This window comes from Hyla sarda, chromosome 7, assembly GCF_029499605.1.
Source record: "Hyla sarda isolate aHylSar1 chromosome 7, aHylSar1.hap1, whole genome shotgun sequence".
In the NCBI taxonomy this organism is placed as follows: domain Eukaryota; kingdom Metazoa; phylum Chordata; class Amphibia; order Anura; family Hylidae; genus Hyla; species Hyla sarda.
Window position 1 is genome coordinate 71745875 of NC_079195.1, and position 288358 is coordinate 72034232.

Genomic DNA, 288358 nt, shown 5'->3' on the forward strand with positions numbered 1-288358 from the left:
GGAAAATGACATATAAACTAACAAAGGCTGAAGGGTAACAATAAAGCTGTCTGTCTTCTGGTTGTAAACAGCAAAAGCAATATCGTATTTTTCTTCTTCTTCACATTAGATGTTATAACTCTTTACTGCCAACACATGTGAGAATGAACAACGTGTATATATAGTGGCCTCAACAGGGTCAGACTGGGAATCCTCCAGGGGGCCCATGCTCTGACAAAAATCATGTCTTGCCCACCATACTGCAGCTCAGCTTTAGGGTCTTGATTCTTGGCAACCTTCTTATAGCCCAAGCCATCTTACATACAGCGACAATCCTTTTCAGATCCGCAGAGTTCTTTGCCATGAGGTACCATGTTACTTCAAGTGACCAGTATTAGGGAGTGTGAGAACGATAACATAGAAGACCTGCTCTCCATTGACACCTTGTAACATTAACAAGTAACATGACACGGGGGAGAGCTTAGGGGTGAACTCACTTTTGTTGCTGTGTGTTAAGTTATTTTGAGGGGACAAAACACTAAACACTGTTTTATACAAACTGTGTACTCACTACTTTACATTGTAGCAGATGGTAATTTCTTCAGTGTTGTCAAATGAAAAGATATAAAATATTAACAACAATGTGAGGGGTGGACTCACTTATGGGAGATACTGTATATATAATGTGAGGGGTGGACTCACTTATGGGAGATACTGTATATATAATGTGAGGGGTGGACTCACTTATGGGAGATACTGTATATAATGTGAGGGGTGGACTCACTTATGGTATATACTGTATATAATGTGAGGGGTGGAATCACTTATGGGAGATACTGTATATAATGTGAGGGGTGGACTCACTTATGGGAGATACTGTATATAATGTGAGGGGTGGACTCACTTATGGGAGATACTGTATATATAATGTGAGGGGTGGAATCACTTATGGGAGATACTGTATATAATGTGAGGGGTGGACTCACTTATGGAAGATACTGTATATATAATGTGAGGGGTGGACTCACTTATGGGATATACTGTATATATAATGTGAGGGGTGGACTTACTTATGGTAGATACTGTATATACAATGTGAGGGGTGGACTCACTTATGGGATATACTGTATATATAATGTGAGGGGTGGACTCACTTATGGAAGATACTGTATATATAATGTGAGGGGTGGACTCACTTATGGGATATACTGTATATATAATGTGAGGGGTGGACTTACTTATGGTAGATACTGTATATACAATGTGAGGGGTGGACTCACTTATGGGATATACTGTATATATAATGTGAGGGGTGGACTCACTTATGGGAGATACTGTATATAATGTGAGGGGTGGACTCACTTATGGGAGATACTGTATATATAATGTGAGGGGTGGAGTCACTTATGGGAGATACTGTATATATAATGTGAGGGGTGGACTCACTTATGGGATATACTGTATATATAATGTGAGGGGTGGACTCACTTATGGGAGAGACTGTATATAGTGTGAGGGGTGGACTCACTTATGGGAGATACTGTATATATAATGTGAGGGGTGGAGTCACTTATGGGAGATACTGTATATATAATGTGAGGGGTGGACTCACTTATGGGATATACTGTATATATAATGTGAGGGGTGGACTCACTTATGGGAGATACTGTATATAATGTGAGGGGTGGACTCACTTATGGAAGATACTGTATATATAATGTGAGGGGTGGACTCACTTATGGGATATACTGTATATATAATGTGAGGGGTGGACTTACTTATGGTAGATACTGTATATACAATGTGAGGGGTGGACTCACTTATGGGATATACTGTATATATAATTTGAGGGGTGGACTCACTTATGGAAGATACTGTATATATAATGTGAGGGGTGGACTCACTTATGGGATATACTGTATATATAATGTGAGGGGTGGACTTACTTATGGTAGATACTGTATATACAATGTGAGGGGTGGACTCACTTATGGGATATACTGTATATATAATGTGAGGGGTGGACTCACTTATGGGAGATACTGTATATAATGTGAGGGGTGGACTCACTTATGGGAGATACTGTATATATAATGTGAGGGGTGGAGTCACTTATGGGAGATACTGTATATATAATGTGAGGGGTGGACTCACTTATGGGATATACTGTATATATAATGTGAGGGGTGGACTCACTTATGGGAGAGACTGTATATAGTGTGAGGGGTGGACTCACTTATGGGAGATACTGTATATATAATGTGAGGGGTGGAGTCACTTATGGGAGATACTGTATATATAATGTGAGGGGTAGACTCACTTATGGGATATACTGTATATATAATGTGAGGGGTGGAGTCACTTATGGGAGATACTGTATATATAATGTGAGGGGTGGACTCACTTATGGGAGATACTGTATATATAATGTGAGGGGTGGACTCTCTTATGGGAGATACTGTATATATAATGTGAGGGGTGGACTCACTTATGGGATATACTGTATATATAATGTGAGGGGTGGAATCACTTATGGGAGATACTGTATATATAATGTGAGGGGTGGACTCACTTATGGGATATACTGTATATATAATGTGAGGGGTGGACTCACTTATGGGAGATACTGTATATATAATGTGAGGGGTGGAGTCACTTATGGGAGATACTGTATATATAATGTGAGGGGTGGACTCACTTATGGGAGATACTGTATATATAATGTGAGGGGTGGACTCACTTATGGGAGATACTGTATATATAATGTGAGGGGTGGACTCACTTATGGGAGATACTGTATATATAATGTGAGGGGTGGACTCACTTATGGGAGATACTGTATATAATGTGAGGGGTGGACTCACTTATGGGAGATACTGTATATATAATGTGAGGGGTGGACTCACTTATGGGAGATACTGTATATATAATGTGAGGGGTGGACTCACTTATGGGATATACTGTATATATAATGTGAGGGGTGGACTTACTTATGGTAGATACTGTATATACAATGTGAGGGGTGGACTCACTTATGGGATATACTGTATATATAATGTGAGGGGTGGACTCACTTATGGGAGATACTGTATATAATGTGAGGGGTGGACTCACTTATGGGAGATACTGTATATATAATGTGAGGGGTGGAGTCACTTATGGGAGATACTGTATATATAATGTGAGGGGTGGACTCACTTATGGGATATACTGTATATATAATGTGAGGGGTGGACTCACTTATGGGAGATACTGTATATAATGTGAGGGGTGGACTCACTTATGGGAGATACTGTATATATAATGTGAGGGGTGGAGTCACTTATGGGAGATACTGTATATATAATGTGAGGGGTGGACTCACTTATGGGATATACTGTATATATAATGTGAGGGGTGGACTCACTTATGGGATATACTGTATATAATGTGAGGGGTGGACTCACTTATGGGATATACTGTATATATAATGTGAGGGGTGGACTCACTTATGGGAGAGACTGTATATAGTGTGAGGGGTGGACTCACTTATGGGAGATACTGTATATATAATGTGAGGGGTGGACTCACTTATGGGAGATACTGTATATATAATGTGAGGGGTGCACTCACTTATGGGAGATACTGTATATATAATGTGAGGGGTGGACTCACTTATGGGAGATACTGTATATATAATGTGAGGGGTGCACTCACTTATGGGAGATACTGTATATATAATGTGAGGGGTGGACTCTCTTATGGGAGATACTGTATATATAATGTGAGGGGTGGACTCACTTATGGGATATACTGTATATATAATGTGAGGGGTGGAATCACTTATGGGAGATACTGTATATATAATGTGAGGGGTGGACTCACTTATGGGAGATACTGTATATATAATGTGAGGGGTGGACTCACTTATGGGAGATACTGTATATATAATGTGAGGGGTGGACTCACTTATGGGAGATACTGTATATATAATGTGAGGGGTGGACTCACTTATGGGATATACTGTATATATAATGTGAGGGGTGGACTCACTTATGGGATATACTGTATATAATGTGAGGGGTGGAGTCACTTATGGGATATACTGTATATAATGTGAGGGGTGGACTCACTTATGGGAGATACTGTATATAATGTGAGGGGTGGACTCACTTATGGGAGATACTGTATATAGTGTGAGGGGTGGACTCACTTATGGGAGATACTGTATATATAATGTGAGGGGTGGACTCACTTATGGGAGATACTGTATATAATGTGAGGGGTGGACTCACTTATGGGAGATACTGTATATATAATGTGAGGGGTGGACTCTCTTATGTGAGATACTGTATATATAATGTGAGGGGTGGGCTGACTTATGGGAGATACTGTATATAATGTGAGGGGTGGACTCACTTATGGGAGATACTGTATATAATGTGAGGGGTGGACTCACTTATGGTAGATACTGTATATATAATGTGAGGGGTGGACTCACTTATGGGATATACTGTATATAATGTGAGGGGTGGAGTCACTTATGGGATATACTGTATATATAATGTGAGGGGTGGACTCACTTATGGGAGATACTGTATATATAATGTAAGGGGTGGACTCACTTATGGGAGATACTGTATATAATGTGAGGGGTGGACTCACTTATGGGAGATACTGTATATAATGTGAGGGGTGGACTCACTTATGGGATATACTGTATATAATGTGAGGGGTGGACTCACTTATGGGAGATACTGTATATATAATGTGAGGGGTGGACTCACTTATGGGATATACTGTATATAATGTGAGGGGTGGAGTCACTTATGGGATATACTGTATATATAATGTGAGGGGTGGACTCACTTATGGGAGATACTGTATATATAATGTGAGGGGTGGACTCACTTATGGGAGATACTGTATATAATGTGAGGGGTGGACTCACTTATGGGAGATACTGTATATAATGTGAGGGGTGGACTCACTTATGGGATATACTGTATATAATGTGAGGGGTGGACTCACTTATGGGAGATACTGTATATATAATGTGAGGGGTGGACTCACTTATGGGAGATACTGTATATAATGTGAGGGGTGGACTCACTTATGGGAGATACTGTATATATAATGTGAGGGGTGGACTCACTTATGGGATATACTGTATATATCATGTGAGGGGTGGACTCACTTATGGGATATACTGTATATATAATGTGAGGGGTGGACTCACTTATGGGAGATACTGTATATATAATATGAAGGGTGGACTCAATTATGGGAGATACTGTATATATAATGTGAGGGGTGGACTCACTTATGGGAGATACTGTATATAATGTGAGGGGTGGACTCACTTATGGGATATACTGTGTATATATAATGTGAGGGGTGGACTCACTTATGGGAGATACTGTATATATAATGTGAGGGGTGGACTCACTTATGGGAAATACTGTATATAATGTGAGGGGTGGACTCACTTATGGGATATACTGTATATATCATGTGAGGGGTGGACTCACTTATGGGAGATACTGTATATATAATATGAAGGGTGGACTCAATTATGGGAGATACTGTATATATAATGTGAGGGGTGGACTCACTTATGGGAGATACTGTATATAATGTGAGGGGTGGACTCACTTATGGGATATACTGTATATATAATGTGAGGGGTGGAGTCACTTATGGGAGATACTGTATATAATGTGAGGGGTGGACTCACTTATGGGATATACTGTATATAGTGTGAGGGGTGGACTCACTTATTGGATATACTGTATATATAATGTAAGGGGTGGACTCACTTATGGGATATACTGTATATATAATGTGAGGGGTGGACTCACTTATGGGAGATATTGTATATATAATGTGAGGGGTGGACTCACTTATGGTAGATACTGTATATATAATGTGAGGGGTGGACTCACTTATGGGATATACTGTATATAGTGTGAGGGGTGGACTCACTTATAGGAGATACTGTATATATAATGTGAGGGGTGGACTCACTTATGGGAGATATTGTATATATAATGTGAGGGGTGGACTCACTTATGGGAGATACTGTATATATAATGTGAGGGGTGGACTCACTTATGGGAGATACTGTATATATAATGTGAGGGGTGGACTCACTTATGGGAGATACTGTATATATAATGTGAGGGGTGGAATCACTTATGGGAGATACTGTATATAATGTGAGGGGTGGACTCACTTATGGGATATACTGTATATAATGTGAGGGGTGGACTCACTTATGGGAGATACTGTATATATAATGTGAGGGGTGGACTCACTTATGGGAGATACTGTATATAATGTGAGGGGTGGACTCACTTATGGGAGATACTGTATATATATAATGTGAGGGGTGGAGTCACTTATGGGAGATACTGTATATAATGTGAGGGGTGGAATCACTTATGGGAAATACTGTATATAATGTGAGGGGTGGACTCACTTATGGGATATACTGTATATAGTGTGAGGGGTGGTCTCACTTATAGGAGATACTGTATATATAATGTGAGGGGTGGACTCACTTATGGGAGATACTGTATATATAATGTGAGGGGTGCACTCACTTATGGGAGATACTGTATATATAATGTGAGGGTGGACTCACTTATGGGAGATACTGTATATATAATGTGAGGGGTGGACTCACTTATGGGAGATACTGTATATATAATGTGAGGGGTGGACTCACTTATGGTATATACTGTATATAATGTGAGGGGTGGACTCACTTATGGGATATACTGTATATAATGTGAGGGGTGGACTCACTTATGGGAGATACTGTATATATAATGTGAGGGGTGGACTCACTTATGGGAGATACTGTATATAATGTGAGGGGTGGACTCACTTATGGGATATACTGTATATAATGTGAGGGCTGGACTCACTTATGGGAGATACTATATATAATGTGAGGGGTGGAGTCACTTATGGGAGATACTGTATATATAATGTGAGGGGTGGACTCACTTATAGGAGATACTGTATATAATGTGAGGGGTGGACTCACTTATGTGAGATACTGTATATAGTGTGAGGGGTGGACTCACTTATGGGAGATACTGTATATATAATGTGAGGGGTGGACTCACTTATGGAAGATACTGTATATAATGTGAGGGGTGGACTCACTTATGGGAGATACTGTATATATAATGTGAGGGGTGGACTCACTTATGGGATATACTGTATATATAATGTGAGGGGTGGACTCACTTATGGGATATACTGTATATATAATGTGAGGGGTGGACTTACTTATGGGAGATACTGTATATAATGTGAGGGGTGGACTCACTTATGGGAGATACTGTATATATAATGTGAGGGGTGGACTCACTTATGGGAGATACTGTATATAATGTGAGGGGTGGACTCACTTATGGGAGATGCTGTATATATAATGTGAGGGGTGGACTCACTTATGGGAGATACTGTATATAATGTGAGGGGTGGACTCACTTATGGGAGATACTGTATATAATGTGAGGGGTGGACTCACTTATGGGAGATACTGTATATAATGTGAGGGGTGGACTCACTTATGGGAGATACTGTATATAATGTGAGGGGTGGACTCACTTATGGGAGATACTGTATATAATGTGAGGGGTGGACTCACTTATGGGAGATACTGTATATAATGTGAGGGGTGGACTCACTTATGGGATATACTGTATATATAATGTGAGGAGTGGACTCACTTATGGGAGATACTGTATATATAATGTGAGGGGTGGACTCACTTATGGGATATACTGTATATAATGTGAAGGGTGGACTCACTTATGGGATATACTGTATATATAATGTGAGGGGTGAACTCACTTATGGGAGATACTGTATATATATAATGTGAGGGGTGGACTCACTTATGGGATATACTGTATATATAATGTGAGGGGTGGACTCACTTATGGGATATACTGTATATAATGTGAGGGGTGGACTCACTTATGGTATATACTGTATATATAATGTGAGGGGTGGACTCACTTATGGGAGATACTGTATATAATGTGAGGGATGTACTCACTTATGGGAGATACTGTATATAATGTGAGGGGTGGACTCACTTATGGGAGATACTGTATATATAATGTGAGGGGTGGACTCACTTATGGGAGATACTGTATATATAATGTGAGGGGTGGACTCACTTATGGGATATACTGTATATATAATGTGAGGGGTGAACTCACTTATGGGAGATACTGTATATAATGTGAGGGGTGGACTCACTTATGGGATATACTGTATATAGTGTGAGGGGTGGACTCACTTATGGGATATACTGTATATAGTGTGAGGGGTGGACTCACTTATGGGAGATACTGTATATATAATGTGAGGGGTGGACTCACTTATGTGAGATACTGTATATATAATGTGAGGGGAGGACTCACTTATGGGAGATACTGTATATATAATGTGAGGGGTGGACTCACTTATGGGAGATACTGTATATATAATGTGAGGGGTGGACTCACTTATGGGATATACTGTATATAATGTGAGGGGTGGGCTCACTTATGGGATATACTGTATATATAATGTGAGGGGTGGAGTCACTTATGGGAGATACTGTATATATAATGTGAGGGGTGGACTCACTTATGGGAGATACTGTATATATAATGTGAGGGGTGCACTCACTTATGGGATATACTGTATATATAATGTGAGGGGTGGAGTCACTTATGGGAGATACTGTATATATAATGTGAGGGGTGGACTCTCTTATGGGAGATACTGTATATATAATGTGAGGGGTGGACTCACTTATGGGAGATACTGTATATATAATGTGAGGGGTGGACTCACTTATGGTATATACTGTATATAATGTGAGGGGTGGACTCACTTATGGGATATACTGTATATATTGTGAGGGGTGGACTCACTTATGGGAGATACTGTATATATAATGTGAGGGGTGGACTCACTTATGGGAGATACTGTATATATAATGTGAGGGCTGGACTCACTTATGGGAGATACTATATATAATGTGAGGGGTGGAGTCACTTATGGGAGATACTGTATATATAATGTGAGGGGTGGACTCACTTATAGGAGATACTGTATATAATGTGAGGGGTGGACTCACTTATGTGAGATACTGTATATAGTGTGAGGGGTGGACTCACTTATGGGAGATACTGTATATATAATGTGAGGGGTGGACTCACTTATGGAAGATACTGTATATAATGTGAGGGGTGGACTCACTTATGGGAGATACTGTATATATAATGTGAGGGGTGGACTCACTTATGGGATATACTGTATATATAATGTGAGGGGTGGACTCACTTATGGGATATACTGTATATATAATGTGAGGGGTGGACTTACTTATGGGAGATACTGTATATAATGTGAGGGGTGGACTCACTTATGGGAGATACTGTATATATAATGTGAGGGGTGGACTCACTTATGGGAGATACTGTATATAATGTGAGGGGTGGACTCACTTATGGGAGATACTGTATATAATGTGAGGGGTGGACTCACTTATGGGAGATACTGTATATAATGTGAAAGGTGGACTCACTTATGGGAGATACTGTATATAATGTGAGGGGTGGACTCACTTATGGGAGATACTGTATATAATGTGAGGGGTGGACTCACTTATGGGAGATACTGTATATAATGTGAGGGGTGGACTCACTTATGGGAGATACTGTATATAATGTGAGGGGTGGACTCACTTATGGGATATACTGTATATATAATGTGAGGAGTGGACTCACTTATGGGAGATACTGTATATATAATGTGAGGGGTGGACTCACTTATGGGATATACTGTATATAATGTGAGGGGTGGACTCACTTATGGGATATACTGTATATATAATGTGAGGGGTGAACTCACTTATGGGAGATACTGTATATATATAATGTGAGGGGTGGACTCACTTATGGGATATACTGTATATATAATGTGAGGGGTGGACTCACTTATAGGAGATACTGTATATAATGTGAGGGGTGGACTCACTTATGTGAGATACTGTATATAGTGTGAGGGGTGGACTCACTTATGGGAGATACTGTATATATAATGTGAGGGGTGGACTCACTTATGGAAGATACTGTATATAATGTGAGGGGTGGACTCACTTATGGGAGATACTGTATATATAATGTGAGGGGTGGACTCACTTATGGGATATACTGTATATATAATGTGAGGGGTGGACTCACTTATGGGATATACTGTATATATAATGTGAGGGGTGGACTTACTTATGGGAGATACTGTATATAATGTGAGGGGTGGACTCACTTATGGGATATACTGTATATATAATGTGAGGGGTGGACTCACTTATGGAAGATACTGTATATAATGTGAGGGGTGGACTCACTTATGGGAGATACTGTATATATAATGTGAGGGGTGGACTCACTTATGGGATATACTGTATATATAATGTGAGGGGTGGACTCACTTATGGGATATACTGTATATATAATGTGAGGGGTGGACTTACTTATGGGAGATACTGTATATAATGTGAGGGGTGGACTCACTTATGGGAGATACTGTATATATAATGTGAGGGGTGGACTCACTTATGGGAGATACTGTATATAATGTGAGGGGTGGACTCACTTATGGGAGATACTGTATATAATGTGAGGGGTGGACTCACTTATGGGAGATACTGTATATAATGTGAAAGGTGGACTCACTTATGGGAGATACTGTATATAATGTGAGGGGTGGACTCACTTATGGGAGATACTGTATATAATGTGAGGGGTGGACTCACTTATGGGAGATACTGTATATAATGTGAGGGGTGGACTCACTTATGGGAGATACTGTATATAATGTGAGGGGTGGACTCACTTATGGGATATACTGTATATATAATGTGAGGAGTGGACTCACTTATGGGAGATACTGTATATATAATGTGAGGGGTGGACTCACTTATGGGATATACTGTATATAATGTGAGGGGTGGACTCACTTATGGGATATACTGTATATATAATGTGAGGGGTGAACTCACTTATGGGAGATACTGTATATATATAATGTGAGGGGTGGACTCACTTATGGGATATACTGTATATATAATGTGAGGGGTGGACTCACTTATAGGAGATACTGTATATAATGTGAGGGGTGGACTCACTTATGTGAGATACTGTATATAGTGTGAGGGGTGGACTCACTTATGGGAGATACTGTATATATAATGTGAGGGGTGGACTCACTTATGGAAGATACTGTATATAATGTGAGGGGTGGACTCACTTATGGGAGATACTGTATATATAATGTGAGGGGTGGACTCACTTATGGGATATACTGTATATATAATGTGAGGGGTGGACTCACTTATGGGATATACTGTATATATAATGTGAGGGGTGGACTTACTTATGGGAGATACTGTATATAATGTGAGGGGTGGACTCACTTATGGGATATACTGTATATATAATGTGAGGGGTGGACTCACTTATGGAAGATACTGTATATAATGTGAGGGGTGGACTCACTTATGGGAGATACTGTATATATAATGTGAGGGGTGGACTCACTTATGGGATATACTGTATATATAATGTGAGGGGTGGACTCACTTATGGGATATACTGTATATATAATGTGAGGGGTGGACTCACTTATGGGAGATACTGTATATATAATGTGAGGGGTGGACTCACTTATGGGAGATACTGTATATATAATGTGAGGGGTGGACTCACTTATGGGAGATACTGTATATATAATGTGAGGGGTGGACTCACTTATGGGAGATACTGTATATAATGTGAGGGGTGGACTCACTTATGGGAGATACTGTATATAATGTGAGGGGTGGACTCACTTATGGGAGATACTGTATATAATGTGAGGGGTGGACTCACTTATGGGATATACTGTATATAATGTGAGGAGGGGACTCACTTATGGGAGATACTGTATATATAATGTGAGGGGTGGACTCACTTATGGGATATACTGTATATAATGTGAAGGGTGGACTCACTTATGGGATATACTGTATATATAATGTGAGGGGTGAACTCACTTATGTGAGATACTGTATATATATAATGTGAGGGGTGGACTCACTTATGGGATATACTGTATATATAATGTGAGGGGTGGACTCACTTATGGGATATACTGTATATAATGTGAGGGGTGGACTCACTTATGGTATATACTGTATATATAATGTGAGGGGTGGACTCACTTATGGGAGATACTGTATATAATGTGAGGGATGTACTCACTTATGGGAGATACTGTATATAATGTGAGGGGTGGACTCACTTATGGGAGATACTGTGTATATAATGTGAGGGGTGGACTTACTTATGGGAGATACTGTATATATAATGTGAGGGGTGGACTCACTTATGGGAGATACTGTATATAATGTGAGGGGTGGACTCACTTATGGGATATACTGTATATATAATGTGAGGGGTGGAGTCACTTATGGGAGATACTGTATATAATGTGAGGGGTGGACTCACTTATGGGATATACTGTATATAGTGTGAGGGGTGGACTCACTTATTGGATATACTGTATATATAATGTAAGGGGTGGACTCACTTATGGGATATACTGTATATATAATGTGAGGGGTGGACTCACTTATGGGAGATATTGTATATATAATGTGAGGGGTGGACTCACTTATGGTAGATACTGTATATATAATGTGAGGGGTGGACTCACTTATGGGATATACTGTATATAGTGTGAGGGGTGGACTCACTTATAGGAGATACTGTATATATAATGTGAGGGGTGGACTCACTTATGGGAGATATTGTATATATAATGTGAGGGGTGGACTCACTTATGGGAGATACTGTATATATAATGTGAGGGGTGGACTCACTTATGGGAGATACTGTATATATAATGTGAGGGGTGGACTCACTTATGGGAGATACTGTATATATAATGTGAGGGGTGGAATCACTTATGGGAGATACTGTATATAATGTGAGGGGTGGACTCACTTATGGGATATACTGTATATAATGTGAGGGGTGGACTCACTTATGGGAGATACTGTATATATAATGTGAGGGGTGGACTCACTTATGGGAGATACTGTATATAATGTGAGGGGTGGACTCACTTATGGGAGATACTGTATATATATAATGTGAGGGGTGGAGTCACTTATGGGAGATACTGTATATAATGTGAGGGGTGGAATCACTTATGGGAAATACTGTATATAATGTGAGGGGTGGACTCACTTATGGGATATACTGTATATAGTGTGAGGGGTGGTCTCACTTATAGGAGATACTGTATATATAATGTGAGGGGTGGACTCACTTATGGGAGATACTGTATATATAATGTGAGGGGTGCACTCACTTATGGGAGATACTGTATATATAATGTGAGGGTGGACTCACTTATGGGAGATACTGTATATATAATGTGAGGGGTGGACTCACTTATGGGAGATACTGTATATATAATGTGAGGGGTGGACTCACTTATGGTATATACTGTATATAATGTGAGGGGTGGACTCACTTATGGGATATACTGTATATAATGTGAGGGGTGGACTCACTTATGGGAGATACTGTATATATAATGTGAGGGGTGGACTCACTTATGGGAGATACTGTATATAATGTGAGGGGTGGACTCACTTATGGGATATACTGTATATAATGTGAGGGCTGGACTCACTTATGGGAGATACTATATATAATGTGAGGGGTGGAGTCACTTATGGGAGATACTGTATATATAATGTGAGGGGTGGACTCACTTATAGGAGATACTGTATATAATGTGAGGGGTGGACTCACTTATGTGAGATACTGTATATAGTGTGAGGGGTGGACTCACTTATGGGAGATACTGTATATATAATGTGAGGGGTGGACTCACTTATGGAAGATACTGTATATAATGTGAGGGGTGGACTCACTTATGGGAGATACTGTATATATAATGTGAGGGGTGGACTCACTTATGGGATATACTGTATATATAATGTGAGGGGTGGACTCACTTATGGGATATACTGTATATATAATGTGAGGGGTGGACTTACTTATGGGAGATACTGTATATAATGTGAGGGGTGGACTCACTTATGGGAGATACTGTATATATAATGTGAGGGGTGGACTCACTTATGGGAGATACTGTATATAATGTGAGGGGTGGACTCACTTATGGGAGATGCTGTATATATAATGTGAGGGGTGGACTCACTTATGGGAGATACTGTATATAATGTGAGGGGTGGACTCACTTATGGGAGATACTGTATATAATGTGAGGGGTGGACTCACTTATGGGAGATACTGTATATAATGTGAGGGGTGGACTCACTTATGGGAGATACTGTATATAATGTGAGGGGTGGACTCACTTATGGGAGATACTGTATATAATGTGAGGGGTGGACTCACTTATGGGAGATACTGTATATAATGTGAGGGGTGGACTCACTTATGGGATATACTGTATATATAATGTGAGGAGTGGACTCACTTATGGGAGATACTGTATATATAATGTGAGGGGTGGACTCACTTATGGGATATACTGTATATAATGTGAAGGGTGGACTCACTTATGGGATATACTGTATATATAATGTGAGGGGTGAACTCACTTATGGGAGATACTGTATATATATAATGTGAGGGGTGGACTCACTTATGGGATATACTGTATATATAATGTGAGGGGTGGACTCACTTATGGGATATACTGTATATAATGTGAGGGGTGGACTCACTTATGGTATATACTGTATATATAATGTGAGGGGTGGACTCACTTATGGGAGATACTGTATATAATGTGAGGGATGTACTCACTTATGGGAGATACTGTATATAATGTGAGGGGTGGACTCACTTATGGGAGATACTGTATATATAATGTGAGGGGTGGACTCACTTATGGGAGATACTGTATATATAATGTGAGGGGTGGACTCACTTATGGGATATACTGTATATATAATGTGAGGGGTGAACTCACTTATGGGAGATACTGTATATAATGTGAGGGGTGGACTCACTTATGGGATATACTGTATATAGTGTGAGGGGTGGACTCACTTATGGGATATACTGTATATAGTGTGAGGGGTGGACTCACTTATGGGAGATACTGTATATATAATGTGAGGGGTGGACTCACTTATGTGAGATACTGTATATATAATGTGAGGGGAGGACTCACTTATGGGAGATACTGTATATATAATGTGAGGGGTGGACTCACTTATGGGAGATACTGTATATATAATGTGAGGGGTGGACTCACTTATGGGATATACTGTATATAATGTGAGGGGTGGGCTCACTTATGGGATATACTGTATATATAATGTGAGGGGTGGAGTCACTTATGGGAGATACTGTATATATAATGTGAGGGGTGGACTCACTTATGGGAGATACTGTATATATAATGTGAGGGGTGCACTCACTTATGGGATATACTGTATATATAATGTGAGGGGTGGAGTCACTTATGGGAGATACTGTATATATAATGTGAGGGGTGGAGTCACTTATGGGAGATACTGTATATATAATGTGAGGGGTGGACTCTCTTATGGGAGATACTGTATATATAATGTGAGGGGTGGACTCACTTATGGGAGATACTGTATATATAATGTGAGGGGTGGACTCACTTATGGTATATACTGTATATAATGTGAGGGGTGGACTCACTTATGGGATATACTGTATATATTGTGAGGGGTGGACTCACTTATGGGAGATACTGTATATATAATGTGAGGGGTGGACTCACTTATGGGAGATACTGTATATATAATGTGAGGGCTGGACTCACTTATGGGAGATACTATATATAATGTGAGGGGTGGAGTCACTTATGGGAGATACTGTATATATAATGTGAGGGGTGGACTCACTTATAGGAGATACTGTATATAATGTGAGGGGTGGACTCACTTATGTGAGATACTGTATATAGTGTGAGGGGTGGACTCACTTATGGGAGATACTGTATATATAATGTGAGGGGTGGACTCACTTATGGAAGATACTGTATATAATGTGAGGGGTGGACTCACTTATGGGAGATACTGTATATATAATGTGAGGGGTGGACTCACTTATGGGATATACTGTATATATAATGTGAGGGGTGGACTCACTTATGGGATATACTGTATATATAATGTGAGGGGTGGACTTACTTATGGGAGATACTGTATATAATGTGAGGGGTGGACTCACTTATGGGAGATACTGTATATATAATGTGAGGGGTGGACTCACTTATGGGAGATACTGTATATAATGTGAGGGGTGGACTCACTTATGGGAGATACTGTATATAATGTGAGGGGTGGACTCACTTATGGGAGATACTGTATATAATGTGAAAGGTGGACTCACTTATGGGAGATACTGTATATAATGTGAGGGGTGGACTCACTTATGGGAGATACTGTATATAATGTGAGGGGTGGACTCACTTATGGGAGATACTGTATATAATGTGAGGGGTGGACTCACTTATGGGAGATACTGTATATAATGTGAGGGGTGGACTCACTTATGGGATATACTGTATATATAATGTGAGGAGTGGACTCACTTATGGGAGATACTGTATATATAATGTGAGGGGTGGACTCACTTATGGGATATACTGTATATAATGTGAGGGGTGGACTCACTTATGGGATATACTGTATATATAATGTGAGGGGTGAACTCACTTATGGGAGATACTGTATATATATAATGTGAGGGGTGGACTCACTTATGGGATATACTGTATATATAATGTGAGGGGTGGACTCACTTATAGGAGATACTGTATATAATGTGAGGGGTGGACTCACTTATGTGAGATACTGTATATAGTGTGAGGGGTGGACTCACTTATGGGAGATACTGTATATATAATGTGAGGGGTGGACTCACTTATGGAAGATACTGTATATAATGTGAGGGGTGGACTCACTTATGGGAGATACTGTATATATAATGTGAGGGGTGGACTCACTTATGGGATATACTGTATATATAATGTGAGGGGTGGACTCACTTATGGGATATACTGTATATATAATGTGAGGGGTGGACTTACTTATGGGAGATACTGTATATAATGTGAGGGGTGGACTCACTTATGGGATATACTGTATATATAATGTGAGGGGTGGACTCACTTATGGAAGATACTGTATATAATGTGAGGGGTGGACTCACTTATGGGAGATACTGTATATATAATGTGAGGGGTGGACTCACTTATGGGATATACTGTATATATAATGTGAGGGGTGGACTCACTTATGGGATATACTGTATATATAATGTGAGGGGTGGACTCACTTATGGGAGATACTGTATATATAATGTGAGGGGTGGACTCACTTATGGGAGATACTGTATATATAATGTGAGGGGTGGACTCACTTATGGGAGATACTGTATATATAATGTGAGGGGTGGACTCACTTATGGGAGATACTGTATATAATGTGAGGGGTGGACTCACTTATGGGAGATACTGTATATAATGTGAGGGGTGGACTCACTTATGGGAGATACTGTATATAATGTGAGGGGTGGACTCACTTATGGGATATACTGTATATAATGTGAGGAGGGGACTCACTTATGGGAGATACTGTATATATAATGTGAGGGGTGGACTCACTTATGGGATATACTGTATATAATGTGAAGGGTGGACTCACTTATGGGATATACTGTATATATAATGTGAGGGGTGAACTCACTTATGTGAGATACTGTATATATATAATGTGAGGGGTGGACTCACTTATGGGATATACTGTATATATAATGTGAGGGGTGGACTCACTTATGGGATATACTGTATATAATGTGAGGGGTGGACTCACTTATGGTATATACTGTATATATAATGTGAGGGGTGGACTCACTTATGGGAGATACTGTATATAATGTGAGGGATGTACTCACTTATGGGAGATACTGTATATAATGTGAGGGGTGGACTCACTTATGGGAGATACTGTGTATATAATGTGAGGGGTGGACTCACTTATGGGAGATACTGTATATATAATGTGAGGGGTGGACTCACTTATGGGATATACTGTATATATAATGTGAGGGGTGAACTCACTTATGGGAGATACTGTATATAATGTGAGGGGTGGACTCACTTATGGGATATACTGTATATAGTGTGAGGGGTGGACTCACTTATGGGATATACTGTATATAGTGTGAGGGGAGGACTCACTTATGGGAGATACTGTATATATAATGTGAGGGGTGGACTCACTTATGTGAGATACTGTATATATAATGTGAGGGGAGGACTCACTTATGGGAGATACTGTATATATAATGTGAGGGGTGGAGTCACTTATGGGAGATACTGTATATATAATGTGAGGGGTGGACTCACTTATGGGAGATACTGTATATATAATGTGAGGGGTGCACTCACTTATGGGATATACTGTATATATAATGTGAGGGGTGGAGTCACTTATGGGAGATACTGTATATATAATGTGAGGGGTGGACTCTCTTATGGGAGATACTGTATATATAATGTGAGGGGTGGACTCACTTATGGGAGATACTGTATATATAATGTGAGGGGTGGACTCACTTATGGTATATACTGTATATAATGTGAGGGGTGGACTCACTTATGGGATATACTGTATATAATGTGAGGGGTGGACTCACTTATGGGAGATACTGTATATATAATGTGAGGGGTGGACTCACTTATGGGAGATACTGTATATATAATGTGAGGGCTGGACTCACTTATGGGAGATACTATATATAATGTGAGGGGTGGAGTCACTTATGGGAGATACTGTATATATAATGTGAGGGGTGGACTCACTTATAGGAGATACTGTATATAATGTGAGGGGTGGACTCACTTATGTGAGATACTGTATATAGTGTGAGGGGTGGACTCACTTATGGGAGATACTGTATATATAATGTGAGGGGTGGACTCACTTATGGAAGATACTGTATATAATGTGAGGGGTGGACTCACTTATGGGAGATACTGTATATATAATGTGAGGGGTGGACTCACTTATGGGATATACTGTATATATAATGTGAGGGGTGGACTCACTTATGGGATATACTGTATATATAATGTGAGGGGTGGACTTACTTATGGGAGATACTGTATATAATGTGAGGGGTGGACTCACTTATGGGAGATACTGTATATATAATGTGAGGGGTGGACTCACTTATGGGAGATACTGTATATAATGTGAGGGGTGGACTCACTTATGGGAGATACTGTATATAATGTGAGGGGTGGACTCACTTATGGGAGATACTGTATATAATGTGAGGGGTGGACTCACTTATGGGAGATACTGTATATAATGTGAGGGGTGGACTCACTTATGGGAGATACTGTATATAATGTGAGGGGTGGACTCACTTATGGGAGATACTGTATATAATGTGAGGGGTGGACTCACTTATGGGAGATACTGTATATAATGTGAGGGGTGGACTCACTTATGGGATATACTGTATATATAATGTGAGGAGTGGACTCACTTATGGGAGATACTGTATATATAATGTGAGGGGTGGACTCACTTATGGGATATACTGTATATAATGTGAGGGGTGGACTCACTTATGGGATATACTGTATATATAATGTGAGGGGTGAACTCACTTATGGGAGATACTGTATATATATAATGTGAGGGGTGGACTCACTTATGGGATATACTGTATATATAATGTGAGGGGTGGACTCACTTATGGGATATACTGTATATAATGTGAGGGGTGGACTCACTTATGGTATATACTGTATATATAATGTGAGGGGTGGACTCACTTATGGGAGATACTGTATATAATGTGAGGGATGTACTCACTTATGGGAGATACTGTATATAATGTGAGGGGTGGACTCACTTATGGGAGATACTGTATATATAATGTGAGGGGTGGACTCACTTATGGGAGATACTGTATATATAATGTGAGGGGTGGACTCACTTATGGGATATACTGTATATATAATGTGAGGGGTGAACTCACTTATGGGAGATACTGTATATAATGTGAGGGGTGGACTCACTTATGGGATATACTGTATATAGTGTGAGGGGTGGACTCACTTATGGGATATACTGTATATAGTGTGAGGGGTGGACTCACTTATGGGAGATACTGTATATATAATGTGAGGGGTGGACTCACTTATGTGAGATACTGTATATATAATGTGAGGGGTGGAGTCACTTATGGGAGATACTGTATATATAATGTGAGGGGTGGACTCACTTATGGGAGATACTGTATATATAATGTGAGGGGTGCACTCACTTATGGGATATACTGTATATATAATGTGAGGGGTGGAGTCACTTATGGGAGATACTGTATATATAATGTGAGGGGTGGACTCTCTTATGGGAGATACTGTATATATAATGTGAGGGGTGGACTCACTTATGGGATATACTGTATATATAATGTGAGGGGTGGAATCACTTATGGGAGATACTGTATATATAATGTGAGGGGTGGACTCACTTATGGGAGATACTGTATATATAATGTGAGGGGTGGACTCACTTATGGGAGATACTGTATATATAATGTGAGGGGTGGACTCACTTATGGGAGATACTGTATATATAATGTGAGGGGTGGACTCACTTATGGGAGATACTGTATATAATGTGAGGGGTGGACTCACTTATGGGAGATACTGTATATATAATGTGAGGGGTGGACTCACTTATGGGAGATGCTGTATATATAATGTGAGGGGTGGACTCACTTATGGGAGATACTGTATATAATGTGAGGGGTGGACTTACTTATGGTAGATACTGTATATATAATGTGAGGGGTGGACTCACTTATGGGAGATACTGTATATATAATGTGAGGGGTGGACTCACTTATGGGAGATACTGTATATATAATGTGAGGGGTGGAGTCACTTATGGGAGATACTGTATATATAATGTGAGGGGTGGACTCACTTATGGGAGATACTGTATATATAATGTGAGGGGTGCACTCACTTATGGGATATACTGTATATATAATGTGAGGGGTGGAGTCACTTATGGGACATACTGTATATATAATGTGAGGGGTGGACTCTCTTATGGGAGATACTGTATATATAATGTGAGGGGTGGACTCACTTATGGGATATACTGTATATATAATGTGAGGGGTGGACTCACTTATGGGAGATACTGTATATAATGTGAGGGGTGGACTCACTTATGGGAGATACTGTATATAGTGTGAGGGGTGGACTCACTTATGGAAGATACTGTATATATAATGTGAGGGGTGGACTCACTTATGGGAGATACTGTATATATAATGTGAGGGGTGGACTCACTTATGGGAGATACTGTATATAATGTGAGGGGTGGACTTACTTATGGTAGATACTGTATATATAATGTGAGGGGTGGACTCACTTATGGGAGATACTGTATATATCATGTGAGGGGTGGACTCACTTATGGGAGATACTGTATATATAATGTGAGGGGTGGACTCACTTATGGGAGATACTGTATATAATGTGAGGGGTGGACTTACTTATGGTAGATACTGTATATATAATGTGAGGGGTGGACTCACTTATGGGAGATACTGTATATATAATGTGAGGGGTGGACTCACTTATGGGAGATACTGTATATATAATGTGAGGGGTGGAGTCACTTATGGGAGATACTGTATATATAATGTGAGGGGTGGACTCACTTATGGGAGATACTGTATATATAATGTGAGGGGTGCACTCACTTATGGGATATACTGTATATATAATGTGAGGGGTGGAGTCACTTATGGGAGATACTGTATATATAATGTGAGGGGTGGACTCTCTTATGGTAGATACTGTATATATAATGTGAGGGGTGGACTCACTTATGGGATATACTGTACATATAATGTGAGGGGTGGAATCACTTATGGGAGATACTGTATATATAATGTGAGGGGTGGACTCACTTATGGGAGATACTGTATATATAATGTGAGGGGTGGACTCACTTATGGGAGATACTGTATATATAATGTGAGGGGTGGACTCACTTATGGGAGATACTGTATATATAATGTGAGGGGTGGACTCACTTATGGGAGATACTGTATATAATGTGAGGGGTGGACTCACTTATGGGAGATACTGTATATAGTGTGAGGGGTGGACTCACTTATGGAAGATACTGTATATATAATGTGAGGGGTGGACTCACTTATGGGAGATACTGTATATATAATGTGAGGGGTGGACTCACTTATGGGAGATACTGTATATAATGTGAGGGGTGGACTTACTTATGGTAGATACTGTATATATAATGTGAGGGGTGGACTCACTTATGGGAGATACTGTATATATCATGTGAGGGGTGGACTCACTTATGGGAGATACTGTATATATAATGTGAGGGGTGGACTCACTTATGGGAGATACTGTATATAATGTGAGGGGTGGACTCACTTATGGGAGATACTGTATATAATGTGAGGGGTGGACTCACTTATGGGATATACTGTATATAATGTGAGGGGTGGACTTACTTATGGGAGATACTGTATATATAATGTGAGGGGTGGACTCACTTATGGGAGATACTGTATATATAATGTGAGGGGTGGACTCACTTATGGGAGATACTGTATATATAATGTGAGGGGTGGAGTCACTTATGGGAGATACTGTATATATAATGTGAGGGGTGGACTCACTTATGGGAGATACTGTATATATTGTGAGGGGTGGACTCAATTATGGGAGATACTGTATATAATGTGAGGGGTGGACTCACTTATGGGATATACTGTATATATAATGTGAGGGGTGGACTCACTTATGGGATATACTGTATATATAATGTGAGGGGTGGACTCACTTATGGGAGATACTGTATATATAATATGAAGGGTGGACTCAATTATGGGAGATACTGTATATATAATGTGAGGGGTGGACTCACTTATGGGAGATACTGTATATAATGTGAGGGGTGGACTCACTTATGGGATATACTGTATATATAATGTGAGGGGTGGACTCACTTATGGGAGATATTGTATATATAATGTGAGGGGTGGACTCACTTATGGGAGATATTGTATATATAATGTGAGGGGTGGACTCACTTATGGGATATACTGTATATAGTGTGAGGGGTGGACTCACTTATTGGATATACTGTATATATAATGTGAGGGGTGGACTCACTTATAGGATATACTGTATATATAATGTGAGGGGTGGACTCACTTATGGGAGATATTGTATATATAATGTGAGGGGTGGACTCACTTATGGTAGATACTGTATATATAATGTGAGGGGTGGACTCACTTATGGGATATACTGTATATAGTGTGAGGGGTGGACTCACTTATAGGAGATACTGTATATATAATGTGAGGGGTGGACTCACTTATGGTAGATACTGTATATATAATGTGAGGGGTGGACTCACTTATGGGATATACTGTATATAGTGTGAGGGGTGGACTCACTTATAGGAGATACTGTATATATAATGTGAGGGGTGGACTCACTTATGGGAGATATTGTATATATAATGTGAGGGGTGGAATCACTTATGGGAGATACTGTATATAATGTGAGGGGTGGACTCACTTATGGGATATACTGTATATAATGTGAGGGGTGGACTCACTTATGGGAGATACTGTATATATAATGTGAGGGGTGGACTCACTTATGGGAGATACTGTATATATAATGTGAGGGGTGGACTCGCTTATGGGAGATACTGTATATAATGTGAGGGGTGGACTCACTTATGGGAGATACTGTATATAATGTGAGGGGTGGACTCACTTATGGGAGATACTGTATATATAATGTGAGAGGTGGACTCGCTTATGGGAGATACTGTATATAATGTGAGGGGTGGACTCACTTATAGGAGATACTGTATATATAATGTGAGGGGTGGACTCACATATGGGAGATACTGTATATATAATGTGAGGGGTGGACTCACTTATGGGAGATACTGTATATATAATGTGAGGGGTGGACTCACTTATGGGATATACTGTATATATAATGTGAGGGGTGGACTCACTTATGGGAGATACTGTATATATAATGTGAGGGGTGGAGTCACTTATGGTATATACTGTATATAATGTGACTGGTGGACTCACTTATGGGATATACTGTATATAATGTGAGGGGTGGACTCACTTATGGGAGATACTGTATATATAATGGGAGGGGTGGACTCACTTATGGGAGATACTGTATATATAATGTGAGGGGTGGGCTCACTTATTGGAGATACTGTATATATAATGTGAGGGGTGGACTCACTTATGGGAGATACTGTATATATAATGTGAGGGGTGGACTCGCTTATGGGAGATACTGTATATAATGTGAGGGGTGGATTCACTTATGGGAGATACTGTATATAATGTGAGGGGTGGACTCACTTATGGGAGATACTGTATATATAATGTGAGGGGTGGACTCGCTTATGGGAGATACTGTATATATAATGTGAGGGGTGGACTCACTTATGGGAGATACTGTATATATAATGTGAGGGGTGGACTCACTTATGGGAGATACTGTATATATAATGTGAGGGGTGGAGTCACTTATGGGAGATACTGTATATATAATGTGAGGGGTGGACTCACTTATGGGAGATACTGTATATATAATGTGAGGGCTGGACTCACTTATGGGAGATACTGTATATATAATGTGAGGGGTGGACTCACTTATGGGATATACTATATATAATGTGAGGGGTGGAGTCACTTATGGGAGATACTGTATATATAATGTGAGGGGTGGACTCACTTATAGGAGATACTGTATATATAATGTGAGGGGTGGAATCACTTATGGGAGATACTGTATATAATGTGAGGGGTGGACTCACTTATGGGATATACTGTATATAATGTGAGGGGTGGACTCACTTATGGGAGATACTGTATATATAATGTGAGGGGTGGACTCACTTATGGTAGATACTGTATATATAATGTGAGGGGTGGACTCACTTATGGGAGATACTGTATATATAATGTGAGGGGTGGGCTCACTTATGGGAGATACTGTATATATAATGTGAGGGGTGGACTCACTTATGGGAGATACTGTATATAATGTGAGGGGTGGACTCACTTATGGGAGATACTGTATATAATGTGAGGGGTGGACTCACTTATGGGAGATACTGTATATATAATGTGAGGGGTGGACTCGCTTATGGGAGATACTGTATATAATGTGAGGGGTGGACTCACTTATGGGAGATACTGTATATAATGTGAGGGGTGGACTCACTTATGGGAGATACTGTATATATAATGTGAGGGGTGGACTCGCTTATGGGAGATACTGTATATAATGTGAGGGGTGGACTCACTTATAGGAGATACTGTATATATAATGTGAGGGGTGGACTCACATATGGGAGATACTGTATATATAATGTGAGGGGTGGACTCACTTATGGGAGATACTGTATATATAATGTGAGGGGTGGACTCACTTATGGGATATACTGTATATATAATGTGAGGGGTGGACTCACTTATGGGAGATACTGTATATATAATGTGAGGGGTGGACTCACTTATGGTATATACTGTATATAATGTGACTGGTGGACTCACTTATGGGATATACTGTATATAATGTGAGGGGTGGACTCACTTATGGGAGATACTGTATATATAATGGGAGGGGTGGACTCACTTATGGGAGATACTGTATATATAATGTGAGGGGTGGGCTCACTTATGGGAGATACTGTATATATAATGTGAGGGGTGGACTCACTTATGGGAGATACTGTATATAATGTGAGGGGTGGATTCACTTATGGGAGATACTGTATATAATGTGAGGGGTGGACTCACTTATGGGAGATACTGTATATATAATGTGAGGGGTGGAGTCACTTATGGGAGATACTGTATATATAATGTGAGGGGTGGACTCACTTATGGGAGATACTGTATATATAATGTGAGGGGTGGACTCACTTATGGGAGATACTGTATATAATGTGAGGGGTGGACTCACTTATGGGAGATACTGTATATAATGTGAGGGGTGGACTCACTTATGGGATATACTGTATATATAATGTGAGGGGTGGACTCACTTATGGGATATACTGTATATATAATGTGAGGGGTGGACTCAATTATGGGAGATACTGTATATAATGTGAGGGGTGGACTCACTTATGGGAGATATTGTATATATAATGTGAGGGGTGGACTCACTTTTGGGATATACTGTATATAGTGTGAGGGGTGGACTCACTTATTGGATATACTGTATATATAATGTGAGGGGTGGACTCACTTATGGGATATACTGTATATATAATGTGAGGGGTGGACTCACTTATGGGAGATATTGTATATATAATGTGAGGGGTGGACTCACTTATGGGAGATACTGTATATAATGTGAGGGGTGGACTCACTTATGGGAGTTACTGTATATAATGTGAGGGATGGACTCACTTATGGTAGATACTGTATATATAATGTGAGGGGTGGACTCACTTATAGGAGATACTGTATATATAATGTGAGGGGTGGACTCACTTATGGGAGATATTGTATATATAATGTGAGGGGTGGACTCACTTATGGGAGATACCGTATATATAATGTGAGGGGTGGACTCACTTATGGGATATACTGTATATATAATGTGAGGGGTGAACTCACTTATGGGAGATACTGTATATATAATGTGAGGGGTGGACTCACTTATGGGATATACTGTATATATAATGTGAGGGGTGGACTCACTTATGGGAGATATTGTATATATAATGTGAGGGGTGGACTCACTTATGGGAGATACTGTATATATAATGTGAGGGGTGGACTCACTTATGGGATATACTGTATATATTATGTGAGGGGTGAACTCACTTATGGGAGATACTGTATATATAATGTGAGGGGTGGACTCACTTATGGGATATACTGTATATAATGTGAGGGGTGGACTCACTTATGGGAGATACTGTATATAATGTGAGGGGTGGACTCACTTATGGGAGATACTGTATATAATGTGAGGGGTGGACTCACTTATGGGATATACTGTATATAATGTGAGGGGTGGACTCACTTATGGGAGATACTGTATATAATGTGAGGGGTGGACTCACTTATGGGAGATACTGTATATAATGTGAGGGGTGAACTCACTTATGGGAGATACTGCATATAATGTGAGGGGTGGACTCACTTATGGGAGATACTGTATATATAATGTGAGGGGTGGACTCACTTATGGGATATACTGTATATATAATGTGAGGGGTGGACTCACTTATGGGATATACTGTATATAATGTGAGGGGTGGACTCACTTATGGGAGATACTGTATATATAATGTGAGGGATGGACTCACTTATGGGAGATACTGTATATAATGTGAGGGGTGGACTCACTTATGGGAGATACTGTATATATAATGTGAGGGGTGAACTCACTTATGGGAGATACTGTATATAATGTGAGGGGTGGACTCACTTATGGGAGATACTGTATATATAATGTGAGGGGTGGACTATTTTATGGGATATACTGTATATATAATGTGAGGGGTGGACTCACTTATGGGATATACTGTATATATAATGTGAGGGGTGGACTATTTTATGGGATATACTGTATATATAATGTGAGGGGTGGACTCACTTATGGGATATACTGTATATAATGTGAGGGGTGGACTCACTTATGGGATATACTATATATAGTGTGAGGGATGGACTCGCTTATGGGAGATACTGTATATATAATGTGAGGGGTGGACTCACTTATGGGAGATACTGTATATATAATGTGAGGGGTGGACTCACTTATGGGATATACTGTAGATAGTGTGAGGGGTGGACTCACTTATGGGAGATACTGTATATATAATGTGAGGGGTGGACTCACTTATGGGAGATACTGTATATATAATGTGAGGGGTGGACTCACTTATGGGATATACTGTATATATAATGTGAGGGGTGGACTCACTTATTGGATATACTGTATATAATGTGAGGGGTGGACTCACTTATGGTATATACTGTATATATAATGTGAGGGGTGGAATCACTTATGGGAGATACTGTATATAATGTGAGGGGTGGACTCACTTATGGGAGATACTGTATATATAATGTGAGGGGTGGACTCACTTATGGGAGATACTGTATATATAATGTGAGGGCTGGACTCACTTATGGGAGATACTGTATATATAATGTGAGGGGTGGACTCACTTATGGGAGATACTGTATATATATAATGTGAGGGGTGGACTCACTTATGGGATATACTGTATATATAATGTGAGGGGTGGACTCACTTATGGGATATACTGTATATAATGTGAGGGGTGGACTCACTTATGGTATATACTGTATATAATGTGAGGGATGGACTCACTTATGGGAGATACTGTATATATAATGTGAGGGGTGAACTCACTTATGGGAGATACTGCATATAATGTGAGGGGTGGACTCACTTATGGGAGATACTGTATATATAATGTGAGGGGTGGACTATTTTATGGGATATACTGTATATATAATGTGAGGGGTGGACTCACTTATGGGAGATACTGTATATATAATGTGAGGGGTGGACTCACTTATGGGATATACTGTATATATAATGTGAGGGGTGGAATCACTTATGGGAGATAATGTATATATAATGTGAGGGGTGGACTCACTTATGGGATATACTGTATATATAATGTGAGGGGTGAACTCACTTATGGGAGATACTGTATATATATAATGTGAGGGGTGGACTCACTTATGGGATATACTGTATATATAATGTGAGGGGTGGACTCACTTATGGGATATACTGTATATAATGTGAGGGGTGGACTCACTTATGGGATATACTGTATATAATGTGAGGGGTGGACTCACTTATGGGAGATACTGTATATAATGTGAGGGGTGGACTCACTTATGGGAGATACTGTATATATAATGTGAGGGGTGGACTCACTTATGGGAGATACTGTATATATAATGTGAGGGGTGGACTCACTTATGGGATATACTGTATATAGTGTGAGGGGTGGACTCACTTATGGGATATACTGTATATAGTGTGAGGGGTGGACTCACTTATGGGAGATACTGTATATATAATAGGGATGTAATAAAAAATCGATTCTCGCGATAATCGCGATTTTTCATTTGCCGATACAGAATCGATTCAAAATATTTTTGAATCGATTCTTTTAGGGATGTGGAATTTTTAATAAAACGCACTTTATCTTACCTGCCAACGAGCCCGCGGAGCTCCGGTACAGGTGTTCGGTCCCCGGGCTGTATTCTTCTTACTTCCTGTTAGTCCGGCACGTCACATGGAGCTTCAGCCTATCACTGGCCGCAGCGATGTCCCGCCTCCGCTGGTGATAGGCTGAAGCTCCATGTGACGTGCCGGACTAACAGGAAGTAAGAAGAATACAGCCCGGGGACCGAACACCTGTACCGGAGCTCCGCGGGCTCGTTGGCAGGTAAGATAAAGTGCGTTTTATTTTATTTTGCAGCCCGGACGGGATAACATGAGAAAAGTGTGCACCGGAGTACTAGATCGCCGCTGTCAAAGCTGACAGCGGCGTCTATTGGGATCTATGAATGCTCCCAGGTGGGCGATATATCGCGATGTATCGTCACCTAGACGGTATCGCGATATATCGCGATATATCGAATCGCCACACTGGTATCGCGATTCGAATCGAATCGCCAAATTCTTGGCGATTCACACCCCTAATATATAATGTGAGGGGTGGACTCACTTATGGGAGATACTGTATATAATGTGAGGGGTGGACTCACTTATGGTATATACTGTATATATAATGTGAGGGGTGGAATCACTTATGGGAGATACTGTATATAATGTGAGGGGTGGACTCACTTATGGGAGATACTGTATATATAATGTGAGGGGTGGAGTCACTTATGGGAGATACTGTATATATAATGTGAGGGGTGGAATCACTTATGGGAGATACTGTATATAGAATGTGAGGGGTGGACTCACTTATGGGAGATACTGTATATATAATGTGAGGGGTGGGCTCACTTATGGGAGATACTGTATATATAATGTGAGGGGTGGACTCACTTATGGGATATACTGTATATATAATGTGAGGGGTGGAGTCACTTATGGGAAATACTGTATATAATGTGAGGGGTGGACTCACTTATGGGAGATACTGTATATATAATGTGAGGGGTGGACTCACTTATGGGATATACTGTATATATAATGTGAGCGGTGAACTCACTTATGGGAGATACTGTATATATATAATGTGAGGGGTGGACTCACTTATGGGATATACTGTATATATAATGTGAGGGGTGGACTCACTTATGGGAGATACTGTATATAATGTGAGGGGTGGACTCACTTATGGGATATACTGTATATAGTGTGAGGGGTGGACTCACTTATGGGATATACTGTATATAGTGTGAGGGGTGGACTCACTTATGGGATATACTGTATATAGTGTGAGAGGTGGACTCGCTTATGGGATATACTGTATATAGTGTGAGGGGTGGACTCACTTATGGGATATACTGTATATAATGTGAGGGGTGGACTCGCTTATGGGAGATACTGTATATATAATGTGAGGGGTGGACTCACTTATGGGAGATACTGTATATATAATGTGAGGGGAGGACTCACTTATGGGAGATACTGTATATAATGTGAGGGGTGGACTCACTTATGGGAGATACTGTATATATAATGTGAGGGGTGGACTCACTTATGGGAGATAATGCATATAATGTGAGGGGTGGACTCACTTATGGGAGATAATGCATATAATGTGAGGGGTGGACTCACTTATGGGAGATACTGTATATATAATGTGAGGGGTGGAATCACTTATGGGAGATACTGTATATATAATGTGAGGGGTGGACTCTCTTATGGGAGATACTGTATATAATGTGAGGGGTGGACTCACTTATGGGAGATACTGTATATATAATGTGAGGGGTGGACTCTCTTATGGGAGATACTGTATATAATGTGAGGGGTGGACTCACTTATGGGAGATACTGTATATATAATGTGAGGGGTGGACTCACTTATGGGAGATACTGTATATAATGTGAGGGGTGGACTCACTTATGGGAGATACTGTATATATAATGTGAGGGGTGGACTCACTTATGGGAGATACTGTATATATAATGTGAGGGGTGGACTCACTTATGGGAGATACTGTATATATAATGTGAGGGGTGGACTCACTTATGGGAGATACTGTATATAATGTGAGGGGTGGACTCACTTATGGGAGATACTGTATATATAATGTGAGGGGTGGACTCACTTATGGGAGATACTGTATATATAATGTGAGGGGTGGACTCACTTATGGGAGATACTGTATATATAATGTGAGGGGTGGACTCACTTATGGGATATACTGTATATATAATGTGAGGGGTGGACTCACTTATGGGATATACTGTATATATAATGTGAGGGGTGGACTCACTTATGGGAGATACTGTATATAATGTGAGGGGTGGACTCACTTATGGGAGATACTGTATATATATAATGTGAGGGGTGGACTCACTTATAGGAGATACTGTATATAATGTGAGGGGGTGGACTCACTTATGGGATATACTGTATATATAATGTGAGGGGTGGACTCACTTATGGGAGATACTGTATATAATGAGAGGGGTGGACTCACTTATGGGAGATACTGTATATATAATGTGAGGGGTGGACTCACTTATGGGAGATACTGTATATAATGAGAGGGGTGGACTCACTTATGGGAGATACTGTATATAATGTGAGGGGTGGACTCACTTATGGGAGATACTGTATATATAATGTGAGGGGTGGACTCACTTATTGGAGATACTGTAAACAGGGTAGTAAAAATGGGCATTCTAAATCAAAACCCTCCTTTTAAACTGTACTAGAAGTACGAGACTGATTGACGACTAGTAGAAAACACGAGACATTTTAATACATTTCTGGATTTCTCCAAGCTTTATTATTAGGCTCACAAACAAAAAACCCATAAAGTATGGGAATAAGTCTTTGTATTGGCTTTAATACACTTACCTTTTGAGATTTAGCTCACTCCCTAATGTTTAACCCATCATGTAATTACAATGGCATTTAGGCCACAATAATAGAATATTTCAGCTGTGTGTAATCATTAAATTAAATTACTTTTAAATTATGAGTAAAAAAACTCCTTTGATAAGATACTGTCCTCTGAAAACAGTCCTTTAATTTAACAAAAATCCTAAGTCTGTGTTCACACTGGTGTTTACTTGACTGTACTGCCCCTAATTACCGCCACAATTTTACGGCAATTTTACAAAATGTTGGTACACATTGTACAAGTTGACAGCAATTTTGCAAATTCCTGCAAAATTGCACAATTTTTGCTGCAGGTTTGGAATAAACAGCAGCACGATAAACAAGTGCCAATCAGTGAGATCGGCCCTTACTATAGTGCAGTATACTGGATTTCATCGTGCCCGGAGCTTTAATTCTCTCGTGTTACCCAAGTTTTCTGGTAGTAACCTTTCTCACTCCTCATATGGCAGTAAATGCCCATCTGAGCATGCATGATAATGGGGGACTCAGGGCAGCCAGCTATCATATAGTATAGGCTCATCTCTGAGGTCAGTGGGGCAAACATTGTATATAAAACATATTTAAAGGGGTACTCCGCACCCCTAGACATCTTATCCCCTATCCAAAGGATAGGGGATAAGATGTCAGATTGCCGGGGTCCCGCTGCTGGGGACCCCCGGGATCTCGACTGCAGCACCCACCTGTACGGCTTCCACCTCACACCGGCAACGCTGGAGGCTTCAGATCCCGACCACAATGGCGGACAAGCGTGACATCACGACCCCGCCCAGTGTGACGTCACGCCCCGCCCCCTTAATGCAAGTCTATGGGAGGTCCGTCACACCCCTCCCATAGACTTGCATTGAGGGGGCGGGGCGTGATGTCACACGGGGCGGAGTCGTGATGTCATGCTTGTCCGCCATTGTGGTCGGGATCCGAAGCCTCCAGCGTTACCGCTGTGAGGTGGAAGCCGTACAGGTGGGTGCTGCAGCCGAGATCCCGGGGGATCGGAAACGCGTCACATCCTGCCCTGTACCTGTGATCCATGTAACTTTGTGTGAATAAAGACGGCTATTAGATCTATGAACGAGATGGAATCCTTCTCTCTTTTTGCATTCAAACTGGGAATAGTCCGTTCCCTTCCATGCTCGATTCTGCAGGCTTTGGGGTGAGCTGATCTACACATTTACTTCTATCTTACTCTAGTCGATTATGTTTAGACTTGCTTAAAGAAGAAATATCATAGCTAAAAACGTATCCCCCATCCAACGGCTGGTAACCCCGCAATCTCCTGTAGGGGGCCCTGGCTCTCCCCAGCGGTTGGACCTCCCACAATCTAAAGATCTTTTTAGGTATCATATATCTCCTATAAGAAATTCTGATCTAAAAAATTTCCTAAATTCTTTTCCCAAGGTTACTTCTCAATAGACAGGAAAAATGGCAAGCTATGGGCTACTATTACTTGTATTCTCCCTTTCCTTGTCTTTTCTCCAACCTGATGACATGCAACATCTTTTTGTGTTTCCTGCAACCAGTTTGGTGTATAGAAGAATGTCTTTCTGGTGACCACTTCTATACATATAGCCCCATGTACTCAAATGGAGGTCACCAAACAGGAGTGATTACTAGGCAACCTGAACCTGGACTGAGGGAGGCAATAAAAAGTACATACTACTATTAAAAGGTATAGGACTTCAGTTACTGTAAAAACGTAGTAAATAAATTTAAGTAAATGCCATTGTAATACAAGAGGTAAACTAAGGAAGGAGTAAAAAAAAAAAAAAAAAAGTAGTAGAAGACCCTCTAAATCTCTCAGCAGGCAGAGGGGCTGCCACTTATGGCTTGGTTGTGGTGTAGTGAGCTATAGACCCCTTGAAATCTATGAGAAGGAGAAGTCTTTCTATTGCAAATGGTATTAAAGAGGTACACCACCCCTAGACATCTTATCCCCTATCCAAAGGGGTCCCCCGTAATATAGCATGCAGCACCCACCTGTAGCGCTGGAGGTTCTGGCTCCCGACCACTGGAACGTAAGATCGTGACGTCACCCCCCCCGCCCCCGTGTGACATCATGCCACGTCCCCTCAATGCAAGTCTATGAGAGGGGGCATGACTCCGCCCCGTGTGACATCACGCCCCGCCCCCTCAATGCAAGTCTATGGGAGGGGGCAGCTGTCACGCCCCCTCTCATAGACTTGCATTGAGGGGGCGGGGTGTGACGTCACACGAGGGTGGAGTCGTCACGTCACGATCTTCCGTTCCCGTGGTTGGGAGCCAGAACCTTCAGCGCTGCCGGAAGCAGATACAGGTGGGTGCTACATGCTATATTGCGGGGGTCCCCAGCGATCAAACATCTTATCCCCTATCCTTTGGATAGGGGATAAGATGTCTAGGGGTGGAGTACCCCTTTAAGTGTTATGATTGTGCTCTAGCAATTTGCCTACCTGAGATCGAAAGCGACTACACTTGTCAAACAGGAAGAGATGGAGAAGAAGGTGCTAGTTGTAGTTTTACAAAACCAGTTATTTCGCTTTGGGAAACAAAATCTTTTATCTTACACTATTTACAAGAGGTGATCTAAGTCTGCCACACTATTATGGAGAATACAAACGTAAGCGAATGGCAGCTGTTACATCTGAGAAAAACATTCAAAAATATAGCTACAGTATTGACCGTGACAAACATTAGAGAGAGAAAGTAAGCAAATAGGATTGCAGGGTTATTCCATAAAACTATAGGTATCAATTGGAAGCACCTTGGTCTGATGTCCATTCCCAGAATCTGCTGACAATGAGGTGACTACAACAAAATGGCTCGCTTGAGAACAGAACGTAAAGAAAACACATTGTATCATTAATGCCCAATGATATAGCTTTGGTCCATTGGACAAGGTTAGCATTGCCTGTGAGGGTGGATATGGATATTAATATGCATCAGATGGAAATATAAACTCATATTGGACATTTTAGACATCTATTCACAGATATCCTGTCCTAGATGTCCTGTCAATCAGATGTTTGAGTTCATGTGTCAATATAAAAGCACGATATGCAAAAGCATTTGTGGGCAAGTTTCTTTTTTGGCAAGACCAACCGCTGGAATGTCCAAAAAAAGGCAGAAGTGGTACTCTATTGGCTTTAAATTTCGGTGGCTGTGATTTCCTCAAACTGAATTTCAGCACCGTGTAAGTCAAATTCATCAAGTTCCCTTGCCTCCAGTTCCAGAGAAAGCTGTTTAATGTCTCTCTCCAGCTCCCGGTTCTGTTGGTACATCTGGATGTAGTTGTGTTGTAACTGCTTTTGATATCGGATCACCTTCTCTTTTTCTTCCTGCCATATGCGTTGTTCTTCCTCAAATTGTTCTAGCTGTTCCTGGTTTCTTCTGCGTTCACTCAGCAGAGCCTCCCTTAACCTCTCCACGTACTTATTTAAACTCTGCAGGTTGTCAGAATTCTGACGCTGTGCTTTGGCCTCGTCGCTTTCGTAAAGCAAGAATGGGTCTTCCTTCTCGTAGCAGTGACACAGTCCATGTCGGAGGCTGGCTACAGCTGCTTCTCTGAGACTAGCCACCTCCTGGTCCAGCTTACTGGCCTTCTCCCGTAGCAGCTCGGCTTCGTTCTTCTTGCGCTGCAGTTCGTTCTCACATACCTCCAGCTCCAGCGTCTTTGTATGAGCCGTGTCCTGAAGTTCCTGAACTTGTTCCTCACTAATCTGAAGATCAGATCGAATGTCTCTCAGCTGCGAACGGAGAAGTAACATTTCACTGGATTTCTGAGCTTGTTCAGCCTGAGCATCTTTCAGCTGCTGTTTAAGTAGAGAAATTTCACCAGATTTCTGACAGACCTAGAAACAATCAATATAGGATGTGTAAGTAATGGAACATGTGCTTTGATTCTAGTCAGCGGTGTTCTACTTTGGGCAATATACATAATTTTAGGTAACACATTTCTTACAAGTTTAACATTATTCTACTATACTTAGAATTACTTATGTTATTTTCAAACTAGGGGAAACTGAAAGGGGCAAACTTCTCCATGATCATCAGAATTCTAAACCTGACAATATTTCCCAACAAAAAATGTGACTGTCTAATAAAAATGCATATATTGGTCGATAAAGTTATTTTACGATATTTATGTGGTCTTTAAGGTTTTCCCAATGCAAACTGTCTGCCCTGTTAACTTCATTGTCCCATTTCTTGTTCCTGCTGTACACTCTTGCCAGTAATTCAGCCAACTCGATCTCGTTTCTAATAGGTGCAAAGCTCCTGTGGGTATAGTGGGTGGGGTTTAAGCAGTAAAGGCAACACAGCAGACAGTTTGTATCTGAAGCAGAAGGAAAGCATGAGAGACCACAAAAAGGTAGTAAAATACCTTTATGTTAATTTTTTTTAACAAAATCCCTTTGAAGGGTTTATTCAGCGGGTAGAGGGGTTTGAAAACTATGCCCATTGTGTGGGAAATAACAAAATGGCTTTACCTACCACCAGCGCTTCTTGTTTCTCCAGTATCTTGCTCCGCTCCCTCGATGTGATGGTCTTCCTGAGCTGCAGCGTGACGTGTTGGCCGGGAAGCACCCAGTGTGTCATACTGCCGCTCAGAATGTCATACTGCCGCCCATAAGAAACATTGGGCCTGGGTGCTTCCCGTGCCCGACATTCAAGTGGAAGCTCAGGAAGGACCGGAGCAGAACACTGGTGGCCTTGCAGGATCGCTGGAGGCAGGTACAAGTTTATTTTGTTATATCCCACACAATGGACATAGCTTCAACCCCCCCCCCCCACCCCCTGGATAACCCCTTTAAGCCAATTCTTCCGTAGAAGCAAAGATATAATGTACATAGACCAACCACAAACAAACCAGAAACGTTAATAAAAAAAAACTATATTCCAAATTCTATATCTTCTTAAAGAATCATAAGTCATCAATGCATCATCTAAGCCTTATGTTTGGATCGTGCTCATCATACCTCCCATTTTGTCTCCTCTAACCGTGGCCCCAGCTCGGTTTGCTCTCTCTCGAAGGAGGCGCAGCGCTTCTCTAGTAGTTCCCTTTCTTGGAGAAGTTGAGAGAAATCCTCCTGATGTTTTTTCTTCTCCTGTTGCAGCTGAAATATCTGAAGTTGCAGAACCTGCTGCATCCGCTGAGCCTTCTGGGACGCCTGCTTCATTTTGAGGGAAAAGCTTTGGCGCATCTCCTCCATCTCCTGCTCACAGCGTTTCTGTTTCTCTTCATAAACCTGTAAAAGAAACAAATCTGTGTTGGAACCAGTGACTTACAATTATCCCTGTACATTATACAAGTTGTCTGAGGGATGAAGCAGTGCTAAGAGAATCAGAGTTCACACACAGTATTTTAGCCATAAAATGCAAGAAAGCAGCATTTTTACTGTCCTTTTTTCTGACTTCTTTGTGGTCAGTATTTCCAGCCAATAAACAAAAACTGGAGATTTTTTTCAGCCTTTTCTTTTTTTTCTGGATGAATATACTGGCCCCATACAATGTGTGAACATAGCCTTATTATATAACAGGTGTCAGTTTTTAAACCATACAAGCAATTTAAAATCAATTTAAAGGGGTACTTCGCTGCTCAGCATTTGGATCAAAATGTTCCGAATGCTTAGAGCCAGCAGCTCGTGACATCATAGCCCCACCCCTCATTATGTCCCGCCCACTCAATGCAAGTCTATGGGAGGGGGGGGGGGGTGACGGTTGTCACGCCCCCTCCCATAGACTTGAATTGAGGGGGCAGGGCGTGATGTAATGAGGGGCGGGGCTATGATGTCACGAGCTATGATGTCACGGGCGTTCGGAACATTTTGTTCCAAATGCTGAGAGGCGGAGTACCCCTTTAAAAAAGGGAATTTGTCTTTAGAAAATGATCTTTTGTCTAAATCAAGATTTTAGGTTAACCATATTATTAAAGAATTTTTTATTAATTTTTTTATTGTTTTTTTTTTTTCTATTTTTCATTTTACTATCTATCTTAAAAAAAAAAAAAATGCTTAAAGGGGTACTCCCGTGGAAAACTTTTTTTTTTAAATCAACTGATGCCAGAAAGTTAAACAGATTTGTAAATCACTTCTATTAAAACATCTTAATCCTTCCAGTACTTTTTAGGGGCTGTATACTAAGCAGTGCTCTCTGCTGACCTCTGCTGTCCATATTAGGAACTGTCCAATGCAGCAGGATTTTCTCCTGCTCTGGACAGTTCCTAAAATGGACAGCAGAGGTCAGCAGACAGCACTGTGGTCATGACATCAGAGGAAATGCATTTCTTTTTTGCATTTCTCTTTAGTATCCAGCCCCTAAAAAAGTACTGGAAGGATTAATATGTTTTAATAGAAGTGATTTACAAATCTGTTTAACTTTCTGGCACCAGTTGATTTAAAAAAAAAAAAAAAAAGTTTTCCACGGGAATACCCCTTTAAGTTTTCATACTGGCCACAAGGCCTGATATTAAGCAGAGACTTTCTGTTCTGTACAGATCACTTCCCAGCAGTGTCCTTCTAATCATCTAGGACAGTGTTACCCAACCAGTGTGCCTCTAGCTGTTGCTGGGAGTTGTAGTTTTTTAACAGCTGGAGGTTGGTAAACACTGATCTAGGCAATACATTAGAAGTATAAGTAAAACTGCCATTAAAGCACTTTTTACACAGAAAGTAGTAGAACATGGATATATTTTTTTCAAAGGATTTCGCTGCAGTACTGTTGGAAAGAAAGCTGGCTGACTATATCTTTGGCAGCTGAAATGGCAACTATATTAGTTGTAATGTTCCCAACAAATGGCAGTCAATGGACATCTTGAGGATTTTTAGACAAAACTCTGTACATTTGCTTTTTAAATGGGTGGCCATACTGGAAATTTTTTTAAAACTGCAAATTGGGTGTAGAAAAATCTAAATATATATATATATATATGTGTTACTTGGTTGAGCCGAAAGTGACCTGGTGAGCAGTAGAATCGCAGAGGATCAGGTAAGTGAGTAATGCCTATTTTAAGTTTTTTTTTCACACAGTCTGCCCTTTTTAAAAATAAAATGATCCCACCAGACAACTCAGTTGATATATGTTTAAAAAAAAAATATATATATACCATCTGATATCATAGATAAATGCTTGGCAAGTTCACATCAATGGCGTGCTTTTGCATAAAGGGGCTGTGACCATCTACATTAGTGGTCTCCAACCTGCGGACCTCCAGTTGTTACAAAACTACAACTCCCAGCATGCCTGGACAGCGCTGACCCCCACCGATTACTAGGTAAAGCCAGGTGAAGCATGCGACAGTGTGCTTCACTCCTCAGCTCTTATAGCAGGAAACTGGGATGTCACCTGTAAAGTGACAAAATATGTCCCGCACCAAGGAGTGAAGGGCTCTGCCGCTATATCTATTGATTAGTAAAGGTCTCAGCACTGGAATCCCAACAGATTAAAACTTTGTCTCAAACATTTTTTTTCGGGTAAATCAACAGCAGAAAATCCACACCAAGTCGTGCAGATTTTTATGCTTTTTCAGCATGGATTTTCCTATAAAAGGAAAAAAAAACAAAAAACAAGGTGTTCAAAGGAAAGCCGTCGACTGGCGGATTTACACAGTTTGCATAACTCTTATTGAATGCTAGTGAAGAAAGAAAAAACAAGTGGCACCGCTACCTTATCGGCGCAGCTAACCGAGATGGAATACTAGATAAATCAGTTGCGGTGGTGCTAGGACAAATTGTAGCAATAAGTATAGTAACAACAGAAGACAAAAACAGGTGTCCTGCACTCACCGCTTCAGTTCTGGTTATACAACTCCCATCTCGGGCTGCACCTCCGGCACGGTGGACGAGGGTGGCGTGGGGCGCTCCCTGAGCGCCCCACGCCACCCTTGTCCACCGTGCCGGAGGTGCAGCCCGAGATGGGAGCTGTATAGCGAGAACTGAAGTGGTGAGTGCAGGACACCTGTTTTTTGTCTTCTGTTATAACTCTTATTGACATTAATGGGAGTTCTGGGACCTGCGTGGCGTGCGGTGCTACTCTATTTACGCAACTCCCATTAAAGTCAATTGGACATACACACATGTATTTATGTTTGTGCTCCCTCTGTACCTTTGTGCCCTTTCTTACCTCTTCTCTTGGCATGAGATATCAAGGGATGACCAGCTGTGAAAATGATGTTGTATGTAATGCAAATTTTGTTTTTCAAAGCGAATTATATTGTGCCACTCATCTCAGTGTATCTTATGGCAAGAGAAAAGGTAAGGAAGGACATATCTGTATGATAGATGTTTAACCTTTTTACCATTTTTTTTTTTTTTTTTTGCTCAGACAGCAAGCTATCTCATCCACCCCCATATTGGAGAGGATTCAGACTTGGTGCCTAGGGAAGCACAAGATATAAATACAGGTTACAGGGTGCTCTACAGTTATTGGCGAAGGTCCACTGTCACATACTTCACCAATGCACTATGTCTCCATAGTTTATATTACTTTATTTCGAGTTTCTGTATATTTTGTGCCAAGAATAAGGACAGATCCTATTTTTGGCACTAAATACAGAGCTTTGGCATAAAGTGCCGCCTTAGTATAGGATATTTTGATTCCCAACCTGGCAAATGGCTGCTTCATTTTCATCCAGATTTTCTTTCAGGTGTTGTAGTTCCATCTCCCGGTCTTTTAGCTTCTCCTCCAGCTCTCTGATAAGAATCTCTTCATTGATGATGGGTGACCTATCACATGAGCCACTATCAGACGAATGGTTCCCTCTTCCACTTAAAGAGCCGGTGCTTTTACTAGAAGATGATCGTCCACTGTCAGAATTTGAAGGCCGTGTCCGTGCCCGCGACACTCGCTCGGAAAACCCATTTATGTTACTGTGATTATCCAGGTTAATGTGACTCATGGATATGCTGACTGGCTCCAGCTGGTGACTGCAACCTGTGCTATAGGTGGGAAGACTGGATAGAGAATTCCGGCCAGAGTCTGACATGGTTCCAGAGATGGAACTGTTCCTGCAGCTAGGCGAGTTGTGCTTGTCATTTGTCCCTATTGTGTTTCCATTGAAAAGAAGATTTAAGCTGCCCTGACTGTCAGATAAGCTAGGGACTCCATTCCTTTGGACAAGATATTGTAAAGAAGAGTTACGTTTTTTCGGCACCACTGGTTTAAAAGCTGTCGGTTTTATCAAAGTCTTCTCTATGTTCTGTAAGAAAAAGCACAATACAATATGTTTGATAAATAATCAGTAAAAAATAACAACACACTAAAGGTGCCTATACACCATAGACTAAAGTCAACTGTACCCACTACCTTAGTTGGGGTGGTGGCCTTCCAAACCTCCAATGACAGAGAATGTCAGTGGAGGTATGGTTTTGGCATGCTGGATATTCATCACAAAACTAATGTTCTGGGAGGGATAAGCCAGTGCCAGAGAAGTCTGGCTGTGGCTTACTCTCCCCTCCCCATTGGGAAGAAATGTCAGTTGTGCCGAACATTTATGTGTATGAGGAAAACAGGAGACATAATTTCAAACATTTGCCGACACATATTGAAAATGTTATGGCTACCTTAAAGAGGTATTCCGCCTCTAGACATCTTATCCCCTACCAAAGGATATGGGATAAGATGTATGATCACGGGGTCCCGCCAGTAGGACCCCTGTGATCTCTGTGCAGCACTCGGCGTTCGTTTAGAACACTGGGTGCGGCATCGGGGGCTCGTGACCTCACGGTCACGCCACTTGTGACGATGCGCCATGCCGTGTCCCCTCAATGCACGTCACATCTAATGGAGTGTCAGCTGTCATGAGGGGTGTGGCCATGACGTCACAAGGCACCGGTGCCGTACCCACAGTTATAAACAAACGCTGGGTGCTGCACAGAGATCGTGGGGGTCTCAGCAGGGGAACCCCCGCGATCAGACATCTTATCCCCTATGCCATGGATAGGGGATAAGATGTCTAGGGGCGGAGCACCCCTTTAAAACCTTGGGCATCCAATATTACATATTTTTTCCAAACAATACAATGAAGACGTTCAGTACTAGTGAACTACCATGATACTGTTAGGTTTGCATAGGCTAAATGACATCCTGATCTTAGGAACAATGGTGGGCATTCATCATTGTAGGTGTAAGTGAAGCATTTTTTTACACCTTTTTTGTGTGCTGGTAATGTGTAGGAGCACCAAATTTATTAAATGGTCCAGGGGCATTTGATAAATTTTGTGCAGGTCACATTTTCTGAAATTTCACTCTTCACATACACCAAAAAGCTAAGCTAAGTCTGGGCTGGTGTAGTTTAGAGACTTTTCGGTGGTTTAGCACCTTCTCACAAAAGGGCACAGTTCATGAAACCCTTCTATATCATGTGTATTGCCAAAATCAGTGGATTGCAACTCAAAATCAGCAGAAATATGTAAACCAAAAGGTGCAAAAAAGAAGACTTGTGCCAAAATAGCTCCAAATATAGATGGAAAATAAAGGGTAAACACAATGATAAATGCCGGCCAATGATTTCTGTTCAGCAAGGCATAAAAGGAGAAGGAGTGGATGTTGCCGGAAAACATCAGTTTCAGTTTTTAGCTTGACATGAACATTAAGATGTCTCCTTTAAGACCTCTTAGTCATTCTGATAGAAATGCTAAAATTATGAAAGCACATTATAATCCCTATACAAAAAAATACTGCAGTAGTAACGTAAAAAACACTCAAATGTTAATTGATTTAGCTGATCTCAAAAACAATGCATTCTAAAAGTCTTCAGACCCTTTTTCAGATTTTGTTTTGTTGCGGGTTTGTTCTTTAAAATTAAAAAATATATTTTATTAGAATTATGGTCCCCTCCCCCCATCATTCTGTACTCATCACCCCATAATGACTAAGTGAAACAGCATGTTAGAGATCTGCTAATTTATTAAAAAAGGAAAAATTTAAATGACATAAGTATTCAGACCCTTTAGTCCATACTTAGATGAAACACCTTTGGCAGCGATTACAGCCTCCAGTCTACTTGGAGATGATGCCATTTCTGCCATACTTCTCTGCAGATCCTCTCAAGCTCTGTTAGGTTGGATGGGGACTGTTGATGACACCAAATTTTAAATCTCTTCACAGATGTTTGATTGGGTTTGAATCAGGGCTCTTGCATGACTCTTAAGGATATTGACATAGTTGTGAAATTTCTAAAAGGAGTGACAAGTTCTCAAGGACGAAATAGTATGTAGAAGACAGGTGATTTTCTACAGAGTACCCGTATTTATTTTCTGTGGCCACCGTATTGTTAGTATTGAAATCTCAGTGCCAGTTCTCTGCAGTTCTCAGCCAGTGGGCACTTAACTGTGTACTCCAGCACTTTCAAGCTGGCTAGCACTGCTAAATCCGGATAACTTGTAGTACTATTCAGTTCTACAGTTGGTGCATTGAACTGCTGCCTATACCATCTATTCAACATAACAAGTATCAGTATTAAAGGGGTACTCCGCCCTTAGACATCTTATCCCCTATCCAAAGGATAGGGGATAAGATGTCAGATCGCCGGGGTCCCGCCGCTGGGGACCCCAGCAATATAGCAAACAGCACCCACCTGTAACTGCTTCCGGAAGCGCTGGAGGCTCTCAGGCTAATTCTTCCCGATCACGGGGATGGAAGATTGTGACGTCATTACTCCGTCCCCGTGTGACATCACGCCCCGCCCCCTCAAAGCAAGTCTATGGGAGGGGGCGTGACGGCTATATTGCGGTGGTCCCCAGTGGCGGGACCCCGGCGATCTGACATCTTATCCCCTATCCTTTGGATAGGGGATAAGATGTCTAGGGGCGGAGTACCCCTTTAACGGTCCAAAACACACTGTTATTGAGCGCTTGGGACTACATCGGCCTGCAGCATATCGGGCTGCACGCTGTACTATGTTGAGCTCTTTAAGGACAATACTTTTTTATTACTATACTTTTTAATACTTTAAAGAGGCACTGTCATTCTAAAAAAACTTTTAAATTGTATAGTACTACTGATAAGATGACTTTTTTTAAACATACATTTAATTTAAAAAAAATGTACATTTTACAAAAAAAATCTAAAATGAAAGTAGCCGCCACTAGGGGCCATCTATCTTTATGCAGACAGACTACTCTGTATTTTGCAGCGTACTGGATACCGGCCGTAAAGTGTGTTGGTATCCAGTATAGGAGATCACCATTGCACCACTACAGCCTTCGTCTGTTCATAAACTACAACAGCTGGGGGTACAATCCTTGTAAAACTCGGTTTTAGAGCTGTGTATTCTCCAGCTGTGTGCCTCCAGCAGTTGCAAAACTACAGACAAAGGATGTGTGGGCATGCTAGGAGTTGTAGTTTTGCAACAGCTAAAGGCAACACTGCTCTAACACAGTGCTTTACAAACACTGCAGCTCCAGCTGTTGCAATGCAAAACTACAACTCCCAGCATGCCTAACCCCTTAAGGACCAAGCCCATTTTAACCTTAAAGGGTACTCTGGTGGAAAACTTTTTTTTATTTTTTTTTATGAATTGGTGTCAGAAAGTTAAACAGATTCATAAATTACTTCTTCTATTAAACAATCTTAAAGGGGTATTCCAGGAAAAAAAACTTTTTTATTATATATCAACTGGCTTCAGAAAATTAAACAGATTTGTAAATTACTTCTGTTAAAAAATCTTACTCCTTCCAATAATTATCAGCTGCTGAAGTTGAGTTGTTCTTTCCTGTCTGGCAACAGTGCTCTCTGCTGACATCTCTGCTTGTCTCGGGAACTGCACAGAGTAGAAGAGGTTTGATATGGGGATTTACTTCTACTCTGGACAGTTTCCGAGACATGTGTAATCAGAGAGCACTTAGACAGAAAAGAACAACTCAACTTCAGGAGCTCATAAGTACTGAAAGGATTAAGATTTTTATAAGAAGTAATTTACAAATCTGTTTAACTCTCTGGAGCCAGTTGATATATAAATAAAAGGTTTTTTTTTCCTGGATAACCCCTTTAATCCTTTTAGTACTTTTTAGCAGCTGTATGCTACACAGGAAATTCTTAACTTTTTGAATTTCCTCTTTGTTGTCCACAGTGCTCTCTTCTGACACCTCTGTCCGTGTCAGGAACTGTCCAGAGAAGCATAGGTTTGCTATGGGGATTTTCTCCTGCTCTGGACAGTTCCTGAAACGGGCATCAGGTTTCAGCAGAGAGCACTGTGGACAAAACAAAACAGAAATTCAAAAAATAAAGATTTTCCTCTGTAGCAAACAGCTGCTAAAAATTACTGAAAGGATTAAGATTTTTTAATAGAAGTAATTTACAAATCTGAATTCGAGTAGAATACAGACATAGCGCACATCTACTCGAATTTACAAATCTGTTTAACTTTCTGGCACCAATGCATTTAAAAAAAAAAAAAAATTTCACCGGAGTACCCCTTTTTTTTTTCGCGTTTTCGTTTTTTCCTCCTCACCCTCTAAAATCCATAACTCTTTTATTTTTCCATCTACAGACCCATATAAGGGCTTGTTTTTTGCGTGACCTATTGTACTTTGTAATGAAACCTCTCATTTTACCATAAAGTGTACTGCAAACCATTTTGGAGGGTTTCGTTTTCACACTGTACACTTTATAGTAAAAATGACAAGTGTTCTTTATTCTGTGGGTCAATACGATTAAAATGATACCCATGGCTAAATATTTTTATATTTTTGTACCGCTTAAAAAAAAATCTAAAACTTTTTGTACAAAATCAGTAATCTAAAATCGCCCTATTTTGACCACCTATAACTTTTTCATTTTTCCGTATATAGGGAGGTATGAGGGCTCATTTTTTGTGTCATCATCTGTACTTTTTATCGATACTGCATTTGCATATATAAAACTTTTAGATAATTTTTAATAATCTTTTTGGGGAATAAAATGTGACTAAAAAGCAGCATTTTTTAATTTTTTTTTAATTTTTTATGTTTACGCCATTCACCGTACGGGATCATTATCATTATATTTTGATAGTTCAGACATTTACACACATGGCGATACCAAATATGTTTATTAAAAAAAAATTACGCTTTTTGGAGGTAATATGGGGACAATAAAAATTTTTTATTTTTTTTATGTATAGGACATAGCACTGATCAGTATTATCAGTGATCTTCCGCTCTTCTCTGCTCAATCTCAGATCAGAGCAGGAGATGCGGGGAGACAGATGGAGGCAGGTGAGGGGACCTCCGTCCGCCGTTACAGATGATCGGATCCTCGCGGCAACGCTGCGGGTGATCCGATCATCTATTTTAACATGCGCACTGCCGCAGATGGCGTGATCTGTAATGATCATGGCATCTGAGGGGTTAATGGTGGACATCTGCGCGATCGCGGATGTCGGCCATTACCGATGGGTCCCCGGCTGCTGCTAGCAGCCAGAACCTGTCTGCCGTGTATGACGCGAGCACCGCTCCGATGCTCACGGTCATACACAGGATGTAAATGTATGTCCTGGTGCGCCAAGTACCGCCGCACCAGGACGTCCATTTAGGTCCGTGGTTGTTAAGGGGTTAAACAGCCAAAGCTTTCTCTGACTCCTGAATTACAAAAAAGCGGATCAGACATTTAGGAGTCTGTGAAAGCTGAATGACACACATAGTGACAGCTATGTTGATTAGCATCCAGCTTTACTAGGAACAGATAGAAAATGTATGCATAAAAACTACTGTGCAGCGATTTGCAGACTGAAAGGCTGCTCCCAGACTCAGAGCAGATGAGTCATCACAGTGAGGGAGAGAGATGGACACGCCCCCTCCACAAGGCAAGAACAAAAAGCAAGTGAGCAAGATATAAATGCTATTTATTAGGGATATATAGGTCCTAGAGACATAAAAAATTATTATATGTACATTATCAGGATTAGGTACTGAGTAACATATCCCTTTTTTTTTTTTCACTATGACAGGTACGCTTTAGGATTGCTTTTATATAGTCAAAGAGGATTCCAAGGATCCTGTAACCTCTTTGCTAGTGTTAATTATCATTACCAGTGTTAATTATCATTACTATTGTATTTAATAAATGTATTATTGAAAATATGTTGGACATGATTATATCTTGGACATGAGCATATATTTATCATACATTTGCGGCGATATTTATACTATATAACACCAACCCGTGAGTAATCAGGCATTAGTTATTTTACATACCATATCCCAATTCTAGTCATAACCACTAACTATTTGCATTCATTAAATTTAAAACACAAACACATTACTTGTGAAAATCACCTGTCTTCTACATACTATTTTGTCCTTGAGAACTTTTCACTCCTCCTTTTAGAAATGTCTTGACTTCATTTTATTGGGTTTTTGAGGATATTACCCAAAGTGCTCGGACATAATACAGATTGGTACCCACACTTTCTATACTTTTATTGACATAGTTGTGCCTAAGCCATTCCTGTGTTGTCTTGGCTGGGTGCTTTGGGTCATCGTTTGACACTTAGAATTGAGGCCAAAAAGTCTTGGTTTCATCAGACCAGAGCATCTTGTTTCTCACAGTCAGTCCTTTAGGTGATTTTTTTTTTCTTTTTTGCAAACTCCAGGTGGGCTTTTATGTCTTTTACTGAGGCAATCCTGCCATAAACACCAGAATGATGGAGACTGCAGTTGATATTCTGGAAGTTTCTCCAATCTCCAATCTTTGGAGTTCAGCCAGGGTAATCATTTGGGTTCTTAGTCATTTCTCTTACCTAGGCCCTACTCCCTCTACTAAGTTTGGTGGGATGGCCAGCTCAAAGAAGGAGTCCTGGTTGTTCCAAACTTCTTCTATTTTAAAATTATGGACGCCACCATGCTCCTGTGAACTTTTAGTGCAGTAAAAGTGTTTAAGTACCCTTCTCCAGATCTGTGCCTCCGCACATTCCTGTCGGAGTCTTCCTGTCTTTCCAGTCCTGTCCAATCATCTGAATTTACCACAGGTGACTCCAACCATGGCGCAGAAACATCTCAGAGATGATCAAGTGTCATAGCAAAGGGTCTGAATACTTAGTCCTTGTGCAAGTTTGTTCTTTCCTTTTTAAGACATATGCAAAAAATTCTACATTTTTATTTTTATTTTGTCATTATGGGATATTGAGTGTAGAATGATGGGAGGAAACTTGAATGTATTTTTTTTTTATTCCAGCAAAAGGCCGCAACAGATCAAAACATGAAAAAAGTAATAGACTTTTCCAAATGTACAGTACATGTGTCAATGTCATAGTAAACTGTATATTGTTACAAAATGGATTCACTAAAATGGTGCCAGAGTAAAACAGAAATACCAAGCTTGTCTAGACCAGACCAAATCAATATACCAGCAATACTGTATTGAATAATTCAGCTGCTGGCAATGACATCCATATCAGTCGAAATTCACAGTAGTTTTTATGATTAAGCTCATTGGGTAAGTGTGCACTGATGGAGAAGGACTTCTGCATCCACAACTTGAGCAAGATCTTATAAAGTGGAGGTTTAAGATAAAGACTGTTGTTAAATCTTACAGAGAATAAAAATACAGTGTGACATTATGATAAGAAAACTTTTGTTTTCTCCACAGACACTAAAATTAACAATGTTTGCTAGATTTAAATTCATCTACAACTTATGCGTTATTATTATTCAATTTACAAACACAATACTTAAAACTATCGGCTCATGGTGGATTCATGGTTAGCAGTAATGTATACAGGGGTTGGACTAAATAACTAGAAAACCCCTATACTTAAATAGTAAAGTTAAACTCTTCCTGGACACATCTGACACAACATGAACGCCTTTTTTTTCCTAATCATGTAGCTTATATCTCAGTAAAGGCTATCAAAACATCTGCAGACAAAAACAACTGTGATCGAAAGTCAAAGCTTGACAAGAGGGACAGAACAGCACTTTGTCAAATCGCTGCTTAAAAAAAAAAAATAACTATGACCTCTTAAATTACTACAAAGTTGAATGCAAGTTTAAGGGCACTCTGTGGTAATTTGAGGGACTGTAGTTTTCTGGCTTTTTTCTAGTGTAAAGTGTAGGTTCAGTTTTAGTCTTGCTTTTGCCTGAAACTTTCAGCAGAATAGGACTGCACTTCATTTACACCAAAATAAGATTAGAGTTTTATTAGAGAATCCTTACGATGAGGTAAAACTAGGGAGTGTAATCCATACTGGATAATATGATATTACTGGGGACTATCTATGTCTTGGTTTCAATAAACATTACATCGCTAGGAAGATAATACCACTTAAGATTATACCTCCCATATTTTTCACTTCTAGGATGTCTTAAAGAAATACTGTACAAAACCTAAAAGAAAAACTACTGAATGTAAGTTGACATAATAAACTAAAAGTATATATATATATATATATATATATATATATATATATATATATTTTTTTTTTTATATATACATGTACCATGTTTTCTATAATAAAGGGAATTACTGACCAGGACAACTCCTGTCCATACGTACTAGTAGTGCATATAGAAGTCTTGGAGGGAGGTCCCCCACTTAGGACTGGCTTAGCAGTGGCTTTCTCACTTTGGTAGACAGTTGGTGAAATATTTCCTTGGCAAAATTAGCTGTTTGCCAGGTATCCCTGGGTATTACATTAAAGGGAATGTCTGTAATGAGACAACCCCATTAAAGTGCCAAAAGCATCGTTCTGCACCAGCTATTAATGACATTGTAAAGGGGTTGTCCAGTGAAAATGATCTTATCCCCTTATCTACAGGATAGGTGATAAGTATCTGATCATGGGGTCCGATTGCTGGGACCCTCACCAATCTACAGTGTCACGGCTCTCATTGAGAACATGTGTTGTAGACGGCACACACATCATAATTTTTATGTATGGGAGTGCTGACGATCCCCAAGTACAGCACTCGTGCATCTCTGGTGCTCCTATACAAATGAATAGAGCATCTGCTGAAAGCCGGGGGGCACTGTTCTGGAGATCGTGGGGGTCCCAGCATTTAGACCACCTGTGATTAGATAGTTATTCCCTATACTGTGGATAGGGGATAAGATCATTTTCACCAGGCACCCCTTTAAGTAACCTTTTAGCAGCTGATATTTCATGTAATATTGGATATAAAAATAAAGTTTGTTTGGTGTACGCTTCCTGTAATGTCTTCTGTATACGTTTGGAGAGGTTAGTAATTATGAATTAAAAATAGACTGGCCAGTAAACGAAGTATTCTGTTTAACCTTGGATCCACCTCTGAGGTACAATTTATAGACAAGACGTGTCTTTGGGAAGGCTTCCTCTATGAAGCATAATACACATGGACTACACCCTTTAAGACCACAGCAACTTCCTAAAGGTGGAAACATCTGTAAATTTAACTGGGCAGAGACCAACTGGGCAGGAACTAAAATAATGTGTATGGTCATAGGAATGACCCAGTGGTTTCCCTAGTTCTGTAGATTAAAAATTACTCCAATTTCACTGTTGCCCTGTATCTTTATTGTTCCAGAACGAATGTGTTGTGAATAATTAGTTAGAACCTTTAAAGGGTACATCCAATAACAGGATATCCAAGACTTGCATTAGACTATCGCAATCTGGATATGTATTTGACAAAAGTCCCATGCAAGTCTATGAGATCTCCGGCAAATCCGTACTCAGATCGCGATAGTCTAAGGCTTTGTAGTTGCTTGGGAATTTTGCAAAGATATCCTGCTACCGGAGCATCACTGAATGTACCCTATAAATGTTGGATATCTAAGACAAAAAGATAAACAATTTAATAGAAAAGTCAAATTATAGTAAACATTACATTATTGTGTAGAATGTGCACAGCCAAAGCGACTACTTGCATGGATTTACATGTTTTTAGGCAGTTGAATGAAACATTACCTTTTCTAACTTGCCAGAAACAGGAATAAGTTTGGGTGGAGGTCCTCTTATATTCCCATTGGGGGCCCTCTCTTCCCGCACATCATCCACATCACTGTAAGGGCTGTTGGGAGCTCTGGCTTCATGCCACTCCTCCTTAAAGTCATCATTGACATAAGTATAATTCCCATTACCCCCAGAGGTAGCAGCACAAGGTTTCTTGGTGGGAAGCCCATTAAAAAGTGGGTCCTGGGAGTTATAATTACTTTTTAGGAGTCCCTCCTGCTGTTTAAAAAAGTTTGGCATAATGGCAGGTTTACGGCACTTGTTGCTAAATTCGGAAGCCTTGCATTGCTTGTCATGATACGGTCTTCCAGAGATTAGACTGCTCACACTTCCCATAGTGTTCTCCGTGTCTGGTGATCTTGAGCCTGTCTGGTCTTGGGGAATGCTGACCTCAGGGTCCTGGTCAATGGTTAGGGGAAGAGTCTGCACTGCCGCCATTGTGTGCGTATTTGGAAGATGCAGGTCTACATACGCAACCTGAAACGAGACAAAAACAAAGAATATTTCATGTTTTTTTCCTACTTCTGTACTCACAGGAAAGTATTCACTGTCTCAAAGGAGTCTCCAACAGATAACCACTAAGCTCCGTTTCACATGGCTGGACACCATCTCTCCCCACATTCCTTTGGCTCAGTGTTATTTTTCCACTTTCCAGGACACAGATCAAAGCAATGAAATGATGCTGCTCTTATTACATTCAAAGTAGCAAAGAAAGTTTTATTCTAGAACAGACGCGTCTAAATTAGTTAAAACTTTTTGTTTTGGTGGGAACACAACTGCATTTTATCAAAAAACAAACAGAAATAGAAAGAATATCTTTATCATTATCTTGGAGACATATCTTCTGTGCTGTGTGACCAGAAGAAATGTAAAAATTCCAAAATTAGCAAGCGTCAAATATGTGCAACAAAAATGGAAGATGAAGGGATTTACTGGAATTTACTGGGTCCTAAAGTAAGAAGACAGTAAAATAGTGTATAATTGTATTTTCCAGCTTTGCCTGTAGGGTGTGTTTTAGCATTTCATTTTGGCCATTCACAGTGTTTTGATACCACCCATGATGTGGAAAAGCTAAGACTAAAGTGCACCATTCCATCGAGTGACTTGTTGCCTGCAGTAATAGTCCATTGACTATGTTTATTTTTTTATGATATAAGTGTGTGTAATATTAAGAAAGGCTGACTTGGATTTCATATTGAGATACTGTCCTTTGGGTTTCCATTCAACAATCACATCTGGGAAAGACTGGAAGAATGATAAGTTATCATGTAGCATCCCCTATTAGGATTCCCTGGTGTTGACTGTACTGCTACTTTTTCAGGTCCTTATCATTTCACTCATAGACTACACTTGACACGTACCCAACAAGTGCTAGGAATGTTCCTCTGATAGCCTTGTTTTTTAAGGGATATACTGCCTATTAATCACATTATTTCCAATGCAGTTATCAGGCAGCACATCCCTAGCACCTTGCATGTTTAAAATTACCTATGTCTACAACTCCAAGTATACTTCCTACTGAACGCAGGGGAAATGGGCTAGAAAGCCTTGTAGGACTAAAGCTGGGCATATACATCAAGTGAAGGTTGGCTAAACCCAATGACTTGTCAGAACTGGCATATTATCTGATGTGTGTTATGGTCTCCCTATTTCCCCTCGAAAGAGCAAGTAATGGGGAAAGGAGGACTGCACCATGCCCAGTCCCTTGTAGCCACAGAACACAAGCCTCTGCCAAAGGTGGCTGAGTCAGAAGAGATGTGGTCAGAGCCTACTTCTAATGTGTATGGCCTCCTATAACTATTATATTCAGTAAAACTTTTATAAGACTATCATATCCCTCTGATGACAAAACTATTCTAAGGGTGTATTCACACAGCAGAAATTCCACCCCAAATTAGTCCGCCCCCAAATGTGAATGGGAGTGCGGAATCCCATAGAAGTCTATGTGCTTTAATTTGAGGCAGAATTCCACAAGCGGAAATTCTGCCATATGAATAAACTATGGTCTACTACTACTTGGTTCATTCAACCATTTGTGCTTCTTAACTCTTACAGGATTTCTTCCATGCACCAATACACTTATTTTTGGCATTAGCAATGAGAAGTCAAGGCTCTAAAATGTTATCACTCTTCAAAAGGCTGCAATAAATACACAGGAATGTGAACTGCAGATCAACAGTCCGCCACCTCTATAAATCTCTTAACCAAACAGGAAAAATTGGATTTCCAGAAATAACCTATTTACCAGACTATACAGTCGCTACGTGAGCCAAAGTAAATGGAAATAACTGAACAGACAAATTATCTAAAGAAGCAAGATTTATTAGGAGACTAAAAATGTCCACATAAAAATAAACAATAATATATTACATAACTGGTAAATTTCCAGCTGTTGCGCAAGAAAGACGTGCTGAAAGATGATGCTGGGATTTGCAGTTCCACACCAGTATGGGAAGATCTTCCATAGCCTGGATTGCCAGCATATGGTACTTGGGTATGTTCAATACTTGGCATGAGATGAGAGGCAGTTTTGATTAATTTGCTGCCTAAATAATAATAATTCCTTATTTTAATAGCGCACACAGATTCTGCAGTGCTGTACACTCAAATTGGTCCCTGTACTAATAAAGGTTAAAGGGGTATTCCGGCTTTATACATCTTATCCCCTATAAGATGTATGATCACAAGGGTTCTGCGGCTAGGTCCCCTGCGATCTCAGTGCAGCCCCCGACATTCTGTGCTGGGCGCTGCCTCCGAGACGTGACGTCACGACCACGCCCTCTCATGACGTCACTCCCACCTCCATTCATGTCTATGGGAGGGGGCGTGATGGCCGTGACGAGGGGGCATGACCGTGACGTCACGTCTGGGAGGTAGCGCCCGGCACAGAATGCCGTGGGCTGCACCGAGATCGCAGGGGTCCCAGCGGCAGGACATCACATCCTTTTGATAGGGGATAAGATGTATAAAGCCGGAATACCCCTTTAACAATCTCTATTTATCAGTATGTTTTGGAGTGTGGAAAGAAACCGGAGTATCCAGAAGAAACACAAAAAATTTGCAGGACATCAGCGCTGCAAGGCAACAGTGCTAACCAGAGCCACCGTGCTGCCCTGCTTACTAATTTTGCTGCTGTGAAGCCATCCAACTAATTAACATAAGCTGGACCCCAATGCCTGTTACTAAAAGATTTGGCACTATAGTGTAGTGAAAACACAACTCTGATTTAAAAAAATAGAGGGTAACTACTACTAGTGCACTACTAACACATTCCACTACCATGAGTATGACCACACGTGGCGTAAGCACTGCGGATATACTGCGTGGAATTTCTGTGCAGAAAATCCACAGCATTTACAGTAGATTTGGTGCAGAAATGCCACTGCTGTTTTCATGCAGAAGAGCTAAAGATCTTCTACTGCATATACACCACATGTAACTTTACCCTGTTCTATAAGGACACATCTCTCCTATTAAAAATAAATAAGGTTATTATCATACCTAAAATGTTATCATTGTGGGATGTATAGGGTAACTTTTTGATGCACTTTATAACAACAGATAAAGAATCTTTTGTAAAATAAGTGTTCCCACTGCATTTTGCATTTCACCGCCGACAATTTGACAAAAGTGGTTAAAGGGGTACACCGCCCCTAGACATCTTATCCCCTATCCAAAGGATAAGGGATAAGATGTCTGATCGCGATGGTCTGTGCTGCACCCGACATTCATTTAGAGTGTCGGGTGCAGCGTCGGAGGCTCATAACGTCACAGCGACGGCCGCTCATGACATTACGGCCACGCACCCTCAATGCAAGTCTATGGGAGGGGGCGTCACGCCCCCTCCCATAGACTGGCATTGAGAGGGCGTGGCTGTGACATCACAAGCGGGGCGTGGCCGTGACGTCACCAGCCTCTGCCCAGCATCGCCAGTCATCTGTCACGGAGCGAAGTTCGCTCCCTGCATTGGATGTCTGAGGTGCCGGAGCTGAGATCGTGGGGGTCCCCAGCGGCGGGACCCCAGCAATCAGACATCTTATCCCCTATCCTTTGCATAGGGGATAAGATGTCTAGTGTCAGAGTACCCCTTTAAAAGCATAAACTGGTAAGCAGAAACATGGTGTATATCCCAGGTCACAGAAGTCAAAGAGGAACGAACACTCATTGTTGAGCACTACTACTAGCACAGTACATAAGCTTTGATAGGTGACATCCCTGAGGAACCACCCTGATATACATTTACTGACCTTTGGGCCTACATGACCTCTCCATCACTGTTTTTCGGGCTGTTCTCTAACAATTAACAGAGCAGAAATACAACCAGATACTGTATATGGGAACGTGGTAGATCTTGGTATAGTTTATGTCTACTTCCTGGAAACCTGGAACATATCAGGTCGTAAAGTTCTTTTCAAATCCAGTTCTATCTCCTCTTCTTCTTCTTGGCCGTTAACCTTCTCCATAAACATCCTGCCGCTGCCTAACTTTTCTATCCGATTCCCTCACTAATCCCCCTCCGTCTTGTCTGCTTTCATGTCTACAGATTCCACGGTTCTTCTGACCTCAGAGCCTCTTTGAATAGGGATTTCTTTACCTCCTTTTCATTTGTTACTCTCTTATTCGAGTGTTGCCAGGAGTTCAAGAAGCCTTGCGTGACAAGCTCACATTTGTGGAAACACTAGACACCAGGCCTTGCCTTGTGCTAATGAAAACCTTTGCTGCCAATGACAGTGAACTGAGAAATAACACGGCCTCCACCGCTCTTGATAGCAAACACCTGCCAAACGCTCCAAGGGCAACCCAGCCATTCTTCTCTTCTGTTCTCACCTCTATGGTAAGGTCAAATAACATAAGCTAGGCCCAGATCCTGGGGCAAAACAAACAAGTACATAGTACTCCTGGCTGAACTGTAGTCTAGGAAAGTTGACTACAGGTTACTGACAACAATGATCCTATTCTCCTCAACAAGTTGCGTAATTATAAGGTAGGCTAAAATAGATGTTTATTTACAAGGAGTATATCAAGAAACCCCATTTAACCACTTCATACAAGGTCCATCACTACAAATAAAAATGTACATACACAGAAGAACATTAGAGAGTTGATCAAAAACGGAAGTGTTCTGGGTTTCTATGGATTCTAGGTCACTGTTAAATAGTCAGATAGTTGGGGGCTGTGTTATTGGCACCATAGCACTCTCAAAGAAAAGAATAAATGATCTGCAGACTTAATGGGGTCAATTCTGTTATACACGCTCCATTGCTTCTATGTTGAAAAGATTGTTTGCATTCCGAAATTATAACAATAGATACTTAAAGTGGTACTCCACCCCTAGACATCTTATCCCCTATCCAAAGGATGGGGGATAAGACGTCTGATCGCGGGGGTCGTGCCACTAGGCCCACCCCCCTCGATCTCGGCTGCGGCACCACAGACATCTGGTGCACGGAGTGAACTTTGCTCTGTGCTGGATGACTGGCGATGTGGGGCGGAGGCTTGTGACGTGACTTCCATGCCCCGCTAGTGGCATTACAGCCATGCCCCCTCAATGCAAGTCTATGGGAGGGGGCGTGATGGCCCTCATGCCCCCTCCCATAGACTTGCATTGAGGAAGCATTGCTGTGACGTCACCAGCGGGGCGTGGACGTGATGTCACGAGCCTCCGGCACTGCACCCGACGCTCTAAACGAACGCTGGGTGCAGCAAGTAGATCGCGGGGGTCCCGACACTGGCAGACATCTTATCCCCTATACTTTGGATAGGGCATAAGATGTCTAGGGGCAGAGTACCCCTTTAATAAAAACTGACTCATTCTCCAGGGTCAATAATTCTAACATAAAGAACATTGAAATTTTTAAACCATATGACATTACTTCGATTTTACCAAACAAAAGTACCAATTCTATCATATCAGTGATTCAATTGCATAGTAGTTTGATTTGCTAATATGTTTTTTTGCTACTTTAGCTACATGCATAGATATACATTACACAAGACGTGCCTTCATTTCCTATTATATACTAGCTGTAAAAATGCAGTACCCTAGAGATCATGGTGACAACAACTACACAGATGAGGGGCAGAAAGAGAAGGTTGTTTCTTAAATTATCTCCCATTCATATTGATGGGGAAAAGTATAAAGCTCCTAACTTGTGGATATGTTAAAAAGGGATAGAAATTTTACTGATGCCTTGGTTCAGATTATACAGCATTATAAATGTAGATACAGTACAGGCCAAAATGTAAACCCCAGTGTCATCATAACAGAGGAAATGCCAGTGCCAACATACCAGTGTCAAGCACAATGTCCATTCGATCTAATAGTGTTGTTTCAACCTTGTTTCCATCTTGTTGTCTTACATGTGACTGACTGATGCTATATAACTTCCTGTAAACGCAACTTCCTCTTCTAGTATATGAAGCTATCACAGATGGGAGAGTGCTATCTAGCAGACATGACATAAGGCAACGATAAAGAGCGCCAATCTTAGCGATCACCGTTCATCTAGTGAGATTCTACAAGACACAAACAATCACGCAGTTAGGCCGCATGAATTATTGCTGGAACGTTCATGCAGCCCTTTAAATTCATCACTGTCGGCCATATATCACCTGTTTACACATCATGATTTTAATGGCCGCACAAAAGATCCAATCGGTCGATGAATGCATCTTTGCTCATTTGTGTGCACATTGTTGGCCCTTTTAAATGGGCTGATGATCAGAAACATGAATTCCTAGAATAATAGTCGCTAAAAGGGCTTATATAAATGATCTCTTGTTATAGGTCTGATCCCCCATAAAAAGTTGACCCGACAAATGGCAAGTTTACAGTTTTATTGTGATCTTAACAGGAAAAGGATATTGACGATTTTAGTCTACTTTGACCATATATGACCACTGACACCAGGCGAAGGATGAACGATCTTTGAGCGGAGGTTCTGGGAACCTTCTTTAATGGAAACATCGTTCCTAGATGAAACATCTAACCTGAATGAAAGCTCTTTACGCTGTTTATAGGAAATCCTTAAAGGGTTACTATATGTTGCCCAGACATATATATATTTTAGATTGCACTGGGTCTCACTCCTGAGACCAGCTGAATTTGCTAGTTAAAAGCCGGGGAAGTGGTCGGGAGTGCCCACCTCACTCCATGGCTGGCAATCAAACCCAACCTTTTCTCTGCATAAGTCTATGTAGAGAAAAAGTTGGATGTTATGGCCGCGAATCAAGCACAAGGCCGCACACTTCCCAGGGCCTTCCCAGTGGGTCTTAGGAGTGAGTCAAAAATTTTGACACATCTAGGCAAAATGTAATAAAATTTAATTTCAATTATATTAATTCTTGAACTAATGTCTTGATTTGTTTTTAGGGGAACACAATCTTTCTTTTGGATCTCTGGGGTGAAAATTCCTCATTGGCCATCTGCATGAGGGTCAGAAGGAATAAGAAATAATTATAAGTAACCCTTTTCTCTGGAGGAGAATCTAGCTTTGCAAATAATCCCCAGTCATATTTCAAGGCTCTTTTACAAAGAGCCTCATTGGCCACCTGCATGAGTGTCAGAAGCAATGAGAAATCCCTATAGGTAACTGTTGGTATATTTTGATATCTAGATTCTCTGTATTTATATATATATATATATATATATATATATATATATTCTAACTTTAGATGGTGTTGGCCGGTTTTATCTAGTTTCAATTAACCGTTGTCTTAGTTCTTGCCAGCGCCCAGTGATGCTCGAAAACTATCCAAATGACCTTGGTAAATAATGAGGCTTAAGTTGGATATCAAGCTTTTTCTATGATAAGAAAGAAAGTGTAAAAGGTACCCTGTGATTGGTGATAAAGTTATACACCATTGTCCACTGGGGTTCCTTAGCCAATAAGCTTACACTTAGAGTGTTGCCATATAAAAGGGCTGTAATCTATTTTGGGGTATGCTCTCTTCTGTATGGAGGAGGTCTAGTTTGCATAAGAAAAGCTCATGTCATGGCGGCGACTAACTCACTTGTAAACTAAAATACACTAACTCAGCATCGTCTGCTACAACCTAATGTAGACATCGTCGTCCTCTTATTTACTTCTGATCTTTATTGACCTTGTTTTAAGCCTTGTGCCGAATGCCTGTGTATATTGCTTGAAGTCCATCCTGCCTTTATGACACAATACAGATGGGTAAAGACTTTAAACAAGATTTTAAACCCAATTTTATTATACCAGAGCATTAGTAATGAGCCCCTAAGTGGGATAGTTTTTTTTATTTTTTTAATATATGTAAATACATGTGTTTCTATCCGCCTTTCACCTGTCATTTACAATTCACAACCATTCGGAGGGTTAATGCTAAGTGACGTTTATGAGGATGCCTGCATTGCCCATATGGTGTGGGACCCTGCTGGCTGTATTCCCACAATACCTTCTGGGACATATTACCTCTGGGAGATGGAGACATTTTCCTAGCCGAGCGCTGATTTTACAATGCACGGCTTCTGCTCTAATAACTGCAAATTATCCTAAGGACTAGGTATGCAGTGGTAAAATACAGAAAACATACACGTATGTGCATATACCGCCTCGTAACAGACCTAGCGCAGCGTATGATAGTGAGTGTCTATTCTACGTGAATGTTCTATATTGCAAAATTACAAATCCCAGCAAGACCAATTCAGCTCTGCTCTATCAGCCTGTGCACATGTAACGGTCTACAGCAGTGTTTCCCAACCAGGGTGCCTCCAGCTGTTGCAAAACTACAACTCCCAGCATGCCCGGACAGCCGTTGGCTGTCCGGGCATGCTGGGAGTTGTAGTTTTGCAACAGCTGGAGGCGCTCTGGTCGGGAAGCACCCTCTTATAGCTTTAGGACTTCAATAGAAAGCGATGAGACTATTATAAAATGAAAATGTAGAATACAAAAATCCCTAAAAATACACATATATGTAGAAGTAATCAGACGCGGGTCTAATTTCCACCTATTTTTCTCGCCATCTGTTGTCCAGAACAATGGCTATCATTCACGCGTGTTGTTACAGGTGCGCTAAGCTTCCCGGATAACATCTGCACTCCCATTAGCTGATTACCAGCTACAAAGCCTTGGACTTGGCAGGGGAAATCATTTAGAAATTAATAACAGGCTTTGCGATGCCCCCTGCAAAAAATAGTCAGCGGTTCCACGCGTCACAGGAGGTAGTACGGCAGGAAAATAACGGCAGGCTACGGTCATGCACACCTTGTGCTTCCTGCTTTATCATTTCCTACAGCCCTGCCATTCTCCCCACTTTGCTCAGTTTCCTTCCTAAACAAGAATTAGGCAACAGGAGAATCTCTAGCCCCTCTCTGACACGCTGCTGGGTCGAAACATTCTTGTTTGCTGTTATTTGCTGATTATATATATGTATTTATACATATATATATATATATGTGTGTATAAATAAAATATATCTATCTATCATTTATTTTAATATATATATATATATATATATATATATATATATATATATATATATATATACACACACATACATCATGTTGAAAGCAGCATCAACATACGATGCTTTTGTATGTTGGGGCCATCGCATAAACGGCTATCCGGCAGCGCTGACTGCTTCAGCTGCCGCCGGATAGCCGTTTACGGTGCCCCGTGTGCTCCGATGGTGGTCTCCTACCAGTCCTCGGCACTCCGGAGCATCCTCTTCGGGATCCCCTGCATCGCCGGCGCTCTCCATGGTCGTCATCACGTCGCCGCGCACGCCGTCCCGTCATCCAATAGGAGCGGCGTGCGTAGTGACGGCGACGTGAGAGCGACGTACCCGGGCAGCAGAGACGTTCCGGAGGGCGGGACACCACGGGGATGCGGCGACAGCGATGGAGGGTGACATCCAGGGCAGCAGTGACTGGTCCGGAGCGGCGGGGACAGGTGAGTACAACTTCCTATTCTTTACATTGCATGGATCCCTCAACATACGATGGTTTCAACAAACGATGGTTCATTTGGAATGGATTACCATCATATGATGAGGGACCACTATATATATTTATATATATATATATATATATATATATATATATATATATATATACACACACATAGCAAGTGAAATCTATACTGAACATGTCACCATTTTTCTCACTAAGGGTATGTTCACATGGACAGATCCGCAGCGTATTTTACGCTGCGGATCCGCCAATAATTGACCCCTGTATTGTGCCTCCAACTGTGCCTGGTCATAGCGACCTTCCGCCGCTACGAGCAGACAAGCTGCGATTTCACACATTGCGGCTGCTCTCGGCCTAGCTCAGGGAGCAGGGGGAGCGGCCGCGATGTAGGCAAGTACACTGCACATGAGACTCGCACATCCCAGCGTGTCTTCTCGTAGCGACGGATCGCTGCTACGAGCAGGCACAGCTTGAGGCACAACGTAGGGGTCCATTGTCGGCAGTATTATACGCTGCGGATCCGTCCGTATGAACGTACCCCAACACTGTTTTCTTCAAGACAAGAGTATCTGTTAATTCCAGGTCTTCTTGAAGTTCTCCACAAGTGTCCTTGGCTCTTGGATAACTCTTCTGATTATTCTTTTTACTTTTTTTCTGTCAGAAATCTAGCGTGGAGCACCTAGTCTGGGCAAATTTATGTTGAAATGATCGTCTTTTCACTTCCATACAGGCCCCAACAGTACTCACTGGAACAGTTAGAAGCTTAGAAATGCGCCTGTAACCAATGCGATGGTTATGTTTTGCAAAGGTCTCATGAGATGTGTCTTGTTCGACACCTTGGCAATGAGACCTTTTTGTGGGACTGAACCAACTGATATTGATTTGAACCAACAAGTGGCTGGATTGTTTTATATCATTGATATATTCATCTGTTGTCCTGGTTTTCCATGCCTTTTTTACACCCCCCCATTCTTCACGTGTTTAATACTTTTTCCCTGAGTCGTTTCACATTATTACACATAATTTCTGAGCTTATTTGTTTTGGTTTCTTTGTATGTATGGATTACTTAGGTTATGGGTTTTGGTGAAAATGTCAATAGCACCTTTGGAAATATATGGTGACATGTTTAATACTTATTTCACTCACTGTATATATATATGCGAAAAAAAAGTTTAATAAGAACATTGAAAGGTATTTTCTTTCTGACCTTCTGACATTTCTTTCTGATATTTATGACACATCCACAGTATAGGCATTAAATATCTAGGAAGTGCGAGTCCTATAGGTAGGACCTGCACCTATGTTAAGAACGGAAACATGCATACTTGGCTAATAAGGATAAGGAGGAGCCTGCTGTACATTGTGGAGGTCCCCTTAAAGAGTTTATCCAGGGATAGAAGGAATGAGGTCATTTCTTCCAAAAACAGCACCACCCCTGTTGTGTGTGGTATTAGCACTTGGCTCCATTTACTTCAATGGACCTGAACTGCAACACTACACAAAACCTGAGAACAGGTATGAAGCTGTTTTTGGAAGAAATTTGTTTGTAATGTTTAACTTTGTTCCCTCCCTTTTAGGAGATCATGTGTGTAGTCAAGGCCCTTAAAGGGGTTATCCAGGATTGGAAAAACACAGCCAATTTCTTTAAAAAACAGCACCAGACCTGTACTTAGGTTGTGTGTGTTATTGTAGTTCAGTTCCATTGAAGTGAATAGAACCAAGTTGTAATAACCCACCCAGCTTGTGGACAGGTGTGGTGCTGTTTTTGTAAGATATTAGCTCTGTATTGTTATTCCCGGATAACTTCCTTTAAGGCAGCCAATCTGGAACAGTGTGTTTTTTCTGGTCCAGTTGGGCTGACCATAGGTCTGGCAAATTTCGTAGTGTGAACCTAGCCTTAGAATAAGATGGCACCAAGGAATGGCTTCACCAAAGCTAACCTGTTAAAATATAGCTGTAAACTACAGCTCTTGAGTATCTCTTAAGTATCCCTTGAATAAACTACGAGGCCCAGCAGGCTTTGGTGTAAAACCTGGGTGAGCCCAGATCAGTCTTTCTAAGATTTTAGATTCTGTGAATATGTTATTTCTGCTGTAAATACCCTAAAAGACGAAAGCATCTGGTCTGTACTATGTTACAGTGGATTCTGCTAAACCAGTACCGCCGATGGTGTCCTTTCCATCAAAATCCTTGCTGACCCTTTCCATCCATGGATACAACTGTACATCTATGGATCCCTGGTGACCAATGCTGTATTACCTGTATGTTGTCAGCATGGATTTATTAGAAAATGGATAAACAGTAAGGCATCTCTTAAAGGCTACCTTATTTGCCTTGGCTGCAACTGGCTGGCACTGCTTTCTAGATTTCATAAGAATAATATTTCAGTACTTACATATGTTTTCCTATTTTTGATTTGTTGATTTTAGAACCCTGAAACATTTGCCAAAATCACATTTACATATACACTCTCTAAGCACAGCTCTTACAAAGGTCAAAGGTCTCCAAACATTCTTCATGACCCTTATCCGGTTTTCAGCACAGATGGCTACTCGACAGATAACAACACTGTATGCCATACCCTACAGACCTCTCAGATCTCTATATACAGTATGTGTCATGTCCATAAACAGGTTGCTATAGGGGAGCATACATAATTGAGGAGAGTTCCTCTACAGTATGAGGTCACACTCAGACAAAATGTTAGAAAATTTGTATATTACTAACTTAGTGCGCTATTGGTGCTCATGTACAGAACGACACCCTGTGGAGCCCCATTCACACCCTCACACTCCTTAGCGCGGAGATGTTTACGCACCTTCACAGAACCTGGCATTTGCAGGAGGTTAACAAGGAGCATTTGTGCTAAGAGAGCTATTTGGGTGTTACACACAATAGACCCAGATGTACTTTCATTGCTCTGACACTTTCTTAAGCAACTGTCTAACTATTCACACAAACTTCCTGATTGTTGTACGGGTATGTGAAGGAGCCTCATGGTGTTAGTAGATACATGTCAAAATTGTTAATAATGTTATTTTATATCTAGATTTGCAAAAAGCTGTGCCATGTGCTCAGGTGTATAGAAATTCCCTTATTCCACATACCTGAAATGCTGCCCCAACACACATAGCCCAGTTCGAGAAAGGGGAGAGTTATAAGTGCCTTAAAGGGGTTATCCAAGAAAAAACATATATATATCAACTGGCACCAAAAAGTTAAACAGATTTGTAAATGACTTCTATTAAAAAATCTTAATCCTTTCAGTACTCATGAGCTGCTGAAGTTGAGTTGTTCTTTTCTGTCTAAATGCTCTCTGATGACACGTGTCTCGGGAACTGTCCAGAGTAGAAGCAAATCCCCATAGCAAACCTCTTCTACTCTGTGCAGTTCCTGAGATGAGCAGAGATGTCAGCAGAGAGCACTGTTGCCAGACAGAAAAAAACAACTCAACTTCAGCAGCTGATAATTATTGGAAGGATTAAGATTTTTTAATACAAGTAATTTACAAATCTGTTTAACTTTCTGGAGCCAGTTGATATATATATCCCCCCCTCCCCCCCTGGAATACCCCTTCAAATGGTCACTGTCTTTTCAAACAGCTTCCCTCCATGTGATAGCCTATGTGATTTTTTACATATATTTGTAAATCATAACATTTACCAAAAGTAATTACTTAACCTAGAAAACAAACTTTAAAGGGGTACTCCGCCCCTAGACTCCGCCGTGACGTCACAAGCCTCCATCACTGCATCCGGCACTCTAAATGAACGCTGGATACAGCAGGGAGATTGCGGGGGTCCCCAGCGGCAGGACCCCTGTGATCAGACATTTTATCCCCTATCCCAAGGAAGATAAGATGTCTAGGGGAGGAGTACCCCTTTAATGTCTTGGTCACTTGTTTCACTTCTCTGACAACTGTTCCCTGACTTTTGTTAGGAGAATTCCCTCTCTAGAAGCCAATCGCAGAACCAGCAATTTGACAAGTTGAACAAGGAGAGAATGCCAGTTGACTAGATGGGAGACTAGACTTTGGCTTAGATTTCTTTTTTTTACCAAAATCAATTTCATTTCAGTTATAACAAGTCAAAGCTTCACACTTCCCGCAGACTCAGTAATGAGCAAAACCCGAAAGGTTACAAAAGGCCATCGGGAAACCTTGCCTTATTTGTGACTTACATGAAGCAGGACAACTCCGCTGGTTTACGTACCTGTTTTACATATGTACAGCATATCCTTATGAAAATCTGCACCTAAAATGGGCATGCAAATGGACTTGTGACCCTCTGTAAAACAAATAACACTTCTAACAACAAACCTTTTCCAGACATTTCTCATGAAAATGGTCCAAAATATGGTGCAAGTCTGATACAATAAAGGATTACAATGTTATGTGCCAACTTGTAGTTTAAAAATAACAGTAAGATTCTTATGACTGTGAAAATGAAAATCAAATGCACCCAAGATGCTTAAAGAGCTGGCGTTTGTGAAAGAATAAAACCTAAAGCCTTTAGGCTCTGGCCTTTATCTTATTTTGACATGTTTGTTTACCAGCCATGTATGTCCTCCAGCTACTCATTCCAGAATATACTGAGGACACATTAGTGACTCCATTTCTGTACCTGCTGTAACTGATCTTTTATATTTCTAGCTTTGCTTCATTGCATTTGTATATCCAATGACTGCCATCTGGATACATAGTGGGGCTCACGTCAGGGGCAGACAAAGACAGCGGAGGGCTCCCTTGTTGGGAACATTATATGGGCCATTTGCTCTCCAATTGATCATAAAGCACCCCAACAAGTAACTGTAGGCAATGGAAGTTGTTAGTTCAGTCCATTATTTATAAACTAAGACAGTAGGTAGCTGCTTTTTAGATGGCAATGGGTCCTTTAACCTACTCCACCCGTTGCACATATAGTATGTCAAAAAATCAGTAGATCTAGCCATTTATACATAAAAACCTCTGCTTCTTAGAGGCCTAAGAGTCCTATGGGTGGCTCTTCTGTCAACTATCTCTGCAAGCTCATGTAGGACTGCGACATCAAAGAATCTGAAGAAGAAAATGTCTGCCACTAGCCCCTTAACACACAGTCTTTGGCAGTCAGGAAAGCTTTCCCATGATACACTGTACTATCAGTTTACAGCGGTTCTCAACCAATAAAGCAAACAGCTTTAGCAGTATAAAGAGAAGCAGTAAGAAGGAAAGGTGGCACTCACTGATCTTCTGTAAAATATTTATAAAAAAATATATATATAAATATATATATATATATATATATATATATATATATATAGGATCAGTAGAAGTGTACAGCACATACTGCAGAGGCGCCCTGAGACGGCTGTTTTGTGCTACAGCACTTTTTCCGGCCTCTGCTGTAGGACCGCCTACTGGACTTCTATGCCCAGAATAAATCATGGTTAAAATGTATAAACTACCAGTTATATTTAATAATTTCCCACAAAGCTATATATCAATCTGCTCAGCTCCTCCTGCTCTAGAACATGATGTCTACAGACTGGACTGCATTTGCAGAGTGATAGGTTCCTTTTAAGTGTAATAACAGTGGAATATGTTGCATGTAAGATAACTAATGGCACTGGCATTGGCGTTGGGTATCTCACTTCAACACATGGGCCCAGATTTATCAAACTGTGTGAGAGAAAAAGTGGAGTGATTTTCCCACAACAGCCAATCACAACTCAGCTGACCAGCTCTGGTAAAGTGAAACCTGAGCTGTGATTGGTTGTTGTGGGAAAATCACTCCACTTTGTCTCTCACACAGTTTGATAAATCTCAGCCATGGTGTCTACTTTGGGTGAGTACTGCTAAATCATGGGGACCTTGTATGGACATTGGCGCCAATATGTGGACACTACTTCAAAGCAGATGCAGATCTTGAAGCGTCCCTGGGCTCCAATATAAAATCAATAACACCCCCCCTTACTATGTGCCACTTATGACACTGGTGCTTTATTATATATCGGTGAAGGCTGAAAGGTATGGAGTAGACCAATAAAACAGGTTATACCAATAGGATGTAACCTACTGTGGACAATACGATCTGTTTACTGGAGTAATTGGTTGTATCTCGTATAAGAAACAAGATGGACAACTATTCTTTCAGTTCTGTTCCAAAGGGACTGACCTCTAAGACCTGTACAGATATCAAGACGTGAGTGTAAAGAAAGCCCCCACTCTCATGGTAAGGGGTGTATAGAAATAATGGCTCTGCTTTTGTTCCTCGCTTGTTCATCACGCTGCCCGTATAGGACAACAGAAATAATAGCTGCACAACCTCACGGCTTCTGGATTTAACAAGCATTCCCTCTGTGTAGAAACACAGAATCAGAAGAGTCACAGCTTGCAAAATTTTTATTTCCCCATACTGTGACGTAGCGGGAGACATCTACTGTTATTTTAATGGTTGCGGTAAGACCAAGTACAAACTATTCTTTAATGTTATGAGCCACTTGGGCTAAGGCTTTGTGTACATGACCATAAGAACACAATGCACGTCCTCAGAATTGCAGGATGATGACATATAATACTGTACATTTGTACCATATGGCGGCACACACCATAGTATAAACCTGCAGGGACTCTATGCCATTATACATGCTCAGCTCTTACCACTTATTAGCCTTGCACATGAGGCTGAGGCTGCTGAAAGTTTCTTGAATATTTGGGAATGTCACTAGTAATGACCTTAAATAAACCAACTCTTTTTTCAACAAGTCAATTGTAGTAACACGTACATATGGGGGTTGTCAGGTGCTCTAGGAACAAATAGTAAAGTACATGGAAAAAATGCCCAAATTAAAGCACTGGCAAGCATGCAATCACCTTGAGTGGGCCCAAAACTATGGCAAAGTCTGGGAATAAAATTATCTCATGAAAATCAATTAAATCATGACTGGGGATGGTTGTAAGGCCTCATGCATATGGCAGAACTATGAATACAGAACCTGTACAGAAGTACATGGAGTTCCTGCAGCTAATCCAATGGAAAAACCTGCATATGCCTTTAATTGATAGTAATGGCAGCCATGGTCCGTGCTGCCAGATCTGAAATTGTCAGCCGGCGCCACAGCTACTTTAAGTCAATGAGCAGTGGTGGCTGCCAGGGCTTCTGACAAGTGACGACCCTGATGTCGCACCCGAGGCCTGGGGGCAGGGGGTTGGTGGGGGGCGGGGAGTCGAACATGGGGGTTGTGGGGGGAGGGGTTACCAGCCACATTTGTAATGATGATACTAATATTAAAGATTTTATATATGTAGTTAAACCTCCCTTTAATAAAATGAAACCATCCGGTTTAGAGTGTCTACTGTAAGATCGGTATTCATTTTGGTGTGTGGGGAAGGGGGGGTTGTAGTTTTACAACAGCTGGAGACACACTGGTTGTAGAAACACTGAAGTTGATTGTGTTACACAACAAATCCCACCTCACTGAACACAGATCACATTTCACTGCCTCTAGATAGAAATAACAGCATGAGAAACACCAAAGCAAGAAAAAGTGACCAAGTGGAACATCCTTCCCCATAATGGTATAATGAGTCCCGGCCTAGCCCTTCACCATTATGTACACGCTCCATTAATCACAATTGTTTGTAGGAGGCAGCTCTTCCATATACTCTACATCCCGCTTCACCTTATATAGCGGTCAGCTGGTCCTGTGTAAGCGCTGCTGTTCTTTCCATTGCATTATACAAAAGACTAGGTCAGGATGGTCCTGTCCATCACAAGGGGTTTTTATGTATATAAACTTATTGTATAATGTAAAGCCAAACAAATCTTAAAAATGGTTAATGCAGTAGCAACAAAGTGAGTGGAATTCTAAGAAATCTCACCCCAGGCTGTGGAAAAGAAATCTGCACAGAAACTGACTTGTAGATTTTGCTGGGAATTTGCCCCATAACTGCAGCTATATTTGCAAATCTGGGGGTGTACAATCCACACTACATATCCGTTTCCACATAGAGGATGTAAATTCTTAAAATTTTATCTACATTACGGCAAATGTTGCAGATTTTATGCACAAGAACAGTCCCCCACATTAAAATGTACCTGTCATTTCTGACTTTTCAGGATAAGCTGTGTGTTTATGAAAAGTAGCACTATTTCTGGCCATTAATTCACTGCTATATTTAATGCTACTCTCACACTGTGAAAGTTGCTCTGTTACAAATGGATGTTAAGGGCTCTTTTTTTCCCACTTTGACCATCCTTAAAGGGGTACTCCGGTGGAAATTAGTTTTTTTTAATTAACTGGTGCCAGAAAGTTAAACAGATTTGTAAATGGCTTCTATTAAAAAATCTTTACCCTTCCAGTACTTTTTAGCAGGTGTATGCTACAGAAGAAATGATTTTCTTTTTGAATTTCTTTTTTGTCTTGTCCACAGTGCTCTCTGCTGACACCTCTGTCCAGGTCAGGAACTGTCCAGAGCAGCATAGGTTTGCAATGGGGATTTTCTCCTGCTCTGGACAGTTCCTGATACGACCATCAGGTGTCAGCAGTGAGCAGTGTGGACAAGAAAAAAAGAAGTTCATAAAAGAAAAGAATTTCCTCTGTAGAATACAGCTGCTAAAAAGTATAGAAAGGGTTAAGATTTTTTTAATAGAAGTAATTTACAAATCTGTTTAACTTTCTGGCACCAGAAAAAAAAAACTTCCACCGGAGTACCCCTTTAACGTCTGTTATTGTAACGGAGCCTAACGGGAGTCAAAACGGGCAAAGAGGATCCTATTCACTTTAATGGGATTCCTCTAATGTCCGTTATAACTCCCGTTATTGCGGCCGAAGATAGCAGGTGAAAAAGACGTGTCGTGCACAAATTTTTCTCCAGCTATCTTCCTAACGGACGTCACCAACCGGGTGAGAACAGAAAATGTGAAAGGAGCCTAATTCTTCAGCAGATTTCTTCTCTGCAGGCTTCATCTCTAATTTTCAGTTCTCCAAGAGCTGGTGGGAAGAGCTCCTTCCTCTCCCTTCCATAGACTTGTATTGCTTGTCTTGCAGATACAGAACAGAGCTGAGCTGATTTTCAGAAAATAAGTTTTGAGCAGCAGAAGGTGAGGTAGGGGGGGGGGGTTTGATTAATAATAGGAGACAAAGGAATTTTATTTTAAGCTTCTTATACCAGCATAAGGTGATTTATGATGCTGTTAATTTAGGGAGTTAAACCCGCGGTTAAGCTAGGCTTGCGGCCATAATGCAGGAACAAAATACAGTACAATCATAATATGGTTGTGAGAATCAGGGCTTAGAGTCTTGAAGGGTAAATCTGACCAATAGGAGATATAGGAGCAAAGGATAAGTTTCTGCATCACTTCATGTCTAGGAAATCTTGGAAAAGAAGCATAAGCACAAGTATTGGTTGTCACCCAGTTTTCCCAGAAACATATATTACAATTTTTCTTTGAAATTACTGGTAAAATCCAGTGTAAAACTGGTTTGGTCTGGCATGAAATTTTAAATGAGAATAACACAGAGTCCCTAGCAGACCGTACATCTACCACTGCTATGTAACACTGTAATGCGTTGGCCTAAAATAGCAGCAAGTAAAAGCAGGCCATATGCAAAGAGCTATCGGAAGCAAAACAAGCTGTAAATAGATCCTTATGACTCTATGGTTACTGCCATAATACCAGCATGTACACAGTATTAACCATGTCATTGTGTTATGCAACTGATTAATGACCAGTTTACCTAAACCTAACACCACAATTTGGATATGCATGAAGAATGCTAGACAAGCTTTCCCTATGGCAACCAAGTTTACACTTTCTAAACAAGACAGGTATCTGGTTTTTAAACGGAACATGGAAGTGATGTCCAAAATGTCATATACACCCACAATTATGGGCTTAAAAAGTGGCCTAGGAGCCCATAACAATCATATTATGATTGAACACAACATAATATCTGTCTATCTCAGTAATTGGACAAGTGCATAATGTACAGAAGGAACTGCAGGAGAATCCGCCATTTAAAAAGAAAAAAAAAAAACAGCTAATATCTATTAAAATAATCCAGTAGATAGCAGACTGTATACCAAATGCCCCTATACACATTAGAAGCTTAAAGGAAGAGATAAAAACACAGGGAACGCTCCCTGATGAGGTGTATCCGCTAGTGTGTACCCTTCACCACACCCAGGTGATATACCGACCTTTTATGAAGCTGCATTGGAATTTGCAGCAAATGGCGTAAGTGAAGGTGATCACTGTTGTTGGCTGCTGCACTCTTGCCAGTATCGGACCCCAGAAATGGTGGCCGATAGAGAATAGTGAAAGGAGAATAAGGTAAAGAAACCGGTTAGCGGAGGCGCTGCACAACTGTAATCATGAAGAGAAGACTCAAGCAGCACAGGACAATAAACTTTTATTGGTATAATTGGGAACAACGTGTTTCGGCATACCCTAATGCCTTCCTCAGGTCCACTTATGGTTCTAAAACAAAAATAGACACATACACACACATATATATATATATGGAAATTATAGGGAAGTTAGTTTTGGAAACTTGAATACTTGACATGAATAATAAATACCTAATAGATATCATAAAATGTATGAATATTAAGGAGTGGTTGGTTCTAGAGACATAATTAAACATCTATTGGGTAATTGAGTATACTGTGTGAGGTTGATAAAAATATATATATAAATAGGTAAAAAAAAACATACGCCAAGATGGTAACACGTTTTCATGTATGGCATGGAGAAAATATGCAACAGAATATAAACTATGTAATAAAAACCAGCGACAATATACATAGGACATAGTGAAAATATGCAACAATGTACAAACAATGTAGTAAAAACATGCAACAATATGCATATATAATTAAAAATGTAAATATAGCTGTGTTCAGTTATATATGACTCCCCTTTTTATGGTGACGTAGTATAAATACTGTGTAGATAAACATACGCGCATTTAGAACACATGAACACCCGGCCAGGCCGAACATTCCCATGTTTGAATGGACCAGTTAAGACATAGCTACCTCACCCCTCCTGACTCTCAGATCTTGTTCAGCTCCACATACCTCAGCAATGGATCCTTATGGTGTCCCGAATTAGGACATCCTGTGTGGCAGAACACAACATTCTAACGCTTTATGTCACCAGAACCCACTGCAGCCGAGCTGAACAGAAGCCAAGAGGATGTGCATATAAATGAACGCTTCTCTTCCCCCGCTCTGTCTATGGGACCCAAACACGCGACCATCTTGGTCACGTGTACGGTGTCCATTTTATGACATCGTCCTCTGTCAGGTGAAACGGCGTCCCACCGCCTCCCTCACACCAATCGCCGTCCTCCTTCAGCCACAACTCTAACCCCCTCATCCGAAACTCCATCGTCCAAAACGCCGCCGTGCCTCAGACGATTCTTCCTCAGATGCAACTTCCTGCCGCATAGCAGAGCCGACGCTGCACAGCATGTATAGCAGAGTCGAAACTGTGAAACTTGCACGTGTACTACAGACACTACATGTGCTACAGAGTCTGTATAGCAGAGCCGACATTGAATAGCATGTACAGCCGAACCCGTATAGCAGAGAGACGACACTGACTCGGCTTTGTTTTCGCCTGAGGGATGACGGAGTTTCAGATGAGAGACTTTAGGAAGACAAACGAGGGAGTTGTGGCTGACACCTGACGGAGATTGGCCCAAGGTAGGAGGCAGGACGCCGTTTCACCTGACGGAGGACGGAGCTACGTCTGACGACTGATGATGTCCTAAAATGGACACCGTACTCGAGGTATAGAGCCAGGAGGGAAGGCGCTTAGCGAACACCTCTCCTGGGTCTATCAAGATACCAGTTGGGGTCTGTTTTAATGTGTCTCTATGACACATCAAAAGTTTTTCTTTTTAAATGACAGCTCCCATTTAAAGTTCTGTTTTAGGGCCTGAAATTTATTTAGGGGTCTAGAATACGGTGGAAACAATTTTGGGGTCCAGTAAATTGCTCCAGTAAAGGTCTCTCCAGGGTTGGCATCTCTTCCGTTTTATCCTTCTTGAATGTGCTCCCTTTGCCAAATTTTACCTTGAGACCTTTTTTGGCATTACTGCTTCTTGGTTCTGCTGATCATTGGGCATCCTTGGATTGTACCCCACCCCACCTTATCCTAGGAAAAGTCCATCAGTTGACAATCCTATAACCTTGTTTAAATGATAACATTCTGTCTAAGTGAAGTTAACACAGTTTCAAATTAATTCAGCAATATAGTAAATAAAACCTCCTCTAGTAGAGAATTGTATTTACTTGAACAGCTCAGACAACTGTTTTTATGGGACAAATACAGGGATAAATGATCTCATATAATCTATCAATAATTTATCTAATATTTAATATTCCAGGTATATAAACAGATAAGATATGTATCTAGAATGTATCTTTAAATACCCATCCAACAGTTTATCAGGTTTCTATCTAACGTCTATCTTTGCACCTATTGACAAGCTTAAAGGGGTTATCCAGGAAAAAAAAATGTTTTTATATATCAACTGGCTCCAGAAAGTTAAACAGATTTGTAAATTACTTCTATTAAAAAAAATCTTAATCCTTTCAGTACTTATGAGCTTCTGAAGTTAAGGTTGTTCTTTTCTGTCTAAGTGCTCTCTGATGACACGTGTCTCGGGAACCGCCCAGTTTAGAAGCAAATCCCCATAGCAAACCTCTTCTAAACTGGGCAGTTTTCGAGACACGTGTCATCAGAGAGCACTTAGACAGAAAAGAACAACCTTAACTTCAGAAGCTCATAAGTACTGAAAGGATTAAGATTTTTTTAATAGAAGTAATTTACCAATCTGTTTAACTTTCTGGAGCCAGTTGATATATATATAAAAAAGTTTTTTTTTCCTGGATAACCCCTTTAATTGTAAACACCTGCTGTAAATACTATAAATATTTGTTCCGAACATTTTGTTCCGAACACTTGGAACGGGCGGCGGGGGTTGTGATGTCACAACCACGCCCCTCGTGTTGTCACACATGCCACGCCCCCTCCCGCCATGCTCCCTCCCATAGACTTGCATTGAGGGGGCATGGGTGTGACGTCACGAAGGGCAAGGTTGTGACATCACGATCCCCACCACCAGCACCCAGTGTTCTAAACTAACGCTCGGTGCTGCACAGAGATAGCAGGGGTCCTAGCTGCGGCACCCCCACGATCAGACATATTATCCCCTATCCTTTGGATAGGGGATAAGATGTCTAGGGGTGGAGTACCCCTTTAAGTGACTGTCAAGTGAAGATTTTTAGCCTGAAAGTGAGAAATTTTTAGAACATAAAAGGAAGATTCCAGGGCACAATTTGGAACATTAGACAGTTTCATTTGTCGCTAGAGAAAAAAAACGTAACTGTGGATGTATACAGAATGGATGACGTTTTCTTTCCAGCAGTGCCTGCAGTGAGTCATCCTAACCCCTGGCTCTCATCCTTTCATCCATTATTCAGGCGTGGGTTTTTTTTAAGCGCCCTCATGTTGGGTCTCAGATAGAACAAAGTAGATGACTACCATTATGTCACATGGCTAATCAAGTATCTGCACATAACCGCACAACACTAAGCACAGCTGCAGAAAAGTCAGGTCCCCAAAGGTGTCAGGGCATCGCTTTCTCCATTACAATAATGCAGGGCCAAGAAAAGAAAGAGAATTGTTTCAGGAACTTCCCGATATACAAGGAATTCCAGCAATCCCTAAGGTTCAGCTGCAAAACAAATCTGCAGGAATATCATTTAGAAGCAGCAGGGCTGGGGCGAGAGGAGAAATCCAGTGCATAACAGGAAACATTCCTCAGGACGCGGCAAGAACCTTCAACGGACATTAGTTCAAATTTTAAACAAACACAATTTTCAGAACATGTGGAACACAGGCCTACACCTATCTGTTACTACGGATGTAGCAGTGCTGAGTATGTCAGCGGTCAAAATGAGTGCAACCAATCAGATTGCATCTCTTATTTTGTAGTGGGCCTGTTGTACATGAACGCAGCCATGTAATTGGTAGCTATAGCGGTACCATTTTCCTACTTTTTCTGGATATCTGTTGCACTGATGTTCCCAAGATCATTTTTTCACATGGCACGTGTTTTACACCAAAATCTGCGTAAAGTCTGCCAATAATCCCCATCCAGTGCATAAGGGTTAGTCTAGGTTCACGCTACGGAATTTCCGCCTGCAATTCCGCTTTGAAATTGCAGGCAGAAATTCCGCTTACTAAAATGTACAGTGTAGTGAATGGGTTTCCGTTCACAAGTTCACACTTTGGAATTTGTGAAGCGGAATTTGCGAACGGAAAAATCCACTTGAAAATTTCTGCCTGAAAAATGGCGTTGCTCATTCTTCAGGCGGAAATACTTGCGGAACACGTTGCATTCTTTTGGAGACTGCACTGTCCGCGCGGCCCTGCGCTAGCCGCACTCGGAATCTCCGTGCAGAAATTTTTGGCCTGGAGATTCCGCAGTGTGAACCTAGCCTAAGGGTTCCACAACCTTGTTCACATGCAATGGAAAATTTCCAAAGGAATTTTTGCAGCTGTAGAAAAAACCATATTGTCATAAGTGGCACTTATTTTTGGCAGAAGCGCCAATGATTCGCAACCCTAAGCGACAAAGGGGCTATTCCTCGTGCAAGTCAATGATCCGCTGCACGGCTGTCACAAATCCACGGCAGGAATTCCCACCTCGGCCTAAGCTGCAGGAATACATATCAGATTATTTCTGTTATGTGAACACAGCCTAAGGGTAAGTTCACACATTACGGATTCAATGTTGGAAGTTACAATCCGCAACCGAATGAAGTTGCTAGCAAGATTTTTCGGAAACAGACCTGTGTCATGTAATTTTTTGTTGCAGATTTTCCCTGTAGATCTATACAAATAAACATATACACTTCATCGGACCTGTGCACACTAGGATTTAAAAAAAACCTGAAGAAGAGGGGATTGTAGCCCTCAAAATGCGTTGTCTGTCCTTTATTTTATTATTAATTAGCATATTTAAAATATATCTCCTGAGTGGCACCTCCATAAGTATCTGATTTTACTTGTATGATCCCCCAAGTTTCTGATAGGACCCTCTGTTCACTTCAATGGACTATTGAGGCTACCGAAAATTTTTTGAATGACCAGCCAGCCTATGCACATGTAACAGTCTATAGCAGTGTTTCCCAACCAGGGTGTCTCCAGCTGTTGCAAAACTACAACTCCAGCATGCCCGGACAGCCAAAGGCTGTCCGAGCATGCTGGGAGTTGTAGTTTTGCAACAGCTGGAGGCACCCTGGTTGGGAAACACTGATCTACAGTCTGGCCTGCTGAAATATATAGTCCTTCTCTAGCATTAATAACATGCCTCTGTTATTCTGACTTTCATCCACTTTCATCAGTGACCTCAATACTGCGAAATAATGAACGCTGCAAATGCTGTATTCCCCGCGGCCATCTCAGACTACAGTAGCCTAATTAGAATCATACATGACCTGAAATATGGGATTTCTGTTACAGGGCAGTGCATGGAGAGAGCGGTGTAGAAGGGAAGGCAGGAAATCACTTTCCCACAAATCTGGACACTGGGTCAATGCAGAAAGGGCCTGGATAACATATAAATCTGATCTATTGCTCCTCTACAGCTTCAGGATGTGCTTTGAAGTGATCAGCCATTGGCTGCGGCCATTGAAAAGAAGAAATATGAAATGAGAGATGTGGGTTATTGATCCCATATGGCGTAAAACTAGTCTTGCTGAACAATTATCATCCCAGACTAATCCTATTATACCAATCGCTTCCATTTTCCCATACATTATTAGTATTTACAAATATTTATACTATTTACAGCAGGTGTTTACAATTAAAGGGGTTATCCAGGAAAAAAACTTTTTTATACATATCAACTGGCCCCAGATAGGTAAACAGATTGGTAAATTACTTCTATTAAAAAATCTTAATCCTTTCAGTACTTATGAGCTTCTGAAGTTAAGGTTGTTCTTTTCTGTCTAAGTGCTCTCTGATGACACGTGTCTCGAAAACTGCCCAGTTTAGAAGAGGTTTGCTATGGGGATTTGCTTCTAAACTGGGCGGTTCCCGAGACACGTGTCATCAGAGAGCACTTACACAGAAAAGAACAACCTTAACTTCAGAAGCTCATAAGTACTGAAAGGATTAAGATTTTTTAATAGAAGTAATTTACAAATCTGTTTAACTTTCTGGAGCCAGTTGATATATAAATAATTTTTTTTCCTGGATAACCCCTTTAAGATGTTATTTACAAATATTTATACTATTTACAGCAGGTGTTTACAATTAAGATGTTATTTACAAATATTTATACTAATACAGCAGGTGTTTACATTTAAGATGTTATTTACAAATATTTATACTATTTACAGCAGGTGTTTACATTTAAGATGTTATTTACAAATAACAATTACATGAATGTAATAATATGAAATAAAAACTACTACTTCAATTATATTAGCAAAATATACTATATAGACGCACATAACAGACATAAATATACATTAGTGCTGACAAACAATTGTTGTCCCCCTATGAAGGCTACGAGAAAGATTTTAAGGTGAGTACAAAAAAAAAATCTTCTTTTAGTCGGCAGGTGTCAGTTGACGACATAAATCATAGAATTTACTAACGTATGGTGGAAATAAAGTTACAATAATGATACATAAATCTTCATCATTAGATAGGATTTCCATATTGTAAATATAGAGAAGTAGCAGAGGCCAGATATATAGCTAGAGGGGGCATCGAGAAGTCACTCTTTTTGGGCCAGGGTTAAACTTTGCCCCAGGAAAAAAAAAAAACTAGCAAAGACTTTAGTCCAATTCATGATGAAATGTAAATGTTACCTGCCATTGGACTGCAAGTGAATCAATTGAGTGAATGAAAGATAAAGTTACAGATCAGCTCTGCTACATTTGTTCTATAATCCACAACTGTAGACCTAAGAATACTAAAGTCTACAATACATCTATTAGATGACCAGTTGGACCTAAGAGATGGCGCACAGTCCCCTTAAATGAATCTTTTGGCATAAGGACGAGTAAAATCTCATCTATGGAAAGAGCTGGGAGCTTAAGCCCTGGTTCAGACTGGAAACTTGAGACACTAAAGTACTTTCTAATAAGGACATATGTAAAGCAGTCACATTTTCCAAGCCCCGCTGTCTGAATGAGACTTTTCTTTGTCTCACACGTTTTTCTTAAAAGCTGTTAAGTTTGTGTAAAAAGTCTCAGTGTCAAAGATTCCAACATAAACATCCGGAGTATCTGTGTCTGGGGATGGACAGGGAAAATGTAGACATTTGTGCAGACTGCAGGACACTACCCCCATTCAGTGCCAATGTGCTGGCTCCCCTAAAATGTGCATGCAATGGGCTCTTACCTTTCTTTTCCTTCTCCATGGTCCCCGAGATTCTGTCAATTCTAATTTCCACCTAATAAAAGTGGATGGTACAGCTTGTGGATCCTTATTAGGGGACGCACTATCCAGATAGGAAAGACTTTGGCTCAGGTTCTTGTTAAACTGATCAAGTTTGAAAATGCTGCTCTCCTCCCTCGCTGCTGGCTCACTCCCACCCCCATCCTCTTGTCAAAGACTACCCCCCTCCTCCCAGGGACTGACTGTATATCCAGCCCACTGCCTGGATCTGTCCCTTCAGTGGCCTCAAAGGAAAGAAAGAACAGACAAGGCTACCAGGACTAGTCAGTGACCACCAACAGTCAGGGGACTGTTACTGTAACACACAAATGCAGCTTTTGTATCATGAGTACTGGACTGACCCAAATAAGTTTGGCAGGATGTGAACCAGTGAGGATTGTCCACTGACAATTAATGTACATTATGGGAATATATTCTTGTGGGGACACCGCGCTTTTATCCCAAAGTGTTTATTGAAGTTGCCTTGTTGTTGTTTAGTTTGGTTTTGAATACATTACAGTTTACTACAGAGACACATTAGACACTATTCCTATATAGCAGTGAGCTCCAAAATGTGGACCTCCAGATGTTGCAAAACTATTTTTTTTTACATTTAAGCTATTGACCGAGTGGTTTTATTAGGCTATATATCTTTTTTTGACATTTTTTTTTGTCTCCCTAGGGCAGTGTCTTCCAAACAGTGTATCTCCAGTTGTTGCAAACCTACAACTCCCAGCATGCCCGGACAGCCTGTCCCTAGAAACACACTATGTAATCTCCGTACGTCAGACGCATATGGGGCAGTTTGGATTGCCAGCGCCCGTAGAAAATATCCCATCAAACCATGAAATGTATGTACAGGAATAGACCTCCTGTGTTAATGGCGGACTGGCTGATCTTGTACACAAGGCCGGTGCAAGAATTTTTGTCTGTACAGGCGAAGGTGAATTTTGTTGATATGATGTTTGATTGCGGGGGTCCGGCCACTGGGACCCCCTGTGATCTCTGGCACAGCACCCCGGTCATCCGGTGCACCGAACGAACTCCACTCCGTGTCGGATGACGGGCAACCACATCCATCACGCCCCCTCCATTCATGTCTATGGGAGGAGGCGTGACGGCTATGTACTATCCATCACACCCCCTTCCATAGAAATTAATGGAGGGGGCGTGGCGTGAAATCACAAACACGGAAGCTCCAAGCTTCCGTGTTTTGAACACTGTGGTCCCCAGCCTGAAGATCAAGGGGTTCCAGCAGCCGGGTCCCCCCGATCAGACATCTTATTCCCTAATCTTTGAATAGGGGATAAGATGTTTAGAAGTGAAATATCCCTTTAAAAATCTGAATCTCAATGGCTGGAGATTCAGATTTCTAAGTCACTTTTATGCACCATTGATTTATACCTATAAATGAATAACCAGACTAGCCCCCCAAATGGCTTCAGCCAAGAAAGCCTCGCTGCTTTGGGGTCCTTGTCCAGTGATATAAGAAGGCAGGCTTGAATATCTGAATCCCCAGCTGTGTCAATGGGCAAGGAATCCCGCCCTCCCAACCCAGATATATATATGGCCACCTGAAGGTCGTTGTCTCTTCCCATGCAGTAGCGGTTGCGTCCCCTGGCCCCTCTCGCCCTCCTGGTGATTGGTAGGCACAGTTGGGGAGCTGTGCTTGGTGGTTGCAGCCAGGAGTCCAGGCATTGTTCCAGCAGGCAGCTACAGTCATGTTGTCCTGGAAGGGTCTGATCCCAGAGCCAAAGTAGTGGGCAGGGAAGTGGTAGACCAGATTTTTGGCCAAGAAAGTCTACCAGCAGGACCACTTACTCCTGATGTATTCACCACTGTAATTTACCTAAGCTTTCAGAGGCAAAGGAATCTTTTTCCGCCCCCTCCCCCCCACCTCAGTGCGCTAAGTCAGCTGCCTAAACTGCCTTACGGTACCGCTGGCCCTGCCTTTACACTGTATGCCTCGCCACTTCACATTCACTAGGGCATTCACTGAATTCATACACAGTACAGCAAAATGCCTACAAAAATAACCATCTTGAATTAACACAAAAGATATATAGATTACAGACATAGAAAATGTTTCTGCTATCATTTGCTTCATTGCCTACATTTAGGTTACTACAGTCTTTAGCATAAACTACACAAAAAAAAATCAAGTCATAATTTTTCATTAAAAAATAGAAATTTTTCTTAGCACTCACAAAAATCAGGAAGTTGCAGTATGAAAGGAAGAACCAGCCGATACCAAAGTCAAATGCAAAGTGCTTTTATTCAGACTATGCTTTGACCGTAACACACTCAAACCAGTGATGTCAATGCATTTCTGGTGTAAACACACCGTTAAAAGACATCTGCAGCGTGATTAACACTTATCCCCTATCCACAGGATAGGGGATAAGTGTTTGATCGCGGGGGGTCCGACCACTGGGACCCCCTGTGATCTCCTGTACGGGGCCGCGGCTGTCCCGTGCAGGGGGCGTGCCAGCCGCAGCATGACGGCACGCCTCCTCCATACATCTCTATGGGACAGGCGGGGAGGCAGCGTTCGTGCCTCCCCGTCTCCCCCATAGAACTGTATGGAGACGGGGAGGAGACGGGGCGTCACAGTCGACCTCTAGGTCGACGCTACGCGCCTTAGCGCTCACCATGAGCGCTAATGCCGGCGCCCTGTTAGGGAGATCGCAGGTGACCCCAACGGTCGGACCCCCCGCAATCAAACACTTATCCCCTATCCTGTGGATAGGGGATAAGTGTTATACTGCTGCAGTTGTCCTTTAATCATGATACCTTCTGGGGAGAAAGCCTGCTATTTGTATCCAAGTAGGTTGCAAGCACCTGATGGAAATTTCTCAGTTAGCAGGCAGTTTACACCACGTGTGGCTGATATGGTCGCCGATCTTCCTGCTGGACCCGGCACCGCATCTTATTCATTTAAAAGCACCGACCGGAGTGAGATAGTGACTCAGATTGGCTCATTTTTTGCACAGTATCAGGTTTTGTAGCCGGACTAAAAACGGCGGCATAGCACGGTTTTCAGTCAGGTTACAAAACCAGATATAGTGCAAAAATGAGCTGAAGCAGTTTTAAAATTTCTCCGCCAAATGTGCTGTAATAACACCCTTAAAAATGTATAAAAATACATAGAAAATACATAAGTATGTAACTAAAGTGTATGTAAAACGTGAACATATAGATGGACTGAAGCACGCTAGGTGGAAAACAGTGTCAAGCTTTTAATATTCCACTTTTTATGAAAAGTTGAAAAAAAGTTGAAAAAAAAAAGATTATTCACTTTTGTTTTTCTTTTGATAGGATGCTATTTGGTTACTAAATGTTTTTATACTAAGATATAGAACTCCCTTTTTATCATTGCCACTCGTTTTTCTACAAAAAAAACCTTAGGTTAAATAATAAAATCTTTTTATAAACCGCATATTGTGACATTGCTACATTATAAAATGATTCTTAAGGATTAATAAATAACAACATATATTGTGAGGACTGCAATTTAAAAACCTAAGAAACGGCTTTATCTAAACTAAAACACTTTTTATATCTGAACTATAACCTTGTTTTATGTATTCAATTTTTAATAACCTTTTCTCAGAAAAACGGTATGTTTACATTACGGAATCTCCGCTCATGGAATTCCAATCAGATTTTGTCTGGCAGCTGCAGCTGAAAACCTTTGGCAGTAGGACCGCGTGGACCTGCGCCAACAACACTGATGGGAATGCAGTCCGTGCGTAAGTCCACCAAAAGAATGAACAGGTTTATTCTTCTGGCGGATTGATTTCAGTGGGAAGTTCTCCGCCGCTGAAATTACATAGTGAGAATGGGTCCGTAGAAGGTCCATTCACAAAGGTTCACACAGCGAAATTCTAGAACACAATTCCACTGGCAAAAATTTCGTAGTGTGAACATATCCAAATAGGTTCTGGGAACATTTATTGGTTAAAGGGGTACTCCGGTGGAAAAACATTTTTTTTTTTCTTTTTTTAAATCAACTGGTGCCGGAAAGTTAAACATATTTGTAAATTACTTCTATTAAACAATCTTAATCCTTCCAGAACTTATTAGCTGCTGAATGCTACAGAGGAAATTCCTTTCTTTTTGGAACACTGATGACATCACGACCACAGTGCTTTCTGCTGACATCTCTGTCCATTTTAGCAACCGTGCATAGCAGATGTATGCTAAGGGCAGCATGGTGGCTTAGTGGTTAGCACTGCTGCTTTGCAGTGCTGGGGCCTTGGGTTCAAATCCCACTAAGGACAACAATAAATAAAGACTTATTATTATTATTATTATTATAACGTCAGCAGAGAGCAGTGTGTTTGTGATGTCAACAAAGAGCATTCCAAAAAGAAAACAATTTCCTCTGTAGTATTCAGCAGCTAATAAATACAGGAAGGATTAAGATTTTTTAATAGAAGTAATTTACAAATATGTTTAACTTTCTGGCACCAGTTGATTTAAAAAAGAAAAAAAATATATTTTTTTTCCACTGGAGTACCCCTTTAATGCTTGCTTTTGAATAAAATTTAAAGTAAAAAGTATCTTAGGCTATGTTCTCATGGCTGAATTTTCAAGACAAATTCCGTGGGATTCTGCTGCACTGCGCACATGGTGGAATTTTCACTGCAAATGTTTCTACCGTGGAAATCCTGATTCTAACGCTGAACCGGTTGAATGTTTCTGCGGATTATGCTTGGGAATGCGTTGCAGTCTATGGAGATGCCTCATTTCCGAGTGGTCCTAGCACCAACGCATCGAGTAAATATGCAGAATTTCCGCCTGTATTTTTCGGCAGACATTCCACACATTTTCGGACGTGTGAACATGGCCTAAGCATAATTACCAGACAAAAGGTTTGAGTAGTATTTACAATCACTGCAACAATATGGGGGAGATTTATCAAAACCTGTCCAGAGGAAAAGTTGCTGAGTTGCGCATAGCAACCAATCAGGTCGTTTCTTTCATTTATGAAAAGGCCTCTGAAAAAGGAAAGAAGCGATCTGATTGGTTGTGACGGGCAACTCAATCACTTTTCCTCTGGACAGGTTTTGATAAATCCCCCCTAGTGTCCATTATGATATATGTTCACAATATTCCGTTTCTCTTTACCCCAATATATATTACAAAAAGGCAAAAGAAAACAACTATTTACAATATATTAAAACAAGTACGTGTGATTGAATTAGTAATGCAAGAAGAGCGAACGTCCTCAGCATCTAATATGCCTCTGTATCATCTTGTTTTGTACATAATTTGCCACCTCTAGATGGACTACTTACTTTCTCAATAGCCCAGATCTTACAACAAAGGCCTTAAGGACATTTTTATCCCCTCCCCTTGTAATGTCGTTTATATGTTCCAGTGCTCTCCCCTTGAGGTACAACATACATACATTATACAACATTGTTCACACTGGATCACATACAGTAAATACACTGTCACTTTTGCATGTCAAATGTTGCTTGATAGAAAATGTTTTATTACCCTCACAAAACTCTTTACTGCGTGTAGCATAAGCAAGTTCTACACAGAAAGGATCCACACCGGTAGAATCCTATCGTTGACAGCCATGTTCTAAATTTATTTGGTTTGACAGCACTGGGGGATTAAAGGGGTATTCCAGATTTTTTTTCTTTATTTGACTATGCTACAGGGGCTGTAAAGTTAGTGTAGTTCATAATATAGTGTCTGTACCTGTGTGTGACGGTTTTCTCACAATTCTTCTGTGATTTTCACTCCAATATTTATTTTTACCAGCATACAAAATGACTGTTGTCCTGACTCACTAGTCAGCTGATGACAGGCAGCCTGTCTGCTTCAATGGGTGGAGGGATCAACCTGCAACTAATGCAACAGCTGTAGGCACCCTGATTGAAAACCACAGGTCTTTTGAATGAATGCAGTTCCTTTATGTTTCATTGGGTAGTGTGGCTGATGAATGGGAGGGAGGAAAATGGAATTATGGGATTTGTAGGCAAAAAAGGAAACTCAAGCAGGAAATACCAGTTCACAAACAGCTAGCCACAGGGTTATGGTAATCTCACAACATAGCCATTTCGCTCCAAGACAAGCGCAGATCCTTACTAAGCATGTCCATTACTGTCTGTCGAATACGTACTAAAATCACCTTATGGTGGATAACCCCTTTAAATACTACCTAAGCTGCTACCTCTTTTAGATACAATACGATGAGTAGCTGACAAAACTAAATCCAATTTAGGATAGGTACGTAACATTGGAAGGTATTTTTGAACAATGTTCTTACAGGGAAAATGACAGTAAACTGGCTCTATACCCAACCGACACTGGCAGGTAAACCGGCACTATATCCAATACTTAGGGTTATAGGCCCAGATTTATCAAAGAGTGTTTAAGGTTGAGTTATTATGATGAATTTTGTGCAGCTCTGCTGTGGTGTGAAAAGCTCTACCACATACACTTTTTCTAGACGCTTGTACCAGTAGACACTTTCCCGGGTCCTGAATTTGGCAGGTTAGGTGTTTTTACTTACTTTCACAGAGCTCCCAGGACATTTCTACTTGCATTTTAGAGGGGTTAAAGCCGGGCATCACCATGATTGGCATTAGAGATGGGTCCTGGTGGCAGATGGCCGCCAGGACCACCCAGCTACGACCTGTGCTCAGCTCCTGAGCTCGTGTCATAGAAGGGGAGTGGGACGCTGTCGTCCACAAGGGATTAAATGTTGAATTGTGGAAGGTAGAAATGGTTCTCACGCCTACTGGTAGGTGGTGTAGCTTTGCGCCTAAAAAGGTACCTTTGCGCACAAAATAGCGGATTTTGACAAAAGTCGCAAATGATAAATACTGCATGGCCAAAAAGAAAAAGTTCTATGGGTAGGCAAAAAGAGTGAAACTGTCTATATCAAAAGACGCATAAAAGTCGCTAAATATGCTGCTTGCCCCTGAACTGCGCCAAAACATAGACAAAAAAATGCTCTAAAAGCAATGATAAATCTTCCCCAGAGTGCGGGTGAACTTACCCAGACCCACAGTCCAGTTACGTAGATACCTGTTACATTAGCATTACCTGCCTTACACAACGTACAAACACCACCACATATGTTCTGCTCTCCTCACTTTGTCAGGGGATGCCCCCTAACAAAGCAAGGAGAGCAGGAAGTATGTTGGGGTGCGTATGTGGTGGTGTTTGTACATTGTGTAAGGCAGGTAATATTTTCCTAGGCTGAAAATTTAAGAAATCGAGTGCTGATTAAAGGGGTACTCCACTGGAAAACATTTTTTAAATCAACTGGTGTCAGAAACAGATTTGTAAATTACTTCTATTTAAAAAAATCTTAATCCTTCCAGTACTTATCAGCTGCTGTTATGATCCACAGGAAGTTCTTTTCTTTTCGAATTTCCATAGCAAATCCCCATAGCAAACCTCTCCTGCTCCGGACAGTTCCTAAAATGGACAGAGGAGTCAGCAGAGAGCACTGTGGTCAGGCAGAAAGTAAATTCAAAAAGAAAAGAACTGTCCAGAGCAGCATAGGTTTGCAGTGGGGATTTTCTCCTGCTCTGGACAGTTCCTGATACGGGCATCAGGTGTCAGCAGAGAGCACTGTGGACAAGACAAAAAAGGAATTCATAAAAGAAAAGAATTTCTTCTGTAGCATACAGCAGCTGATAAGTACTGGAAGGATTAAGATTTATTAATAGAAGTAATTTACAAATCTGTTTAACTTTCTGGCACAAGTTGATAAAAAAAAATGTTTTTTCCAGTGGAATACCCCTTTAAATCCCTATAATGATGATCAGCACCTGATCCGAAAAGATCCTTTAAAGTGTACTAGTCCGTATAAAAACTTTTGACATGTCCTAGAGACAGTGGTTGGAGAGTGTTCAGACCATGATCAATCACTAGAACAAGTGGGGAGAAAACCAAAGGTTTTTCTCCTCACTTTGTCTACATGAACAGGACAATCCTATAGACTTACATTTTGAGCCTTCCCTGGTCAGGTGACACAAAACTAGCAGTGAGCTAAACATTTATGTGTTGTGAATGAAGTGGGGAAGGGTAAGCTGAAGTCAGACTCCTTAGCTTACCTTTCCAAGAGAAAAATGGATTCGGCAGATGAAATCCAACATACCCGATCATTCTCTACCACGAAATCATCAGTTTTATTTTGGGGGGGGGGGGGGGGAAGAAAGTCAGAAATACTCGATATGCATTAGACAGTCAGATTGTCCTGTAAAAATTGGTGGGTTTGGACAAATTTTTATCTAGTTTTTAGACTGATGTAGGAAAAGCAAGTCTTAAAGGGGTACTCCGGTGCCACCTCCATTCATGTCTATGGGAGGGGGCGTGTCGGCCGACACGCCCCCTCCCATAGACATGAATGGAGGGGGCATGGCGTGACGGCACAAGGGCGATCAGACATCATATCCCCTATCCTTTGGATAGGGGACAGGATGTCTAGCAGTGGAGTACCCCTTTAAAAAATGAGTGCTCATGAGTGAAGTTTTAAAAAGTTAAAAATTGAAAAAAAGAAGGTACCAAATGTCTATTGTCTTCAGAGATGCTACTCCACTTAACAAAATTATCCTTAAAAAACCTAAATGCAGACTAAATGGCCATCATTACATATGGCTGTAATTACACATCATGCCAAGATCTGTTATTATCTAATCTTCGCAGTGCGGTGGAGCTGTCACTTAACCACATTGCAAAACATCCATTATTCATGTGGCCTAAAATACGGGAACGTATAATACATCCCTGAATGATCTCCATGCAAGCGAACAATATCTCCTGCAGCTAGTCTCATTTTATTACCATAAAATGTCCGTATAGTCCGATTTTTTCCCCCCTTTTTTCCCTCATTCAAAGACCTTGTAAACAAAAATACTATGGAAATCTCTGTGCTAGCCATAGTTCCAAAATAATGTAACTACTCTATATAGAGAAACAGACTTACCTAAGTTATATCCCACAGCATAAGGTTACCCCAGGTCATTATATACTGTACGTAACATGTCATCTCAGTTCCACATCTATCAGTCACAACGCAAGGTGTCTGAACGCTCAACAGCATTTCTCACAGTTTTTTAGGAATCAATGCTATCTATCTTTTTAGTGCCCGTTCACATCATGTTTTACCCCTATGTTGCTGGTTTACATAGGCAACCTGTCACAAAGGTAGGACTAGTACTGCAGGGTACTACCATCGTCCCATTTAGTTAAATGGACCGAATGCAGTCTTGGGGTACGTTCAGACGATCGGATTTTTGCTGTGTATTTCGTTGCAAATCCGCCGCTGAAGGACCTCTATATGCTGCCTTTACATGTGCCTGCTCGGAGTGGCAATACGCCGCTACGAGCAGACACACTGCGATGTGCGAGTCGCCTTGCGTATGCGCAGTATACTCGAAAATCGCGGCAGCTCTTGGAGCGGCCGTGATGCATGCGAGTACGCCCGCGCATGCGCGGCGACTCGCACATCGTTTCAGTGTGTCTTCTCGTAGCGGCGTATTGCCACTCCGAGCAGGCACATGTAAAGGCAGCATATAGAATTCCTTCTACGGCGCTCGTCTGAACGTACCCTAATAGTGACTAAGTTCAGTAGTCCATTAGTCCATATACTCAAAATTCCTTAAAGGGGTACTCCGCCCCTACATCTTATCCGCTATCCAAAGGATAGGGAATAAAATGTCTGATCGAGGGGGGGTCCTGCCGCTGGGGACCCCTGCAATCTTGGCTGCGGCACCCCAGACATCCGATGCACGGAGCAAACTCTGTTCCGTGCTGGATAACTGGCGATGCGGAGGCTCGTAACGTCATGGCCATGCCCCCTCAATGCATGTCTATGGGAGGGGGCGTGACGCCCCCTCCCATAGACTTGCATTGAGGGGGCATGGTCGTGACGTCACGAGCGGTGCGCGGCCGTGACGTCATGAGCCTCCGGCGCTGCACCAGACGCTCTAAACGAACACAGGGTGCAGCAGGGAGATCGCAGAGGTCCCCAGCGGCGGGACCCCCCACAATCAGACATCTTATGCTTTAGATTGGGTGTGTTAGTCCCAGTTCCTGCGATAGACAAGCTGCTGCTAGAAGTGACTTACTGTTGAGATATGTACAGTAAAAAAGCCTAAATTACTCCGATTTTTAATTGCTTTAAGTTTCACATGCACTAGAACTGGAGGGTGGAGAAGGAACGAGACAAAATGTTTTAAAATTCTGTTCTATAAGAACAATATCAACTTTTTAAAATAGATCTGTAAGATAAAACCTGATGGGCCCAACACTAAACTGAGCTCCAGCGTGTCATCTTTCTATTGTTTAGTGCGTATCATGCGAATTTCAACATGATATATCAGAAATTTTAGAAAATTCTAAATGTGGAACCCCAAAAACAGAATATATAGAGGTATATAAAGGGGTTACCCCAGGAACAGACTATATAGGGGTTAGCTGCAATTTCTAATAATTAAAGAAAGCTTAAAGGGGTACTCCCGTGGAATTTTTTTTTTTTTTTAATGAACTGGTGCCAGAAAGTTAAACAGATTTGTAAATTACTTCTATTAAAAAATCTTAATCCTTCCAGTACTTTTAAGGGGCTGTATACTACAGAGGAAATGCTTTTCTTTTTGGATTTCTCTCATGTTACGACCACAGTGCTCTCTGCTGACATCTCTGTCCATTTTAGGAACTGTCCAGAGCAGCATATGTTTGCTATGGGGATTTTCTCCTGCTCTGGACAGTTCCTAAAATGGACAGCAGAGGTCAGCAGAGAGCACTGTGGTCATGACAGAAGAGAAATCCAAAAAGAAAAGCATTTCCTCTGTAGTATATAGCCCCTTAAAAGTACTGGAAGGAGCAAGATATTTTTAATAGAAGTAATTTACAAATCTGTTTAACTTTCTGGAACCAGAAAGTTTTCCATGGGAGTACCCCTTTAAAATAGGTCCTTGATACCCTTTCACAAACAATCTTCTCCAATATCCGGACCCTCAGAACCATCCAATACTGAACTTGTCCTTTATCTGGAATTTGGATAAAAAAGCTTACTTGGCTTTCAGAGTTTTGTGTGGGCTGTAAGGCTGTAACATTGCAATGCAGGGAGTAGAACAAAACACAGGATTCCTCCGAGATGTACAAGTTAATTAATGGGACAGAAGTTCATGGACAAGAAGGAGGCGATAAGGAAAATAATTAACTCTTTTGCTATAGAAGCAGGAATAGTGTTAAAGGTCTTTAGTGACCGTCATGTCTATACAGCCCCGGAGAACCCCTTAAGCTGGGGATGTCCCGATACCAAAACTGGTATTGGGACTTATACCGGACAATGTCCACATTACCTAATCCGATACCTGCTGACGGGACCCTCGCCGGCAGGTATCAATAAGGTGCGTTAGGCCCGCTGCACTATCCATGCAGGTTAAAAAGTGTCCGGTTGTGACATCATTATATATTCCTTTTCTGCGACATCACTTCGTAGAATGTGACAAATTGTAGCAGGGTCCTGCCTTAATTGGCTGAGCTGTAAAGTGAAGTATTAACCCCCAGCAGTAGGAGGTGGAGCGCAGCGATTGCTACAGGGGAGCAAGGAAGGTAAGTACAGTTGTTTTTTTTTGTTTAGGCAGCTCGGCAGAGCCTGGGAAATCTTCATTGTCTCCAAGGAACTGACAATAAACCCAACAATAATCATTAACAAGAATAAGAATAATGAAGATAATAACATTATATGTATGTTTGTATATTTTTAGGGGGGAAAATGCTCTATACCTCTTACAACAAGGGTTCTCTCCACTGTCTTGTCCATGTAGCTATTTCCTGTGGGTCTCTGCACTTAAAGCAGGGATCTATGCAGGCTTCTGGCTTGTCACATGTGAGGCATGTCACAGAGCCTTAGTGCATGGAGCAGCCAGTTATCAGCTCTGAGGAGTAAGGGAGGAAGTTCCCACATGAAATGTGAGAGCAAGAAAGGGAACACCCCCTCCTCCTCAGTAAACTGCGTGGAAAACTTTTTTTTTTTTTTTTAATCAACTGGTGCCAGAAAGTGAAACTGATTTGTAAATCACTTCTATTAAAAAATCTTAATCCTTCCAGTACTTTTTAGGGGCTGTATACTAAAGAGAAATCCAAAAAAGAAATGCATTTCCTCTGATGTCACGACCACAGTGCTCTCTGCTGACCTCTGCTGTCCAATTTAGGAACTGTCCAGAGCAGGAAAAAAATCTCCATAGCAAACATATGCTGCTCTGGACAGTCCCTAAAATGGACAGCAGAGGTCAGCAGAGAGCACTGTGGTCATGACAATCTTTTTTGGATTTCTCTTTAGTATACAGCCCCTAAAAAGTACTGGAAGGATTAAAACATTTTTATAGAAGTAATTTACAAATCTGTCTGGCACCAGTTGACCAGTTAAGCCTGGAACATATATTTTTTTTCATCTCCATTAATGCTGGATTGGAAGCTACATTGGATGGCACCCAACTTCCCCCAGAAACAGGTATAACTAAAATGGTTAAATTGAACTTTTAATAACTTTACAATTTACTAGCTTCTTTTATTCAAGGTGGTTTATTCTGTAAATGACACAAAGTTTGATACCACATATGCCTGCAGTAGAGACTGGTCTTAATTATCCAACTGATCTGCCGCCATGCTCCCTATTAGAACCATGGAAATATAATGAGTATTTATATAAATCCAGTAAATTAGAAAAAAAACGACAGTGTAAGACTGTAGCGGATACAAGTGTGCCTGGAAATGCTTTCTCAGGGCTGCGAGCCATTGGTTTTTCTAGCAGGCACAGCAGCAGGAATGCGTCCCATTCATTGGGGAGGTGACTTCAAAGCATGGCGGGGCGGATCGTGTTGTGTTTATTGTCAGCTCCTTGGAGACAATGAAGATTTCCCAGGCTCTGCCGAGCTGAAAGGAAAGATTTCTTTTCCAACCAGCACCAAATAATCACTGCCATTCTTCTCTTCCCATTTTATTTAGAGACTGCTGAGAAATAGAAAGCAGATGAAGGAAGGCGGCCCGACAGCCTAAAACCCAGGTTTATGTGACCAATCTGGGCATTCATGCTCACAATTTTGGTTCACATGAAAGATTTCCACCCCCCCCCCCCCTGTACTGTATAATACACCATTTTATTTGAAGAAGTTAGCACTAATCTGTTCATGCCATCAAATTATCAAATTAACCTAAACCAACCGTGATCTCCAATCTGTGGACCTCCAGCTGTTGCAAAACTACAACTCCCAGTGGGCCCGGACAGCCGTTGGCTGTCCGGGCCTACTGGGAGTTGTAGTTTTGCAACAGCTGAAGGTCCATGGTGTGCTACATATCTCGTCTAGGTTTCATTTATAAACACAAATATTTCCCTGTCTTGCAAAAAAAAACTTCCATAAACAACATATAGATACAAACCAATGCTAACACAAAGCCCGGGGATGGCGGTCAGAAAGTAAGTGAACCCCTCTCAATCTGAATTTCCGTGTAAGCCGTTGTTGAAAGAAATATTATTTAAAGATCAAAAACATTTTTTGAATGGACCATGAACCGATAAAATGTCATAAAAACACTATGAAGGTAAAAGTTGACTCTAAGGCTGGGTTCACACCACGTTTTGTTAAATACGGTTCCCGTATACGGCTGGGAGGAGGGGGGGGCTTAATCGCGGCGCCCGCACTCAGCCGTATTCGGGAACCGTATTTAATGTATGTCTATGAGCCGACCGGAGTGAACCGCAGCCTCCGGTCGGCTTTGTTTTCGCCCGCATGCGGTTTCCCGAGCGCAGGCAAAAACGTGGTCGACCGCGTTTTTGCCTATGGTCAGGAAACCGCATACGGCCGAAAATGAAGCCGACCGGAGGCTGCTTTTTAATAAATCTACTGGTGCTAGAAAGTTAAACAGATTTGTAAATGACTTCTATTTAAAAACCTTAATCCTTCCAGTATTTATCAGCTGCTGTATGCTCCAGAGGAAGTTCTTTTCTTTTTGAAATTTCTTTTCTGTCTGACCACTAGTGTTGCTCGCGAATATTCGCAATTCGAATTTTATTCGCGAATATCGCATATTCGCGAATTCGCGAATATAGCGCTATATATTCGTAATTACGAATATTCTTTTTTTTTTTATTTTTTTTTTTTCACAGTACACATCACAGTGATCATCCCTCTCAGCTTCCAGCTTATGTGGTGTAAGAAGGCTCTAATACTACTGTGTGAGACTGGTGTGCGAATTTTCACTTATGCTAATTTTTGTATATGCAAATTTTCGTATATGTTAATTTTCGCGCACGCGAATATTCGCATATGCGAAAATAAAACGAGAATATTACGAATATGCGAATATTCGCGAATATGACGAATATTCGTCCATATATTCGCGAATATTCGCGAATTCGAATATGGCCTATGCCGCTCAACACTACTGACCACAGTGCTCTCTGCTGACACCTCTGTCCACGTCAGGAACTGTCCAGGGGAGGAGAAAATCCCCATAGAAAACCTCTCCTGCTCTGGACAGTTTCTGACATGGACAGAGGTGTCAGCATAGAGCACTGTGGTCAGACAGAAAAGAAATTTCAAAAAGAAAAGAACTTCCTCTGGAGCATACAGCAGCTGATAAGTAATGGAAGGATTAAGGTTTTTAAATAGAAGTAATTTACAAATCTGTTTAACTTTCTGGCACCAGTTGATTTAAAAAAAAAAATAGTTTTCCATCGGAGTACCCCTTTAACTATAAAAAAATTGACATAACTCTTCCCCCATTTAATAAATGGGTTCTCTACTGGAAAGCGAGACTAGAAAATAAAGATATTAAAAAGTTAGGAGCATCAATCATGTTAAAATTTAGGTAGATATCAATTTTTAAGGGGAGTCTTGGGGCCCTATTTCACTGGGCGATTCATACTACCCTTAGACCTGTGTTTTCCAAACAGTGTGTCTCCAGCAAAACTACACCCCCCTTAAAAAATTTATATCTGCCTAAACCCCCCGTTGAAAACCCAAGCTTTGGAGGAACTCTCCTGTCCTGCATGACACCCTTACTGGAGATGGGTAAGGTGTAGTGCTTGATTTGACCTGTGGTGGTGCTAGAGAGCAACAGAAAACTTTTTGAGAGGTTTTACCGATAGATTGGAACTGGGTCCTGGCACAGGGATAATTTGTGATTAGCTTACATTCAAGGGATTCTTCTGATAAGTAGGGATTGTCCAAAAGCAGAGAACACCTTTAATCTAGCAAGATAAGAATACCAATTAGAAACTCACATAAATACCGAAATGTATCAGGGCCTATAAAGCCTTGTTCCCACACTGTCTTTATACACATATTTTGACACATATCATGCAGTGTGCAGAGGGTGTACCATAGTTTCCACTGTGAACTGCAAGGCTTTTTGTGTATATTCCACATAGAAGATGAACAGCCAGGATGCATATTAGCTTTTAACATGGTAAAAAATAAAAAATAAATAAAAATAAATAAACATGCCACAGAAGTCCAAGGCTACATTACGATTTTTGACCCGTATCTTAAGGCGTATTTTTTCGAATAAAAAAATATGCAGTGTGAAAACATTCTAAGGGTCTTGTAAAGGGTCACTAGCAGAGCTTATGACCATATGTTATTGGGTTCAGAGTAGAGGATTGCAATGGATTTGCACTATATAAAACTGGCGGGAGCAAGTCTTTAGCGGGCAATCCTAGAACATGCAGCAGGTGAAATGGCACAAGGGGGTGATTACTTGGCACACGGTGGTAATAAAGTGGGGGGGGGCTAAAAAAGTTGCACAAGGGGGGGGGGGCTCTCTCTAAAAGCTGTGACAAAATGTTTGCAGGAGCGGGCGGGATTGAACACAAATGTTGCAAGAGAAGAGCGGACAGGAGTGGAATACACAGACTGTAATGGTCAGAAATCCAGCGGGAGTCCAGTGCAGGGCTCTAGTTTAGCATTTAGTGTGCAGTCAGCTTCTGAGCTCCCCCTAGTGGTGGCTGCAGACAAAGAAGACCCTTCACTTTGTTGTCTGCCTTAGATACCACCACATCCTTTTATGACATGATGATCTGTAACAGGTAGATCCCCAAATCGGGATCCCCCTATACAAATCTAGTGCTACTATAGAGGAGTACAGTGGGCACACTGAAGGCAATGGAGCGTCATTGACTTCAATGGGTGTCCGGTAATGAACACTTACACCAGTGTTTTCCAACCAGGTTTTCCTCCAGTTTCCTCCAGCTGGAACCCTGGTTGGGAAACCTTGACTTACACAGAAGTTTTAGTCAGGATCTCCATGTAGTAAGATCTTCTTCAATCTACTGTCTCAGAGGGACCCAAAATCAGACACTGGATAATCTCTTCACAAAAAAAAACCTTAAACTTTTGCAAAATCGAGACCCTTACCGAGCATGCTGAATGCGATATGATAAGCCGCCATAATGGCACAAAAAAATAGAAAACATACACAACGTCTTATGGCATGACTGGCACTATTACAGGATCTACACCATCCCCCAATAAATAAAGCACATTTTAGTGTATGGCGCTTTATATACAATGCAGACACAGAAAGAATGCCGCTCCCAGGACATCTCATCAAAGTATCATTTTTTGGCAGGCAGACAGTACACGAATGTGCAATATATGATCCTTTTCCATGGGTTTTGGGACTGCACTAGAACCGCAGAAGTCAGCTTTGTTTTCCTGCGATTAGCAAACACTTTCATCATTCTGTATTCTGCCAAGTCTGCTTTATGGAGGCACTTTCCCCTTACAGGCCGCCATTCATCAAACATAAGTGGTACTGAGTCACTCCAGGGCTGGCTCTATTTATACACTATCTGCCATAATGCACCAGTACATAAGCCAGGGGCCTACTCTCTCAGGTACTTTTCACCTCAGTGCATCTAACTGTTTCATACGGGAATCTACATCCATTTCTGTCTATTTATGTTATTGGAACCAGAAAATACTAATTTTCCTGATTTCTATTCAATATATGTTAACAAGCAGAAAATATACAAATATATTATAAAATACTGATACTGCACACACAGGTCATATACAGAAGGATACTAAAAACCAGGTATAACCCAGCAGAATGCCACTAAGGCTGGGCTCACATCAGCGGTTTTCATTTCCGTTCCTCAGATCCGTTGAGGTGTCTGAGAAACTGAAAGGAATGGATCCCATCCATTTCAATGGCTGACCTTTCATTTCCGCTAGCATCAGTTGCCCTCGTTCACATTGGGAGTCAGTTGTTCTCTGACCAGTTTTAGGAGTGCTCGGCGCAAAAATAAAGATCAGAGTGGACCTAGAACAGGAGCACAACAGCAATGTAAACCTAGCCTTATTTTGATGGGAAAAAAATGCTGGGCATGCACTAATCTTTTTTCCATCAGAAATAACGGATATCATGACATTCGCTATAAATGGTGACAGTAACCTCCTTCTGCGCCCGTTACTTTTAAACTTTACTGTAAAGGTGGCAATACACTTTTAGCTGTCTGAAAAGCCGGCAGCCATCTCTCCTCCCTTTCCATAGACCTGAACATTCGTCGGGGCAAACGTTCAGTGGCCTCTGTGAAGATAGGAGGGGTAAGCTGCAGCCAGACAGCTCCGGTGGTGACTTATTTCACTCTGAGAACAGTAGGATCGAGCAGTTAAAATCCAACATGTCTGACCCTTCTTTCCCCCAACATCATCTGTTAGGATAGAGTCGAGAGGCCTTTATATACTTTATAGTCAGCCAGACCCACCAAGATTAGTGGTTTCATCCAACTTTTATCTAATGTGTATGGGCACTCTTAGTCATTCCAATATGCATGACAAGAGAAAGTATATGTAGGAAGGGGAGTGCAGAAATGTCACAGACACTTTAAAGGGTACCTTTCATCAAAAAAAAAAAAACTTTTGATATATTATAGATTAATGTATGCAGAATAACTTTCCAATTGCATGTTATTAAAAAAATATGCTTTTTTCTATTTAATTTTCCACTTTGAAAAAATGACCACTAGAGGTCTCCCTACCAGTCCTGGCCGTAAGCCCTTTTTTTAGATTTCACACTCATGCTGGAGTCATAAATCTCAGACTGCAGCCGGGACACAGACAAGCTCAGCACTGCTCCCTGCCATTCAATTAGACAGGCAGGTGCCAGCACTGTCCTCATAGCACAGCAGGGCATACTCCTGACTCTGCCTTACTGCATGCCCTCATTCATTTTACTATCTGAGCTCCGATTCTTCTCTTTGTACATGCAGATGTCAACAGAGAGACGATTCAGAGCTTCCAGCTGAGTTTGTCTGTGTCCCGGCTGCAGTCTGAGATTTAGGACTCCAGCATGAGTCTGAAATCTATAAAAAGGGCTTGCGGCCAGGACTGGTAGGGAGACCTCTAGTGGTCATTTTTTCAAAGTGGAAAATTAAATAGAAAGAAGCATATTTTTTTAATAACATGCAATTGGAAAGTTATTCTGCATACATTAATCTATAATTATTTTTTATATGATTTTTTTGATGAAAGGTACCCTTTTAGCAGGAACAACAGAGAAGCTGTCCATAGCAACCAATCAGGTTGCTTCTTTCCTTTTTACAACAGGCCTCTGAAAAATGAAAGCTGGAATCTGATTGGTTGCTATGGGCAACTGCACCGCTCTTCCTTTGCCCAAGGTTTGATAAATATCCTTCAGGGTATTTTAGCTTTGCTCACATAGAGGCACAGCGGGTGGAACAGTTACTGTCAACTAGTACACAATACTTCCCGATTCTCTCACACTTGGTGGGCAATAAGTATCGAACCGGAGAACAGCGGACCAAATAAATATAGCTTTTCTTGAAGAAATGTGCGCCACAACGCAAATTCTTCAGGTGTCACGATGGCCAACAGCTTTTGCCAGAACCTGCTGTGCTGGAATCGGTCTACAGCAGGTTTTTTTTAAACAGCGTGTCTCCAGCTGTTGCAAAACTACAACTCCCAGCATGCCCGGACAGCCTTTGGCTATCCGGGCATGCTGGGAGTTGTAGTTTTGCAACAGCTGGAGACACACTGTTTGGAAAACACAGGTCTAAGGGTAGTATGAATCGCCCGGTGAAATAGGGCCCCAAGACTCCCTCCTACGACAGCCTGCCCTCACTAGGTGCTATTCACAGGGTAGCACAACCTCTTACGTTTCGGTGCTTTAGTGTCTCTCAGGGTCTTTGCAACCACTAGGATGTCACCCATTTCTAAGCGTAAGGAACATGCAGTTCACCCCTATAGTAAAGCCATATTAGAACTCTTTTAGGCCCCTTTCACACTACAGGTATCATCCTGTAGAAATCCTCCATTATTACTCCCGGCAAAAAGTCCTGAAAACGGGCGTCAAAAAATCCTATTCATGTCAATGGGATTTTATGAACATCCTTTTGCATCAGGCATGTCTGTTTTCACTAATCTCTGTTATTTTTCCCGGTACAAAAGACGGTGCATGCACAAATGTTTCGTCCGGCAAAAAAAAAAAAAAAAAAAATGGTGAAAAACCGGACGTTAAAATTTAATATTGAAGTCTATGGGAACCAGATGTTAAAAAAAACATCCGTTATCATCCGTTATTATCAGGTTTTTTAACATCCGTTTTTTGTACTGATCATGCTCAGTACAGCTTTACAAAAAAAAGGGTTAAAAAACTGATTTCAAAAAACGTATGTAACTGGTAATAACAGATGATGATGGATGAATAACATCAGCTTTTTAAGAAAAAAACATTAAAGGGGTACTCCAGTGGAAAACTTTTTTTTTTTTTATTTTTTTTAAATCAACTGTTGGCAGAAAGTTAAACAGATTTGTGAATTACTTCTATAAAAAAAAAAAATCTTAATCCTTCCAGTACTTATTAGCTGCTGAATACTACAGAGGAAATTATTTTCTTTTTGGAACACAGTGCTCTCTGCTGACATCACGAGCACAGTGCTCTCTGCTGACATCTCTGTTCATTTTAGGAACTGTCCAGAGCAGCTGCAGCATATGTTTGCTATGGGGATTTTCTCCTACTCTGGACAGTTCTTAAAATGGACAGAGAGCACTGTGCTCGTGATTCAGCAGAGAGCTCTGTGTTCCAAAAAGAAAAGAATTTCCTCTGTAGTATTCAGCAGCTAATAAGTACCGGAAGGATTAAGATTTTTTTTAATAGAAGTCATTTAAAAATCTGTTTGACTTTCTGCCACCAGTTGATTTAAAAATAAAAAAATAATAATTAAAAATTAATAAAAAGTTTTCCACCCCTTTAAAAATAACGCCATTATTTAAAAAAAACTGATGAAAAAACGGATGCAATAACTGATAATAACGGATGATAACTGATCCGTTCTTTTCAGTTATCATCCGTTTTTTTTCATCTGTTTTTGTAAAATAACGGCAGTAAAAAAGCAGGATGACACCTGTAGTGTGAAAGGGGCCTTATAGCATAAAAGCATGGTGGGCACATAGGCCACGTCAGCCCACCCAATGGAGATACCAGACGACTTCCTTTGCAGACATCCTGTGATATCAGAGTTCAGGATGTTATTTCTGTATTGGGACATGGCTATGTGCATTATCTTTGTATTGTGATGTTTAGCTTCTTATCTAGTTGCTGTGACATTACTATCTTCATGATTACTGTTCAGATGGATGACTGTTTATTGTGTCTGTATTATACCATTACCGTACGTATCACCTCTGAGTTCTGGGACATAACTAGAGATGAGCGAACTTACAGTAAATTCGATTCGTCACGAACTTCTCGGCTCGGCAGTTGATGACTTTTTCCTGCATAAATTAGTTAAGCTTTCAGGTGCTCCGGTGGGCTGGAAAAGGTGGATACAGTCCTAGGAGACTCTTTCCTATTACTGTATCCACCTTTTCCAGCCCACCGGAGCACCTGAAAGCTGAACTCATTTATGCAGGATAAAGTCATCAACTGCCGAGCCGAGAAGTTCGTGACGAATCGAATTTACTGTAAGTTCGCTCATCTCTAGACATAACTATAGGCATTATTCCAGTGCAGTGACATCACTGTGTGCTTTTTCGGGGATATAGGTATATGAGGCATAGGTGAAAGTAATATTAGCACTATATACTGTGTAGTTAGGTGAGGGTTCTTTTACAGACTTCGCATCTGGGCCCAGGAACTTCAAGGTGTGCCGCAAGCATTGATGTAAATCTGTGTACAGTGGTCCCTCAAGTTACAATATTAATTGGTTCTGGGACGACCATTGTATGTTGAAACCATTGTATGTTGAGACCAGAACTCTATGGAAACCTGGTTATTGGTTCTAAAGGCACCAAAATGTCATCCAAAAAATAATAAAAAGGGAGAATTAAAGAAAAATAAGTAGATAACTAATATAGATAAAGCAAATACTTACATATAAAAGTAAGAAAGATCTGCTGGGAGCTGTAAATCATGGTCTATGTCAGTGTTTCCCAAGCATGGAGCCTCCAGCTGTTGCAAAACTACAACTCTCAGCATGCCCGGACAGCAAAAGGCTGTCCGGGCATGCTGGGAGTTGTAGTTTTGCAACAGCTGGGGGCACCCTGCTTGGGAAACACTGGTCTATGTAGAGGACAGGGGGTCCTGTACAGTACACGCACTACTGTAACATGGAGTAAAGTAACATGGTGTCGCCCTTACCTGGTGTCCAAAGGAGCAGGTAACCCTGGTACAGGTAAAGTGTACAGAACATGTAATACCTTCCTGTACTGTAGGGGGCGCTACCAGACATCAGTCAGTGCATACGCTTCAGTAATACAGGGGTTTTACCAGTGAAATGCCCATTCTGATTGGTCAATTCTTCCGGCCATTGACACGTTTCACAGATCTGGACTGTATGTAGCATTGTATGGTGAGTCTGGTTTCAACTTACAATGGTCCAGAAAAGACCATTGTATGTGGAAACTATTGTATGTTGAGGCCATTGTAAGTTGAGGGATCACTGTACTTATCTGAGGCTTTAGTGGACATACACTAATACTGAGCTCCTGGTCTTGTTCTCCTCATGAAGATTACAGACTATTTTAGTTATATTAGCCAAGTAAAAGTCCCTTTGAGAAAATAATTCAGCACATGTCCTGTATGTTTAAACAAGCACTGTTAGAATTACAACTTGTTCTATGTCGTACATCTTGGCAAAACATTAACCTTTCTAATATACTTTACAAAACATTTGTATCTTCTTTTTTATAGAAATCATGGCTGATAAAAATGACCATTAGGGGTCCTCATACCATTCAGAACACGGTCCTGTCCGCTTACAGTATCATCCTTGTCCCAGTTGAAGGGGCACTCCGCCGCAAACATTTTATCCCCTATCTAAAGGATCTCTGGCGCGGTACCCCATCATTCGGCGCACGGAGCGAACTCCACTCCGGGCCCGATGACTGATGATGCGGCCGCCTCCATTCACTTCTATGGGAGGAGGTGTGACGGCTACGTCATAGCCATCACGCCTGCTCCCATTGACATAAATGGAGAGGGCATGGCGTGCAGTCACTGAAGCTGCCACTGCCAGCACAGAGATCGTGGGGGTCCCCAGCGGCAGGACCCCCGCGATCTAGCATCTTATTCCCTATCCTTTGGATAGAGGATAAGATGTTTGCGGCAAAGTACCACTTTAAGCACAGGCTGGGACAAAGTCCAAAAAGTGAGGGCTGGACTTGCACTCCTCTGTGCTCACTCCTGTCCTGTCTATCAAACTGCAGCATGAAAACAGAGAGGAGGGGGTTGCAGAGCAGCCTGAAGTGATTGGATAAAGAGCACAGCACAGCAGACTCAGGGAGGAAGTGAATGCATGGTAAGTGAGGGTGGGCTCAGCGCTTGAGTGAGCAGCAGAATGAGTGAGCAGCAGAACGCAGAGATGTGTGTGCTAAATACAGAGGATAGACAAATAAAAAATACATGTAAATAATCTGCATGACCTAGTGAGTAGCATATACAGTGATCCCTCAACTTACAATGGCCTCAATATACAATAGTTTCAACATACAATGGTGTTTTCTGGACCATTGTAACTTGAAACCAGACTCAACATACAATGCTACGGACAGTTCAGATCTGTCAAACGTGTCAATGGCTGGAAGAACCGACCAATGAGAATGGGCATTCACTGGTAAGACCCCTGTATTACTGAAGCATATGCACTGACTGGTGTCTGGTAGCGCCCCCTACAATACAGGGAGGTATTACATGTTCTGTACTACTCTTTACCTGTATTACTGAAGTGCATGCACTGACTGGTGTCTGGTAGCGCCCCCTACAATACAGGGAGGTATTACATGTTCTGTACTCTTTACCTGTATTACTGAAGTGCATGCACTGACTGGTGTCTGGTAGCGTCCCCTACAGTACAGGGAGGTATTACATGTTCTGTACTCTTTATCAGTGCAGGGTTAGCTGCTCCTTTATACACCAGGTGAGGGCGGCTTCATTTTACATTTTTAGGACATTGCGTGTACTGTACAGGACACTGAATAAGCTCCTGTCCTCTACATAGACCAGCGTTTCCCAACCAAGGTGCCTCCAGCTGTTGCAAAACTACAACTCCCAGCATGCCCGGACAGCCGAAGCTGGGAGTTGTAGTTTTGCAACAGCTGAAGGCACCCTGGTTGGGAAACGCTGACATAGACAGTGATTACAGCTCCCAGCAGATCTTTCTTACTTTTATATGTAAGGATTTGCTTTATCTATATTAGGTATCTACTTATTTTTCTTTAATCCTCACTTTTTCCTATTTTTGGATGACCTTTTGGTGGCTTCAGAACCAATTACCAGGTTTCCATAGTGTTATGGTCTCAACATACAATGGTTTCAACATACAATGGTCGTAACTTGAGTGACCACTGAATAAGCATGACTAAGGGGCCGTGCCCCTGAAACGTAGCGCGGCAGGTTTGTACCTGTGTCTCTCTCCATCAGACCAAGGTATGTCATTTTACATCTTGCATTGTATGATTACCGGGACAATCATGTCTGAAAACATTATGAAAATATATCAATAAATAAGATTAAAGAAAGAAAGAGGATGTGAGTGTCCATTATGGACTGATGAACTCAGATAGGGGTATGATGTGTCAGCATCTGAAAATAGCCACATTTTTTCACTTTGCTATCTTCTGAGCAACTTGTTCACTTATTAACTAATAATTATCAATTGTGTGTCATGCTTTTTTTCATACAGTATATTCTCCATCACTATCTTACGCCTCCCCATCACTATCTCACTATCCCCATCACTATTTCCTCCCCCCCATAGAATGCATTATACCCCTTTGAAGTAGTCGTCTATATCTAGTGATAAGTAGAAATCACAGCAAAAAAAAAAAAAGTAGGAAATTCTCCACATCACCGCAGAGTGGACATGGGGTCAACCTAGGATTCGTCTTTTGTGTCCTTGTAAACTGAGGGGGGGGGGGGGGGGGGGGCATAGCTAGAGGGGTTGGGACCTTGTTCATTATTGCATCATCAATAGTCCGAGTTTGATAGAAATTATTAATGCTGAATTCTATTCATGATTCTAACATCAATAGTCTTTTAAGTGCCACAAATAAGACACAATAGCGTTCTTCCACCACCTAAATTACCCATTGAATCTTTATGGTGACAGAATTATATAAAATGACGAAGTAAAACAAAGACCAGGATGCCAACCCTGAGGCTTCAGCTTAGGTGGTCCTTCCAAAAGATCAGATCAGCTGCATTAGTAGTGTATGGACTTCCTGCATTCCTAACCATGCACATTAAGGTCAACTGAGCGTATAAATGATCTGACCATAAATGTGACCGGCTGGAATATAAGGGCAATGGAGAGAAACAGAGAGAAAAAACAAACAAACACAAATGATGGCACCATGCATACCTGGTCCAGTCATTCACCACCATCCTTAATGAATGATTGTCTCCTTATTATTATTCTACAAGAATCAACAAAAGTGGCCAGTTTATTTTTGTATCGTAGGTACCGTATATACTCGAGTATAAGCCGACCCGAATATAAGCCAAGGCCCCTAATTTCACCCCAAAAACCGACGAAAAGTTATTGCCTCGACTATAAGCCTAGGGTGGGAAATACATCATCCCCCCCTGTCATCATCCAGTTCCCCGTCATTAACACCCCCATCATCATCACCCTGTCATCATCCCCCCCTTCATCATCCCCCCCCTTCATCATCCCCCCCCTTCATCATCCCCCCCTTCATCATCCCCCCCTTCATCATCTCCCCCTTCATCATCACCGCCTGTCATCATCCCCTCCTTCATCATCACCGCCTGTCATCATCCCCCCCTTCATCATCACCGCCTGTCATCATCAGCCCCTCATCATCACCGCCTGTCATCATCACCCCCCCACCTTCATCATCACCGCCTGTCATCATCACCCCCCCACCTTCATCATCACCGCCTGTCATCATCACCCCCCCCACCTTCATCATCACCGCCTGTCATCATCAGCCCCTCATCATCACCGCCTGTCATCATCACCCCCCCACCTTCATCATCACCGCCTGTCATCATCACCCCCCCCCCCACCTTCATCATCACCGCCTGTCAATCCCTTCATCAGTGGTCTTCAACCTGCGGACCTCCAGATGTTGCAGCTGATGGCTGTCCGGGCATGCTGGGAGTTGTAGTTTTGAAACACCTGGAGGTCCGCAGGTTGAAGAACACTGCGGCCTTCGTCATCATCCAGACCCCCCTTTAGTTTTCTACTCACCTCCCCTCGGTGAGAAGGAAGGGTGAGCTGGTCCGGGCCATCTATGCTGCAGGGACCGTCCGGTGGGGAGGGTTAGTCGTTCCGGGCTGTCCATCTTCCCCGGGAGGCCCTCTTCTCCGCTCCAGGCCGGCCCCAGACTAGTGACGTTGCCTTGACGAGTACGCACAGGACGTTCATGCGCAGGGACGGACGTCCTGTGCGTCGTCGTCAAGGCAACGTCACTAGTCTGGGGCCGGCCCGGAGCGGAAAAGAGGGCCTTCCGGTGAAGATGGACAGCCCGGAACGACTAACCCTCCCCACCGGATGGTCCCTGCAGCATAGATGGCCTGGACCAGCTCACCCTTCCTTCCCACAGAGGGGAGGTGAGTAGAAAACAAAAGGGGGGTCTGGATGATGACGAAGGCCGCAGTGGTCTTCAACCTCCAGACCTCCGATGTTTCAAAACTACAACTCCCAGCATGCCCGGACAGCTGATGGCTGTCCGGGCATGCTGGGAGTTGTAGTTTTGCAACAGCTGGAGGTCTGCAGGTTGAAGAGCACTGAGAAGGGATTGACAGGCGGAGAGTTCACTTGAGTATAAGCTGAGGGGGGCCTTTTCAGCACAAAAAATCATGCTGAAAAACTCGGCTTATACTCGAGTATATACGGTAGGTAAAGAAATCTCGGCACTCACGAATAGATGCTTAATCACTTCAAGTGTTTAATTCACACATAAAGCAGAGTATTGCGACTCACAGGACTCGTTTCGACCAACAGGTGGCCTTTGTTAACTGATCAGTTGACAAAGGCCACCTGTTGGTCGAAACGCGTCCTGCAAGTCGCAATACTCTGCTTTTTGTGTGAATTAAACACTTGAAGTGATTAAGCATCTATTCGTGAGTGCCGGGATTTCTTTACCTACCTATGCTGACTATTGGTCCGCTGGCACCACACTACTGGAACGAGTGCCGACTCCCCGCTACCTACATTGGACTGTTTTTGTATCGTGGCTGGGCAGCTTTAGCATGTACTACACTGCAGGTACCCAATAACAGCTAACACAAATAATGTAACACCATCAGACAACATTATAAATAGCTGCTTGTCTATTATGAGGTAGGATATATGCAGTGATATAGCGACACAGATGTTTCTACAAGCACCTCAGATGATAACAACCTCGGCTTTGTCTGTTGGAACCAAGTAAGCAATGTGTAAGTTTGCTGACAAATACTTGCACCACATACTAGTTACACTAGACAGTGTTCATAATTAGCTACAATGAAGCTTAAACAAACAGTCAGTAAATCTGGACATTACAGGTCAATATTCTGGTAGCCACATAGATGGAGCTTTATTTTCGGGAAGTACCGTATTTTTCGCCCTATAGGATGCACCAGCATATAAGACGCACCCAATTTTAAAGGTGCAAAATCTAGAAGAAAAAAAAAGATTCTGAACCCAACAGTGATCTTCAACCTGCGGACCTCCAGATGTTGCAAAACTACAACTCCCAGCATGCCCGGACAGCCAACGGCGGTCCTAGATGGTACTGGTATTAGGCCTAGCAAAGTCCTGATGGCAGGCGGTGGTGGTCGTCGTGGGCTGGAGAGCACTGGTAGGCGCTGATAGTATCAGATGACCGGGAGAACGTTGGCGCTGGCAGGTGCTTTAAGATGTTCTTTTCCTCACCGCTGGACTTATATGCTGGCAGAATGAAACCAGAGACCGCAAACGGGATGCATGGAGCTTGCCTCGTGTTGCCGGCGTGTGACGTCAGCAGAGCTGGAGCTGGGATTGTGTAAACAGGATCGGACACATGAAGGACTGGATCGGTTTCTGCACGAAAGTCCACAAGGTATGAACAGCTGCTTCCGTAAGTAGTAGGCACAGTTCATATATGGCGTTAGTACCAGTGATGATACAAGACTAGACGCGTTTCAGGGTTCTCTAATGTGACCCTTTCCTCAGTAGTCGTAATGGTTATCATAAGTGATTGCCTATTTATAGGAGCACGAATCCCACATGGTAACAAGCTTCAAAGTAATCATAAAAACAATGCATGGATTAAACGGATAGGTTACCTAGAGAGCAATGAATAACAAAGAAGGTATAAATGTATGTGTGAATACCGTCCAAACGGTGTAAGGTGAAAAAGTACATTTTCATTGAAAATTGATAATAATGGATAATAATAATGAATCTAATAAAAATAATATAGGTTTAAATTCTATTAGACATAGAAATTAGAATAAAATAGAATATTGTGTGACATTGCTAAATACTGGTGTTAAAGAAATTAAATATGATAGTATGAAGTGGACAATACTACATAAGTGAAAGTAGTGTTGGTAAAGATGTGATGCGTAATGGAAATATTGTGTAGTGAATATAGAATCATTTTAGGAACTGTCCAGAACAGCATATGTTTGCTATGGGGATTTCCTTTTACGCTGGACAGTTCCTAAAATGGACAGAGATGTCAGCAGAGAGCACTGTGCTCATGATGTCAGCAGAGAGCTCTGTGTTTCAAACGGAAAAGAATTTCCACTGTAGTATTCAGTAGCTAATAAGTACAGGAAGGATTAAGATTTTTTAATAAAAGTAATTTACAAATCTGTTTAACTTTCTGGCACCAGTTGATTTAAAAAAAAAAAAAAAGTTTTTCACCGGAGTACCCCTTTAATGTAATTTTTTAAGCATAAAAAAGAAACTGTAGATTTAGCAGAACGTTTCTTTCTGTAGAAGACAGTGTCGTAGAAACTTTCCATTAAAGCTTAATGTGGTGTTTTCCTTTTAAATGGAGAAAGTGTGTCCTTAGTGCGTCTCTCTGTGGATTACAAGGCCTGCAGCATAGAACAGGCTCCTTGCCGGGCACTATTCAGCCCAAACTAGGCTTTCAGACATAAAAGGCGCCCAGGATTGATGTTTGATGCTAATAAAAGTGATTAAATAGAGCAAGATAAAAAGAAGCCACTTAGGTCTATCCATTAACGTGCAATGTCTTTTGCCTCTAAAAACCAGGCATTACCAGATAATCCCAGCTGTCACTTACGTGCTGATATGATAATATCGCCCTCACATACCATATGTGGCGGGTTATATTAGCACATGAATAGTGGACAATGAATACCAGCAGAGATGACAGTGCGGACCCCCATTATGAGCTCATGGTAATCACGGCTTTTAACAAGTCCGCCTTTCAATTCTGTGTAGCCTTGAAAATGACATATATTGATCCAAGTCTTTTATTTTACCAGCACATGAAATAAGAATTTGTGGCTGAGCACAGCAAAAACACCTATCAATAATACAGTATCTTCAACAGAACTATAAGGATTTATAGAGCCTACAGTCCGCTTTAGAAAGCACTGAGGCGAATATATCAGATGCTGACCAATAACTAGATTGAAGTAGGTTATTATATCTCAGACTGTTTTTAGATGAATATCAGGCTGCAACTTGGTTGTAATCAGCTATACAGTATACTGTATATATATATATATATATATATATATATATATATATATATATATTCAGAAAATGTATTAAAAAAATTGCATAAATTAACAGTGCAAGCAAATGTTAAAAAAACACTTTGTAGTATATCTTATCTGAGAAAAATGCTTCTTTCTCCTCTAATCTAACGTCGTCCCTTCTCTCTCCTCTAACAACCTTTCATTTACTATGAAAAAAAAATAATCAATTCAAACCTTTATAAAACTGACTAGGAAACTACTAAGAGATCAGTCCATAAGGTTTAAGGGGAGGGGTGGGGAGAGAGATAGAAGGGGGAGGGCAGAGATCAGAGGTAGACAGAAAGACATTGTAAAGAGACTAAGAGACTAAATAAGAGATAACTAAGGGTTAGATTTCACCCAACTGCTTAGATTGGTCACTACTGCTCTATAATGTCCTCCATGCTACTGCCGCTTTTTAGCGTGCACTATAAAGAGAGAGAAGAGCAGGACCCCCTCTTCTGTGTGTGTGCACTGTGTATGGGAGCGCTCACTAGTTGCAGTGGTTAAAACTAGAACAAAATACCATATACGAGTTATATCCAGAAACAGTGCTGCTCCCTAAAGGGGTTGTGCAGACATAGAAAAACAGAGCTCATTTCAACAACCGCTCCCTGTCTGTCTCCAGGTTGGGTGTGGTTCTGCAGCTCAGTTCCACTGAACTTAATGGAGCCAAGTTGTAATACCACACCCAATCTGGGGACAGACATGGAGCTGTGTTTGGAAAAAAAATTAGCTCTGTTTTTTTTTTTTTTTCTTCCTGGACAATCCCTTTAAGTACTCACAAACCAGCTTAGCCTGAAAAGTTACCTAAAATGAAAGGTATGCTTTAAAACTAGCTTGGCTATTACGGTGTCAAAAAATGTACAGAACATGAACATGGGGTAAATTCATGCACACTATCGCTCAGTCACTCCCTAAATGATGTATACTGATCAAATCTGCTACCAGTTGTGACATAGTACAGTGATCCCTCAACTTACAATGGCCTCAACATACAATAGTTTCAACATACAATGGTCTTTTCTGGACCATCGTAACTTGAAACCAGACTCAACATACAATGTACAGACAGTCCAGATCTGTGATACCTGTCAGTGGCCAGAGGAACCGACCAATCAGAATGGGCATTTTACTGATTAATCACCTCTATTACTGAAGTGCATGCACTAACTGGCTGCCTGGTAGCGCCCCCTACAGTACAGGGAGGAATTGCAAGTTCTGTACTACTCCTTACCTGTGCCAGGGTTAGCTGCTCCATTTGGGACACTGTGTGTACTGTATAGGACCCTGAAGAAGCTCCTGTCCTCTACTTAATCCTTTGTTTCCCAACCAGGGTGCCTCCAGCTGTTGCAAAACTACAACTCCCAGCATGCCCGGACAGCCGTTGGCTGGGAGTTGTAGTTTTGCAACAGCTGGAGGCCCCCTGGTTGGGAAACACTGACATAGTTAGAATTTGCTTTATCTGTATTAGTTATCTACTTATTTTTCTTTAATCCTCACTTTTTCCTATTTTTGACATTTTGGTGGCTTCAGAACCAATTACCAGGTTTCCATAGAGTTCTGGTCTCAACATACAATGGTTTCAACATACAATGGTCGTCCTGGAACCAATTAATATTGTAACTTGAGGGACCACTGTATTTCACATGTGAGGTCAAAGTATTGCACATAAGGGTGGGTTCTAAAGCTCTCAGATTTTTTTCAACCTAAAGTCTGGGACAAATAGTAAATTGGGGAAAATTATAAAAAAAAAATAAAAAAAAAAATAAATAAATAAATAAAAAAAGGACAGGTCTCATTCCTGGCTTTGCATTCAAAAACTACATGGAAAAACCTGAATGTGAGGACATACCCTAAAATAATGAAATAATAGGGATTGTCAAGGTTTAGAAAAATATGTAAACTCTCTAATAGAAAGCGGTCAAAGCCTTATGTCTTTTATTTTATTTATTTTATGTCTGGTACAGGAACTCCCTGCTATCGACGTGAATGGATCTGTGAAGCAGTGGACGGGTGTAACAGCGTTTTATGAAAGAAGCAGACATCTTTGTAAACTTCTGTTCAAACCTTATAAAGGAAACCATGCTGCCAAAACCATAAGTTACTGGGAGCTTCTCCCCACCCCAACAGCCTTGCTGGATAGATTTCTCCTATACTCTCCTATACCTAAACAGGTAGAGATCTATCGAGCAAGGTCCACAGGATAGACCGAGGCTATCGGAGACTGCCTAGACGACATGTGGTTCAGGCAGCAGATAGGTTTCCTTTAAATAGATTATAAATCGGTATAAAACTATATAAAACTACACATCCCCATGAACAACAGGAAGATCTGTGTTCTCTCTGCAACAGCCATGTAAAAAAAAAACAAAAAAAAAAAAAACACTCTCGCTACCAGTAGAAACTCCCAGCAGTAGAATAAATGCTAAAGTTTTTAAAGGGGTACTCCAGCGCTTAGACATCTTATCCCTTATCCACGGATAGGGGATAAGATGTCTGATCGAGGGGGTCCCGCCGCTGGGGACCCCCGTGATCTTGCACGCCGCACCCCGTTAAAATCAGTCCCCGGAGCGTGTTCACTCCGGGCCTAATTACTGTCGATCATGTGGCCGGAGCATTGTGATGTCACGGCTCCGCCCCCGTGTGACGTCACGCTCTGCCCCCTTAATGCAAGCCTATGGGAGGGGGCGTGACAGCTGCCACGCCCCCTCCCATAGACTTGCATTGAGGGGGCGGGGTGTGACATCACACGGGGGCGGAGTCGTGATGTCACAATCTTCCATTCCCACGGTCGGGAGCCAGAACCTCCAGTGCTGCCGGAAGCAGATACAGGTGGGTGCTGCATGCTATATTGCGGGGGTCCCCAGCGGCGGGACCCCCGCAATCAGACATCTTATCCCCCTATCCTTTGGATAGGGGATAAGATGTCTAGAGGTGGAGTACCCCTTTAAAGCTAAACACTTTTTTTATGCTGGATATTTTGTTGTTTTTCTTTAAAGGGGTACTCCTGTGGAAAACACTTTTTTTTTAATCAACTGGTGCCAGAAAGTTAAACAGATTGGTAAATTACTTCTATTTAAAAATCTTAACCCTTCCAGTACTTATCAGCTGCTGTATACTACAGAGGAAGTTGAATTTCTTTCTGGAGTTCTGGTTGTCTGACCACAGTGCTCTCTGCTGACACCTCTGTCTGTATCAGGAACTGTCCAGAGCAGGATAGGTTTGCTATGGGGATTTGCTTATACCTTGACACATTTCTGACATGATCTGTAAAAAGAGGAAAAGAGCACTCCGTGGTGTAATAAAAGAGATTCTCAGATAAAATGCAATGGCTGAAAAACCACTCACCAGAGAAGGTGGTGTAGCAACATACACAACAATGGTAAGCGCATGAGATGATAGGGCATCCACAGCCCTCAGGCTAGACAATGGTGGATGAAAGGAATGGCTTCAACATGAAGGCCGGCTCCACATGGCGCAGGATACAGACAGGAAAAGACAAAGTAAAATCAAGGGTAGTTTATTTCCCAAAATGCAACACGTTTCGCTGCAGGAAAGCAGCTTCATCAGGCATGAAGCCTGATGAAGCTGCTTTCCTACAGCGAAATGCGTTGCATCTTGGGAAATAAACTACCCTTGATTTCACTTTGTCTTTTCCTGTCTGTATCCTGCGCCATGTGAAGCCAGCGTTCATGTTGAAGCCATTCCTTTCATCCACCATTTCTGACATGGACACTGGAGGTGTCAGCAGAGAACACTGTGGTCAGACTCAAAACAATTCCAGAAAGAAATACAGCTTCCGATGTAGCATACTGCAGCTCATAAGTACTGGAAGGATTAAGATTTTTTTAATAGAAGTAATTTACAAATCTATATAACTTTCTGGCACCAGTTGATTTAAAAAATATTGTTTTCCACCGGAGTTCCCTGTTAATGAAAGAACACTATGATTCTTTATCATGCACCACATGGCCAACAAATGTTTCTGGAAAATAACATTTCAAGATTTGTATGAGGTTATGTATGTTAAAGAACAAATCTTACCCGCAATGAAATACAATACACGTGAACTATATTTCTCCTTTCTTAACTAAAATAAAAATAAAATAGAGCTCTCCAGGTCATGCGGAAGACAAGACTGGCGGTAAGTTAAGACTATAAATCCTGAGTACAAAGTTAGAGGAAACAGAAGGGATAGGTAAATGGGGGTTTGTAAATGGAAAACCTGTCAACCGTATTTACTTTTTCTTCTTGCATGGCTGCCTTCCAATTAGCAATGGATTTAAAGTAGTGTTTAGAAGAAGACACAGTGAACAAGAAAAGCCGCCCTAATGCAGAGGAGCCAGCGGAAAACCAGCAAGCTGCCAGGGATAATAATAAAAGCCGCTCACAGACGGTGCTGTGAATAAAAGCCTGTCAAGGTCCCAGAAGGCCTTCGTTACAAAGTAAGACCCCAAAACCTATCAGACTTGGAAAAAAAAATAAAGTCTTTATTAGGATAATTTTATAATTCCACATTTACTGGAGCGGATGGTCAGTTTCTTGGTCGCAGCTGCGTGGAAGCCGAGATCCATCTTGACTTTGAGGAGAAGGTCCTTATTGTTCTTCAGACTTAGTGAAGTCCATCCGTTTCCTTGCAGTCACCGAGGCAACACTCTGCTCCCTTTTTTTTTGTAGAAAACACTGTTCACTGAGGTCTCCGATCTGGAAAGCTTTCTCCCAGAACCATGTGCTTTGTTAGGTTAAGTCAAGTAAGCAGGCCCTTGGTCTTCCAGTGCCCTGTCCCAGCTATTCACCCCATAATGCTACAACATGGGACAGAATGGGCACGCTGGCCCTATGACCTCTACGTCACTCTTCCTTTTCAGATCTAGCTTTCATATGAGATGCACTCGGCTTATATCCAGTTCTCTTCCTAACACACTTAAGCACAATGCAGAGGGACTTGGTAAATACCTAGTGCTTGAGTGGACGAAGAGACTAATTCAATAGGTCTCTTCAATTGAAAAGTTAACAGGATTAGAATGAGAAATTACTGAATTATCACTGATTATCATGGTAATGTGGTCACTTACCATGATAATCAGGTCCCTGCTTTATATAGCATTGCTGCTATTGTACAAAGATTATTTATCACCCTGTCATATACACACATATATTACAAAATTACCACACACACACACACACACACACATATATATATATATATATATATATATACATATATACATATATATATATATATATATATATGTATACTGTTAGGGTGATAACACACATTACACGACCATTGTATGTTGAGACCATAACTCTATGGAAACCTGTTAATTGGTTCCAAAGGCACAAAAATGTAATCAAAAAATAGGAAAAAGTGAGAATTAAAGAAAAATAAGTAGATAACTAATATAGATAAAGCAAATCCTTACATATAAAAGTAGGAAATATCTGATGGGAGCTGTAATCACTGTCTATGTCAGTGTTTCCCAACCAGGGTGCCTCCAGCTATTGCAAAACTACAACTCCCAGCATGCCCGGACAGCCAACGGCTGTCCGGGCATGCTGGGAGTTGTAGTTTTGCAACAGCTGGAGACACCCTGGTTGGGAAACAATGGTTTATGTAGAGGACAGAAGCTTCTTCAGGGTCCTATACAGTACACACAGTGTCCCAAATGGAGCCGCCCTTACTTAGTGTCCAAAGGAGCAGCTAACCCTGGCACAGGTAAGGAGTAGTATAGAACTTGTAGTTCCTCCCTGTACTGTAGGGGGCGCTACCAGACAGCCAGTCCGTGAATGAATTTCAGTAATACAGGGGTTTTACCAGTGAATGCCCATTCTGATTGGTCAGTTCTTCCAGCCATTGACACGTTTCACAGATCTGGACTGTTTGTACATTGTATGTTGAGTCTGGTTTCAACTTACGATGGTCCAGAAAAGACCATTGTATGTTGAAACTATTGTATGTTGAGGCCATTGTAAGTTGAGGGATCACTGTATATATATATATATATATATATATATATATATATATACTGTTAGGGTGATAACACACGGGTTGTTGACTGTGGCAAGCAATAAGCATATGAGTTTGCCTTTAAATTGGCCACATGTAGCTAATGACCCATAAGATAGTTGACTGTTCCCACCAAGTCTGCATGTACGGCGGACACTCCTGTTATTTATGCCTAGTTTACATAAATTCCTAAAAGCCCCTATACACAGAATAGAATAAAATGGTCAAACTAGCCAATTTCGGCTCAACTGACAGCCACATGTATGGGGGCTTCCAGAATCTCCCCCGACAGAGGCGGGTTGGATTTCAATGCCAAATCCTTTTGTCCTTCCCTAGAGATAAGTCCTTGACAGTGGCTTTCTCTCCTCTTCCTACTGAAAACACAAGCCAAACAAGCATTCATCCCACAGTTGCTGAAGGTGTATGGCCACCTGAAGAAAACAAATGTCCCAGATAGATAATCGCAAAAGCCTGAAACAAAAGATTATTGGGTTAGGTCTCCATTAGGTGAGCCAGAATGCAGATTTACACTGCACAAAAGGCTCTCATATTGGTGAACCCTATCCATCTTTTGGGACTATTCCTTTAAAGGGGTTGTCTATGGACAATATACATTCATTTTTTTTTCTTTTTGACAAAGAGCCCCTGGGTGCTGCCAAAATAAAATAATAAACCATACTTACCTGCCCTGATACCCCGCCGCTGTCGTTTTGATGGCTCCCGGTTTTTCTTCCTGTTTTAATGGCATGCAGAACCTGACAATTAATGGCCGCAGCGGTGACCCTACCTAGCCAGTATTTGTCAGGTCCTGTAGGGTCGGCATAACAGCATATGCAGGAGGATACAAAGGACCAGAGCTTATGGTTTATCTGTGATTTTTAGCAGCATCAGACCCTTTCATGCCTCTCGTCATAGAACAATCAAACTACAGCCAAACACAGGTCAGATCATTTGATGCACTGTCCATAGTGGAGATCCGCTTAGTAGATATAAACTTATTCGAGGCACCAAACAATATATAACTATTTCCTCTACAAATGATCCATCAAAATACATCACATTAGTTCTCAGCATGCAGTGAAAAATTGCAATTCTATGACTAGAAATATTATTTATTTATGGAGAAGTCCCCATTCTTCCTTTGCTGGTTGCCTTCCAACCAAAACAATACCAAATGTATCATGTAGTAAAGAGTTTAAGGCCAGACATGGGGCCCATCCGGCTCATCAGACTGCACTAGAACTGATTCCAACCGACGGCTTTATAAATAGAACTTTCAGACACGTTTTCAGCTTCGTAACATCTGTATCATTCTGCCTGTCTGGGTAAAACACAGCTTTACTCTCTATGTGCTGGGAAGTGACCCCATTGCGGTTCTACAATGACTATTGTTTCTCGAATGGCAATATGGGCATGTAGTGATTTATGAGTGCTGATCTTGTTTTGCTGACAGGGGTTACTTGATCTAATTTTATACGCTTAAAAAAAATGTTGCCTGTATCGCTAAGAGTGGAAAAGCTTTAAGCGCTGAGCCCATGTTTATGTTTCAAGCTGGAAGAAAATCTCTGTAGAGAACATAACCTGGGGCGCTGCTGGTCAAGACAGATTTACGGGGAAAAATACAGCTATTCCTGCAGATTTCATAAAGTCCAGAGGATAGTGCACATTAACTGGATGGAATTTAAATAGAACAGTCAGTAAATGATGTTTATCAAAGTGATGCTAATGTCTCAATGCTTGAGGGAATTGTATATGTTCTCTGTTACATAAGGCAGAAAATAGCTTGGTTTATGGGGGGGGGGGGGGCTCTCCAAGAGATCTCGGAGCCCCAAGGACATAACATTAGTTCCCACCATCAGAATGAGAGAATAAACATGTCTCCCAAGTCTACTCTACCATTCTTCCTCCTGAGCAAAGAAAAAAGTATTTAAATGTGTGCGGCCACTGACTGGCCCCTCACATGTTACCGACGGGGCATGGAGGAGGTGACTGGAGCTTGTTGGGATATGAAGCGATAACTACAGCTGGTTTTGCCTTGTTTTGTTTATTTTACGGAATGTAAATATACATGAATGTCCAGCACAACAAGTTCTTAGCATAAAACCTTGCCTTATATGTATTAAAAAGGATAATACATCTAAACGCGGAACAGCAAATGGGACCCGGACCCAGAACCCCCCTGACCCCGCGGATTATAACGTGGGCACTTTGGGGAGTCTTCCAAACTTTGGGGAGCCTTCCAAACGGCACAATTTATAATTTGCCTGCTAGCCAAGGAATCCAGGACACCTGTCCCAGATCCCGACATTGAGCGATCGGTGTAGGACGCAGAAAGCTTTAAGCTGCAGTCTACACTGACCTCTGGTGATATTATTTAGTCAATTTGTGATAGCACTGGTATCTACTGACACAAGGTCACTATATGGGGGAAGGGGGACCTATGTCCAAAGTAAGTTTGGCCTGGAGTCCTTGGGATTCTAGTTATACCCCTGCTGGTCAAAGCAATGGCTGGAAGATAGTCCACTCACGTAGGCTTAAAGGAAAACTGTCAGCCTGTTCACCCACAAACAAACCCATACACTGGGTTATAGTGTGGGTAAGCAGGATTTCATAGAGGGGTCACTTAGTTAATTCCGTCCTCTGGTTGCTGAGATATGTGCCTCTGAAGTTCTGTTGCTCCATCCAGGGAATCGCGTACTGGGGGCGGGGCCCCGCTGGCTGTCCGCCTCTGCCTCCCGTTTTCAGTTCCTAATCCCGCCCTTGCCATTTGAATATTCATTTCCTTCAACTCCACGTCCAAGTGAAGTGGAGTCACAGGTCACGTGAGTGCAGAGTTCTGTCTACAGGGCGCATGCGCCGATCACTTGCTACACCCGGAAGATGGGAGTAACGAGGCTTCACTGACAACACGAGATCTGGTTCTGCAGAGCTCTCACATCATCAGGACGTGAGAGCAGAGTAAAAATCTTCCGGCGCATGCCTCTGCAGACAAAGCGCTGTGCTCACGTGACTAGGACGTGGAGTTGAAGTAAATGAATATTCAAATAGCGGGGGCGGGATTAGGACCTGAAATAAGGAGGCAGAGGCGGAAAGCCGGCGGGGCCCCACCTCCAGCGCACAATTCCCTGGATGGAGCAACAGAACTTCAGAGGCACTTATCTTTGCAACCAGAGGACGGAATTTAGTAAGTGACCCCTCTATGGAATCCTAATCACCCACACTATAACTCAGTGTACAGTGTATAACCAGTGTGGGTGAACAGGCCGACAGTTTTCCTTAAAAAATATGTTAAAGGGGTTATCCAGGAAAAAAAACTTTTTTTATACATCAACTGGCTTCAGAAAGCTAAACAGATTTGTAAATTACTTCTATTAAAAAAATCTTAATCCTTTCAGTACTTATGAGCTTCTGAAGTTAAGGTTGTTCTTTTCTGTCTAAGTGCTCTCTGATGACACGTGTCTCGGGAACCGCCCAGTTTAGAAGCAAATCCCCATAGCAAACCTCTTCTAAACTGGGCGGTTCCTAAGACACGTGTCATCAGAGAGCACTTAGAAAAGAACAACTCAACTTCAGAAGCTCATAAATACTGAAAGGATTAAGATTTTTTTAATAGAAGTAATTTACAAATCGGTTTAACTTTCTGGAGCCAGTTGATATATAAAAAAAAAGTTTTTTCCTGCATAACCCCTTTAATATAAAAAAAAGAATTAGTATTTTGAGTAACATCCACACCCTACCAACACTTCAGTCTAGTATCTGCAATGTGATCCAAAACATGGCCAAATATATTATGTTTTATAAACCTCAAAATTATTTTCATCATTACTATATTAATATAATATTACATGAATAAATATAATAAATGTTGTGCAAGCAAACAACCAACTAGGCACAACTAAATGCAGGTTCCCGTTTTACCAGACCATTACAGGTTTTTCCAAACCAAGTGTCTCCAGTAGTTGCAAAACTACAACTCCCAGCATGTCTGGACAGCCAAAGGCTGTCCTGGCATGCAGGGAGTTGTAGTTTTGCAACAGCTGGAGGCACACTGTTCGGATAACACTGGCCTATAAGATAAAGCGGTCCGCCTTTCTCAAATGGTTACAGAATAATACGGAATACAGAATAATATATAAATATATATATATATATATATATATATATACACACACACATATATACTGTATGTATACATTATATGATGACATACTGAGCTTCAAAACGTCAGATTTACTCATTACAATCGGTCATTTTGTCTTTACATCAGTCATGTGATGAGCGTGTTATCTGCGCAAATTGTCACCTATATTTACCAGCGCCGCACACCATTGTGCTATTTTTAACACTGTAGATACACGTCGTGTTGTATAGTGAAAAATATATACACGGCAACTGTCCCCTTCAAAATACCAGCACAGAATACGGAGGAAAACTACTTACAGGCCCTGACAGAACCTCTTTGGCAGTGCGATGATGACTCCAGGTAGCGCTATCGCCTTCCATGCATTGGAAACCAGAACCTACAATAGAAGAGGGAACAATGTATGCCATCAACACAGAGAACAATTTATGACTTAAAAAAATCAAAAATTTAAACCAGTACTAATACATGCTTAGACTATAAATGATTATTATTATTTTTAACCAAAATGTTCCTTTAGGGTAGGGTCACACGTATCGTTTATGCAACGTTTTTCTAATCCGCTGCATGGGGGGAAAATACGTTCCGTATTCTCCTAGAAGCAGACACACAGAGCCAAAACCCCCTGTAGGTAGTTTGCCCCCTTGTAGATATAGCCTCCTGTAAGTAGTTTGCCCCCCTTGTAGGTATAGCCCCCGGTAGGTAGTTTGCCCCCTTGTAGATATAGCCCCCTGTAAGTAGTTTGCCCCCTTGTAGGTATAGCCTCCTGTAAGTAGTTTGCCCCCTTGTAGATATAGCCCCCTGTAAGTAGTTTGCCCCCTTGTAGGTATAGCCTCCTGTAAGTAGTTTGCCCCCTTGTAGATATAGCCTCCTGTAAGTAGTTTGTCCCCTTGTAGGTATAGCCCCCGGTAGGTAGTTTGCCCCCTTGTAGATATAGCCCCCTGTAAGTAGTTTGCCCCCTTGTAGATATAGCCTCCTGTAAGTAGTTTGCCCCCTTGTAGGTATAGCCCCCGGTAGGTAGTTTGCCCCCTTGTAGATATAGCCCCCTGTAAGTAGTTTGCCCCCTTGTAGGTTTAGCCTCCTGTAAGTAGTTTGCCCCCTTGTAGATATAGCCCCCTGTAAGTAGTTTGCCCCCTTGTAGGTATAGCCTCCTGTAAGTAGTTTGCCCCCTTGTAGATATAGCCTCCTGTAAGTAGTTTGTCCCCTTGTAGGTATAGCCCCCGGTAGGTAGTTTGCCCCCTTGTAGATATAGCCCCCTGTAAGTAGTTTGCCCCCTTGTAGATATAGCCTCCTGTAAGTAGTTTGCCCCCTTGTAGGTATAGCCCCCGGTAGGTAGTTTGCCCCCTTGTAGATATAGCCCCCTGTAAGTAGTTTGCCCCCTTGTAGGTTTAGCCTCCTGTAAGTAGTTTGCCCCCTTGTAGATATAGCCCCCTGTAAGTAGTTTGCCCCTTGTAGGTATAGCCTCCTGTAAGTAGTTTGCCCCCTTGTAGATATAGCCTCCTGTAAGTAGTTTGTCCCCTTGTAGGTATAGCCCCTGGTAGGTAGTTTGCCCCCTTGTAGATATAGCCCCCTGTAAGTAGTTTTCCCCCTTGTAGATATAGCCTCCTGTTAGTAGTTTGCCCCCTTGTAGGTATAGCCCCCGGTAGGTAGTTTGCCCCCTTGTAGATATAGCCCCCTGTAAGTAGTTTGCCCCCTTGTAGGTTTAGCCTCCTGTAAGTAGTTTGCCCCCTTGTAGATATAGCCCCTGTAAGTAGTTTTCCCCCTTGTAGGTATAGCCTCCTGTAAGTAGTTTGCCCCCTTGTAGCTTTAGCCTCCTGTAAGTAGTTTGCCCCCTTGTAGATATAGCCCCTGTAAGTAGTTTGCCCCCTTGTAGGTATAGCCTCCTGTAAGCAGTTTGCCCCCTTGTAGGTATAGCCCCCGGTAGGTAGTTTGCTCCCTTGTAGATATAGCCCCCTGTAAGTAGTTTGCCCCCTTGTAGATATGGCACACTGTAGGTAATTTGCCCCCACTCCCCGTATGTAATAGCCACCTGAAGGTAGGACCGATGGCACCTATATACTGTCTGCGGCCCGTTCTCTGTAACAATGTAGCTCCACTCCCCCTTTCTCCTGCGACCATGTGCTGGCTGGAACGCTTCTCCGTCTGTAACATGGCATCCTATGGAGAAGCATGTGATGATACATGGAACTCGGCTTTCTCCTAAGCTTTACACAATGCAGCCACAGTGAAGAAGGAAGAGTGATGTGTATTGTCACATGTCCCTCCAAAGGACGCCATCGTATGCACTTGGTATTTGTCCAGACAGCACACGGGCGTGGGAGAATAGGGTGGAGCTGGAGCTACATTTGTAGGGTACAATATATGAGTTTTAAGGTTGCATGTGTTTTAAGTTGGGGGGTGGTAAGCTGCTGCCAAACAGTTCTGGTGATGGCCTATCTTTCCAGGAACAAAAAAGATTTCAAAGAGTGCCACCAAGCAGGATGCCAGCAACTGTTGCAAAACTACAACTCCCAGCCAAAGGCTGTCCGGGCATGCTGGGAGTTGAAGTTTTGCAACAGCTGGAGGCACACCAGTTGGGAAACGTTGCTCTATAGGATGATACGCTTACTTAGCATGCAATACTACAGACCTGCCACCAAGTGACTCAATGCCCGCAGGGTACACTCTGCCTCCAAATACTTGGCAAGAAGTTCTACCCTTTCTCTGGGCATATTAAAATGCCTGATGTACAGCCAAACTATTACTTTTACTAAGTTTTACTAAGTTTTGGCCTTTACAAGGGTGACTGGTAGAGATGAGCGAACTAACAGTAAATTTGATTCGTCACAAATTTTTCAGCTCGGCGGTTGCTGACTTTTCCTGCATAAATTAGTTCAGCTTTCCGGTGCTCCGGTGGGCTGGAAAAGGTGGATACAGTCCTAGGAAAGAGATTCCAGCCCACCGGAGCACCTGAAAGCTGAACTAATTTATGCAGGAAAAGTCAGCAACCGCCGAGCCGAGAAGTTCGTGACGAATCGAATTTACTGTAAGTTCGCTCATCTCTAGTGACTGGTGCCGAAATCATCCCCAATCAGTCCCAATACATCATGGAACAAACCTCTGTATACAGCCAGGTAACTAGTATACATACACATTTGCACGTGTCCATTTGTTTTCTGGTGAGTTCAGTGACTGTGCTCAGTGACAGGACACACACACATATATACATAATTTATTAAAATAATATTTTTTTCTAGATTCACATTCATAAAAAATGATTATATATATATATACACATACACATACATATATTCTTTTTTTACAGTAATCAATATGCAAAAAAAAATCTGATGCAAAGTCCTTAGACAGCTCATTTGAAAAAAAACGTCATTAAGGGGTTAATAAATGTCATTCAGGGGTTAATAAATAAGGGCACAGATTGTCACCTCCTGAAAGTAAACATAAAATCACTTAAAGCAAATAGGTGCATTCATCAGGAAACAGGCGCCATCTAGTGGCTCTATGTGATGCGTCATACTTTTGTGTATTGTTTTGGGTTCAATCAAAAAGGTATCCATAATTGTTTGGCCTTTTTTGACACAGCATTTTTGACCACTGTAAGAGCACGCTGCATGGATTTGTGGGAGATATTTAGCCGCCGATTTAAAAAAAATTAAAAATAAAGGGTGCAAAGAATCAGTGACATGAAACCTGTTTTTGCGCATTACTGTGATCCACTATGGATTGTAAACTGAAAATCCACAGCAAATTTTTCCAGTGTGAGGCCTCTTTTTACTTGAACCCCTTAAAGGGTACCTCTCATCAAAAAAACTTTTGATATATTATAGATTAATGTATGCAGAATAACTTCACAATTGCATGTTATTAAAAAATATGCTTCTTTCTATTTAATTTTCCACTTTGAAGAAATGACCACTAGGGGTCTCCCTACCAGTCCTGGCAGCAAGCATTTCAGACTCATGCTGGAGTCCTAAACACTACGAGCTGCCAGTCTGCTTTGTTCACAAAGGAGAACACTCAGAGCTGCCAGCCTGCTTTGTTCACAGCCTGTTTGGCTGTGAACAAAGCAGGCTGGCAGCTCTGAATGTTTAGGACTCCAGCATGAGTCAGAAATGCTTGCTGCCAAGACTGATCGGGAAAAATACAATAGAAAGAAGCATATTTTTCATTAACATGTTATTGGAAAGTTATTCAACATTCATTAATCTAAAATATATCAAAAGTTTATTTGATGAGAGGTACCCTTTAAAGGGGTATTCCAGGAAAAATCTTTTTTTTATATATCAACTGGCTCCAGAAAGTAAAAGAGATTTGTAAATTACTTCTATTAAAAAATCTTAATCCTTTCAATAATTATCAGCTGCTGAAGTTGAGTTGTTGTTTTCTGTCTGGCAACAGTGCTCTCTGCTGACATCTCTACTTATCTGGGGAACTGCACAGAATAGAAGAGGTTTGCTATTTTTGGATTTGCTTCTAAACTGGGCGGTTCCCGAGACACGTGTCATCAGAGAGCACTTAGACAGAAAAGAACAACTCAAATTCATCAGCTCATAAGTACTGAAAGGATTAAGATTTTTTAATAGAAGTAATTTACAAATCTGTTTAACTTTCTGGAGCCAGTTGAGATATAAAGTTTTTTTCCTGGATAACCCCTTTAAGGACACAGCCAATTTTAATTTTTGCATTTTCGTTTTTTTCTCCTCGCCGTTTCAGAGGCATTACACTTTTACTTTACCATCCACAGACCCCAATAAGGGCTTCATTTCTGTGCGACCAATTCTACTTTGTTATGACAACTTTCATTTAACCATAAAATGTACGACACAACAAAAAAATTATTATTTGTATTATTTGTGGTGGGGAAATTGAAAAGAAAATCGCATTTTTTGGGGGGGGTTTATTTTTTACACAATGTAAAATGTAGATTACTTATCTATAATTGTAAAACTTTAAAAAAAATGTAAACTTTAAGAAAATATTGATGTTTAAAGGGGTACTCCACTGGCCAGCGATCTGGCTGCATTTGGGACATTTGGTTCTGAACGCAGTGCACATGCTGCTGGGGTCGACCACGCACCCTCGTGATGTCAGGCCACACCCCTCAATGCAAGTCAATGGGAAGGGGCATGGCGGCCGCCACGCCCCCTCCCATAGACTTTCATTGAGGGGGCGTGGCCTGACATCACGAGGGGGCGTGGGCGACCCCGGCAGAGCACACACAGCTTTTGGCACTAAATGTTCCGAACGCAGTTAGAGTACCCCTTTAAAGGAGGGCTGCAGCCAAAATTAACTCATCACCTATCCACAGCAATTTTTTACTTTTACCATGCAGGATCATTAACCCTTTTAGGACCGGGCCAATTTTATTTTTGCATTTTCGTTTTTTCCTCCTCGCCTTCAAAAAAGCATAACTCTGTTTATATTTCCATCCACAGACCCATGTGAGGGCTTGTTTTTGGCGTGACCAATTGTATTTTGTAATGACATCACTCAGATTACCATAAAATGTATGGTGCAACCAAACATTTTTTATGTGTAGGGAAATTGAAAACAGTAATTTAGCAAATTTTTGAAGGTTTCGTTTTTACACTGTACATTTTGCGGTAAAAATAATATGTTTTCTCAAACTTTTTTTTAGCAAAATTTGTATGTTTAAAATTGCCCTATTTTGACCACCTATAACTTTCTAATTTTTCCGTATACTCCGTATAGGGGTTGTATGAGGGCTCATTTTTGCGCCATGATCAGTAGTTTTTATCGGTACCACTTTTGCTTACATGTAACTTTTTAATCGCTTTTTATTAATATTTTATTAATTATTTTGATAGTTTGGACATATACCAAATAAGTTTATTATTTATTTCGTTTTTACGTTTTTTGGGATAAAATAGGAAAAAGGGGACATTTACATTTTTATTTGGGGGCAGCTTTTTCATAAAATTTTTTTTACTCTTTTTTTTTTTTTTTTTTTTTTTTTTACTTTTACATTCCCCATAGGGGACTATTTATAGCAATCATTAGATTGCATATACTGAACAGTGCTATGAATGGCCATAGCACTGATCAGTATTATCGCTCAATGTCAGACCAGAGGAGAAGACCCCGGGATGATGGCCAGAGCCAGTAAGGGGACCTCAGGCTGCCATGTTGGATGATAGGATCCCCGCAGCAGTGCAGTCTGGTGCTCGTGTCACCATGTCGCGTTAAGTACCAACGCATCAGGACATACATTTACGTCCATTGTCCTTAAAGGGTTAACATTATATTTTAAAGTGTACCTGTCGTTAAAAACTTTTGAGATAATGTAGATAATACAATTATATGTATATTTGTAATATACATTGATTAAAACATTTGTATATGTTTGGGTGAAAAAATGCTGTCCCTGCAGCTATTTCCTGTGTGTTTCTATGAGGAGTCCAAATACAGGTGAGGGCAAGACAAGCAGGGCTTTTGCTGTGTGAGCCGGGAGTGCGTCACAGAGCCTCACTTCGCAAAGCCTTGTCCTCACTGCACAGAACCCTGCTTGTCCTCAGTGCACAGAGCCCTACTTGTCCTCAGTGCACAGAGCCCTGCTTGTCCTCAATGCACAGAGCCCTGCTTGTCCTCACTGCACAAAGCCCAGCTTGTCCTCAGTGCACAGAACCCTTCCTCAGTGTACAGAGCCCTGCTTGTCCTCAGTGTACAGAGTCCTGCTTGTCCTCAGTGTACAGAGCCCTGCTTGTCCTCAGTGTACAGAGCCCTGCTTGCCCTCAGTGCATAGAGCCCTGCTTGTCCTCAGTGCACAGAGCACTGCTTGTCCTCGGTTCACAGAGCACTGCTTGTCCTCGGTGTACAGAGCCCTGCTTGTCCTCGGTGCACAAAGCACTGCTTGTCCTCAGTGTACAGAGCCCTGCTTGTTATTAGTTTACAGATCCCTGCTTGTCGTCAGTGTACAAAGCCCTGCTTGTCCATCCCCACATCCTTTATTTGATCTCACAGAGACACACAGGGACTTATTTATATATATTTTTTAAACTACTTTTTATTTTATTTCACACTTTTTAAGTCCCTAAATGGGACTATTACAACGAACTATTAGATAACTTACACTGATCAATGCTATTGGCACTAATAGAGTGTGCACAAAGGTACAGGGGGGACCCAGAAAACAATTTCAACTCAATGATACTACTTTCCCCCCCCCCCACCCCCACCCCGATGAATTTCACTGATCTACCAGTAACTGTCATTGAGTACTTAAGATGCCATGATCAGCATTGATCAAGGCATCAAAAAGGGTTACATTAATTAAAATAAAATAAAAAAGAATGCTGTATTTAAAAGGTTGGAATCATAATCTCTTTTTCTGTAGGAATCACTTTTCAGCAGTCTCCTCCTTGTCATCGCAAACGAGATTACATCAGTAAATTATTAGGACAGGATTAGATCACTCACAATAGGTGACAGTCAAAGTTCAACCACTCCCTTTTCCTCAACCATGATCTCTGCACAGGGCACAGAGCATGCCTCTAGCACCTTTATTTTATTTTTTATTGCCTCATTTTGCAGGTCTCCGCCCCCTCCCTCAGTATGCTGTCTGCTCACATCTTCCCTAGCATTAGCAAAACTACAACTCCCAGCTTGTCCTCACTGACAGTAGCAGGACACAAGCTGGGAGGATTGCGCTCACAGCTGTCAATCAAGGAAGCGTGTCCATGACATAGGTGATGACGCATGGACACAGCAGGATTAGTATGTGTCCATGGAGGCTGGGGGGGGGGGGGGGTGTCAGTTGTTTGACTGGCTTTTTCAGTATGAAATAATGAAAAATTTCTAATGAAAGCAATTGCAAAACCTATTGGTTATACATGCTTTACAACATATCAAAATTTTTTTTTTTTTATCTGACAGTGCCCATTTAAAAAAATAGCCCACTCCTCTCAAAAGTTCTTGCAGCCCCTCTTGCTTACCATTGTAGATATTTCTGTAACAAATCTCCCTCATGTGAATTCACCTCTAGATCATTCCATCATTGTGCAGTTTCTTGGACTTTGCCCCTGCTCTCACATAAAATGTAATACATAATCATAAATATTCACATAAATTACTGAATCCTATACAATTTGATATACATTTTCCATATAAGCATACACATGTTATGTTACTGTGTAAAAGGAGCCAGCACATAGCCATGAACCCAATGTGAACCACACAGTAACCTCACCACACCTGCTCTACATAAAAAAGGGATCCTCCAGCCTGCCTGCCCCCAAGGTCACCTTCTCAAGCATTTCTACATTTTATCTCAATCCCCTCAGTGCATCGCTATATATTAAAGGACAACAAGCTCTATATGACTCAACATGCCTTGGGAATAATTATTCCGCCTTGGGGCCACTGCTTGATATAATCTGGGCTACAAGGAAATTTAGCAACTTTTGTGCACATAATTCTTAGCTTAAAGGGGTACTTTTTCATATCAACTGTCTCCAGAAAGTTAAACAGATTTGTAAATGACTTCTATAAAAAAAAAAAAAATAATAATAATTAGTCCTTCCAGTACTTATCAGCTGCTGTATGTTCCAGGGAAAGTTGTATAGTTCTTTTCTGTCTGACCACAGTGCTCTCTGCTGACACCTCTGTCTATGTCAGGAACTGTTCAGAGTAGGAGCAAATCCATATAGCAAAGCTCTCCTGCTCTGGACTGTTCCTGGCACGGACAGAGGTGGCAGCAGAGAGCACTGTGGTTAGAGAGGAAAGAACTACACAACTTTCTCTTTAGTATACAGCAGCTGATAAATGCTGGTAGGATTAAGATTTTTTAGTAATTTACTAATCTGTTTAACTTTTTAGCACCAGTTGATTTGAATGAGAAAAAGTATTTTGGTCCATATTAATGATGTCTCGATACCGATACTGGTATCGGGACTGACTCTGGACATTTCCACGAGTACTTGTACTCATGCAAATGTCCCCGATACCTAATCCGATACTCGCCGGCAGGACCCCGCTGGCAGGTATCACGGAGGTGCCAAACTATGCAGCGCGCCCAGCAGCTGAGCATGCATCATAGCCGGGACCTGTGGCTAATGCCGAACATCACAGATCACCGATGTCTGATATTAACCCTATAGACGGTGTGATCAAAGTTTATTGCGACTTCTTAAAGTCCTGAAGTAAACTGCAGGTTTTCTCAGCGATGCTGATCGGGATCACCGCAGTGAAATCGTGGTGTCTCGATCAGTAGTGAGGACGACCAGAGGTCCCTTACCGTGCACCGTGCCGTACAATCGTCACTCCTTTACTGCTGCTAACTATGGCATATCATTGGTCAGTATATGCAAAGTATATCCAAAAAAAAGTGGGGGGAAAAAGTGGGGAAAAAATAAATAAATAATAAATGTGAATTAACCCCTTCCCTAATAAAAGTTTGAATCTCCCCTTTTAAATAAAATAAAATCTTTTTTTTTAAATATAAAAAAGCCCTTCCTCCTAAAAACTAAAACACACCCCTTTTTCCCATAAAAAAAAAAAAACCCTGTCAACAAGCACTTAAAAAAAGTATCAGTACTCGTACTCTTATACGTCTTAAATAAATGGTAGTGGAACATCCCTAGTCCATATTCTGCATCAGTATTTATAAGCCAAAAGTAGGAGTGGAACTTACACAGAGTAATACTAGAATGGAAAGATTTGCACCTATTCTGTGTATGGACTTAAACCTAGTCTTGGCTTACAAAATACTGACGAAAAAAATTAAAGTGTAAAAGGCTCTTAGTATTTTCAAGCCAAAACCAGGAATAGGTCCAAGATACAGACACATGATACTTTTTGTTCTTTTTTTCTTCCACTCCTACCATAGCTTTGGCTGATACAAAATACTGGTCCTCGGGACAGGTGATGGCCCTAATTCTGGCACCCCTGCCACTCAGCTGTACAAAGGGGCCAGTGCAACTACTGTCGTGTTGGGGGGGCATCAGAATAAATCCCTGGATCAATGTTCTGTCCCTATTAATCTAGTATACGTAACCAGCGATGTTATTACTCTCCAGAAACACGACAATGCCTCTTTTGATCTCTTTTACTGATTTCACCATAGTCTCACTGCTCTTACAGTAAAGAACCCCCGTCTGTGCTGGTTTAGAAACCTTCTTTCCTCTAGACGTAGAGGATGCCCCCGTGTTATAGATACAGTCCTGGGTATAAATAGATCATGGGAGAGATCTATGTATATATTTATACATAGTTATTAGGTCTCCCCTAAGCCTTCTTTTTTCTAAACTAAATAACCCTAATTCTGATAATCTTTCTGTGTACTGTAGTCCTCCCATTTGCCTTATTACTTTGGTTGCCCGTATGACACTTTGTGCAGCCACTCTTCTCTGGCTAATAGATAAAGGGTCGTAACAGAGTACTCTCCACCAATTACCGTATATAATTCTCTTTTAGGATTTTAGAAATAAGTTTTCTACGCCAGACAGCACCTTCACTGTAATATGGGGCCAACCATTTGGTTTCATATTTTGTTTTTAACCCCTTAAGGACACATGACGTACTGGAACGTCATGTGTCCACTCCCGATCTATAACGCGGGGCCACGGCGTGGCCCCGCGTCATGGCGGGTCGGGCCCGGCCTCTAACAACGGCCGGGACCCGTGGCTAATAGCGCGCGGCATTGATCGCTGTGCCGCGCGCTATTAACCCTTTAGACGCGGCGTTCAAAGTTGAACGCCGCATCTAAGGTGAAACCGAAAGCATCCCGGCTAGCTCAGTGGGCTGTTTGGGATAGCCGCGGTGAAATCGCGACATCCCGAACAGCTTACAGGACAGCGGGAGGGCCCCTACCTGCCTCCTCGCTTTCCGATCGCCGAATGACTGCTCAGTGCCTGAGATCCAGGCATGAGCAGTCATGCGGCAGAATCATCGATCACTGGTTTCTTATGAGAAACCAGTGATCAATGATAAAGATCAGTGTGTGCAGTGTTATAGGTCCCTATGGGAGCTATAACACTGCAAAAAAAAAAGTGAAAAAAAAAAGTGAATAAACATCATTTAACCCCTTCCCTATTAAAAGTTTGAATCACCCCCCTTTTCCCATAAAAAAAAACACAGTGTAAATAAAAATAAAAATAAACATATATGGTATCGCCGTGTGCGGAAATGTTCGAATTATAAAAATATATCGTTAATTAAACCGCACGGTCAATGGCGTGCGCGCAAAAAAATTCCAAAGTGCAAAATAGTGCATTTTTGGTCAGTGCATTTTTGGTTTTATATCAAGAAAAAATGAATCAATAAGTCCTATCAATGCAAAAATGGTACCGTTAAAAACTTCAGATCACGGCGCAAAAAATGAGCCCTCATACCGCCCCATACACGGAAAAAGAAAAAAGTTATATGGGTCAGAAGATGACAATTTTAAACATATAAATTTTTCTGCATGAAGTTATGATTTTTTCCAGAAGTGCGACAAATTCAAACCTGTATAAGTAGGGTATCATTTTAATCGTATGGACCTACAGAATAAAGATAAGGTGTCATTTTTACCGAAAAATTTACTACGTAGAAACGGAAGCCCCCAAAAGTTACAAAATGGCGTTTTTTTTTTCAATTTTGTCTCACAATGATTTTTTTTTCCGTTTCACCGTAGATTTTTGGGTAAAATGACTGACGTCATTACAAAGTAGAATTGGTGGCGCAAAAAAATAAGCAATCATATGGATTTTTAGGTGCAAAATTGAAAGAGTTATGATTTTTGAAAGGCAAGGAGCAAAAAACGAAAATGCAAATACGGAAAAAACCCTGGTCCTTAAGGGGTTAAAAAATGTGTAAAAAACTTGTTGATCAGGTTTGCCTTGACGGTACACAATCCAGTGGTCATGAACCATTATCATTCATGATCACCCACCATATCTGGTGACTTGGTAGAGAAGGTTATTAGCTAAGTGTGCAAACAAGTGCGCAACCATATTCAGACAAAGACAAATGTATTTTTAAATAGCAGACAAAGTATCATCCATTACGCTGATGCAGTCCAGATGGTTCCTGTTACCAGGCACAGGGTTACTGATTGTATAACTTCATTTTACCCTGAGATCTGAAGTCCTCTGGTCACCATAATGAAAAGGAATCAAACACTGCTCATTCAGCTTCCAGCCGCTCTGAGTAACGGCTCTGGAGGGAATGGGACCCACTTCTTCAAAAGGCTTTGAGACGTTCACTAGACTCGCTTGGGGATGGAGATGAACATTAAGCAAGACGAGCAAAGAACATCTGTTATTAATAAAACAGTCTAATAATCTGCAGAGCAGGGACCTTCATTTATTCCATGGAACCATCAGCAGGAGACTAAGAGAATTACATAGGAAAATAAGCAGAAGAGGCAATGTTCCAGTTTACCCCGGTGTCTGCACAGCAGGACTGGAAAAATGGTCCCCAGGACTTCTCCAGATATGATCATTTACAGGCCCATTAACATCCTGGTGTAAAATATATGACCATGCCAATAGAGGAAATGGTGAGAGAATACAATGGGATCATTTGCACAGCATACTATGTGGAATAGCCCTGTCAGGACAACTGTAAACAAAGTAGTTGGATGCCACATGGCTAATAATCACATGCGAATTACTGCATGCGGTTTTACTGTGGAGCGCACCAAGAACTACAGGGGATTTATCGTGTGCCTATATTTTGGTGTCATTTCTTTCATCACCATCTTCCCTTCTGTATACTTATTATTAACTAACATAGTACTCTGTGTTGCCCAGTCTTCCTATCTAAGCCTTGTGGGAGAGGAAAAGCAACAATGACACTCTTGTCTCATATCCCAAGCTCATATCCCGACCTTGTACACCATCCTTGTATCCAGACCTCATACCCTGTACTCAAGTGGGGCTGAGATGTGATAAAGAGATCATATGTCAAAAATAGAAGGGGCGTGGATTCGTGGCATGTAGCTTGTGGGAGTGGGCGTGGTTTACAAGCTGAAAAGACACATTCACATGAAGATGCAGAGCTTGTGAAACAAGGTGGGGCTGAGCTGTTATGAAGAGATTGTGGTTGAAGGACCTGTGATGTGGGTGTATTGGGTGTAGATGGTGTTTTTGGCCTTGAGCCAAAACAAAAAAGGACCGAAAATAAAAGGGGCATGGTTTGCAGGAGGGGCCTGGCTTGTGGGGGTGTGGCTTGCAAGCTGGACCGACACACACTCCCCAGGAGATGCACTGCGGAGTGTGTGCAGCAGGGCCGTCTTTAATTTTGATTGGACCCTGAGCAAGCAATTTTTTGGGGCCCTGTAGCACACCGCACCCTAGCCACACCTCTTTGATAAAGGAACAGACAACATCTATGAAGATATACAAAGTATCCATACACCAACATCTTTTTTAGCTATGCTAGCAATTTCATATGCACAAGGCTTCTTTCAAACTAGTGTGACGGCTGTCGGGGGAGCCCGGGGGAATAGCGGAAGAAAAATTACTGCTTGCGCCGTCATTTTCTACTGCTAGTCCCATTACAAAATAACGGCGCCTGATGGACCCCATTATAGTAAATGGAATCCATCGGGACCCTTTATTGCATGTTGTGCCCCGTCCCAAAAACGTCCGTTAAACGTCTGGAGCGTGAAAAAGCTAGAAATTGTTAGAAATTGCCACCAAGCTTTTCTGTGTTCCTGAATTGCATATCTGCTTATAGGCACATCTATCTTATAGCAGATCTACTATGAGCAGATATGCCATTCAGGAGCATAGAAAAGCCATGTGTAAAATTGGCACCAAGCTTTTTCATGCTCCTAAATGCCATTGCTGTTTAAAAGGCCCTTTCATTTTTAAGGGTTTTGTTTTTACCTCTTCGCCTTCTAATAGACATAACTCTTATTTTTCCACCTACAGACTCATATAAGGGCTTGTTTGTTACATCACCAATTATACTTTGTAATGACATCACTTATTTTACCATGAAATCTACAGTGAAACACACAAAAAATATTAGTGGGACAAAATTGAAAAAAAAAATGCAATTTTTAGGGGCTTTCTACACAGTGCACTTTTCGCAACCAGTGACACATTGGGGGAGATTTATCAAAACCTGTGTCAAAGAAGAGTGGTGCAGTTGCCTATAGCAACCAATCAGGTCGCTTCTTTAATTTTTCAGAGTCCTTTTAAAATAAATAAAGAAACAATCTGATTGGTTGCTATGAGCAACTGCACCACTCTTCCTCCACACAGGTTTTGATAAATCTCCCCCATTAGCTTTATTCTGTCCAGAGCAGGAGAGGTCTGCTCTGGGGATTTGCTCCTACTCTGGACAGTTCCTAAAATGGACAGAGGTGTCAGCAGAGAGCACTGTGGTCAGGCAGAAAAGGAAATTCAAAAAGAAAAGAACTTCCTCTGTAGTATACAGCAGCTCATAAGTACTGGAAGGATTAAGATTTTTTTAATAGAAGTGATTTACAAATATATTTAACTTTCTGGCACCAGTTAATTTAAAAGAAAATGTTTTCCAGTGGAGTACCCCTTTAAACCTGAGTAGCCAACTCGGAAGCCAGAAATAAAATCCTTCCAACCTACTCAAAATGTTGAAAAAATAAAAAAATTAAAACTGTGTTTTCAAATAGGAACCAGACTTAAGGGAGATGCGGAGGAGGAGGGGAGTGTAACTGAACCCTCGAGTGCCCACCCTTCCTGCAAGTATCCAGATGTTTTCATTACAATCTTCACAGAATTCTTTCCATTGAATTATTCTCTTGAACCCAGAGTCTTAATTAAATGTGGCTGAGTGTAGCAAACCTCCCTTCCATCCGAATCTGACAACTACAAAGTGTTAAGAACATTCCGACAAGACAGGAAAGATCAGGAGAAACCAAAACCACACATCTGGACAGGTCGATGGAAGGACTTTCCATAGTCTGGGCTACAAAAACCAGACAGTTTAGGGCACTGAGTAAGAATCTCCTGGTTGGTGTAACACTGCAATGTGTGTGATGAATATTCGGGGTCAGACTGCGTACACCAGGGGACAAGGCTTCAATATGATAACTGGGCCCAACCAAAATGCAGTCTTTTGATCCAGCAAAGATAAACCCCAACAGAAACTGAAAAGTGTTGTAAACTGCTTTCTGGTTTATCATCTTGCATATACAATGAACATTGCGCTTGCAGTTGAAATGGACACACACCATTTATGTTAAAAGTCTTAGTAAGCCCTTGAGGGCCTTAAAATAGAGAATGAAAAAGAAGAACAGATCGGGGTGGTCCCAGGGGCATTGTCTTTGAGGCATATGTCAGTATAAACCAGTGATGACGAACCTATGGCACCCATGCCGCAGGTGGCACGCCGAGCCCCCTCTGTGGGCACGCGACCATAGTTCGCCAGGGATGCCTTTTGATGCGCTCCGCCGGCGCCGGACTTCCGCTATGCTACCCAGAAGACTGGAGAAGGAATCGGAAAAGATCCGTCCTCCTGCGAGCAGGCTGTGTGGAGCATCGCTGTGCCACACAGCATTCTGCAAGGAAGAAACCATCCTTACCACTGGACCGTGTCCTCCCCCTCCTTCTCCAAAGGTAAGAAGAATAAAGGAGGGGTGGGGGGGGGGGGGGATAACTGTTAAAAATAAATAAATAAATGAGCATTTATTAATGTATTGAAAATAAATAATCTGCAGCACCGTTAACCCCCCCCCCCCCCACACACACACACACACACAGCACCCCTACCCCCACACAGCACCCCTTAAACACACACACAGTTCCCCACAGACAAACACACAGCACCCCTCAAACACACACATCACCCCCACACACAGCACCCCTCAAACACACACATCACCCCCACACACAGAACCCCTCAAACACACACATCACCCCCACACACACAGCACCTCACACACACACACAGCACCCCTCAAACACACACACACAGCACTCCCCCCCCCACATACAGCACCCCTCAAACACAGCACCTCACACACACAGCACTCCTCAAACACAATCACACAGCACCCCCTCACACACACAGCACCCCTCAGACACACACATCACCCCCACACACATCACCCCTCAAACACACACATCACCCACACACATAGAACCCCTCAAACACACACATCACCCCCACACACAGCACCCCTCAAACACACACATCACCCCCACACACAGCACCCCTCAAACACACACATCACCCCCACACACAGAACCCCTCAAACACACACATCACCCCTCAAACACACACATCACCCCCATACACATCACCCCTCAAACACACACATCACCCCCACACACAGAACCCCTCAAACACACACATCACCCCCACACACACAGCACCTCACACACACACAGCACCCCTCAAACACACACAGCACCCTTCAAATGCACACACACACAGCACCCCCCCCACACACACAGCACCCCTCAGACACACACAGCACCCCTCAAACACAGCACCTCACACAACAAAATATGTTAATTAGTTAAAACAAAAGATGCTAATAAGTAATGGCAACTGTATGAGTTGTTTTTTCTAAACTTAAACCTCAGTATTCTGATATAATTGCTGTGCTGACACTTTGAGGGAAAAAAAGTTGGCGTGCATTATGGTTTGGGCACTCGGGCTCTAAAAGGTTCGCCATCACTGGCATAAACAGTTGGTGAAGGTAAAGAGCTCACCTGGTGATGTTGTACAAAGAGTCCAATGTCTATAAAAGCATGTGTCAAGCCCTTCGGCTGTATGTCCAGCCGCTGCCTGTGCCCTGACCGATGATCCAGAGCAGATCAGATGTAGAACACTGGATATGCTCCAAATGGAGTCTTTGAAACACGGGCTGGTAAGTGGTGCTGAACCGGTAAGTGAATAACCAAACCACTTTTTTGTTTTAATTGTGATGTGTGGTTATTCACCATCACTCACCGATTCAGCGCCACTTGCCAAAGACTCTATTTGGACCATATCCCCATTGAGGGCCTTGAGGCCTCCAAGCACATTCGACAAAAGCAGTCTAGATGTGTGAGGCGTCCTCCAGACTCCCCCAAACTGGTAATATCAGAGAAGAGAAGGATTAGGCAATGTTACATTTCAACAAGTGATCCAAAAAAAGACTTGAAACTCACCCTTTCTCGCAATCTTGTGTTTTTTTTTGTCTAAATGTGTTTCACACCATACAAAAAAAAAATACTCACGGATAAAGACCTGTGGTGTGGATTTTTTATTTGCTTGCGGCATCTAAAACAGGAGAAATCCATACCGGCTAGCTCAGCAAAGCTGTTCAGGACTGCCGCGGTGAAGGTAAGGAGGTGCCTTACCTTCTTCCCGGCTGTCCGATCGGTGTTTGATTGCTCCAAGCCTGAAATCCAGGCTTGAGCAATCAAGTGCAGAAAACACTGATCAATGCATTCCTATGGCAATGCATTGAACAGTACCTGCAATCAGTGTATGCAATGTTACAGCCCCTAGAGGGCATAAAAAAAGTTTTTAAAAAAAGTTAATAAATGTGATTCAACCCTTACCCTAATAAAAATCAGAATCACCCCCCTTTTCCCATAAAAAAAAAGTCTGTAGATAAAAATAAAAACAAACGTGTGGTATCGTCGCGTGTGTAAATGTCCGAACCATAAAAATATATCGTTACTTAAACCCCATGGTCAATGGTGAAAAAAGTCTTGAAATAGCGTATTTTTGGTCACATTTTATTCCATAAAAAATTAATAAAAAGCTATCAAGAAGTCCGATCCAGAAAGAAAAAATGGTACCGATAAAGACTTCAGATCACGGCGCAAAAAATTAGACCTCATACCGCCCCATGCGTGGAAAAATAAAAAAGTTATAGGGGTCAGAAGATGACAATTTTAAATGTATTACTTTTCGTGAAGTACGACAAAATCAAACCGATATAAGTAGGGTATCATTTTAATCGTATGGACCTACAGAATAAAGAGAAGGTGTCATTTTTACTGAAAAATTTACTGTGTAGAAACGGAAGCCCCGAAAATTTACAAAATTGTGTTTTTTCTTTAATTTTGTCACACAATTATTTTTTTTTTCCGTTTCGCCGTAGATTTTTGGGTAAAATTACTGATGTCATTACAAAGTAGAATTGGTGGCGCCAACATATGAATTTTTAAGTGCAAAACTGAAAGGGTTATGATTTTTAAAATGTAAGGAGGAAAAAAAACAAAAGTGCAAAAACTGAAAAATGCTTGGTCCTTAAGGGATTAAATCTGTGATATGGCAAAAATGCTGCAGATGAGCAACAAAATCCACAACTACCAATTTGAAATACATAGATTTGTTGGTTTACATGACTGCAACAATTCTGTACCAAAATTCACACAATTTGAAGCAGATCTGTCACTGCAGATTTACACGCAGTTACACTGACAATCTGCAATGGGCCTTTTATGTGTGAAAGTATCTTAAAAATAGTCCTGTAATCTGAACCCCTATTTCTTAAAATGATCCCTTGACAATAAGTCGATCTCCCTGCTATAATTCCCTATAATCAGCTGGAAAAAAAAAAACTGGCAGTAAGTAATTAGTTTCCCTGCAGCACCACCAGAGGAGAAACTAGGTATTACACAGTGTCCATTCAAGTCAATGGGTTGTCTCCATAGCAGTAAAAAAAAAAACTATCTCTGTAACCATTCTCCACTCAGGCTAAGAGATTAGGGTCCTAAATATGGGATCCTGCTCAGAATTCCCTGATGTAAACTGGATCACCCCCTTTAAATGGAAATACACTTCTATATGAAGTGCCCCCCGCCTAAAGATCATGACCATTCCTCAATTAGAGCAGGTAACTGGTTCCCTATGTTCTTCATTCTCTCTGATGTGTTTTTTTGCTCTGTTCTATGTAGATTTTATTTTTTCCAACCATTTCAATGCACCTTTAGAAAGCTGGCTCTTAACACTCTGCATAACATTCACCCTCCCTCTTTACTTCTTATATAATATTGCTTATGCCTAAAGCCATAACATTGTGGTCAACCAATTTCAAATGTTCTGTAATATTCTGTGAGCCAAGTGAGTCTAACTGAGGATTAGAATACGTCGTATGAAAATACCTTCAAATACAAGCTCAAAATACAAGAACATGTTCATTAGCTGGCTTTGCACGGCTTCTACCTACCGTAATTGTTATGGTTTACTCACATCTTATCACTACGGTTCTCTCATGAATTTTATTGCTCATCTAAAACTGGTCATGAACATAAGAGGGCAGCCAAAACTTGTTTTACCCACAAATATCACCCTCAATAGTGGTCTTTGGGGAGGGAGAAGGGCTGCATGGCCACGTATATCGGCTAATATCACCATCATACCGTATATACTCAAGTATAAGCCGACCCGAATATAAGCCGAGGCCCCTAATTTCACCCCAAAAACCCAGGAAAAGTTATTGCCTCGACTATAAGCCTAGGGTGTAAAATACATCATCCCCCATGTCATCATCCCCCCATGTCATCATCACCCCTGTCATCATCACCCTGTCATTTTCAACCCTGTCATCATCACCCTCGTCATCATCCCCCATCGGCTGTCCGGGCATGCTGGGAGTTGTAGGTTGAAGACCACTGCGGCCTTCGTCATCATCCAGACCCCCCTTTAGTTTTCTACTCACCTCCCCTCGGGTGGGGAGGGTTAGTCGTTCCGGCCTGTCCATTTTCACCGGGAGGCCCTCTTTTCCGCTCCGGGCCGGCCCCGGCCTAGTGACGTTGCCTTGACGACGACACACAGGGACATTCATGCGCAGGGACGGTGAAAATGGACTGGCCGGAATGACTAACCCTCCCCACCCGAGGAGAGGTGAGTAGAAAACTAAAGGGGGGTCTGGATGATGACGAAGGCTGCAGTGGTCTTCAACCTGCGGACCTCCAGATATATCAAAACTACAACTCCCAGCATGCCCGGACAGCCGATGGCTGTCCGGGCATGCTTGGAGTTGTAGTTTTGCAACATCTGGAGGTCTGTAGGTTGAAGACCACTGAGAAGAGATTGACAGGCAGAGAGTTCACTCGAGTATAAGCTGAGGGGGGGGGGGCGTTTTCGTGCTGAAAAACTTCTCAATTATAAATGTATTATTGTGTCAAATGGCAATATTCTTCCTGCTGTTCTCTCTTCTCCTGTTTGAGACAATTGTTATGTACCCGTATTTTTTGCCCTATAGGACGCTCCGGCATATAAGACGCACCCAATTTTAAATTAGGAAAATCTAGAATACAATGTAAAGTATAGGTCACAGTGATCTTCAACCAGTGGACCTCCAGATGTTGCAAAACTACAACTCCCAGCATGCCCGGACAGCCGTTGGCTGTCCGGGCTTGCCAGGAGTTGAAGTTTTGCAACATCTGGAGGTCCGCAGGTTGAAGACCACTGGTATAGGAGGTAATACTCACGTGTCCCCCGCCGCTCCGGACCCGTCACCACTGCCCTGGATGTCGCCCTCCATCGCTGTCGCCGCGTCCCCGGGGTGTTCCCGCCCCTCCGGAACGTCTCTGCTGCCCGGTATCCTCGCTCGCACGCCGCTCCTATTGGATGACGGAGCGGCGTGCGTGACGACGCGATGTTGACGAAGGAGAGCGTCGACCATGCAGGGGATCCCGGCACGGAGCAGACACCGAGGAGGCAGGTAAGGTCCCTCCCGATGCAGCCGGGTTAGTGTCACTTTCGCTTCAGATGCGGCGGTCAGCTTTGATCGCCGCGTCTGAAGGGTTAATACAGGGCATCACCGTGATCGGTGATGTCCTGTATTAGCCGCGGGTCCCCACCGTTGATAGGTGTGTATTCGCCGTATAAGACGAACCAACTCCCCCCCCCCCCCCGTTTTGGGGAAGAAAAAGTGCGTCTTATACGGCGAAAAATACGGTAACTGTCTCATAGCCTGTGCCAGATAAGGCAATCTTGACTGCTCCGGCCTGAACAGTTTGGGTGGAGTTCCACTAGCTAGCCTCTTTAAAAATCCATGGTGGAATATGTTTAGTCTGTCCAAGTGCTTCTTGTATCTCTCACATTTCATGTTCTTGTCCTTGTTCCTATTTCCTTGGGTATTTCTTTATTCCTGTTTGTGTTATCATGATGATACTTATGTTTGGAAGTTGCTGGAGTCTTGTTCAGTTTGTTTCCTTTATGTGTTCCAGGTTTTGCTCAGCTTGTGTTTTTCTGGGTCCTAATGCCTTCTTGTTGCTTCTACCATAGGGGATCGTTCATAGTTTAGTGCTACTACTAGAATATTGCAGAGGCATTGAAGTTTACTATTTATAGGGTAAGTTTAGAGATTAGTAAAGATAAGGGACAGAGATGTCCCTGCATTTGTCTAAGTTTTGTCATCTTCGGTTCCATTCCCAGCTGCTGTCATTATTATTCTTTTACATTATCACTCAATCTATCATCTCTAGTTCAAGTAATGGGGATCTGCAAATCTCATTCTTCTTATCTTCCAATAGTGATTTTTTTCTTTTCTTGTTACTGCCTGCTGGTCATTATATTTAGCTCTAATATATATCAGCAGGTTGTTAAAGGAGTACTCCCGTGGAAAACTTTTTTTTTTTTTTAAATCAACTGGTGCAAGAAAGTTAAACAGATTTGTAAATCACTTCTATTAAAAAAAATCTTAATCCTTCCAGTACTTTTAAGGGGCTGTATACTAAAGAGAAATCAAAAAAAAGAAATGCATTTCCTGTGATGTCATGACCACAGTGCTCTCTGCTGACCTCTGCTGTCCATTTTAGGGACTGTCCAGAACAGCATATGTTTGCTATGGGGATTTTCTCCTGCTCTGGACAGTTCCTAAAATGGACAGCAGAGGTCAGTAGAGAGCACTGTGGTCATGACATCAGAGGAAATGCATTTCTTTTTTGGATTTCTCTTTAGTATACAGCCCCTAAAAAGTACTGGAAGGATTAAGATTTTTGAATAGAAGGGATTTACAAATCAGTTTAACTTTCTGGCACCAGTTGATTTAAAAAAAAAAAAGTTTTCCACGGGAGTACCCCTTTAAGGTATAAAGTAAGGGCATTGCTGTGTAAGGCTTTTGACCCGTACATACCTCTCAATGCCAAGACATCAGGGTTTGTAAGGATATGCAACTTGGCATTCCCTTTAGTTGCTAGAGCCCGGTGTAAGGGATTATTATGCACCGCGGACGACTTTGCGTCCGCTCCTCCCCTCTCTGAACCATTTCTTGGCTCCATCTCCACCCAAAATCATTCTCCTCGCTCTGTACTGCATCTTGGACTGTATAAGTGTTTACAAAACAGTGTGTAGCTAGATTTAGCAAAACTACAACTCCCAGCATGCCCAGAGAGCCAAAGCCTTTCCCAGCATGCTGCAAGTTGTAGTTTTGCAAAAGCTTACAACTCAATGGCCCTGATTTACTAAGAGGGGGGTTTTCTTTGTGTTTTTTTTTTCTCCCAACAGATATTTTTTCCACTGTATTTATTAAGGTTTCCCTACATTTTGCTTTCTATTACACCTGCTCTGATCTGTGGTTTTTTCTCAGCTCTAATCCACCTCATTTTCTGTGGAAAGTAAATACACTGCTCAAAAAAATAAAGGGAACACTTAAACAACACAATGTAACTCAAGTCAATGACACTTCTGTGAAATCACACTGACCACTCAGGAAGCAACACTGATTGACAATCAATTTCACATGCTGTTGTGCAAATGGAACAGACAACAGGAGAAATTATAGGCAATTAGCAAGAAAACCCCCAATAAAGGAGTGGTTCTGCAGGTGGTGACCACAGACTACTTCTCTGTTCCTATGCTTCCTGGCTGATGTTTTGGTCACTTTTGAATGCTGGCGGTGCTTTCACTCTAGTGGTAGCATGAGACGGAGTCTACAACCCACACAAGTGGCTCAGATAATGCAGCTCATCCAGGATGGAACATCAATGTGAGCTGTGGCAAGAAGGTTTGCTGTGTCTGTCAGCATAGTGTCCAGAGCATGGAGGCGCTACCAGAAGACAGGCCAGTACATCAGGAGACATGGAGGAGGCTGTAGGAGGGCAACAACCCAGCAGCATGACCCTTACCTCCGCCTTTTTGCAAGCAGGGTAACTGCCAGAGCCCTGCAAAATGACCTCCAGCAGGCCACAAATGTGCATGTGTCCACTCAAATGGTCAGAAAGAGACTCCATGAGGGTAGAATGAGGGCCCGACGTCCACATGTGGGGGTTGTGCTTACAGCAACACCGTGCAGGACGTTTGGCATTTACCAGTGAACAGCAAGATTGGCAAATTTGCCACTGGAGCCCTGTGCTCTTCACAGATGAAAGCAGGTTCACACTGAGCACATGTGACAGACGTGACAGAGTCTGGAGACGCCATGGAGAACGTTCTGCTGCCTGCAACATCCTCCGGCATGACTGGTTTGGCGGTGGGACAGTAATGGAGTGGGGTTGCATTTCTTTGGGGGGCCGCACAGTCCTCCATGCACTTGCCAGAGGTAGCCTGACTACCATTAGGTACCGAGATGAGATCCTCAGACCCCTTGTGAGACCATATGCTGGTGCAGTTGGCCCTGGTTTCCTCCTAATGCAAGACAGTGCTAGACCTCATGTGGCTGGAGTGTGTCAGCAGTTGCTGCAAGAGGAAGGCATTGATGCTATGGACTGGCCCGCCCATTCCCCAGACCTGAATCCGATTGAACACATCTGGGACATCATGTCTCGCTCCATCCACCAATGCCACGTTGCTCCATAGACTGTCCAGGAGTTGGCGGATGCTTTAGTTCAGGTCTGGGAGGACATCCCTCAGGAGACCATCCGCCACCTCATTAGGAGCATGCCCAGGTGTTGTAGGAAGATCATACGGGCACGTGGAGACCACAAACACTACTGAGTCTACTTTTGACTTGTTTTAAGGACATTACATCAAAGTTGGATCAGCCTATAGTGTGGTTTTCCACTTTGATTTTGAGTGTGACTCCATATCCAGACCTCCATGGGTTGATAAATTTGATTTCCATTGATAATTTTTGTGTGATTTTTCTGTCAGCACATTTAACTATGTAAAGTTAGTTCATTCAGATGTAGGATGTATTATCTTAGTGTTCCCTTTATTTTTTTGAGGAGTGTATGTTGGGTTTTTAGGAAAATTACAGGGACACACCCCTTTCTGGTATCCACGCCCCCTTTCCTGATGACACACCCCTTTTGTCGGATTTTCTCAGTAAAATGGAGAGTTGGGCGGGTGTTTTCAATTCTGGTGCAAATTCTGGTGCAGACAGAATTTCTGGCACAATGCGCCAGAATATGACGCACAACCCGACAAAACATGTCAGGTTTACAAGAGTAAATCAGGGCCAATGTTTGGCAAACACCGATATATTTATATATAACTCACAGCATGCTCGGACAGGTTTTGGCTGCCTGGGCATGCTGGGAGTTGTAGTTTTGTCAAATCTAGCTACACACTCTTTTGTAAACACATACAGTCTAATATGCAGTACAGAGACGGGGAGGTGTAGGCAATGCACCCCTGACACTTTTGTGTGGAGGCTGGAGCCAATAAATAGTTTGGAAGTCTCCAGGGAGGTGAGGGGAGGAGTGGACGCAAAATTGTCCGGGGCGCATCACTGGCACAGATCAGCCCCTACACCAGTTAATCCCACCCCTCTGTACACTGGTCACCTCCTCCCAGCATTTTTGGGCATCATACTTCTCCTTTAATCATTATATCTTGTAGTTGTGTGTTTATATATATATATATATATGTGAGTGTTTGTAGGCCAGTGTATGTATGTATGAGGCCAAGTTTCCACTTTGTTTTTTTTTCCGGCAGTTTTTGGAAAACTACCACTGCAGTTTTTGAGCCAAAGTCAGAAGTGGATCCATAAGGGAGGAGAAGTGTAAGTCCTTCCTTTATATGTCCTATTCCCTTTGAATATGTTTCTGGCTTTGGCTCAAAAACTACAGTGGCAGATCTCCAAAAACTGCCAGAAAAAATACAAGTGGAAACTTAGCCTATGGCTAGATTGATACCATGATTTGTGCCTTGGAAGCATGGATAAGTCAGGAATATGTCGAAATGATATGCTGATGTGTCCATCCTCAGACAGGCAAGGCCCCATTCATTTCAATGGCCCAAGCATAGTCAGCTAGTGCAGTGTTTCCCAATCAGAGTGCCTCCAGATGTTGCAAAACTACAACTCCCAGCATGCCTGGACAGCCGAAGGCTGTCCAGGCATGCTGGGAGTTGTAGTTTTGCAACATCTGGAGGCACCCTGGTTGGGAAACACTGAGCTAGTGACTAGGTTTGGGTAATTTTACCACCTTTTTGAAGTTTTGTCTCAGACTGAAAATTGCTGTAAGCCGTGCTTCCCAGTCCAAGCTAAAAATGTGTATGCGCTTGGGAAATGACCCCGACTATGCTCTGGCCATTGAAATGAATGGGGCCTTTGCCTATCCCACCACGGACACATCGCCATGTCATTTTGACATATTCCCGAGGTATCCATGCTTCGAAGGCACAAATCGTGATGTGAACGGGACTTTATATTGTGTGTATGTGAGTGTGTGAGGGGAAAAAGTGCACAACTAGTTTAAAGGGGTATTCCAGTAAAAAAAAAAAAAATTTATATCAACTGGCTCCAGAAAGTTAAACAGATTTGTAAATTACTTATATTAAAACATCAAAATCCTTCCAGTACTTATCAGCTGCTGAATTTGAGTCGTTCTTTTTTTTTGTCTGACCACAGTGCTCTCTGCGGACACCTCGGTCTGTCTCAGGAGCTGTCCAAAGAAGGAGAGGTTTGCTATGAGGATTTACTCCTACTCTGGACAGTTCCAGAGATGTCAGCAGAGAGCACAGTTGTCAGACAAAAAAATAACAACTCAACTTCAGCAGCTGATAAGTACTGGAAGGATTAATATTTTTAAATACAAGTAATTTACAGATCTGTTTAACTTTCTGGAGCCAGTTGATATGAGGGGAAAAAAATGTTTTTTCTAGATTATCCCTTTAAACTCTGCCCACTCATTGCAGTGCTAAACAGAAGGAGAGCTAAGCCTGACTCACCACTGAACAGTTAAAAGGGTCCCAATGTGTAAGGATATTTTTTCTCCAAAAGTGCTTAGAAAAATTTGAACTGAACTGAGGAATTAATGCTACTGAACTAAAATAGTAGGCAACGTAAATATTTGTTGCAACTCATGATAAAGTCATAAATATACATGTTCCCGATAATGCGTCTTCTGTAATGGTCCATTTGCTGATACGCGACTCAAGGAGAACGATCTGTTCTTGTTCTTGTGATACATAAATTAAAGTGGGAAATTAACAAGACAGTTTTCCTCGGGGGCTTCATCTATGTTTTTGTTCCGTTGCTGCCAGAATGACTTTTGCAGGAGGTTTATTTGCAGCCGTGAGAAATGTCACTTGGTACAAGGCTACATCTGATATACTCCATGCCATGGAAAGGACAATCAAACAAATAGCCAGAAAACATACAGATATCACATGGACTGGATTCCATCTATCTGCAGTGTAGCCCTTCACAAAATGTAGATGTAAAGTCATTTAAAACTCACTTTGATTTATTTTTGCTAAAGAGATACCCAAAGGGATTGCTAACTATATTTAGCTACACAAGAATATTTCACAGTTGTAGAAATAGGCCACTAGAGGATATTGTGTTGTCTAACAGTAAAAGACAAATATGCAGAATCTTATTTAAAGGGATACTCCTGCTGCCCCAGCATTCGGAAAATTTTGTTCCGAATGCTTGGAGTGGGTGGCAGGGGTCGTGACATCACGACCACGCCCCTTGTGACGTCACATCACACCCCTCAATGCAAGTCTATGGGAAGGGACGCGACGGCCATCACGCCCCCTCCCATAGACTTGCATTTAGGGGTTGAGGTGTGACGTCATGAGGAACAAAAAGGAAACACACTTCTCAAGTCGCAGGCATAGCAGACAGGAGGCCAATTCAAGGGCCATATACACCTATATGCATCTCTACAGCTTTCCTTTTATGTATGGATTCAAAATTTGCCCTAGAATAAAATGTCTACCATACACATACATGATAAAATGTTATTAACTGTAATAGCTTAAAGCATACTTAAATGGGCACTCTCATTAAAACAAATGTTTGCTATTGCACTCCTTATGGTAAATAAAAAAAATATTTCTAACGTACTTTGTGTGAAAAAAATGAAGTTTTTTTGTTTTTATGTTTAAAAAAGCTGCCACTAGGTGTCTCCCTATTTGTCCAGAGCACATTTCCCCCATCTCTTGCACAGACTTTGGACTCCTGCTGGCCTGGCAGAAGTCCAAAATCAGGAAATGCAGTCTGGAGTGCTGAGGGATGTGTGTGTAGCCTTAACCAATCATAGCTTATCTCACAATGAATTGCTGTGGGCTGTGTGTAGCAGAGTGAGGGAGGAAGTTCTCCCCAGTATCGCTTCAGATGATGTCAACTGAGACTGAGCAGAAAATACAGAGCAATATCAAGGTAGAAAACTAAAAATAATAAAAATAAAGGCAGGGGGTGTTATGTTATGCGGTCCGGCCGCACACGCTGGCTGTGAGCGCATGGTCCCGTTACCTACTGCTGCCGGAGGGGCTGGGATTCGCATTACGCATGCCCGCATGCGAATCTCAGTCTGTCCCTCTCCAGGTGCTTCTCCTACCCCTGCCTCTGCCTCTCTGCTCCGGCGCGCATGTCCCCGTCCCCTAGGGCGCACACGCGTGCCGGAGCTTTAAGATTTAAAGGACCATTGTGCCCATTAGTGTAGTACACCTGTGGCTCATTGAAAAATTCCTCCTCCTACCACACTTCCCTGCCGGATCTTTTGTTGCCTTGTGCCTGAGAGAAAGCATATCTGAGAGTTGCCTTGCCGTGTATCTGATCCTTTGCTCTGTGACCTAAACTTGCTCCGCAGCCGCCTGCCTACTGACCTCCTGCTACGTCCTGACTACGCTACTGTGCCGCTTGCCCTGACCTTCTTCTATCCTGACTATGAGCTGCCTTATCCCTCCTGTGCCTCGCATCTCCTCAGCCACCTGTGTGCCAGGGGTAGCGACCTGGGTGCCGCCTGCCGCAACAAGTCCATCCCGCTTTGCGGCAGGCTCTGGTGAAAACCAGCGGCACCTTAGATTCTGCGCCGTGGTACAGACCGAATCATCTGCCACACAGGTCCAGCGGATGCACATCCACTGGTATTCCTGTCTTCTGAAACGTGAGTGTTACAGGGGGTGGTTTATTATTATGGGGGCAGAGAACTGGGAGGATTATAAAATTGAACAAGATCATAAGAGGTACTCTTTAAGGGAACCTGTCACCAGGTTGAGTTGCCCTGAGGGCTGCCTAAAATGGTGACCGGGATCCTGATTCAGCTATGGTTTTTTTTCAGTGCCCTATTTTTGTATAGATGAGGTTTATTAGCTAGAACCACTATACAAAGTAAGCATATACTCCGTAGTGCGCAATATTCTTGAGCTGCCACGTTGCACCACCTACCCACCGCTGATTGAAATCTTTCGATACATCACAATGTTTTTTTTTTATATTCGCTTGTTCTATTAATCTATGCTAAGTTTGTTCATATGACCCTCTTTGACCATCCAAAAGGTTGGGAGGTATGTGCTTGTTAAGCTTTACAGATATAACCTACATTTAGGTTACGTTCACACGGGCGGATTACCTGATTACCGGACGCAGCTGATTTTGCTACCGTTGCCTTCAATAGGTCCAAAGGAAAATCTGAAAATCTACCTCTATTGCGGATTTTTTGCTGACCCATTGAAGTCAATGGTAGTAAATTCCGCAGGTAATCCGCCCATGTGAACGTACCCTCAGGGTGTATTTACATGTACAGTATCCTGCGCATATTTGATTCTCCAGATTTGAAGCTGCATATTTTATGCTGCAGATTTGAATGTAAACCAATTGACTGAACACAACTACAAATTCTACGCATTAAACATGTACATGCAAATACACCCTTAAACAACCTATAGGAAAAATTTGCGCCCAACTCATTTACGCTTCTTGATCTTGATCAGTAACAGGATATGGAAGCCATGGCTTTTGTGGTGTAAAGTCTTCGAGTGCAATTTCAGATTGACCTGCGACCATACCTGTGGTATTTTTGGTCTATGTATGATGCGAGCAGAGCCCACCGCTGAGGAGAGAGCTCCAGAAGATACCGCACCGCACCCTCCTTACCCCCATATCAGAAGAATCTAAATGTTACAGGGGGAGATTTATCAAAACCTGTCCAGAGGAAAAGTTGCTGAGTTGCCCATAGCAACCAATCAGATTGATTCTTTCATTTTTCAGAGGCCTTTTCTAAACTGAAAGAAGCGATCTGTTGCTATGGGCAACTCAGCAACTTTTCCTCTGAACAGGTTTTAGTAAATCTCCCCCTATGTATTTACTCGCACTATTTAGTGGTCTCTTAACCCCTTGCCGCAAATGGACGTTCATTAACGTCCATCTGTGGCTCCCAGGTATGACGCGAGCTCAGCAGGTGAGTGCGCATCATACCTGGTGGTTCCCAGTTGCTATAGGCAACCAGGACCCACGGCTAATGCCGGACAACGCCGATCGGGCTGACGTCCGGCATTAACACTTTAGACGCAGCGATCAAACTTGATCACCGCATCTAAAACGAAAGTAAACATTGCCGGTTAGCTCAGTGGTGCTGTTCGGGACCTCCGTAGGGAAATTTCACTGCGGCGTCCCAAACAGCTTGCAAGACGCAAGGAGGATCCCTACCTGCCTCCTCGCTGTTCGATCACCGAATGACTGCTCCGTGCCTGAGATCCAAGCAGGAGCAGTCGAGCGGCGATAAGGCTAAGCTTCCACTTGGTTTTTTTTCTGGCAGTTTTGGGAAATCTGTCACTGCAGAGATTACGCAACTAAAACACATGTCTGAAACAATGTGGAAATGTTTTGAATTTATTGGCTCAAAATTTGGGTCACCCAAATCCATTTCTAAACCTCAACTGTAGGAAGATGTCTAACAAGCACATACATTGTGCTTCAAGTTCAGGGTTTCCAAAACAGCGTGCCTCCAGCTGTTGCAAAACTACTACTCCCAGCATGCCCGGACAGCCTTTGGCTGTCCGGACATGCTGGGAGCTGTAGTTTTGCAACAGCTGGAGGCACACTGGTTGGGAAACACGGCTCTAGACAAAAATAAGAGCCTCACATTTTATCTATGTGATGCGTCTTTCTCCAAAGCTCTGATGTTTCTTCTTCAAATCAGTCTTGGTTACTTATTTAGCACAAGGAACCGTGTGTCAATCATCATCTACTTTGTGGATGCTGTGCAGATTTCCTTCCTTCCTCTACACATTTGTTTTTGTAAACTCCTATGGCCTTACCCCTCCCAAAAATTTCTGCAAGGTGTAATATATATCTTAAAGGGGTACTCCAGGGAGCTGGACTTATCAGACACTTATCCCCTATCCACACAAAATGTCAAATCATGGAGGGGGTCCGACTGGGGCCCGTCTCGATTTGCTGTATGGGGCACAAGCTACTTACCCATCCTCAGCGCACTCCAGCCCCCACCTTCCTGAACGAGAGCAAGGGATGGCTCTCTCAGCAAATCCCCTGCCGCAGCAATGTCCAGCCTCAGCCGGTGATTCCTTGAGGGGGCCATCACTTGCTCTCATTCAAGAAGGTGGCGGCCGGAGGGGGCTGAGGATGGGTAAGTAGCCAGGGCTCCATACAGGTGTTCGTGGGGATTCCAGGGGTTGGAACCTTCATGCTCAGACATTCATAAGCATCTGATAAGCCTTCAAGCCTTGAGGTAAGCACAAAGCTCCAGGGGGAAAAATAGTCTTCAGTCAGTCTGTCAGCATTCAATCTCTAAGTCAGCCTGGGCTGCCATCAATCATAAGTTTGCAGTTTCAACAACCACAAGTTCCAGCAAGGTGAAAGGCTTTCAGGGTTTACTCTGCACTTCCCACTTCCCAGGAGAGTTCTCTCATCCTCGGAACATGAAGGTTAACGTTGCCCTGGCATCACAAAGTGTGCATTACATCCACATCTCACCCGTAGACACCACATATATTTCAATCTGCTCAGCTCCTCCTGCTCTATAACATGGTGTCTATAGATTGGACTGCATTTTTACCTTTAATGTTCCATTAATTGCTTTTTAGGTCAAACAACATCTACACGTAATACTATTACCTGTTATTTCAACTTGACCTGCACTTGTAAAGGTATTGCCAGTTATGGTCATGTTGGTGAGATACTCTATCATTGTTATTCCCTTAACAGAAAATGAGGAGCAGGAGATAAAATATATGTGGCTTGAAGCCCAGCACAGCAGGTACAACATACACTGCGTTCCTCCAACACAAACATTTTGTACTAGAAAAAAATTCCTCATCAGGCTGGAGACAAAAGGATGGTTTAGAGGGACGATGACACAATTGGCCCTTGCCTACATCTCTTTTGTCTTGACATTTAGTTAAATCAACACAGGCCCCTCAAGATAACAGGGCCTAAGTTTTTGCTTGGTCTGATCAGCCAAAACAGCTACTTGAACCATGAACATGTCTAAGCTGGCAACAAAGAAGGAAGTAAACTTCCACACAAACAATGGGATGATCATTCATGAGATTGTTCATTTATAACCATCTGGAGCTGGGCCTTCTAAATGGTCCTATCAATAAGAGATGATCGGCTTAGCTTATAGATAGTCGATCGGTGCTTGTAATAGGCAATAATCTGCCTCAGTAAATACAAACTACAGATTTCAAAGACCTGGCAGATGCCATCCATATCAAGACTTGTAGAGCTAACAACCATGCCCCAAACCCATTGACTAGATCAAGTATAGACATAAGGGTTCTTTTGATGGCCGAAAAATTTCAACACAAGGAACATTTTGTACATGAATGTGCTTTACTGTAAAGCTTTATCAATAGATCACCATTATGAAGTGTCATGGCTTGAGAATGCACACACTGGAAGCCACACACCATTGTTTGCTTTAGCTGGTTTGTTTGACCTAGAACATAAGCCATGAAGTCTTCTAACCTAGCGAGTAAAGCAAGATCCTAGTAAACTGGGCCGTCACTCTACCTTTTCTCAGGCGGTCAGATTTACAGACTATGGTACTTACTTCACAAGGATTCCAAAGCACTGAGGCAATGTTTAATAAATGGGATACAAAAACACCCAGTAGGAATGTACAGGGAATGCGGTGTGTAAACGGAGGTGGCTTAGTGTACGGAATATACTGGACACACTATGGGTCCCGTGCAGTCCTCAGTAGATTTCCCTTACTTGGTCATGAATGGGGCCTTTTATCGCTCCATTAGATTCCACAATGTTAAACAGGTTTTCAAAGTTAATCTCTAGTAAACCAGAATTTAAATATAGACCTCCATGCTCCATCATAGCAAACATGTTGTTTTCTACGTAGAGCATAAATACCTTTTTTTCAGAAATTCTATCTGAGGCCTAGAATAAAATATCACTTACAGTGGTTTTATGTTCAGGTGTTTTACAGCTCAATAAGCAGACTGAGACTTTTAACCAATTTTTCACAAAAAAAAAAAAAATATATACCGTATATGGAGAACTAAAAAAAAGAAGTCATAGACTACCAATAAGGCCACTGCTACAGCTTTTATAGCTTTTACAATGATTGGCAAATCTGTCCAGTAATATACCAATTTTGGGAGCAAGGACTAATTAAGATAGATAGATAGATGGATAGATACTGTAGATATGAGATAGATAGATGATAGATAGATAAATAAATAAATAGATAGATAGATACAGTACATGTGAGATAGATATTGGATAGATAGATATGGGATAGATAGATATGACATAGATAGATAGATAGATAGATAGATAGATAGAAAGATGTGTTAAAAGCAGGAAAAAAAAAAGGTAAACGTATGGATCTCAAAATCTTTTACAAGATAAAAACAGATAAACTGTCAATTTCTGATAGGTGGGACCCAGACCTAACAGACTCCAACCATTTCTAAGAATGAAGAGACCATGGCACCGCTTACAATAACCCATTGTTTAAATCAGGTTTTAATTTTAAACATTAATTTTTTTTTTTATTCTGGATAATTTTTTTCTAACTTTTTATATTACTACCTATACTACCTAATCGTGAAATATTGCAGTTTTCATTCTGGCCACTAAGCCTAATAATAAGTTGACACTTCCTGTTCCGATGAGAAAAATTTTCAGCAGCCTTTATTTTTGCGCAGGATTACAGAGAATTACACCCGTGTATAGATAACACAGAGTCAGCCACCATTCATTATAATAGCTGATAATCAGAGCTCAGCCTCCCTCTCATTGTACAATGATATCTCTGCAGCGTTCATAGCACATGCCTAGAAACCTCTCCCATACCAGTACATAGGGTATGCTCCAGACTATGATGCCTATCTCTGAATGTTATTTAAAACAGCTCAGGCAAAATGGCCAACCCCATATTAATGACCAAAAATAAATACATAAATAAAAAAAATGACAACATGAAAAAATATAAACAGATTAGAAATTTTTTTTTTTGTAGTTGCTTCCAGTAAACATACTATAGTTGCTTCCAGTAATTACTTAAAAAAATGTCATGTAGGCAATATACCTTGAAGATCTGCATCAGTTTAATTATTTTTTCCTGAATAGCAGCAGAAAATCTGCAGCAGATTTCAAAACAATAACCTGATCCCATGATAAATGCGCACAAAATGCAGCCATTTCTTATTCCTTGCTGGGGAGTATCAGCTGGCAATGGAGCTCACTGACCCCAGAGATCCTGATTCTAGATGCATAAAGCAAACATAATATGTGAGTATATCTCATAATGCTCAGCAGGGCAGCATGAATAACATATGTCTCTTCTTCACATTCATCGTGTAGCATTAGAATAAAGCAAGTCAGCAATGTCTGTTGTGCTGCCAATAAAGCAGCTCATCCAAAACAATAAAGATAATTCACAGGGGAATCAATTACCGGGAAGGAATCAAATGGGATGTTTGAAAATGATTTTATAATAGGGAACACTGTAAATTTAAAGGGAATGTGTCATCAGAAAATGACCTATTGTTTAAATCAAGTTTTAGGTTAAAGGAAATCTGTCATCAGCATTACCTACACTAACTTGTTGGTACAGGCGCGTAGTGCAGGTGACAGTGATGAAAACCATACTTACAGATCTTTTTTTGTGGCTCCGTTCTTTTGTAATTTCCGATCCTCTGGATATGATAATGAGAAGCTTGGAGAACGGGAGGGCGTTCCCAAATCCCCCGTGCACAGTGACGTCCAGTGTTCTGAAGATCTGTGCACACTGGCTTCTTTGTATGGCGCTCCTGTCTGCAGCATAATAGCTCTCCTCTGCATGCGCAATAGCCGTGGCCCCAGCCGTTATGCTGCAGAGTGGAGCTCTCTTCTGCAGCATGGCAGGCTCAGCACAGAGGGAGGTGGCCTGACAATGAAAAAGCCAGTGTGCACAGATCTTTAGAACATTGGACTCACTGTAAACAGAGGGTTGGGATCACCCCCTGTGCTTCAAGTTCCTCATTATTATATCCAGAAGACCAGGGATTACAGAAGAATGGAGCCATGGAGAGAATATCAGGTTGGTTTTTATCGGTGTCACCCTCACTATAACCCAGCACCAACAAGTTAGTGCAGGTGATACTGATGACAGTTTAAAGAGGTAATTAAGTGGAATTTTTTTTTATTTTTTTCAAATAAACTGGTGCCAGAAAGTTATACAGGATTTGCAAATGACTTCTATTTAAAAATCTTAATCCTTCCAGTACTTATTAGCTGCTGTATGCTCCAGAGAAAGTTGAGTTGTTCTTTTCAGTCTGACCACAGTGCTCTCTGCCGACACCTCTATCCAAGTCAGGAACTGTCCAGAGTAGGAGCAAATCCCCATAGCAAACCTCTCCTGCTCCGGACACTTCCTGACATGAACAGAGAGCAGAGAGCACTGTCGTCAGACTGAAAAAAACAACTCAATTTCCTGTGGAGCACACAGCAGATAACAAGTACTGGAAGGAGTAAGATTTTAATATAGAAGTAATTTATTAATCTGTTTAACTTTCTGACACCTGTTGATTTGAAAAAAAAAAATTTCACCAGAGTACCCCTTTAAACACTTTACACATACTCAGCTAAGACTCCCTGTTCTGTCTTTGATGATAAGGAGGAGGCTGATGGAAAGTGATCTGTACAGCATTACAGGCTTAGTTGACACCTGTATATAGGTAAGACAATAGCTGAAGCTTACAGCTCAGCCTCCCTCTTCCTGTGCAATGATCTCTTCAAAATGTCACAGAGCACGCCCAGTAAAGTATCCCATTTATGTGAATAGGACTGCTTTTGTTTATTGTAGACAATCCCCATGGGGCTTTCTGGATAGCAGCCCTTTAAATGCTGTTAAAAACAGCTCAGGCAACATGGCTGCCCACATAATAATAATCATGTACAAAAAATGAAATAAAAAAATAATAATGACAAAAAAATTGAAACTGTTTAGAAAAAAGAACATGTTTCAGTATACAGCCCTATTTAATAAAAAAAAAAAAAAAAAACTAAAAATCTAGGTGATACATTCCTTCCTAATGATGAAGTATTGTTGGAATATTTTGCAATCCAAAAATCAGAGACCTGTGAAACTAAATACAAACAATTTACCGCACTCTATAAACTAAGATAATGGGCAATCGTCACCCTGTGTTATTATACCATGGAGCACTAGTTTTACCGAATATGTGGTCCACAGAGTCACAGTAGAATAGTGGGATTAATGTGACTCATTTCTGATCTCACTGTTTCCCTATATGTGAAATAGTTACATAACCATTGCAGGATATCATCCATGGTCAGCACTGCTAAAACTGTGTCAAGCCTATAATGTCGCAACTTTTATACAAGACGCAGTCATCCAGCTGTCGTTGTGAAGCCCAATTGTCTTACTAATAAAAAATATATATATATGTATACACATTACCAATGCCTAGACTCATCTAACTGTTTACTAAAAGAGATAATGCGGTGATACTATGACGGATGCTTGAAAATATCTACCATCAGATTGTTATTATTAAAATAAATAAAAAGCACAAACATGCGACGTACAGGTTTGTTCACACTATGGAACCTCCGCAGGGAATTCCACCAAGAGATTCCACTGCACTTATCTAGCAATAGTTGAGTACCCGGTGTTGCCCGGTTTTTCCTTCCTAATCCTTGTTGGGGAGGAAAATCAACAAAGGAGGAAGCTTTTGACTTCATATCCCGTCCTCATATATTGTTGTCATATCCCAACCCCATATCCCGATCTCCTATCCCGACCTCCTATCCTGTCCTCCTATCCCGACCTCCTATCCCGTCCTCCTATCCCGACCTCCTATCCCGACCTCCTATCCGACCTCCTATCCCGACCTCCTATCCCGACCTCCAATCCTGACCTCATATCCCTTCCTCCTATCCCCACCTTCTATACCGACCTGCTATCTCAACCTCCTATCACGACCTCCTATCCCGACCTCCAATCCCGACCTCCTATCCCAACCTCATATCCCCACCTCCTATCCCCACCTCCTATCCCCACCTCCTATCCCGACCTGCTATCTCGACCTCCTATCCCGACCTGTAATATGTGTACCAGGTATTGAAATATCTCCATCTGTACGGAAGTTATGTGGGAACATACATTTCCCATTGATTTGCATGGGACTTTAAACAAAAACCCTGACCCTGGCAAATAGGGGGGAGTAAGGGTTAAATTACCTATCCTATGTTTGTTGTTGACATATAAGTAACACGTGTGCCAAGATTCATGTTAATGAAAATCTTTCTTCTTCTACTTATTTTTTGCTGGCAAAATCAATGATAAAATAAGCAGCAGAAAATAAAAAGCAACAGATCAGTTGCAAAAAATCTGCCCAAAATCTGCCCATGTGAACAAGCCCTAAGGGTGCGGTCACACGCTAGTAACTAGTAACGGGTTTCCTGGTGCAGGAAACCCACTGCGAGTTACGCTACTATTCATTTGAATGGGTCAGGGGACACTATTCTGACACTATTGCGGCCTGTCTGTGGACCCATTTTAATCGCTGCTAGTAATAGCGTGTGAACGTACCCTAAGGCTAAGTTTCCACTTGGTTTTTTTCTGGCAGTTTTTGGAATACTGCCACTGCAGTTTTTGAGCCAAAGTCAGAAGTGGATCCATAAGGGAGGAGAAGTCTTATTCCTATGTCCTATTCCTTTTGAATACACTTCTGGCTTTGGCTCAAAAACTGCAGTGACAGTTTTCCAAAAACTGCCAGAAAAAAAAACAAGTGGAAACTTAGCCTAAGGGTACATTCACCTGTGCATATTTTGCTGCATATTTTCTGCTGCTGATTTTCCCACCCATTGAAGAAAATAGGTAGAAAATCAGCAGCTAAATATGCAGCAAACTATGCAAATGTGAACGTACCCTATTATTTAAAATTGAGCATAATGCAAAGAGCACTCTATCTGACCAGTGCTGAATGAATGGGGACAGGGACGTTGTTTACCAAAGGTCCACTCTGTAGGGGTCCATGCATAAAAGCTGCATTTCAGCAGTCCTCCAGCAATCTCACACAGCAAACCTCAGATCCGCCTTAGATTTCTGTCATAAATTTTGAGACCTTTTTTTTTATGTAAAAATTCCGAACGTAATGAATGGAGATCCCAAGAGTAAAGAGGATCCCCGCCATACAGACGCATGGTAGGAAAACAAGCTAAAGAAAAGATGTATTTACTATGCCTTCGATGTGCACATTATCTCCCCTTGTTTATGAAACATATTTGAAATTAACCCCTTCCCCTGGCAGGCTTTTTGGGCCTAACGCCCAAGCAATTGTTTTCGTCTTCCGCTGGCGCATTCCAAGTGCCATAACTTTTTTATTTTTCCGTCAGTAATGCCATGTGAGGGCATGCTTTTCACAGGAAAAGTTGTTCTTTTTAATGACAGATTTTGAGCTTCAATTATTTTATTGGTTCATTTCTATTAACTTTTCGCTGGTCAAATGAGGGGAAAAAAAAAGCTATTTTGTAATTTATCCAGTAAAAATAACATTGTAGCTTTATTCTGTGGGTCAATAAGATTACAGTGATACCAAGTTTATAAAGGTTTTTTTTATATTGCATTGCTATTTTTCTAAAAAAAAAAAATATATATATATATATATATATATATATATATATATATAAATATATATATATATATAAATAATTAGAGATGCCAAAAAATAACTTTTTTTTATTTATCCCCTGGTGGTGCTACGTTAGGCTTAATCTTTTATGGGAAAACTTGTTTTTATTGGTACCAATGGATTCAGAGCAAGAGGAGGGGTACGGCTTTTATTTGCAAAGTAGTTTTTTTTACAATCCGTGCCATCATTTTCTGCAGTATTCTCTAAAGCTGGCCATACACATTAGAATATTGTCATCTGAACCCACTCATTTCAGCAGGACCAGTCCACCATCTAATGTGCATGGAGGCATCCTGACTCCCCCAAAGGCAGAGGAGAAAAAAAAATTAGGTATGTTGGATTTCATCTGCCCACTTCTTTTGGTCTCAGGATGACAAACCGCTGCCACACATTTTCTTTCCCTACTTAAAGGGATACTCCGGTGGAAAACTATATATTTTTTTAAATGAACTGGTGCCAGAAAGTTACAGATTTGTAAATTGCTTATATTTAAAAATTGTAATCCTTTCAGTACTTATTAGCAGCTGTATGCTACAGAGGAAATAATTTGCTATAAGGATTTTCTCCTGCTCTGGACAGTTCCTGATACGGGCATCAGGTGTCAGCAGAGAGTACTGTGGATAAGACAAAAAAAGAAATTCAAAAAGAAAAGAATTTCCTCTGTAGCATATAGCTACTAATAAGTACTGGAAGGGTAAAGATTTTTTTTAATAGAAGTAATTTACAAATCTGTTTAATCTGGCACCAGTTGATTAAAAAAAAAAAAAAAAAAAGTAGTACCCCTTTAACACATGCACACCCTGCTGGGAGAATCAGGAGAGATAGTTATGTTTGCTAATAGCATTTTGTTTTTGTATCTGGCCAGCTTAACATTCAAATGTGTAAAAAGCCTGTCAGCCTTCTACCACAGAGTAAAGAAAGTTAAACAGATTTGTAAATTATTTGTAAAAAAGCTTCAACCTTCCAGTATGTATTAGCTGCTGAATACTACAGAGGAAATTGGCCGTGCGCCAGGCGGGTTGCGAAACCGGATGCCTGCTGAAATCGTTCAGCAGGCTTCCGAGGCAAACGCAGAGGGGGGTCCTGTCCCCCCCCCCCCCCCATGTCGGTGATCGCAGAAAATCGCATGTCAATTCAGACATGCGATTTTCTGTTATTCCGGGCTGATCGGGTCTCAGGTGACCCGATCACCCGGAAAATAGTGATGATCTGACCTGTCAGTGACAGCCCAGATCATCTTGCAGGGTAGGAGTGAGGTCGCAGTGATGCGATCTCCTCCTATCCCTGCCATTGGTCAGAACTGATTCTGACCAATGGCAGAGCAGGACAGTGGGTTTCCATTCTGCCTCTTTATACAGTTTGGAAGTTCTCTTATGTGCCTGGCCATCTATACTCAGACTTCAAACAGAAAGAGATACAGGTGTCCTGCGTACAAATGAACTAAAGTAACGCTAGCTTAATTCTACAGCCAAGCATTGCCTTTGTTTATTCTCTTTAAAGACAGCCGATTACTTTGCAAAGCACAGGGCATGGTGCAGGGGGCTCACCCAAGACAAAGGTCTGTTCTGTTGTTCTAAGACAAGCACAGACACACCCTAACCGTCTACCTATAGACCCTCTTCATCTAACAAACCCTAACTGACCTTGGTCTGGAATACACAAAGAAAACAAGGAGATAGTGAAGACCGCACAATGATATCTACCTGCATATATATTGTGACTAAGACTCAGCCTGATAACCTTATCACTACTATAAGAAGAAGTATTTTCATGTTCCAACTCACACACAATGTGTCTTGTTTGTAAAATAAAAAGATCCTTTGAGACCATATGAGAGTATGGAAATGTATTATTAAAATACATTTGTTTTGAGGGTGCTGTTTTCCTTCTTAGTCCTTTCTAGGCAGAAATGGGGCCTCCCAACTTATCATTAAGGAATGCTGCCCTCTTTGGGGTCTACACAAATATCTGTAAGCATTAGGCTGCGTTCACATCACGATTTCTCCATCCGACTTGAGTACACGACTTTATAACTTAAAATCGTATAAAATTGTATATAAAGTTGGATCCATTGACCTCAATTAAAAAAATCGGATCAATTACACTCAACCGATTTGTTCCGCATCAGATTTCACACAATCTTTGTTCGGGTCTCATATCGGGTTTCACCACGATTTCAGATCTGAACAAACATCGTGTGAAATCGGATGCGGATCAAATCGGATTAATGGAGGTCAATGGATCTGACTTTATATACGATATCATACAATTTTAAGTTATAAAATCGTTTACTCAAGTCGGATGGAGAAATCGTGATGTGAACGCAGCCTTACTTGAATGGTCAGAGTTATCATTGTTTGCTGCCCTGGTAAGTGATAACCTGGTCATTCAATTCAAAAGCAAGCTCAAGGGCAACACCTCCTCCAAATCCACCACGCTCACATTACACGCAGCTCACAAATGCCTCCTGATGTTGTCGATTTACTGCTTTTTTAAAACCTGTAACCCATTACTGTGAGTGAAGTGCTCTGATACAAAGTCTCCTTTGTATGTAACTGTATAGAAATAGAACGTTGGATTTTCATAGTGTTCCAGGTTTATGGCTGTGCACACAAAGCAGAGGAACAGAAAATAAGCAGGTGTTGGAAACTGTATAAGGGGCCAAAGTATGTATGTAACTCAGTGAAGGCTGGAAAAGTCAATATGATCCTCCGTTTCAACCCAGGGTAGAAGCAGTAATATAACATTATACACATACATATTTTACTCTCAGTGCTGCAGTACATAATATACTTCCCCTCTTATGCATATATGCTACTATGGGACCATGTACCTTAGTGTTATTTTGCTGCCTCTGTGTGTATAACGTTATGTTGTAATGTTCCCTACCTTGTTTGTATGTTATCCAGCGTGTATGCGCTTGAACAGTAATATTACCTGTTGTTACTAGATGTTGCCATTGTTGCAAACACTGAAAAAGTTATAAATGGAGATGCAAGCATTAAGTGAGTCAGTATTTGGCTGAAGCATCATGGTATGCAGATGGAATCAATACTGAAGAGGTGAAAGAAGTAGGCCACTCTCACTACTAATATATAGGCCTCGATCCATACACATATGATTGCTAGATTGTTTGTATTGTGGTGCTGCTGTCTTGTGGATGTGCATGGTCCTCATTGTGTGATGTATATGTGTTGTGTTGTACTGTGAGGTGTTGTGCCCTTCCCTATCAGAACATCATATTTAGTTTACTTGGCTGGCTGTGATAACTGCCACCATGCTTAGTGTTTTAGAGGGTGGCACAAACGTCGGCATGGGCTCTTTAGCTGAATGCTGACAAAGGTGGGGAGAGCTGTGGAGCTGAAATGTTGTGCTATATCATTAATGTAAAGGTGGAATAGGAATATAAACATGGTGTGTATTGGTGTTAAGGAAGCCAATGGCAGATGGCACACTTGTGGTATCAAACTGAACTGAAGTTGACATGTGCTATTTGTATGGCATGGGGCCTGGCCGTTGGAGGAGCGTCAATGAACTGTATGCTTTAGTTGGCTAGTTTATTGGTGGGTTGAAGGCCAGGGGGCAATTGTCTGTCATGACAGTGTTGGGCTGGAGTTGTGGCAGGGGCCTCTGGATATGCAGTGTACTGAGTCACTCCAGAGACTTTGGACAGATCAAGAAGTGGTATCATCAGATGCCTTCTTATGAGGCCGAACAAAACATCACAGACACTGAGCTATGGAATTTTGCTGCTTTAGAGTACTGGGGCCTAAACAGTATTAGCCATAGGAAGGGACAACCTGTCAAGTTGTTACTAAATAAGCAGGGCTGAGCACATTTGTCAGCCTTGGGAGGAGTCAGTTCTGGATATTCCACTGGGGGAGAAAGAAATGTTACTTTGGGAGGGAACAAAGGAAATTTGGGTGATACTAGACTCATACCAAGTGGAGGCTGCAAATGGGATTGGGAGAGACAGTGGTGTATCAGGAGGTTGGCTGCCCTGAGGCAACAAACTTGTTGTCATATCCATTCTCTGATCTCCTATGGTGCAGAGAACAGTTGGTGTAATCCTTCTGTAGACTTCCAAATTGCTCATTGTAGAGCTGTTCTATTGTCACGGCCAACTCCGAGTTCAGCTGCAGTCTAGTAGGGGGGGCGGAAGTGGCTCTTTAGATAAGGAAAATTAAACTACAGCAAAAGTACAGTTCCAGATGTCTAACCAAAAGCTAAATTTTAATATATTTGCCAAAGTTAGGCTTAAAGGCTATAAACACCTTTGAAATGGAAAATATAATATTTTTACACATGTTAGTGGTTGCCTTGAAGAAAAAATTTTTCCCTAAGTTTGAGTCTGCAATCTTCATTCATTCATCCTATTACATATGGAAAGATGATGATTTTTTTGACCTGCCAAAATTGCATGATCATTTGAAGAAGGGAGTGTTCTCTTGTGTGTTAGCTGGTCGCTGGCCCTATTACACAAGGCAATATCGTCTGCAAAGTGGGATTTTTATTAAAGACTATTAAAGTTTTTTTTTATTTTGCATTGAGGAAACAAATAAATAAATCAGTGTAAAAGGTGACTTCCAGCATTGTGCTTTGCTACTATGTGTGAACTTAACCTATGTATATGGTAGTTTTATGGCTACATTTTAGTATCTGTCCAAACAGCAAGAGTTAAATAGAATCATAATTCCCATATGGCTCTAAGAAGACATAGCTTTAAACCAGTAAACATTTAGGACCCCAAGGATTCAGGCATATGTAAAGCAGTCTTGACTGTCAGTGAACTTTAGCTAATCTTGTAGAAATCCTATATTTAAAGGGAATGTATCACCTATATTTTTTTTCCTGATCAGAGACAGGACCCATGGACTATAGACAACAATAGACAGAACCTGTCCCAATCAGATGAATTGGAGACATTCCTGAGCATTCTCTGTGAGCTTTTCAGTGGTCCTTCTATATAGAATGGGGATGCTGATTTCTGCTGTGAATGGTGATGGATCCAGTGTTCTCTCTCTCTACTGGTGCTAAATTATCTGTACAGAACAGGAAGTCTCCGCTTAGTTTTATACTTAGTGGCCAGTATGGAAACTGCAAGATTTCAGGATGATTATAAAATATAGATAGTAAAATAGAAAAAAAAAATCACCAAAAAAATCTTTCAAAAATATGGTTAACATAAAACCTCATTTAAACAAACAAAGATTTTCTAATGTCACATTCCTTTAAAAATTTATCTTCTATGTGCAAAGAAGTTTCAAAACAGACAAGATTTTGTACTTAAAACAAAAATAGAAAAACAGAAACTTAGCCGCACATCCAGAATTTTCTATCTTGATCTATTTGCTTCTAAGCATATTTCAAAAACTAACAGGTTGTTAGTATACATTCAGATCAGAAAGTACAAGCACACTCTCCACACCAAGGCCACCTAGTCAGAGTGGGTCCATAACCTAACACTGGCGTAGCGCCTGGCAGTGACCACTGCCTCCCTGACACCAAGCCCACAGGGGGAGTGGCCAGGCAGCCCCACTGTTGCCTAGTTCCCTACTAGCATTCTCCTAAACCTCTGGCAGGGAGCACATGGTAGGTGTTCACACTGGTGTGGTTCTCTGTGGTGGCCATTGTTGCTCCGATGCTTTGTCTGTGGGGTGGTGTGGCCCAGAGCCGGGGGCTTGTTCGGGCAGCAGTGGAGTTACCTGGCCACTGGGTCATTCCCCCTGTGGGTTTGGTGTCGTGAAGACGGTGGTCACCGCCCGGCGCTACGCCAGTGTTAAGGACCCACTCTGACTAGGTGGCCTTGACGTGGCGAATGGGCTTGTACTTTTTGATCAAAATGTATACTAATAAGCTGTGCTGAGAAGCAATTAGATCAAAATACAAATTGTGCAGCTAGGTTTCTCTATTTTTGTTTTACATAAGTAATATACTTAGTTACAACTTTCTGGTCCATTCATGAGATAACCTCCTTGTTCCTACTGGTCTTTCATAGTTTCATGTTAAGCCATATTCCATAGACATATTGGCCCAGATTTACTTTAGCAAATGTGTCAGAATTTTGGAGAAATTTTAAAGCAATTGCATCAAAAATTGTCTACTATGAATAACATAGTTACAATTCTCAGACAACCCATGTGATCATTGTCTCAACAATTCCCAGCTGAAGACCCGCTGTATAAAACCGCCTTACTTCCATTTGGACAGCATGGCAAGTCCAGTGACACACAGGGTTGTGCATGCGTTCACAGCTCAGTGACCCATCCATCTTCCTTAATGCAGCCATGTTGTCCAGCCATGTAAAATGTTTAGCTCGCACCGGGTCTCAGCCCGGAGACCCACTGCAATTGTAAGTAATAGCTGGTTGAAGTGCCCAGTAGCGCACGCTTTACTCCCCGGCCATCGAGTCGGCTCTGGCCGCCGGGAGTAGTGTTGAGCGGCATAGGCCATATTCGAATTTGCGATATTTCGCGAATATATGGACGAATATTCGTCATATATTCGCAAAATTCGCATATTCGTAATATTCGCGTTTTATCTTCGCATATGCGGAAATTTGCATATGCAAAAATTAGCATAAACGGAAATTTGCATATGCGAAAATTAGCATATGCGAAAATTCGTACGCCAGTCTCACACAGTAGTATTAGAGCCTTCTTTACACCACACAAGCTGGAAGCAGAGAGGGATGATCACTGTGATGTGTACTGTGGGAAAAAAAACAAAAAAACAAAACAAATATTCGTAATTACGAATATATAGTGCTATATTCGCGAATATTCACGAGCAACACTAGCCGGGAGTACACTTCAGCTGGCTATTGCTCATGATCGCACCTGGGCCATTGTTTTCTTTAAAAGTTGGAATGCTGAATCCTTTTACTACATAAAGTCTCATGCTACATAAGGATCATTATACTGTACAGTGAATAAAATGATCGAGGTGCATTGGAAGCGAAATGATTCAAATGTAAATGAACGTCCTGTAGGACTGGTCCTGCCAGACTGGCCTGTTGATCTGTACAACATGCTCTATGCTAATAATCTACTATTGTGATCTGCTACCATATGGAAACTCCCAGTTTATTTACCAAGCTATGAATATAAAAAAAAACTCCTATAATGCAGACATGTGGAGTGGTTATAGTTAAAAGCAGGGCTCAAGTCCTGCAGGAACTCATAGGAACGGAGTTCCTGCACTTTTTCCACAGCAGGAACGCAGTTCCCATTGGCAGGAGTCCTGCAGGACCAGCCCTTAAAGGGTTACTCTGCCCCTAGACATCGTATCCCCTATCCAAAGGATAGGGGATAAGATGTCTGAACGCAGGGGGGCCCGCCGCTGGGGACCCCCGCGATCTCGGCTGTAACACCCCAGACATCCGGTGCATGGAGTGAACTCTGCTCCGTTCCGAATGACTGGCGAAGGGGGGCAGAGGCTCGTGAAATCACGGCCATGCCCCCTCAATGCAAGTCTATGGGAGGGGGGTGTCATGCCCCCTCCCATAGACTTGCATTTAGGGGCTGTGGCCATGACGTCACGAGCCTATGGCGCTGCACCCAATGCTCTAAACGAATGCCGGGTGCAGCAGGGAGATTGTGGGGTTCCCCAGCGGCGGGACCCCTGCGATCAGACATCTAATCCCCTATTCTTTGGATAGGGGATAAGATGTCTAGGGGAGGAGTACCCCTTTAAGTGGAAATCTTGGGTGAGTTCCCACACTTTTTTTCCCAGGACTTGACCCCTGGTTAAAAGGTATATGTCCATCTTTTGTATAGTCCCAATACATCTGAAGTGAAAAATAAAACAACTTTGCTAAGTCTTGTGAATAAGGCTAAGAAGGTGGACATCATGGACAATCATGGGTCACAGGAATCTCTGACTCCATGGTATAACGCCCTAACTATTAGGACACTGTCCTGTAGTTCATAGATTATGCCATAAAACTGCTGGACCCCCATAGTTAAGAAATGGAGCCTTATTGCACAAGCTTAAACAAAGCTCCACTCACACAGAAGGATCCGAGAATCCTTTTCCAGTGCTCGGTCAGACCCCCACCAATCACTTATCCTGTGGATGGGTATTTAATGAACTATTCTGTCTGGAGCCGGACAGTGGAGATCGCTGAACCAAGGAAAAAAAACGGGACTCTTCTTGAGGCGTTGACCTAGGGCTGGGCGGTATACCGGTTCATACCGAATACCGAAATTTGTGTGCAGCACGATATGAATTTTAACCCATACTGCAATATCGGTTGGGCCCCTCCCCCTCGGGAATGAATGAATTATCAGCCCAGCGCTGCGCTGTCCCCAACTAATCATATGTGACCCGCGAGCGCTGTTCTGCCCCCCCCCCCCCCCAATTAATTATCAGCCCAGTGCTACTACTCACATATGTCACCCGCAAGCGCTGCCCTCCTGGTCCTCCTGTTTGTTGCAGCCGCCGGTACTGACACTCTATACCAGTGGTCTTCAACCTCCAGATGTTGCAAAACTACAACTCCCAGCATGCCCGGACAGCCAACGGCTGTCCGGGCATGCTGGGAGTTGTAGTTTTGCAACATCTGGAGGTCCGCAGATTGCAAACCACTGCTCTATACTGTATCCCTATGCCCAGGCTGCAAAAGTTTAACAAAATAATCTTTAACTCACCTTCCCCGTCGGTCCGGACTTGCTTCCCAGGGAACGTAACGTCGGACAGCCGTCAGCCTATCACCGGCCGCAGCGATATTCCGCCTTGGCTGGTGATAGGTTGAGCACACTGTCATGTAAGAAGCCGGCTTCTTACAGGACAGTGGGCTCAACCTATCACCGGCCGAGGCGGAATATCGCTGCGGCCGGTGATAGGCTGACGGCTGTCCGATGTTCCTGTCCCCAGCGTAAGGCCGACGTCAGAACGTGCATCACTTTATTTTGTTTACCTTTTGCAGCCTGGGCATAGGGATACCGCACAGTATAAAGAGTGTCAGCACCGGCGGCCGCAACAAACAGGAGGACCAGGAGGCAGCGCTTGTGGGTGACGTGAGTAGTACCCCGATGGGGACAGCGCAGCGCTGGGCTAATAATTACTTTTGGGGGGGGGGGGGGATACCGTTATATACCGTGGAACCGCCATAAGTTACAAAAATACCGCGATACACATATTTGGCCATACCGCCCAGCCCTACATTGACCACAGGATCCAATATTCTTAAAACAAGGATTTTATTGAAGAAGCATGCAGCATCGTTCTTCAATAAAATCCTTGTTTTAAGAATATTGGATCCTGTGGTTCAGCGCCTCAAGAAGAGTCCCGTTTTTTTCCCTGGTTCAGTGATCTCCACTGTCCGGCTCCATACTGCATTTCACCGGTGATCAAGTGCTCATATACCGGAGGGACGTGGTGGCTGCGGACCTCTTTACATTACTATGTGCTCTCAGCATAAGGCTAGAATTCCACTGAGGCTTTTCATGGAAAAACACCGATCAAAACGCCCATTTTGCAGCACAGTGTTTTTTTCTGTCAAAAAACACCCCTGCCAGATATTAGCAGCAAGTCAATAGTGAACTGCAAAATGCCAGATCCACTTGGCCTTTTTCAATGTGGCATTTTATTTATTTTTTTATCCTTTGGGCGTTTTTCAGCTCTTTTGGGCTCAGAGGCTGGTTTACAAAAACTTTCTCAAATTCAGAGTATGGTTTTTTTTCGGGAAAATCTTAGCATTTTCCTCCCATAGAAGTCTATGGGAGTGAAAAAACACCAAGAAAAACGACGTGTGGGTTTTAACTTTGGCGTTTTTGCAGGCGGTTTTTATTCTTTTTTGGACTTTAGCGATCCAAAAAAGTGATGGAGATACCTTATTTTGTTACATTTCGTAGGGTACCATTAAAATAAAAAAGATACAGTAGTGATGTAAAAAATTGTATTTAAAGGCATTATCCAGGAAAAAACTTTTTTTTATATATCAACTGGCTCCAGAAAGTTAAACAGATTTGTAAATTACTTCTATAAAAAAAATCTTAATCCTTTCAGTACTTATGAGCTGCTGGGGTTGAGTTGTTCTTTTCTGTCTAAGTGCTCTCTGATGACACCTGTCTCGGGAACCGCCCAGTTTAGAAGCAAATCCCCACAGCAAACCACTTCTAAACTGGGCGGTTCCCGAGATACATGTCATCAGAGAGCACTTAGACAGAAAAGAACAACCTTAACTTCAGAAGCTCATAAGTACTGAAAGGATTAAGATTTTTTAATAGAAGTAATTTACAAATCTGTTTAACTTTCTGAAGCCAGTTGAGATTTATATATATATATATATATATATATATATATATATATAAATAAAAGTTATTTCCTGCATAACCCCTTTAAGACACCCGCTGCGATCCTCCAGTATAAGCTATAGACGCAGGCGGCACGCCGCACTTGTCTGGTCCCCTGCCCGACACTATACTCCGCTGTGATGTGAAGTTCCCTTCACTTCACAGATTCATATTTCCCTGAGAGTTGTGATTGGCCAGATAGTGTTGGCCACTCACAACTCTCAGCGGCATATACGAATCTGTGATGTGAAGATAACCTCACATCACAGCGGAGTATAATGGGCAGGGGACCAGTGTGGTTGCCGCCCACTTCTACAGCTTATACCAGAGGATAGCAGCGGGTGTCAGGAGCGACACCCGCTGTGATCTGACCTTAACTGCAGGTACCTTTGCTCCCAACATGGAGCACACTCTGCTCCCTGCTGGCAGCTGTAGTACCCGCATTAAAAGACAGATCGCAATGGGTGTCTGAAGTGACACCCGGGCCATCTGTCTATTAGTACAGATACTACAGCTCCCAGCATGGAGCAGAGTGTGCTCCATGTTGGGAGAAGTAGTACTTGCAGTTAAGGACAGATCACAGCGGGTGTCACTCCTGACACCTGTTGCGATCGTCCTGATGTGAATTTCGGGACTCAGCTGTGCTCATTGCTACAGAGCCGGGAGAACAGCTGATGCTGAGCAGTAGATATACGTTGTATATCTACTGCCCAGCAAGAACTTGCAGTGAGCCTGCAATGTGTATACAGTATACACATTGCTGGCTCACTTAACTCTTTCCTTGCTGGGCTGGTGCATAGTGCACAGCTCATCGAGGGGTTAACCTACACTGCTGGACATTGTAGGTTAACTCTTTGGGCAATAGTACTGGGCGGTATACCGATTCATGAATTATCAGCCGCAGCGCGTTGTCCCCAACTAATCATATATGACCCGTGGGCGCTGCTCTGCTTCTCCTCCTATTAGCCACAGTGCTGCACATCCTGGAGTTGTAGTTTTGCAACAATTGGAGGCTCCCTGTTTGGGATATTGCAATATGGGCGCTTTCCCCAGCGGAGAGCGCCAAAAAATGTCCTAACAAATTTTTTGTGTTTTTTTTTCTTCTCGTTTCAGATCTGTGTATGCAAAGGATTACGACAGATTCGGAGGACTACTGTGGATGAACTGGATTTTTTTCCTTTTAATAAAATGGCTAATGAGGGCTGTGGGGGAGTGTTTTTTCAAATAAAATAATTTTTCCAATGAGTGTTTATTTTTATTTTTATTGAATTTTCAGGCTTAGTAGTGGAAGCCTTCTTATTGAAGGAATCCATTACTAAGCCGGGGCTTAGCGTTAGCCCCAAAAACAGCTAGCCCTAACCCCCGATTATTACCCCGGTACCCACCGCCACAGGGGTGCGGGAAAAGCCGGTACAAACAGGCCTAGCATCAAAAATGGCGCTGCTGTGCCTAGGCGGTAACAGGCTGGAATTATTTAGGCTAGGGAGGGCCTGTAACAATGGTCCTCGCCCACTCTGGTAACGTCAGGCTGTTGCTGCTTGGTTGGTATCTGGCTGTGAATAAAAATACAGGGAACCCTATGCATTTTTTTGTTTTTTTTTCATAAATAAATTTAAAAAAATGCATAGGGTTCCCCGTATTCTTATTCTCATCAGATACCAACCAAGCAGCAACAGCCTGAGGTTACAAGGGTGAGCTATGACCATTGTTACTGGCTCTCCCCTGCCTAAATAATGCCAGCTTGTTACCGTCTAGGCCCAGGAACACCATTTTTGACGGTCTCGGCCTGTTTGTACCGGCTCTTCCCGGCACCCCTGTGGCGGTGGGTTTCAAGGTAATAATTGGGGGTTAGCGCTAGCTGTTTTTGGGGCTAAGCCCCGGGCTTAGTAATGGATTCCGTCAATAAGACAGCTTCCACTACTAAGCCTGAAAATTTTATAAAATGTAAAAAAAAAACACGACACACTGGAAAAAAAAAAATTTAAACACTCCCCCACAGCCCTCGTAAGCCATTTTATTAGAGATAAAAAATCCAGTTAAACCGCAGTAGTCCTCCGAATCCACCATAATCTTCTGCATACACGGATCTGAAACGAGAAGAAAAAAAGAAACACAAAAAATTGGTTAGGAAATTTTTGGAGCTCTCCGCTGGGGAGAGCACCCAAAATGCAATGTCTTCCGAAACAGAGAGCCTCCAATTGTTGTAAAACTACAACTCCCAGCATGCTTAGAGAGCCTACACGGACCTGGCGGGGACAGGGAGCGAGGGAGGTAAGTGGACCTCGTCTTCTGTATACACTATATACAGCTATCTATAGATAGCTGTATATACTGTATACCGCCCAAAGGGGCTATAGGAGCAGGGAGTTCTGTCAGTATAGGGACAGGATTCCCGGCTCCTGTATAGTATACACAGGTACACTATGCACCCCTGTATACTATATGGCCGGGGAAGGTGATTAGTGATGCCTACACTACCTGAAGGCAGTGAAAAAACTGCCACAGGGGACAAAAAGTTTCCACACACCACGAAAGACGGCAGAAAAAAAATGTGGGCGTTTTTGCTGGTGGAAAAAAAACCTCAGTGGAATCCTAGCCTCACACATCCAGGTAAGGTGTCATCCTTTCCCACCTCTCCTAATTATCCATTGTCCTCATTGATCTGTACTAGGCGCGTGCCTTCTTTTTTGTTTCTACCTTTCTATTAATAAACTATTCTGAAACTCTGTTTTTTGGAGGAAAGTGTTCCTCTTTAATTTAACCATCAATGGATGGTGTAAACAAAAGAGTATATTTTATTTCACGTCTACATAGTGCTGTGCTAGAATGCATCCCCTTCTGGTCCCTTCCCTCTTTGTGACGTTTTTTGGTGACTAACAGAAATACGATATCAGATTAGCCATGCATTAAATGCAGAGTAAGCAGTTCCCTCTTTGCCAGCTGTCACTTGTCCATGAGCATCGTGAGTCTGAGAGTCACTGATCATCACAGCTCAACGCTCACATTATAGCTACACGACGAGGAAGACGCCATACTACGAAGTGCTCAGAGGGCAATTTATGTAATACAGAACTTGGCAAGGAACCAAAATGACTTACCCTGCAGTAAAGAGAAGCAACCAGGATCTTACAGGCTGTTCTGCGATGCTAGTAAAGCCCCATTAGATATTGATTAGCTTCACCGTGTCTGAAGGATGAAGATGCCAGATGTGCCCATCCTCTGGAGCACGACAATGTGATCACTTCTATCACAGAAGTTCTGAGCAACTCTGAGCAACAATGTGAACTTCATTAGATGGAGCATATTTTATAGAGATCATATTAATAAATGTTTCTAAAGCTGCCTGTATGCAGAAGACTGTTTGGCTACTTCATGAACTTTAATGTCTTGCTAAGCTAAATGGCCATACCATTTTTATAGGGTGAGTCAAACCTTTGCTTCCCACTTCTAGATGTCTTTAAAGGGGTACTCCACCCCTAGACATCTTATCCCCTATCCAAAGAATAGGGGATAAGATGTCTGATCGCGGTGGTCCTGCCGCTGGGGACCCCCACAATATAGCATGCGGCACCCACTTATTACTGCTCCGAGAGCGCTGGAGGGTCTGGCTCCCGACCACGGGAACGGAAGATCGTGACGTCACGACTCCGCCCCCGTGTGACGTCACGCCCCACCCCCTCAATGCAAGTCTATGGGAGGGGGCGTGACAGCCGTCACGCCCCCTCCTATAGACTTGCATTGAGGGGGCGGGGGTGACGTCACACGGGGCGGAGTCGTGACGTCACGATCTTCCGATCATCCTCGTCGTGTAGCTCTAATGTGAGTTTTGAGCTGTGATGATCAGTGACTCTCAGACTCACGATGCTCATGAACAAGTGACAGCTGGAAAAGAGGGAGCTGCTTACTCTGCAGCCATCACGCCCCCTCCCATAGACTTGCATTGAGGGGGCGGGGGGTGACATCACACGGGGCGGAGTCGTGACGTCACGATCTTCCGTTCCCAGACCCTCCAGCGCTTACGGAGCAGTAACAGGTGGGTGCCGCATGCTATATTGCGGTGGTCCCCAGCGGCGGGACCCCCACGATCAGACATCTTATCCCTTATTTTTTGGATAGGGGATAAGATGTCTAGGGGTGGAGTACCCCTTTAATGCTCTTCTAAGGGATCACTTTTTAGCTTGGAGATGTCTGAGCTCACATTGAATTGGCCCTATGACCAAACCACCAGTTCACAGAGCCATGCAGGTACAAACTTATATGTCAAAGTATGACTCTATGTAATGACTTTTATATAGATGTCATTATGTCATACAAATCAATGACTATGTACATGTTAAGTGTTTATGTGATATTTTAGCATATGTTTCTCATGATGCATTAGAGTTCTCACATAATGATCATCCTGTAATGCTGTAAAATAAAGATTTACAGAGTGACAATGTGAGCAATTCACCTCTAGTCATTCCACTTCACTCACTTATAGAATATAACCTTGTTCCATAGAGAAAGACAAATAGCTGCTACCAGAATGCATTATGCAAAGTCAGCTCCACCCGAGACAAAGACTTATCCCACTATGTATTAGCTGTGCTCAGCTCACTTGTCTAGGTGACTACAAGAACAGGTCTATAGACCTATGCTTACAGTGTAAAGGCACCTATGCAGATAAGACAGGCCCAACCTGCAGATTTCAGTGATATCTAAGTGGCCATCTGATTTAATGATGGTGGAAAGAAGGTTTGGGAATGTGACATTTCAATTGTCCATTCTTTTTGATCTCGGAGAGGACCTCTTCCGTGCAGAACAAATGAACACTCAGCCAAGCCCAGTGTTCATGTGTATGGAGGAATTAAGGAAAGATAGCCATTGGCTAAAAACACATTCCTTCAACAGCTATTATATGTGTATGACCAGGTTAAAGGGATTCTCTAGAGGAAAAAAATTGTTTTTCCCTCCAAAGTACCCCTTTAAGGATTCAGGCACAAGGACATGACTACAAATATTCCCCTTATAAGCAATTCTCGTATCAAATATAGCAGAATAAACCTCCATATGTAGTCAGCGGCACCTGGAGGTACAGTAGAGGACTGATGGACTTCTATGGCAGTCCCAGCACAACTTAAAGAGTACCTATAATCAACTAAACTGTCCCTAATCCCCTCCATTTGTCCCTGACACTCTATCTCTGTCTTTATTTTGACATAAAAATGCTCATAAATATCTTTTTGCCATTACTATGGCTGCTCAGTTCTTCTACTGTGTTGAGACAGGAGGGGGGAGTGGCCTGGCAGACGCGACGTCATCTGAAGCCTGGTCGGGCTCACTTCCGCCCTTCTCAGTGTTTCACCATGGTGCCTCCAGCTGTTGCAAAACTACTACTAGCAGCTGGAGGCACCCTATTTGTGAAACACTAAAGTAGCAACTTATATGGTGATGTGAACATTAGTAAACTTACTTCTAAGTTTTTTTGGGGCTTTATAAGACCTTGATCATAGAAGGCAGATCCGATCCTCAGTCAGAGCAGCGCTGTACTGACATATGGCCAGCGTGCGTCAGCTCTCCTTCTGATGACGCGTCCGGCCATGTCAGGAGCACGCTCTGCTGCATGCTGTGGGGTTCCTGGACTCTTCTCGGGTGGGCTCGAACACGGACATTCCGGCGGGGGTACGAACTCCATCTCACCAGCAAGTAAGCCCAGCAGCATGCACAGCGTACACAGCGCTTGCTCCCGCCTGTCTGATAGACAGACAGGGAGCTGTGCTGTGCGCAACACGTGTCCCGGCTGCAGTCTGAGATTTCTGACTCATGCCAGGCCAGGCATGAGTAAGAAATCTATAAAAGACTAGTGGCCGGCCATCTAGGGAGACCCCTAGTGGTAGCTTTTACAAACAGAAAATTCACTAGGAAGTATAATTTTTTTTCAAAGGGATACTTAAATCAACTGGTGCCAGAAAGTTAAACAGATTGGTAAATTACATCTATAAAAAAATCTTAATCCTTCCAGTACTTATTAGCATACTACAGAATACATTATTTTCTTTTTGGAACACAGAGCTCTCTGCTGAATCACAAGCACAGTGCTCTCTGCTGACATCTCTGTCCATTTTAGGAACTATCCAGAGTAGGAGAAAATCCCCATAGCAAACATATGCTACTCTGGACAGTTCCTAAAATGGACAACGATGTCAGCAGAGAGCACTGTGCTCGTGATGTCAGCAGAGAACTCTGTGTTCAAAAAAGAAAATAATTTCTTCTGCAGTATTCAGCAGCTAATAAGTACTAGAAGGATTAAGATTTTTTTAATAGAAGTAATTAACAAATCTGTTTAACTTTTTGGCGCCAGTTGATTTAAAAAAAAAAAGTTTTCCACCGGAGTACCCCTTTAATTATATGCATTTAGAAAAGTGTTCTAAATGCTTTAATGTTGTACATATCTAAAGTTTTTTTCATGATAGGAACTCTTTAATACAAAGTGGAGCCTTATATATGACTGTGTGCATGAGCCCTAATGATGTCTTTTCCACTGACATGGAAAATTTCATCACAACATAAAACTTCATCACAAGTAGATCCATCATAGAATGCCTGATTGACCCCCACTGACCCCACTTATAAAGCTGTCTGTAGGATTACGCTTTCATGTCCTTCATTTCGATGGGAAGAATAGCGTTGAATGTTGCGTCATTCTTTCCATCAAATATGATGACATCTCCAACGTAAGTGCCTGACAAACCTCCAACAGCCGTGTGGATACAACATAAAGGGTATATTCACGTGATGTTCAAAACAGCGCAATGTCACTGCAAAAAAAACCTGCTCCCAATGACTTGAATGGGAGTGAGGAAAATGTGACAAAAAGAAGTGACATGTCATTTGAAGTCAATGGAAGCTTCGGTGCCTAATCCCCCCAAGATGACTGTTGTTGCTCAAAGAAAGCCCCAGTGATACACCAGAGCTGCTTTGAAACAATCTTAAAGGGGTACTCTGCCCCTAGACATCTTATCCCCTATCCAAAGGACCCCCACGATCTCCCTGCTGCACACAGAGTTTGTTTAGAGCAGTGTTTCCCAACCAGGGTGCCTCCAGCTGTTGCAAACCTACAACTCCCAGCATTCCCGGACAGCCGTCGGCTGTCCGGGCATGCTGGGAGTTGGAGTTTTGCAACAGCAGGAGGCACCCTGGTTGGGAAACAGTGGTTTAGAGCGTCAGGTTCAGCGACAGAGGCTTGTGACTTCACGGTCCGCTTGTGACATCATGGTCACGCCCCTCAATGCAAGTCTATGGGAGGTGGCACGACCGTGATGTCACAAGCCTCCGCCCTGCATCGCCAGTCATCCGGCACAGAGCGAAGTTCGATATGTCTGGGGTGCCGCAGCCGAGATCGCGAGGGTCCCCAGTGGCGGGACCCCCGCGATTAGACATCTTATCCCCTATCCAAAGGATAGGGGATAAGATGTCTAGGGGTGGAGTACCCCTCTGATGCTGTTGCATTTTGTGTCTGCAATACGTATGGAAGCTCCAGCCTGGCTGCAAGGCTTATGATCCAAACTGAAAGCATCATATATCACTATGATAGATCACCATGATAGATTACCATGATAGATTGCCATGATAGATTACCATGATAGATTGCCATGATAGATCCCCATGATAGATCACCATGATAGATCACCATGATAGATGATCATGATATATCACCATGATAGATTACCATGATAGATCACCATGATAGATCATCATGATAGATCACCATGATAGATCCCCATGATAGATCACCATGATAGATCACCATGATAGATCACCCCATGATAGATCACCATGATAGATGATCATGATAGATGATCATGATAGATCACCATGATAGATGATCATGATAGATCACCATGATAGATGATCATGATAGATTACCATGATATATTACCATGATAGATCACCATGATAGAGTACCATGATAGATCCCCATGATAGATCCCCATGATAGATCCCCATGATAGATCCCCATGATAGATCACCATCATAGATCCCCATCATAGATCACCATGATAGATCCCCATGATAGATCCCCATGATAGATCACCATGATTCTGTCATTTTACATTATTAGGCTGTGTTCAAGCCTTGCTTTTTCTTTTTATTGGAGTTATATGACGGAAGTATTCCCTGGTATATACCAACAACGTAGGCCATAGTATAGCCATTCAGTGGTATATGGTGCCCACTGACTACCATAAAAAGGGTTGTGTTTGTGCAACAGCTAGAGACACACAGCCCTAGGGGACAATCTGTACCTTGTGATCAGACTGAAGGAGACTTCAAGAGACAATTGCTAAGTGGTTCCGATGGTTCCCACACCTGTAACCACATCCTTGTTAGCATAACTTGGCATTGTGCAGTACATTACATAATCTCTATGTAAAGGTTGTGTTCATTGAGAATCATTTTATAGCCACACCCTGAGCGGTAACACCAAGGTTCTGAAATCAGGTAGCTACTGTGTATTAATACCGTTCAGGGGCGAACGTTCCCAATAAAAACATTATTATAGGTTTATAGCCTGTACACTCATGTCCTTTATATGTCCTGCAAGATAGCCATTCATTACAGGCCTGGATTGCTCACGCCATCAGATGAGCTTAGTATATTACAATAAATCTCCAGATGTTACAATATAGGATGACCTTGTTGAACTATTCTAATACATCAGGAAACTTCATTCGCAGAAATCAACTTCTTTTTGGATTTGTTTCCTGAATAAAATATTCTAGGCAACGAAGCAAAATAAAATAAATAAATAAATAAAAAATTATATATATAAGTTGTATTGCGTGCTATGTTTTTATTTTTTTTAATGGAGGCATTTAGCTGATGGATGCCAAAATAAAGGTACAGGGCCAAGATGATGCAAAATCTGCACCAGGACCCTTCCCCCATGAATGATATGTAATTTAATGGTTGACTGTCCTTTGGACTATTCGAGCACCAGAGGGCCAGATAATACCTCTCTAATCCTTTAATAATGCCATTACATTACAGCAGTACAGATTTTATCAAGTTTAACTCTTTTAATACTACAGAATCTAAAGCTCCAATTGTCGAGGATACAAATTGATAGATTTATCAAACTGTGTGAGAGAAAAAATAGAGTCATTTTACCCACAGCAGCCAATCACAGCTCAGCTTTCACTTTACCAGAGCTTGTTAGCTGAGCTGTGATTGGTTGCTGTGGGAAAATCACACTATATTTTTTCTCACACAGTTTTATAAATCTGGGCCGTAGGCCCAGATTTATAAAACTGTGTGAGAAAAATAAAGTATGCCTCTATTCTACGGTTAGTAGTAAGGGTCCGTTCACACGTCCCTATTTTTGCTGTAGATTTGTCACCTATTGACTTAAAAAAACAAAAAGCTATGCAATTCATTCTGCCGTGAAATGACAAGATAGTTCCAGCCTTCATCAGTGAGTAAACCAAGGTAAAGCAAAAAAATAATTGATGGAACAGCCAGCTCACGGGGATCCTGGAAGCACAGGACAAACTAAACCTTTCCCTCGGTTGAAAATGCAGTAATAAGAACCATGAAGAGAACCAGTTGGTTCGAAACGAGTCAGCGTTTCTGTGATTTTTTTATTTTATTTTTTTTTACATCCACCATGTTTGTTTTTCTATTTTTAAGATGATTTATTAAACTTTGGACTTTTAACATTATTTTGTACTCGGAGCTGGATATCACATTCGTTTCAGTAAACCAAGGTGCTTGTTCTAAAGACTAAATATTCAGCCAAATCCCTATATGCTGTGATCCCACCTCCTCGCAACATCACAAATGTATTGTGTTATACAGTGAAACCTCTCCAAAAGACCACTTTAAGAAGACCACACCCTTACCAGGCCAGATTTTGTGTGACGCATTTTTAGTTTCACATTTATTATGTAGTGTGCCACCCAGCTTTCCCAGTCTTCTGAAGGCCCAGGAGTGATAGGCTGCTCGTCCTGCACTCCTCACTGCAGGGCTGCCATGTCCTCTCCCTGCCCCCGCAACAATGTATTCTCTCCCCCTCACTCTTCTCTCAGTCCGCAATAAATATTATCTCCCTGCCCCCGAACTTTTCTCTGCACCTGCCTGCCGGACAGTTAAATCATACTTTACCAAGACGTTGGTCCAGCAGCAGGATGTTCAAAACTCCTGGGCAGGAGGAAAATCATTAGGAAATGTTCCAAAAATTCCAAAGGACTTCAGTTACATCTCCTGATCGTGTTACTGTCTGGTTGTTAGGACATTCCTAAACTGTACATTTTTTTTATTTGACATATAAGACAGATGTGGACCAGAAGCCACTTATCACCTACCTTCTATAGGAATAACAAAAAAAGAAGTCTGGACCCCTGTCAACTGAACGGCAATTAAAGGCATACTCCGGTGGGAAACAATTTTTTTCTCATCTTAATCCCTCCAGTACTTATCAGCTGCTTTATACTACAGAGGAAGTTGAGTTCTTTTCTGTCTAAATACAGTGCTCTCTGCTGACACCTTTGTCCATGTCAGGAACTGTCCAGAGCATGCGAGGTTTGCTATGGGGATTTGTTCCTGCTCTGGACAGTTCCTGACATGGACAGAGGTGTCAGCAGAGAGCACTGTAGTCAGACAACAAGAACCATTCAACTTCCAGCTGATAAGTACTGGAAATATTAAGATTTTTAAATAGAAGTCATTTACAAATCTGTTTAACTTTCTGACACTAGTTGATGAGAAAAAAATTGTTTCCCACCGGAGTATGCCTTTTGCCGTTCAGCTGACAGGGGTCCAGACTTCTTTTTTTTTTAAATAGAAGTAATTAACAAATCTGTTAAATTTTTTGCCATCAGTTGATTAATAAAAAAAAATAATTATTTTCCACCAGAGTACCCATTTACGTTGATTATTTTTTATCTAAGGCCAGCTCTAAACCTCCTTTGGGCCTATTCACAAAACAAAATTTCTGCCTGGAAAAATTCCGAGCAGACATTCTATGGACAGCAAGCATCTGAACAACAAACCTGCAATAGGATCACTTGGAAATGCGCAGTCTCCACCGACGGGAATGCATTTCTAGGCAGATTTTGGCGACAGAATGAACATTCTGTTCATTCTTTCTGCAAAGTTCCGAATGTGATTTTCCGCAGCAGAAATGTTGCCGTCTGCACGGTGCAACAGAATGCCATTGATAAACAATGGGGGAAAGGTGCTGCCCCAGAACTTCTGAGCGGAATATATTTCAGCTGGATTCTGCTCAGAAATGTCCCTGTGTGACTGTATTGCTCACAATAGTGTGAGGGTGTGAACAAACACCAACAATGTCAGCCCCAATCTACATTTTGTACATCCTTATTTTCATACCCAAATATACTGTTAGCATGTGATGCTATGATTCTATTCGGCACCAGTAATCTGGAGAATCAGCATTGAATACTTTTGCACGCCATCTACTAATGTGGCCTCAGGCAATGGCCGCTCCGAATGGTTCTACTACATCCTGGCAGATTTCCACTACTGGAAAAGGCATTTAAAAGGATGCATTGCCAATATTTCTGTAGTGGAAAGAGATGCAGGAAAAAAAACGGAATGATAGCACAATCCACTCAGATGTTGGTTTGAATAATTATTTTCTTTATTAAAGCTAAATCACAACGCGTTTTGAGGCTTACACATGCCTCTTCCTCAGGTAAAAACAGGCTTACATGGTTCAATATGGTATATGGTACAATATTTCTGTCGCGGCACCTTCATTCGGGTAACAATCAGGCGAAGGGAGTGGACTATAGTCAACCTCAGGCTATAAAGCTGGAAAAAAAAACTATATAAAACCAAGAAATTCTAAATTATCGGATGATAAACGAAAAGTACATAAAAACTTACATGCAAGGCTATATATTAAATGGTATTTTATAGCTCTGTACAAGCTCTTAATAATACGCAGTCAAAATATAGCACCCATACAAGTGTATAGTGCCCCGTACCCCTCAAATTGAGGCATATAAAGGTCAGATTCGTAGTTGAGAACTGTGAATGTTTGTGCTGCGTACATGTACATGAGTCTTCATGGCAGTGTTTCCCAACCAGTGTGCCTTCAGCTGCTGCAAAACTACAACTCCCAGCATGCCCGGACAGCCAAAGGCTGTCCGGGCATGCTGGGAGTTGTAGTTTTGCAGCAGCTGGAAGCACACTGGTTGGGAAACACTGCTTTAAGGGATACTCTATGCATGTCATTATGGGAAAATCCCTTTTAGGTTCTATGAACATGGCCTTCCCGCTTCTATGGACTCTGTACAGCAACACACACAGAGTCCTTGATGGATAGTACAGTGGTCCCTCAACATACGATGGTAATCCGTTGCAAACGGACCATCGTTTGTTGAAACCATCGTATGTTGAGGGATCCGTGCAATGTAAAGTATAGGACAGTGGTCTACAACCTGTGGACCTCTAGATGTTGCAAAACTACAACACCCAGCATGCCCAGACATGGGCATGCTGGGAGTTGTAGTTTTGCAACATCTGGAGGTCCGCAGGTTGAAGACCACTGGTAGAGGAAGTTGTACTCACCTGTCCCCGCGCGCTCCGGACCGTCACGGCTCATCACCGCTGCCCGGGATGTCGCCGTCCATCACTGTCGCCGCGTCCCCGGGGTGTACCCGACGCTCCGGCAAGGCCTCTGTTTCCCCGGCATCCTTGCTCTCCGTCGCTGCCAACACGTCGCTACGCACGCCGCTCCTATTGGATGACGGGGCGGCGTGCGCGGCGACGTGATCCCGGCGATGCAGAGGATACCAAAGAGGACGCGCCGAAGCCCCGAGGACAGGTAAGTGATCGTCAGTGGACCACACGGGGCACCGTAAACGGCTATCCGGTGGCAGCTGAAAAAGTCTGCGCTGCCGGATAGCCATTTATGCGATGGCCCAGACATACAAAAGCATCGTATGCTGATGCTGCCTTCAACATGCGATGGCCTCTGAAAGGCCATCGTATGTTGAAATGATCGTATGTCGGGGCCATCGTAGGCCGGGGGGTCACTGTACTATGAAGCCGGGACACGCTGAGTACCGTTATATGGTGTCTCCACGAGGCACTTTGGGGGAGATTTATCAAAACCTGTCCAGAGGAAAAGTTGCTGAGTTGCCCATAGCAACCAATCAGATTGCCTCTTTCAGTTTTGAAAAGGCCTTTGGAAAAGGAAAGAAGCGATCTGATTGGTTGCTAAGGGCAACTCAGGAACTTTTCCTCTTGGAATGTTTTGATAAATCTCCATATATATATATATATATATATATATATATATATATATATATGTATATCATCATTGGGGGAGATTTATCAAAACATGTCCAGAGGAAAAGTAACCCTGTTCCCCATAGCAACCAATCATCTGTCTTTCATTTTTAACAAGGCCTCTGCAAAATAAAAGAAGCAATCGGATTGGTTGCTATGGGCAACTTTTCCTTTGCACAGGTTTTGATAAATCTCCCCCAATATCTCTATAATACTGCATTCAGTGAAACCTTCCTTTTCCCGCTCTGATCCTACAACTTTATATGGAAATAAACCACATACAATCAGAGTCCCCCCCCCCCCATAGGTACAGTATGACCAACTAGCAGATAATGGCTTCCAAATTACAGCCCCCTTAACCCCCGTTTGGTGATATGGCCGTGTATATAAGGTCTTATTTAAATTCTCTATGAACATCATATGATAGGAATTAAATCCCAGTCACATGACGTCGGCCCAGGATTACACGCGTATCCTCCTTCTCCCACAGTCATCAAATACAGACAGCTGCTGGTAAACAGACTAAAATCCGGCATTTCTGCAAAGGCCACGGGGGCCTGCGGCCCACGTGGCCCACGAAGCGAGCGCGCGCTGCTAGATTACCAGACTGATGTCATTCTACTATACCCAGTGCTAACATTACAACATTAAGAAACATCACAGCTTTCCCACTTCTCCCAGTATGCTCCTGAACATGAAATATTAATAAGAAAGTACACGGGATTATTACTGTATCTAATAGAGATCCAAGCAAAACCATTTTACAAGGCTTGGTTCCTCATTCCTTTATATGTGTTTAAACAACATCAAACATTCCTTCCACCTATCCAGAAGTGTACGCTGAAGCTCCTGGGCCTTGCTGCCGTATACTACCTGAGGCCAAATATTGTCAGTTCCTATAGATTTATACGTGCTACAGAGATGATGTATCCACTAGAGCAGTGGTCTCCAACCTGCGGACCTCCAGATGTTGCAAAACTACAACTCCCAGCATGCCCGGACAGCCAAAGGCTGTCCGGGCATGTTGGGAGTTGTAGTTTTGCAACATCTGGAGGTCTGCAGGTTGAAGACCACTGCACTAGAGTTACCACCTTTCGCGCCAAAAAATACCACCCGTGCTAATTTGCATAAATAATTCTATATGCGTAACATCACAGGATACACTTATGTGGGGGAAATTTTGTCCTATTCTGATCCCCTATTGCTTTTTTATTTTATTGTTTCCGTTTTTTGCTCCTCGATCCGTAGTTTTTAACAGCAACATTTTTGTTTTGAAGTGACTTTTTGATCGCTTTTTTTTTTTTTATCCCAGCATGCCCTGATACAGCCTGTAGCTCAGCAGCTGCCCCAAACGAAAACTACCAGGGGTGCCTCCAGCTGTTGCAAAACTACAACTCCCAGCATGCCCGGTCATTGGTTGTCCGGGCATGGTGGGAGTTGTAGTTTTGCAACAGCTGGAGGTGCTCTGGTTGGGAAACACTGGTATAGTATACGGTGCAACATTCCGGGAGTTAGAGGATTTGATGGATAAATACCGGCCATTGCATTGCTGGTACTTTTAATATAAAAATCCCGGCAGGGTGGCCAAAATACCGTCTCTGCAGGTGCCAACCCTAGTATCCACATATATAGTGAGATGTGCCACTATATTACTGTGTAATGAGTGTGACAGGTTATAAGTAAGAGTACGGTATACAAAGGTCCCTCAACATACAATGGTCCTCCCAAAACCATTTACTATTGTATGTTGAGTTCATAACTCTATGGAAAATTGGAAATTGGTTCTGTAGTCCCCAAAATGTGATATATATACATATATATATATATATATATATACATATTGGAATGAGGGTGAGGTCAGTATATAGGGGGCATATATTAGGCGCAGATGGTTAGGTTAGTACTGTATAATAGGGGGCAGAGGGTGAGGTAAGTACTGTACAGTATATACATTTTTATATATACATACATATATATATGTATATAGACTGACCTCACCCTCTGCCACATACTGTATATATTGCATAAAGGGCAGTGGATATAGGAGCAATGCTTTTAACACTGTCATGGCCACGATGCTACAACTGCTGTGCACATTAGAGGTACAGTGGGGTGTCTAGGGTGTGAGGGAAGAGGAGGGCAGCGCTCAGAAGCTGCAGAATTATTGGACATTGCAGAGGGGGCGTCACAAGGACAGTGAAGCTAAAGAGCTGGTGACCATAAGGATACGTGAGTGACGAAGATTCACTGTGTCTCTGCTGGGTATAGTGGTACCACAGCGTTTAAGTTGCAGAATAGGGCACATTAAACGGCCCAGTAGCAGCTGCAGCAGTGATTGACAGATAGCCATCTTACACGATGGCTCAATATACAGAGGCATCATAAGTTGATGGTGTATTCAACAAACAATGGGATCTGAGGGCCCATTGGTATGTTGAAACTATCATATGTCAGGGCCATTGTATGTCGAGGATCCTTTGTACTCTGAGAATTACATAAAGTAAACCTGAAAAACACCCCGGGGGATTTATCATTGGTTTTACAAAGTTTTGTTTGGTTGTAAAAAGTCATCAGTCTTTGTGTAAAGTCATACATTTTTACACAATGGATTAAAAATTTGGCAAATTTTGTGAAACAAGTGACCCATAAAAAAATGTTGTACTAAAACGGGCACTGTCATTTGGAAAAACTTTTAAAACGTCCTAACCACAAAGTTTTGATCGGTGGAGGATCGGTGTTCAGACCTCCATAGATCAGGAGCACGAGCCAGGAGAAGGCACCTCTTCAGCGCGATCTCTCCCTGCTGTCAGGTGATCAAGGCACACTCTCAATGTAAGTCTATGGAGTGTGTCTTCATCGTATGACATAGTAGGGTGAGGAGAGCGTGGTCTTCTACCAACCTGTTCTCCTGATCGCTTTGACATGTCATATGATTTTAAAGGGGTACTACCGTGCTGACAACTTATCCCCTATCTAAAGGATAGGGGATAAGTTGCCTGATTGCGCGGGGTCCCGCTGCTGGGGACCCCGGCGATTTTGCATGCAACACCCCGCTCTCATCAGGCCCCGGAGCGAACATCCGCTCCAGGTCTGATGACGGGGCCGGTGATCGTGACGTCACAGCTCCGCCCCCATGTGACATCACGCTCCGCCCCCTCAATGCAAGTCTATGGCAGGGGCGATACAGCTGTCTTGCCCCCTGCCATAGAGTTACATTGAGGGGGCGGAGCATGACGTCCCATGGGGCGGAGCCGTGACATCACGATACTCCGGCCCCGTGATCAGCAGTCATCAGACCCAGAGCGATGCTGTGTGCGAGATCGTGGGGGTCCCCAGCAGCGGGACCCTGCGGGATCACGCAACTCATCCCCTATCCTTTAGATAGGGGATAAGTTGTCAGCACGGTAGTACCCCTTTAAAGTTATGCCATTTTTTATAATCCCCTGTGCCTGGGCTGCAAAAAGTAACAAAACAAACTTTAACTCCCTTTCCGACGTTTTATTCCACCTCTAGTCCTCTGTGCATATCTCAGTGCAGAATTCCACCAGGTCACAAAGCTCGCAAAGTTAGTGAGGTACGAGGCACAAGAGTTTCAGATAAAATGGTTTAAGGTTATAAAAGGTTAGAGGTGGCCGTTTTAACCTTTTTTGAGTACGGTCACAGGCAATGAAAATGCAGAGATTTTTAGAAACGGGAAATCCACAACAGTGCCATGCCAAAATATGCAGACTATAGTGTGGATTATGCAAGTAAAATTTTTATAATAAAAAAATAAAATGGTTGTGCAGATTTATCAGAACTGTCTAATGTTCACATTGGGTGACAGGATCCTGTCGGATAGGCACCGTGTTGCATCCTGTTGTACCATCCCGTAAGACAATTCTTTTTGTCTTAAAGGGGTACTCTGGGGAACTGAAACATTCCCTATCCACTGGTCACCTGCGCTAGTCACCAAGAGTGGGGTCCCAGCAGGGATGTGCACAGACATTTTGGGGGGCAGGGGTTCAAGTAGAAAAAAGGGCACTTCCCATTAGTAAAAAAAAAAAGTTTGTAAAAACCTTACAAATGTTAACACAATTCCTGAGGTACGGGACCTGCATCACTCCATGGAAGTCCCAATCAATGAGGGCATCATAGGCAGGAGCATTTAAAGGGCAGGGTCTCAAGCCCCCTTTTGAGTCTGTGTGTGCAAGTCTGGGTCCCAGGGGTAAGACCCCCAAGATCAGACACTTGTCCCTTATCCTGTGCATTTGGGAAAAGTTTCAGTTAAACAAAGTACCCCTTTAATAAACTATGCATACGACTTTATGACCTTTTGGGCTAGGTTCAGGGGCCTCCATCACAGAATCCACTTGAATGACCGGAAAAACACTACTGTATGCAATATTTTATGTCCAGTTAATGTTCAGCAAAATGACAGACCTGAGCAGAAAATGTCCAGTGTGCAGCGCTCCAACGGTCCAAGCAGGGCCGAATTAAATCTCTAACGGAAGCCCAAAACAGAGCCTCCAATGCAGATGTGAACCTACCCTAAAATAAAGGATCTGTTAAAAAACAGATACAAAATGAAACACTGGATCTGTCAAAAAACTTACATCTTATAAAAAAAAGAAACACTTTTCTGTTGCTTCCCATAAAGAGAAACAGAATTTTTCAAACAATCCAGCATAAAAATGTTTCCAATGCAGCAGCCTCTCATTGTTTTTAATGGGATTTTGCTGCACTGAGCACAAGGCAGAATTTCCATGGCAAAATATTCTGTCTCGGAAATTTTTATTCTGGACTCCGAAGAAAGAATGAACAGGTTTTTTCTTTCAGCAGAATCTGAGCGGATATTCTGCCGTCTGAATGAGCCCAATCAATGCAAGAAACAAGCTCCTTAACAGGCCAATTACATGGCTTGGTTTTTGGGTGGACAGGGTCAGGGACGCTGGTTCGTTTGTGCACCCCTTGTGTCTATGCTGCACATCACCTATTAAACAGGGGCCTGCTTAGCGGATTTTTTTCACAGTCGAAAACCATACGTTCAATACATTTACGGCAATCGTATCCGTCAGTATCACGCCAAAAACCTGTTAAAATGTGTAAAAGGAGCAGTGGACCCGATTCATTTTGAAGACTGAACAGAGTCACCTAGTGACTCCTTTCCGGACGTAATCGCTATTTTAAAAGCGCAACAGTCCCCCGTTTTAGCAGATACGCCCTGTAAGGAGTCACTAGGTGACTCAGTCGGGCCATAGAAGTGAATAGGGTCCACTGCTCCAAAGTATTTGTTGGCATACCGGGATGCTGATGGATACAATTAACAGGGGCAGGAACGTAGTCTGGACCTACCCTAAGTAGTTGAACAGGTGCCCCATGTTATAGGGCCTTAAAGGGGTACTCCAGTGGAAAAAAAAATTTTTCAAATCAACTGGTGCCAGAAAGTTAAAAAGATTTGTAAATTACTTCTATTTAAAAATCTTAATCTTTCCATTACTTATCAGCTGCTATATACTACAGAGGAAGTTGTATTTCTTTATGGAGTTCTTTCCAGTCTGACCACAGTGCTCACTGCTGACACCTCTGTCCGTGTCAGGAACTGTCCAGTACAATAAAATCCCCATAGCAATCCTTTCCTGCTTTGGACAGTTCTTGATACAGACAGAGGTGTCAGCACAGAGCACTGTGGTCAGATTGAAAAGAACTCCAGAAAGAAATACAACTTCCTCTGTAGTATACAGCAGCTGATAAATACTGCAAGGATTAAGATTTTTAAATAAAAGTTATTTGCAAATCTGTTTAAAGGGGTACTCCTCCCCTAGACATCTTATCCCCTATCCAAAGGATAGGGGATAAGATGTTAGATCGCCGCGGTCCCGCTGCTGGGGACCCCGGGGATCCCTGCTGCAGCACCCCGCTATCATTACTGCGCAGAGCGAGATCGCTCTGCCCGTAATGACGGGCAATACAGGGGCCGGAGCATCGTTACGTCACGGCTCCACCCCTCGTTACGTCACGGCCCGCCCCCGTCAATACAAGTCTATGGGACAGACTTGCATTAAGGGGACGGGCCGTGATGTCATGAGGGGCGGAGCCATGACGTCACGCTTCTCCGGCCCCTGTATCGCCCGTCATTACGCACAGTGCGAACTCGCAGCGTACTAGGCCGGAGCCTGCCCGGAGTGGAGAAGAGGATCCCCGGAGAAGGACAGCCCGGACCGGTTCACCCTCCACCCGGAATGCCGCCGGACACTACAGGAAGGATGGATGGCCCGGACCACCCTGACAGGTAGGGGAGAGAAGCAGGTGGTGGCGGCGGCGGCCTATGGCACCGCAAAAGCCACTGCAGTGCATTGATTTAAAGCGCCCGCTTTAAATCAATGTTCTGCAGCAGTGTCGAGGGGGGATAAATAGCCGATAACTTATACGGAAATATCAGTAGAAGTTATCGGCTATCGGCCCTAACCTCCACCGATTATCGGTATCGGCCCTAAAAAAACAATATCGGTCGATCCCTAGTATATACCAGCGGTACTCAACTGGCGGACCGCGGTCATCCGGACCTCTGGCTGGTTCAGGCAACCGGCGGAGGTGGCAGCTGCTGTCCCGGCATTCATATGTATTGGTGTCTTTTAGACATCGATACAAATAAATAGCTGAGTGCTGCCGGAGTGAGAGAACACTCTGCTCCCTGCCTGGCCAAGCTTCTCCTGTGATGCAGGCAGCGCGATTAGCCTGGCTCTGGCCAGGCCTGACGAGAAGAGGCCAGAGCAGTGGAGTAGCGAGGAACCTGCGACATAGAAGCAGCAGGATCGGGCAGTCCGCAGGGCCAGCCATCGGCGTCCTGTGCCATAGAACTGAAAGTAAATGAGGTGTAGGAAGGGCAGCAAGGGATAAAGGGGTCTGGGGGGCATAAAAGTTAAAGTAAGAATAATGCAGGGGTCTTGAGGGGGGTGTTAGGGCAGAAGGCAATAAAGGGGTCTGGGGGGCATAAAAGTTGAAATAAGAATGATGCAGGGGTCTTGGCGGGTGGGGAATGTTAGGGAAGAAGGGGATAGAGGGGTCTGGGGGAGACAGAAATGTGTAAAGAAGGATGATGCAGGGGTCTTGAGGGGCAGAGGAGTCTGGAGGAGGACTTACGGATCAGGATTTCAGGAGGAGTCTGGATAAGGACTTAGGGGTCAGGGGGCAGAGGAGTCTGGGGGAATCTGAAGGAGGAGGGGAAAGACTGGTCTGGAAGAGGACCTAGGGGGACTTAAGGCCCATCCACACTGAGGACATTCCTCTGGCGGAAATCTGCTTGCAGCAGAGTCCTAAAGTTTTCAATGGTTTTTTTGCTGCTCTGTGCATACTGTAGAATTGCCACAGTGGAATTCCCACAGAAGAATGGATGTAAACTTTAAGAAAAAACATGTTCATTCTTTGGGTGGAAATCCATTCTGCTGGTGGAATTCCGTCTGATTCCTTTGTCATCTATAGAGATGGCGAACATCCGTGCAGTCCTACTGCCAATGGCTTCGGTGGCGCCTGCAGCAAGCGGACATTCCACAGATTAAATGTCCACAGTGTGAAGAAGCCCTTAGGGGTCTGCAGGAGGAGGGGAGTATAGGGGTGGGATTCTGACAAACAGGAAACAGAGTCTGGCAGTATTATTTTAGGGGTCATGATGTCTGGTAGGGTTATAATGATTATTGTTGTCATACAGAAGATGAGGATCTGCTAACAAAGTAACCAATGATGTCCGGCCGTCAGACTCTGCAGAGAAGATGGGGATGAAAGAATACAAGGACCAGATGAGGAAGAAAAGTAAAGACAACAGAGAAGACGTCTCCTGTGAGTCATTATACAATTGTGTATTCTCCTGACTGTCCCATCAGAGCTGGAGTCACTTGTAATTTCTGCAGTGATGATGGGCAACACTGTACACCAATCTGTGGCTCTCCAACTGTTACAAAACTTCCACTTCTATCAACAGCTGGAAAGCCACTTAAACAGAGGTGATTTTAGAGTATGCAGCCTATTTTATTTTAATGGGTGTCTGACTGCTGTGACCCCCACTGTAAAATAAAAATTAAAAAAATGGGCAGCATAGTCTAATATGCCCGGGCCTATTTTTGCTCCCAATCCGGCCCTGGAAGTATTTGTATTACAGGTATTTCTCAACCTTTATCTCTACAGTTGTTTAAAAACTACAGCTCCCATCATGCTCTTCTGTCTGCATGATGGCAGTTTTAGTTTTCCAACAGCTGGAGAGTTCATAAGGGGGGGGGGGGGGGGGCACCTCATTAATTGTTTTAAGGCACACAGAGGTATAATTCTCTTCAGGGCAAAGTAGCAATATAATATTTGGGGGGCCAGCATGTGGTAGTTTTATACTCAGGGGGCACAGTGTGAGGCAGCATTATAGTCAGGAGCACAATTTGTGGCAGCATTATACTCTGGCACGGTGTGTGGCAGTTATATATTCAGGGGCAGAGTGTGTGGCAATATTATACCAGGGGCACAGTATGTGGCAGTTATATATTCTGGGGCACAGTGTGTGGCAGTATTATACCAGGGGCACAGTATGTGGCAGTTATATATTCATGGACACAGTATGTGGCAGTATTATACCAGGGCCACAGTATGTGGCAGTTATTCAGGGGCACAGTATGTGGAAGTTATATATTCAGGGGCACAGTGTGTGGAAGTATTATACCAGGGGCACAGTATGTGGCAGTTATATATTTAGGGGCACAGTGTGTGGCAGTATTATACCAGGGGCACAGTATGTGGCAGTATTATACCAGGGCCATAGTATGTGGCAGTTATTCAGGGGCACAGTATGTGGAAGTTATATATTCAGGGGCACAGTGTGTGGAAGTATTATACCAGGGGCACAGTATGTGGCAGTTATATATTTAGGGGCACAGTGTGTGGCAGTATTATACCAGGGGCACAGTATGTGGCAGTTATATATTTAGGGGCACAGTGTGTGGACAACAATTATGACTTATTAAGTTCTAATTACGTTCTACAACAGGCAGCGCCTACTTCTGGCATGGCACTGCGGCCGCTAGGTGTGAACCAGGTATTAGTGTTTAGCTCGGACCTTCAACGGATGGCAGACCTGGAAAAGCGGACCCCTACTAAAAGTAGTTGAGTACCCCTGGTATATATATATATCTTACAATAGAACAACCTACAAACCACAACCATTTGCCATTCCAAATATAGCGATAAAGAAGCTTTTATATTGGGCTCCATTACCCTCTACCGTGACCCCATTAACGTCCCACTGGCCTAATTCATGAATGATTTTGTAGGTTTGGTATAAAGTGGTTTTCTTTAGACCAAGACTTGCAACAAGAATCATTTTCCCATATCCTTCTCCATGAATGTTTACTTTCCAGTATTTTACATGTTTGCTTCTATCATTGCCTCTATAAAGTGCTGCAGAATATATGGTGCTCCATCAACAAAGGATATTATTATGTACCTGCGCCCGCCGTGCCCAGTTCAGACAGGTTACATTATTTTCAAACAGAAATATATTCTTTTGTCCTTTGTTAGTTCCACCACGATACTGAAATACAGTCAAAATTGTGCGAAACAGTGCAAGCGTCAGCTCCATCCATTGTGTGCAGTCCACGACTACGAGCCTTGAGGTCACAGTAACCCCTTACCGTGCCAAGGTTAAAGGGCACATACTCCAGATTTGCAGACATTAGTGTCACTTTGTTTCGGCTGTCATTGCCCATGTCGCTGTCACCTATTCGTGGCTGAGACTGATTTTCCCTACGTTGGGACAATCTCTTCCACACAATGGATTCTGCATGAAGAATATCTGTGGCTAAACGATGTGAAAACTTCCAAGTCCTATATGTCTGGACAGGCGACGCAGTTTGCTGTTGGATCGTCGACAACATCTTCATCGCCCCTTCCATAGACATCATGTACTCCGGTGGTCTCCAAACTGTAAACCCCCAGCTGTTGCAAAACTACAACTCATGTACTACAGTGGTCTCCATACTGTGGACCCACAGCTGTTGCAAAACTACAACTCATGTACTACAGTGGTCTCCATACTGTGGACCCACAGCTGTTGCAAAACTACAACTCAAGTACTCCGGGGGTCTCCGTACTGAGGACCCCCAGCTGTTGCAAAACTACAACTCCCAGCATGCCCGGACAGCCGTTGGCTGTCCGGGCATGCTGAGAGTTGTAGTTTTGCAGCATCTGGAGGTCCACAGTTTGGAGACCCCTGTTGTACTATGATTCTGCACACTCAGCACTAAATTCTCTCCCAGACTCGCACATCCAGACTTTGTAAATTACAAGCTGCGAAAAACTTGTCTCAGGCCGCAACACGCTGACTGCACAATACATAGAAATTACAGGCGGTAATTATTTGTTCAATTTGCAACATAATTGTAACCTATTCACTGGTTTATATAAAAAAATAAATAAATAAATAAAATAAAAGTTAAAAAAAAGTAATTAAAAAATAAATAAATAAAAGCATCAGCATATGTAAGAGTCAATATATAATCGCAAGATAGCATTTAAAGCTGCTGCAGAACCTCTTGGAAAGCAAATATCCTCAAAACTAGATTTTCCAACTACTCTATGTTCTATAATAGGAGAAGGGCACTTTAAATACACCCCCCCCCCCCCCCCCTTTCTGCCTGTGTCCAGCTGCATCTCATATGCAATTCATTAGTGATAAGAAAGTGCAGCACAGAGTGCAATGCTTACTTGGCAGCAGAGCACTTCCCAGCAGGGCAGTAGTCCTGGTTTTTGAGGAAGGATAACCCAGGATATCTCCAGCAGAGCTCCCCGGCACTGTGTCCCCAAGACTTCACACTTTCCACCGGTCTGCTGTGTGTTCGCATTGCTGGGACAGTCACATCGGGCAACCCCCTGTCTCCTCCCCACTGGCTAGAGCATAGGACACGCCTTCTCCCTGCGAGCCGCGAGCCAACGGGAATGAGACAGTGGAGGGGGCCCCGACAGGGACGGAGCGAGGGACGACGGGGACTGCGTGTAAATAGACATGAATATTCCCCCTACTGTGCAGGTAACTGTACCCGGGCAGATCACAAATGCACAGCAGGGATCACATAGGAAGGATATGTGCCCGGAGCAGATCACAGATGCACAGCAGGGATCACATAGGAAGGATATGTACCCGGGCAGATCACAGATGCACAGCAGGGATCACATAGGAAGGATATGTGCCCAGGGCAGATCACAGATGCACAGCAGGGATCACATAGGATGGATATGTACCCGGGGCAGATCACAGATGCACAGCAGGGATCACATAGGAAGGATATGTACCCGGGCAGATCACAGATGCACAGCAGGGATCACATAGCAAGGATATGTGCCCAGGGAAGATCACAGATGCACAGCAGGGATCACATAGCAAGGATATGTGCCCAGGGCAGATCAAAGATGCACAGCAGGGATCACATAGGATGGATATGTGCCCGGGGCAGATCACAAATGCACAGCAGGGATCACATAGGAAGGATATGTGCCCAGGGCGGATCATATAGGAAGTATATGTGCCCAGGGCAGATCACAGATAAACAGCAGGGATCACATAGGAAGGATATGTGCCCGGAGCAGTTCACAGATGCACAGCAGGGATCACATAGGAAGGATATGTACCCGGGCAGATCACAAATGCACAGCAGGGATCACATAGGAAGGATATGTACCCGGGCAGATCACAAATGCACAGCAGGGATCACATAGAAAGAATATGTGCCTGGGGCAGATCACAGATGCACAGCAGGGATCACATAGGAAGGATATGTGCCCAGGGCAGATCACAGATGCACAGCAGGGATCACATAGGATGGATATGTACCCGGGGCAGATCACAGATGCACAGCAGGGATCACATAGGAAGGTTATGTACCCCGGGCAGATCACAGATGCACAGCAGGGATCACATAGCAAGGATATGTGCCCAGGGAAGATCACAGATGCACAGCAGGGATCGCATAGCAAGGATATGTGCCCAGGGCAGATCAAAGATGCACAGCAGGGATCACATAGGATGGATATGTGCCCGGGGCAGATCACAAATGCACAGCAGGGATCACATAGGAAGGATATGTGCCCAGGGCGGATCACATAGGAAGGGTATGTGCCCAGGGCAGATCACAAATGCACAGCAGGGATCATATAGGAAGTATATGTGCCCAGGGCAGATCACAAATGCTCAGCAGGGATCACATAGAAAGGATATGTCCCCAGGGCAGATCACAGATGCACTGCAGGGATCACATAGGAAGGATATGTGCCCAGGGCAGATCACAGATGCACAGCAGGGATCAAATAGGAAGGATATGTGCCCGGGGCAGATCACAGATGCACAGCAGGGATCACATAGGATGGATATGTGCCCAGGACAGATCACAGATGCACAGCAGGGATCACATAGGAAGGATATGTACCCCGGGCAGATCACAGATGCACAGCAGGGATCACATAGCAAGGATATGCGCCCAGGGCAGATCACAGATGCACAGCAGGGATCATATAGGAAGGATATGTGCCCGGGGCAGATCACAGATGCACAGCAGGGATCACATAGGATGGATATGTGCCCAGGACAGATCACAGATGCACAGCAGGGATCACATAGGAAGGATATGTACCCCGGGCAGATCACAGATGCACAGCAGGGATCACATAGCAAGGATATGCGCCCAGGGCAGATCACAGATGCACAGCAGGGATCATATAGGAAGGATATGTGCCCGGGGCAGATCAAAGATGCACAGCAGGGATCACATTGGATGGATATGTGCCCAGGGCAGATCACAGATGCACAGCAGGGATCAAATAGGAAGGATATGTGCCCGGGGCAGATCATAGATGCACAGCAGGGATCACATAGGAAGGACATGTGCCCGGGGCAGATCACAGATGCACAGCAGGGATCACATAGGATGGATATGTACCCAGGGCAGATCACAGATGCACAGCAGGGATCACATAGGAAGGATATGTACCCCGGGCAGATCACAGATGCACAGCAGGGATCACATAGAAAGGATATGTGCCTGGGCAGATCACAGATGCACAGCAGGGATCACATAGGAAGGATATGTACCCCGGGCAGATCACAGATGCACAGCAGGGATCACATAGCAAGGATATGTGCCCAGGGCAGATCAAAGATGCACAGCAGGGATCACATAGGATGGATATGTGCCCGGGGCAGATCACAAATGCACAGCAGGGATCACATAGGAAGGATATGTGCCCAGGGCAGGGCGGATCACATAGGAAGGATATGTGCCCAGGGCAGATCACAAATGCACAGCAGGGATCATATAGGAAGTATATGTGCCCAGGGCAGATCACAGATAAACAGCAGGGATCACATAGGAAGGATATGTGCCCGGAGCAGATCACAGATGCACAGCAGGGATCACATAGGAAGGATATGTACCCGGGCAGATCACAAATGCACAGCAGGGATCACATAGGAAGGATATGTACCCGGGCAGATCACAAATGCACAGCAGGGATCACATAGAAAGAATATGTGCCTGGGGCAGATCACAGATGCACAGCAGGGATCACATAGGATGGATATGTACCTGGGGCAGATCACAGATGCACAGCAGGGATCACATAGGAAGGATATATACCCCGGGCAGATCACAGATGGACAGCAGGGATCACATAGCAAGGATATGTGCCCAGGGAAGATCACAGATGCACAGCAGGGATCACATAGCAAGGATATGTGCCCAGGGCAGATCAAAGATGCACAGCAGGGATCACATAGGATGGATATGTGCCCGGGGCAGATCACAAATGCACAGCAGGGATCACATAGGAAGGATATGTGCCCAGGGCGGATCACATAGGAAGGATATGTGCCCAGGGCAGATCACAAATGCACAGCAGGGATCATATAGGAAGTATATGTGCCTAGGGCAGATCACAGATAAACAGCAGGGATCACATAGGAAGGATATGTGCCCAGGGCAGATCACAAATGCACAGCAGGGATCATATAGGAAGTATATGTGCCTAGGGCAGATCACAGATAAACAGCAGGGATCACATAGGAAGGATATGTGCCCAGGGCAGATCACAAATGCACAGCAGGGATCATATAGGAAGTATATGTGCCTAGGGCAGATCACAGATGCACAGCAGGGATCACATAGGAAGGATATGTGCCCAGGGCAGATCACAGATGCACAGCAGGGATCACATAGGATGGATATGTACCCGGGGCAGATCACAGATGCACAGCAGGGATCACATAGGAAGGTTATGTACCCCGGGCAGATCACAGATGCACAGCAGGGATCACATAGCAAGGATATGTGCCCAGGGAAGATCACAGATGCACAGCAGGGATCGCATAGCAAGGATATGTGCCCAGGGCAGATCAAAGATGCACAGCAGGGATCACATAGGATGGATATGTGCCCGGGGCAGATCACAAATGCACAGCAGGGATCACATAGGAAGGATATGTGCCCAGGGCGGATCACATAGGAAGGGTATGTGCCCAGGGCAGATCACAAATGCACAGCAGGGATCATATAGGAAGTATATGTGCCCAGGGCAGATCACAAATGCTCAGCAGGGATCACATAGAAAGGATATGTCCCCAGGGCAGATCACAGATGCACTGCAGGGATCACGTAGGAAGGATATGTGCCCAGGGCAGATCACAGATGCACAGCAGGGATCAAATAGGAAGGATATGTGCCCGGGGCAGATCACAGATGCACAACAGGAATCACATAGGATGGATATGTGCCCAGGACAGATCACAGATGCACAACAGGGATCACATAGGATGGATATGTGCCCAGGACAGATCACAGATGCACAGCAGGGATCACATAGGAAGGATATGTACCCCGGGCAGATCACAGATGCACAGCAGGGATCACATAGCAAGGATATGTGCCCAGGGCAGATCACAGATGCACAGCAGGGATCATATAGGAAGGATATGTGCCCAGGGCAGATCAAAGATGCACAGCAGGGATCACATAGGATGGATATGTGCCCAGGGCAGATCACAGATGCACAGCAGAGATCAAATAGGAAGGATATGTGCCCAGGGCAGATCATAGATGCACAGCAGGGATCACATAGGAAGGATATGTGCCTGGAGCAGTTCACAAATGCACAGCAGGGATCACATAGGAAGGATATGTGCCTGGGGCAGATCACAAATGCACAGCAGGGATCACATAGGAAGGATATGTGCCTGGGGCAGATCACAAATGCACAGCAGGGATCACAAAGAAAGGATATGTGCCCAGGGCAGATCACAAATGCACAGCAGGGATCACATAGGAAGGATATGTGCCCAGGGCGGATCACATAGGATGGATATGTGCCCGGGGCAGATCACAAATGCACAGCAGGGATCACATAGGAAGGATATGTGCCCAGGGCGGATCACATAGGAAGGATATGTTCCCAGGGCAGATCACAAATGCACAGCAGGGATTACATAGGAAGGATATGTGCCTGGGGCAGATCACAAATGCACAGCAGGGATCACATAGGAAGGACATGTTTCCGGGGCAGATCAAAGAGGGCACTGCAGGGATAATGTATGAAGGATATGTGCCCTGGGCAGATCACAGCAGGAATCACATAGGAAGGATATATGTGATGTGATGTCCCAGTACGGAATATGCATCTCACAGTCCTACCAGCTTGAGCCCCTGCACGTCCCCAGGGCTCACCTGCAGTGTTCCCCCATAAATTGTATATTATGCGTAAAGGACCTTTTGATATGGTCACTTGGTTATTAGTCACATGTTTTGTTACCCAGAGAGCACCAGGGGACCAGATGACCCACAGCTAGCCTATGGGCTCATTGCACAGCCCCCCTTTCATAAGGAAGGGAGGAGCTGTAATCTGCCTCTTTTGCTCTTGTGATTCATTCTCTGCTGAGATCAATCCTGTCCAGACGTCTCAGAGCCGGTGTCCAGCACATCTGGAGGCCTCAAGCCTAAATTGCAGCCACAAGTCCGTAAGTCAAGTCATCTCTGTCTGCTGTCACTATCTTCAGTCGTCTATTATAGTCAGCGTGGTTGTCCTAAAGTCTGTCAAAGTCACTGCAAGTCCCAGCAAGCTGCGAGGTCTCCTGTGTTACTGGTCACCTCTCTGGGATCCTAGCCTAGCTGTAAAGACTGTTACTATCTGTCTACCTCAGTAAAGCTACCATTAACCCTGACCTGGCCTTGGACTCTTATTTGCCCTGCCTAACTAGGACTAACGGTGCTACCATTCGGGTGGTTATTGGGAAAACCATTCCCTGGCGTCACGGACATTTAGGGGTTAATACCATCTGCCCCTGGGCTACAACATCTGCCCCATACAACTCAGCTCTCAGCTTCACACCCTGTGGCGCATATACAGCGTGTGCCATTTCTATGGATACACCTTAATAAAATGTGAATGGTTGGGGATATTAACTTCCTGTTTGTGGCTCATTAGTATATGTGAGTGGGGAAACTTTTCAAGCTGGGTGGTAACCATGGCGGCCATTTTCAAGTCGGACATTTTGAATCCAACTTTAGTTTTTTCAATAGGAAGAGGGTCATGTGACACATCAAACTTGTTGGGAATTTCACAAGAAAAACAATGATGTGCTTGGTTTTAACGTAACATTATTCTTTCATTAGTTATTTACAAGTTTCTGCCCACTTATAAAATGTGTTCAATGTGCTGCCCATTGTGTTGGATTGTCAATGCAACCCTCTTCTCCCACTCTTCACACATTGATAGCAACAACGCAGGAGAAATGCTAGCACAGGCTTCCAGTATCTGTAGTTTCAGGTGCTGCACATCCCGTGTCTTCACAGCATAGACAATTGCCTTCAGATGACCCCAAAGTCTAAGGGGGTCAGATCGGGAGACCTTGGGGGCCATTCAACTGGCCCACGACGACCAATCCACTTTCCAGGAAACTGTTCATCTAGGAATGCTCGGACCTGACACCCATAATGTGGTGGTGCACCATCTTGCTGGAAAAACTCAGGGAGCGTGCCAGCTTCAGTGCATAAAGAGGGAAACACATCATCATGTAGCAATTTCACATATCCAGTGGCCTTGAGGTTTCCATTGATGAAGAATGGCCCCACTATCTTTGTACCCCATATACCACACCTTACCATCAATTTTTGTGTTCCAACAGTCTTGGAGGTATCTATCCAATGTGGGTTAGTGTCAGACCAATAGCGGTGGTTTTGTTTGTTAACTTCACCATTCACATAAAAGTTTGCCTCATCACTGAACAAAATCTTCTGCGTAAACTGAGGGTCCTGTTCCAATTTTTGTTTTGCCCATTCTACAGCACCTGAAACTACGGATACTGGAAGCCTGTGCTAGCATTTGTCCTGGGGTGTATATAGTAGTATATAGCAGTGTATATGGATACTGGAAGCCTGTGCTAGCATTTCTCCTGCGGTGTTGCTATCAGTGTGTGAAGAGTGGGAGAAGAGGGTTGCATTGACAATCCAACACAATGGACATCACATTGAACACATTTTATAAGTGGTCAGAAACTTGTAAATAACTCATGAAAGAATAACGTTACGTTAAAACCAAGCACATTATTGTTTTTCTTGTGAAATCCCCTATAAGTTTGATGTCACATGGCCCTCTTCCTATTGAAAAAACAAAAGTTGGATTCAAAATGTCCGACTTCAAAATGGCCGCCATGGTCACCATCCATCTTGAAAAGTTTCCCCCCTCACATATACTAATGTGCAACAAACAGGAAGTTAATATCACCAACCATTCCCATTTTATTAAGGTGCATCCAAATAAACGGCCCACTCTGTATGTGTGTGTGTGTGTGTGTGTGTGTGTGTGTATATATATATATATATATATATATATATATACATGTGTTTATCTAGAGACCATGGGGGAGATTTATCAAAACCTGTGCAAAGGTAAAATGGACCAAAAAAAAAGCCATCTCATTCAGGGCTGGTTCACATCACATTTTCTCCCATAAGGGTGCACATACGGCAGGGGGGAGCTAAAACCTCGCGCTCCTGCATGCCTTTCTATGCGCTCCTGTTTGTAATTCATTTCAATGAGCCGGCCGGAGTGAAACGTTAGGTCCGGTCGGCTCACTTTTGCGCCGTATGCGCTTTTTCGCCAGACCTAAAACTGTGGTCAACCACGGTTTTGGGTCCGGTTGTAAAAGCGCATACGGCGCAAAAATGAGCCGACCGGACCGAACGTTTCACTCCGGCCGGCTCATTGAAATGAATTACAAACAGGAGCGCATAGAAAGGCATGCGGGAGCGTGAGGTTTTAGCTTCCCCCCCCTGCCGTATGCGCTCCCATATGGGAGAAAATGTGATGTGAACCAGCCTTTATATAGTTTTTCTGTTATTGTGCAACTTTTAAAAAATGCTACTTTTTAGCATTGGTATTCATAAAATTGTCAATTTCTGACCCCTATAACTTTTTTTTTTTTTTTTTTTTTTTTTTTAGCATATGGGAATGAATAGGGACTAATTTTTTTTGTACCATGATTTTAAGTTTTTATCAGTACCATTTTTGTTTTGATGGGACTTTTTGAACAATTTCACATCATGTATTCTTCTGTTTATACTGTTTACGGTGCGGGACTATAAACATATTTCAGTTTGGATAATGATGCATGAGGTGATACCAAATATGTCAATTATTTTTTTTTTTTTTTGTAAAAATGGAAAATAAGGGTAATTTTAGGCTGCAGAAAAAAAGAAAAGAAGCTTTAACTCCCCTTCCTGCATTTCCCCGGAGCGCCACTACAGCTGTTCGGTCCTCTGGTTCGGTCTTCTTCCTTCTTCCATGTGCACTGATCATCAAACTGCGCTCAGCATATCACTGGCCAAGGATTTAAATAATGTTTTATGGGTTTTTTATATAATGTTAGAGACATATATTTTTTAAATTTTACACTTTTCAATTCATTATATTGCATTTACTGTATAATGCTATGCCACTTGCATAGCATTACACTATGAGATCGGCGGTCCACTAGTACAGCCTGGCTAAGCCCGGCTGCATCATTGATTTGGCGATCATCAGTGGGTAAGGGGACCCTCCTCTGCCATTTTAGCTCATAGTACCCCTGCGATCACGTCCATCGGTACGATGAGCTCCACTGAGCTATCGGCAACTTTTTACTTTTTCATTAGGCGCCATGATTGGCATTGATCACTGTGTCTAAAGAATTACAGAAGGGATCACCGCTGCCCGTCATTAGCAGTGTGTGTCTGGCTACTGATGGTAGCCAACACTCACTGCTTTGATCGAGTGCAGCTCCTGCGCTCGCTTTAAAGTTACTCATCGCTTTAGGGCGTACAGGTACGCCCAGGTACCTTAAGTTCCAGGTTGCAAGGGCCTACCCGATGTCCCCAATGGGTTAAAAAGACATTACATTTTTATTCTCCATCATTTTACCATAAAATGTATGTTGTAACCTAAAATATTTGTAGCTAGGAGAAATTGAAAAGAAAACTGCATGTAACTTTTTAAACAAAATAAATGTTTAATATTGCTGGATTCTGACCCCCTATACCTTTTTTTTGGGCTGTGATCTGTAGTTCTTATCAGTACCACTTTTTCATAAATATGACTTTGATTTTTGGCAGGCCTGTAAGCCGATCGGACCCCAGAATGCATGTTATGGGGGTGCCGCTTAGTTAGGGGGATAGTGATTGCGACTTTTGGAAGAGCAATACCAAGCTCATTGGGAGAATCTTATCAAGTCAGTCAGTCAGTCATACATCAGCTTTCTGGTGTATAACACTTGAAGCCAGACTCTTTTAGCAGATCGCCCCAGGACAGAGACTGAGCAGGTGGGGAGACCGTCTGCAGGCATGCAAACCGATCAGATCCCTACATATGTGATTGTGCAGGGGACAGTCATTAAAGGACATCTGCAGCAATAACAACTTATCCCCTATCCACAAGATAGGGGATAAGTGTTTGATCGCAGGGGGTCCCAGCGGCCGGACCCCCGCGATCTACCAAACGGGCCCCAGCATTGCCGCTCTGTGAGAGCAGCTAAGGCGCGTAGCGTAGACCTCAGTGAGGTCGATCGTACGCCCCCTCCCCATACAGCTCTATGGGAGTAGGGGAGAGGTGGGAAAGGCACGAACACTGCATTTCCGCCTCTCCCATAGGACTACATGGAGGAAGCTTGTCGGCCGTGGCGTCATGCTGCAGGATATCGTGGGGGGGGGGGGGGGGGGTCCCAGCATTTTGGTTAAAGTTTGTGTAGTTCCCCACATTAGGTGCAGTATAGTTCCCCACATTAGGTGCTGTATAGTTCCCCCACATTGGGTGCAGTACAGTTCCCCCACATTAGGTGCAGTATAGTTCCCCACATTAGGTGCAGTATAGTTTACCCCACATTAGGTGCCGTATTGTTCCCCCACATTAGGTGCAGTATAGTTCTCCCCACATTGGGTGCAGTACAGTTCCCCCACATTGGGTGCAGTACAGTTCCCCCACATTAGGTGCAGTATAGTTCTCCCCACATTAGGTGCAGTAAAGTTCTCCCCACATTAGGTGCAGTATAGTTCTCCCCACATTGGGTGCAGTACAGTTCCCCCACATTGGGTGCAGTACAGTTCCCCCACATTAGGTGCAGTATAGTTCTCTCCACATTAGGTGCAGTAAAGTTCTCCCCACATTAGATGCAGTAAAGTTCTCCCCACATTAGGTGCAGTATAGTCCCCCACATTAGGTGCAGTATAGTTCTCCCCACATTAGGTGCAGTATAGTTCAACACATTAGGTACAGTACAGTTCCCCCACATTAGGTGCAGTATAGTTCCCCACATTAGGTGCAGTATAGTTCCCCACATTAGGTGCAGTATAGTTTACCCCACATTAGGTGCCGTATTGTTCCCCCACATTAGGTGCAGTATAGTTCTCCCCACATTGGGTGCAGTACAGTTCCCCCACATTGGGTGCAGTACAGTTCCCCCACATTAGGTGCAGTATAGTTCTCCCCACATTAGGTGCAGTAAAGTTCTCCCCACATTAGGTGCAGTATAGTTCTCCCCACATTGGGTGCAGTACAGTTCCCCCACATTGGGTGCAGTACAGTTCCCCCACATTAGGTGCAGTATAGTTCTCTCCACATTAGGTGCAGTAAAGTTCTCCCCACATTAGGTGCAGTAAAGTTCTCCCCACATTAGGTGCAGTATAGTCCCCCACATTAGGTGCAGTATAGTTCTCCCCACATTAGGTGCAGTATAGTTCAACACATTAGGTACAGTACAGTTCCCCCACATTAGGTGCAGTATAGTTCCCCACATTAGGTGCAGTATAGTTCCCCACATTAGGTGCAGTATAGTTTACCCCACATTAGGTGCAGTATAGTTCTCCACATTAGGTTGGCAGTATAGTTTACCCCACATTAGGTGCAGTATTGTTCCCTCACATTAGATGCAGTATAGTTCTCCACATTAGGTGCAGTATAGTTCTCCACATTAGGTGTAGTATAGTTCAACACATTAGGTTGGCAGTATAGTTTTACCCCACATTAGGTACAGTATAGTTCCCCACATTAGGTGCAGTATAGTTCTCCACATTAGGTGCAGTATAGTCCCCCACATTAGGTGCAGTATAGTTCTCCACATTAGGTGCAGTATAGTTCTCCACATTAGGTGCAGTATAGTTCTCCACATTAGGTGCAGTATAGTTCTCCACATTAGGTGCAGTATAGTTCTCCACATTAGGTGCAGTATAGTTCTCCACATTAGGTGCAGTATAGTTCTCCACATTAGGTGCAGTATAGTTCTCCACATTAGGTTGGCAGTATAGTTTACCCCACATTAGGTGCAGTATAGCCCCCCCACATTAGGTGCAGTATTGTTCCCCCACATTAGATGCAGTATAGTTCTCCACATTAGGTGCAGTATAGTTCCCCACATTAGGTGCAGTATAATTCTCCACATTAGTATAGTCCCCCACATTAGGTGCAGTATAGTTCTCCACATTAGGTTGGCAGTATAGTTCCCCCACATTAGGTGCAGTATAGTTCCCCACATTAGGTGCAGTATAGTTCAACACATTAGGTACAGTACAGTTCCCCCACATTAGGTGCAGGATAGTTCCCCACATTAGGTGCAGTATAGTTTACCCCACATTAGGTGCAGTATAGTTCTCCACATTAGGTTGGCAGTATAGTTTACCCCACATTAGGTGCAGTATTGTTCCCCCACATTAGGTGCAGTATTGTTCCCCCACATTAGGTGCAGTATAGTTCTCCACATTAGGTTGGCAGTATAGTTTACCCCACATTAGGTGCAGTATTGTTCCCCCACATTAGATGCAGTATAGTTCCCCACATTAGGTGCAGTATAGTTCTCCACGTTAGTATAGTCCCCCACATTAGGTGCAGTATAGTTCTCCACATTAGGTGTAGTATAGTTCAACACATTAGGTTGGCAGTATAGTTTTACCACACATTAGGTACAGTATAGTTCCCCACATTAGTTGCAGTATAGTTCCCCACATTAGGTGCAGTATAGTTCCCCACATTAGGTGCAGTATAGTTCCCCACATTAGGTGCAGTATAGTTCCCCACATTAGGTGCAGTATAGTTCTCCACATTAGGTTGGCAGTATAGTTTACCCCACATTAGGTGCAGTATTGTTCCCCCACATTAGGTGCAGTATAGTTCTCCACATTAGGTTGGCAGTATAGTTTACCCCACATTAGGTGCAGTATTGTTCCCCCACATTAGATGCAGTATAGTTCCCCACATTAGGTGCAGTATAGTTCTCCACGTTAGTATAGTCCCCCACATTAGGTGCAGTATAGTTCTCCACATTAGGTGTAGTATAGTTCAACACATTAGGTTGGCAGTATAGTTTTACCCCACATTAGGTACAGTATAGTTCCCCACATTAGTTGCAGTATAGTTCCCCACATTAGGTGCAGTATAGTTCCCCACATTAGGTGCAGTATAGTTCCCCACATTAGGTGCAGTATAGTTCCCCACATTAGGTGCAGTATAGTTCTCCACATTAGGTGCAGTATAGTTCTCCACATTAGGTGCAGTATAGTTCTCCACATTAGGTTGGCAGTATAGTTTACCCCACATTAGGTGCAGTATAATTATCCACATTAGGTGCAGTATAGTTCCCCCACATTAGGAGCAATATAGTTCTCCACATTAGGTTGGCAGTATAGTTTACCCCACATTAGGTGCAGTATAATTATCCACATTAGGTGCAGTATAGTTCCCCCACATTAGGTGCAGTATAGTTCTCCACATTAGGTTGGCAGTATAGTTATCCACATTAGGTGCAGTATAGTTCCCCACATTAGGTGCAGTATAGTTCTCCACATTAGTATAGTCCCCCACATTAGGTGCAGTATAGTTCTCCACATTAGGTGTAGTATAGTTCAACACATTAGGTTGGCAGTATAGTTTTACCCCACATTAGGTGCAGTATAGTTCTCCACATTAGGTGCAGTATAGTTCTCCACATTAGGTGCAGTATAGTTCTCCACATTAGGTGCAGTATAATTCTCCACATTAGGTGCAGTATTGTTCCCCCACATTAGATGCAGTATAGTTCCCCACATTAGGGGCAGTATAGTTCTCCACATTAGTATAGTCCCCCACATTAGGTGCAGTATAGTTCTCCACATTAGGTGTAGTATAGTTCAACACATTAGGTTGGCAGTATAGTTTTACCCCACATTAGGTACAGTATAGTTCCCCACATTAGTTGCAGTATAGTTCCCCACATTAGGTGCAGTATAGTTCCCCACATTAGGTGCAGTATAGTTCCCCACATTAGGTGCAGTATAGTTCCCCACATTAGGTGCAGTATAGTTCTCCACATTAGGTGCAGTATAGTTCTCCACATTAGGTGCAGTATAGTTCTCCACATTAGGTTGGCAGTATAGTTTACCCCACATTAGGTGCAGTATTGTTCCCCCACATTAGGTGCAGTATAGTTCTCCACATTAGGTTGGCAGTATAGTTTACCCCACATTAGGTGCAGTATTGTTCCCCCACATTAGATGCAGTATAGTTCCCCACATTAGGTGCAGTATAGTTCTCCACGTTAGTATAGTCCCCCACATTAGGTGCAGTATAGTTCTCCACATTAGGTGTAGTATAGTTCAACACATTAGGTTGGCAGTATAGTTTTACCCCACATTAGGTACAGTATAGTTCCCCACATTAGTTGCAGTATAGTTCCCCACATTAGGTGCAGTATAGTTCCCCACATTAGGTGCAGTATAGTTCCCCACATTAGGTGCAGTATAGTTCTCCACATTAGGTGCAGTATAGTTCTCCACATTAGGTTGGCAGTATAGTTTACCCCACATTAGGTGCAGTATAATTATCCACATTAGATGCAGTATAGTTCTCCACATTAGATGCAGTATAGTTCTCCACATTAGGTGCAGTATAGTTCTCCACATTAGGTGTAGTATAGTTCAACACATTAGGTTGGCAGTATAGTTTTACCCCACATTAGGTACAGTATAGTTCCCCACATTAGGTGCAGTATAGTTCTCCACATTAGGTGCAGTATAGTCCCCCACATTAGGTGCAGTATAGTTCTCCACATTAGGTGCAGTATAGTTCTCCACATTAGGTGCAGTATAGTTCTCCACATTAGGTGCAGTATAGTTCTCCACATTAGGTGCAGTATAGTTCTCCACATTAGGTGCAGTATAGTTCTCCACATTAGGTGCAGTATAGTTCTCCACATTAGGTGCAGTATAGTTCTCCACATTAGGTGCAGTATAGTTCTCCACATTAGGTGCAGTATAGTTCTCCACATTAGGTGCAGTATAGTTCTCCACATTAGGTTGGCAGTATAGTTTACCCCACATTAGGTGCAGTATTGTTCCCCCACATTAGGTGCAGTATTGTTCCCCCACATTAGATGCAGTATAGTTCTCCACATTAGGTGCAGTATAGTTCCCCACATTAGGTGCAGTATAATTCTCCACATTAGTATAGTCCCCCACATTAGGTGCAGTATAGTTCTCCACATTAGGTTGGCAGTATAGTTCCCCCACATTAGGTGCAGTATAGTTCCCCACATTAGGTGCAGTATAGTTCAACACATTAGGTACAGTACAGTTCCCCCACATTAGGTGCAGGATAGTTCCCCACATTAGGTGCAGTATAGTTTACCCCACATTAGGTGCAGTATAGTTCTCCACATTAGGTTGGCAGTATAGTTTACCCCACATTAGGTGCAGTATTGTTCCCCCACATTAGGTGCAGTATTGTTCCCCCACATTAGGTGCAGTATAGTTCTCCACATTAGGTGCAGTATAGTTCTCCACATTAGGTGCAGTATAGTTCTCCACATTAGGTTGGCAGTATAGTTTACCCCACATTAGGTGCAGTATTGTTCCCCCACATTAGGTGCAGTATAGTTCTCCACATTAGGTTGGCAGTATAGTTTACCCCACATTAGGTGCAGTATTGTTCCCCCACATTAGATGCAGTATAGTTCCCCACATTAGGTGCAGTATAGTTCTCCACGTTAGTATAGTCCCCCACATTAGGTGCAGTATAGTTCTCCACATTAGGTGTAGTATAGTTCAACACATTAGGTTGGCAGTATAGTTTTACCCCACATTAGGTACAGTATAGTTCCCCACATTAGTTGCAGTATAGTTCCCCACATTAGGTGCAGTATAGTTCCCCACATTAGGTGCAGTATAGTTCCCCACATTAGGTGCAGTATAGTTCTCCACATTAGGTGCAGTATAGTTCTCCACATTAGGTTGGCAGTATAGTTTACCCCACATTAGGTGCAGTATAATTATCCACATTAGATGCAGTATAGTTCTCCACATTAGATGCAGTATAGTTCTCCACATTAGGTGCAGTATAGTTCTCCACATTAGGTGTAGTATAGTTCAACACATTAGGTTGGCAGTATAGTTTTACCCCACATTAGGTACAGTATAGTTCCCCACATTAGGTGCAGTATAGTTCTCCACATTAGGTGCAGTATAGTCCCCCACATTAGGTGCAGTATAGTTCTCCACATTAGGTGCAGTATAGTTCTCCACATTAGGTGCAGTATAGTTCTCCACATTAGGTGCAGTATAGTTCTCCACATTAGGTGCAGTATAGTTCTCCACATTAGGTGCAGTATAGTTCTCCACATTAGGTGCAGTATAGTTCTCCACATTAGGTGCAGTATAGTTCTCCACATTAGGTGCAGTATAGTTCTCCACATTAGGTGCAGTATAGTTCTCCACATTAGGTTGGCAGTATAGTTTACCCCACATTAGGTGCAGTATAGCCCCCCCCACATTAGGTGCAGTATTGTTCCCCCACATTAGATGCAGTATAGTTCTCCACATTAGGTGCAGTATAGTTCCCCACATTAGGTGCAGTATAATTCTCCACATTAGTATAGTCCCCCACATTAGGTGCAGTATAGTTCTCCACATTAGGTTGGCAGTATAGTTCCCCCACATTAGGTGCAGTATAGTTCCCCACATTAGGTGCAGTATAGTTCAACACATTAGGTACAGTACAGTTCCCCCACATTAGGTGCAGGATAGTTCCCCACATTAGGTGCAGTATAGTTTACCCCACATTAGGTGCAGTATAGTTCTCCACATTAGGTTGGCAGTATAGTTTACCCCACATTAGGTGCAGTATTGTTCCCCCACATTAGGTGCAGTATTGTTCCCCCACATTAGGTGCAGTATAGTTCTCCACATTAGGTTGGCAGTATAGTTTACCCAACATTAGGTGCAGTATTGTTCCCCCACATTAGATGCAGTATAGTTCCCCACATTAGGTGCAGTATAGTTCTCCACGTTAGTATAGTCCCCCACATTAGGTGCAGTATAGTTCTCCACATTAGGTGTAGTATAGTTCAACACATTAGGTTGGCAGTATAGTTTTACCCCACATTAGGTACAGTATAGTTCCCCACATTAGTTGCAGTATAGTTCCCCACATTAGGTGCAGTATAGTTCCCCACATTAGGTGCAGTATAGTTCCCCACATTAGGTGCAGTATAGTTCCCCACATTAGGTGCAGTATAGTTCTCCACATTAGGTGCAGTATAGTTCTCCACATTAGGTTGGCAGTATAGTTTACCCCACATTAGGTGCAGTATTGTTCCCCCACATTAGGTGCAGTATAGTTCTCCACATTAGGTTGGCAGTATAGTTTACCCCACATTAGGTGCAGTATTGTTCCCCCACATTAGATGCAGTATAGTTCCCCACATTAGGTGCAGTATAGTTCTCCACGTTAGTATAGTCCCCCACATTAGGTGCAGTATAGTTCTCCACATTAGGTGTAGTATAGTTCAACACATTAGGTTGGCAGTATAGTTTTACCCCACATTAGGTACAGTATAGTTCCCCACATTAGGTGCAGTATAGTTCCCCACATTAGGTGCAGTATAGTTCCCCACATTAGGTGCAGTATAGTTCCCCACATTAGGTGCAGTATAGTTCCCCACATTAGGTGCAGTATAGTTCTCCACATTAGGTGCAGTATAGTTCTCCACATTAGGTGCAGTATAGTTCTCCACATTAGGTTGGCAGTATAGTTTACCCCACATTAGGTGCAGTATAATTATCCACATTAGGTGCAGTATAGTTCCCCCACATTAGGAGCAATATAGTTCTCCACATTAGGTTGGCAGTATAGTTTACCCCACATTAGGTGCAGTATAATTATCCACATTAGGTGCAGTATAGTTCCCCCACATTAGGTGCAGTATAGTTCTCCACATTAGGTTGGCAGTATAGTTATCCACATTAGGTGCAGTATAGTTCCCCACATTAGGTGCAGTATAGTTCTCCACATTAGTATAGTCCCCCACATTAGGTGCAGTATAGTTCTCCACATTAGGTGTAGTATAGTTCAACACATTAGGTTGGCAGTATAGTTTTACCCCACATTAGGTGCAGTATAGTTCTCCACATTAGGTGCAGTATAGTTCTCCACATTAGGTGCAGTATAGTCCCCCACATTAGGTGCAGTATAGTTCTCCACATTAGGTGCAGTATAATTCTCCACATTAGGTGCAGTATTGTTCCCCCACATTAGATGCAGTATAGTTCCCCACATTAGGTGCAGTATAGTTCTCCACGTTAGTATAGTCCCCCACATTAGGTGCAGTATAGTTCTCCACATTAGGTGTAGTATAGTTCAACACATTAGGTTGGCAGTATAGTTTTACCCCACATTAAGTACAGTATAGTTCCCCACATTAGTTGCAGTATAGTTCCCCACATTAGGTGCAGTATAGTTCCCCACATTAGGTGCAGTATAGTTCCCCACATTAGGTGCAGTATAGTTCCCCACATTAGGTGCAGTATAGTTCTCCACATTAGGTGCAGTATAGTTCTCCACATTAGGTGCAGTATAGTTCTCCACATTAGGTTGGCAGTATAGTTTACCCCACATTAGGTGCAGTATTGTTCCCCCACATTAGGTGCAGTATAGTTCTCCACATTAGGTTGGCAGTATAGTTTACCCCACATTAGGTGCAGTATTGTTCCCCCACATTAGATGCAGTATAGTTCCCCACATTAGGTGCAGTATAGTTCTCCACGTTAGTATAGTCCCCCACATTAGGTGCAGTATAGTTCTCCACATTAGGTGTAGTATAGTTCAACACATTAGGTTGGCAGTATAGTTTTACCCCACATTAGGTACAGTATAGTTCCCCACATTAGTTGCAGTATAGTTCCCCACATTAGGTGCAGTATAGTTCCCCACATTAGGTGCAGTATAGTTCCCCACATTAGGTGCAGTATAGTTCTCCACATTAGGTGCAGTATAGTTCTCCACATTAGGTTGGCAGTATAGTTTACCCCACATTAGGTGCAGTATAATTATCCACATTAGGTGCAGTATAGTTCCCCCACATTAGGTGCAATATAGTTCTCCACATTAGGTTGGCAGTATAGTTTACCCCACATTAGGTGCAGTATAATTATCCACATTAGGTGCAGTATAGTTCCCCCACATTAGGTGCAGTATAGTTCTCCACATTAGGTTGGCAGTATAGTTCTCCACATTAGGTGCAGTATAGTTATCCACATTAGGTGCAGTATAGTTCCCCACATTAGGTGCAGTATAGTTCTCCACATTAGTATAGTCCCCCACATTAGGTGCAGTATAGTTCTCCACATTAGGTGTAGTATAGTTCAACACATTAGGTTGGCAGTATAGTTTTACCCCACATTAGGTGCAGTATAGTTCTCCACATTAGGTGCAGTATAGTTCTCCACATTAGGTGCAGTATAGTCCCCCACATTAGGTGCAGTATAGTTCTCCACATTAGGTGCAGTATAATTCTCCACATTAGGTGCAGTATAGTTCTCCACATTAGGTTGGCAGTATAGTTTACCCCACATTAGGTGCAGTATAGTTATCCACATTAGGTGCAGTATAGTTCCCCCACATTAGGTGCAGTATAGTTCTCCACATTAGGTTGGCAGTATAGTTTACCCCCACATTAGGTGCAGTATAGTTATCCACATTAGGTTGGCAGTATAGTTTACCCCACATTAGATGCAGTATAGCTCCCCACATTAGGTGCAGTATAGTCCCCCCCCCCCCCACATTAGGTGTAGTATGTTCCCCCACAGACATACAGCCTCCAGCCATACAGTGTATGGCTGGAGGCTATATGCCTGTTTACTGCCCTACTTCAGTGTTCTGACCACTGCTCCTTTTGTCCGGCCACCATAGCAGTAGGTCCCGGGACTGGAGGAGCGGTGGTCGGAGCACTGAAGCTGATGTGCCGCTGGTTACTTACCATGCTGGCCAGCGCATGTCCTGTTCGCTGCTCCGCTCCTCCGCGTTGCTTTCCATACACACAGATACTGTACACATTACATACTGTACATGCATGCTTCATACACACACAACATACTGCACATGCATGCTTCATACACACACACAACACACTGTACACATTTCATACTGTACATGCATCATACACACACACATACTGTACATGCATCATACACACAACACTGTGCACATTACATACTGTACATGCATCATACACACACACTGTACACATTACATAATGTACATTCATCATACACACATACTGTACACATTACATACTGTACATGCATCATACACACACTGTACACATTACATACTGTACATGCATCATACACACACACACTGTACACATTACATACTGTACATGCATCATACACACACACACTGTACACATTACATACTGTACATGCATCATACACAGACACTGTACACATTACATACTGTACATGCATCATACACACATACTGTGCACATTACATACTGTACATGCATCATACACACACATACTGTGCACATTACATACTGTACATGCATCATACACACACACTGTTCACATTACATACTGTACATGCATCATACACACACACACTGTACACATTACATACTGTACATGCATCATACACACACACACATACTGTACACATTACATACTGTACATGCATCACGCACACATACTGTACACATTACATACTGTACATGCATCATACACACACACATACTGTACACATTACATACTGTACATGCATCATACACACACACATACTGTACACATTACATACTGTACATGCATCATACACACACACATACTGTACACATTACATACTGTACATGCATCATACACACACACATACTGTACACATTACATACTGTACATGCATCATACACACACACATACTGTACACATTACATACTGTACATGCATCATACACACACACATACTGTACACATTACATACTGCACATGCATCATACACACACACATACTGTACACATTACATACTGCACATGCATCATACACACACACATACTGTACACATTACATACTGCACATGCATCATACACACACAACACACTGTACACATTACATACTTACATGCATCATACACACACAACACACTGTACACATTACATACTTACATGCATCATACACACACAACACACTGTACACATTACATACTGTACATGCATCATACACACACAACACACTGTACACATTACATACTGTACATGCATCATACACACACTGTACACATTACATACTGTACATGCATCATACACACACACACACACACACACACACACACTGTACACATTACATACTGTACATGCATCATACACACACACATACTGTGCACATTACATACTGTACACGCATCATACACACACATACTGTGCACATTACATACTGTACATGCATCATACACACACATACTGTGCACATTACATACTGTACATGCATCATACACACACATACTGTGCACATTACATACTGTACATGCATCATACACACACACATACTGTACACATTACATACTGTACATGCATCATACACACACACATACTGTACACATTACATACTGTACATGCATCATACACACACACATACTGTACACATTACATACTGTACATGCATCATACACACACACATACTGTACACATTACATACTGTACATGCATCATACACACACACATACTGTACACATTACATACTGCACATGCATCATACACACACACACACACATACTGTACACATTACATACTGCACATACATCATACACACACACATACTGTACACATTACATACTGCACATGCATCATACACACACATACTGTACACATTACATACTGCACATGCATCATACACACACACATACTGTACACATTACATACTGTACATGCATCATACACACACACACATACTGTACACATTACATACTGTACATGCATCATACACACACATACTGTACACATTACATACTGTACATGCATCATACACACACACACATACTGTACACATTACATACTGTACATGCATCATACACACACACACATACTGTACACATTACATACTGTACATGCATCATACACACACACATACTGTACACATTACATACTGTACATGCATCATACACACACACACATACTGTACACATTACATACTGTACATGCATCATACACACACACACATACTGTACACATTACATACTGTACATGCATCATACACACACACACATACTGTACACATTACATACTGTACATGCATCGTACACACACACATACTGTACACATTACATACTGTACATGCATCGTACACACACACATACTGTACACATTACATACTGTACATGCATCGTACACACACACATACTGTACACATTACATACTGTACATGCATCGTACACACACACACTGTACACATTACATACTGTACATGCATCGTACACACACAACACACTGTACACATTACATACTTACATGCATCATACACACAACACACTGTACACATTACATACTTACATGCATCATACACACACACATACTGTACACATTACATACTTACATGCATCATACACACACATACTGTACACATTACATACTTACATGCATCATACACACACACATACTGTACACATTACATACTTACATGCATCATACACACACACATACTGTACACATTACATACTGCACATGCATCATACACACACACATACTGTACACATTACATACTGCACATGCATCATACACACACACATACTGTACACATTACATACTTACATGCATCATACACACACACACTGTACACATTACATACTTACATGCATCATACACACACAACACACTGTACACATTACATACTGTACATGCATCATACACACACAACACACTGTACACATTACATACTGTACATGCATCATACACACACACTGTACACATTACATACTGTACATGCATCATACACACACACTGTACACATTACATACTGTACATGCATCATACACACACACATACTGTGCACATTACATACTGTACATGCATCTCATACACACACACACTGTACACATTACATACTGTACATGCATCATACACACATACTGTGCACATTACATACTGTACATGCATCATACACACACACACTACACATTACATACTTACATGCATCATACACACACACATACTGTACACATTACATACTGCACATGCATCATACACACACACATACTGTACACATTACATACTTACATGCATCATACACACACACACTGTACACATTACATACTTACATGCATCATACACACACAACACACTGTACACATTACATACTGTACATGCATCATACACACACAACACACTGTACACATTACATACTGTACATGCATCATACACACACACTGTACACATTACATACTGTACATGCATCATACACACACACACTGTACACATTACATACTGTACATGCATCATACACACACACATACTGTGCACATTACATACTGTACATGCATCTCATACACACACACACTGTACACATTACATACTGTACATGCATCACACACACACATACTGTGCACATTACATACTGTACATGCATCATACACACACACACTACACATTACATACTGTACATGCATCATACACACACACTGTACACATTACATACTGTAGATGCATCATACACACACATACTGTACACATTACATACTGTACATGCATCATACACACACTGTACACATTACATACATCACACACACTGTACACATTACAGACTGTACATGTATGCTTCATACACAACAACTGGAGCACCCTGGTTGGGAAACACTGGTATAGATACACACATGCACTTTACATATAGTCATCCACAGTAGTAACACACACAGGCACAGTACATAGACATACACATATGTACACACATATATATATATATATATATATATATATCTCCGCACACACACACTTATACACACACACACACACATATATATATATATACAGGGACACCTACTGTAGTCAGGCCCCATGTTGTACAGCCTCTGTGGTCTCCTTTCCTCACAGCTCTCTCCTCCCCCTCCCACTGCTCAGATGGCTGAAGGCTGAGAGAAGAGTCCGGAGCTGAGGGAAGATATCAAGTGCAGCGGGGGTGGGGGGAGCGTGATTGTGGTGAGGTGAGAAGAACTCCAAAGCTGCAAATTAGTTTATTTACAATTGATTTAGAAAAATATATTACTTTGCAACAGAATGTAATCATACTTTGGTGGGCCCAACACCTTGTGCTACCAAGCTGCCTGAGACAGTCCAAAGCCACAGGACAGCTATTGGTGCTGGGATATGTTTATGTGAAAGGGCCTTAGGTGCAGATTTTTAGGTAAATTTTTAATTGGAGCGGAGTATGAGTTGTGCATTCACACCACATTTTTGCAATACAGTTACTGGCCCTCATTTACTATTGCAAACCCCACATGTTTTGGCGGGTTGTGCACCAGATTCTGTCGCATTGCGCCGGAAATTCTGTCTGCGCCAGATTTTGAGCCGGAATTTGCGCCAGAATTGAAAAAAAACCCCGACTAACTCTCCATTGTGCTAAGAAAACCCGAAAAGGGGACGTAGTCTCCGAAAAGGGGCGTTTTCCCGACATTTTCACAAAAACCCAACATATTTACTAAGGTTTCCACAAAAAATGTGGTGGATTTGAGATGAGGAAAACCCTACAGATCAGAGCATGTGTAAAAAAAAAAAAAGCAAATTGTAGGGAAAGTGGAAGCTGTAGGAAAACCTTAGTAAATACCGTGGAAAATTAATTGTAGGGAATTAAAACCCACAAAGAAACCTACACAGCACTCTTAGTAAATGAGGGCCACTGTATCAGGTTTTTGATGAAAAACGAATTCCTCAAAACCAGACTAAACTGTATCAAAACGTGTGTACAAATTTCAACCCGAATACAGTTAAAAACCATATACGGTTTGAAAAATGATGTCCGGTTGCATCCGTTTTTTAACCCCTTAAGGACTCAGCGTTTTCCGTTTTTGCATTTTCATTTTTTCCTCAACACGTTCTAAAAATCATAACGCTTTCAATTTTGCACATAAAATTCCATATGATGGCTTATTTTTTTGTGCCACCAATTCTACTATGCAGTGACATTAGTCATTTTACCAAAAAATGCACGGCAAAACGGAAATAAAATTCATTGTGCGACAAAATTTAAGAAAAAATTAAATTTTGTAACTTTTGGGGGCTTCCGTTGCTACGCAGTGCATTTTTCGGTAAAAATGACACCTTATCTTTATTCTGTAGGTCCATACGGTTCAATTGATACCCTACTTAGGTTTGATATTGTCTTACTTCTGAAAAAAATCATAACTACATGCAGGAAAATGTATACGTTTAAAATTGTCATCTTCTGACCCCTATAACTTTTTTATTTTTCTGCGTACGGGCCGGTATGAGGGCTCATTTTTTGCGCCTTGCTCTAAAGTTTTTATCAGTACCATTGCATTGATCAGACTTTTTGATCGCTTTTTATTTATTTTTTTATGATATAAAAAGTGACCAAAAATACGTTATTTTGGACTTGGACGTGATTTTTTGCACATACGCCATAATTTTGTTAATGGGAAAAGGGGGCGATTCAAACTTTTATTAGGGAAGGAGTTAAATTACCTTTATTAACTTTTTTCTTCACTTTTTTTTTTTGCAGTGTTATAGCTCCCATAGGGGGCTATAACACTGCACACACTGACCTTTTACCCTGATCCCTGCAAAGCCATAGCTTTGCATGGATCAGCGTAATAGGGGGTTGATTGCTCCAAGCCTGAGCTACAGGCTTTAGCAATCAAACGCCGATCGGACGCGACGGAGCAAGGTAATGGGGCCTCCACTCGCGTCCTAGCTGATGGGGACATTGCAATTTTTATCGCGATGTCCCGATCAGCCCAACTGAGCTGCCAGGAAGCTTTTACTTTCATTTTCAAAGTGGTGATCAACTTTGATTGCCGCGTCTGAAGGGTTAATAGCGCGCAGTACAACGATCTGTGCCGCGCGCTGTTAGCGCAGGGTCCCGGCTATCAATAGCAGCCGGGACCAACCTGGTGTGATGCAAAAAACTGTGCAAAGTCAAAAAACGTATGGTGAAAACCGGTTGGAACCGTATGCACATACGGTTCCCATTGGCTCCCATGTTAAAAAAAAAAACGTATACGATTTAATACAGTTTTTCACCCGGACCAAAAACCGTGGTAGACTACGGTTTTGGGTACGGGAAAAAAAACTGACAAAACTGTACAGGATGCAAAACGGACACAACCTGATGCATCTTTTGGCATATAGTTTTGAATGGAGAGTCGATGCATACGGTTTTCAATACGGTTCCGTACGGTTTTCACATTTAAAATGTATACGGGAACTGTATTGCAAAAATGTGGTGTGAATGCAGCCTAAACAAGTAATCAGGCACTGCTGCGCTTTGAGTGGAGGTATGCCAGTAGGTATATCCTGCTACTTAGCTGCAAAAGTATCCTGTAAGGGGGTGCCAACTTGTGTGAACAGATGCAATATCATACAGCAGTAGATGGAGGTACAAAGTCGCACTCACCCTAAAAGTAGTGGATACAGGCCTCGAACTAAGAGACAGTGTCCCTGTAGGTGAGGACCGTCACCGCTATTTGCTTCAAAGAGAAGCTTTATGGATTGAATGAATGGAATGATTTTTCATCCTTCTTGTGAATTGCTGTGTTTTTTTTATCTAAGTGGTTTTAATTCACATATGTGTTGTTGCACTTTTTGTTAATTTTCTTCTTTGTACACTGTTGTTTTCTTACGCCAATTGTGTATATAAGTGTAACCACCACTTAGGGAAGGCGTACACTTTGGCCGGAATAAGTGTTCTTTCACAACGCAAAACTAGTTGCCATTCATTGGTGTGCCCCCTCCCTACACGTGGAACCTGTGTTTCCTTGTATGCTGCAATCCAGAATAAAGATTTCTTACCTGTATCCACTACTTTTATGGTGAGTGCAGCTATGTACCTCCGTCTACTGCTGTACAATTTTAAATTGGATAATGCAGTCCACCACATGTAAATTTCTCCTTAAAAGGGTTATCTGGGAGGAAAAGTAATACTTTTCCTTGCTCCTATTGCTCTGTTTCCAGCTTTCAAGAAGGGGGTATGGGTACCGCATCGTGATAATCACAAGCAGCCAAAATCACACTGTGTAGCCATTGTTTACCACATGGCAGATGTGTTTGCACCCTCATACAATGATTGCAGTGCGCTTCCTCTTCCCCTCCCTTTAATGTAGTTTTTGTAATATTATTGCATAATAAATGGAATATTAATCTACTCTATGTATCCCATATCTGTGACTTCGAGCTCAAAAATTCTACTAATTTACAAATCTGTTTAACTTTTTTTAGCACCAGTTGATTTAAAAAAAAAAAATAGCTTTCCACTGAATTACCCCTTTAAAGCTGGAATCCCAGCCCATCCTATGTTCAATTGGCGATAAACTTGCAACCAGTTGGGGACCTTTCCGTGTGTGTTGGGAGAGTATTATTCTGCTGAAAAATGCCAGTTTGAATCTAGACAACACGTGTGGCTGCAGGGTGTCCTGTATATATCACTGAGCTGTTAGTGTCCCTTGTATCACTATCTGGGGTGACCGACTGTCAAATGTGATGGCTCCCCAGATTATCACACCAGCAATAGAGGCAGTGTGTGGCTCCACAGAAAAGGCAGGATTGAAGCTCTCACCACAAGGCCTCCATACTCTAACCTGACTGTCATCTGATCTTAAATAAAACCTGGATTTATCACTATAGATAAGGTTCCAGTCCATAGAAGTCCAGGTTTCTCATTAATAACACCACTCCAAACAAGGGTTGTCAATGGCAGGAAAGGGCAGGAAAATTGTCCAGGCATTTACAGGGGTCTGTAATAAAGGTGTCACCTGAGATGCTCATGTGTGGGTCAAGCAGGAACCTCTACTAGTTTCTGTCTGGGCCATCCGCAGTCAGTTGGTTGTGTGTGTGCCCACCTATCTCTTAACAGCTTGGTCAGAATGGCCTAGATGGCAGGATATTTGTTAAATGACTATCTAATAATGTGCCTCCTCAGAGGCTCCTCTTAAAGTCTGTCAATGGGGCAAAATGTCTTCAAGTGCATCGTACAGGCATGATTAGCAGTCAGCGTTCTTTCATCAAGAGGTACACTACCTAAGAGTAGCCTCTGAGAGCCTCATTGGGGGAAGTGGTTTTTCAACCTCTTGTGGAAAGATCCAGTGTCTAATTAGACCACAACTGTCATCCTTTACATAACTACCTGAGACGTAACTCCATGCCGAGTTTTGCAGCAATCCAACATTTCTTTCTGGGTGGATTATTATTTTTTATTCATTTTTCTCAGTGAGTGTTTTCCTCTTTCAACCAATTGTCACAACTACTTATAGAGAAGGTGTGTGTGTGTTTGGGGGGCATACATACATTTGTTAATCCCTTTCAGGACGAGGCCACTGAAAGGGTAGATATCATTATCTTTGTACTATGCATTGGTCATATTGTTGTGTTAATGTTATGGCCTCCCCTTTCCACAAGGGACTTCCGAAACATATTATTCCCCCAGGGATGGCATCAGGGCAGTAGTGGCATAGTTTATGGGTAAAAACAGGAGGGTGCTTCACCTATTACAAGAATACAAGGTTAAAGGGGTACTCCGGCCCTAAAACATCTTATCCCCTATCCAAAGGGGATAAGATGTCTGATCGCGGGGGGCCCCCGCAATCTCTCAAGCAGACATCCACCTGTGGCAGCTGCAACTGCATGTTCGCTCTGTGTCCGAAGGGTCACGACTACAGGGCCAGAGTTTCGTGACATCCGCCCCCTTGTGACATCACACCCCGCCCCCTCAATGCCATTCTATGGGAGGGGGCATGACTGTCTTCACACCCCCTCCCATAGACTTGCACTGAGGGTGCGGGTGGGACTTTGGATAAGAGATAAGATGTTTTAGGGCCGGAGTACCCCTTTTATTTTTTTTTATTTTTTTAATTTTCAATTCCATTTTACAAAAAAATATCATAGACCATTCATAGAATAACAAAATATATGCTTATCACCCCCTCTCCAACCCCCCCCCCCTCCCACACCCACCCTGAGCCGAGGGAAAAGAAAAAAACTTTTTGTCATGTTAACATTGCTGCTAAAGGAAGTAGGTAATCAGATCTTCTTACATTCCTTACATCAGTTCCCATGTTTTTTGAAAAAGTTTCTTCTTTTTCATATTTTTTTACTTTTTCCATCAGCGCCATCCACTGTTTTATGTTCGCCACGTCCTCGGCAAACCATTTGGTCATAATCAAATGTTTGGCCAAAATGCAAAGTTTCATAAGTATTTCATTAAGTGGTCCAAACTCCCAGGATCGCAAACCTGATTGATAGAAGGATGTGAGTTACCCCGCAATATCATTCCAGAATATCTTTATTTTTGGGCAATCCCACAGTAGATGTTCCAAATTTGCCTCATTCATATTGCATTTTGGGCAAGCTGAGTTACGCCTACAGTTCATTTTCCACAAATAGACCGGAGTACCCCTTTTAAAGCTCGCATCCAGGAATGATATTTTAAAATGACAAATATCAGATTTTATAGATAATCTAGTCCCCACTAAAACAATCACTGCCTATTCTGATCAATGTGTTATTTATACAAGGATTTGGTCATCTTGTGAATCATTTTTGGCCTTTTTATATGAGTAGATTCATCATAAGTCAGTGAACTAATGAAAACTGCAGCAATACATTAAATGGGACCCAGAACTGATGTCTAAAGCATCTTACAGGCAGCGTTACGTAACCAGCAAAGGCAGACAGCCTGCATGAGCGAGTGATACCGGCGGCTGGATTATCTGCTATTACATTACTAAAGATTAAATAGTCTCTGGATGTCAGGACGAATACAATGTGATTTATAGAGGGTAACAAAGAATTCTAGATACCACACAGTCCATACCTACTTTATATCCTATGTATAGATCTGATTATTTAACTGAGTTTGTGTAAACAAAGAGGGGGACATTTATTATTGCTTGCTTTGGTGAGCAAGGTCTGAAGTCTTTTTTTTGTTTTGTTTTTCGCTTTAGTTTTGCTTATGTGCTACATATTTATCATATTATCACAGGGGGTTGGTAAAAAGTCGCATCTGAGACTTTTTTGCCACTTTTTAAATTTGCTCACGTAGGGGAGTTTTGTACTCCAGGTCAGACCTCTGGAGTAGACTTGCGACTTTTTGTAAAGGGTTTGCAACTGTTTTTTTTTTTTGCCTACGTGCGACTCTCTCACATCATAAATATCTGACCACTGCAAAGTGAAAACTGAAGTTTGCTTAGGTAAGGTTGTTAGTAACTTTTTGCTTACTCACAAAAAAGTTGCACAAAAAAGTGCTTAGGCGTATGTGCGACTTTATATGTAAAAAAAAGCTCCAAATACCTTGATAAATGTCTCCAATAGAGTCATATAATTATTCTTTAAAGCGTCCGGAACATTGAGTTCCTGAATGGTGTGTGCGGGCTTCTGTGTTCACACCCGCCCCCTCGTGACGTCACGCCCCGTCATGTGACGGCCTTCACGAGGGGGCGGGCGTGAGCACGGAAGCCCGCACACAGCAGCGGGACCCCCGCGATCAGACATCTAGTCCCCCCCCATAAAATGTATTAGGGCCGGAGTACCCATTTAAAGGATACTAAGATAAAAGCTATCTCCTATCCACAACATAGGGGAGAACTAACTGATTGAGCGAGTCTGACTTTTGGTACTCCCGCCAATCCAGGTTACAGAGGTCAATAGTCCCCCAAATGAACAGAGACATAAAGCGCATGTGCAGCCAAACACTCCATTCATTCTCAAAGGATAGGGGATAAATTATAGACTGCGGGGGGGGGGGGGGGGGCGGTGGTGTCCAACCACTGGGACCCCCACAATCTCCTGAATGGGGCCTCGGCAGTCTACAGGAAGGGGGTGTGCCGACCCCCGCACTGAGCAGCGGCCGGCACGCCCCTTCCCTGCATGCCATAGAGATACATGGAGGGGGCAAGTCGGCCGCGGCTTCTTGTGGGGGTCAGAATGGCAGATTCCGGCAGACTGCCGGGGGCCCTGTTCAGGAGATTGCGAGGGGTCCCAGCAGTCGGACCCACCGCAATCTATAATTTATCCCCTATCCTTTGACAAGGGGATAAGTTATGTTTCACTGCACTACTCCTTTAACATATAAAAATATTACATGTAAATGTATTAACCCTAATAAAGATCTGCAAAAACTAAAGGATCAAAAAGGAAAATGCACAGTAAAACCACATGTGATTTTGTTGCCCAATAGCTGGAGAGCGACAGGCTGTCAGATCCTGGACAGACCCTTTCAATATCCTTTTCAGGTATACTATACTGTTTATTTTTATACAATGCTTCTAAGAATAATATTATTGCTTAGTAAATTGTAGTGTTTAGTCAGTGACTGATAACTACAATAAACATTAACAGGATGTGAACGTCTACGAGTCAATATAGTAAAAGGGCCTCACTGTATGAGAAGGTAAGATGATGGAATGGTAAAAGAAATTGGTCACCACCTTTATATTCCTCCACCTAGATGAGTCAACATTTTTTATTTTATTTTGCTGCTGTCGTTTTTTTTTTTTAACATTGAAAGAATAGACCATGGACTTTCTAGAGATATCAAATTAGAGATTTTATTTAAAATGTATCAAGTAGAATCTGTTCAACCAAACGCTAGATTTTCCCCTTTCAGGCAGTGGTGCTGCGTAGGCCTGTGAGTCCAGCTCCCCCTTGTATCCCCCCACCATTAACTCACTCCCGTCACGCATACAAACACCATACACAAATCACATACACTATGCCGCCTCTTTGAGTCCTCTGAACTCTGCCCCATGTGTGCTACCCATATGCTTACTATGTCTTGTCTCCTTTTGCACTCAGTATAAGCCCTCAAAGACTTTGTGACTATACCCAAATGGCTAAAGCTGATTATTACAACCCCTTCCCCAGTGGAGCATCGCAGCCAACACAATATATGACTATCCTCCTTTTTGATATATTTGGTCTTTCATTTAGTAAAGCATATCGCTAAGAGAAAGACCATGCAGCTGCTATGGGCCCATGGAGAGAGGAGACCTTGGGCTGGCTGTTCCCATTACTTTTACAACTTGTAAGAAACTGACTCCTCTCTAAGGGAAGGGGGTCATGGAAAACATGCAGAAATAAAAACCAGGGCCTTCTGTTCTGGGGTGCAAAATCATCGGTCCTAATAGGAGGCCCATTTCAATCCTTGCTATGGAGCTCCCTCTTTCCTAGGTATTTAGTCAATATTACAGGCACTCAGTGTTAGCCATGGCTGCTCCTCCACCACTGTGACTGTCCCTTCATTTCCCAGTCAGCCATGGTTGCCCCCACTACCTTGTCAGCCTAGAGCACTCATGCACCACTGCTTCCCTATGGTTTCCCCCACTACCTTAACAGCCACGGCCAATCCTGCCCCACTGTTTCCCTATGCCCGAACCCCTATCTTGTCAGCCTACACCACTCCTGCACTACTGTTTCCCTATGCCCCCCCCACCTTGTCCGCCTAGGCCACTCCTGCACCACTGTTTCCCTATGCCCCCCCCACCTTGTCTGCCTAGGCCACTCCTGCACCAGTGTTTCCCTATGCCCCCCCACCTTGTCTGCCTAGGCCACTCCTGCACCACTGTTTCCCTATGCCCTCCCCACCTTGTCTGCCTAGGCCACTCCTGCACCACTGTTTCCCTATGCCCCCCCCCCCCCACTACCTTGTCAGCCTAGGCCACTCCGGCACCAATGTTGCCCTATGGATTGCCGATTCCACCCCCCTCTCACTACCAATGGATTGTTTTTTCATGATCTCTACTTACAGACTATTAGGTGATTTGGCTTAAATTGTCCAGAAAAACGATTCACCATGAAATCTAGTATTCCATATATATACAATGTATTATAATCACATTTGTTCTAATGTATGGTGTTTTCAATAGAGGAGATTGAATCCTTAAATGTACTGTGGATTGTCTGCATAATGGGAATTGTGCCGAACTGGGGAAAAGCTACTCCCATATATTATGCAAGCAACGAATTGAAGGATTGCCCAGTAGAGATTGGTAGAATTAGGGTGTAGGCATTGGTGCTTGTGCAAATTGTGGGTGAGAGTTAACTGTGTACAGCAGTGCGGCTACTGTTCCTAGTAATTGTGATACTTGATCCAGTTTGAGCGATCATGTGATTTATTGTGGATACACAGCATAGTAACTAGAAATCCTCAGTTTGTATTTTGCATCACTTAAAGGTGGCTCTAATGCCCGGCTTATAAATTATTCATAGAATTGTGCTTAACTATTGACTTTCAGCAACACATACTTCATTCTTAACAGCTGTATGTAAAGTCCATGTGAATGTAACTATGTTATACACCTGCTTTCTTCCCAGTCTGTAAATCAGAATAAGTTAATTCAATCATCTAAGGGTTTCCTGGTCTAATTACACATCCTGTGTATGGTGTAATTACTCTAATGACCTGTTGTTAGGGTTATTTTACTTATATATTGCAGGACACATGAATAGACCTTAAATTATTAAATAACTCAGCCCTCCCAAGTTTCCGAGACTGAAAAGGGGGGAAAGCTGTGTATACCCCCTGATAAGACTCTATACTATAAAAAAATTGATCAAACCATATGGAGCAACCAACCCAAGAAGAACTTTAAGGGGTACTCCAGATAGCAAAAATATTCATATTTTGTCTCCTCATGCCCAGACAAACTGTACTGTAATATACACTGGGTCGTTTTACTTTTTGGCACTTTTATGAGCATAAACACTTAATGACAAATAATAAAAACTAGACACCAACTTTGTCCACTGGTCCAACCATTTGTGTCCTGAGCTCGTCCACAGCCACTTTCTGTGCCTACTTGACGATCCGCCCTAAACAACGGATGCGTGATGTATCCTGTTCTGAGCAAATGGCAAGGCAAAGCAGAGTCAAAACAATAAAACAAAAATAGTACATAAGTCAGGGATCAAGTCAGTATATAATGGGTTAAACAGACACAGGGAATAGACAGACTGATAAGGGATGTCAAACCAAGATAAGAGGTACAAAATCAGTCAAACATCGGCCAATCAGGAGAAACTAATGGGAGAAGTCTGCGCTGCCGCGCTCTCCTCTCCCTGCCTCCCCCCCCCCCCGTGTAACATGATCAAGACACTCTCATAGACTTACATGTAGAGTTTGTTTCGATGACACGGGGCGGGGAGAGAATGCGCCGAGTGCAAACTACTCCCGGCTTGTTCTGATCGGCAGAGGTCTGGACACTCAGACCCCTGATGTTCAAAACTTTCAACATGTCGCTAGGACGTGTCAAAAGCTTTCCATAACGCTGGTGGCCATTTAACTAATGTTTCATGCTATGCATAACCCACGTTTTGTTAGTTGTAACCTAGTTGTTCAGGGGTTGGTAAGTGCAAGTTGCTATATTTTACATGATACAGTGGGGCAAAAAAGTATTTAGATAGCCACCAATCATGCAAGTTCTCCCACTTAAAAAGATGAGAGGCCTGTCATTTTCATCACAGGTATACCTCAACTATGAGAGAAAAAAATCCATAAAATCACATTGTCTGATTTTTAAAGAATTTATTTGCAAATTATGGTGGAAAATAAGTATTTGGTCAGTAACAAAAGTTCATGTCAATACTTTGATATATACCAATTGTTGGCAATGACAGAGGTGAAACGTTTGCTGTAAGCCTTCACAAGGTTTCACACACTGTTGCTGGTATTTTGGCCCATTCCTCCATGCAGATCTCCTCTAGAGCAGTGATGTTTTGGGTCTGTCGCTGGGCAACACAGACTTTCAACTCCCTCCAAAGGTTTTCTATGGGGTTGAGATCTGGAGACTTGCTAGGCCACTTGGTAGTCCCCCCTTCAGGAAGGTATGTCCCTTTATCAGGTAGGTACGTCCCTTCATCAGGTAGGTAGGCAGGTAGGACTAGGCAGACAGAGCCCCAGAAAGATATGTCCCCCAATTAGGTAGAGCTTCCCCATATGTAGACAGGTCCGCAGATAGATATGACCCCCATCAGGTAGGGCTCCCCAGTAGGTATACAGGTCCCAGATAGATATGACTCCCATCACTGATGGGTTCATATCTATCTGGGGGCCTGTCTACCTACTGGGGAGCCCTACCTGATGATTAGGTGGGGCTTCCCAGTAGGTACAAAAAAAAAACAGATAGATATCACCCCCCGGAAGATAGGGCTCCCATTTGAACAATTATACCGAAGCCGAAGGCTGTCCGGGCATGCTGAGAGTTGTAGTTTTGCAACAGCTGGAGGCACCATGGTTGGGAAGCACTGTCCTAAGTAGATAGGTTAGCCCCATTGGTAGGCAGGTCCTCCCTTATATAGCAAGTAGCCAAGTTTGAGTAAGTAACTCACTGCTACATACATCTCCCTGTTCCCTGTGGGGACTTCCTGGCGCAGGTGCATGCAGTGAATGACGTCATTGAACACGCCACGCAGGACGCCAGCGTCCCATCGTCCTGTGCGGCACGTGCAATGATGTCACTCATCGCGCGCACTTCCGCCATGAAGGCTCAGCATACAGCTGCTGTGTATAGCAGTTTAGTAATGGGGCAAGACTGTCTTTCCCCGTCTTATGGGAATTCTTCTGGCATTAAGCGTTGCTTGCCCAAAGCAGGGCTAAATGCCTGACGAATTCACCTGCCCAGCGCCCGAAACTGCATGTCCCAGGTGTCGGGCGATACAATTCCCACATCCCTGAGGTGATTCACTAGCTCCCCATGTGTGGTTCTGGGATTTTTACTCCCTGTTCTTGTGATCATTTTGACACCAGGGGGTGAGATCTTGCGTGGAGTCCCAGATCGAGGGAGATTATCAGTGGTCTTGTATGTCTTCCATTTTCTAATAATTGCTCCCACAGTTGATTTCTTCACACCAAGCTGCGTGCCTATTGCAGATTCAGTCTGCCCAGCCTGGTACAGGTCTACAATTTTGTTTCTGGTGTCCTTCGACAGCTCTATGGTCTTGGCCATAGTGGAGTTTGGAGTGTGACTGTTTGAGGTTGTGAACAGGTGTCTTTTATACTGATAACCAGTTCAAACAGGAGCCATTAATACAGGTAACGAGTGGAGGACAGAGGAGACTCTGAAAGAAGAAGTTACAGGTCTGTGAGAGCCAGAAATCTCGCTTGTTTGTAGGTGACCAAATACTTATTTACCACCATAATTTGCAAATAAATTCTTTAAAAATAAGACAATGTGATTTTTTTTTTTTTTTCTTATTCTGTCTCTCATAGTTGAGGTATACCTATGATGCAAATACAGGCCTCTCTCATCTTTTTAAGTGGGAGAACTTACACAATTGGTGGCTGACTAAATACTTTTTTGTCCCACTGTATATGCAGTGGTGCACAGACCAGGGGGGAACTGGTATAGGTGACAAAGCCTTCAGGCTGGCTTGGCCTTGTGGTTTTATAGTTTATGGCTGGGTAGTAGTTTCCCCGGGCACACCCTGATGTGGTATTAGGAGGGTGTTACGTGCCATGCCCTGATGGTAAGATGTGGAAACAATAAAGACACATGTAGTTACTTAGTTACTGAAGGGTAATCTCTTACAACAGCTAGGCACAGTCTTGGTAAATGGCCCTTGGGGATATGTAAAACTAAAAAATGAGGGTCCCTTTGTCCTTTACTTTATTTCAAAAACTCTCTCTCCACTGAGGGATTGCTCACTCTTTTTAGCTCCCAGATATAGCTGTACTTGCAGATAACAATGAGGAGCCACTGTGCCTACAGTGGGATACGGGTTCTGAATGAAGATGATGGCTTTGCAGCCACAAGAATACTAGGCCCGGCCTGAAACACTGAGGATCCTAGTGCAGCAATGGGGTACTTGTAGACCTACTCCCCATAGTCTCTCTATATTGCTGTTTATTTGTCTCACCCTTTCCCCTCAAATTGGGCTGAGTGTTATCTCCGCAGGGGCATGATTGTAGCGGACATTCCTGGGGTTTAAGACCTTTCCTGGAAGAAGAGATGGTTGGGCGTGTCTCACTTCCTCACTCTACCTCTAATAAACTTACTCCCTTCTTTCAAGGAAAGGGAGGTTTGGAAGGCTCCTCCCACTTTCCTGAATATGCCACAAGTTAGTGTGTGTTCACACGGCCCTTTGTCCCTGTTTTTTATCCACGTTTTGGTCTGTTCTTGCAGGCCATAAACTGATTAAAAACGGTTTTAAAAAAATCCCATTCATGTTAATGGGATTTTTTAACAATCCGTTTACATCCATTTGTACCCGTATGCACTCATTTCCGTTTTTGTGACGGCAGAACAAACGGCACATGCAGTATTTTTTCTTCCGTCAAAGAAACGGAAGAAAAAAATTATACAGTAAATTTATCATTGAAGTCTATGGAAAATGGATGAGCCTTTAATGCAATCAGTTTGCATCTATTTTTTCAATCTGTTTTTTGATCCAGTTTTACTTCTGAGCATGCTCAGAACAAAAACCACATTTTATTTTTTTTGTTTATTAACTGAACAATAATGGATCCAAACATCAGTTTGCATCCATTATTGTCCGTCTTTTTTTTAAAGTCCGTTTTTTTTTTTTGACGGGAGAAGAATGGGACGGGTCTAGACGGCTGTGTGAACGCAGCCTTACTCTATGGGGCAATGTGCCCCTTGTTCACACCCTACAGTGGAAAGTGCAGCCATAATAAAGAGTATAACAGTACCATTAAAAAATGTGCAATAAAGTACAATGCCCAACTTTTTTCTTCGCTTTTGCCAAAAGATATCCTTTGTGAGTGCAGTCAAATTTCTGAACATAATATATTGATCTATACTATAAGTTTAGCTAATTGAGTTACTTTTCTTTGAATTTTTAGTGGTATTATTTTTTGAGCTGTACTTCATTTGCGTACACCAGAGATGTAATTTGAAGCTCCTAGGCCCCAATGTAAATCCGGTACCAGGGACAACTGATTCCTCTGTATCCACTATGGCCATGCCTCTGACCTAGACCTGTTCTGATGTATAAAGTATAATTCAGTGCAAATTTTAAAAGGATTAAAAAGTATTCCTTAGTAATGAAGCAAATATTAAAAATAGCAAACGCTCTGTGCAGTAGGTGCCTGTCAGCACTCTGCACTGCCATGGGGCCCCGAACAACATCTACTGTTTAGAGGGCAGCTTGAGGATTCTGCTTTAATGAACAGTGCCAGGCAGTTTGCAGTAGTAGGAGAGGTCACAATTGTTCTGCATGTCAGAGGGACATAATACGTCTTCATTGAGTAACTCCAAAATTCTTGTACTTCCCGCTGACAAACAAGCTAGAAGACATTTGTATAGAAGCACAAATATAATAGAGTGTGTCAGTCAGTGGGCTCACTATGCACCAGAAGAACAATTCATGTGCCTCCTATCAGAGGTATTAGAAGAGGCTTTTATACTATATATAAAAGAGGCTTTATACTATATTACAAACTTAATATGTTACCAAACCTACAAATCCTTGCAGTTACACAACCCAAAACATAAGTGTCGGTAAAATGCAATGCTAAACCTATAATCCAACACTATAATAGTCAAAAAATACCAGGACATCAGTAATGTCCAAAAATACAATAACATTTATTATGATTATATATATACAAAAATGACAGGACCCACCCACTAAAAACAACCCACCCTTAAAATACACCCACCCACAAAAAAGGTGAGGAACAGCTGACCATAACAGTCCTAGCCAGATACACAGTGCCAATAAGTATACATGCAGTATGATCACAAATAACTTGGTCACATGATATTGCCTGAAGTAGTCATGCTGGAGTTAAACAAGGTCTGCTTCTCCCTACCACCGCTTCAACAAGTGTTTTGCTGTCTTCCCCATACCGCAGTAGTGGCGCATGTGCTTGGTCCAAACGCCACCGGAAGTTTTGGGCGGTGTCACGAGAATACGCACACCACATCCTGTGACGCGCTGCATCCCTACTGACAGCCGTCCGGAACCCCCAGCGGCGCTGGAACCCCAAGCATGCGCACTGGTAAGGGGATATTCCTGTATGTCACAAATTCATGAGAAGCGGAGCACACAGGCCCCGCACATGCGCATTAGTAAAGGGATATTTCTATGCATCGCAAAAACTGTTACATTTACATATACAGTGGAGAACATCATGTGACCAAGTTGTACACATTTACAATTTATCAGATAACAAGACTCTGCAAATATATTCCCAATAATCATAAAAAGAAAAAAACATTAATAGTAATATTGCACATTATTCTGCACATATAACATAACTATATAGTAATACATCTATACATGTATACATTGCAATATACCCTCAAATAGAATCCCATGATCATGATAACATATGTGGTAGCCCTTGGGGGGGGGGGTGTATGGTGGTTGTGGTGGTTTTGGTATATGAGGGGTTAATATTAACCCGGTCACTCGTGACGCCAGGGTGAGGGCTGGTATTACTGAGGTATAGCTTCGGCCTATCGCCGCCCTTCCCAGAAACGACAAGCTTATGCAGGCAATGACTGAAGGTCCACACTGGAGTTAAACTTGAACTGAAGTAAACTTTACTCTTCAACTTGCAATACATTCAGGATACAGTTACAGTCTCTGCAATACACTTCCATAAACTTCAGTGAGTGACAGTTGCTGCGAACCTTGTGTCTTTTGCAGGTTATTAGAATCAGGGTAATTGGTGCGTGGATCCGTCCATATGTAGGGGTAAATTAGGTCCGGTAGTCCCGCAGAGTGTTTGGGGATTGATACACTCTATATTTGTTAAGATCGGCCGTTGCCACAAGGCTTAGGCCTAACTCACTGCGATATTTGCTGTACAGGTACCAGAGAGATGTTCACAGCTTGGCTGCGCGGGAACAAGAGAGATGTTGCTAGCTCAGCAACCCGGGAACAAGAGAACTAAAATGGCTGCCACTTCCCTTATATGGACAGGGGGCGGAGCTTAATTTGATAGGTCCAACGTCAGCTGTCACTCACCATCACACAGGCTTCTGGGTGATCATCTGACTTCCTATACAGGTCCTATACACATAATAAAACCAAAACGAGGCTAGAAATACCAAAGTGAGGCCTGGAACGCATCCATAGTGAGGCTTGGAACGCACCACATGACCCGAAGGCCCTGCGACGCCATGGAAACAAGTAATTAACCATTTATTTACATAAACTATCATATTTACATTAACCTATGCATAAATTAGAGATTCATTCACTAGAATAGAGGCGACTAGGGGTAGACTGGCTAAGAGGGATCCCTAAGTCCTAGGGACTCTGGTTATGGGGACCCATAAATAAATAAGTACCGTATAGAAATGCGGTACTGGGACACCTCACATAATAATAACATCCCTACCATCATAGGCAGAAAAAATAGTATATATCATAACCCCCACATCTAGTTATAATACACCAAATACATAATAAATTATAAATAAATAATATCAAAACTCCCATCGTGTAAGACAAAAAAAAGAATAGTGCCATGAAGCAACCATATGTAAGACCCCTTGAAAGTATATATGTGACCTAAATAAATACTAATATATACTATAATCATATAATATAATGAATATGAAAAAGTTGTGAAAAAATTACATAAACATATGCCTACATAACATATATACCCATCAACACCTACAGTGTGGTCCAAAATAGTGATAATGTGTACCCCCCTACCCCTCCCCCTTAATTGATTACTATAACAAAACCCCTATATTAAATAAAAAAAAGTGTGTTTAAGATGTTAAGATGATCAAAAATTGTATGACCAATAATATGTGATAAAAACCACTTCCATGTTCACCCACCCCCATACATATCACACACATACACACCCCATTTATAAACTAGGGAAGCAATTGCAAATTATATGTCTATAAAAATACACAAATGCAATTGTGGAAACTTGGTCTTGATCTTAATTTTCTCAATAGATAACTCAATCCTCTCTCCACATCACAACATGTTGAAGCATATAGGAAGATGCAACGAAGGACTTCTACAAAAAAGTGAGTATAAATAAAATCTATATTAAAAACCTTACAAAAAAGAAGAGAAGCTCAAATACTCATTCAACCCTTTTGGGGCCCTTGTGTCCAGCTCTACAATCCACCTGGTTTCTTTACGGAGCAGGGCATTCATCCCATCCACACCCTGATTTCCAACATAAATCCTGTCCATTCCCTTCACTTTGAGGAGTCTTCAATTGGACTGATGGACCTCCCTACAGTGTCTAGCTACTGGTTTTCCCCTCATTCCAGGTTGGTCCATCCAATCATCGCATGAGGCTTTTTTGATATCACAAATGTGCTCCATCATGCCCAATTTCAGCTCATGTGTGGTCATACCAATGTATGTTTTCTTATACGGGCTTTGCGCATGATAGACCACACCCACCGTTCCACAATTGATGGTATAGACAATCCGGAATTTGCGTGTGCCGTTCCAGTTCTCAAGCTCATTACTCCTTTCCATAACCGCACATGCCCCACATCTACCACAGGGACGACTTCCCCATGGATGGCCTCTAGATCTAAATAAGTGTTGCTGTCTTGGGGCTACATAGTGATTTTTCACCAATAAGTCTCTCAAATTAGGAGATCTCCTAAGTGTCATTAGTGGAGTGGGGAATAGAAACTGTCAAAATTTTTCATCCGTCATGGGTATCTGCCAATGTTTAGACAAAATGGTTAGCATCTTAGACCATTGTTTATTATACCGGGGTTTAAATCTCGTCACACCCCCTCATCATCTTTCCTCTTCTCATCCCTTTTGTTTGTAATTATTAGGGATTGTCTATCCATTCTTCTCACCATGGCAAAATCATTTAAAAGATCAGTTCTAGCATACCCCCTCCTACTGAATCTACCAATCGTGTCTCTTGCCTGATTGTCATTCACCCTTAGTTTAACATCCAGAATGTCTATTTCAGTCCGACTGTACCTGCTTGTGAGCCTAACATTCATGTTATCTTGTAGATAGTCCAAAAACGTGTTCAATAGAACTCTGCCAGACACAAATGACGTCATCAATAAATCAATGCCATAAATCACTGACTCCTCCCATGGGTGGCCACCCTCCTGTATCATTACTCTTTACCAAAAACCCATGAAGAGATGCGCACAGGGCGCCCCCATAGCTGTACCACTCATCTGTAAATAGAACTTGTTGTGTCTCAGGACAAAGGCCACCAGCTCCAAAATCCATTCTGTAAGATCCGATGTTAAATTACTTGTCTCTAGAAAAAATCTATAGACTCTCAATACATCCTCATGGGCAATTGAAGTGTACAATGACTCAACATCACTGGTTAGAATTATCATATCGTCATCTAACCTCACACTGTCAAAGCATTTGAGAACATCTGTCGAGTCACGTAGATAGGAGGGCAAGGTCTACATCAAGGGTTTCAGGTAAAAATCTATGAAATGGCACACAATCACACACATCCCCCAATCCCCGAAATAATGGGATGGCCCGGGGGCATGTTACATCCTTATGTATTTTGGGCAACAAATACAAAGTGGGTACCCTGAGATGAGTGACTATTAATTCCTCATATGTTTTATTTTAGATATTATACCTTCTTCAAATGCCCTTTTAAGGATTCCCTCCAGTTCAGTTCTAAATAAACCCGTTGGGTTGTGGGGAAGAAGCCTGTAAGTCAGAGTATCATTTTGCTGGCACTTCACCTTACGCTCATACATCTCACAGAGCCAGATCCTTGTACACAGATTTAAAAATTACATCCGTTCTTCTTTAGTCAGATTATTTACATTACCCTGGATGGCTCTAAAATCATCTGTAACCATTTTAACAAAGATATCGACCTGCGGACAAAGTGACAATGTGGGAAAAGTAGTGGACTTTTTGTGAATGTCATCCGGAATCGGATTAGGTGTATCACCCTGAGCTTCCCTCCATAACTCCTCTAGAGTCATCAATGCTTTGCCGGTGCTGGGGGTTTCGGTCTGCTGTCAGTGGGGATGCAGCACGTCACAGGAACTTTCGGTGGCGTTCGGATCAAGTGCATGCACCACTACAGCGGTACGGGGATATAAAAGGATGCTGCTTATTGTTGTCCCCCACCTACTGACGAAGACAGCGAAACGCGTGTCGAGGTGGTGGTGGGGAGCAGCAGACCTTGTTTAAGTCCAGCATGACTACTTCAGGTAATATCATGTGACCAAGTTATTTGTGATTATACTGCATGTATACGTATTGGCACTATGTATCTGGCTAGGACTGTTATGGTCAGCTGTTCCTCACCTTTTTTTTGGGGGTGTGTATTTTAAGGGTGGGTTGTTTTTAGTGGGTGGGTCCTGTCATTTTTGTATACACAGTATATGTGATCATAATAAAGATTATTGTATTTTTTGGACATTATTGATGTTTTTTGACTATTATAGTGTTGGATTATAGGTTTAGTAAATCTTAATGTTTTTTTATTTTTTTCAATTTGTTCCATATATTATCTTCTGCATTTTGTTTCATTTTGTTTCACGGTGGCTTTTTTTAATCTGGATTTATTCCATTTTCTTTTTTAAAAGATTAACTTTTTGTTTTTGCTGTTTTAGTAATTTTGAATAAAAACAGAACAAACATACAGACATGTGAAATATACAACAGGACGTGCATTTTAGATGTGAACTCTTGTATGGGCCTAAAAACAGAACCAATATGGATCGACAGGCGGTGTAAACAACAAAATGTGATCCACATATAAATATAATGCACATGTAAAACATAATGGCCCTCATTTACTATTCTAAACCCGACTTGTTTTGCCGGGTTTTTTTGTCGCATCTTTGTCTGCGTGCGCCAGTCTGCGACACAATGCAACATTTTTTCCCGACGGACCCGATGTGGATTCTCCCAAACCCGAAAAAGGGGCGTAACCCGACATTTCTGAGCTTTCCCACGTAGTTATAAAGGTTTCCAACCCGAATTTGTTGAATTGTTGTGGATTTTTTCCCGACAACTCAGAGGAGTTGGAAACCAAAACCTACAAAACCCACGTGCGACAAACAGGATGCGACATAATAATAAATACCAGGAGAAAAAAGCAGTCGGGTAAGAAAGCAACATAGACTTACAACCCGATTTTCTAAGTAAATGAGGGCCAATGTGACTAAATAATGCACATTTAAAACATAATGGGGGGCATTTACTAAGGGGTTTAGTCATTTTTTTCTGACTATTTTTGGCGCAAAATTGTCGCAATTGCGCCTACCCTATAAATTGTGCGACTTTCCCTAGCAAGAGCTAGAAAGTCCCAAAAAAATTTCCCGCTTAATTTACGCAAGTTTTCAGTTTTTACTTGCAGTGGTCAGGAATTTATTAACTGAGACAGTCGCAGTTGCGCAATAAACTGTCGCAACGGCCATAAAAATTGACTAAATTTACTCCAGCTCCAACATGGAGCAGGAAAAGCTACTGCCGCCCAGGCTCCGACATACTTTCTCCCCGATACCCTCACTTCGCTACCGGGGCACTACAGTGATTTATATCCCCCCCCCCCTCTCACCTGCCAGCGCCACACAACTCCCATCTGTCTGCTGTTGCAAGACTACAAGTCCCAGCATGGCCTTACAGTGACGACACGCTGGGAGTTGTAGTCTTGTAGCAGCGGGAGCTGAGCGGCGCCGGCGGGAGACAAGGGGGGGGGGGGGGTAGCGGGGAGACCGTATGAGGAGCCCGGGCGGGAGACAAGGGGGGTAGCGGGGAGGCCGTATGAGGAGCCCGGGCGGGAGACATGGGGGGTAGCGGGGAGACCGTATGAGGAGCCCGGGCGGCTGCACTGTAATGTCAGCCCGGGCTCCTGCCCTGAGAGCCATAGGCTTTGGCTGTCAGGGCATGCTGGGTGTTGTAGTTTTGCAACAGCTGGAGGGCCACAGTTTGCAGACCACTGGTGTGTGGTCTGTAAACTGTAGTCCTCCAGCTGTTGCAAAACTAAACAGCTGAAGGGGACCGGCGAAGAAGTTCACTTACCCTTCCGAGGCTCCAGCGACGATCGCTGACGGAGATCGTCGCGCGGCAGTGTCGCGCGGCAGTGTCGTGCAGCGCTGGATCCTACGGAAGCCGGTAAGTTGCGCAAGCTTCCCAACCAGGGTGCCTCCAAATGTTGCAAGACTACAACTCCCAGCATGCCTGGACACCCTTTGGCTGTCCGGGCATGCTGGGAGTTGTAGTTTTGCAACAGCTGGAGGCACCCTTGTTGGGAAACACTGGCCTAAAACAGTGTTTCCCAACCAGGGTGCCTCCAGATGTTGCAAGACTACAACTCCCAGCATGCCTGTACAGCCATTGGCTGTCCAGGCATGCTGGGAGTTGTAGTTTTGCAACAGCTGGAGGGCCACAGTTTGCAGACCACTGGTTTGTGTTCTGTAAACTGTAGTCCTCCAGCTGTTGCAAAACTAAACAGCTGAAGGGGACCGGCGAAGAAGTTCACTTACCCTTCCGAGGCTCCAGCGACGATCGCTGTCGGAGATCGTTGCGCGGCACTGTCGCGCGGCACTGTCGCGCGGCAGTGTCGTACAGCGCTGGATCCTACGAAAGCCGGTAAGTTGCGCAGGCTTCCCAACCAGGGTGCCTCCAGTTGTTGCAAGTCTACAACTCCCAGCATGCCTGGACAGCCTTTGGCTGTCCAGGCATGCTGGGAGTTGTAGTTTAGCAACAGCTGGAGGCACCCTGGTTGGGAAACACTGGCCTAAAACAGTTGGGAAACACTGGCCTAAAACAGTGTTTCCCAACCAGGGTGCCTCCAGTTGTTGCAAGACTACAACTCCCAGCATGCCTGGACAGCCTTTGGCTGTCCAGGCATGCTGGGAGTTGTAGTTTAGCAACAGCTGGAGGCACCCTGGTTGGGAAACACTGGCCTAAAACAGTTGGGAAACACTGGCCTAAAACAGTGTTTCCCAACCAGGGTGCCTCCAGATGTTGCAAGACTACAACTCCCAGCATGCCTGGACAGCCAAAGGCTGTCTAGGCATGCTGGGAGTTGTAGTCTTGCAACATCTGGAGGCACCCTGGTTGGGAAACACTGTTTTAGGCCAGTGTTTCCCAACCAGGGTGCCTCCAGATGTTGCAAGACTACAACTCCCAGCATGCCTGGACAGCCTTTGACTGTCCAGGCATGCTGGGGCTTGTAGTTTTGCAACATCTGGAGGCACCCTGGTTGGGAAACACTGTTTTAGGCCAGTGTTTCCCAGCCAGGTTGCCTCCAGATGTTGCAAAACTACAACTCCCAGCATGCCTAGACAGCCTTTGACTGTCCAGGCATGCTGGGACTTGTAGTTTTGCAACATCTGGAGGCACCCTGGTTGGGAAACACTGTTTTAGGCCAGTGTTTCCCAGCCAGGTTGCCTCCAGATGTTGCAAAACTACAACTCCCAGCATGCCTAGACAGCCTTTGACTGTCCAGGCATGCTGGGACTTGTAGTTTTGCAACATCTGGAGGCACCTTGCTTGGGAAACACTGTTTTAGGCCAGTGTTTCCCAGCCAGGTTGCCTCCAGATGTTGCAAAACTACAACTCCCAGCATGCCTAGACAGCCTTTGACTGTCCAGGCATGCTGGGACTTGTAGTTTTGCAACATCTGGAGGCACCTTGGTTGAGAAACACTGTTTTAGGCCAGTGTTTCCCAGCCAGGTTGCCTCCAGATGTAGCAAAACTACAACTCCCAGCATGCCTAGACAGCCTTTGACTGTCCAGGCATGCTGGGACTTGTAGTTTTGCAACATCTGGAGGCACCTTGGTTGGGAAACACTGTTTTAGGCCAGTGTTTCCCAGCCAGGTTGCCTCCAGATGTTGCAAAACTACAACTCCCAGCATGCCTAGACAGCCTTTGACTGTCCAGGCATGCTGGGACTTGTAGTTTTGCAACATCTGGAGGCACCCTGGTTGGGAAACACTGGCCTAAAACAGTGTTTCCCAACCAGGGTGCCTCCAGATGTTGCAAAACTACAAGTCCCAGGTTGGGAAACACTGTGCCCGGCCTCCGCCCCACCTTACTGTAAGGGCATGCTGGGAGTTGTAGTCCTGCAGCTGGGGGCAGGGGACAAGCTTGTCACTTGCCCACACATCTCCTGCACCACACAACTACAACTCCCAGCATGTCCTTACTGTAAGGGCATGCTGGCAGTTGTAGTCGTGCGGGGCGGGAGATGTGTGAGCAGGTGATAATAAATGTACTAACCCATTTTTTTTGTTTTCTTCTCATTTCAGATCTGTGTATCCTGTGGACTCCTTCGGATTCGGTGGACTACTTCGATGACCAGCGTTTTTCTTTGTTTGATTTTAATAAAATGGTTAACGAGGGCTTGTGGGGGAGTGTTTTTTGTAATAAAATTTTTTTAAAACCTGTTGTGTTTTTTTTCTTACTTTACTAGACAGGCTTAGTAGTGGAAGCTGTCTTATAGACAGAGTCCATTACTAACCTGGGCTTAGCGCTAGCCACAAAAACAGCTAGCGCTAACCCCCTATTATTACCCCGGTACCCAACGCCACAGGGGTGCCGGGAAGAGCCGGTACCAACAGGCCTGGAGTGTCAAAAATGGCGCTCCTGGGTCTAAGCGGTAACAGGCTGGCGTTATTTAGGCTGGGGAGGGCCAGTAACAATGGTCCTCGCCCACCCTGGGAACGTCAGGCTGTTACTGTTTGGTTGGTATTTGGCTGAGAATGAAAATAGGGGGGACCCTATGCGTTTTTTTTTTAAATAAATAATTAAATATATTAAAAAAACGCATAGGGTCCCCCTATTTTTATTCTCAACCAAATACCAACCAAACAGTAACAGCCTGACGTTACCAGGGTGGGCGAGGACCATTGTTACTGGCCCTCCCCAACCTAAATAACGCCAGCCTGTTACCGCCTAGGCCCAGGAGCGCCATTTTTGACGCTCCAGGCCTGTTGGTACCGGCTCTTCCCGGCACCCCTGTGGTGTTGGGTACCGGGGTAATAATTGGGGGTTAGCGCTAGCTGTTTTTGTGGCTAACGCTAAGCCCGGCTTAGTAATGGACTCAGTCTATAAGACAGCTTCCACTACTAAGCCTGTCTAGTAAAGTAAAATAAAAAAAAAACACAACAGGTTTAAAAAAAAAATTATTACAAAAAACACTCCCATACAAGCCCTCGTTAACCATTTTATTAACATCAAGCAAAGAAAAACGCTGGTCATCGAAGTAGTACACCGAATCCGAAGGAGTCCACAGGATACACAGATCTGTAGAAGAAGTAACCAAAAAAAAAAAAAAAGTGTAAGTACATTTAGGGAGAAAAAAACTGTGTTAAAAAAATGTAATAAACACACACACACACACTAAACGCCGTTTACCACTTCTGAGCCATGACTACAATTTACAGTGATCCCTCAACTTACAATGGCCTCAACATACAATAGTTTCAACATACAATGGTCTTTTCTGGACCATCGTAAGTTGAAACCAGACTCAACATACAATGCTACAGACAGTCCAGATCTGTGAAACGTGTCAATGGCCGGAAGAACCAACCAATCAAAATGGGCATTCACTGGTAAAACCCCTGTATTACTGAAGTGTATGCACTGACTGGTGTCTGGTATTACATGTTCTGTACACTTTACCTGTATCAGGGTTAGCTGCTCTTTTGGACACCAGGTGAGGGCGACTCCATTACTTGTTTGGGACATTGCCTGTACTGTACAGGACCCCTGAAGAAGCTCCTGACTGTTGAGACCCAATTAGCTCCTAGCAGGCTATAACTACCCCTCCCCCTTATTACAATAATTAATTAAATAATAACTGACACAACAACAATTCAACTTTTTATGGGTGGGGATCGGCCACAGCTTTATTTATAAAATTACTTATATAAATAACAATTTAACTGTAACAAAGACACCGATTGGCTTCTTGCCAACCCGAGAGGTGCTGCCACACTGTCCTGTGTGGAGGTCTACCCCGGGTTGGCCCCGCTTTCACCGTCTTCTTACCGCCAAGCTGTGACTTACAATAAACAGAGATACAAAAAAGGGAGGGAGGGAGGGCAAAACTCCGGGTCCTGGGCAGATTGAGGGGGGAAGGGAGGCACCACAGCTATAAATACCCAGGGGAGGGCCCCTGAAAGCCCGGGAAACTATTACACCACTGATTGGTGCACTCCTTCCCCCCACCCATGGGACATACCACTATAGTTACCAACAAGTTTTTACAGACGGAGGAGGGGGCTAAAACCCTTGCCTGTATATTTCTTAACCCCTTAACTGCTCACCAGTCAGTGGGCAAGCTAGTTATGCACAGCTTGCCCCTCCAGTCCTCTACATAGACCAGTGTTTCCCAAGCAGGGTGGCCCCATCTTTTGCAAAACTACAACTCCCAGCATGCCCGGACAGCCTTTGGCTGTCCAGGCATGCTGGGAGTTATAGTTTTGCAACAGCTGGAGGCTCCCTGCTTGAGAAACACTGACATAGACAGTGATTTACAGCTCCCAGCAGATCTTTATTACTTTTATATGTAAGGATTTGCTTTATCTATATCAGTTATCTACTTATTTTTCTTTGTCACTTTTTCCTATTTTGGATGACATTTTGGTGCCTTTAGAACCAATTACCAGGTTTCCATAGAGTTATGGTCTCAACATACAATGGTTTCAACTTACAATGGTTTTCCTGGAACCAATTAATATTGTAACTTGAGGGACCACTGTAGTTATTGAATTATTTAGATGTGGTGAAAAAGCTAAAAAAAAACTCAAAAACAAAAGATCCAGAAGGAAACCAGCAGCCAAACCTATTCGGACAGCAGGAAAAAGGAACAGACTATTTTTTCTACTACATGAAGTAAATTTCCCACTTTTGCCTACGTGTGCCAAATTTATTAATGCCGTGCAACAATTTAGTAAATTTGTCGCACATAGTCAAAAATGAAGTAGAAAAAAACAGGGTAAAAACCAGACTACATAGTAAAAGATTAGTAAATGCCCCTCAATGTGAATAAATGCATGTAAATGCATGGTCACACTTTTTTCAATAAAAAATGTATCCAAAATACATGAATGTAAATGGGCTTTTGGTTTGTCACATTTAAATGTTTTCATATGTGCATTTTTTGACCAATGACATTTCTTTCTCAATATGCTGTATGCTCCAACAGACCTGTATTGCTACCATTTTTAGCCCATAGAAATAAATATTTTGGAATTAAATAGAACCTGAAAGCTATATTTGGGCCACAGCACTGCCCTATGGCCTTTTTGATGATGAGAAGTGTGCCTGGGTGGTGTTAAAGGGATTATCCAAGAATAGAAAACCAAAGCCAACTCTGTTTTTCTGATGTGCATTAACCCCTTTAATGCAGGCACAAGCCTTTACCCTAATCCTCATAAAAACAAGCTGACTGGCTTGGGGTTGGAAATTGTTGCTTATAAATAGGTCCCATTTAAACCTGACTTTTGGGAGTGGTCTGATATTGCACAAAAAAAATGGGAGTTGTGTCTGCCTCCATTTTGGTTCTGCAAACTACTCTTAGGGTCTTTTCATTCGGCAGAATTTCCGCTTGCGGAATTCAGCCTAAAATAAAAGCCCATAGACTTCTATGGGATTCCACACTCCCATTTACACTTCTGAATTTCCACTTGCGGAATTCCACAAACGGAAGTTCAGAAGTGTGAATGGAAGTGCGGAATCCCATAGAGGTCTATGGGCTTAAATTGGAGGAGGAATTCCACAAGCGGAAATTCTGCCATATGAATAGACCCTTAAAGGGTTACTCCCGTGGAAAACTTCTTTTTTTTTTTTTTTTTTTAAATCAACTGGTGCCAGAGAGATAAACAGATTTGTAGATGACTTCTATTAAAAAAATCTTAATCTTTCCAGTACTTATTAGCTGCTGAATACTACAGAGGAAATGGTTTTATTTTTGGAACACAGAGCTCTCTGTTGACATCATGACCACAGGGCTCTCTGATGACATCCCTTTTCATTTTAGGAACTGTCCAGAGCAACATATGTTTGCTATGGGGATTTTCTCCTACTCTGGACAGTTCTTAAAATGGACAGAGATGTGAGCAGAGAGCACTGTGGTCATGATGTGAGCAGAGAGCTCTGTGTTCCAAAAAGAAAACCATTTCCTCTGTAGTATTCAGTGGTTAATAAGTACTGGAAGGATTAAGATTTTTTAATAGAAGTAACTTACAAATCTGTTTAACTTTCTGGCACCAGTTGATTAAAAAAAAAAAGTTTTCCACGGGAGTACCCCTTTAATGTAATTGATGTTATTTAACACATCTATGCTGCTACTATAATTTCCGTTCACATATACAGGACTTGAGGAAATGGAAACACAGGAAGCTACTCTGTTTAGATAATTCTATCCACTTCTCTGTTCAGTCTTCATCTAGATACAGCAACCAGAGGCCACCTCCCCGGGTGGACCTCAGTTTTGGAGACATATATATATATGCGTATCCAACTTTTAAGACCCATACATCAGCCATTTAGGTGTGAATGTTTTTGCCAAAGCAGTATCTCTACCTTTGCACTTGTTGAGTATTCAAGCCAGTAAAATGTGCATATCTCCCAGCCATTGCTATTGCTAGGCATACCTTCACCTAGGCCGCATCCCTTCTACCTGGGTAAAATCCTGGCTACAATTAAGTCACTATACTGTCTATGCTACGAAGATATCGTGCTCAAGTCTCTTCATTTTCAAAGAGGAGTTTATCGTCTATGTCAGAAGGAGAAAGGCCGAGCAAGGATCTCTCTGCAATACACTGATCTCTTTAGTTAGTTGTATTTAGTTAGCGCTGCTTGACTACCACGGCATGAGAAGCTTTCCTGCATATATTCTGCCAGGTATTGTGATGCAGACCTGAGTTGTCTAAGTAAAAAAATATTGCACCACAGTAAGCCAACCTGTGAAGTTCCTCATCAGTAGTTTGTCACTTTCGACAAACATTCACATCTGCATTAGACCTCAAGCTGCTAAAGATTTACAGGGTCATAAAACAAATATCCATTCTTCAGGCTACAAAGCTGTAACATTCCAAGCTGTACCAAATCAATAATATTTTGTTAGGATTGCATATGTTTAAATAACGTTCTTAAAGGGGTACTCCGCCCCCTAGACATCTTATTCCCCATCCAAAGATGTCTGATCGGCCCGTCACCACAGTAATCCGATGCACGGATCGTGAGCGACCACTGCCGTCACACACCCTCCCATAGACATTAAGGGAGAGGGGCATGACGACCACCGGCGCCCAAAGCCTAGCACAGCCAGCGTTCTGAACAGAAATGTTCAAAATACCAGGGTGCCGGGCCGGTTATCACGTGGAGTCCCTGCAGTTGGACCCCGCGATCAGACATCTTCTAGATAAGATGTTTAGGGGCACAGTTCCCTCTTAAAGTTGTTTTACAGAATCCTAGTGTCCAGATGTCTAATTTTTGCACTCTTCTTTGACAAAAAGTTGTGGTTGGGTCACAGGGAACAGCAGGTTAGCTTCACCACCCTGCCACATGTCATATCATATAAAGGACTCTGAGCTAATTGGCATCACAGTTGTCTTTAGTTCCCCGACCTACCACACATCAAGGTACTAGGGCATTGTGGGGGCCCAAATACACCTGCCAAGTTCCCTTTAAAAACACATGATCTGTCATCCTACATGTGACTGTGGCATCCAATTCATTTATGTTGGGTTGCATTTTTCTAAATAGGAAGCGCAGCCACCGTAAGTCAGAAGCTTACGCTTTATTCTATAGATATAGAGGAGAGCAAAAATCAACAATCAGCTCACCAATCAGTCCATAAGCAGACACATCTGATGATTTTCTGGGAGCGCAAATGCAGGAAGCCGCAACTTCCCTTAGCAACAGGAACAAGTAGTAAGAAGGGTATCCAGCTCTCGGAGAAGTAATCCAATAAAACTTAGCTTTTAATCTTGCACATTAAAATGAAAAAAGATTTACCACGGAGTGATAAGTGACATGTCATTAAAATGGAAGTGAAACGCCGGCGCGTTTCGAGCTGTTGCTCTTAGTCATGGCCATGACTAAGAGCAACAGCTCGAAACGCGTCGGTGTTTCACTTCCATTTCAGTGACATGTCACTTATCACTCCGTGGTAAATCTTTTTTCATTTTAATGTGCAAGATTTGGATACCCTTGTTACTACTTGTTCCTTTATTCTATAGATGCCCATCTAGTACTCGGATGTGTCCTGCCAACTTGGAGTAGAATACCAGCCAGAGGTGTAACTTGTAGCTTCCCGGCCTCGATGCAAAATCTGCAACAGGGGCCCATGTGCCATTCCTAATAATGGTCTCTTACAGGAATGATTTGCCTTGGGGCCCGCTTAGGCACCAGGGCCCCGTTGCGACTGCTACCTCTGCACCCCCCATAGTTACGCCCCTGATGACAGTTATAACAAAGGTCTCTCAAAACAGTGTTTTCCAAACAGTGTGTCTCCAGCTGTTGCAAAACTACAACTCCCAGCATGCCCGGACAGCCTTTGGCTGTCCGGGCATGCTAGGAGTTGTAGTTTTGCCACAGCTGGAGACACGCTGTTGGAAAACACTGTCTTTGAGTCTCTATGTGAACACTAAACAGAACCTTTATTCACGTCTCCTCGCGGAAATCTATTTTATAATTTGTTGGTGACATCACTGCCGCCCTTTACTTACCATTTGCCGGCTGCTATGCATATTTCTCCTGACAGCAGGAGATGTACATTGAGGAGCATATGTTCTCCGCTAAGGAGCTCAGTACATAACTAGGGATGTAATTAAATCCTATTCAGGAGACCCTCGTTCTATTATATCTCATTGTTGTAGCTACTGGATTGTTCAGCAATTACCAGATTAACAGAGCACCAGGAGAACACTTTACAGTCAGGATCTAATTGTATTAAGCATGTATGCTAATAATAGAGTACAGTCCGCTTCTGTCCATTGTTATCACACCGCTCTAACTCATAGCTACAGTGAAAAATGGTATAAATTCCCCAATTCGAAACAATGTCCTCTAATCAGAATAAAGAAATATTTAATTACAGGATATAACCATAATTAGCATTGATATGATTGCCTAGAATTTTCCGCGATGGCTGCTTGACCGCTTTGTTAAAGATATTTTTAATTTGCAGCAAAATAATAGTACACTAACAACATAATGCAAAATAATACCCATCTTTATTAGCCCCTTAAGGACCGAGCCCATTTTGGCCTTAAAGGGGTACTCCTCTGGAAAACATTATTTTTTAAATCAACTGGTGCCAGAAAGTTTAACAGATTTGTAAATGACTTCTATTTAAAAATCTTAATCCTTCCAGTACTTAGCAGCTGCTGTATGTTGCACAGGAAGTTATCTCCTTTTTGAATTTCCTTTCTGTCTGACCACTCTCTGCTGACACATCTGTCCATTTTAGAAACTGTCCAGAGCAGGATAGGTTTTCTATGGGGATTTGCTCCTACTCTGGACAGTTCCTAAAATGGACAGAGGTGTCAGCAGAGAGCACTGTGGTCAGACAGAAAAGAAATTCAAAATGAAAGTAGCATACATCTGTAGCATGTACCATCTGATAAGTACTGAAGGCCAGATCATGTATACCTACCCCAAAGCACGTTTCGCTGTAGGGTGCTATGTCAGGGGGCCAATATATTATATTTTTCAGTAACTGGCTGACTGGCTTAGGCTCTGTTCTTTCTACTATCCCAGGCAAAAATAGCACAGAATGCTGCAATATTCTTGTTCTGGATAAGAACGGCATTGGCTCCTACGGATGAAGCATCTACCTCCAAAGCAAAGGGTTTCTCAGGATCAGGTCTTGAAAGCACATTAGCAGAGGCAAATGCTGACTTTAAGCGAGTGAAGGCCTCTTCGGCCTCAGGAGGCCAAGTCTTGGGGTTAGTGTTCTTCTTAGTGAGAGCCAACATCGGAGCAACCAAAGAAGAGAAATGTGGAATGAACAAACGATAATAATTGGCAAATCCCAAAAAGCATTGAATAGCCCGCAGACCTGTAGGACGAGGCAAATCCAATACCGTAGTCAGTTTGTCAGGATCCATCTGTAGGCCTTGATAAGAAACAATGTAACCGAGGAACGGAAGACTAGATCTCTCAAATAGGCATTTCTCCAGTTTGGCATAAAGATCATTCTCCCGTAGGCGCTGTAGAACCAGACAGACATGTGAGCGATGCTCCTCCAAATTGGATGAGAAAATCAATATGTCATCAAGGTATACGACTACACACGTATAGAGCAGGTCTCGGAAGATGTCATTGACAAATTCTTGGAATACAGCTGGAGCATTACAAAGACCAAAAGGCATCACGAGATGCTAAAAGTGTCCATCTTGGGTATTAAAGGCCGTTTTCCATTCTTCTCCCTCGCAGATACGAATAAGATTTTATGCTCCCTGCAAATCCAACTCGGAGAAGATCTTGGCACTCCGAAGACTATCAAAAAGATCTGAGGAAGGGGATAGCAATTTTTGATTGTGATCTTATTAAGACCCCTGTAGTCAATACATGGACAGAGGGAACCATCCTTCTTCCCTACAGAGAAGAAACCAGCTCCAGCAGGAGAGGAGGATTTTCGGATAAATCCCTTTTGGAAGTTCTCTTGGATATATTTTGCCATGGCTTGAGTCTCAGGAACAGATAATGGATAGATTTTTCCTCAAGGAGGCGTAGTTCCAGGCAGTAAGTCAATGGGCAGTCGTAGGGACAATACGGTGGCAGGGTCTCAGCCTGCTTTTCGCAGAATATGTCTGAATTGTCTTGATATGGAAGAGGCAGACCAGGCATAGGAGGAGGTGAAGAGACAGCTTTAGACTGGATTGGCACAAGACAGTGATTTTGGCAAAACTGTCTCCAGCGAGTGATTTCACCAGACTTCCAGTCAAGTTGCAGAGAATGAAGTTGAAGCCAAGGAAGACCAAGAAGAAGCTCCGAAGTACAATGAGGAAGCACATAGAACTAAATTTTTTCCTTATGCATAACACTCACTTGCATGAAGAGAGGTTCTGTGTGGAATAGCACTGTAAAATTCAGGTTTTGGCCATAAATAGGGCTTAGCAAGCAAAGTCACAGGAAGCCGGTGTTTATGGACCAGGGAGGCATCAATGAAGTCACTAGCGGAACCCAAGTCCAAAAAGGCAGAAGCAATGAAAGAGGTCTTGGCCGGAGTAAAAACTTGGACCGGAATGGTCAAACGAGGAGAAGTAGAATTCACACCCAGGGTCATCTCTCTCACTTGTCCTAGATGTGCGCATTCTCCCGGACACTGAGAACGTATAGAACAGCCTTCGAGAAAGTGTTTCAGACTGGCACAATATAAGCACAAATTCTCATTGTGTCGACAGGATCTTTCCTGCTGCGTTAAGCGAGAGGGGTCCACTTGCATAGCCTCTTCGGCAAGAGGCAAAGAAGACTGTACAGGTGGACATTTGAACACGGTGCCAAGCGAGGATATCGCCGTGTTCGGGCAGGTTCTCTTTCCATACGAAGCTCTTCCTGCTTCTCTGCAAAACGCACATCAATACGAGCTAAATGGATAAGTTCATTCCCAGGAAGGAGTTGCCCAGGCAAAGGCTTTTCCAGACAATTAACTGACAGCAAAAGCCACTTTAGCTCTTTCCGTCGGGAACTGATCCGCCATGAGCTCCAAATGCATAGAACACTGTGCCATGAAGCCTCTACACAACTTGGGATCACCTTCATACTGGGTAGGGATAAACGAAGTTTGGATCCGGAAAGAGCTGCAGGAACAGGTGGAGAAACAGGAGCAGGTTGCGGCTGCAGTTGCTGTTGTTGCTGCTGTACGGCAAGAAGCTGTTGCATCAAGGCAGACAATTGATTCAGTTGTTGCACCTGACGGGCTAACTGCTGTGACTGTTGAGCCACGAAAGAGGAAAGATCCAAAACTTCTGGCAGAGGTACCTCAGCGGGATCTGTGGCTCGATCTTACTGTAAGACTCATGAGATGACGTGAGCCGTCCCAGGGAGCGGAGTCTAAGGTGCCGCTGGTTTTCACTAGAGCCCCGCCGCAAAGCAGGCGGCTGAGGATATTGGAGGCACAGGAGGGATACGGCAACTCGTGGTCTGGATAGCAGAAGGTCAAGGCAGGCTGCACTGGTGCGAAGTCAGGAATGTAACAGGAGGTTAATAGGCAGGCTGCTCAGGAGCAAGGTCACGGAACAATGGGGTCAGGAAAACGGCAAAGGAAGACTACAAACGCTTTCTCTAGGGCACGAAGACAAACAAAGACCCGGCAGGGGTTAGTGGGAGGTGCAGATACTAATAGAAAAGGTGCAGGTGTAAGTGATAATTACTGACGCACTGGCCCTTTAAATCTAAGAGCTCCGGCGCGCACGTGCCCTAGGAGACAGGGGCACGCACGCCGGAGCTGCAAGAGAACCGGAGGGACAACAGACTGGGAAGGTGAGTGACGGGCTGAGATTCGCATGCGGGAGTGTCCCGCAATGCGAATCCCAGCCCCGCTAGCAGATGAAGACAGAGCAGGGGAGCGCTCAAGGCCAACGTGTCTGGCTGGAGTGCAAGACGTTACATCAATGCTATGCCATAGCATAGAATTGATCAGTGTTATTGCTGCTCTGCTGTTCCAGCCTACTGAAGCTTCCTGGATCAGATATCAGATGGCGAGGAGGTAGGTAATGGCCTTCCTGCCGTCCTCTCAACTGATTGGGACATCGCGATTTCATCGCAATGGTCCCGATCAGCTCTGCTGAGCTGCCGGGATGGTTTCACTTTCATTTTGGATGCCGAGATCAACTTTGATCGTGCATCTAAAGGGTTAATGCAGGGCATCTGCCCGATTGGTGATGCCTGGCATTAACCCTGGGTCCTGACTGCTGATAGCAGTCGGGACCCATCGGGTTTAACGCATGCTTAGCCCATGAGCATGTTTTTAATGCTGGTAATGGGACCAGGGCGTACAGTTACGCCCTGCGTCCTTAACAGGTTAAGATATGAAAGCTGATCTGTGATTGCTTGTTATGGGCAAATCACTCCAGTTTTGTCTCGGCAAGATTAATAATGTGTGTGAAACCTACATTGCACGTCATGATATACTGTAAACAAGGAAACCCTCTGGATGCCCTGGTAGCAGCATTGTGAGTAATAGAGTCCAGCTGATGTGTTGTTGGCTTAATGTGAGGAAAGTTGGGTTACTGGTTTGCCAATTGTTGCTAATAAAAAGGTTCCCAGTCCAACCACTCTCAAAAGTCAGGTTTATAGGAGAAGTCTGATCTAGGATGATTTATCCCCTAACCAAAGAATAGGGTATAAGTGTCTAATCAAGGGGGGGTCCAACCACTGGGACCCAATGCAATCTCCTGTAAGGCGCTCTGGCTCTCCTCGCGCGCGGAGCTGGGGTTGGCATGCATCCTCTATTCAGCTCTATGGGAGTGCCTTGCATCAGGAGGGACCGAGCACCATACATGAGATTGCGGGTGGTCCCAGTGGTCAAACCCCTCGTCGTGATCAGACACTTATCCCCTATCCTTTGGATAGGGGATAAATCGTCCTAATTAGGACTTCTCGTTTAAAGGGGACCTATCAGCTGTCTTCACGTTGCAAAAAATAGGTGAGGTAACTGCCTTGATTTTGATCATGCTCAATACCCTCCCATCTAAAACTACTCTAAAGGCCCATTCCCGTGGCAGTATTTACAATGGAATCCATTCGGAAATGCATTGCTGTCAATAGAAACTGGTGGGATAGTTGAAGGACCTCAGTTTTAAAGATATGTATGGGTCCTAAAGATTGGATCCATAAACAATATATCCATAGCATATCCTGTGGATATCCCAAAATGTTCTAAGAGGGGAATAATCCTTTAAAAGGATGAGTTCCTACAAAGACACCCTTCAAACATCACCTACTTTACCTTTGTGGTGTAATTACTAACATGGCATTAATTTGTTGCCCCCTTCCACCTCTTGGATAGACATGTCCTACGTGACCAATTACAACATCTTAAGGAGGTGAAAGTCTGTTTTCCTCCTTCCCTAATAAGTCACTAAGATAACCAATTTGAATATACTTACCTTCTCCCTGTTTATGGTGTCATTTCCATCAGCACCAATGGAAATTCCCTGATGCATTGATGCACCATACAGGGGATGAAGCTAATAAACACATAGAGGGAGATTTATCAAAACCTGTCCAGAAGAAAATAGCAACCAATCAGAACGCTTCTTTCATTTTTCAGAGGTCTTTACCAAAATGAAAGAAGCAATCTAATTGGTTGCTATCGGCAGCTCAGCAATTATTCCTCTGGACAGGTTTTGATACATCTCCCGCATAGACTTGCACTAAAGAATCAAAACTGCTTCTGTAACTAAGTCTAGACACATGTATTCTGGAAAGTGATATTTTGTAAAAGGAACAAGTTTCTGAGCGTGCATACTAAGAAGTTTTACTGTTCAAGCAAAGTATACACGCAATTGTTCTACATAAATAAGTAAACGGTCTAAGGGTCTAAGTCAATGTTGGTTGCACGCTTCACATATCCCGAGGACATGTCAGCAAAGCCTTGTTGGTAGAGGTCCAGCTTTCACCACTACTAGATCAGAATGGCAGTGTCATAGTGTTTGTGACGTTGTCACCTGCTAACTTTGCTCTGCTAGCTACCGTATAAGACGTACTTTTTTCCCCAAAACTGGGGGCGGGAGTTGGTGTGTCTTATACCGCAAATACATGTCATATTGCGGCGGTCCCTGCGGCCATTAACGGCCAGGACCCCCGGCTAATACAGGACATCACTGATCGTGGTGATGCCCTGTATTAACCCTTCAGACGTGGCGATCAAAGCTGACCGCCGCGTCTGAAGCGAAAGTGACACTAACCCGGTTGCTCAGTCGGGCTGTTCGGGACCGCCGCGGTGAAATCGCGGCATCCCGAACAGCTTACAGGACACCAGGAGGGACCTTACCTGCCTCCTCGGTGTCTGCTCCGTTCCGGGATCCCTGCATGGCCGGCGCTCTCCTTCGACGTCATCACGTTGTCACGCACGCCGTCCCGTCATCCCATAGGAGCGGTGTGTGTAGCGACGTGATGGCGGCAACGGAGAGAAACCAGAGACGTTCCGGAGCGACGGGGACACCCCGGGGACGCGGCGACAGCGATGGAGGGCGACATCCAGGGCAGCGGTGACGAGCGGGTCCGGAGCGGCGGGGACACGTGAGTATTACCTCCTATACCAGTGGTCTTCAACCTGCGGAGCTCCAGATGTTTCAAAACTACAACTCCTGGCATGCCCGGACAGCCATAGGATGTCCGGGCATGCTGGGAGTTGTAGTTTTGCAACATCTGGAGGTCCGCAGATTGAATATCACTGTCCTATACTTTACATTGTATTTGGTACAGAATCTTTTTTTTTCTAGATTTTGCACCTTTAAAATTGGGTGTGTCTTATATGCCGGTGCGTCTTATAGGGTGAAAAATACGGTAGTTAGTCCGTTATGGTCTGTAAATGACAATGTGGCCTGTGATTAAAGCTGAGCAGAGCCATCAGAAGGACGCACCTATATTCTAGTGTTGCATCCATTTTGTTTCAGTGATCATTAGAGTACAGCAGACTGACCATCATCAATGGGGTATTCTGGCTGTAGACATTTTATCCCCTATTCAAAGCATTATGTGTGGATCTGCGTCTCCAGGCTCGAAAACCAGAATTTTTCAGGACTGGAGACGTGATTAAATATAAAGCCAGGCCCCCTCGTGACGTCACATCACGCCCCCCCCCCCCCTTCATGTCTATGGGAGGGGGAGTAACGGCCTTCATGTCTATGGGAGGGGGAGTAACGGGGGAGTTTTATCCTCACTTCCTGGTTTGTGCAGGGCATGCGATGACTAAAACTACAGGTCCGAAGAGTCATCGTGCACACTGTCCGCATTGAGCTAAGGGAAATCACTGCTCCGTTCTTAGGGCCGAATGAGCACTCAGCCTTTCAGGCTTTGGCTGTTCAGGCATGTTGGGAGTTGTAGGTTTGCAACAGCTGGAGGCACCCTGTTTGGGAAACCCTGCTCTACCGTCTAGCTCAGCTCAAAGGGAAATGAAGCAGAAATATTCACTCTATACACTGTGCTGAGCTGGGGTTCCACCTGCATTTCCTGACTTTTGTCTCTGCCAGACTGTTGCATCAGACAATCTTTAGTTAACAAATAAAGTTACTAAATTTTATTAAAGGAGAACTGTAGTGAAAAATTTTCCTTTAGCTCTGTGCCCGGGCTGCAAAAACAAAAAAAAAAAATAAACTTTAACACACCTTCCGACGTTCCCACGTTGATCCGATATCGGTGTCATGGTCTTCCGGTGCTGGTCCGCTTCCTGGGGACGGTGAGTCATACTGCGCTCAGCGTATTGCCGGCCGCAGTGATGTCCCGCCTCGGATGGTGATAGGCTGAGCACACTGTCATGTAAGGAGCCTTGGCCCGGCCTTCTCCCTTCTGCCCAGGCTCCTTTCATGACACTGCACTCAGCCTATCACAGACCGTGGGGGGACATCACTGAGGCTAGGCGAGGTGATATGCTGAGCGCAGTATGACTCATCGTTGACAGGAAGCAGGAAGAAGACAAGCACCGGAAGACCAGGACGCCGATATCGGCGGAACGTAAGAAGATGAATTTAAGTTTGTTCTTTTAGTTTTTGCAGCCCGGTCACAGAGCTAAAGAAATTTTTTTCACTACATTTCTCCTTTAAGAAACATGTTAGAAAAATAATTCAAATAGACTAAACTATAATATATAAAATTCCATTGATGGTGACAGGTACCATTTGAGAAACTTTTTTATAATTATCTATCTTTCTATGTGAGCACCGAAAAGGTCTGGTTACCGGAGAAGTTACAGAGCAGTAGATTTAGTAGCGCAGCGGTGCCGGCCTTATTACCTGTTGTGGATCAGTATTTTTTTAACAATAATTATTATTATTATTATTTTAGTATGAATTTGTTTTGTTTTAGCTAGGAATGATAGCAAGATTGCAAGTTGCTGCGAAAAGAACATTGTCACGATGCCGGCTGGCAGGTAGTGGATCCTCTGTGCCAGAGAGGGATTGGCGTGGACCGTGCTAGAGGATCGGTTCTAAGTCACTACTGGTTTTCACCAGAGCCCGCCGCAAAGCGGGATGGTCTTGCTGCGGCGGTAGTGACCAGGTCGTATCCCCTAGCAACGGCTCAACCTCTCTGGCTGCTGAAGATAGGCGCGGTACAAGGGAGTAGACAGAAGCAAGGTCGGACGTAGCAGAAGGTCGGGGCAGGCAGCAAGGATCGTAGTCAGGGGCAACGGCAGAAGGTCTGGAATCACAGGCAAGGAACACACAAGGAACGCTTTCACTGGCACTAGGGCAACAAGATCCGGCGAGGGAGTGAAGGGGAAGTGAGGTGATATAGGGAAGTGCACAGGTGTAAACACTAATTGGAACCACTGCACCAATCAGCGGTGCAGTGGCCCTTTAAATCGCAAAGACCCGGCGCGCGCGCGCCCTAGGGAGCGGGGCCGCGCGCGCCGGGACAGAACTGACGGGGAGCGAGTAAGGTACGGGAGCCGGGGTGCGCATCGCGAGCGGGCGCTACCCGCATCGCGAATAGCATCCCGGCCGGAGGTGGTAACGCAGCGCCCCGGGTCCGTGGAACCGACCGGGGCGCTGCAGTGAGGGAAGTGTAGCGAGCGCTCCGGGGAGGAGCGGGGACCCGGAGCGCTCGGCGTAACAGTACCCCCCCCCTTGGGTCTCCCCCTCTTCTTGGGGCCTGAGAACCTGAGGATCAGACTTTTGTCCAGGATATTGTCCTCAGGTTCCCAGGACCTCTCTTCTGGACCACAACCCTCCCAATCCACTAAAAAAAAAGTTCTTCCCCTGACCTTTTTAGAGGCCAAAATCTCTTTGACAGAGAAGATGTCCGAGGAGCCGGAAACAGGAGTGGGAGGAACAGATTTAGGAGAAAAACGGTTGAGGATGAGAGGTTTAAGAAGAGAGACGTGAAAGGCATTAGGGATACGAAGAGAAGGAGGAAGAAGAAGTTTGTAAGAGACAGGATTAATTTGACACAAAACTTTAAAAGGACCAAGATAGCGTGGTCCCAACTTATAGCTCGGGACACGGAAACGGACATATTTAGCGGAGAGCCATACCTTGTCTCCAGGGGAAAAAATGGGAGGAGCTCTTCTTTTCTTATCTGCGAATCTCTTCATGCGAGAAGAAGCCTGTAAGAGAGAATTTTGGGTCTCTTTCCATATGGTGGAAAGATCACGAGAAATTTCATCCACAGCGGGCAGACCAGAGGGCAAGGGGGTAGGGAGGGGGGGAAGAGGGTGACGGCCGTACACCACGAAAAACGGAGATTTGGAGGAAGATTCAGAGATTCTGAAATTATACGAGAATTCGGCCCAAGGTAGAAGATCTGCCCAGTCATCCTGGCGGGAGGAAACAAAATGTCGTAAATAGTCACCCAAGATCTGGTTAATTCTCTCTACTTGTCCATTGGATTGAGGATGGTATGCAGAAGAAAAATTTAATTTAATCTTGAGTTGTTTACAGAGAGCCCTCCAGAATTTAGACACAAATTGGACGCCTCTATCCGAGACGATCTGTGTAGGCAACCCGTGAAGACGAAAAATGTGTACAAAAAATTGTTTAGCCAACTGAGGCGCTGAAGGAAGGCCAGGAAGAGGGATGAAATGTGCCATTTTGGAGAATCGATCAACGACCACCCAAATAACAGTGTTGCCATGGGATGGGGGTAAGTCAGTAATAAAATCCATACCAATCAGAGACCAAGGTTGTTCGGGGACAGGTAGAGGATGAAGAAAACCAGCGGGCTTCTGGCGAGGAGTCTTATCCCGGGCACAGATAGTGCAGGCTCGCACAAAGTCCACCACATCAGTCTCTAGAGTCGGCCACCAATAGAAGCGAGAGATGAGTTGCACAGATTTCTTGATGCCCGCATGACCTGCGAGATGGGAGGAGTGACCCCATTTGAGGATCCCAAGGCGTTGGCGTGGAGAAACAAAGGTCTTTCCTGGAGGAGTTTGCCTGATGGAGGCTGGAGAAGTGGAAATCAGGCAGTCAGGAGGAATGATGTGTTGAGGAGAGAGTTCAATTTCAGAGGCATCTGAGGAACGAGAGAGAGCATCGGCCCTAATGTTTTTATCAGCAGGCCGAAAGTGAATTTCAAAATTAAATCGGGCAAAGAACAGAGACCACCTGGCCTGACGAGGATTCAGCCGTTGGGCAGACTGGAGGTAGGAGAGGTTCTTGTGATCGGTGTAAATAATAACTGGAAATCTTGATCCCTCCAGCAGATGCCTCCATTCCTCAAGTGCTAATTTAATGGCTAGAAGCTCTCGATCCCCGATGGAGTAGTTCCTCTCCGCCGGAGAGAAGGTCCTGGAAAAAAAACCACAAGTAACAGCATGCCCGGAAGAGTTTTTTTGTAGAAGGACAGCTCCAGCTCCCACTGAGGAGGCATCAACCTCCAATAGGAAGGGTTTAGATGGGTCAGGTCTGGAGAGCACGGGAGCCGAAGAAAAGGCAGACTTGAGTCGTTTAAAGGCGTCTTCCGCTTGAGGAGGCCAGGACTTGGGATCGGCATTTTTTTTTGTTAAAGCCACAATAGGAGCCACAATGGTAGAAAAATGTGGAATAAATTGCCTGTAATAATTGGCGAACCCCAAAAAACGTTGGATGGCACGGAGTCCGGAGGGGCGTGGCCAATCTAAGACGGCAGAGAGTTTATCTGGGTCCATTTGTAGTCCCTGGCCAGAGACCAAGTATCCTAGAAAAGGAAGAGATTGGCATTCAAACAGACATTTCTCTATTTTGGCATAGAGTTGATTATCACGAAGTCTCTGAAGAACCATACGGACATGCTGGCGGTGTTCTTCTAGATTGGCAGAAAAAATCAGGATATCGTCCAGATATACAACAACACAGGAGTATAGTAGATCACGAAAAATTTCATTAACAAAGTCTTGGAAGACGGCAGGGGCGTTGCATAGACCAAAGGGCATGACCAGATACTCAAAGTGTCCATCTCTGGTGTTAAATGCCGTTTTCCATTCATCCCCCTCTCTGATGCGGATGAGATTATAAGCACCTCTTAAGTCCAGTTTGGTAAAAATATGGGCACCTTGGAGACGATCAAAGAGTTCAGAGATGAGGGGTAGGGGGTAGCGGTTCTTAACCGTGATTTTATTAAGACCGCGGTAGTCAATGCAAGGACGTAGAGAGCCATCTTTTTTGGACACAAAGAAAAATCCGGCTCCGGCAGGAGAGGAGGATTTACGGATAAAGCCCTTTTTTAAATTTTCTTGGACGTATTCAGACATGGCAAGAGTCTCTGGGACGGACAGAGGATAGATTCTGCCCCGGGGTGGAGTAGTGCCCGGGAGGAGGTCAATGGGACAATCATAAGGCCTGTGAGGAGGTAGAGTCTCAGCTTGTTTTTTGCAAAAAACGTCCGCAAAGTCCATATAGGCCTTAGGGAGACCGGTTACATGAGGAAGCACAGGGACACGGCAAGGTTTACTGGGAACCGGTTTTAAGCAGTCCTTGGAACAAGAGGGCCCCCAACTCTTGATCTCCCCAGTGGACCAATCCAGGATTGGGGAATGGAGTTGAAGCCAGGGAAGTCCAAGAAGGATTTCAGAAGTGCAATTGGGGAGGACCAACAGTTCAATCCTCTCGTGATGAGATCCGATGCACATTAGAAGGGGCTCCGTGCGGAAACGTATAGTACAGTCCAATCTTTCATTGTTTACACAATTGATGTAGAGGGGTCTGGCGAGACTGGTCACCGGGATGTTGAACTTGTTGACGAGAGAGGCTAAGATGAAATTTCCTGCAGATCCAGAGTCCAAGAAGGCCACAGCAGAGAAGGAGAAGGCAGAGGCAGACATCCGCACAGGCACAGTAAGACGTGGAGAAGCAGAGTAGACATCAAGGACTGTCTCACCTTTGTGCGGAGTCAGCGGACGTCTTTCCAGGCGGGGAGGACGGATAGGACAATCCTTCAGGAAGTGTTCGGTACTAGCACAGTACAGGCAGAGATTCTCCATGCGGCGTCGTGTCCTCTCTTGGGGTGTCAGGCGAGACCGGTCGACCTGCATAGCCTCCACGGCGGGAGGCACAGGAACAGATTGCAGGGGACCAGAGGAGAGAGGAGCCGGGGAGAAGAAACGCCTCGTGCGAACAGAGTCCATATCCTGGCGGAGCTCCTGACGCCGTTCGGAAAAACGCATGTCAATGCGAGTGGCAAGATGGATGAGTTCATGTAGGTTAGCAGGGATTTCTCGTGCGGCCAGAACATCTTTAATGTTGCTGGATAGGCCTTTTTTAAAGGTCGCGCAGAGTGCCTCATTATTCCAGGATAATTCTGAAGCAAGGGTACGGAACTGTACGGCATACTCGCCAACGGAAGAATTACCCTGGACCAGGTTCAACAGGGCAGTCTCAGCAGAAGAGGCTCGGGCAGGTTCCTCAAAGACACTTCGAATTTCCGAGAAGAAGGAGTGTACAGAGGCAGTGACGGGGTCATTGCGGTCCCAGAGCGGTGTGGCCCAAGCCAGGGCTTTTCCAGACAGCAGGCTGACTACGAAAGCCACCTTAGACCTTTCAGTGGGGAACTGGTCCGACATCATCTCCAAGTGTAATGAACATTGGGAAAGAAAGCCACGGCAAAACTTAGAGTCCCCATCAAATTTATCCGGCAAGGATAGTCGTATTCCAGAAGCGGCCACTCGCTGCGGAGGAGGTACAGGAGCTGGCGGAGGAGATGATTGCTGGAGCTGTGGTAGTAACTGTTGTAGCATAACAGTCAGTTGAGACAGCTGTTGGCCTTGTTGCGCAATCTGTTGTGACTGCTGGGCGACCACCGTGGTGAGGTCAGCGACAACTGGCAGAGGAACTTCAGCGGGATCCATGGCCGGATCTACTGTCACGATGCCGGCTGGCAGGTAGTGGATCCTCTGTGCCAGAGAGGGATTGGCGTGGACCGTGCTAGAGGATCGGTTCTAAGTCACTACTGGTTTTCACCAGAGCCCGCCGCAAAGCGGGATGGTCTTGCTGCGGCGGTAGTGACCAGGTCGTATCCCCTAGCAACGGCTCAACCTCTCTGGCTGCTGAAGATAGGCGCGGTACAAGGGAGTAGACAGAAGCAAGGTCGGACGTAGCAGAAGGTCGGGGCAGGCAGCAAGGATCGTAGTCAGGGGCAACGGCAGAAGGTCTGGAATCACAGGCAAGGAACACACAAGGAACGCTTTCACTGGCACTAGGGCAACAAGATCCGGCGAGGGAGTGAAGGGGAAGTGAGGTGATATAGGGAAGTGCACAGGTGTAAACACTAATTGGAACCACTGCACCAATCAGCGGTGCAGTGGCCCTTTAAATCGCAAAGACCCGGCGCGCGCGCGCCCTAGGGAGCGGGGCCGCGCGCGCCGGGACAGAACTGACGGGGAGCGAGTAAGGTACGGGAGCCGGGGTGCGCATCGCGAGCGGGCGCTACCCGCATCGCGAATAGCATCCCGGCCGGAGGTGGTAACGCAGCGCCCCGGGTCCGTGGAACCGACCGGGGCGCTGCAGTGAGGGAAGTGTAGCGAGCGCTCCGGGGAGGAGCGGGGACCCGGAGCGCTCGGCGTAACAAACATTACAGATCCTCATGTTACAAATACACATCTTAATCTCGCACTTACACGTCTTACATAGATGTTACTGCTTTAATATAACCACTAATTGAGATTTTTGGAGTTGGTATTTTTATTACTGTTTTAAAAGAAGGTCACCTAAATAATTCATTCCTTTTCATAGAGAAGACAGTTATTCAGTCCCAAGACATGAAGATTTAAAGACTCTGCAGTGAGATTGAAGTCTTATCAAAGGATCCCTGCAGGCAAGCTGCAAAATTACTAGCAAAAAGCATTTATACAATTGTTAGAGATGAACTTTCTGGAAAGGACACCTTTGATAAATATGAGTGTTTTATAGAAAACTTTTTTTAAGTCTGCCAACTGAATGGCCGTATCTCTGCAATGGGGAACAGTGATGGCAATTATACACCTTTTATTATGTTTTGTTGAGACACATTTCGCAATAAAATCACATTTGTCCCTTCTTCTTTGCATGAGAAATCCTGAGAATATTTTACCAATCTGATTTTTTAGATTTGTATTCCATGCACACAAGGGCCCTCATTTACTATTGCAAACCCGACGATGTTTTGTCGGGTTGTGCGCCAGATTCTGTCGCATTGCGCCAGTAATTCTGTCTGCGCCTGAATTTGCACCAGAATTGGAAAAACCCCGACTAACTTTCCATTTTGCTAAGAAAACTCGAAAAGGGGCGTGGTCGTCAGAAAAGGTGGTGTGGTCTCAGAAAAGGGGCGTGATCCCAACATTTTCACAAAAACCCAACATATTTACTAAGGTTTCCACATAAAATGTGATGGATTTGAGCTGAGGAAAACCCGACAGATCAGAGCATGTGTAAAGAAAGCAAAGTGTAGGGAAAGTGGAAAATGTAGGGAAACCTTAGTAAATACCGTGGGAAAAAAATTGTAGGGAATTAAAACCCACCTAGAAACCTACACTCCATTCTTAGTAAATGAGGGCCAAGATGTTGACTTTTCATATATGGTTTCAATTGGTTGTATAAGGTTTAAAAGTCATGATTTCCACCAAAATCCCCATTGGCGGTACCTGGTATTGCAGTTCAGCACTATTCACTTTAGTAGGGCTGAGCTACAACACAAGAACCAACCCAAGAACCAGATCCAGCTATGAATCCCTTCATCCTCTAAGACAAAAAAAAGTGTGACACTTAGTAACCTAGTAATTTAGTTCACAAGGTAAAAAAAAAAAAAAAAACAATGTCCACCAAGTTCAACCTTTATCCGTATTGTGTCCCTTAGATGTTTTTAGACTTCTATTTGCATTTGGGGCATCATTGGAGCCTTTATTTTCAAGCACTTTTTAAGGTTTTTTATGGGATGGATTTTTAACCATTTATGGCACATTGCAAATTAAATATTTGGGGAAATTGTCACGATTCGGCTGGCAGGAGGTGGATCCTCTGTGCCAGAGAGGGATTGGCGTGGACCGTGCTAGTGGACCGGTTCTAAGTTACTACTGGTTTTCACCAGAGCCCGCCGCAAAGCGGGATGGTCTTGCAGCGGCGGTAGTAACCAGGTCGTATCCACTAGCAACGGCTCAACCTCTCTGACTGCTGAAGATAGGCGCGGTACAAGGGAGTAGACAAGAGCAAGGTCGGACGTAGCAGAAGGTCGGGGCAGGCAGCAAGGATCGTAGTCAGGGGCAACGGCAGGAGGTCTGGAACACAGGCTAGGAACACACAAGGGAACGCTTTCACTGGCACGATGGCAACAAGATCCGGCGAGGGAGTGCAGGGGAAGTGAGGTATACATAGGGAGTGCACAGGTGAACACACTAATTAGAACAACTGCGCCAATCAGTGGCGCAGTGGCCCTTTAAATCGCAGAGACCCGGCGCGCGCGCGCCCTAGGGAGCGGGGCCGCGCGCGCCGGGACAGGACCGACGGAGAGCGAGTCAGGTACGGGAGCCGGGGTGCGCATCGCGAGCGGGCGCCACCCGCATCTCGAATCGCATCCCGGCTGGAGGCGGTATCGCAGCGCACCCGGTCAGTGGATCTGACCGGGGCGCTGCAGTAGCGAGGATGTGGCGAGCGCTCCGGGGAGGAGCGGGGACCCAGAGCGCTCGGCGTAACAGAACCCCCCTCTTGGGTCTCCCCCTCTTCTTGGAGCCTGAGAACCTGAGGACCAGACTTTTGTCTAGGATGTTGTCCTCAGGTTCCCAGGATCTCTCTTCAGGACCACAGCCCTCCCAATCGACCAAAAAAAATTTTTTCCCTCTGACCGTCTTGGAGGCCAGTATCTCCTTTACGGAGAAGATGTCAGAGGAACCGGAAACAGGAGTGGGAGAAACAAGTTTGGGAGAGAAACGGTTGATGATGAGTGGTTTAAGAAGAGAGACATGAAAGGCATTAGGAATACGAAGAGAAGGAGGAAGAAGAAGTTTGTAAGAGACAGGATTAATTTGGCACAAGATTTTGAAAGGACCAAGATAGCGTGGTCCCAGTTTGTAGCTGGGGACACGGAAGCGGACATATTTAGCGGAGAGCCATACCTTGTCTCCGGGAGAAAAAATGGGGGGAGCTCTTCTTTTCTTATCGGCAAACTTTTTCATGCGAGATGAAGCCTGTAAAAGAGAATTTTGGGTCTCTTTCCATATGGTGGAAAGATCACGAGTCACTTCATCCACAGCGGGCAAACCAGAGGGCAAGGGAGTAGGGAGGGGGGGAAGAGGGTGACGGCCGTACACCACGAAAAATGGGGATTTAGAAGAAGATTCAGAGACTCTGAAGTTGTACGAGAATTCGGCCCATGGTAGAAGATCTGCCCAGTCATCCTGGCGGGAGGAAACAAAATGCCGTAAATAGTCACCCAGGACCTGGTTAATTCTTTCTACTTGCCCATTGGATTGAGGATGATAAGCAGAAGAGAAGTTTAATTTAATCTTGAGTTGTTTACAGAGAGCCCTCCAGAATTTTGACATGAATTGGACGCCTCTATCCGAGATGATCTGCGTGGGCAAACCGTGAAGACGAAAAATGTGTACAAAAAATTGTTTTGCCAACTGAGGCGCTGAAGGAAGACCAGGAAGAGGAATAAAATGTGCCATCTTGGAAAATCGATCAACGACCACCCAAACAACAGTGTTGCCACGGGATGGGGGTAAGTCTGTAATAAAGTCCATACCAATCAGAGACCAAGGCTGTTCGGGGACAGGCAGAGGATGAAGGAGACCAGCAGGCTTCTGGCGAGGAGTCTTATCCCGGGCACAGACAGTACAGGCCCGCACAAAATCAACAACATCCGTCTCCAGAGTCGGCCACCAATAGAAGCGAGAGATGAGTTGCAAAGACTTTTTGATGCCCGCATGGCCAGCGAGGTGGGAGGAGTGACCCCATTTGAGAATCCCGAGACGTTGGCGTGGAGAAACGAAGGTCTTCCCTGGAGGAGTTTGCCTGATGGAGGCTGGAGAAGTGGAGATCAGACAGTCAGGAGGAATGATGTGTTGCGGAGAGACCTCTACTTCCGAAGCATCCGAGGAACGAGAGAGAGCATCGGCCCTAATGTTCTTGTCGGCAGGGCGAAAATGAATTTCAAAGTTAAAACGGGCAAAGAACAAAGACCACCTGGCCTGGCGAGGATTCAGCCGTTGGGCAGACTGGAGATAGGAGAGATTCTTGTGGTCGGTGTAAATGATAACTGGAAATTTTGATCCCTCCAGCAGATGCCTCCATTCCTCAAGTGCCAATTTAATGGCCAGTAGTTCTCGATCCCCGATGGAGTAGTTCCTCTCCGCCGGAGAGAAGGTCCTAGAAAAAAAACCACAAGTAACAGCATGCCCAGAAGAATTTTTTTGTAGAAGGACCGCTCCAGCTCCCACTGAGGAGGCATCAACCTCCAATAGGAAGGGTTTAGATGGGTCAGGTCTGGAGAGCACGGGAGCAGAAGAAAAGGCAGACTTGAGCCGTTTAAATGCGTCTTCCGCTTGGGGAGACCAGGACTTAGGATTGGCATTCTTCTTGGTTAAAGCCACGATAGGAGCCACAATAGTGGAAAAATGTGGAATGAATTGTCTGTAATAATTGGCGAACCCCAAAAAACGTTGGATAGCACGGAGTCCGGAGGGGCGTGGCCAATCTAAGACGGCAGAGAGTTTATCTGGGTCCATTTGTAGTCCCTGGCCAGATACCAAGTATCCTAGGAAAGGAAGAGATTGACATTCAAACAGACATTTCTCCATTTTGGCATAAAGTTGATTGTCTCGAAGTCTCTGAAGAACCATGCGGACATGCTGGCGATGTTCTTCTAAGTTGGCAGAAAAAATCAGAATATCGTCCAGATACACAACAACACAGGAATATAAGAGATCACGAAAAATTTCATTAACAAAGTCTTGGAAGACGGCAGGGGCGTTGCACAGGCCAAAGGGCATGACCAGATACTCAAAGTGTCCATCTCTGGTGTTAAATGCAGTTTTCCATTCGTCCCCCTCCCTGATGCGGATGAGATTATATGCACCTCTTAAGTCCAGTTTGGTAAAGATGTGGGCACCTTGAAGGCGATCAAAGAGTTCAGAGATAAGAGGTAGGGGGTAGCGGTTCTTTACCGTGATTTTATTAAGTCCGCGGTAATCAATGCAAGGACGTAGGGAGCCATCTTTTTTGGACACAAAGAAAAATCCAGCTCCGGCAGGAGAGGAGGATTTGCGGATAAACCCCTTTTTTAAATTTTCCTGGATGTATTCAGACATAGCAAGAGTCTCTGGGGCGGACAGAGGATAAATTCTGCCCCGGGGTGGAGTAGTGCCCGGGAGGAGGTCAATAGGACAGTCATAAGGCCTGTGAGGAGGTAAAGTCTCAGCTTGTTTTTTGCAAAATACGTCAGCATAGTCCATATAAGCCTTAGGGAGACCGGTTACAGGGGGAACCACAGGGTCACGGCAAGGAGTACTGGGAACCGGTTTAAGACAGTCCTTGAAACAAGAAGTTCCCCAGCTCTTGATCTCTCCTGTGGACCAATCAAGGGTTGGGGAATGGCGTTGAAGCCACGGTAGTCCAAGGAGAATTTCGGAAGTGCAATTGGAGAGGACCAAAAACTCAATTTTTTCGTGATGAGGTCCGATGCACATTAGGAGGGGTTCCGTGCGGTAACGCACGGCACAGTCCAATCTTTCATTGTTAACACAATTGATGAAGAGGGGTCTGGCGAGACTGGTCACTGGGATGTTGAACCTGTTGATGAGAGAGGCCAAAATAAAATTTCCTGCAGATCCGGAATCCAAGAAGGCCTTAGTAGAGAAGGAGAAGGTAGAGGCAGATATCCGCACAGGCACAGTAAGGCGTGGAGAAGCAGAGTTGACATCAAGAACTGTCTCACCTTTGTGCGGAGTCAGCGTACGTCTTTCCAGGCGGGGAGGACGGCTAGGACAATCCTTCAGGAAGTGTTCGGTACCGGCACAGTACAGGCAAAGATTCTCCATGCGGCGTCGTGTCCTCTCTTGAGGTGTCAAGCGAGACCGGTCAACTTGCATAGCCTCCACGGCGGGAGGCACAGGAACGGATTGCAGAGGACCAGAGGAGAGAGGAGCCGGGGAGAAAAAACGCCTCGTGCGAACAAAGTCCATATCCTGGCGGAGCTCCTGACGCCTTTCGGAAAAACGCATGTCAATGCGAGTGGCAAGATGAATGAGTTCATGCAGGTTAGCAGGAATTTCTCGTGCGGCCAGAACATCTTTAATGTTGCTGGATAGGCCTTTTTTAAAGGTCGCGCAGAGGGCCTCATTATTCCAGGATAATTCGGAAGCAAGAGTACGGAATTGGATGGCGTACTCGCCAACGGAAGAATTACCCTGGACCAGGTTCAGCAGGGCAGTCTCAGCAGAAGAGGCTCGGGCAGGTTCCTCAAAGACAGTTCGAATTTCCGAGAAGAAGGAGTGTACAGAGGCAGTGACGGGGTCATTGCGGTCCCAGAGCGGTGTGGCCCATGACAGAGCTTTCCCAGACAGAAGGCTGACTACGAAAGCCACCTTAGACCTTTCAGTAGGAAACTGGTCCGACATCATCTCCAAGTGCAGGGAACATTGTGAAAGAAAGCCACGGCAAAAGTTAGAGTTCCCATCAAATTTATCCGGCAAGGAAAGTCGTAGGCCGGAAGCGGCCACTCGCTGCGGAGGAGGTGCAGGAGCTGGCGGAGGAGATGATTGCTGAAGCTGTGGAAGTAGCTGCTGTAGCATCACGGTCAGTTGAGACAGCTGGTGGCCTTGTTGCGCTATCTGTTGCGACTGCTGGGCGACCACAGTGGTGAGGTCGGCGACAACTGGCAGTGGAACTTCAGCGGGATCCATGGCCGGATCTACTGTCACGATTCGGCTGGCAGGAGGTGGATCCTCTGTGCCAGAGAGGGATTGGCGTGGACCGTGCTAGTGGACCGGTTCTAAGTTACTACTGGTTTTCACCAGAGCCCGCCGCAAAGCGGGATGGTCTTGCAGCGGCGGTAGTAACCAGGTCGTATCCACTAGCAACGGCTCAACCTCTCTGACTGCTGAAGATAGGCGCGGTACAAGGGAGTAGACAAGAGCAAGGTCGGACGTAGCAGAAGGTCGGGGCAGGCAGCAAGGATCGTAGTCAGGGGCAACGGCAGGAGGTCTGGAACACAGGCTAGGAACACACAAGGGAACGCTTTCACTGGCACGATGGCAACAAGATCCGGCAAGGGAGTGCAGGGGAAGTGAGGTATACATAGGGAGTGCACAGGTGAACACACTAATTAGAACAACTGCGCCAATCAGTGGCGCAGTGGCCCTTTAAATCGCAGAGACCCGGCGCGCGCGCGCCCTAGGGAGCGGGGCCGCGCGCGCCGGGACAAGACCGACGGAGAGCGAGTCAGGTACGGGAGCCGGGGTGCGCATCGCGAGCGGGCGCCACCCGCATCGCGAATCGCATCTCGGCTGGAGGCGGTATCGCAGCGCACCCGGTCAGTGGATCTGACCGGGGCGCTGCAGTAGCGAGGATGTGGCGAGCGCTCCGGGGAGGAGCGGGGACCCGGAGTGCTCGGCGTAACAGAAATGTTGAGCACTGCAAGTTGTCAACAAGAGAAGAATTCTCACAGCCTCACTTGCAGACTTAATCTCACCTAGTTTAAAAGCCCAGTGGCAAGCTGTCTTCAGCACCTGTGCTGATCTGAGCTAATCTGAAAAGGCCCCATTACCAAGTCTGCCTTTTATTCCATAAAAATCCAGGCCGGATAACAGCACTTACCCTAGCAAGTATAGTAAGCCCGATTTAACAATTTGTGGATTCTACAGCTTTCCCTGGATGAGATATGTACTTCCTGGAACCTTGTATACACATGTGACCGGTACCTTAGGGAAATGTAGTGATCTCTGACAACCATTCCCATCACTGGCCCTTATTTACTAAGAGTGTTGTGTAGGCTTCTTTGTGGGTTTTAATTCCCTACAATTTATTGTCCACGGTATTTACTAAGGTTTCCCTACAGTTTCCACTTTCCCTACATTTTGCTTTTTTTTTTTTTACACATGCTCTGATCTGTTAGGTTTTCCTCAGCCGAAATCCACCACATTTTCTGTGGAAACTTTAGTAAATATGTTGGGATTTTGTGAAAATGTCAGGAACACGCCCCTTATATGTGACCACTCCCCCTTTTCCCAACGACCACGCCCCTTTTTGGGGGGGGTTTCTTAGCAAAATGGAGAGTTAGTTGGGGTTTTTTCATTTCAGGCGCAGTTTCAGGTGCAAATTCAGGCGCAGACAGAATTTCCGGCGCAAATTCAGGCGCAGACAGAATTTCAGGCGCAATGCACCCGAAACTGGCGCACGACCCGACAAAACATGTCGGGTTTGCAATAGTAAATGAGGGCCACTGTCTTACAAGTTTTTTTCTCAGTTATCTCAGTAGAATTTGGTTGGAAAAAAAAGCCTTTTTATGCAAATTATGAGATGTAAATCTAAGTGCACGATGCTACAATTCAACGGGTTCAATATGTACTGAAGTGCAATACTATAATCATTTTCTAGGGGTAGTTTATGTAGTTTATAAAGTGACTAAGAGTTTAGATACCATAGAGGAAGACTGTGTAGCTGCTATATGGCAATAAGAACAATCCCTGGTTACAGGACATCCCACACCAGAGGAACTGCATTATTAGTATTGTGGTGGGGAATTGGTCCGAAGGTCAAGGAGAAGGAATCCATCACCAGGCCTTCTGTCCTGCGTGAACAAACCCAGCCCCATAATGAGGGGCCCCTTTATGATATTTGATCTAGGGCCTCCTCTCACCATTTGTAGTTACAGACTCACCAAAACAAACAACAGTCACTGGTACCACATGGCATAAACCTGCATTTCTTGTTATCTGACTTAAAATGTTACATGTGAATATATATTAGAAGATAATCTATTTATATCATGTAAACAAGCCAGTCATGCCAGAAGGGAAAGGATATACAGGTATTGGCACACTTTTCTAAGACTGAATCTTTTCTTCAGTATAACTGTTCCATGTATTCCTCAAATACAAGTTTTTCTGGCCGGTCTAGCTTTGTGTTTAGAATACAAACACTTGAAAGCTTTATTGAACATTGTACTTCACGCGTGGTACTCGGAACAGAACTAGGAAGTCTTTCAATGTTAAGGTCATAGTTTGAGCCATGCGGTCAGGAGAATGAGATTGTATCTAAAATAAGAAGGCTATTTTAATGTCCATAATTTGCTATAAAAAAAAATTCAGGCTTACTTTATACAAATCAACTTGGAGATTAAGTTGCATTTAAAGCATTACAGTTTTCCAAAACTTATGTAAATGTTGCAATCTAATATATACTACATGGGTAGGTGAACTTCTTATTCAAGGACCGAGAGATGTAGCCAGGGAAGAGAAACTGGGGCATATGCCCTATGTGGTGGGGGGCAGCGATGGGGTTGTGCGCTAACAAGCAATTTTGCCTTCGGCAAGATAGATACAGGGCTTGGGTAGCAGACTGAACCTTTGCCCTGCATAAAAAATAAGAAAGCGACAGCTCTGGAGTTATCCCACAGATTTAAAACATGGCTTTGAGATTGGTGGTAAGTTCTAGCTTGCAGTTGACATATCAGAATTTGAAGAGATAGAGTCTGTAGCTTTGTGTAGGCAATCAGGTTCGTCTACATCACTTGGCATACCATATATTATAACACTTGCATTGTGCGTTGGACCTTTTCTATTTAAAAAGTTATTGTAAAGAGTCATTAGGTAGTGCACAAAGAATACAAGAAAGACAGTTGGTTATCTGTTATAGAGGAGCATTCAACGCCAAGATGAGAAGTAACACAATTAATGCAAACACCAACATTTATCATATGGGAGATGCCTAGTCCCTAAAGGAACTGCTAACTAAAACAAAAACATCTACAGGGATTCAAGTATAAGGCTAGGTTCCCACACAGGATTTTGCTGGTGTGTTTTTTTTTATTATTTTTTTTTAAACTGCCACTGCAGTTTTTGTGCCAAAGCCAAAAGTTGATACAGTAGGATGGAGAAATTTAAGTCCTTCCTTTATATGTCCTATTCCTTTTGAATGCACTTCTGGCTTTGGCTCAAATACTGCAGTGGCAGGTTTCCAGAAAACGCCACTAAGTGGAAACTTAGTCTAACGCTGTCAAATCCTTACAATTCCCCCAGGAGATCACTTTAACCCCTTAAGGACTCAGCCCATTTTGGCCTTAAGGACTCAGACAATTTAATTTTTACGTTTTTATTTTTTCCTCCTCGCCTTCTAAAAATCATAACTCTTTTATATTTTCATCCACAGACTAGTATGAGGGCTTGTTTTTTGCGCGACCAGTTGTCCTTTGTAATGACATCACTCATTATATCATAAAATGTATGGCGCAACCAAAAAACACTATTTTTGTGGGGAAATTAAAACGAAAAACGCAATTTTGCTAATTTTGGAAGGTTTTGTTTTCACGCCGTACAATTTCTGGTAAAAATGACATGTGTTCTTTATTCTGAGGGTCAATACGATTAAAATGATACCCATTATTATATACTTTTATATTATTGTTGCACTTAAAAAAAATCACAAACTTTTTAACCAAATTAGTACGTTTATAATCCCTTTATTTTGATGACCTATAACTTTTTTATTTTTCCGTATAAGCGGCGGTATGGGGGCTCATTTTTTGCGCCATGATCTGTACTTTCTTTTGATACCACATTTGCATATAAAAAACTTTTAATACATTTTTTATAATTTTTTTTTTAATAAAATGTATTAAAAAAGTAGGAATTTTGGACTTTTAAAATTTTTTTTCGTTCACGCCGTTCACCGTACGGGATCATTAACATTTTATTTTAATAGTTCGGACATTTACGCACGTGGCGATACCAAATATGTCTATAAAAAATGTTTTTTACGCTTTTTGGGGGTAAAATAGGAAAAAACGGACGTTTTACTTTTTTATTGGGGGAGGGGATTTTTCACTTTTTTTTTACTTTTACTTTTACATTTTTTTACATTTTTTTTTACACTTGAATAGTCCCCATAGGGGACTATTCATAGCAATACCATGATTGCTAATACTGATCTGTTCTATGTATAGGACATAGAACAGATCAGTGTTATCGGCTATCTTCTGTTCTGGTCTGCTCGATCACAGACCAGAGCAGGAGACGCCGGGAGCCGCACGGAGGAAGGAGAGGGGACCTCCGTGCGGCGTTATGAATGATCGGATCCCCGCAGCAGCGCTGCGGGCGATCCGATCGTTCATTTTAATCGCGAACTGCCGCAGATGCCGGGATCTGTATTGATCCCGGCACCTGAGGGGTTAATGGCGGACGCCCGCGAGATCGCGGGTGTCGGCCATTGCGGGCGGGTCCCTGGCTGCGATCAGCAGCCGGGATCAGCCGCGCATGACACGGGCATCGCTCCGATGCCCGCGGTTATGCTTAGGACGTAAATGTACGTCCTGGTGCGCTAAGTACCACCTCACCAGGACGTACATTTACGTCCTGCGTCCTTAAGGGGTTAAGGAGTAGTCCAGTATATAAAAACGTATCCCCCGTTCTGCAGAATGACACATTAGGTGTGGGGACCGGGTCTGACAGTCACGCTTAAGCTCAGGAAGACAATCAGGGGACCATAGCAATACACCAAAGGCACCACAGAAGCGCTGAAGGTAAGTAGAGGTTTATTTTTTTTTATCCTACACACTAGGCATAGTTTAAAAAACACCCCTTCCCGTTGATAACCTCTTTAATCCTTTTCCACCAAGCAGTGGGTATTGGGCAATCCTGTGATCAAATCTATATAAATCAGACTTTACTCTAGTAAATTAGTCCAATTTCTGGGTGCTTTATATCACTTTAGGGGATCCAAAGTATTTTACATGGTGGTCTTGAGATTATGTGCAGCTATTTGGTTATGAACACCCAATCCGTGAAGCTTCTGACATATTCTTCTCATGCTGCTGTCACATCCAGGGGATATTTAAAAGCCAACATTACATGTCACTCTTTTTTTTTTTACCATCCTGCCCAGAATGCCATCATAAAAAAAAAAAAACAACAACAACAACAACTGGACTTACCTCCGTCTGCTCCCCTGTACCACTGGCATCCTGCTCCTGTCCTCCGATGCAGTCCTCTTCCTAGTTTCTAGGGGACAGTTCCCAACACTGCAGCTCAGCTAATCACTGCACACAGCAATGTCCCATAACTGCCAGTGATAAGCTAAACGCCAGTGTGCTGTATGGAGACACACCAGGAAGAAGACCGGGGCCAGGGCTTAATACTTCACACTGTCGTTTAGCCTATTAATGGCCAAGACGGGACATCACCATTAGCTGAGGTAAATTGTAGCAAAGCAACCAGAAGGATCAGATAAAAAGATCTCAGTGGAGGCTTGAAGTATGTTACGGGGGAGCGGTGGGATAAATCCATTTTTTTTTTGTTTTTTTTTAAAGGCTGCCATTCTGGGCAGGATGGTAAAAAAAAGTTCTATCCCAGATAAGCCCTTTAACATTTCAAAGAAAGAGTAGACATAGTGCTAATTTAAAGGCATAAAAAATATACAGGATTTTAAGACTAGTGGTCTGCCATAAAGATCCCCGGGTTGTCTAGAAATTTTCTGTGTAATGGTGCCACCAAAAGGATGAAGCCCAGAACTTAAAGGGGTACTCCGGTGGAAAACTTTTTTTTTTTTTTTTTTTTTAATCAACTGGTGCCAGAAAGTTAAACAGATTTGTAAATTACTTCTAATAAAAAATCTTAATCCTTCCAGTACTTATTAGCTGCTGAATACTACAGAGGAAATTATTTTATTTTTGGAATACAGTGCTCTCTGCTGACATCTCTGTCCATTTTATGAACTGTCCAGAGCAGCATATGTTTGCTATGGGGATTTTCTCCTACTCTGGACAGTTCTTAAAATGGACAGAGATTGTCAGTGGAGAGCACTGTGCTTGTGATGTAAGCAGAGAGCTCTGTGTTCCAAAATGAAAATAATTTCCTCTGTAGCATTCAGCAGCTAATAAGTACTGGAAGGATTACGATTTTTTAATAGAAGTCATTTACAAATCTCTTTAACTTTCTGGCACCAGTTGATTTAAAAAAAAAAAAAGTTTTCCACTGGAGTACCACTTTAACTCCTTGGGGACGGAGCCCATTATAACCCTAAGGACGGGAGCATTTTTTGCAATTCTGACCACTGTCACTTTAAGCATTAATAACTCTGGGATGCTTTTACTTTTCATTCGGATTCCGAGATTGTCGATACTTGCATCATTTCTTGGTGAAAAATTCAAAAATTTGATGAAAAAATTTAAAATTTTGCATTTTTCTAACTTTGAAGCTCTCTGCTTGTAAGGAAAATAAACATTCTAAATAAATAATATTTTCATTCACATATACAATATGTCTACTTTATGTTTGCATCATAAAGGTGACATGTTTTTACTTTTGGAAAACATCAGAGGGCTTAAAAGTTCAGAAGCAATTTTCCAATTTTTCACAAAATTTTCAAAATCTGAATTTTTAAGGGGCCAGTTCAGTTTTGAAGTGGATTTGAAGGGCCTTCATATTAGAAATACCCAATAAATTACCCCATTATAAAAACTGCACCCCTCAAAGTATTCAAAATGATATTCAGTAAGTTTGTTAACCCTTTAGGTGTTTCACAGGAATAGCAGCAAAGTGAAGGAGAAAATTCAAAATCTTAATTTTTTACACTCGCATGTTCTTGTAGACCCAGTTTTTGAAATTTTACAAGGGGTAAAAGGAGAAAAAGCCCCCCAAAATTTGTAACCCAATTTCTCTCGAGTATGGAAATACCTCATATGTGTATGTCAAGTGTTCGGCGGGCGCAGTAGAGGGCTCAGAAGGGAAGGAGCTACAATGGGATTTTGGAGAGTGAATTTTGCTGAAATGGTTTTTGGGGGCATGTCGCATTTAGGAAGCCCCTATGGTGCCAGAACAGCAAAAAAAACACATGGCATACTATTTTGGAAACTACACCCCTCAAGGCACGTAACAAGGGGTCCGGTGAGCCTTAACACCCCACAGGTGTTTGACGACTTTTCGTTAAATTCGGATGTGTAAATGAAAAAAAAAAAAATGTCACTAAAGTGCAGGTTTTTTCCCCAAATTTACAATTTCTACGAAGGGTAACGGGAGAAAAATCCCCCCAAAATTTGTAACGCAATTTCTCCCGAGTACGGAGATACCCCATATGTGGCCCTAAACTGTTGCCTTGAAATATGACAGGGCTCTGAAGTGAGAGAGCGCCATGCGCATTTGAGGCCTGAATAAGGAATTTGCAGTAGGGGTGGACCCGGTTACAAGGACGGGGCTTGTCTCCACCAAAACCCTACAGCAGTGTCTCCCACCGGGTGCCTCCAGCTGCTGCAAGACTCCCAGCCTGCCAGGACAGTCTATGGCTGTCCGGCAACACTGGGAGTTGTGGTTTTGCCACAGCTGGAGGCGCCGTTTAGGAAACACTGCCGTATGAGACGTTTTTCATTATTATTGGGGGGGGGGGGGGGGGGGGGCGACTTGTAAGGGGGTGTATGTGTAGTGTTTTACTTTTTATTATTTGTTAGTGTAGTGTAGTGTTTTTAGGGTACATTCACACAGGCAGGGGTTCACAGTAAGTTTCCTTGAAGGAAACCCACTGTAAACCCGCCCGTGTGAATGTACCCTGTACATTAACATTTGGGGGTGGGGGGCGCCCCAAGGGGGGGCACCCCAAACCTTCAGCTGTGGCAAAATGACAATTCCCAGAATGCACTGACAGACCGTACATGCTGGGAGTTGTAGTTTTACAACAGCTGTAGGCACACTGGTGGGGAACCACTGAGTTAGAAAACAGACTCTAGCTCAGTGATTCCAGCCCATGTGCCTCCAGCTGTTGCAAAACTACAACTCCCAGCATGTACGGTCTGTCAGTGCACTCTGGGAGTTGTAGTTTTGCAACAGCTGGAGGCAGACGGGTTGGAATCACTGAGTTAGGAAACAGACTCTAGCTCAGTGTTTCCCAACCGGTGTGCCTACAGCTGTTGCAAAACTACAATTCCCAGCATGCCCGTACAGTCAGGGATGCTGGGCGTGTAGTTCTGCAATATCTGGCCCTTCAGATGTTGCAGAATTACAACTCCCAGCATGACTGGACAGTCTGGGCATGCTAGGAGTTGTAGTTATGCAACAACTGGGGAAGAACAGTGGCCTCCAAACTGTAGCCCTCCAGATGTTGCAAAACTACAACTCCAAGCATGCCCAGACTGTCCAGGCATGCTGGGAGTTGTAGTTCTGCAACATCTGAAGGGCCAGATATTGCAGAACTACACGCCCAGCATCCCTGACTGTCTGGGCATGCTGGGAGTTGTAGTTTTGCAACATCTGGAGGGCTACAGTTTAGAGACGACCATATAGTGGTCTCCAAACTGTGCCACTTCAGATGTTGCAAAACTACAACTCCCAGCATGCCCAGACAGTCAGTGCATGCTGGGAGTTGTAGTTTTGCAACATCTGGAGGACCACAGTTTAGAGACCACTACACAGTGGTCTCCAAACTGTGACCCTCCAGATGTTGCAAAACTACAACTCCCAGCATGCCCAGACAGCCTTTGGCTGTGTGGGCATGCTGGGAGTTGTAGTTTTGCAGCTTTTAGAAAGCCACAGTGAAGATCACTTATTGCGATCTTCACTGCAGCCTTCTCAGCCGCACTTTCCGGCCACCGCTCCTCCTGCTGGCGCCGCTTGTTCCTGAGCCGCCTCCGCCGCCTCCTCCGGTCCGAGTAAGCCGGGCCATGCCCTCCCCCTCGCCGCCCGTGTTCCCCCCGCTCTGTACCGACTTCGATCGGTGCGCAGAGCGGGGGGGAAATGAACTATAACCCCCCGCCCCCTCCTGCCATTGGTGGTCAGCCTGACCGACCAATGGCAGGGAATAGGAGGGGGTGGCAACACTGCCACCTCACTCCTATGCTTTAGGCTGGTCGGAGCTGTCTCTGACAGCTCCGATCAATCTTATTTTCCGGTAGATCGGGTCACCAGTGACCCGATTTGCCCGGATCGCGGCAAATCGCAGGTCTGAATTGACCTGCGATTTGCTGCGATCGCCGATATGGGGGGGTCTCAGGACCCCCCTAGGCATCCCGGTCCGATCACCGCCCGGCGAGCAGCAGTGATTGGAAATGCCGAGGGCGTATGGATACGCCCTCCGTCCTTAAGTGACAGGACGCGAGGGCGTATACATACGCCCTTCATCCCCAAGGAGTTAAGTTCCCCCTGCCATAACTAAAATCCAGCCCTTTGACTTTTTCTTTCAGGTGTACTCACCTTCTGGACAGGGAACTTCAATACCAATCAGTGTACTTGTATATAAATAAGAACAGTAGAGATAGATGGGGAAAATGAATGTCCATCTGAAAACTATCATGCAGTTCCTCGGGATGGTGAAAAGAGCACATTCTGAAACCACCTTAGCCATGAACAAGGCTTGTCTCATACATGACTCTAACACTGCTCACTTCAAGTGAATTGAGCTGTGTTGCAGTTTTCTGCTCCTATCCAACCATCCAGGAAAATCTGGAAGAATCCCCAGCCCTTAAATAATCCAAAGGCCTGAATGAACACATGGGTCACTGTTTAGCTCAAAATGTAAAGAGGTTCTCAGATAGACCTTGAACTTGTATTCTGCTTTTTTGCACAGTGTCCGGTTTCAGCTTTTGGCTGTATGAGCCAGAGTATCACCTTTGGTGTTTACATGTTGGAATTGCCTACACATATTATGTAATGTAAGCCACAAGATTTTGTCACACCTCATGATAATCTCCTTGATTGCTGTGGCTCAGTGCCAAGGATATGAGGAATGAAATACCTAGTGCACTTATTGTCACCATACCTGGAAAATGTTGGGGTTATAACCGGAGGCCCAACAATCCCCCTATACAGAACCCATGCACATCTAAAATTGCACAATACAATTTAATTGCATAACAGGTTATTTGTGATTCAGTCAGGTCGTATAAAATAGACCCTTGTGTCATGTGGTTTGGTTCAAAGGAGTTGTCCAGTGGTGAACAACTTATCCCCTATCCTAAGGATAGGGGATACGTTTGAGATTGCGGGGGGTCCGACCTCTGCCCCCCCCCCCCATCTCCTGTACGGGGCCCCGACAATCCCCCCCGGCAATCTCCGGCTCTGCCATAGAGATGTATTGAGGGGGCGTGTCGGACGCTGCTTCGTGCTGTGGTTGACACCCGCTATCTGGCCGGAGAGCCTGGCCCCCGTACAGAGAGATCGCAAGGGGCCCCAGCGGTCGGACCCCCCGAGATCTCAAACTTATCCTCTATCCTTAGGATAGAGGATAAGTTTTTCACCACTGGACTACCCCTTTAAAGCAGTTTTGATCGGGCAGGGTCTGAGTGTTCAGACCACCATGATTGCAAGATAGAGCCAAGAGAAGCACATGGCTAAGCACTTCACTCCCTGGCTCACTTTCTCACCCCCCTCTAAACCATTTGCTTCCCCCGGTTCTATCTAGCCATCAGTGCAAAAAAAACTTTGACATGTCACACACACATATAAAAAGTAGTGTTGAGCGGCATAGGCCATATTCGAATTCGCGAATATTCGCGAATATATGGACGAATATTCGTCATATATGCGCGAATATTCGCACATTCGTAATATTCTCGTTTTATTTTCGCATATGCGAAAATTCACATATGCGAAAATTAGCATATGCGAAAATAAGCATACACAAAATTAGCATACGCGAAAATGCGCATATACGAAAATTAGCATATGCTAATTTTCGCATATGCGAAGTTTTGCACGCCAGTCTCACACAGTAGTATTAGAGCCTTCTTTACACCACACAAGCTGGAAGCAGAGAGGGATGATCACTGTGATGTGTACTGTGAAAAAAAAACAAAAAAAAAAACGAATATTCGTAATTACGAATATATAGCGCTATATTCGCGATATTCGCGAATAATATTCGAATTGCGAATATTCGTGAGCAACACTAGTAAAAAGGTCTGAAGTGACAGGAACGCTTTAAAGCATTGCTATCATTTACATAAACTTTTGATGTTGTTGTCCAGACATGTGAAAAGTTTAGATCGAACTGGGTCTCAGTCCTGAGATCCACTATGAGTTATAGGCAGGTGAAGTGCGCGGTAACAACTCCACTCCCCTGGTGGCCACAAGATCCAACTGATCTGCTCCATTATAGTCTATTGAGCACATCAGTCAGCTCTGCGCACTTCACCTGGCAAATCTCATGAAGGCAGCTTTTGACATATCTCGTAGACTTGTCAAAAATATATGTAAATGTCAGTAACACTTTAAAGTCAACATACAGTTCATACTACATGAGGCATCAGTGTAGTAAACTGCAAATAGTGTTGGCCAGTTACATCTGCTGACTACCATTGCCATTACACTCTGTGGGGGAGATTTATCAAAACCTGTGCAGAGGAAGAGTGGTGCAGTTGCCCATAGCAACCAATCAGATTGCTTCTTTCATTTTCCACAGGCCTCTTTAGAGGCCTGTGGAAAATGAAAGAAGCAATCTGATTGGTTGCTATGGGCAACTGCACCACTCTTCCTCTGCACAGGTTTTGATAAATCTCCCCCTGTAAGCTCATTTAGAGTGTAAACTCTTATGGACCTTTATTTCTTTATGTCTCATTGCTTTGTTCACTTATTTTGGTTACTCGTCATTTTACTTGTTTATTTCCTCACTTGTAAAACACATGTGGAATTTGTTGGTACTTCACCATGACAAATAAATTAGACTAAAAACTGAAATATAAGTAGTGTTGCTCGCGAATATTAGCAATACGAATTTTATTCGCGAATATCGCATATTCTCGAATTCGCGAATATTCGCGAATATAGCGCTATATATTCGTAATTACGAATATTCGTTTTTTTTTTTTCACAGTACACATCACAGTGATCATCTCTCTCTGCTCCCAGCTTGTGTGGTGTAAAGAAGGCTCTAATACTACTGCGTGAGACTGGCGTGCGAATTTTCGTATATGCGAAAATCTGCATATGCGAAGTTTCGCATATGCGAATTTTTGCTTATGCTAATTTTGTATATGCTAATTTTCGCATATATTAATTTTCGCATACGCGATGTTTCGCATATGCGAAAATAAAACGAGAATATTACGACTATGCGAATATTCACGAATATATGACGAATATTCGTCCATATATTCGGACGTATATATATATGGCCTATGCCGCTCAACATTAAATATAAGATGAATTCAGTAAACCCAGGAAACTGACTCACTGATGATGTTGTCCAGTTAATAGGACTTCAGCACCTGGATTAGGATTTACAAGAAAGCCCTCTGTTTTATTCACACTAATCTTCAGGCTTCGTCGCTGCTTCCAGCACTTGGCCTGGTGGAGTGACAGCGTTATTCATGATCAGAGCACTGGGAGTTGTCCAGGGATTATGTCTCATTACAATGCAGTTGCGCCGTTCTATAGGGAAGTAGAATTGATTTCATTATGTGTCATTTTGCATTTCTGCTCCAACCAGATAAGCAGCAGCATATGTCTAAGGACAAAATTCTCCTGAGGTCTGCCCTGTCTTCTTGGGGGCTAGTTGGACCATGTCCCTACTTGCATTATACAGTGGTCCCTCAACATACGATGGTAATCCGTTCCAAATTGACCATCGATTGTTGAAACCATCGTATGTTGAGGGATCCGTGCAATGTAAAGTATAGGACATTGGTCTCCAACCTGCGGACCTCCAGATGTTGCAAAACTACAACTTCCAGCATGCCCGGACAGCCAACGGCTGTCCGGGCATGCTGGGAGTTGTAGTTTTGCAACATCTGGAGGTCCGCTGGTTGAAGACCACTGGTATAGGAAGTTGTACTCACCTGTCCCCGCCACTCCGGACCGTCACCGCTCGTCACCGCTGCCCTGGATGTCGCCTTCCATCGCTGTCGCCGCGTCCCCGTGATGTCCCTGCCACTCCGGAACGTCTCTGCTGCCCGGGATCGTAGCTCTCACTTCGCCGCCATCACGTCACTACGCATGCTGCTCCTATTGGATGACGGGACGGCGTGCGTGGCGACGTGATGACGACGATGGAGAGCGCCGGCAATGCAGGGGATCGTGAAGAGGGCGCGCCAGAGCCCAGAGGACAGGTAGAAGACCATCACCGGAGCCCACGGGGCACCGTAAACGGCTATCCGGCGGCAGCTGAAGCAGTCAGCGCTGCCGGATAGCCGTTTATGCGATGGCCCCGACATACAAAATCATCGTATGTTGATGCTGCCTTCAACATGCGATGGCCTCTGAGAGACCATCGCATGTTGAAATTATCGTATGGCGGGGCCATCGTAGGTCGGGGGGTCACTGTATTACTATTTTCCTGGGACTGTGCCATAAAAATGAATACCATTAGCAAGTATTCCATCCTCGATCTTCCCTTAACCTCCCTGGCGGTATGATTCTTTCTGGAAATTTGTACCAAAAGCGGTACAATTTTTTGCACTGAATTTCACATCTCGCCCCCGCCCATTTCACATCTCCCCCATCACATTCCCCCTCCCTTGTCACATTCCCCCTCTCCCTTGTCACATCCCTCGTCACATTCTCCCTCCTCCTTGTCACATTCTTCCCCCCTTGTCACATTCTTCCCCCCTTGTCACATCCCCCCCTTGTCACATTCCCCCCTTGTCACATTCCCCCCCTGTCACATTCCCCCCCTTGTCACATTCCCCCCCCCTTGCCACATTCTCCCCCTTCATGTTACATTCCCCTCCCCCTGTCAAATCCCCCCTTGTCACATCCCCCCCTTCATGTCACATTCCCCCTCCCCTGTCACATCCCCCCTCTTGTCACATTCCCCCCCTTGTCACATCCCCCCCTCTGTCACATTCCCCCTCTTGTCACATTCCCCCCCCCCCCTTCATGTCACATTCCCCCCCCCCCTCTGTCACATCCCCCCCTCTGTCACATTCCCCCTCTTGTCACATTCCCCCCCCCCTTCATGTCACATCCCCCCCCTTGTCACATCCCCCCCTCTGTCACATTCCCCCCTCTGTCACATTCCCCCCCCTTCATGTCACATCCCCCCCTTGTCACATCCCCCCCTCTGTCACATTCCCCCCCCTTCATGTCACATTCCCCCCCCCTTGTCACATCCCCCCCTCTGTCACATTCCCCCCTCTTGTCACATTCCCCCCCCCTTCATGTCACATTCCCCCCCCTTGTCACATCCCCCCCTCTGTCACATTCCCCCCTCTTGTCACATTCCCCCCCTTCATGTCACATTCCCCCCTCTTGTCACATTCCCCCCCCTTCATGTCACATTCCCCCCCCCTTGTCACATCCCCCCCTCTGTCACATTCCCTCCTCTTGTCACATTCCCCCCCCCCCTTCATGTCACATTCCCCCCCCCTTCATGTCACATTCCCCCCCCTTGTCACATCCCCCCCTCTGTCACATTCCCTCCTCTTGTCACATTCCCCCCCCCCCTTCATGTCACATCCCCCCCCCTTGTCACATCCCCCCCCCCCTCTGTCACATTCCCCCCTCTGTCACATTCCCCCCTCTGTCACATTCTTCCTATCCCCCCCCCCCCCCCCCTTGTCACCTTCTTGTCCTGCAGCAGCATACAGTGGGTTTGCCGGCAGATTTCAAACCTAGTGTATTTGCTGCAGAACAAGCCCTTTCCCCTTCAGCCAATCACAGGCTTTACACCACTGCGGCCTGTGATTGGCTGAAAAGTGAAAGGTCCTGTAAGATGAATAGAGCAGGGACCAGAGCGCACGGAGGGGAACGACATCTTCAGGGACCGGGACTAGGTGAGCAAAAGTTTTTTTTATTTTACTACTTTTTCCTTTTACATTTAGCTCAGTGTTTTTCTGACAGGGTACCTCCAGCTGTTGTGAAACTACTACTCCCAGCATGCCCGGACAGCCTTTGGCTGTTTGGGCATGCTGAGAGTTGTAGTTTTGCAACAGCTGGAGGCCCCCTGGTAGGGAAACACTGACTTATAGTATTTTTCTTTACCTGCTCTGGCCGACCCCCGCAACAGGAGCCGACCAGAGCAGATAATCGCATGTTTTCCCGGGGGCCGTATCGCTATATCGCATTGCTTTTGCGATATATCGTGCAGCCCGGCCGGGAACTCTGTAATTCTACCCCGAGCGTGACTCGGGGTTACCGATCCTGGCTGGGAAAATTAACCCCGAGTCACGCTCAGGAATACCGCTCAGGAGGTTAACTCATTGCTAATTCTGGCTAAAGACTGCTTGTTAGGGTTGTGTGGTTGGATAACCTTTTTTTAATTGTACATCAAGGGCCTCAGTTAACTAACCTCATTGGTCTACTACTATGTCATGGGAAACGTACAAGCACTACCCTCTATGAGAAAGTGTCTTGCTGCAGTTTTTAACCTCTTCAGGACACAGGGCGTATGGATACGCCCTGCATCCCGAGTCCTTAAGGACCGAGGGCGTATCCATACGCCCGTGGGAGGAAATCCGGTCCCCACCGCTAGCCGGCACCCTGGCACATCGCCCAGGGGGGTCCTGAGACCCCCCCATGTCGGCGATCGGAGAAAATCGCATGTCAATTCAGACATGCGATTTTCTCCAATTCCGGGCTGATCGGGTCTCTGGTGACCCGATCACCCGGAAAATAGTGCTGATCAGAGCTGTCAGCAACAGCCCCGATCAGCCTAAAGGATAGGAGTGAGGTCGCAAAGCTGCGATCTCTTCCTATCCCCTGCCATTACTCAGAACGGAGTTCTGACCAATGGCAGCACAGGACAGGGGGTTGCCATGGCAACCCCCCATTCTGCCCGCCCCTGGATTTCGAGGGGCTCTGGAAAGAAGATGGAGGCCGTACCTGCAGGAGAAGATGCCTGAGGACCTGGGATCTTCGCTGGAGCCTGCTGGATCCTGATCAGGTAGGGAATCGACAGTGGGGGGGGGGGGGGGGGGGAATTGAAAGTGAAAGTAAATCGATCTTTACTGTGGCAACCACTAGGGGGCCAAACTGCAACTCCCAGCATGCCCAGACAGCCAAAGGCTGTCTGGGCATGCTGGGAGTTGTAGTTTTGCAACATCTGGAGGGTCACAGTTTGGAGACCACTGTTACAGTGGTGCCCAAACAGTATCCCTCCAGATGTTGCCAACCTACAACTCTCAGCATGCCTCAACTGCCCAGGCATGCTGGGAGTTGTAGTTCTGTAACATCTGTCCCTTCAGATTTAGCAATTTTCATGACATTTTTGAAAATTGCTGCTCTACTTTGAAGCCCTCTAATTTTTTCAAAAAGCAAAAGTGTGTCCATTTTATGATGCCAACATAAAGTGGACATATTGTATTTATGAAGAAAAATAAAATTTATTTGGAATATCCATTTTCCTTACAATTAGAGAGCTTCAAAGTTAGAAAAATGCAAAATTTTCAAAATTTTCATGAAATTTTGGGATTTTTCACCAAAAAAGGATGCAATTAACGCCGAAAATTTACCACCATAATAAAGTAGAATATGTCACGAAAAAACAATCTCAGAATCAGAATATTCGGTAAAAGCGTTTTCGCGTTATTAATTCGTAAAGTGACGGTGGTCAGAATTGCGAAAAAGGGCTCAGTCCTTAAGGTGAAAAAGGGCTGCGTCCTTAAGGGGTTAAAACTGTCAGGTAGATGTCACTTTGTTTTGTCTACTCTGGCCCACAGCTCCAGGTTTAAATGTTATACAATCTTGTGATTTATGCAAATGTATTTTTCCTCCATTTAATGTCTTCATATTTTTACTGTCATGAAAACAGTTAACTGTAACTGTGAAGGAGGATAACATGAGCACTTTGGTCAATCAGGACTTCCTGCTCTGCACCCCCAGGTTTGTCAAGATGGGGAAGAGTTAGTTAGAGTCTGGAGAGGAGAGTGAGTGGAGGTCCAGTCCAGACCTCTGCTGTGGGACCTGTTCTTCACCATATGAGGGCAGGCCTAAAAGACCCAGTTTCTACAAAGATTCCAGTTGATGAGTGGCATCACCCTTCACCAGGATCACGCCGACCAGGTGATCCATTTGTCAAGTTCCAGTCAGTGGGGACAAGTGGTAAGAGGGCTGTCGGGCCCCATAGCCAAGAAAACGATAACATGGGTGAAGATCCTCTGGCCATTCCAGTTTATACAAGTAAACCCTTAACATTGGATTCCCCAAGTCTCAGTTAGTTCAGTCTATTCACATCAAGGCTAACTCAAGCAAGTCTGTCCACATCAAGTTCAGACCAGTCAAGTCACATCTTAGTTGATGAAGACTAAAAGTCCCAGAGTGCCAATACAGCAACTGTGGTTCCCTATAGCATCCTTCAGCAAAATTATACTGAAATTGAATTGTTCTGTTTGTTTTATACTTCTGCAATTCCTAAAGTAAAGTTCACAAGTGGTTTCCCTAACATTGCATCCGTGGTATTCCTTACCCGCTTCATCCTTGAAGTGTGGTGATTAACATTACTGGCGTCACACACTCTTTTATCATAGTCACAACATCCAAAAGTCTACATACATGTCACCTCTTAGCCACCACAGTTTAAAATGCAGTTTCCGTTACGTGACACCCTACCCTTAGGCCAATGCCAAATCTAGGATTTCTTTGCCTGGGACAAATATCTGACAAGCTGCTCTACGCCTATATCTTATACTACTAACAATGTAGAGTTGAAGTTATCACCCCCTGGGCATCCAGGCAACAGGCCTAGCCAGCCCCCCTCTCTAGGTGTACCCCAGTTTGGCAGTGTATTCCTAACAACGAACCTCAAATATGTCAGCTGCCTAACTCAGAACTGTATTGACACTGTTCACCTCGGTCTGCATTAATAATCAAATTTTTCCCTTCTTACTTATTGTATTTATTTAAACCTGGTCTATTAGAATCAATTTCAAAATTAAGGCCACGAACACACGGTAATAAGATATATCTAATATATTTAGAAATATCATTTTAAATTAACTTAAAGACCGGAAAAGTTACTTTGTCTGTCTGGGCTGCTAAAACATCTCAATATGTTCTGTACATCAGCATCAGACAAGGTTACACTAATAGAAAGTGCAGATGTTCCTCTCATTGTCTTCCTGACATTCACCCTGACCACCAGACACCCCCTTCCTGACTTTCTTCTAGGCAGAAACAATAATATGAAATTAATTAAAATTTACTAGTTTATTACCCATGTGAGAATTCAAGGAAAGATTCCTAGGACCAATAATGTAACGTTATTAGTATTTCAGTAAATTATTAAAATAAAAATACAGATCAAAGAGATTTAAGGGAGGAGAGAGATGCCAGAGCTGTGACTATGGAAGCCTTACAGGAAACCTTTAATCACTGCAACTAATATATTATAAAAACAAATTAATAATATAATTGTTAAAAGTGCAATAATACCGTTTACTTCAATGACATTTTTAAAATAGTAATCTGAATTTATATAGCACCAAACAAGTAAAATTACCTAAACAAATGAGCAAACAAGGAGAGGTTGCTTACCTATATGAGCTTAAACTTCAAATGTGTGAGTAGGTTGTGTAGTAGTTAAATGTGTCTAAAGCCCCAAATACTCTTTTGTCCCTACTTTTACCCGAAGCCCTTCTGTCCCTCTCTTCTACCTAAATGTCCCTCTTTTGGACTTAGGACAGTGTTTTCCAACTAGGATGCCTCCAGCCATTGCAAAATTATAACGTCCAACATGCCTGGACAGCCGAATACTGCAGTGAAAATTCCGTAGTGTGAATGGTGCAGCAGAATCCCATTTAGAACAATGGGAAGCTATTCCACTGTATTTTTTCAGCAGAATAACTAGGAAAATTGGCCCTTAGGTAGCACTTCCTACCAGAGGAACTGCACTGTTGGCACACAAGGGTCATGGAAAAATATACATCCTTTGTCTCATTATCGTTGATATGCCTTTTCTTCTAAACTGCTTGAAGACCCTCACACACCTTATGAAATGTCGGTTGATGGCCAACTCTCTAATGTGTATGCGGCCTCCTGACTCCTCACCAGTCAGGGGAGAGAAGTGTTAGGCATGTTGGACTTAATCTGCCTTACCATTTTGTCTTCAGAGAGATCAGCCACCGAGAGAGCTGTCCGGCAGCAGCTTACACCCCCTTTCTCCTTTCACATGAAGGGTATTTTCTTTCAAATTTTTCATTGTATTATCTATATTATAAAATTTTCAGTTTTTATTTCACCCACTAGGCCGAATATTAAGCTAAGACTTCCTCTTCTGTACATATCACTTCCTAGCAGTCTCCTCCTTATCATCACAGATGAACATAATGGTAATATAATAACCAACAAACAGATATATAAATACAAATAAGGCAGGATATAGCATACTAACAGGTCAGTATGCTGGACACAGAACCAGAAGGGATACTAGCCATACATGAAACATGGGCACAGACTTGAAACTAACTCACTCCTAGAAAGACAGATTAGCACAAGGCTCAGAACAGGATTCTATCCTAGGATCAAACAAGGTCAAATAGGACTGATACAAAATGCACAGTGTGAAGAAGGCCTAAAATAACAAGGCAAATAAGGAACAAGAATACTAAAACCTGACAAATGTACTACAACAAGGCAAGCTAAAATCTATAGATCAAATAGGACTGATAACCATGGTTAAAACTACGGCATGCTCATACAGACAAAAACTAAGGTGCATGATAAACAAGACATGGCCAGAGTACAGGTCTAATAACCAGCACAAATCAACAGCTGAAATGGCTTTAAAGGATAAGTCTCATGCTAGAAAACTTATCCCCTCTATGGGAGAGCCGAAGGTTGCCAAACGGCTCTCCCATAGAACTATATGGAGGAGGCATGGTGGCCTCCGCTTCGGGCCGGGGGCATGACGCGCTCCTGTGCTACAGCACAGGGGCTCCATACAGGAAATCATGGGGGGCCCCAGCGCTCGGACCCCCCGCAATCTAAAACATCCCCTATCCTTTGAATAGGGGATACGTTTTCTAGCATGAGACTTATCCTTTAAATCCACTCCCAGTGCTAAACCAAGAAGGTTAACTCTTCCCATTCCAGGGAGAATTAACACAAGAAACTGTTCAGACATAAACTGCATGTCTGAACAGGTCACAGAGCAGAAAATACAAAGCACATATTTACAGACATTACAGTTTGACTGCTGTCTTATAGACCCATGGCAAATACCGGACATCACAGATCGCTGTGATGTCCGGTATTCACCCCTTAGACATGGACACTGCGGTAAAACCGCAGTGTCCCAATTAGCTGAGGACACGAGGAAGGTCTCGGTGTCCGATCGGCAATTGATTACTCCATGCCTGAGATCCAGGCTGGAGCAATGGAGCGTGGATAACATTGGTCAATGCTATGCTATGGCACCAATGTATTGCATCCTATAGTTCCCTATGGGGGCTATAACAGTGTAAAAAAAAAGTTAATAAATGTGATTTAACCCCTTCCCTAATAAAAGTTTGAATTACCTCCCTTTTCCATAAAAAAAACAAAAAACGATGTAAATAAAAATAAATATAAACTTATGTGGTATCGCCACGTGCGTAAATGTCCAAACTATAAAAATATATAGTTAATTAAACCGCACGGTCAATGGCATACACGTAAAAAAAATTCAAAATTCCAAAATAGCATATTTTTGGGTCACTTTTTATACCATAAAAGCCGATCAAAAAGTCCCATCAAAACAAAAATGGGACAAAAAACAAACAAACTTCGGATTACAGCGCCCCGTATGCGGAAAAATAAAAGTTATAGGGGTCAGAAGAGGACATTTTTAAACGTATTAATGTCAGTAGGGTATCATTTAATTGTATGGACCTACAGAATAAAGATAAGGTGTAATTTTTACCGAAAAATGTACTACGTAGAAAGGAAGCCCCCAAAATTATAAAATGGCGTTTTTTCCCAATTTTGTCCCACAAATATTGTTATTTTGGTTTCGCCGTCGATTTTATGGTAAAATGACTGGTGTCATTACAAAGTACAATTGGCGACACAAATAACAAGCTATCATATGGGTCTGTAGGGGCAAAATTGAAAGAGTTATGCTTTTTAAAAGTAAGGAGGAAAAAACAAAAGTACAAAAACAGAAAAATGCTCAGTCCTTAAGGGGTTAAAGGGGAACTCCATTGAAAAATCATTTTTTTTTTTAAATCAACTGGTGCCAGAACATTAAACAGATCTGTATATTACTTCTATTTAAAAATCTTAACCCTTCCAGTACTTATCAGCTGCTGTATGCTCCACAGGAAGTTCTTTTCTTTTTAAATTTCTTTCCAGCCTGACCACAGTACTCTCTGCTGATGCCTCTGTCTGTCTCAGGAACTGTCAAGAGCAGGAGCAAATGCCCATAGAAAACCTTTCCTGTTCTGGACAGACAGAGGTATCAGTAGAGAGCACTGTGGTCAGACAGAAAAGAAATTTAAAAAGAAAATAACTTCCTGTTGAGCATACAACAGCTGATAAGTACTGGAAGGATTAAGATTTTTAAATAGAAGTAATTTACAAATCTGTTTAACTCTCTGGCACCAGTTGATTTAAAAGAAATTGTTTTTCACCAGAGTACCCCCTTTTACCTTCTCCTGGATCAACATCACAGACCAGACTTATGGCTTTTTTGTAACTTGCTCCTATGTTAGGCTGTGTTCACATGGTGAAATTTCCAAACGGAATTTCACGGGAATATTGCACTCAGAAATGCTGCAGTGTGCGTACAACGAAATTCAATGTTTCTGTGGATTCCTCTAGGAATGCATTGCCGTCTATGAAGATGGTGCATTTCCGAGCGGTCCTAGTGCTGCCCAAACAAGCAAATGGGTGGAATGTCCGCCTGTGTTTTCCGGGAAAATATATTGCACATTTTAAGCTGTATGAACATAGCATTACTCCTGACTTTTTTCCTGTCCTTCATTATTGTCTGTATCCTGGTCTTAAAGGGGTACTCCGGCCCTAAGAAATCTTATCCCCTATCCAAAGGGGTCCAGCCGCTGGGGATACTCTGGCCCCATAGTCATGACCCCGCAGTCTCTGAGGCTGCAGCGCTGTGTGCAGCTCCCAGAGGTGGGTGCTGCATGCGAGATAGTGAGGGTCCCCAGCGGTGGGATCTCCACAATCAGACATCTTATCCCCTATCCTTTGGATAGAGGATAAGATGTCTTAGGGCCTAAAGTGAGTTTTGATACCAGTCCATTACTTACCTTAATGTACAGCAGCAGTTATAGGGGAACGAATTATGTTGATTTACGCTACATAGTCGCATATAGGGTATGTTCACACGGCATAAAATGTGCAGAATGTCCACCTGGAAGAAACAAGCGGACATTCTGCACATTTCAACAATCTGGTGGGCGCTAAGACCGTTCGAACATGTGCGCCTTTCTGCAGAAAGAAAAAGTCATATCTATTCTTTCTGCGGACTCTGGAATCATGATATTCTGCCATGCGCACATTGCAGCAGAATCCCATTGAAATCAATATTTTTGCAGAATTCCGCACAGACATTTCGGCGTGTGAACATGCCCAGAGAGTTTTTTTTTAAACTCTAGGCCAAGCTCTGCATAACTACCCTATTTTAATATCTAAATATCCTATCCAAGACACAGTGACTTGAGGCTAGACACTTAGCGTATGCAATGCCCCTGCAAGGACTTACACAGTGGTCTCCGAACTGCGTCCCTCCAGATGTTGTAAAACTACAACTCCCAGCATGCTGGGACTAAAGGAATTAAAGACCTTATTATGTTATTGTAAAGGTGCAGCCCTGACTGCAATGTGAAGGAATTTGGGGTTTAGCAGAAATCTATTCACTGTACTTAGGACAGAGAAGAATTACACCTAATCCTGCAAAATACATATCTGCAAAGACCTAAACTCTAATCCAGACATGACTCATCTGACAATGGGACAATTACTTGATTGAAGTGATTTCCCGATGTACAAACACATGTCATAACACAGAAAGCGGAGTCTTAAAACAATGATTATCCCCCATCATTCACTCAATGTTCCAGGGCCTGACACTGGTGGCACACTTACTGACCTACTTATTGTAGGAACGCTGCTTTTATTGCAGTTGGGCTGTATTTTGGTGTCTGTGTGAATTTAGTTCTCAATGTCAACTGCCCTGTTGCAAGATCCCTTTGTTTCCCTAGGCCATGTGCTCATCAAGCCCATGACCCTCTGCCTTCCTCCCTTGTAATTCTGCAAGACTATTTGTGCAACTATGTAAACCCTTCTGTCTCTCCTTGGACTCTTGTAGCCTGACATTCACCTTCTACCGTTGTTTAATTTAAAGGGAACACTAGTAAATAATTACTTAATCCACAGGATCCCGTTGACCCCTATGTGTACCCCCACAATCTACTACTTGGGACCCCTGCTCACCTCATGCATGGAGCAACCTCCACTACGTGCACCTATTACTGTCGATCATGGCACGAAGGGGTGGCCGACACACCCTTCCATGTATCTGTATGGGAGAGCCGGAGATACCCGAACACTGTATCTCCAGATTTACCATATAGATACATGGAGGGGCGTGTGGGCCACCCCTTCGTGCCGTGATTGGCTGGCCGACACGCCCTTCCATGTATCTGTATGGGAGAGCCGGAGATACCCGAACACTGTATCTCCAGATTTACCATATAGATGCATGGAGGGGCGTGTGGGCCACCCCTTCGTGCCGTGATTGGCTGGCCGACACGCCCTTCCATGTATCTGTATGGGAGAGCCAGAGATACCCGAACAATGTATCTCCAGATTTTCCATATAGATACATGGAGGGGTGTGTGGGCCACCCCGTCGTGCCGTGATTGGCAGTAATATGGGCACGAAATGGGGGTCTCTCGGTACATGAGGAGAGCAGGGGTGCCAGACAGAAGATCGCGGGGGGTCCCATCGGTCGGACCTGCCGTGATCAAACACTTATCCTTTATCCACAGGATCTTGTCGATAGTGGATAAGTACTTATGTAACAAAGGTCACCTTTAACTGTGTTCTGTATTTGTGACCCTAATACGTATTTTACGCTGTGGATCAACCAACGATGGACCCTACAGTGTTGCCTCCATCTGTGCCTACCGCTATGAGCAGACACACTGCGATGCGCAGAGTACTCACATACATCGCAGCCGTTCCCCCTGCTCCTTGAGACAGGCCTAGAGCAGCCGCGATGTGTGCGAGTATACTGCGAATGCACGCAGCAACTTGCACTTCGCAGCATGTCTGCTCGTAGCGGTGGATTGCTGCTATGAGCAGGCACAGATGGAAGCAACACTGTAGGGTCCACCATCGGCAGATCTGCAGCGTATTTTACGCTGCGTATCCGTCTGTGTGAACGATCCCTTAGGCTGGGTTTACACTGTGGAATTTTCGAGTGTAATTCCACTTTGAATTGACACATGGAAATTTTAGTTCAGCAGAATCCAATTGCTGTCAATGGGATTCTGCCGAACAGTGCACATTGCAGAATTTGATCTTGGTCATTCTTTTGGTGGAATCTGCCTG

The 288358-nt window shown here is 43.1% G+C and overlaps 1 protein-coding gene across 3 annotated transcripts; it reads right to left on the reverse strand.

Annotated features, from left to right (window-relative positions):
• Nucleotides 1-33215: 33215 nt before the first annotated feature.
• LZTS2 (leucine zipper tumor suppressor 2) lies at nt 33216-190586 on the reverse strand. 3 transcript variants are annotated; one of them, XR_008846206.1, is made up of 7 exons: nt 190432-190586; nt 118228-118307; nt 51119-51640; nt 40859-41452; nt 37236-37505; nt 34494-36110; nt 33216-34412 (listed from the first exon to the last, which is right to left on the reverse strand). XR_008846206.1 is itself a non-coding variant. In XM_056529830.1 (6 exons), exons 1-6 carry the CDS (start codon nt 125912-125914, stop codon nt 35406-35408), a joined length of 2205 nt encoding a protein of 734 aa, XP_056385805.1. In that variant the 5' UTR covers nt 125915-125945; the 3' UTR covers nt 34492-35405. The 3 variants fall into 3 exon arrangements, 1 of the variants encoding a protein (XP_056385805.1); XR_008846207.1 differs by lacking the exons at nt 118228-118307; nt 190432-190586 and adding an exon at nt 78519-78666; XM_056529830.1 differs by lacking the exons at nt 33216-34412; nt 190432-190586 and adding an exon at nt 125881-125945 and having other exon boundaries at nt 34492-36110.
• Between the last annotated feature and the right edge of the window lie 97772 nt (nt 190587-288358).

Coding starts and splice junctions, on each gene's coding strand:
- LZTS2 (XM_056529830.1), bottom strand. CDS start 125,914: ATGAGGGAGATTTGTTACAGAAATATCTACAATG. Junction 51,641..118,227: donor AAGAGGTTCTGTCAGGGCCT/GTAAGTAGTTTT, acceptor GTCTCGTTTCAG/GTTGCGTATGTAGACCTGCA. Junction 36,111..37,235: donor TAGAGGAGACAAAATGGGAG/GTATGATGAGCA, acceptor GATTGTTTCTAG/GTCTGTCAGAAATCTGGTGA.